The 252,038-nt window shown below is 39.1% G+C and overlaps 1 protein-coding gene across 2 annotated transcripts; it reads left to right on the plus strand.

Moving 5' to 3' along the window:
- Positions 1–16,053: 16,053 nt before the first annotated feature.
- GRM1 (glutamate metabotropic receptor 1) lies at positions 16,054–215,242 on the plus strand (the record flags this gene model as incomplete). Of its 2 annotated transcripts, none has more annotated exons than XM_081314258.1 (8): positions 16,054–16,828; positions 66,692–66,941; positions 155,158–155,393; positions 172,573–172,819; positions 183,510–183,678; positions 189,094–189,220; positions 191,891–192,821; positions 214,351–215,242. In XM_081314258.1, 8 exons carry the CDS (start codon positions 16,054–16,056, stop codon positions 215,240–215,242), a joined length of 3,627 nt encoding a protein of 1,208 aa, XP_081170384.1. The 2 variants fall into 2 exon arrangements, with proteins under 2 accessions (XP_081170384.1, XP_081170385.1); XM_081314259.1 differs by lacking the exon at positions 214,351–215,242 and adding an exon at positions 210,436–210,496 and having other exon boundaries at positions 16,129–16,828.
- Between the last annotated feature and the right edge of the window lie 36,796 nt (positions 215,243–252,038).

Here is a 252,038-nt window from a genome sequence, read left to right on the forward strand (position 1 = left end):
GTGAGAAAATCCAGGAGGAGAAATTAGACAAGCGTCTTGAGAAATTCATTAGTTCCAAGCCGTTGCCAAAATAACACACACACACACACAAAAACCCAACGCGCGAGCATAGATTAAGCTAGCTCGATTTTAAGCGGTGTTTCTCAACCTCAGTAACTTGAAAGGTGTTGGATGTTGGTAAGGTGTTTTAATTGTTGGCTGGAGAACTCTGGGAGTTGAAGTACTGATCTCTTACGTGTCTGAGATTGAAAAACACTGGACTAGAGAAAAACCTTGACTTCAACCGTGGCTTGTCTGAATGATGTTCATTTCCATCCTGCCAATTCTTTTAGTGCAAAGTCGAAACTTTACACATACTCACCTTTGATCCTTACAAAAATGTTGTGAGATAGATAAGGCAAGTGCAAGTTTAGTGAAAGAATGGTTTTAGTAGCTGGCAGTGGCACTGAACCCAATCCTCTAATGGTTACATCATGTTGATTTGGTGAATTGATTTTGTCCACATTATTTCTGGAAATCGTTGTGAGAAGTTGAGGTAAGCTCAGATTTTTCCATTGGTAGTGTGATGCCAATTTCCTTTCCTCACAGAGTCTCTTATCAACTTAGTACATGCAGCTCTGAACCACACAGGTGTCTTAACATATTTTACATGTACGATGAAAACGTGAACAGACTGAGTTTCTCTTCGCCTGTCAACACAGCACTGTACATCCTGTGTTAATATCCAAAACACTTCCTCCGCAATGCCATCCTGCCATTTTTCCCTCAAGAACATGCCATGAAAACATCACAAGTTTATGCTTATTCCCAAAGTTAAGATGGAAATGATTCATTTAGCTATATTTTAAAATGTTCCTTTAATTCTTCAGACAGTTGTTGATAGGAGATAATATTGAATTGCAGAGCTCTTTTCACTTACCAGTAAATCCTGTATGACAGCTTAAAAAATGAGAAATTAAGCGTGATAAGAGTAAGAAATATATTTTACTAAATTGTTACTGGAAAGCAAATAGATTCTGACTTTCTATACTGAACATTGCTAGAAGTAGAATGAATTGATAACCCTGTCAACTGTCCATATGGCATCATTGTCAATCCTAAAAGCAACAAAGGGAGCTATTGTAATCCAGGACAGATTGTTTTTCTATTTAGCCCATGGCATCTCTGACTGATAGCAACCCACTAAGATCTGAGATGCTATCTACTGAGAATATGTTAAGGACAGAGACCAGAATTTGAACCATGACAAGTTGTTTTGCCACCCAAATTTACATTGTGCCTAGACTGGGCAGTTGAAAAAGAAAGGCCTGGAAGAAAACCGTAACAAACCACTTCTGTATTTTTGCCAAGAGAAGTGAATGGACATTTCCATGTAGTCACCAGAGCAAGGTTAAACCATGGCTTAATTGAAGCTATTAATCACAGTTTCGAGACAAATTGTGGACCATCAAAGATACCTTTCTGCAATCACAATTAACTTCACCAGTTGAAGATTTGTTCTCCCCTGCCACATATTCATCAGAATCCTTGATGATTCCTAAAGACTGAGGGCAAAATAATATAATTTGTGTTCCTTTTCTTCTATCTTTAGTTGCACTTATTCCAGTTTGGTCTAGTGATTAAGACACCAGGCAAGTAAGCAGGAGACTGTGAGTTCAAGTCTCGCCTTAGACATGAAAGCCAGCTAGATGATTATTGGACCAATCACTCTCTCTCAGCCCAACCCATTCACAGGGTTGTGGGTAAAATAGGAGTAGGAAGATATGTTGGATATGTTTGCCGCCTTGAGTTATTTGTGACAATAATAGCAGGATACAAATAAATGAATAAATAACCTGCATCTTGGTCCATATTGACTCCAGGCAGACTACAGATATGGAAATAGCATAAAACTATGTTTTGAAACTTGTAATAACAAAAAAAGAAATATCAAATAATGAGAAATAAACATATACACAAAGTCAACCCTCCCAGGTAAACCAGAGGGGAACAGGAATGGGTGAACTAATTCTACCTTATTGTAAAGCAACATTAACAGAATCTTGCAAGTCTGAAGATACAGGCTTCCTACTGCCACTTTTCACTGCTTGATCCAATATGTTAGGTCCTTATAAATTTCATTCTCTGACCATTAAGTCTTTTTGACTGTGTTTTAGGTAGCATCTCTTGCCACCTTTCCCCAGGGTCATCCATACATAGATACATATTGGTGCTAGTGAATCTTATAGCATCTTCTGTTGGTTTAATGCCTTAATGATTGATGTATGTAAGAAAATCTCAAATACTGTCAGAGCTTAGAAATTACATTTTAACTGATAGAAGTGCATTAATCTTATAGCATAGGTCTATATGATCACTTGAATTATTGAATCATAGTTTTAAATAGACTGCTCCACGTATGGGGTGATAATCCCCTTCCCTCACAAAGACTTTGTCCTTCATAATAACAACAACTATTGAGTTCCTATAATTAAGTTAATAACTCAGTCTAAGCCATGGTTTGTTGAACTTGTTTATTCTTTAAATTTATATTGGTAATTACCAAGATATTTTGATGTATTAAGGATGTAATCTTCTCACCCACAGGTAACTTTGAATAATAATACACTTCCCAGGATTTAGGGCAGGGGTGTCAAACTGCTAGCCCGCGAGCCAGATGCGTCATGGGGAAGCCGTGCCCATCCCATTGCCAGCAATGGCAAAACTCCCGATACATTGTGCAATGTCACATGACGTCGCGAGTTTGACATGTCTGATTTAGAGGATTCAGTTCTTATCAAAGGATTGAGCTGGGCTTTTTTCTACAATTATTTTCAAAAACAAAACCTTTAGCAGCCTCAGGCTCATAGCATACTCTTAAAGTTTTTTTTTAATCCCATTTATATCCCGCCCTTCTCCAAAGACTCAGGGCGGCTAAAAATCTAAAGCACAAATCAATGTGCTTAGAATCAAAATAGTCTGCTTCCCAAGTGTGGTTTTTTTCCCCACCTGTGAGCACAGATGACATCATGACGAACTTCTGAAGAAACCTAGAGCCAGTCCAATGAGTTGTGTCCTGTTTTTCAATAGTTAGGTGACTGTTTATACAATTCATTTATTTACTACCCTGCTAAATTCTGAGTTTTTTTATATCAATTTAATATCAGAAAAATAAGAAAAACCCTCATGATTCACTACAACAAAGATGTACCACCAAAATGGGAGTAAGCTAATTGTCCTGGTGTTCAAATGCTGGTCTAGATAGGCGCCATTTATGCTCTATTGAAAGTATAGTGATCCTTGAGTTATGACCACACAGTGACCATTCCAACTTGAGACAGTTTTGATTGATGGGGACTTAGGACTGATCCCCAGAATTCCAGCAATCTCAGTGTCCCTGGGGTGACATGATTATGATTCAGGCACTCAGTGCCTTGCTCATGAATATGACATTGTGGCAAGTTATGATCATGTGGTCACAATTTCCAATGTTCCCTGCTGATTTCCTACAAGCAAAGTCAATTGGGAAGCCAACAGGAAGTTGGAAGTCACTTGTGGTCCCCTCTTAATAACCCACCCAATCCTCACTTAATCATAGCAACTGGCACTGCCAGGACTGCCATTGTTAAATGATGTTGGTGTTCATGATGTTGAGCTCTGACCACACTGCTTAGCAACATCAATTCCAGTCTCAATTGCCATTGTAACCCAAGGACTATCTGTAATAAGTATTTATTACTAAAGACATCTATTACCTCAAAAAGCAAAAGAAGAAATATTATCTACTTCCATAGCTGTTTTTATTTGATAACTATGCTCTTACGTATTTTAATCTTACCTGTTTCTTACTCTCCTGGACTACATTCTTTGCAACTAATATTTTCTATACATAAAACATTCTACAACGGCTTTCTTGCATCTTCACTTTTTTTCCAATGCTTTTATATGCATTATTTTCTCAGCCATAGTCTCTTTCACTACATCACTAAGCATCCTTTTTCATCCTTCCCGTTGTTGCAATTCAACCTTTTGTTGCACTCAAACTCATAATTCATAATTCTTTTCATTCAGTTCTAATTAGCTCTCGTGCATTCTTTATTTGCACTTTTCATTCATTTTCTGAGGAAATTTATCTTCCAATACTTTTTTTCATACGGTACTTGTATTTTCTGCAATTATTTTACTTTTCACCTCTTAAATCCATTTCTTCTATGTTCAGTTTTTCTCCAAGGTGGCCTGTTCCACATCCAGAACCACAAACACCTTTAAATCCTTCACTATCCATTCCTTTTTCATGCGTACACGTGGATGGATTTATGGAAATCCCAATGGAAGAAGTTACATAACTACAATTCAAGCAACTGATTAATAACCATCACCCACAATATAAACATTTCTTTAAATGAGTCTTAATGATGCTGTAATGCTATATTATTACAACAGCTTTGATACCTGTAATCATTGTAATTGTTGTTTCAGAAATCTGGGCTCTGTTCAGAACCAAATTAAAGTGATTTCCTTTCATAAATGTTGAATCTTAAGCATTTATAAGGAAAATGCTTAATAGAAGCAGTCCACTTTTTAAAGATTTGGTCAGAGGTGGAATTTTCATCCGAACACTCACCAGTCTTTTTTTTTCTTAAATGCTATATCACCGTTTTTCCCCCATTATTATTATTTTTTTGTCTATTAAAGCTAATAGTCCAGGAACTGACCCTTTATGGAGAAATCAAAAATAAACTTTTGCCATTATATTTTCATGTCATTTTGGCTGTCTTGAATGAAAACAGCTTTCCAGTTGATTATTTAAATTATTAAATTGTACTTAGGGTGGGGGGCTTCTTACCTGAATGTAAGTCATAGATTTTTTTCTGTCGCTCCCTAATGGCTGCTATTTAGGTACAGTATGCTGCCTGATTGAGAAGAGATTGAATAGCCATCAACACGAGCAACACTGATATCTTAGTTATCCATTTGTTTATATGCCACCCCTCTAACAATCTGAAGGGATGTGGTGGCTCAGTGGGTTAGGACACTGAGCTTGTCGACCAGATGGTCGGCAGTTTGGCGGGTCGAATCCCGAGTGCCGCGTAACAGAGTGAGCGCCTGTTACTCGTCCCAGCTTCTGCCAACCTAGCAGTTCGAAAGCACGTAAAAATGCAAGTAGAAAAATAGGGACCACTACGGTGGGAAGGTAATAGCATTCTGTGCGCCTTCGGTGTCTAGTCATGCCGGCCACATGACCACGGAGACGTCCTCGGACAAGCGCTGGCTCTTCGGCTTTGAAACGGAGATGGGCACCGGCCCCTAGAGTCGGAAACGACTAGCACGCATGTGCGGGGGAACCTTTACCTTTACCTTTAACAATCTGAACTGGCAGTGTCACTGCGTGTTACAAAAGTTTAATCATGCATAGAGTTGAGCACAGCAAAGACTTTCCCAGAATCTGTAAAGCAACTTGGAAGCAAAGTATTGAAAATTTGTTAGCACAGTCTTGCCCATGTCAATCCAAAGGTAGGTCTCACTGAATTCAGTAATAAGCAACAGCAGGATTAGATACAGTACTTGAAGTAATATGGTCCTTGACTCGGTGAACTTATTGAAGAGAGAATCAATGGCTAGTAGTTTTAGCACATTTTCTCCTTGTAAAGTTTAATATTAAAAAAAAAGCTTGGGTAGTTTTCTGAAACAAAGCAGATAACTACATAGTAAAATATTTGTCTGCTAAGGAGCCATAAAAAAACCCCAAATACTCATATATAGGAAGAATTTTGTCCATCTTCCCTAGGAGGTTCAACAGTCGGGCAGCACAAAAATCAAATAAAAAGTACCAAAAATATTCAAATCACAGCAAATATTCTGATAGCAGAAGATTCTTCCAGAAGATGCAGGAAAAAGCCTCCACAGCTTGTGATCATCCACTGTCACTCTGAAGGAACTGCAGTAAAGCAGATAAATATAGCAAGTGGTGATATAATAAACTATTATCTAATTTAACAGGGAGGTTGATGAGGAGAAATCAGCAATGCTGGTGAAAAGGCTGCAGAAAGTTGGTTGGATTTCATCCATAAAGCCAAGGCAGACGCTAAAGAGTTTTGATGCTAGTAGAACCCATTTGTCCATTCACTTTCCCTCTATTTTATTTAGCAGCTACTGAAGACAAAACTGTCTTTTGTGCATTGGCAAAGTGGCACCCAAATGGCAACAAAGAACAGGCCAGATGCCAGCAGCTGCTGTTTGGTAAAGTGCCTAGAAAAATACCTGGCATTAGAAATTGTGGTCTTTCATTCAAGGTTCTTGGGCATCTTCCAATAAAATTTATGAAAAATGAAGCCACTTTCTGCAATGGTTAGGGCATTTTTCTGATGGTTTTGCGCAAAGAGTCAACATAGCCCAGAAATAATGTCTCCATCAAATATTTACAAGCCACTCTGTATCTCTCAGGCCTAACTTACTTAATTTTTCACTTTTCTACATTACACAATATTTTAGAATCTCAAAATGCCGTAGCAGAAACAAAATCTATAATACAATGTCATGCAAATTAGTTTATCTTGTTTAATTTAAAAAAATAAATGAAATTTAAAAGGGAGTTCTTGGACTCTTGATTGCAAAACCATAACACATGAAGTAAAATTTAAACTCATACAAAAATAACTACAAAGGTATGAACATGCAAAAGATGAACGTGTTTGCACTGCAGCAGATGTTTACTGAGTAAATTTATGAAAAGCTTATTCCCATCTTCATGTTTAGAATGGAGATGAATCCTACAACTTTACGTTAAATAATGGAAAGCTTTATAGCAGACATGTCAAACACAAGGCCCGGGGGCCGGATCCGGCCCGCGAAGTGGTTTTATGCGGCCCGCGAAGCCATCCTGGAAACAGTGAGGGAACGGTCCCCACTGCCTTGGCTCTGGCCCAGAGACCCTCCTTCTGCCAGAGACCCTCAGATCTGTCCCACTCCTGCCCAGGCCCCAATAGACACCCTTGATGCGAACGATGTAGAGCTGGCCACGCCCACCCAGTAGGCCATACGCACTCTGGCCACGCCCACCCAGTAGGCCATGCCCACCCAGGCCACACCCACCCGGCCCCCTGAGGGCAATCGCAGTGCTGATGCGGCCCTCAGTGAAATTGAGTTTGACAGCCCTGCTTTATAGGTATGAATGTTTCTTTTGAGTCATTGCCAAAAACAGCCCATGCCAGTATGACATTTCGCTGGGTTCTAGATAGCCTTTCTCTGTACTTGGATGGAGGTTTTTTTTAAAAATAATAATAATAATAATGTAAACTTATTTTAAAAATTCATTTAAAATAAAAAATTAATTCAGTCAAATACTGGATTCACACATTATGCATAATTCTAAGCCTGAATTTGCATGTGATTATTAAAGCACAAGGACTATACTTTACATCGGGGGAGGGGGGACAGTGTGGAGAGAGTTTCCTCCTTTAAATTTCTGGGAGTCTACCTCTGTGAAGATCTTACCTGGAAAGTTAATAAAACCCAGGTGGCCAGAAAGGCCCAACAGAGACTTCACTTTCTCAGGGTCTTGCAGAAGAACAGGGTAGAACAACGGCTAATGACCCTCTTTTACCGGTCTACTATAGAGAGCGTCTCTCGTACTGTATTGTGGTTTGGTATGCTGGTCTGACAGCCGCAGATAAGAAAGCATTACAGAGGGTGGTGAGCACAGCACAAGACATTGTAGGCTGTCCCCTGACACCACTGGATGACATTGGCAGGGCTCGCTGCCTTGGAAGAGTGAGGAAAATTCTCGGATGACTCACACCTTGGACGGTATCTCTTTACTCTCCTACCATTGGGTAGGAGATATAGGAGTATAGCCAGCCGTAACAACAGGCTGAAGAACAGCTTTTATCCATGGGCTGTTAGGCTCTTGAACGGAAAATAATTTTATAAACTTTATGCATGATTGACTTGTGAGGCCGGTGTGTTGTGGAATTAGCTCACATGGTGTAATAAGATGGAGGGTTTGTGTCACTGTGAGTTGGGGGTGGGGGCACGAAGGGAGGCTCAGCCAATCTCAATGTATACTATACATGGTTGTACTTTGACAATAAAGGTTCATTCATTATATTCAAATAATACATGGGCAACATTTACATGACATGTTAAACCAGGTCAGTTATAGGGTTAGGGTTGTGGTTGAATGGAATTGAGATCTTAAAGAAGTGCCATGAAGCTTTGTGTAGTAGTTAAGGCTCTGGCCTAGAAATCAGGAGACTAAGTGCTAGTCCCACCTTAGGCATGGAGACTGGCTGGATAATTGGGCCAGTTATTCTTTCAGCCCAACCCAAAATAGGATGAGGAAGACGTAGTATGTTTGTGTACCACCTTGAGTTACTTATAAAGTAATAAAGTTGGGATTCTAAAAAAAATCTAATATATGGACATGGAAAGAAAGGATAGTTTGTAGGGATAGAAAGATATAAGGAGATGTAATGAATTGTGTTGGCATAAATTAGATTTAACTGTCTTTCTTGGCTTTAATTTCTTTTCATTATGGTTTCTTACTCCTTCCTTCACTTTGAATATTTGTTACCCAAGAAAAGAAGCATCTGATGATGGGTGACGACTCTCACTTTTTTATTCAACAACTCCAGGACTATTGGGAAGACTTGCATTTTTACACTTTTAAAACCACAAATAATTATAAGGTGAAATTCTTACATGAAAGTAAGAATACAGTATTCAAAATCAGAATCAGAATTAAACCCATTTTTTCATATCTATTACCATAACTGCTAGAGGTCCTATTTTGTTCAATACCGGGATAAAAAAAATTCTGGTGGTTAACTGATAAAATTCTGGTAGTTAACTTTTCATAATTGAAAACAAATGCTAAACCACCCATTAATGAAAAGATGGATACAAATAAAATCAATCAATGAATAAAATAAAGCTGTGAATGAGAAGCATAATTTAAAGAAAAACAGAATCTATCTTTGATTATATACTGGTGGTTAATTTAATATCAAGGACTAATTATCATTTTATCTGTTAGAAAAGATACTCCCAGAGCTATAATGAAATGAGGGCTTAAATTAGAGCCAATATATTAAGAGAAGTTTCTCGAAAAAACTTCCAAGTTAAAAAAAAATGCAAACATAAAAAAACATTCACGATCAATTTAAAATAAAAAATCATGATCATCAGCAGAATCCATTCTTACCCTCAACACAGCCATTATAAAAGCTCCCCACTATCGCTAGATCCCCCAGGCACAATAGCAGGTACAGCCAAAATTAAGTATTAATTCCTCTCAATAGTCTAGTTCTCTGCTGAATTTCCTATTATATGAAGTTTTCAGACTATCAGAGTTTAAAGGTCAGGAGCCTGGGTGATTTTTTTAACTTAGAAATAATGCCAGGATGTAAAATACATAAAACAAAGTTCAAATAGTAAAGAGGTTTATAATATACTCAGGGGCAACACTGGGGTGTAAGTTCACTCCACTTTTAACCTTTATTATATTTTTTGCTCTTAAGAATAGTATTTTTTCCTTTCTCCTCAAAAGCATTTCTGCGCACCTTTTTATCTAGTTTTTTTTAACCTCTGGAATGCTTGAAATATATACATGCATATGAAAACATACTACTGTATACACATACATGAACAAAATCACACGCGTATAACATGAAGTATAGATTAATTGGGGACGTTTGACTCCCTAAAATGTATTAAAAATCTGCAGTAAGTCTCACAGTTGTAAACCATGCACTATTGTATTTTACGCATGCTAAAAACCAGATGAAAACCTGCTCTTTACTGATTTTCTGAAAAAGTCTGAGGGCTTTTTACATTAAGTAAAACATGGATTTCATTATATGAATGAAATCATCATGCAAGTGATATGTAACATTGCTTGCAAACACATTAGTACTGTAATCTTGTGTTGATTTAAAATTTATGTGTATCACAACTAGGAAACCATTCTTATATTTTATTCTTTTCATCTCAGAAAAATATTTTTATATGTGTATGTTACGTCTTTCCAGCTTATGCTAGATAATCAGGAATGCTCAACATATACAAAAAATTATTATGCTGTGTATTCATGCTTGTTAACAGCATTACAGTGTTAGGACTTCTGAATCTTATTAAGTTCATTTGGTTGCACTTTGACAATTCAGTACATATAAATTATATATGGCTCTTCCCCAAATTCCACAGTTTACTTGAAAACGTATTGACTAGTGGGGGAATGATGAAATAACTTTTTTTAACACAGATGCAGAGAATATCTACAAATGAATAGCAATGGTTTAGATAAAAGAACTTGGGATATTCAGTCTTTAAATTTTTAAAATAACACTTAAAAATAAATTCTCAAAATAATTGTCATTCATTGGCTTATATTTTTTTTGTAGGGAAGGTGCTCAAAAGGGTGGTGGCCACAAGCTGCATATGATCCTGGGGAAAAATAAAGATTGATTTGGACCCATGCTATATCAGAACATACTGTATGTGATTATGGTGTCAATGCTGCTAACGTCGGATGTTTTTGCATTGGCAACAGATGGAAATGTTGCCATTTTTTCCCTTTTGCTTTTAGAATTAGATGATGCTGTGAGGAGGGATGTGAATGAGAGTCCAGCTAGACATAACAACACTAAACTTACCATGAGAATCAAGGTTATTGAGCCCAGAGCTGATAAAGAATTGGTGGGCTGGAGAGCTGGAGAGGAAGCCCACACTTCAAGCTAATTGGGGAATGTGATTTATGACTGTTAAATGGAGGAGGGAATTGTGCTTTGATACTATGTTCCCAGGGGAGGGAAATTCAGTTTTTGGCTTCAATTATGTAAGTGCCGATATTATGCTACTCAAATAAAGATTCTTAAACGTAAACAATGCCTCGAAGTTCTTTTGAAGAGTTTCATCTGTCAGAACCATGACATGTGGGGCTTTTACAGGATGAGCAGTTGGAATGCAAGTTGATTTGCCTTGGTTTTGACAGTGATATTTTCCTGGACTGACTCTGGACCGAGCTGGAGGAAACGTAATATAGTGACTCCCTACCTACAAAGCTACTTTTTGAGTATAGCACTGAGGAGATCATTCCTCAGATGTATGGCAGTTAAATTATTGTATTCCACAGTGTTCCTTTTTGCCCCAAATCTCTCAGAAAGCCAGATAAAGCCCTTGGTAACAGTGATCAAGAAATTTGGAATAAAATTTGATGAAACTGGTGATGACTCCCAATTCTATTTCTCTATGTCATGCAGTCAGAAGAACCTATGCAGTTCCTGTGTAAGTATCTGGATATAGTGGTATTCTGAAAAGGGACCAATAATAATTGTAAATAATTTAATAATAATCAAATAATAATATAATACCAATCTGATGAAATGTGAACTGTGGACAGGCAGTTCTCCTGTCCAGAATTTAGGGAAATTACCTGGTTTGGATGAGGTTGTATTATCAACAGGTACTCCAATGTGCACCAAAGCATTTATCAGCATTATTATTTATTTATTGGTCCAAATAGTTTTCGGCCTTTTTCTAGAACTGGTTGATTCCTCAATTGTGGAATAAGTGATGCCCTGAAATTTATGCATTTGGCAGCTTCAGGTTTAGAATATTGCAATGTGCTATAAAGACTGGAAGTTGGAGAGAGTGCAAATTCTTCAATTAGATTGCTGAAAGGGGAAATGTGCCACAAATATATTATGCCAAATGCTTATACTGGTTATAGAAAAACCCAAAATTATTAGGATTTAAATATATGGTGAAGCATCAGCTCTATTATTTACCTGATTAACTAAAAATCTAGTAGAAAAGTCCTCTAGAGGGTGCTACATCTGCTAGCAATAATTTTTGTATGACCCAAAAGATGGTATTCTTAGTTTGAGTGAACAGATTCCAGTGCTATCTTAATATGTATCTACATATCCATCCAGTTCTTTAAGGAATAATGCAACATATTTCCATTTTGATGGTACAGAAAGTCCTTGTTTAATTAAGCACAATTGCGACTGGTAACTTGGTCACTAAGCAAAGCGATTGCTAAATGAAACTGAGACTGTGATTATGATCTTACTTCAGCTTTCCTTTGCTTTATAGACTTGCAAAAGTTGCAAATGCGAGGATTGGTCACAACATTGCTTTTTTCATCAATTGTAACTGCAAAGGTCACTAAATAAAAATTACCTGTATTACTATTCTATACATACACACTGATAGAGGGGAGAAATTGTTTATTTATATTTATTTATGCAGCTTATATCCTACTCCAATCAACTGGGTGGTATATGACTCCTCAAATTTGTAATTTGGCTAAAAAACAGATGGATTGATAATCAAGTTTAAAACATATTGTAGGAACAACTATATAAAAACTGAGAAATAATTTCCAAGACAAATGTTTGATTGAATTATTCATTGTCTCCTTCTAATTCTTTTAATTAGTGATTTTTAAAAAATTAGTGCAATTGGATCAACAATCTGAGGTTGTTAAATAGTGAAATGGAGGATATAAATTTTATGAATGAATGCATAATTAATTGAAATCAATGGTTTGATGCCATCTGAACCCTTTGATAACTGGTTTTGAAACAGTTTTCCTAACTAACTTCATGATCTAATATGCTTTTAGACGTTTTTTATATCAGTGGAGGGTACATATGATTCCTCCCTTTTCTGCAATAGAACTTGTGAGGCTTATGTGTAGGCTGTTCCCTTGGTAGTGAACAAGTTTTGGAACCAGTTACCCAGAGGGACATGTTAGGTGAACAGAGTGATTGAAATGAAGATGTAAAATAGACAGTTGGTAAGTCTTCCAGGCATAGAATGTTGTGTGGGTATTTCAGCCAATCTGGCTCATATTATTTAATATCAACAATGATGCTTTTAAAAAAAAAATATGGTAGGTTTGGCTGTTTAAAGGTCTTCTATGAAATGCACATCTCCATGGGTGCCTTTTAGGCAAGAGAAAAACTCTTTTTTTCCCTCAGCAATATGCACACATACATACACACAAACACATATATACACACATACATGCACACAGAAAGAGACATAAATGCATGCATTTTCTATTGATTTTAAATGAAGATTTTAATAGATGCATCCCAATTATAAGAAGGTAATGTAAAATCACAAAGGTTAAAAGAAAACCCTGGAGGATAACCCTTGTAAAACAGTATAGTACCACAGTTCTACACCCCATGAAATGTGTTTGCCTCTTTTGAAGTAGGACACCTTGCTGTGTCTGCTCTTTCCAGCAAGATGCCACTTTAACTTCAACTTCCCTATAATAAACTGAAAATAAAGGTAAAGGTAAAAGTTCCCCCGTACATGCGTGCTAGTCGTTTCCAACTCTAGGGGCCGGTGCTCATCTCCGTTTCAAAGCTGAAGAGCCAGCGCTTGTCCGAGGACGTCTCCGTGGTCATGTGGCCGGCATGACTAGACGCCAAAGGCACACAGAACGCTGTTACATTCCCACCATAGTGGTCCCTATTTTTCTGCCTGCATTTTTACGTCCCTTCGAACTGCTAGGTTGGCAGAAGCTGGGACGAGTAACAGGCGCTCACTCTGCTACACGGCACTCGGGATTCGACCCGCCAAACTGCCGACCATCTGATCAACAAGCTCAGCGTCCTAACCCACTGAGCCACCACGTCCCTTAAACTGAAAATACTAGGGTCCAAAACTACTAATGTTATCAGCATAGCAAACTCTTCAATTGTATAATCCAACTTGGCGTTATTTTAACCAGACATACTCCCAACATACATTATCAGACTGATTTTTAAAGAATCCACCTTCTACTTATTTGGATGCCATTTTGATTCATTCAAATGTTTGAAAAATTCAACAGAGTCTCTCCCTCCCTCCCTTTCCCTCTCCCTCTTCTTCCCCCCCTCTTCCTCTGAGTAATATTTACTTCCAGTACTTGAAAAGCTAAATTTTCAATTGCAAATAAAAGTACAAACGTAAAAAGAAAAGCAAATCTCTATGTACACTTCTGAATCCAATTCTTTCCTCCCCTCTTATTTTCTTCTTCCTATATTGACGCTTGCTTATTTGATAGGTAAGTAATGAACTGCTGGTACTTGAAAAGCCAAGCTCTCCCCCCCCCCCGCCCGTTGAGATATACAATATAGGGAACTGATTATCAGAAAAGAGCTGGAGGAAAGTGGGGAAATACGGGGAAGGGCGATGGGAAGGATGGCAAATCTTTGTATACCCGAAGAGCCTTGGATGACCTGAGCTCCCCCCCCACTGCTGCCGCCCCCTCTTCTTGCTTCATGCGGTAAAAGCACGTTGAAGAAAGAGGGCAGTCGAGTACAGCCCATCTCCTTCCATCTGCCTGTACCAGCTTCTGGCAAAAAGAAGAATTGGCAATAAACGTTCTGACCAAGGAAGGAGTGAATTGCGTCCTGGATTCGGGCGAAGGTAGGTCTGTCTTAAGTTTAATCAGAGCGAGCTTAAGATCGTAGGCAAAAGAGCCCAACCCAAGACTTCATCATAAATGCTGATGTATGACAGATAGGGTGGATTTCCCGACCAATTTGAGACCCTCGGCTGTATCCAGCGTGCGTGTGCGCAGGGAAAAATGGGACTTGATTCCCTCCTGGGAGTATCTTTCTTCCACCCCTTTCATTCCTCCCTCCTTCGTGGTGCTTTGGGCTTCCTGTCCTTCAGGGAGAAGAAAGAGGGAGGGGTGTGTGAAGAGAGTACGGTGCAATTTGAAATCTGCCTTGCGATAGAAAAACCCACCTCCACTGCTTAATTCTGTAGGCATTCAAAGCCATTCCGGGAAGAATGGGAAGCAGAAGCTGCTGCAACTGGAATTCTCTGTATGTATTTCATTCTGTTGTCAGGCATTGGCGGGAGGAGGGATGATGCTAGTGAAAGAGGTGCGTGCGTGTGTTTGTCTGAGTGAATTTGATAGATATAAAAATAAGAAGCAGCGAGAGCAAGAAGTTTCGGGCACAAAATGCTTAGCATCGCCCTTGAATCTCCATTTCCAGGACCGGAGGAACAACTCCTTAGGATTTGGGTTGCGGAAATCGCTGTCCAGGGTCCTGAAATCAATAAGTAGCCTAGCCTATGCAACAGGAAGCCCTGACAGGCGAGCTCAGCGAAATATCTCTTTCCTATTAGCAATTATCTCGAACCCTGGCCGATCGCCTTTTAAATTACATTAAACTACTTAAACTCTAGCCGCCTGACTTGCCACCTCTCCTGCCCCAAAGTCTGCATGAAAACCAAGAGGTGCCAGAAAAGCACATCAGGACTTTGTCTGTGGTTGCCTTAGTAACTAATATGTTTTTCCCACGGCTTGCATAGTTGTAGCTCATACAGAACTACCGATTTTCCTGTCGAAATTCCAAACATTAATAATCTTGCCACAAGAGGCTGTACCTTGTTTGGTTGTTTAACAATTCAAGCTTGACCTTTAAATGACATTTTCTTTCTGCTTTGATTTTCCCTTCTTCTTTTGGGTGATGTTTGGAACGCGCATAGCTTTCTGATCCTTAAGTAAACAATTTGTTTTCTTCTTTTTAAAAAATTACGTGACCTATGGAAGTTTTGTAACTTATAAGGGTTCCTCAGTCTCATTCAAACATCAGATTACAGGTAAAGCCACTTCTCCTATTACATAAAATATATTCTCAATTATATATATGCAGGTTGTCAAGTATGAATGAATTCATCTGCTCATGCAAATATCTGCCAATAAATGTATCACTATTAAAATATGTGGAATGAATTCTTTGTTATCTTCATAGATAGATAGATAGATATTTTTTGGAAATTGTATTTAAGAACAGCTTGCTCTTTACAGCCAATTGATTATGATGTCTACTAATAGTCTAGGCAGGTGGAGAGGGATACTTATAAAGGAAATGACCTTTACAGTGTTTGGCTGTGCCATACTTTTAGCTGATGAATGTGTTCTGTTCTTTCTTCTCATGTCAACAGGCTACAATTCACGCCTACAGTGACTTCTGTTGCCCCTTTAAGCTTTTGCTTTAAAATCACCTTGGAGATTCTTAAGAAGTGAAATAGTGAAGAAAGTCTGTGGTCTTCTTTATGCTTTTAACCATGTGTAGACAGGAAGATCCCATGAAACTGGTCGCTTGGATCTGGATGGTCTCCTGCAACAAGATGATAGGGGTCCTGCTTGTCTTTTTTCCTGCTATCCTCTTGGAGATGGACTTTCTCCCCAGGAATACTGGCAGAAAGGTTTTGATTTCAGCCGCTTCCGCCCAGAGATCAGTAGCCAGAATGGATGGGGATGTCATTATAGGAGCCCTCTTTTCAGTCCATCACCAACCCCCAGCTGAGAAGGTACCAGAAAGGAAGTGTGGTGAGATCCGAGAGCAATATGGCATCCAGAGAGTTGAGGCCATGTTTCACACTTTGGATAAGATAAATGCAGATCCATTTCTGCTGCCCAACATCACTCTAGGCAGTGAAATTCGAGATTCCTGCTGGCATTCTTCAGTAGCCTTGGAACAGAGTATTGAATTCATAAGGGATTCTTTGATCTCTATCAGAGATGAAAAAGATGCCCTGGGTCGTTGCCTGCCAGATCCTTTATATCACCCCAATATCAGGGCTAAAAAACCCATTGCTGGTGTCATTGGTCCAGGTTCGAGTTCTGTAGCCATCCAAGTGCAAAATCTGCTTCAACTTTTTGATATTCCTCAGATTGCTTATTCTGCAACCAGTATTGACCTGAGTGACAAAACTTTGTACAAATATTTCTTGAGGGTGGTTCCATCTGATATCCTGCAAGCTAGAGCCATGCTTGACATCGTCAAACGTTACAACTGGACATATGTATCTGCTGTGCACACTGAAGGTGGGTAAGGCATTTGATTTAATTGTATTGAGCTGTTGTCTAGAATGCCCTTCCAAATCTTTATCTAACTTTTATTCTCAGGGCCACTACAAGTAATTTACATTTTAAGAAGCAATGGCTATGAAATACATACTTAGTATTAAATACCATGACTTGAATCATAGATTGTGTTAAATCATAACGCAATTGGCTTAATTTTGGCTTAATAAGTTGTAAGAGCCAGCCATTGTGGTTTTTAAACCATGACTTGTAGCTTAATGTGAATCAAACACTTTACCTTATTAGGGAACCATTATCAAAACAAGCCATGGTTCAACAGTATGCATGAACCATAACAAGTGCCTGGATGGATTTGTACTTGAACTTCCAAGACTGAACTTCCAACTCTTTGACCAGATTAGATAAATACAGCTTTTTTTAAATAATGTTGTTTTGTTGACTGCTTAGTTTGAGCCAAAAATAAATCACATGATATATAAACCATATACAAATCCTCTTTTTTTTCTTTATGTTATTGTAAACAACTGAGAGTTGCTAACCAAGAATATTGAAGACAGAGAGGTTTAAACCTTCTCCTTCCCACTTTTCCTTTGTAAAGCTGTTTCTTTTTCTTAAAAAAAGAACAAGCAATTCAAAAGGAATTTAGTATATTTTAGAATTGAATCTTAAATCTTTTTTTTTGCTTTGGATAACAAATCAAAAACTTTTCTTTTACATAAAATTCATTCATTGTTTCAGATCTTTTCATTTTAGAATGAATATAAGACATTATCTTTGAAATTTTAGCTTTGGTTTTGTTTAAAATTCTTTTTGGGGACACTTTCATATGAAGCAGAAAAGTGGTTGTATTTTTTTATTTTTTTTTACAAAATAGTAATGAATTTTATCCTTAGATATCTATGGAACTAATTTGTATTTATCAAAGAAAAACACAACAAAGTTTGAGTTTCTGGTGTAAATTGACAGCTACTATTTCTTATTCTCCATGTTCTTTACACTAAAGTATTGAATCTAAAAATAAGTTGTGATCCTAAGTTTATAGTAGAAAAAGAAATACCCATGTATCTTTGATTATTGTATTTTACCTGAGATACCATTTCCTTTCAGAGAAGTTGAACAACCTCAAGTTTCATTTCTTATTAAATAGATAAAAGGTGTGGAATTCTACAAAGTTACAAGTGACATAGACAAATCATTATTTTTAAAGCTCCCAAGTCAGAACTGAAGCGTATAGATTCTCCATGAATATGTTTTATTTGTTTGTATGAATAAAAATACCTCCCAATGTCTATTATGTCAATTCAATTTTTTCCCCAATGAGGCTAAAGCTTTCAAAAACTAAAGGATGCAGTATGACCACAGAAAATTTCTTTTCATTGGACATTACAATGTTGTAAATATTAATGCCAAAAAAGCTATTATTCTATAGTATACTATTATTATACTTACATTATTCTCTTATACAAATAGTATACTATTATATAGCATATATTATATATAGTGTGCTACTATGGTATATTTATGTAAAATAAATAGTATAGTATACTACTATGGTATTTATGTAGAAGAAAATAACATGGAGCTAGATTCTCAGAGAAGGTTTAATAGAGATGGTTTAATGATATATTCTAATTAGAGAATGAATTTTCTAATGATTACTAGCATGAAGATTCATAGAAGAAACTGATAAGAACTTGGAAGCATTTGTCTATAGCCATGTCATGGTAGAAAAGATAAAAAATAATGCAGTTTATTGTGATGTCTGCTCAAGATGATGATTTGTTTGCAAAATTTTCGACTGGTCTTAGTCAAATAATTTTGGATTTCATTTTGTATTCAGTTTCACAATGTCCACAATGCAGTTATGGGTTTTTTTCATCATTCTTTAATCAAATTCAGTCTGGATGAACTAAGTGTCAAGTTTTGATTTCCTGTACCTTCTCTAACCTGGAATTCTCTAGATGTGTCAGGACTGCAGCTCATAGAAGTCCCCATCAAAGACTTTCAATATTTTCAAGAGCGGAAGATCCTGATCACAGATCTCTGCTATGTAATTCCATTTTTACCCTTAGAGTATTACTGTTTACATAACACAGAATACAAAATTAAGTTATGTTGTATCTCTGCAGAGAGAAAGGGGGTGGAGTACAATCTAAAGTTGGCATAATGCAAGCTAGAGATAGTACAAGTGCTTTCCCCCCCTTGAGTTATACCTCAGTGAATTTGATACAAATGCATGGTGTTTTCACAAATGAAGATGATGTAAAGCATTATAAAGGAAGGAACCCTTTTACAGTCAAGGGGGCTTCCCAGATAAATTAATGCAGAATTGCCCTGATGAAGTGATTCTCATTTCAGCGGCTTGTAATGTAGGGTCTGAATGCTTGTTTTGCAAATCCAATATTCCCCTCCCCGATATGCTGACTTCACACAAAGTGTGAGACAAATCTCAGCACCTTTTTATTTTATATAATGTAAGAAAACATTCAAGTATTAGTCATCTCTGAAACACAAGTTAATTATCCACGCCAAATATTCATCAATTTGCCGAGGAGACTGGTAGTTAATTTTATTTTTTTTAAAAATGATTTCCTTATGAAATTGCTCTGCCATAAAGAAATCGTGCAATATGACACCTCTATAACATCTGAATTAAAACCTTAATATCAGGACCTTTCCAGATGAGGTGGTGGTGGTGAGGAATGCCATTCTATTCTTAGTGGTTTATTAGTGCTAACTCCAATTTAGCAAAAGAAAAAGATGACTTGGCTTGCCTCATAATCTTGATATGATCATTTTAAAACAGGCTATGAAAGATTGGAAGTCATGGGGGGTCTACCTAAGAATTTTCTGGTGAAATTATGTTTATAAGAAATTCCTGTGTCAAAATATATTAGTAATTTATATAGCTGACAGTGAGAAAGTATGGGAAGAAGTCACATTTCATATTTTAGACCACTTTCCAGATGATAGGGCTCATAATAACACAATTCATCATTGTTATAATAATTAACTCCTGCCATTCCTCTGCTGTTAGGAAAGAATATTTGGCTAGAGATAAGACTGAGGCTTGTTACATTTATAGCACAGCTATAGTTTCTTTGAGTGCTATATTAGATTATTCATGATTGGAGTTTTAGAATCTGCACCTGAAATGTTTCAAGTACCTAATATATTACAGCCACATTTTTACAGAGCAGATCATTGCCAGATGGCTCAACTTGGCAATATAGAGAGGTCATATCTGCAGTACTTTTGAACATCCCAGTAATGATGCTCTATACTCTACTACTTTCTCTTTAATGAAGATATTTAAATTACTGCTACATTTTAATCATTATTTTCCATTTTAACAAAAGGAATAATGTTCTATGTATAGTGCTGATGGAGGATTAGGTCCTTTTTTTAACTTGTAAGACATTTGAGGAATGTATCTAGAGTTATGATGTCCTTCTGTCTGAGGTTCTGCGATTATTTTAATTCTGGACCTCTGCTGGAATAAAGACTAAAAAGATACCTTCAGACATCCCAGAAGCTTTGTCTTCTATTGATGATTCTGACTTAAGTTGCAGAAAGCAGAATATTTCTGGATTAATACTTTACATCATGCTAAGTGTTAATGTGGTTTATTTGGTTTTGGCTTAAGATATCATGTGAATTCAGTGACTCTGAATTTGTTTATTGTTGAATTCAGCCATTGTGATTTATTTAATAAACTATGGTCATTTGTTTAACATGATATTTGAAGCCAGATTTTGTGTAGAGCAAAATCTGTTGCTTGTAGCCAAAAATCAAAGGGCTTTTCCCCCCCAAATTATAGGATAGCTCCTATTAATAACATCATGTCTCATGTTATTCAAAGGATCTTATCTAATAGAAATATTAACCAGCCAGGGTTAGCTTAGGGTATTTATAGTAGCTGTTGAGTAGCAGGATATTACATTGTTTCTTCATTATCCACCCAAATTCCACTTATAGAAACTGGTTGGCAAAAACCACATTTTATTTCAGCATAGATGATGGAGAACTGTTCTCCATCTCAGCCAAGATCAGCAAATAAGCTTAAGTAGGATAGGCAGCAGGTTAAAATACATAGCCCTGACTTTCAGTAGGGCGGAATGCTGCAAGGGTTAGACTTTTTAAAAACCTTCAGATGCCTTTAGACATTGACTAAAGGTAAGAAGAGAATATGCTGATGCTGAATTCAGACAAGAGATAATTTTATTTTGATTCTGCACTTGAACATTTCATTTGGTAACTTATCTTGGATGTGGCTGCATTCCCCCTTCAGGCACAAATTCATTGACTAAGGATCTTCCTTGGATCTAGCTTTGACATAGACAACCATGTAAAATCAATGGAAAGGTAGCTTGTTATCCGACTGAGCTAGTAAATCAGTTGTGACCTTTCTTGGAGGAGAGACACAATCAAGGTTGGATTACTGCAAATGTGCTCTTCATAAAGTGGCACTGGAAAATGACACAGAAATTGTAGCTGCCTCAGAAAACAGTGGCATAATTGGTGAATAACACCTCTCAGAGTCGTCCCAGTGTTGACACAGCCATACAGACTGCTGGTTGCTTTCTGAGTCAAATTCAAGATGCTCACTTTCATGTGCAAATTTTAACTGGTTTAAGCTCATTACTGTTTCCTCCCAAACATTTTATCCAGGTTCTGTCATGGATATGTCTAGCATATATCTGTTTATTTGCAGATAGAGTCTTTACTTGTGGAAACATCGCCATTGGAATTGAGGCAGAACTAATGTTTATTATAATAGAAGACAGAACCTAAAACCTGCCTTTTGGCTCAGACATTTTTAAATCTAAGTCTACATCTAGATATAGCATTGACCATCCCAGGTATCTCTCTCTAATCAGAGAACCAATCCTACAGGTCATGTTTTTGGGTCCTTAGTACTCTCTGAGCTTGGTGGTTTTCTTGCAGACATTTCATTATCTAACTAGGTAGCATCTTCAGTGTACTGAATTAAATATCTCCCCAAAACCACCAAGCTCAGAGAGCACCAAGCACCCCACAGTTCAACTTTAAGTTACAAATATTCTCTTCTGTTGGTAGTTCATACTTTCTCTTTGTCCATAAGACACATATTTAGGTGTGGAGATATAACTACTGAGCATAGAGAATGTTCACGCTCAATCATTAATTAAATTCTGTTAATATCAATTTGCATGACAGAGAATATTTATGTAGATTCAGTAGGAAAAAGGTTTGAATTATTACCTTTCCTTGTGGCTTTTATATTGTCTTGTCGTTTGCATTAGATTCCATCTTCTCCCCAGTTTTTCATGCTACTATTTTATTTGAGGAAATAGATCTAATGCATTGTCTGCCCTCACAGTCTCTCTCCATTGCTGTCTGAATACCCAGGCGTGAAGGACTATTAATGTACATATCGATGTACAGAAACAAAAAAACGTGCCTAAATTAATGCGTATGGGAAAATTATGGAATGTGTCTATATGTATGCATGAGCTCATTTCCAAGGAAAATATATCTTTTAGCATTGCTTATGAGGTAAATATTTCTACATTCTGAAAGATGTGTTGTTTTTTTAATTGTATTAGTCTACTTCTTCCAAAAGGGCAGAAATATATTAAATCAACCTTGCATAACCACAACCAGCCAAAGCGAACACAACTCCCCAGGCATGTGTTCTGGCTTGTCAGATGCTTGACAACTCCCAGTTCCAACCAAGCAGTAAAATCAGGATATTTATCACATGCTGTTATGTTAAAAGAAATGGCTGGAGGTTGCATTTAGCTTGTTGGGTCACAGGTTGCGGAGATTTCCTCTGAAACATCTCATGCCCTAAAACAAAGAATCCTAAACCACGAGAGGCTGAAAAGCAGAACTACTGTATATTGCATTAGAATTGTATTACATTTCAATAGATGCTTAGACAGGAATACGTTCTATTTATCCATATGTGCAAAAGAACAATCTCATCCCCATAAACTCTGTGTGAACCTATGGAATTGCTCTTAAGTTCTGTACATTTGTGAGGCATTACTATTGGGGCAGCAGATGTCCTGGTACTGAGCAGCACAAGAATCAAAAAGCAGACAGGGTGGAACTATATTACTGGAGCAGCACAATGTAGGAGGAATTCTATAATTCTGCTTTGGAATAATGCCTAAAAATGCACAGTACCTGGCGTGTATGAAAACATTGAGACACACATACACACACACACACACACACACACACACACACACCTTTCTCACATGCCCAGCTTTTCACCTCGTGTTTAGTACAAAGATCTGAAAAAGGGTTGAAATGACATTTGGGTAAATATTCTGACAAATGTCCTGCTTTAATCAAAAGGTAGGTTTCCAAATGTTCAGAGAGTTAAGGCAAACATATGCCTTGTCCATAAATTGTCTACCAATCATCAGAGATATCTTAGTCTCAACCAGGCAACTCTAAGCTTATATGTACATTAAATACTATGGTCCCGTGTCCAACACATTTAAAATGCACAAATGGAAATTTCACACATACAAAAAAAAAGGCTTATAAGAAAGTCAAGAAATGCGTATTGCTAATACTTGTCTCCTCAGGATCTTTTCAGGTGCTTTCTTCAGGGCTCCAAATACATACATCCAACTGGAATCCTAACTCCACTGATGCAAATGGACAGCATTGAAGCATGCCCCAAATAGGTAAGTCAGGGAAACAGCTATCTGCATAGTCATGGGCTGTATCATTATGTCACTGAGGAAGAAAGACAATGTGTTAGCTTAGCAACTGGCAGCAAATTCATCCAAAGGCAGCAATTCCCCATTAATCCACACAGCAGCATGGGGAGTATGGATATGGCTCATTAATGATAAATCCCCGTTGTTAGGTAAGCTTTCTCTATGCATCAATGAAAGTAGTGAGGGAACACAGCTACTCTGGCTAGTAAGCACCAACCTCTCTGGTATTAAAATGGAACAACTAGAACACTTATTCATGATTCCTTTTAATTTGTAGGGTCAGAACAAAAGTCTGTGGAACAGAATGAATAGTGGTGGAATGCCAATACAAATGCCTGGGGTAAGTTTTTTTCTAAAAAATATATTTATTTATTAAATCTATATGCTGCCCATCTCACTGTCAAGTGACTAAGAGTATTGACCTTATTACTCTATTATCTCTTAAGGTAGGCTTATCCTCAAATGTAGACATCATGTGGAGGGTCACTGGAAAAATGAGGAACTTGTTTGGGACATGGAGAATGGAGAGGCATCTAGATAAAAGAATCTGCTCTTAGTCCATTAGTGGGTGAACTTTCATTTAGAGCAACTCTTTGTACCAGCTATCATACTTTACACTTCTTTGATTTTCCTTGTCACTTAACAGGCAGCTGCCAATTTTGTGCCAGACGGAGAATGAGGAAATCGACATGAGAAAGAGCAGCAATTGCAATTAATGAGAAGATATCCATTCTTCTGGAAGCTGTCAACTCTACTGTCCCAAAGCTTCTGTTCTTTTTCACAGCACAAGAATATTAGACCTAGTAATGCTTACCAAGCTGCAATCTGTTTGTCACAGCCAGAAGCAGAGGGATCTGGAAGATGAAAAAGCCTGATATTTGAACCTCTATAAAATGCCTGTAGAATCCATCCCATTACTGATGTTAGTAAGCTTGTGACCATATTCTGACAACTCACTAAACTATATTGTAATCTGGCTTAGTGTGTCATCTGTACCTGGACCAGGGCCCCGATGGTAATTTTGTCACTACCTTAACTGCAGTCGGTAACCATGGATCGGTTTGGATTACTTTACCTAAAGCACAGGGTGGATGTCATTCAAACCTGGATGGAGAATTAGTTCATATCCAAATTCTCCCTTTAACTTCCATGGCATGAAATCAGGTAACAAGAATGACAACAAAGCAAATCTCTGCTGCTCCGAATCGGTTTTCAGTACGCTTCCAGGAACACAGAAAGGATAGGGAGGAAACAGCGTTCCCTCATTATGCACATACTATCTGTGACTTCAGGTGGGCCACCAACTGCCTTTTGTTTCAGATAGTCCTAGTTGATCAGCCAAGAAGACTGGTGGTTGAGGGACCAGATGAAGTGGAGAAGAACTGCCAAAACTGCAGCTAACTGAAGTTAGCTGCAATCTGCATGTTTTTAATAAACACATACCTTACCTATGGTTATCATTAAGTGACCTTAGCATATTGTGCAAAAGCAGTATTTGCCATTAGTGATGCATATGCAGCTTCTTTATTAAGCAGCAGTTGTTTTCACAATGGAATATATTCTGGCAGCTGGTGACACTAGCTAAGGGGTGTCAAACTGCTGGCCCGCGGGCCGGATGCATCATAGCTAAACCATGGCCACCCCATTGCCGGCAATGGAAAAAAAGCTGCAATACGTCATGAAACCATGGCCACCCCATTGCCGGCAATGGACAAAAAGCTGTGATACGTCGCGACATGTCACGTGGCATTCCAAGTTTGACACCCCTGCAGTAGGTTATCTATCACAGTTGCCTTTCACGTCTGAGCATCATGCAAATGGTTTTGTCACCTAGGTGTTCTCAATCTATTTTTTTTTGCTCATGCCCCCCTTTTGAGCCTCATTTATTTCTTAGTTTCATTTACCACTATTAGATGAAAGATATTAATGATAAATATGATAATTTTCAATATTTATTGCTGCTGAAATTAGCACAAAGAATAAGGTTTGACAATTATGTCAGATGATCATAAATCCAAATAGCCCCCACAGAAACCTGCTCTATCCAGAACAAATATAGCATTAAGAACCACTGATTTACACCAAAAACAAGAATGGGAAGAAAGCTCTGCCTTGTAAATGATCTTTTTCATGCTCTGCCTGCTTAATATAACGCAACTGGAATTCTTTATTTATTTCAATATTTAAGTAACTGCCCAAAAATGCAGCTCCAGGTAGCATACAATAATAAAATAAAATCAAGAAGAAAAACAAAACCCTAATGACAGCAATAATGGAATGGAGACATAGCTATACATTTTCTGCTTTCCATCTAACAGCCTTGACCCAGTGTCTGCAGGAATATCCAGGTATTCAAGTATTCTTGAAGGCTAACAGGATTAGGGTCAGTCAAAACTGAGAAGTGGGGAGAGGGATAATTCCACAGTGCAGGTGCTACAACTATTAATATAGCTATTAGTAAAGTTCATTGGTAAATAAGTGGGGGATAACAGCAAGAAATCAGTGGGACAACTACTGGTATGTCAAGTTTTATAAGACTAGAATTTTTCATCCTTCTGCTCTTTGGTAGTAGCTGCAGAACTGCAGCTTCAAACAATTCTTAGCTAAACCACTGATTTGGAAATCAAAAGAACACAAACATCTACAAAATCAAAGAGTGTGTAATGTCGCGTGCTTCACATAGAGACGGACACAGAGCTGGGGTAAAGATGAGTTTATTCTGAACAGAACGAACTGGGGAAACAGGGAAGCCTGGCGTCTATTTGTACCTGCCCAGGTGGGTGGCATCCAATCAGTTCAAACCTGGGCTTCCTGCCAGTGCAGGTGACAATGGGTGTAGATCCTGGCTTCCCACCAGGCTGACCATGCCTGGGGCTGTCAACAGCTTAAGTCATTAGGCTTATCCTGAGTGAGCAGTTATCGCCCGGAGCTGTCCAACCCCTCTGCTGATCTGCACCATCAGCCTCCTGCTGTGCTGTCCTTTGTGTATGCTGGGAGGCATACACTGCAGAGTGCTCCAAAATAAATATGTGAAATAAATTCTGTCTCAAAGGGAGTTACTATAGCACACAACCACATGATATCAGTTAATACTGCACCATGGAATTGTCCCTATGAGTTAACAAGAACTGCATAGTGAGTTTATCTTTTTTAATGCAGGCATATAATAAACACTTTTGATTTCCTTAAAGGGCTAGCTGGCCCCACCTTGCTGCAAAATGTGGCAGCCTTTGGTACTACTACATTCATGTTTGGAGCACCGAAGCACTTCCAGGTTGAGAGGATTAGCCAATGATATCACCGTTGCCCAGCGACGCCCAGTTGGGAGCTCCTTTCATGTCCCTTTAAATTGCCCACCAAAGTGGTACCCATCTATCTACTTGTGGTCACCCACTTTTGAACTTTTGGGTCAGCAGGAGCTGGAGCAAGTGAAGGTAGCTCACCCCATCACGCGGCAACTGGGTTTCAAACATGGGCCTGCTGATCATCAGTCCAGGGTCCTAACTACGTGAGCCACTGCGCTCCTCTAGACTTCCTCTGAGGAGGTGGGTATTGCTAGGTTACAAGTATGATTTTTGAGGCTCTGCAACATGTTCTGTATCTCCCAAGGTTTAAGGCCCAAACTTCCCTGCTTTCTTCAGATGTTGTAGGAGACATTGTCCCTATTAGTTCTGAAGACTTGTTAGATTTAGTTTTCTGCTCTGGGCATGAAAATGTCTTTGGCTGGCACTGTCTTTCATGTGGATCCAATGTAACTGCTTTGCACTACTAGCAGAATGAATGGTTGTATGAAAACTCAAAGATGAATTTCTGAACTCTCCTAGAATTCCCATTGGTTCTTTGGAAAACTGGAGATGGCTGGACCAATTCTCTGATCTCACTAAGTCAAACATTTGCCTTTGGGGTTTTCTGATGGTTTGTGGCAAAACAGTTAGTGGGAAAGAAGAAAAGGAATTGAGAACAGATGATCATACATAGAAAGTAAGAGTAAGAATGTTGCAGTTAGCAGGACTGTGCAAAGCTTTGAAAGATGTCTTTCTTTTGATAGAGTGTGAAACGAAGCATTCCCTAAAACTTGTTAGTGTAGTCATGTAGTCCATGCAATCCTTTAGCTTCTATGAACAAGCGAAGTGAAGCAGCCTCATTGCTTCATTTCATTTTCCTCTTGTCTGACATATATAACACTTAGAAGAGTCTTCTGCTCAGGCACTGCACCTAAGCAGAACCGTTTGCCAATGCATTTTACACTCCAAAGCATCTTCCAACTTTCCTAAGTGCTGAAAGGACCTTGCTGAAGCAAACTGCATTGCCTCTTTGCTTTAATGAAATGAATCGCATCACCTTTGCAGCATGAAATGTCTCTGCATGGAAAAGGCCACCTTGCTCAGCTGTTAGCACAACTTTTTACGTTTTGGTCTGTATTTTACACTTGTTGTTGTTGTTGTTGTTAGTTGCGAAGTCGTGTCCGACCCATCGCGACCCTATGGACAATGTTCCTCCAGGCCTTCCTGTCCTCTACCATCTTCTGGAGTCCATCTAAGCTCACGCCTACTGCTTCAATGACTCCATCCAGCCACCTCATTCTCTGTCGTCCCCTTCTTCTATTGCCCTCAATCTTTCCCAGCATTAGGCTCTTCTCCAGTGAGTCCTTCCTTCTCATTAGGTGGCCAAAGTATTTGAGTTTTAGCTTCAGGATCTGGCCTTCTAAAGAGCAGTCAGGGTTGATCTCCTCTAGGACTGACCGGTTTGATCGCCTTGCAGTCCAAGGAACTCGCAGGAGTCTTCTCCAGCACCATAGTTCAAAGGCTTCAATTCTTTGGCGCTCAGCCTTTCTTATGGTCCAGCTTTCACTGCCATACATTGCAACTGGGAAGACCATAGCCTTGACTATACGCACTTTTGTTGACAGGGTGATGTCTCTGCTTTTTAGTGTGCTGTCTAGATTTGCCATGGCTTTTCTCCCAAGGAGCAAGTGTCTTTTAATTTCTTGGCTACAGTCCCCATCTGCAGTGATCTTGGAGCCCAGGAGAATAAAATCTGTCACTACCTCCATTTCTTCCCCATCTATTTGCCAGGAATTGAGAGGGCCGGATGCCATGATCTTGGTTTTCTTAATGTTTAGTTTCAACCCAAGTTTTGCACTCTCCTCCTTCACTCGCAACAAGAGGCTCTTTAGTTCCTCTTCACTTTCTGCCATTAGAGTGGTATCATCTGCATATCTTAGGTTGTTGATGTTTCTTCCGGCAATCTTAATTCCAACTTTTGATTCATCTAGCCCTGCCTTTCTCATGATGTGCTCTGCATATAAGTTAAATAGGCAGGGCGACAGTATACAGCCTTGCCGGACTCCTTTCCCAATTTTGAACCAATCAGTGGTTCCGTGTCCAGTTCTCACTGTTGCTTCTTGGCCTGCATATAGGTTTCTCAAGAGACAAATAAGATGGTCTGGTATGCCCATCTGTTTAAGGACTTGCCAGAGTTTGTTATGATCCACACAATCAAAGGCTTTAGCATAGTCAATGAAGCAGAAGTAGATGTTTTTCTGGAACTCTCTAGCTTTCTCCATGATCCAGCGTATGTTAGCAATTTGATCTCTAGTTCCTCTGCCTCTTCGAAATCCTGCCTGTACTTCTGGTAGTTCTCGATCCACATACTGCTGGAGTCTAGCTTGTAGAATTTTAAGCATAACTTTACTAGCATGAGAAATGAGTGCAATGGTGCGATAGTTTGAACATTCTTTGGCACTGCCTTTCTTTGGAATTGGAATGTAAACTGATCTTTTCCAATCCTGTGGCCACTGTTGAGTTTTCCAAATTTGCTGGCAAATTGAGTGTAGCACTTTTACTGCATCGTCTTTTAAGATTTTGAATAGCTCAGCTGGAATACTGTCACCTCCACTAGCTTTGTTGTTGCTCAGCTTTTCTAAGGCCCACTTCACTTCACATTCTAGGATGTCTGGCTCGAGGTCAGTGACCACCTCATTGTGATTATCAGGGACGTTAAGCTCATTCTTGTACAGTTCTTCTGTGTAATTTTGCCACCTCTTCTTAATCTCTTCAGCCTCTGTTAGGTCCCTGCCATTTTGGTCCTTTATCATGCCCATTTTTGCATGAAACGTTCCTTTCATCTCTCCAATTTTCTTGAAAAGATCTCTGGTCCTCCCTATTCTATTGTTTTCTTCTATTTCTTTGCATTGTTTATTTAAGAAGGCATTCTTATCTCTTCTAGCTATTCTTTGGAATTCTGCATTTAATTGGGCATATCTTTCTTTTTCTCCCTTGCCTTTCGCTTCCCTCCTTTCCTCAGCTATTTGCAAAGCTTCCTCAGACAGCCATTTTGCTTTCTTGCATTTCTTTTTCTTTGGGATGGTTTTGGTTGCTACCTGTTGTACAATGTTGCGAACCTCTGTCCATAGTTCTTCAGGCACTCTGTCTATCAAATCTAATTCCTTAAATCTATTTGTCACCTCTACTGTATATTCAACAGGGATATGATTTAATTCATACCTGACTGGCCTAGCGCTTTTCCCTACTTTCTTTAATTTAAGCCTAAACTTTGCAACAAGAAGCTCATGGTCTGAGCCACAGTCAGCTCCTGGTCTTGTTTTTACTGACTGTATAGAGCTTCTCCATCTTTGGCTGCAGAGCATATAGTCATTCTGATTTCTGTGTTGACCGTCTGGTGATGTCCATGTGTAAAGCCGTCTCTTGGGTTGTTGGAAAAGAGTGTTTGCTATGACCATCGTATTCTCTTGACAAAATTCTATCAGCCTGTGCCCTGCTTCATTTTGTACACCAAGGCCAAACTTGCCTGTTATTCCAGTTATCTTTTGGCTTCCTACTTTAGCATTCCAATCCCCCATGATGATAAGGACATCATTTCTGGGTGTTAGTTCTATAAGGTGCTGTAGGGCTTCATAGAACCGGTCAATTTCATCCTCTTCAGCACCGGTGGTTGGGGCATAGACTTGGACTACTGTGATATTGAATGGTTTGCCTTGGATTCGAACTGAGATCATTCTGTCATTTTGAGGATTGTATCCCAGTATTGCTTTTCCTATTTTTTTATTGACTATGAAGGCTACTCCATTTCTTCTGAGGGATTCTTGCCCGCAGTAGTATACCTGATGGTCATCTGAATTAAATTCACCCATTCCTGTCCATTTTAGTTCGCTGATACCTAAGATGTCGATGTTCAGTCTTGTCATCTCTTGTTTGACCACGTCCAGCTTTCCTTGATTCATGGATCTTACATTCCAGGTTCCTATGGAGAAAAAATCTTTACAGCATCGGACTTTCCTTTCACCACCAGACATATCCACAGCTGAGCGTCCTTTCGGCTTTGGCCCAGTCGCTTCATTCTTTCTGGCGCTACTAGTACTAGCCCTCTGCTCTTCCCCAGTAGCATATTGGACGCCTTCCGACCTGAGGGGCTCATCTTCCAGCGTCATATCGTTTTGCCTTTTGGTACTGTCCATAGGGTTTACATATCTATGTGCATATACCATACGCAGCTGGGTACATGATGTGTGTGTGTGTGTGTATAAAATTTGAATTTGTAATCAGCTGGTTGATGCAGGGAGAGGTTGTGCAGATACTGAAAGAAAGAAACTGCAAAACCAATAGGAACGTCACAGCCGTTAAATGCATATTTGAAATTAAGCCTTTGACTAGATCAGCATGACGTTTTCCAAAACTACTGTATGTTAATCCCAAGAAGTGATGGATTGAGGAACTGTTGATTGTCTGATTCAAGTATTATTTAATTTCCACATCTATATGCTCAATGAGAAGCCATCAAGTAGCTCCAAGCTTCAACTTTGCACAGATCAGCCCTTTTGCTAACATTTAGGGACTTGGTCAAGACAGGAAGTTTCTATGGGAGTTGCAAAGAACAGGGTTTCTGGTCACAAAATCTCTGCAGTTCTATGGGCAATGTCTGACAGACATTTGAGATAGATAGATAGATAGATAGATAGATAGATAGATAGATAGATGATAGGCAGGCAGGCAGGCAGGCAGGCAGATGAGATATTCAGTGTAAACCTATTTCTACAAGTGTACTGAATTAAGTAATTTAAATAACACTTGTACAGAGCTAGTGTCTTGCTTGATAAGGGGAATTGATCAAAAATGTAAATGATTCAGAAATAGGCCTTATTCAATAGGCCTTATCTTTTGTGAATATACTTTAAGTGCCATCTTTGCAGTGCAAAACTATACTATATCAGTTTATTGATTACTACTGGTTTCTATTTTGTTGTTAGTGGTTTAGTTCCTGCTGACTATACAACAGTGCAGGTGAATGAATGCTATGCTAATCATAGATTTATGACTGACAGTACAATATGAGCTAGAGCAGAGGTCCCCAAGCCCCGGTCCATGGACCAGTACCGCAGCATGCCAGCAACTGGTCTGCACAAACAAGCAAAGCCCCATCTGAGGGGATGCAGGCAGCACACAAAACCACGCATCCTGCGGTCTGCGGAAAAACCTCTCTCCATGGAACTAGTCCCTGGTGCTCAAAAGGTTGGGGACCTCTGAGCTAGAGCATTATGTGAGTCCTGGCATGTGTCTCTCAGAGGCCACCATCCCAAAAGTTATCAATTCAAACTAAGAATGATAGTACCCATAGAATGGCCCAAACCTGGCTTGACCTTATAACATGTTAGGGTGTAGGTCTATACTTACGTTGTATATAGTATGTTTAAACGTGTGTTATGTATGTGTACACTTCGAGAGCAATCAACTAAATTTCATTTTTAATGTGTGCCATTGTGCCCACAGTAAAAATGGCAATAAAGTTTATCTATCTACCTGTGGATTAAAATATGGGAGGGTGCCTCATCTGTGCAGATGAAAAATGCCAGATGGAACTGGCATGTACAGCATTGGGAATTCTGTGCATTGGTTTTTTTGATGGCCTTTCAGTCTTTATGCACCAGTATATGAAATAATACCATGCGTTGTTTGGACTAGACCATATATTAGCCAAAGAACCAATGTCTTCGTGAACTCACAAATTCAAGGAAGAAGAGCACAAAAACTTCATGTGGAGTTAGAGATGAACAATAGAATCTAATATTCCTTGTACATATATATATATATAATGGTAAATATATTTTACCCATATAGGGTCATACTAGACATTATATCAAATGTGCCAACATGTTTGGAAAACCAGTATTGCTTCTATTTAAAGGGAGTTTTTGTATTTCAACACTGTAAAGTTCTACAGCTTTAACTATTTCAATCTCTGCCATATCAACGTCAGAATAGTATTTTGGTACTGAAAATACATTTTTAACTAGACTAAGAGGATTAGAGTTTCTGAATACAAGAAAGAAACCTCCTTCAAGCTACACTAAAAAAATAATGAGAAAACGTAAAGTACAGGTAGAAAAGAGTGAGAAAGTGAGGTTTTGTTATTTTATTTCTTGTTGTTGTTGATGGCTATTCTAAACACAGACAGCATCATATCCAATCATAATAAATACCAATCCTCTCTGCTTTTGTAACATACTGTGATGTGGGATGACTTTTAGTGAAGTGAAATGTCCTGGATCTTACAGTCTGTCTTTTCATCTGTAGCTTGCCCTTGTTTGGATGATTTGCTTCAGCTGAAAAAGAAAGAAAGAAATGGCATTTCATTCATTTCCTTGCAAGACAATCCTCATATTTTCCATATTATCCAATCTGGCAATCCAGGAGCACATGGCAAACTAAGAAAGGAAGCATCACTCTGGTTGTTTTTCAAATGTACTGAATAATATATAGAGGGGATATTACCTGCAGCACAGAAATTCTTATGTCTTAAAAGACTCTTCCTGTATCTTTTGGTTTTTAGTTCTTGTGAAGGCAACAGAATAAGTACTGATCCTAAATGCTGGTACGCAGCAATTTTTTAATGCTATAGATTTAAGCACTGCTTACTACACATTAGCTTGCTTTAAATTCACTGCAGAGAGTGCAATTATTTTAGCTAATATTGAAACAGGTCTAACTGGATGACATTCGACAGTCAGCAGCAATATTTTTTTCAGAAAGCACCAATTCTAATTCCATATATTGGTTCTAAATGTGGTTATTAACATTTGATATTGACTTGTATAAAAAGTAATAAAATTACACGTCCAAATTACACGTGCGCACATGCACACACACACATAGTTTCTTTCTAGTCTTATAAATCCTGTACAGAAAAACATCAGCTTACAGTTACTTCCCATCTTTTTTGAACCTGTTTATCCTCACAAATTTTCTTTTCTTTGAAAAGGGTATCTGTTGTAACAGAAAAATTGGTTTAAATGTGTCGCTTTATTTGTGAAATTCCGATGTTATAAAACAATACTCAATGTTTTAATTGATTTGAAGTGCTGAATGCAAACAGGTGCCTTTATGTTTTGGGGAAGATGTTAAAGGCAATTTAGAGATATGAGGGACTTTTGGATATGCTGAGGTTTAAAAGTTGTTGTAATCAAATCAAATCAGATCAGATCAGATCAGATGAAATCAGACTGTTTACTACAGCCATAAATCCAGATACATCAAAATATCCAATGATAGAAGTGTTACACACATCCAGGGCTTTTTTGTGTGTGTTTCAAAATTGTACAACATTGTTGTATCTATCTTTTCATATTGGATAAAGCTAAATGGAGATGGGTTTGAGTCATGTGATAAGCTCTTTGATTACTGAGTGGTCAGCCAATGAGTTTTATTAGATTGGTAAATCCTGGAAATCTGAGCACTTCAGGAAATGTGGCTTTGCCATTTATTTCCCTCATTCTTTTAATAGAAGTTCTTAAGGATGGAGGGGCTGGGCGGGTAGCTGAGGTGGAGACGGAGAGCAAAAGACCTGCCCCAACTTAGATCCTTAGGAAAGAAAGACCCTTGACTCCATTTGGTTGAAGTGCTAGTTTCTTTTACTAAAGTTGCAGCAAAAGTAAGGCTAGATCTGAGTATTCCCACAGAAAAGATTACATTTCCCCCCTTTCCCTGGCCCTTCCTCCTTGACCAGTTCAACAGTGTCCAATAGCATCCCGTTTTGATGTTTTGGGCACTGCTTTGATGCCAGATTTTTTCCCCCCGATGTAGTTTCACATTCTGATCCCAGGCCAAGTGTCCTTGGCTGCTGGCTCATTCCAGTTTGACACCTCTGGTTCCTGTCACCCCCCCCCCACACACACACACCCTTCCATTGATCTCTTTCCCATCCCAAGCTTCCCCAAAGTGAAGCGAAATGAAGAAGCTGAAGATGGAAGATCTGACAATACCACAATACAATAATAGTACCACCAATATATCCTGTAGGGCTTTTAAAAGCAGAACGTAATGTATTATTTCCAAGAGGGGCTAACTTTGCGAATGAAACATGAAAACAACCCCATAAACCCAGTAAAATAAGTAGTCATAGGATAGTGGATTTCTTGATATTAGTAAAGTCTACCCTTTAGGGTTCTGCTGTACTATAGCAATTGATTTTTCCTTTACAACCTAACATAAATTCCCCCCTTCCAATATTATTGGTGCTTATTAGGATTTTAGCTCTATAGAGGCCACATATACATCATCTTTAAACAATTTGACGGACAAGGTAGCACATATTTGGATCATTTTCCACTTGTTAAGCAATATAGCAGAAAAATCTAATCTTTCTGATTTTGTCTATAAATAAAGGAATAGACAGATGTGTACATCCCTTTGGTGTTTTTTTAAAATGTAAACCACACTTTACAAATGCTTTGAAGTGTTTGTCAAAAAACTTATTGCATTTCAACACTTTTCACACTTTTCCACAGTGTTAATTAGCACATGCGAGTCCCACATGCAGTGTTTTTGGAAAGCAATATGCACATGACTTGTCTTTTAGTGGAAACTGGTTCTTTGGAGCTGCTTCATCAAAGTAGAGCAAAGCAGTTTGGACACACATTGTAGAGCTCTTCTAAAGAATAGTGAGAACTGTACTGTTGAGACGGACTAGCCAAGACAATTCAAAGGAGTGTGCAAGCTGTCACATTCTCCAGAAACATTCATCATACGAATCCCCAAATTAAATCAGCACCAAAAGAAGAAAAATATGTAGGGTTGAATTTTGGAGAACTTGGTGCTCTCTGAGCTTGGTTGTTTGCTTGCAGATGTTTCATTACCCAACTAGGTAATCTCATCAGTGTGAGTGAGTGCGATGTTTGCTTCCTGCTTCTATACAGTAGCTTGCCCTGCCAGTGTTGGTGGGGATATGGTTTTTTCCCCTTGCTAGTTCTTTGATTAAGCTATTGTTTAGGCTGCTGAAAAGGATATATTCTAATCTTTTGTTTCCTTCTTAGCTTTTGTATTGGTTTTTTTAAATGGTGCAAATATGATTATGTCTCCATTGATGGCTGATTTGTCTGAATGTTAAGCTTCAGGATTTCCCTAGCATATTTTGTTTAGCTTGGTCTAGGGTGCACATAGATTCCCAGTTGAAACTACGGTTAATCTGTCCATGTGAAATTAAGTTTTCATCAGGCCTTCAATGGCTAGTCGGTTTTCATAAATATGTTCTATCTACCTGTCCTTTATCATGGCTGTTACCATCCTTACACTGTATGTGGTAGATGACTCCTGGGCTTTTTGTTGTCAAAAGAAAAAGGAAAGTAACAACTGAGAAGCTTTCAAATATTGTCCGTTTTTGGACTATTGCAGGGGTCTTCAAACTTGGCCCTTTTATGACTTGTGGATTTCAACTCCAAGAATTCCTCAGCCAGGCATGCTGGCTGAGGAATTCTGAGAGTTGAAGCCCACAAATCATAAAAGGGCCAGGTTCAAAAACCCCTGGACTCTTGGGTCCCTTGCTTTAATTAAGATGTTTTGGAAATTTCTTTCCCCCATCTTTATCTTGTTCCATTTTAAAATCCTTATACACTTTGTGATTCATTTTGATTGGTACTAATAAACTTCTTATTTTGGAAATGAGTAATGTTATTAAATCAAGTTAAATATGCACAAATGTAAAGATGAAATCCATCTTTATATCTGAAATTTTGAATATAGCTTGTCAGAAATAATAAGTTATTTCCTATTAATCTCATAGCAGCCAGCACATGGATTTGCAAATTTGTCTGATTGTTTTCCCCATTCATTAGTTAAGAACTATTTTCCATCTTTGTATTTATGCATATTAAACTTGTTCTCTTTGAGAAACAATGATTAATAAATTACTTGAAGGGAAAATTTGAATATACAGTATGTACGTTAATACTTATATTTCTCTGACAGATAAAATAGCCTTGTAAAGTGTATCTGCATGTTTGCATATTGTAACAATGCTAAGTAAGATTTCAGGAAGCTGTACATTTGAGATCTAAAGTGTTATAATACTAAAGGGAGGGATTATGTGATACAAATGAAGGGCTTAAAAAAAGAAATGTAAACCAAGTTAAAGCAGTTGCCATTTACTTGCTTCACTATGCAGAAAACCAATGGCTTCCTGATACATCATCCCTACTTTGAAACTCAGGATGGCCATTCTTGCATCTCCATGGAGTGTTACAGATAGGAAAGTCAACAACCCAGCCTGCCTAGGCACCATTGAATATCATCTTCCCCAGAGTTTGTTTCATTCATTCATTCATTCTTGTCTTCCTTTTGAAGTTAAAGGTAGTATAACAGGATCTGTCTCCTCCAATTTTTTTCAGGTTGAGATAGAGTGACCTCCCCAAAGAGGAAAGACAAAAACCTGGAATTACCTGGTCTTAATCCAATATTTTAACCACGATGCCACACTGTTTTGTATTGGACATCTGTTGTTCATAGAGCAGATAGGAGATTGTAAAGAAGCTTAGCTAGGAAAGGAAAATTATTCAGTTTCAGAATTCAAAGGTGGAGTGTAAAATACCTAAAAATGTAGTTGCCTTGATGTTATGGAAACCCCTACACACCTGTCAGTTCCTGTACATTCTGATGCCATTTCCAAAGTTTCCTTCCCACAAACCCCAAAATGCAATGGACCGTCTGCTGAATGTGGTGGCGAAGTGCTCTGAAATAATCTTTATAAGCTTTGAGTTATGTGGCAAAACATCAAGACTAATTTTTAAAAAAATCAAGATGATTTGCAGGATGAGGCTTGCCTAAAATTAAAGCTTATATATATTTGTATTATTTCAGCTTTTAAGCTACACCTTTTGCCTTTTTAAAAACATGTCACAGTGACAAAATGGATGGAGTATGTTTACACATTCAAACAGTTTATCTTCATTTTTTAAAAAATGGACAATTTATCATGCACAAGAGTATATTAAGCTTTTCATGCTTCTCTTCTTGACTTGTAGAAAATATTGGTCTCAGCAGTATAGATCCTATTTATTAATACAGTCCATGTATTGACTTTTTTTATCTGTCCCCAGCCACCAAATCCTGCCCATACCCATAAACTTTAAAAAAAAAAAAAAGAAAGTAACAGCTGAGAAGCCCATCTCTAATCTTGTACTACCAGCAGGTGGGGGTCATTTTCCCCAGGATAAAGAGAAAAATAGCACAGTTGGAGGTGTACTCAGAACTTCTACTGCTTCACGGAAAAACTAACCACCTTTTGACATCAGAAATCCCCCAACTGGGGGTAGACAATATGTCAGCAGATCCCTAACCACCTCAAGCTGCTTTTCAGTCTACTGGCTTGTTTAAAACAATTGACAGAACTCTTGACTCAGGGTGTGAGGAAATATTAATGAGTAGAGGAGTGCTTCACTCAGCGTCTCAGCTGAGAAGAAAATAGCATGTTGAGAAAACAATGGCTCACCTTCAGTGTGGTGACTCTGCCTTCCTGGCAGAGGAAACAAATGGCAATCACGTCAATACGAAGGTAAGGAATCCCCATGGCCCAATTCTTAGCAAGGGTTTTGCCCACCCTAACTCCTTTTTTTTTAAAAAAACTGGTGCATGCAGTGCTTTTTTTGTAAAAGAAAAAGGTGCCGGAACTCACACATGTCATACAACCCGCCTTGCCTACCCTACAAGGTTCCATCCAAAAAAGGTGCCGGAACTCGGTTCTGAGCGTTCTATGAGAAAAAAAGCCCTGGGCGTGTGTGTGTGTGTGTGTGTGTGTGTGTTTATCCACCTGAGCAGCAGATGCAAGGGAGCAATAATACAGCTGGATTAGTGAGTACTGTGCAAAGATGCCCCCAATAGTCTGCAACAGTTTGGTATTGCTTTTTTACAACACCGCTCGCAAAAAGCAGATGACTACTGTGGAACAATGTTACAATGAACAGTGTCTAAGAGGGGAAGGAGGAAATTTGTGGTGACTTGAACCTGCTCTCTATTTATATTTTCAAACAATGCCTGAACCTTCTGCTGGGGAAATTATGGAATTCTTGGAATAAAAGAGGCTACTCATAGTGGAACTTTGTTACCCATTTCTTTTAACCAAAAGAATACTTTAAACTTTTTTTAAAAAAAAAGTTGTGTGGAGCAGCAGACCTGCAAGCTCCAAGGGAGATGTCGGCAGGGCCACTGCTGTCAATGGGCACCTTGCTGGAGTCTCAGAGGTGTAAAATTGCATCTTAGTTCAATGGCATAGAAAAACAGACAACGTTGAATCATATCTCACTTCCTTTAAAAAATCCTTTTGGCAGATGAGTAATCCTTCACATGCAATTTAAAACAATAGAAAGTCTAATCAATCAAAATCAGTAATCCATCATCTCATATATTAAAATTCTAGTACCCAGAATTGTTACCATATAAAAAAATAAATTCCCTTTTAAAATTTACTTCTAAGTTCTAAATAAGAAGAGCTGAAAAAGTAGAGCAGGCTAAAGAACTAGTGACCTACTAAGGCAAACTTCCTTCCAGCTATGAATTTTGGCTGGCAGGTTTTGTTTTGTCTTTTTAAAATGTAGATAGCATTAGCACTTTATTTCGTAACAGGTTAGGAATTCTCACTTTAGAGTGGCAGAAGTTTCCAGAATCACAGTAAATAAAATAGGGATCTTAACTTTTATTTCTTTTGTAGTCCAAGCAAAAGATCCTCAGCACTGGGGAGAAATTTTCATCCATCCATATTAGTCCTTCATTATACTACCAAGTTAGATTTTGAAGAACAATTTTGAAGGAATGTTTTCTTCTGAACCCCAACTTTGAAGGAAAAGATCCTAACAATTATCATTACTAATTGTGTTCTCAGTGTTAAATGTAGACTAGATGCAAAGACATATATTGGCTTTATATTCAATATTCTTATAGTTAGGCTACTTTAAGTACTGTATAAACACTCAAATCTAGTCCGCAACAGGGCAGAGGATAGTCAGTTTTCACACAACACTCTGAAAAGGGCTTTGAATTAAATACCCTACATTGGTCGTCAAAGTTGTGCAGATTCCAACACTTAGTCAGTTTCCAAGCCGTGCCCAGGCAGTTCTCTATGAGGAAAAATAAAGTGTGTGGGGAGCAGAATAGATGAAACAACAAGCCTCTCTCTTATAGAGGTCACTATCAAGTCTTGAAGAAAACAACAGACCTTAGAAATACTACAGCGCCCAAACCAGAAAACCTGCCTCTTGACTGATCAGCAGTCAATTATTGCCTTGCCAAGAAAGGTTGATGGGATATCAAACAAAACGTAGGAAAGTGTGCAGTTGGCCTTTATAACCTTAAATGGCAATTCTTGACTTATGATTACATAATGCCAGAATCACCAGAAAGGAGATAGACTTGATTCATGGGTTGACTGGGTGAAGCACCTTGTGTGAATAAGTCCTTAATGTTTGGTAAAGGTTTCCTCCTTAAACAAATCAAAGTAAGATAAATGGACAGGAATTAATAAGGGGCAGAGAGAGTACCTCATAAGACAAAAAGAGTGAAAATCCAATTGTGCAGGTAATGTGAGACCAGATGTCCTTTTTCATCTGATTTCCCTTTCCTTTATATATCCTCCAGGTGACATGAATGCAAATCACATGCACAGGTCCAGGTATTAAGATGGAGACTTAGACTTATAATCCATCTGCTCCCTCCTCTGCAGTAGGAAGAACTATTGCTCCATTATTTGAAAGTGTTGTGTCATATCTGGACAGGAGTTCTGTCACATTAAATATTTCTGTTAGACCAATAGCTCATGCTTCACTTACTTTGTAATCCTTTCAAATGAGAAAAAAAAAATCTAGACATCAACCTGGCTATGAATATTTTATTCCACTTGAGCTGATATACCTAATATAGAAGAGCAATTGAATAATGCTATTAAGGGCATTGGCTGAGGAAACTTAGAAATGAAAAAGGAGTATGATAATGTTCCATTCAGGAAAGGACTTTAAAGTAAAAGGGAAAAAAATTGCATCATGGATACATTGAGGCCAGGAAGGCATAACAGTTTTGAGCATGAGAAAACACTTTTAAAGACACATGGGCTGAAACCAGCACAATAATACCCTTTCTTCCACTTTACATATGTTTTTCTGCTTTTTGCAGGAGACTTGTTCTCACACTATCGAGAAGCTCACATGTTTGTAACTAACTTATGTGTGGAATGAAAAAGCAGAGGGAGATCCAAGTGTACCATGTGTGAGAATGTGGTTGCTCGGTTGTCCATACTTTTTAACTATGCCCTCATTTTTTAAAATGAAACATAGAGAACATCTAGATTTCCTAGGAGGGTTGTGTTATTGCACCTATTATTGTTTCACTTACCATGAAATACTAATGTATAACAAAGCTCAGCAACCGGTTTCATAGTCAGCCTGGGATAAAAGAATATGAGGGTCAAATGCTGATCTAGCTTTCAATCCCCAGGCCTTCTTATCTTCTTAACAAGGGCACACAATGACTCAAGACTGAAAAAACAGTTCCCACCTAAGGTCAAAGAACTATACAGCACTCAATTCTTTTTCTCTCAAAGCTATTATACCCATGCACATTCATTATTTATTTTATTTATTTATTAATTTAATTTATATACCGCCCTTCTCTCAAGAGACTCAGGGCGGTTAACAGGGCAATACATAAAAACAGATACAAAAAAATTAAAATTATTAAAAACATAATTAAACAGTGCCCATAATAATACAAATTTAAAATTAAAATCATAGTAACAATCCCACCCCGTCCCATCAGGCCAGGCCCGCTTCCTTAAAGAGATGGGTTTTAAGGTCGCGCCGGAAGGAGCGGAGATCGGGCGCCATCCGGAGCTCTACCGGAAGATGGTTCCATAAATCCGGTGCACCCACAGAGAACGCTCTCCCCCTGGGGGTCACCAGTCGGCATTCTTTGACTGGCGGCACCCTGAGGAGGCCCTCTCTGTGGGAGCGTACTGGGCGGAGGGAAGATGACGCCGGCTGCAGGTGCTCCCCAAGGTATTCTGGACCCATGCCATGGAGGGCTTTGTAGGTCATTACCAACACCTTGAACCTCACCCGGAAGACAACTGGCAACCAATGCAGCTCGCGGAGCAAAGGTGTAACACGGGAGTATCGGGAGACCCCCGATACAACTCTCGCGGCTGCATTCTGTACCAGTTGGAGCCTCCGAGTGGTCTTCAAGGGTAGCCCCATTATCCATTTGAGATATCCTTCATCTTCATGTTAATTCATATGTAAAGGCAAAATACATATAGTTGGTAGTTAAGCCATCCTCAGGTATGGACACTCTGGCTTCCCCTTCCATCCTGTGACTATGAAAGTCTTGTTCTCAAAGAATAATACCAGTATTACTCTTTCAGGAAGAAGCCTTCAGTTCAATGGTAGTCTCATAAAATAAGACGCGCAAGGCATTATTTGCATTTAAAGAAAATAAGAATTATGATTTCTTCAAACAGTGTTTAATGGCTCCAACATTGGTTTGGAAAAGTATTTGGCAACTAAAATATAATGATTTCTTAGAGACATACACAGGAGATCCCATGCACACCTGAAGTACCTGAACTTCAGCGATGCTTCTTTTGCTGAAAGGGATGTATGCATACGTATTATTTCTTGCATCCCCTTTTAAATTGTATCAATAGGATTTCTATAATTCTCTTAATGTACATGATAATCCAGTATACCTGAACAGAACAAACCACCATCTATGAACAGTCTAGAAAAACGATTCTATTTGGTAAGATTTTTTTGATGGAATTTCAGAAACTTGAAAAATGTTCAATAGTCACCAGAAAGAAAGAAAAAGGAAACTAAAATTAAAATAAATTCTTTTCTCAGTATTAAATTACTTAACTGAGTAACCTTCAAAAGTGCACATTAAAAACAATTTTAGTTCCTGCTAAAATTGCTGGGCTCATTCAAGTCCATTTGGATTGTTGTAGGTTCAGTGAATGAATGTACATTTTGCTTGATAAATCATGATTCTTGGCTTAATGTGATCTACGTATCAAATCCATGGTGGCAAATTCCACAAATTGCAGAACTTCTTCCACGTATTTTACTTCATCTTAAACCTGCAAAGTTAGACTTAAAGACAACAATTTTCATAAGCCAACTAGTGAATTTCGTAGGTAAGCCACAATTTAAAGCTGTCTTAATGTCTCAGAATCAAAAACTAGTAAGTCAGCAATTCTGCTTTATTATTTATTAACTGTCACCACAAGTATAAATATCATACATTCTATGATCCATTGAAGCATAGAAAAAAGGAAAAAAATAGACTTGGAACAAAAAAAGGAAAGAATTATGTTGCACATTAAAAGAATAACAGGTTAATTCTTTGTTATGGTGCAATAGGGCTCTGTACTTTTGCTACAACAAATCAACATGTTTGTTTTGGGGAGTTTTTACATTAGCTATGTTAGCTTTAGTCTCCAGTATACCAACTCCTGAGAGTAAAGGAATAGATTAGAACAGCAAAGTCAGTTCTGCTCTCTACCTATGCAAAGCCCAAAGCGATGCAGAACAAAAAGAGCTGTTCATCTCTGCTCATGTTATTGGGAAGGTTTGCTAGGAAATAGACCAGGAGCAACTGCTCTGGAAGATGTCATAAATCAGGTATTGAGGAGAGCATCTGAAATGTCACCACAACCTTATTGTTTGCAGAAGGAAGGCACTAGATTTCCCACTCATTCATTTTGACAGACGATCTGCCCAGCACCTATAACAAAATGTGACTCAGGAGAAGTACTTTGGGAAATGAAAATTAAGACATTCTTTTTCTGCTCACATTACAAAGGCAGTAAAGAAAGTAATTCATTATGAAGAAACTCTTTCCTAGTAATGGATTACTTTTATCCAGGAATGCTGGCTGTGGGTTCATAACTAACAGGAAGAGACGGATGGAAAATGAAAGGCTTCTTTATCTTAAAAAAAATAAAATAAATCTTTTCTGGACTTACAGATGTCCCCAGTATTTATTTCTTTGTGATCAAGAAGCTTCTCTCCTGTGGTTACAAACTTTAGATGTTTTTCTTAAGTATATTACTGACCCTACAATATTCACAGAATTTAAACAATGGATAACATTTCTTTGTACTTTTCTCCTGCAGACTTTTCATGAATTGGCTATATAGCAGAACTTCCAGTGACTCCTTTTCCTTCTCTTTTTCCTCTTCCTCCTCCTCCTCCTCCTCCTCCTCCTCCTCCTCCTCCTCCTTTTTAAGCACCTGCATTTGTACCCTGGTAGTCAACAAGTTATGGCCCTCTTTTCTTGGTTTCCTCCTAAGAGACCCTCAAGCTATAATTATCAAACACTGGTGGCAGATTTTCCATCATTTTTCTTTGGAGGAAATAGACATTAAAATGCCTTTAAAAGTTTAAGGGGAAAAAACCCTAAAAGCAATGGTAGCGTTGGGGGAGGGGGGGACAATATGTAAATCCATATCTTACCACAAATGCAATGTGTCACACCTGCTTTGCACCATTATCTCACCTACTGCACTCCTCCCTCCACAAAAACTAAGTGTGATCTCCAATCATCAAAGATTCTCCAACCTTGCTTTAGATGGTAAAAATCTCATTGTTCTAAGCACTACTGTACATCTGCACCACTACATTTGTTGGAGAGTTTTCCACTCCATGGAGTAAATTTTCCTGTACTCATTTTACATTTTACTGGTGGCTGAGGAAACTCATTCTATGATGGCTGGAATGGCACAAAAAAGTGAAAGAGGACTCTCATTTGCTCTAGGTGAACTAGTCATTGTGGCAAATGCTGCACATGGCCAAATTAGGTATGCGTGGCTGGTTGTGATCGATCTGCTTTGGAAAAGCTCTTTCTCAAAGGTGTTTTGACATGGTGCAATTTAAATGTTTTGTTCTGACTCTTGTGTGAGTGCTCATCCCTTCATAAGTCCTCTGGGACCTAACATAGATTCTTACTCCTCTGGGTACCTAATGAAGCTCTCCTCACTCCTGATGATATATAGCTCAGATCACTTGAAATATTGACAATAGTGAGGATGCCAGGAAAATGTAGGGCTGCCGGAGTTCTCTGCCTCAGAATTCATAATGAACCTAACTAATTCACAAGATCAGTGAGGCCAAAAAAACCTAAAACTGCTCCACAATGCCACCCAAAAACAATCTCTACAACTAGTTAAACTTGGTGTGGTGATTAAGGTGTCAGATTAAGGCCTGGAAGACCAAGGTTAACATGAAGATGTTTGGTGGACTTTTGACCTATTATTCTCTCCTGGCCTAATTGGCCTCTCAAGATTTTGAAAATGAACTAGGCTATGATACAGTCTGGACTGGACTTTAGGGTTCCAATCCAAAGCCACACAGCCAGAGTATCACTCAGATTGAGGCAGCAAGAAAGAACATGCCCATCAATGCATACCCAGAAAAGGATTCAAAGAGCCAGCTGAAATCTATGCCCCCAACACCTTTTCTTGCTCTTATGTTTAATTTTATTTAAATACAGTATATATTATTTGCGTACTTCTCTGAGTAAAATATATGACAATCCTTATAAGACTACTAAACTGAAGATTTCTAAAACTACTTACTAGCTACACCATGAAAACTGAAATTGCAAACAGCGTAGCTTTAAAATATTGTGGAAAAACAGGTGAGGAAATGTAAGAAAATAAAGACAGAATGGCCTCTGTGGCTTTTCTTAATCCTTCAGGCTTTTGATATGCCATTGCTTCTGGAGTCTTTTCTCCCATCCTGGAAAATAATGAGTATTTGGAATATTCCAAGCCTTGTGGCATTCAACGGCATTTTGCAGATATTAAAATGTGCTCCAGTAGAAGGATTGAAATTTACTATTCAAATTATCTTTCCATTTTGCATGTAACACAGTTTTATTCTGCAATGTAAACTGAAGGAAGTTAAATAAGAGACAGCTACACATAGGAAATGCTGTAAAATACTGCAGTTTGAAGTGCTTCCTATTTTCCTAGTCATACTTTTCTAAAATCTCCATTTTTGTCCCAAAATGGACTCAGTGCTCATTGTGCCATTTTTTGGTACCATTTATCTACTTGTACTTCTGCAAACCTTGAGATTCTCTGGAGGATTATTGTGCAATTATTTCATTTTTTTCTTGGGCTTTGAGTGACATACAAATACAGTTGATGCTGCCTCATAAGTAACATGGTGGCATAAACATAATAGGATTGGTCCTGGGGACCTGGTCTAGGAGGAAGTGATGGATCCAAATTAGGAAGAAGAATTTTTACCTCTTAACAGAATGGAATTCTTTTTCCAAACACAGCTGGACAATCCATATGTAGATTGTTGCTCTGGATCAGGGAAGCCTCTATCTATACTGATGCCCCATATTCTGTATTTCATGGCACACTGCAGTATGAAATATCCAAATTGAGCCCTTCCTTTTTGCTTGCCTCCTTCTATCTGTGAGTGGTAGAGATAAGATGGATGGGGGAAACAGATGGTATGGCATAATTCTTTTATAAAAAGGTTTTGTTCCAATGTAAGTTTATGGACTGATGATCCTTTGATGTACTGTACATAAACTTACTTTTAGGTAAATGTGCTGAGAATCACTCCCTAATTATTTGAATTTATTAGAAAAGGTACAACTAGACCATGTAGTCATTCTGCAAATTGTGAAAGAGATTTATAAGATAGCAGTATACTCTATAGCTTCAGTAAAGTCTTCCTCACTTTGATCTGTTTTCTCCCACAATCATATTTGGGGGAGGATACAGCTGTTACTCCTAGAGCAGGGGTTCCCAACCGGGGGTGCGAGACAATATTCCAGGTGGTGCGAAAACTTGATTTTCAAAATTATAGTGTATATGCATAATTCATTGCTGTTATTTCAAACTTTTGTAAGGGGTGCGAGAATATACCAGAAGCGTTCTAGGGGTGCGGGGTATAGAACAGGTTGGGAGCCGCTGCCCTCGAGACACCAGGCAACTGGATCATGGCCACAACCCCTGCAAACATCATCAATCACCTTGTGTAGAGCTACTTCGCCCCTGTGGTGCACCTAGATGGTGTGAAAGTGTGAACTAAACAAACTAGCAATTTCAGGCTGCCAAACTACTCTTTGATTAACTGTAGAGTTCCTGGCTCACAAACACATGGATATCACATGTACAAAAGGGGTGGGACTTGCTTCATGAGGTCACAATGGTATTTTTGTCATTTTGATGAAGGTATTAGTTCTGGTGGTTTGTTCTTCTACCTACAGTATTGAGGAGAATACATTTTATACTCTAACATAGGAGTCCCCAACCCTTGGGCTGTGGACCAGTACCAGTCTTTGGCCAGTTAGGAACTAGGCTGTGCAAGCAGCAAATGAGTGAGTTACACTTCATTTGTGCATGCACGGGATCTAGGATCTGTGTGAACAGATACACACCTGGTCCGTGTCTTGTCCCTGGTACCAGAAAAGTTGAAGTCTGCTGCCCTAACAGACTGCAGCTGAAATAGTTATCGTTTGTTTGGTTAATTGTGTTTGGTCTACACAGGAAAGGTATGATATTTGGCCTAGAAACATTTTGTGCATCTGAAAAACTCATTAACTTTTCATTGTATGTTTCTTGCATCCTGTCTCTAGGTATTACATTATTTCATGCCAACAGGCTTTATAGCAGTGCTACACTAGAATCTGGGGTTGGTCTGTTTTTGTTTGGAGAGGTGCAGAACAATTCTACAGACAGATTTATAGGAAAATTGATATTGAAGTTTCTGACTGATTATCCCATATTAAAATGTTTTTTTAAAAAAAATCTGCATGAAATGTTGCGTGTATTTTCTCCTATCCTATGCAATTTCATTTGTAATTTGTTTTTGCAAACAATTTTGCCTGAAATAATACTTTTTTGGACATTCTTTTAATGAATATATACTTTTCCTATATGCATTGGCAGATGTTTTTTTCCAGATTTGGGGAAATGTAATAGATATTTTCATTGAAATTCAATGTAAATGAATTATCATGACCTGATACAGCCATTTAGGTAGAAATGTCATTCTTCCAAAGAGGTTCTTTAGAATACATGAGCATATGCATCAAGATCATCTTTTCCAACTGTTAGAGAACCAAAGTGACTGGGCAATAGAGTCAGGGGAAAAAAACCAGTCCAGAATCACTTCCAAAGCAGCCACATCATCCTAGAAAAAGATGCAGGTGCTTTAATGGTTTGAAAAATAAAATAACTGTACTTTACTTGCCTAGAAATCATTCAGCATGGCAACTAACTCTTTCTTTTAATATTGTTGTGATTCCTCATTAGCGAGTGGATCCGGCAGCTGAGTCTGAGGAATCAGATGAGGAGGAGGGACCTGGAGTGACCTTAGAGTCAGAGGAAGGCTCCGAGGAGCTCCAAGACTTACAGTCAGATGAGCAGCCTGGCCCCTCTACTCAGGCTGAGACACAGCTGTGCTGGGAGCCTGAGTTGAACAGTGATGAAGAACAGTTGGGACAAATCCAAGATGCATGAAAGCACAGGCAAGAGAAACGAGTAGGACAGAGGAATGCAATGGGGTGGCTTCAAAGGCAAAGGAGAAGGCATTAGGAAGCCATGCCTTGGCTGAATTATACAAGGGAAGATGTGGGAGGTGCTGGTTGTCAAAGGCAACCATTTGTGTTGAGCATTGAGTTTCTGTGGACTGTGTTTGTTTGCCTTGGACATTGACTCAGGTCTGTGGGAATAAATGGGGTTGCTTTTTTTTCTTGCGGTTCCTGTCTGTTTCTTGGAAGAGGGGTTTCTCCTTGTGAGCATAACAAGGACTCACATAGGCTAGGACACAACAAGTATTGGCAGTGAGATGCCAGCCACATCCTTGCCATATATGGAATGTGGATTCATCACATGTGGCACTTTACTCATTGCTATATACAAAGTATGGTAAAAAAAAGTTAAGATAGCTATTGCAATGGTAGGATTAAGCTCTGATTCTTTTTTGTGTATACATGTAATGCCCATAAAAAACAGCTGAGGTTTTGATCACACCAGTGCAGGAATCATCTCGACAGCCCTACCTTTCCTGCTATTTTCAAGCTGCCTTTATCTTAGGCTGCTGCTTCACTTGCAACCATATAATAGGCCTGGTCTTTGAAGAAGCTTTAGTCTTTCCTCTCTGCTCTATTTTTGGGATCACAGCAGAAGAAAGCGGTTTCTAATATAACAGGCAAACAGGTTAACTCTCGGATTTCTCAAAATCTGCTCTTAAGGGGCTTAATATTGTTCAGTCTGAGCTGGGAACTATTTCGCTTTCATGACTTAGATGAAAACCAGGAAGAGTCTTTTGATTGTGAAGCTGTTCCACGGGAGATTCTCGCTTGTTCCACAAACACTAAAAATTAACATTTTGGCTGAGTTCTCAGAACTTCAGCATCAGTGGCTGGCTGATATTAAAGACAAGGTTTAAGCTACAGCCTCTTCTGCCCTTCCAACAAATGTAGATTTGATGGTATTGATGTTTTAGCAGATGCAATCAGCATAAGGGTGAAATGAGGATGGGAGTGGAAGCGAGGAAAGGTCTAACAGATTGATGCTTTAGCAGATGCAATCAGTATAGAGGTAAAAGAAAAAAAGAAAAAAGCAAGGAAAACCAATACTTTGCTAAATGTATTAGCCAGTTGCCTTTAAAATGAAACCTCTTTGAGTTGCAATATTTGCCTTTAGAGAACAATAGGACTATTAGTTTATACTAATAGCCTCCCTGAAAAGAAACTGATATTTGCGCAGACTGTTTCTCTCATTGCAAACATAATTAAGCAATTAATTTAAAACAAAACTCAAATGCTAGGTATTCATGTTTAACAACATTACAATTCCCCTAGCAGTGGAGGGAAGATTTTTTGGCTTCAGTCCTGTACACACTGATATGCACCATGGCATCTGCTTTAAATCCATAAGAGACAGTTCACATCATGTCATCCCAACACACTTTTTCTCATTTGATCCACTCCTTCCCCCAGTATATATCCCATGGATTTCTCTTCCCATTTTATGATTGCATGTTTATTCAAAGTTTCCTAACTAGGGCTGAAATGGATCACTGAACCAACTCTACTAGCTATAGACCAGGGGTGTCAAACTGCCAGCCCGCGGGCCGGAGCGTCATGGAGAAACCGCGCCCATCCCATTTTCGGCAATGGGAAAAAGTTCCGATACATCGCGCGACGTCATGTGACGTCGCGAGTTTGACATGTCTGCTATAGACTGAAGGACCTTCCTTCAGTATTATCCCTTCTACTCCTTCACTCTTTTTGTACTCCAAATTCTCAAAAATAACATTGAAGCCAGACTATGTTTACCTTTCTTGCTGCCTCTCTAGAAAGCAATGAATGTTAAGGACACACAACTGTAATCCCAGCTTCATTTAAAAGAAATACCTGATCCTCCTTCACTCAAGAGGGAAATAAAACTAATTGGTATTAGCCTGCCTTACACCCTTTTGTGTCATTTTGTTGTGTTCTTTTGTCTGCTTACATGAAAAACAATTTGACTAGTTGAGATGCAAAATCATAAAGCTACCTTCCCCTGTGGATAACAGATTAGGGTTCCAAAGACTTGGAGCATCACCTACGGTAGCCAAGCCTTATAACTCCAGTGGGCAGGGTGAGGAGGTGTCTAACTTTCCTTTCTCCTTAGGAAGAAGATTTGGACCAAATCTGGTGCACACTCTAAAAGCAAGGCTTTGAAGTTATTTCTTTCTTATATGTCAATATTCTGGGTCAATGAATATGTAAGAACTGAACCACAAACCAGCCAACAATATTTTAGTTTAGCATTGTATATGAACCCAACCCATTAGGTTCAGTAGTTCAGAAAATTGGTTGATTGAAATAATAGTTCATTAAGCAGAAAGATACACATTGGGTGACTATGGCCTTTTGACTTCATCCATTTCTCAGATCATTACTTAATCATATCCTCATTCTTACAGAATACTGTTTGACGGCTCCTTCCAAACTATGCTGACTATAATGAGTGCATTTATTTGAAATAGGGTTAATAGAAGAAAGGTCAATGTCCTTCGACTGTTGGTGACTTTGCGTCCATTTTTATGCCATTTTCTTAGCAATAGTATATGGTGGGTTGCCATTGTCTTCTTCCAGGCTGTGTTTTCAACTTCCCATGCTAATTTCTAGTTCTGGTTTTTCCCCCCCTTACATCTAACTATTATCCAATCCAACCTTGATGTTTCTTGAGATCATAGTCAAAGTCAGCCAAGTGCTAGATCTTTTTTTATTTCCTAATTATATAAATATAGAGAGCCTTGCATGTTTCGTTTTTAGTCATTTGTATAACTTCATATAAAATTCTTAGGATTCTGATCTGAGATTAATTGAGAGGAAGAGGCTGGCAGAGAAGAAGCCATATGACTTTGGTGACAGGTTTTTCAGAAATTGAGAGACGTAAAGTATGTTCCCTTTGTTTATAGAATCACTTTATCAAAAAGAGAAAAGAGCCTATCTTCAATAAAGCCATGCTGATTGGTAATAATCAAGCACTTTTTGTCTACAAGTTAGCCAGTGACTGTTTTATTATTTGCTCCGCTATTTTTATGGTGAAATAATCATGTTAAAGGGACGCGGTGGCTTAGTGGGTTAGGACGCTGAGCTTGTCGATCAGAAGGTCAGCAGTTTGGCGGGTCGAATCCCGAGTGCCGTGTAACAGAGTGAGTGCCTGTTACTCTTCCCAGCTTCTGCCAACCTAGCAGTTCGAAAGCACGTAAAAATGCAAGTAGAAAAATAGGGACCACTCAGGTGGGAAGGTAACAGCGTTCCGTGCGCCTTTGGTGTCTAGTCATGCCGGCCACATGACCACGGAGATGTCCTCGGACAAGCGCTGGCTCTTCGGCTTTGAAACGGAGATGAGCACCGGCCCCTAGAGTCGGAAACGACTAGCACACATGTGCGGGGGAACCTTTACCTTTACCTAATCATGTTAACCTGTCTACAATTTTTAAGAACTCTTTTTTAAATTTATAAATAGATATACAGTATTTGCTTTGGAAAGGGGTATGTTTCAAAACTTGACCTTAATTATTTACTAAAACAGCTAACAAAAAGATACCAGCTTTGGCTATTATGAAGATTATCTAAATTATGCTGCATTCCTTCCTCTCTTCTAATTTTTCTCCTTTCTCCAGTGCTGGATTTAGACCTGGTGAGTCCCTAAAGCCTTGTTAGAGTTATGCCAGAAGGTGCATACCAAAACAAGACGTTGGGTCATCCCACACAAAAAAATAGAAAACATGTATATGCCTTTTAATTATTTAAAAGCAAGGTTTTTAAAATGAAAAATATAAATTATTTTCATACAAATGCATTTAGTGATTTAAGAGATTTGTCATTTGACTGGCCTGATCTCTCTTCGAGAGATCATTACACTCACACAAACAAACAACAAGTAATCAGAATCATTTTTAAAAGTAATAATGAACATCTGCAAAATCAGAAACGTGATATTCTCAAATTCTGTAAGGCTCTGTGGAATGTGAGGCCCTAAAGTATAGCTTGTTTAGCTTATGCCTAAATGTCCTCCCCACTCTATATGAATAGGAAAATGAATAGAATAGAGCTGGAAGGGACTTTGGAGATCTTCTAGTCCAACCCCCTGCTCAAGCAGGAGAACCTATACTGTCTCAGACTGGTGAATGTCTAGTCTCTTCTTCCGGCATGGGGCCGGAGTACCTCAGGGAACATCTGCTGCCGGCATCAAGCTCCCTGCGCCCTGTGCGTTCCCACAGAGAGGGACTCCTCAGGGTGCCACCGGTCAGAGAATGCCGTCTGGTGGCCCCCAGGGGGAGATCCTTCTCTGTGGGCGCCCCGGAGCTATGGAACCAGTTACCGGTTGAGCTCCGGACGGCGCCCGATCTGCGCTCCTTTCGCCGCGATCTGAAAACATACTTGTTCGAGCAAGCCGGCCTGGCCTGAGGGGGGATTGGTGGGTTTTTTTATCATTCTTATTGGGGTTTTTATTATGTATCAATTGTATTTTAATCGGGCATGCATTTAATTATCTTTTAATTTTTGTAAATTTCTGTGTTTTATTCTTGCCCTGTACACCGCCCTGAGTCCTTCGGGAGAAGGGCGGTATAGAAATGATAATAAATTAAATTAAATTAAATTTAAAATCTCCAGTGATGGAGCACCCACGATTTCTGGAGGACAAGCTGTTCCACTGGTTGATTGTTCTCACTGTCAGCAAGTTTCTCCTTAATTCCAGGTTGCTTCTCTCTTTGATCAGTTTCCAACCCTTGTTTCTTGTCCTGACCTCTGGTGCTTTGGTGAACAACCTGGCCCCCTCTGCCTTGTGGCAGCCCCTCAAATACTGGAATACTGCTATCATCTCTCCCCTATTTCTTCTTTTCTTTAGACTAGCCAAACCCAAGTCCCGTAGTCGTTCTTATGTTTTAGTCTCCAGGCCTTTGATCATCTTAGTTGCTCTTCTCTGATTTTTTTTCCAAACTCTCAACATCTTTTTTGTGATATGGTGACCAAAATTGGCTGCAGTATTCCAGGTGTGGTCTTACTAGGGTTTTATAAAGCAGTACTAATACTTTGTGTGATCTTGATTCTATGCCTCTGTTTATACAACCCAGGATTTATTAGTTTTTTGGGGTTGCTGCTGCACACTGCTGGCTCATAGTCAAGTGATCGTCCACTAGGACTCCCTCTCACAGTTACTGTTTTTAAGCCAGGTCTTGCCCAATCTGTATTTGCACCTTTGGTTTTTCCTGCCTAAATGTAAGACCTTATTCCATTACCTTCCTTGACCCTATTTGCATGGTTTATTGTACTTTCCCCTCTCTCCCACCCCAGAATCTCATTGTGACCTAGATCTGGATTGAAAATATTCTCATGGGCGCACAATGTTAATTCAGCTTATTCTATTGAGGACTGGGATGAGCTAGAAATATGATTTGGGTCAAGCTGTTTATGAGTTTAGAATCTGATTTATTGGATCTTTGGTGAGCAAACTTTATGGAGGTAATTAGCTCCACTTGGGTAACCTGCCACTAGCTTCTGAATGACAATGTAAGAATGCAGATTGGATTAGAGATGTGCAGTATTTTTGTTTGTTAAACTGGAACGTGAGCATTGGCTTTTGTTACCAATAGATACACAATATAAGATTTGGACAATGACATCATCAACTATCTAGAAGACAGCCCTCCTGAACACACATAGACTTCAATTTGTTCAAGGATTATTTTGGAATGCTCCTTCATTGCCTTGCTCAATTCTGTGTATATGTCAGCTCTGTAAAAGTCTTGGCCCAATTTGCTTTGTTGACAAAGACAAAAATTAGTCTTAATTAATTCATTTATTTAGGCTGTTTGCATAGCAGGTCTTGTGATCTAGATTTCTGGATGAAAGATGGACTTACAAATGATTGGGCTAATAGCCTCATCTTCCCCAATGTTTTAGAATAGAATAGAGCTGGAAGGGACCTTGGAGGTCTTCTAGTCCAGCCCCCTGTTCAAGCAGGAGAACCTATATGCTTTCAGACAAGTGATTGCCTAGTTTCTTCTTAAAAACCTCCAGTGATGGAGCACCCATGATTTGTGAAGGCAAGCTGTTCCACTAATTAATTGTCCTCACTGTCAGGAAGTTTCTCCTTAATTCCAGGTTGCTTCTCTCTTTGATCAGTTTTCAATTGTTTCTTGTCTTGCCCTCTGGTGCTTTGGAGAATGGTTTGATGCCCTCTTCTTTGTGGCAGCCCCTCAAATACTGGAATATTGCTATTATGTCACCCCTATTTCTTCTTTTCTTTAGACTAGCCAAACTCAAGTCCTGCAGCCATTCTTCATATGTTTTAGTCTCCAGGCCTTTGATCATTTTAGTTGCTCTTCTCTGAGCTTTTTCCAAGGTCTCAATATCTTTTTTGTAGTATTGTGACCAAAATGGGTTGCAGTATTCCAGGTGTAGTCTTACTAGGGTTTTATAAAGTGGTAGTAATATTTTGCGTGATCTCGATTCTATGCCTCTGTTTATATAACCCAGGATTATATTAGCTTTTTAAGCTGCTGTTTCACACTGCTGGCTTATCCAGTGTCAGTGTAGGAGATGACCAGGCTAAGCCCGAGGGCAGGGCCAAATGCATCAGCAGTTTGGAGTTGCTACACTTCCACAAGAGACCTAAGTCCAGATCCCCATGAATTCTACTGACTCTTATCTAGCGCCAATTTGTCTTGGCCTTTCGTAGATTCCTGTGTATAGGAAGCAAAGAATAAATTCATAATAATTTTGAACTCTATTCCGGCTCCTGGTTTCTTGCGCCTGCCAATCTCTGGATAGTGGGAATACAATAGTAGTAACATATGTGTATGGCATCAAGTTGGGGAAGGCCCAAATGGATAAAGTAGGCAAACCTTTGTTTCCAGTTTAAAAGCTTGCTGCTCATAAATCAACATTTTCCTATATGTAGAAACAAGTGTCAGTCAACAAATCTTGATTAAATAATTTCAGAAATATTTAAATTACTAATTTCTAAAGCATTTCAACATTAAAATTATTAACATTTATTTTGATAACCCATTTAAAAAACTGAAGTAATACCAAGGACTTTAACAATAGAAGATTCCATTTCAAACATATCTATTTATACGGTCATAGCCATGAAATATTCATGTCCTCAGATTAATACTCTGAAGAAAATATTGTGAGTGAGGAAGATATTTAATGAAGCAGATTGAAGTTAGTTGATGTTTTATTGCTGTTTTGGACACTTCAGAATATGTTTTCAAAAAAGCTGCTATTCTTTACTTCTACAACCTCTACAACTTCTCTGACTTTTCAAAAAGTAGAAGACAGAGGATTAATTTGACAAAAATCAGGAAAAAATGTACAGGTTTCCCATGACATCTGCCAATACTGTAGCTTTTTTTAGTTAAAGCAGCCTGGTTTCCAAATTAATTAAGGTTTGCCCTTGACATGCTCATTTCAATGATGTCCCAATTAATCTACATATTTACCAAGTGATGTTGGCCAATTTTAGAATTCAAGGAGTTGGGTTTCAAAAGGAGCCTAGACTAGTTCAGCAATAGCATTTTCAATAACTCTTATTTGTGTTCCAATTTTTCTCTATCTTACACAACAAGATCTTCAAATTTGCTGAAGTATAAATAGTGACAGGGTAAGTTTTTAATTGTTAATCCCATAATTGATTGGCTGATAATAGGAATGACAGATTCCACCCCCCAAAGAAGTTATTTGTTTATGAGGCAAGATATTCTGTGTCTAATAAGATAGAGATTTTGCTATTATAAAATAGCAGATCATAGTTTTTTCCCATTCTGATCAAAGTTATTTAATATGTAACATTTTATTGGTCAAAAGTTAAAGTTTAACTTAATTTAGATTAAATGAAAAGTTTGAAGTAAAAGTTCATTAAAACAGCCTCTGTTTTTATTTAACACATGCACCAATGCCCTCTCTGTTCATATTTTCTTGACTGAAATCACTTTGTGAAAAATAGAAAAATGATATACCCACTTTGATGATTCACAGTGGAAGAGTATCTATGCTGAACAAATTTTGCAAGTGCTTAGATCTCAGAAATGTCAATTCCTTTAATTTCTAATGCAGCAGTGCTTATCATGATCTTTGGCCAAAGTAATGTAAATGATTGGGGAAAAATTGAGAAATTTTATCCACAGGAGGGTTTTTGCTGAGTTGTTTAAATTCTGCTGTGCTGGAGAAATGTAAATATACTTTGAAGAGTGTACAAATGCATATTTTGAATGGACTGAGACATCTTATTATAATTTATTATATTTTTAGTATGGACATTTTAATTTCTCCCAAATGGCTAGGAGATGCTGTTAGCTTTTGCCACAAATACTTAATGCAATTAATGCAAATGTGAAATGTAGTTTCAGAAATAGTTGTGATATTTTCTAAAGTTGTTCAAAAACAAATATAGGACAAAATGAGAAGGAGATGCTGTATGTGGCACAAACATGGCTAGTTCACTCCTTCTCTACATTATTAAAGAGCATTGTGTGAAAACCTCAATAGATCAACACTGTGATGGATGGTAGATATTAACAAGTGTAAGCCTATTTGGAGGATGGCCATCTCATATGAATAGGGTGACCTGGAATGTAAGAGCGGTAAAAGTGAATGAAATGAAATGGAATGGGATGAAATGAAATGAAATGAAATATTGGGTGTCTGTGAAATTAAGAGAAAGAAGGGAAGGACAATACATCTGAATGAAGGTGATCTAATCTTTTGCACTGGAATCCATGGGGAAGTGGGCGGGTGTATATTTAATTCTTAATGAAAAGACTAAAATCTATGTCAGAATGTTTGATCTGAATTTGTTATCCAGTGATAGTTGCACGATACACTCTCGTAAATGTTGATAATGGAACACTTATGATTGTGCCTTGAGGAATATTGTGCAATATTCTAAATAAATGCAGTTCAGAAAGGGGTGGGACCTATTCTATTAGACCATATGAATATGGTAATCCTTGATTTACAACTATTCTTTTGGTGACCATTTGAAGTTACAACGGCACAGAAAAAAATGACATATGACTGTTTTCATGCTCATCACTGTTGCAGCATCCCCATGGTCACAAATTTGGATGCTTGGCAACTGGGTCATATTTATGACATTTGCAGTGTCCTGGGAGCATGTGATCATCTTTTGTGACCTTCTGACAAGCAAAGTCAATGGGGAAGTCAGGTTCACTTTACAATCATGGCACTAATTTAAAACAATTGATTCATTTAATAACTATGACAAGAAAGATCATAGAATGAGGCAAAACTCACTTAACAACTGTCATTTAACACCAGAAATTTTGGGCTCAGTTGAGGTCATATGTCAAGGACTACCTGTAGTTGGCTATGCACAGGATGACAGACTACATAAATTGGGCCATACACACACCCAAGAATGAATGAGAATAATAATTACTGAGTAGTGTCAATATAGCTTTTCCTTAATGTTCTCTTAGTTCATAAGCTACATGGCCTAACAATCTGAATATCCTTGGGTTTGCCTTTGCCCATTAGCTTTTGCCGATCCACTTAGATCTGGGACAGTAAATGGTCTCTGGGACCCTCTTCTTAGAGAATGTCATCTTCAGGCATTGCAGATGACCAGTTGTGGTGGCCTACATGGGAACAACATTTCCCCACCACTACCATCCAAGATTAGACTGGATCTCACAATGTTGTCTCAGAAAGCCTTTTAAAAATTGGTTATATCTAGAGGATTTGGGAGAGCCTTTATTCTGGGTGAATATTTTCCTTGGTCTGTGTTTTGAATTTGGTCAAGTTGTCTGGAATAAAGGCTTATTATAATTGTTTATTATATTTTTCTGTTTTGTAATTTGGGTTCCTATGAATTACTGTTTTAACTTTATTAGAATGGAGGGGTTATGCAAGCGACTTCTGATTGGGGCAGTATGCTTCTTAGCTCAAAAAGGAGAAGTGTGAAGGGTCTCTCTCTCTCTCTCTCTCTCTCTCTCTCTCTCTCTCTCTCTCTCTCTCTCTCTCTCTCTCTCTCTCTCTCTCTCTCTCTCTCTCTCTCTCTCTCTGTATCTTTGTCTCTCTGTCTGAATTTTGGTGGAACATCACGCAGAGATTCCAAATCTCATTCACCATTACTCATCCCAAACGTGGTAGGCTTTGATCTGGTGTGCTTTCTATAGTTTCACTTTCCTGCATGTTGAAGTAGCACAATCTATTTGATGGATGAGATGTTTTGGGATTCTAACTCCACCTGATTTTGTAAAGGGAGTAGTAGATAGGGCTACCAGAGCTGGTCAGTAAAACTCCATCAAGAAGTAGGGGTTTATCAGTCATCTGGATGTTTGCAGCCCAGAACTGGCTGCTGTGGACACCTTGCATATTATTTGGAACAAGTTATTTTTACTTTGGGCAAGCACCTATCTATTTTTTTGTTATTGAAGCATCCCCTCTTTTCAGGTTTTTGTGCAACCTAAAAAAAAAGTACAGCTGTTTTAAGATTCAGTTTGACTTTAATGATTGATTCCTTAATACAGCTGTATCTTTTTATAGTGGTAATCTGAAAAAAAGAGAGGCTGCAGTGATATGCTCCTTTCTTCATAGAAAAGAAATCCAAGTCCTCTTACAGCCCTACCAGTCATCTTTTATTTCAATCCATAAACTCATTCTGTGCTACCTGCACATGTGAATCTCAGGAGGGGGAGAATAAAGAGGGACAAGTGATATCACATGTCATGAGCTTACTGTGCAAATGGTATAACAACAACAACAACAACAACAACAACAACAACAACAATAATAATAATAATAATAATAATAATAATAATAATAATAATAATAATGAAGGAAAATGTGATAACAACTTGACATGGCCATGGCTTAAGATGGGAACCATCAAGAAAGAAACAGAAGGCTTAATACTGGCTGCTCAAGAACAAGCACTACAAACTAATGCCATGAAAGCAAAGATACAAAAATCTACTGACAATCCAAATTGCTGACTTTGCAATGACAAAGTTGAAACTGTTTCACATTTAATATGTGAGTGCAGCAAAATCACGCAAACTGATTACAAAGCTAGACATGACCGAGTTGCTAAACTAATCCACTGGGCATTGTGTAAAAAATACGACTTGCCTGTGTCCAAAAAGTCATGGGAACATAGGGTGGAAAAAGTTGTCGAGAATGAGAAGGTGAAGATCTTGTGGGACTTCTGAATACAGACAGATCGCCATTTGGAACACGCCAGATATCGCAGTCATAGAGAACCAAAGTGTAAAGTTGATTGATATCGCTGTACTAGGAGATGCCAGAGTCGAAGAAAAAGAACTGGAAAAAATTATGAAACACCACGACCTGGCCATCGAAACTGCGCGATTATGGATGAAACATGTAACAGTGATACCCATTGTCATCGGGGCACTGGGAACTATGTCCAAAAACTTTGCAAAATACATCAAGAAATTGCAGCTTTCTGCAATAACTGCAGCAAAGCTACAAATAACTGCGCTACTTGGAACATCTTACATTTTAAGGAGATTCCTGGTTGATACCTAGGATGCTGGCAGTAACCCGTGTCAACCATTAGTGCCAGTCAATTTGAATGTTCAGTTGACTGAGTTTCATGTTTTATGAATAAAATTTTTATATAATAATAATAATAATAATAATAATAATAATAATAATAATAATAATAATAATAATAATAATAATAAAGTTGGAAGGGACCTTGGAGGTCATCTACTCCAACCCCCTGCTCAGGTAGGAAACCCTATACCATTTCAGACAAATGGCTGTTCGGTCTCTTCTTAAAAACTTCCAGTGTTGGAGCTTCTGGTTAGGTTGTTCCACTGATTAATTGTTCTAACTGTCAGGAAGTTTCTCCTTAGTTCTAGGTTGCTTCTCTCTTTGGTTAATTTCCATCCATTGCTTCTTGTCTTGCCTTCAGGTGCTTTGGAGAATAGCTTGACTCCCTCTTCTTTATGTCATTTGCTTGATGTCATTATGTGGCTAATGCAAGTTACAATATTTGTGACATCTGTCCAGAAATAATAGCAGGTGATATCACTTGCACCTAATTGGAGATGATAGTCCCTCCGTTGCCACATTTTTATTTTTTTCTTCATAATGCTCTTAATCTCTTTTGAGAAGGCTGGAAGTTGTCATTTCCTACCCTATTTTTCTTTTTCTCTTTTTCCTCCCAGATTGGAAAGAAAAAGAATATTGCTTATCTGCCACCCATTTCTGCTTCTTTTTTTGTAAACATTTCATTAATTTTCTAATTTTGCAATCATAAATACTTAATAAATAATGTGTTGTCTGGGTCCATTTGTAATTCAGTGGTACATATTAACTTTCTCAGTCTAGTTCCAATACTACACTATCCATTGCTTCCTTGATCCTGTTCTGGACCAGCCCTCTTCTGGCCTTGTAATAAGGCAAACCCCTATTCAGAAAGAAGAGACTGGAGAGCGTCCAAGGCTAAAAGGCATCTGCCAAGATTTATTACGCAGTTAACAAAAACACTAGAGCTTGTCTTCTCAAGCGGAAAAGTTGCTTTCAGCAACCAGCCCCTCCCCAAACACTCCTTTTATAGAGAGCTCAGGGCGTGGTCTCCCTGTGCCTCCTCCCGAGGAGTCCCGCAGCCTTTCTTTGTTTGTTCCTGCTCGACTGCCTCCTGCGTCGGGCGTCCTTGAACAGGGCCAGCTGTGGGTCATCTTCCTCCGCACTCTCGGGCTCACGCAGCTGAGAAGAGGTCCCCGGCTGAGGGCTCTGCAAAGCCTCCAAACCGTCATCAGCCGGTTCGTTTCCCTCCTCCCCCTCATCTGAGTCATCCGATACATCGGAGCCGGCTGTCGGACCCACAGGCTGGCCCTGAGTCACAACAGATCCTCTCTTCTTCCAGTGGTACACATTTTTCCACACTGGGCAAATACAATTCTTGTTACTATTAATACATATACAATTAAGTATAGACATCTTCATCACTTTTTTCTGGTATTATATATAATATCGATGATGTGAATTTATAATATCTTTTCTAGCCAAAACATATCTCAATTGCATTTGCACGTAAAATCCATTTGTTCAATCAGTATCCTGTTTTTCCCACTTTTTTTTTTTAAATCCCATCAATGTTCAAAATATCTCTATTGCTTACAATTTTCATATAATATATTATATTTGGGTAACCAAAAGCTTCCCTTATTCAAACCCTTTTAGAAATTTCATGTTTCCCATCTCATAATAAAATATAATATTCTAGTTAGAAATCCTATCCTTCTAGTTATAATAATACTTTTATTTCTAACAGTTATCTATTTTCTTAACCATATTCAAACATCTGTTTACTAATATAATATCTTGTCTCTATCGCTTATAGTTTTCTCATAGTAAATTATATTTGGGTAACCAAAAGTTTCCCTTATTCAGACCCTTTTAGCATTTTCATATTTCCCTTGTCATACCAAAATATAGTATTCTAGTTGCATATCCTATCTTTCTGGTTATAGCAATACTTTTATTTCTAACAATTATCTATTCCCTTAGCCATGTTCAAACATCTATTTAATAATATAATGTCCCATCTAATGAGTCAAAACCTCTATTTTCTTCAGTCTTACTCTGAGTTTCTTCCTGGTTGGTTCGCACCAGTTTGCCAGAACCAGTAGCTAATTTTTTGTTGTCCAGGCCCAGAATGGACTTCCAGAAGCGGCATCCACACAGAGAACCAGTTGTTCATATATTTGATGCCATATATTTGAGCCACTGAGGCCACTTGGAAATCCTAAAAGAGAGGAATAATTAAAGCCAAGATCCCAAAGATCCTCTCTTCATTTCACATCTAAGAGCGGCAGAAAAGGCTTCCCTTAGGCGTGAAAGTCAGCTGGTTGATTAGGGGCAAGTCACTCTCTCTCAGCCCAATCCACCTCTCTCAACCCACTCCCCACCTCTGTTGTGATGGGGTAAATAGGAGGCAAGAATAGTAAGTATGTTCGCCAACTTAAGTTCAACAAATATAAATAAAAAGGTGGGATAATATAATAATAACGATAGGTGGATAAAAATGCCAAATCTAGTCTAAACATCTGGTTGACTGTGCAATGAACCACAATTATATTAATCTCCCAGTGAGGCATTACTCGGATGTGGTTGTGAAATGTGTTTGAGAAGAATGGGAGCCATGCCAGAGGTTTAACCATACTGGACCTGCAAATAGAAGCAGAATGACTGTGGCAAAAGAAAGCAAAGGTGGCACCTTGACTGCAATCCCAAAATATCTGGAGCACCACTTGAACACCATTGTCATTGACAAAATCACCACCAGTCAACTGCAAAAAGCAGCTTTACTTGGAACAGATTCTATTCTGAGACAATATCTTTAAACCACCGAACATTCACATCTGCCTATCCCAGGTTCTTCAGTAAGACTTAGTAGGTGGATAAAAATGCCAAGTTTATTCTAAATATTTGGCTGACTGTACAAGAAACAATAATAATAAAATTATACTCTGATTTTTCTTCAGGTCATATAAATCTTTCACCTTGTAAGTATTTCTCTAGTAATATTAATATTAATTAATAAACTCACCTAATGGTTATATTTTGCCCACTAGATGGTGCTCATATGGATTTATATGAATAACATTCATACTGACAAAATTAATGTGCAAACCAACCCAGTCTCTGCCTTAGTTGCTGGGCAAAAATAAGATAATGCCTTTTTCCTAGCAAATCATCAAAGATATGTTAGCACTGGAAATCTACATTTGTTCAACAGCATCGTTGCATGGTGTTTACAGGCAATCTTCAACCATAACAGGGACCAGAATTTTGGTTGCTAAGCAATGCAGTTATTAAGCAAGTCATGATGTAGCTAAGTCCAATTTTATAACCTTTTTATGGCAATCATTAAGCGAATCACCATAGTTGTTAAGGGAATCAGAAGGTCATTAAGTGAATCACATAGGCATAAAGTGAATCTCACTTCTCCAATTAACTTTGCTTGTCACAAGGCACCTGGGAAGACTGCAAATCACAATCACATGACTGAATGACACTGTAAAAAAAGGCATATAACAATAGACAAGCATAACATATAAATACAAAATATAAAATGGTGGCCAAGCAGATAACAAGACAATCAAAAGAGGACTATTACTCAAATGGCCCTTAACATATGGGGAAAAGTCAGGTCTTAACAGATTTCTGAAGGAGTTGGGGAATCTTTCATACATTGGAGAGGAAATTATTCCAAAGAATGGGGCAACTACAGCAAAGGCACACTTCCTAGTTCCCACAAAATGACAAGATTTAAAAGAAGGAAACTCTGGCAGTGTGTAAGAGATTAGGGCTCAGATTATAAGATACATATGTGGAGAGTTGAAGGCTTTTAAAAAGATCTTGCTATTCAGGTGTGATAAAGGTAATGAACTGTTCTGTATTATTCTGATTATTCAGAAATCATTTGGAAATCAAATCATTTTCTTCCTGAATTGTTCCTAGAATTCAGTGGAGTGATTTCTAGAAATAGGGCCTTAGAAATGAAATTCAGGATGTAGGAGCCCTAGTGGCACAGTGGTTAGAATGGAGTATTGCAGGCAAACTCTGCCCACAGCCTGGTGTTTGATCCTGATGGGGCTCAAGGTTGACTCAGCCTTCCATCATTCTAAGGTCAGTAAAACAAGATTGTGGGAGCAATATGCTGACATTTTAAACCTGCCAGAGAGTGTTGTAAAGCACTATGGGGCAGTACATAAGACTAAGTGCCACTGCTATTGCTACATCTCACAGGGTCAGCTATATTTTGGTGTCCTGGTTCAGATCTTCAGTTATGAATTTTGCTAGGTGAAAATTGGGGCTAGTTGCTTTGCCTCGGTCTATCTATTAGTTGTAAGCACCATAGGTAAGTATTGGGGAGAAGGGAAACAGGTATTTTTCCTAATCTGTGAGCATGTACAGAAACATGAGGAACATTACTACTAGGAGTGCAAAAATTCTTCTGATAAATTGCAACGCTTCTGTGTCTTTCAGGGGAGAATACTTTCCATATGGTATCACTTTCTTCTCTTGTGTGTTCTTAAGTTACCTACAAGTATACAGCGAGTCTTGGGAGCATAAGAGGAAGAAAATCACTTATAAATAAAATGCAAAAGCAACAGTATGACTCAAAGCCACACCACTCATTCTATAAAGCCCCACAGAAAGCATAAAAATTGCTTTTGCTCTTATGAATTTCACACCAAAAGAAACCAGGGAGAGGCAATTTCCCAAAACAAAGACTTCTGAAGGTGCCTGAAGGATTGCCAAACAAAGCTTAAAAGCACAGCTGAGCAAAGTTGCAAGTTTTAAGCCAGGTGAAACAATACCTTGAAAAATGCTGTGTTGAAACAGCAATTACAAAGAAAGAGATGAATGGGGCCTGTTGGAATATTGGCAGTCTTTGTTTACATTTCACTGTGTATTCCTAGTGCCCCAATAGCTGCCAGCCCCATTGATTCCTGTCTCCACAGAATTAACAAGACCTGAGCATAAGTGAAAATCTTGCTTTTGGTTAACCTGCATGTCCTTTTCTCCAAATGCTTGCTTTCAGGGTCTGCTAACAATGGAATGCTAACCTCTCCTTTCAAGTAGACCGGAAGCGCCAGAGTCTCAGACAAGTAAAAATGCTCACTGGGTGAAAAAAAATCCCTTTTCCTCCTGTTTGCCTCCTTTGCTTTTCAATCATTGTTCTTATAATGGTAGTGAAATAATTTGAGCAATACAGTCTCTGTGATCCATCTGAGATGGAAGAGGGAAGCCAATGCTGTCTGGCCAAGAAGATTTAGATTAGAACAAGGGTGTCAAACTCGCCGTGTCACGTGACATGTTGTGACATATTGTGACTTTTTTCGCATTGCCGGAGTTGGGGTGGGTGCAGTCTCTGCATGAGGCAACTGGCCTGTGGACCGGCAGTTTGACACCTCTGGATTAGAAAGTGCTGTTCCCCTAGGTCTCAAATAAACTATAGAGGAGTGAATTATTTGGTTGATTTAATTGTTTTAGTCAGCTATGATTTATGCAGTGGGTGACAACCTTGGTCATTGGAAATAATAGTGACAACCTTTTTCCCTTTTGAGGGGACCTTGCTGCTCTCTGAGCTTGCTTGTTTTCTTACAGACATTTCATTACACAAACTACAGTAGGTAACATTATCAGTGCTAGTAAGGAGTGCAGTTTTCTGTCACTTTATCTTCTAGTGCAGGGGTGTCAAACTGCCGGCCTGCGGGCCGGACGCGTCATCAGGAAACCGCGCCCACCCCATTGCCAAGCAGTGCAGAAAAAGCTCTGATGCATCGTGCGACATCACGTGACGTCGCGAGTTTAACATGTCTGTTCTAGTGGCTTGCCTGTCAGTATTGGTGGGGGTAGTCTTAGAGATACTTTGGTTGGGCTGTTAGATGTTGGCTTCTTTGGCGGTTTTGACTGGGGTATTGTTTACTTGATTTTTGTTCTGATGTTAACCTTGGAGTTAATCCATGCTGATCTGAGTGCTGATTACTGGTGGAGAGGTGCTTCTTTTTGTTCGTTTTGGAGCTGAGTGACAGTCTCTTTTGCATAGTCTATAGATGTTATTAATGTCCATGTGTCTGTTGATGGCTGATTTGTCAGAGTGCCAGACTTCTAGAAAATGCCAGGCTTCTAGAAACAACCACTATGTAGGACAAACAGGCAGAAGACTGGCAAAACGCGTCCACGAACATCAACTAGCAGTCAGAAGACAGGATGAGAATTCTTTAATTTCACAACTTATAGACAGATTTAACCATAGTTACAATTGGGAAAATGTGACCATCCTAGACCAAACCAAGTTCAAAAATGCCAGGGAATTTCTAGAAACCTGGCAAACTGACAAATCAGCCCTCAATAGACACGTAGACATTAACAACATCTATAGACTATGCAAAAGAGACTATCAGTCAGTTCCAAAATGAACAAAAAGACCCAAGCACCTCTCTACCAGTAATCAACACTCAGATCAGCATGGATTAACTCCAAGGTTAACATCAGAACAAAAATCAAGTAAACAATATCCCAATCAAGAAACTGCAGAAGAAGCCAACAGCAAACAACCCAACCAAAGAATCTCCAAGACCACCCTCACCAACACTGACAGGCAAGCCACTAGAAGGTAAACTGTCGGTAAACAGTACTCCTTACCAGCACTGAAAATGTTACCCAGTTTGGGTAATGAAACGTCTGCAAGAAGAGCACCAAGAACCCCCAGGTCAAACCTGAGCTACAAATATTCTCATTTATTTTCCCCTTTTGTTTAGGAAACTATGGAGAGAGTGGCATGGAAGCTTTCAAGGAACTGGCTGCACAGGAAGGCCTTTGCATTGCTCATTCAGATAAGATCTACAGCAATGCAGGAGAAAAAAGCTTTGAGAAGCTGTTACAGAAGCTCCGGGACAGGTTGCCAAAGGCCAGAGTTGTGGTTTGTTTCTGCGAAGGGATGACTGTCAGAGGAATCCTCATGGCTATGAGACGCTTGGGAGTTCTTAGAGAGCTTCTACTGATTGGGAGGTAAGTCATGTTCCTTTGCTTGCTGTCATATCGGGACAAAGAGGAGGAAGAAAGGTAAAACCATTGAGCTTGTTACTGCTATAAATCTAAAGTTTAGAACTAAGAACTCTTCTGAAAAACCAAGAACATAGTTTAGGCTTATTTTCCATTTCTTGTATCACAAACACCTCACGTTATTTTTTGAAGGTAATTTCCATTTCACTTTGCCCTTAAAATAGCAGAGCAAATTTTAAAACCAACCAACGTTCTCTGGACAGGTTGCATAAATGAACAAAATGTGCTAAGTTCAGTACTAAAGATGGATTATATAAACACCTTCTGGTAAAAGGAAGCACCATGAGCTAGTAGTACGGTCTTACTTTATGTAAGAACTTTTTTATTAGTTTATGACATACGTTGCGGATTAATAGAGGAGGACAGAGTTGACCTTGGAGAAAATACATGGCAACCATTAAGACAATATGAGCTTTGTCTGGGAAAACAAGACAGTGGGAGAAAGAAACTCAAGATTGCCCCACCTTGATTCTCTTTGGTATAAGAGGGAGGGAAGGCAAAGTACTTTGCAGGCTTTCATGAATCTGTTATTTTGCCCTAAATTAATAGCATTCCACTATTTCTTTTGGTATCTGCTTCCTGACCTGGCCTAACTTGAAGAGTTGACAGGTTTTGAGTACTGATTCTTCCTCGTTACACATCTCCCTACAGAAAGATCTCCAAATGTTTCATTTTCAATGGCTTATTGTCTTTGCCATGTCCAAAATTCTATATCCACCCCAGGCTAGCATGACTAACTGAAATCTATGCATTTCTTGCTTCATTGAACTTGCCAGCTGTGTGGTGCTTGATAACAACGTTGGTCTACATTTCTCTGTTCCCTCCAAAATTAATAAAATGAATATTTTCATTTGGAAATGAAGCTCTTTTATTACTTCATCCAATAACTGAAAACATGTGTCATAATTAGAGATCCTTCTATATTTTTGAGTATTGAAAATATGAGAGCAAAAGGTTTCCCAGGGAATGAAAAATTTTGTACATGCAAAATGAAAACATTTTGATAATATTTCCAACATGCAGTTAATCTTGAACACCGTATTTTATTTGAATAACACTGGCAACTTGAAATTTAATTGAATTATATTTATGCAGGAAAACTCCAAATACGTCTGAGAAAAATCATGTATTTTAGTACAAGGAAAGCTCCATTTCTGCAATTTTCCTTTTTGGGCTAAGCTAGAGGTGAGAAAGACTTTCAGTCAAGTATATGGATGATTCCTCTTTTCAGGCAAAATCAGAAGCAAAAGTAGTTGTTTCAGGTGATTCCACAGGTAATAGGTACAGGTGAAACAACCTTATTGCTAGTCATTATTGCTAGTCATCAAAAATATCATGGATTTGGCAATCTGTGTCAATGGTAGAACTTGTTAAACCTTATGTTGTGTAGTGGGTTCTGGAGAGCAGGAAGGACGCCGAGACAATGAGTACAACATAACAGCTCTTTATTTGGTGGAAGTGACTGTACTGGGGAATAGGGGCTACCTGCACTCTTTTTTTTTATTTTATTGAAAAGTTTTAAAGTACAATTTTCCTTTAAAAATCCCCCCTTCCCCCTCCCTCCTCCCCCCCTCCTCCCCCCCTCCCCTCCCCCCCTCCCCCCCCGACTTCCCAGAGCTAAATACAAGGTATATATATAAAAAGCAATCATAAACAATCATATGCTAACAACTATAAACTCTAAAATCCAACACTCTCTAGCTTATATAGGATAAGACAAGCCTTAATAATATCAAATATGTGTAAAAAGAAGCTAAAATAAGAAAAGAAAAGAAAGAAAAAAAAAGAAAAAAATACGAAAGAAGACTCATTCAAATGCTACATAAAACTTCTTAACCCTATACTTGATCTGGATAAACTCAATCCATTTTCTCCATTCCATAATATAGCGTTCTTGCGAGTGATCTTTCAAATAGGCCGAAATCTTCGCCATCTCTGCCAGGTCGGAAACCTTTAAAGTCCACTCTTCTATGGTCGGCAGTTCCTCTTTCTTCCAATATTGGCCTATCAAAAGTCTTGCTGCCGTAATTAAGTTCAACATCAACTTAGTGTCCACAACTGTAGCGTCTGCAATTATTCCCAACAAAAAAAGTTGCGGACAAAACTTTATCCTCTGTTTAAAAATCTTCTGCATATTCCACCAGACTTTTATCCAAAAAGCCTTAACCTTCTTACATGTCCACCATATGTGAAAATATGTTGCATCTTCATCTCCGCACCTCCAACATTTAGGCTGATAATTCGGATACATACTTGCAAGCTTTTTAGGATCTAAATGCCATCTATAAAACATTTTGTAAAAGTTCTCCCTTAGATTTTGAGCTTGAGTAAATTTTACGTTCCTCACCCAAATCTTTTCCCAAGTGTCCATTGTGATAACTTCCTGGATGTTTTGGGCCCATTTTATCATACAATCCTTAACAAGCTCTGTTTCTGAGTCAATCTCTATCAATGCAAGATATATCCGTTTGATATGTGCTGGTCCCTGATTTCTAATTTGCTTTATCAAATTTTCATCAGTCATTGTAAATCCATTTTTCTGATCTTCTTTCCACCTGGCCCGTAACTGAGTATATTGAAACCAATTTTGAACAACCTTCTCATCTCGCAAGAGGCTATATGATTTCAAACACCAAACATTTCTTTCCAAGCTAAGGATCTCCTTGTACGTAGTCACATCATGTTTGAAGCCAGCATGTATATTTTCTATTGCGTGTTTTGGAATTGCCCACAATGGTATCTTGCAACTTAACTTATGTCTATACTTCTTCCAAACTCTCAACAATGCCTGTCTTAAAATATGCACCCTAAACACGTTGTCTACCTTCTTATCATACAACAAATATGCATGCCAGCCAAACAACAAATCATGGCCCTCAAGATTTAATAACCTCCCTTGCATCAAATTAATCCAATCACTTATTCCTACTAATGCAGCAGCTTCATAATATAATTTAAAATTAGGCAATTTAAGGCCACCTCTCTCACGAGTATCCTGCATAATCTTAAGTTTAACTCGTGGCTTTTTCCCTGCCCACACAAATTTATTGATACCTCGCTGCCATTCCTCCAAATTAGAATCTTTCTTAAGAATCGGTATCATTTGGAATAAAAATAAAAATTTAGGCAGGACATTCATTTTTACTGCTGCAATCCGTCCCAACAAAGACAATTGCAATTTTTCCCAACTCTCCAGTTCTTTTTGAATTTTCCCCCATAGTTTTTCATAATTATTTTTATATAGCTTTGTATTAGAGGGCGACAAAATCACCCCCAAATATTTAACCCTTTTAACAATCTCAAATCCAGTTAATCCTTCTAAGAGAGCCTTTTGCGAAACTGTCATATTTCTGGCCAAAATTTTAGTTTTCTGTGTATTAACTTTAAATCCAGAAACCTTCCCATATTGTGTTATTATCTCCATCAGGTCCACAACAGAGTTCTCTGGCTGGGTCACTGTAACAACCAGATCGTCTGCGAATGCTCTCAATCTGTAGTCCTGATCTCCAATTTGTATCCCCTTAATTTTTCCTGAATTCCGAATTTTAACTAATAATATCTCTAATGTTAACACAAATAACAAGGGCGATAACGGACACCCTTGCCTTGTGCCCTTCTCAATATTACATGCTTCTGTCAAGCTATTATTAACTATAATTCGGGCAGTTTGTTTTTGATATAATGCCCTAATCGGTTGTAAAAAATTTTCCCCAAAATCCATTTTGTCTAAAACTTTCAACAAAAATTTCCAATTCAATTGATCAAAAGCTTTTTCAGCATCTAAAAAAATTAGCACCGCAGCGATCTGGTTGTTCCTTTCAAAAAACTCTAACACATCAACTATATGCCTCACATTATTTTTCATTTGCCTACCACTAATAAACCCCGTCTGATCCCCATGTATCACCTGTTGCAGAACCCTCATCAGTCTGTTAGCCAAAACCTTAGCAAATATCTTGTAATCTGTATTTAAAAGCGATATTGGTCTATAGTTTTTAACTTGAGTAGCATCTTGGTCTTCCTTCGGAATCAAAGAAATAAAAGCTGTTCTCCAAGACGGTGGCACCTTTCCCCCCCTCTGAATTGTCTGGAACAGTTCCTTTAACGGTTTTATCATCTCTAATTGTAAATTTTTATAATAGGCCGCAGTCAAGCCATCCGTACCTGGTGCTTTATCCACCTTCAATTCCTTAATTGCTGTGAAAATTTCTTCTTCTGTAATCAGTTGATTAATCCCCTCTTTTTGTACTTGCGTAAGAACCGGGATGCTAGCATTCTCCAAATATATATCAATATCTTTTTCATTAATTTCCTCTTTAGCATATAGTTTCGAATAGAAATCCACAAAAGCGTCCTTAATAAGGTCCTGTTGAAACACAACCCTTCCTTTGTGCTCAATCTTGTCTATATTAGAAGCCCTTTGTTTTTTCCTCAATCTATAAGCTAACCATCTACCTGGTTTATTAGCGTTGCAAAAAGTATTATGCCTGGCAAACCGCAAGTTGGTTGCCACTTGGTCAGCCATTAATTTATCAAATTGTCCTCTTAACAATTTAATAGCCTCCTTGGTCTTCACATCCTCTGGGTTCAAAATCAAAGCCTTTTCTTTTTCCTTTATTTCATTCTCCAGTTCTTTCCTTCTAGTTTCCACTGCACGTCTATGTTTGTTATTCATATATATCAACACCCCTCTCATATAGGCCTTGCTAGCATCCCAAACCATATCCATAGAGGTACCCTTATTCATATTAGTCTCAAAAAAATCCTTCATCCGCTGTTTGCATTCTTCCACATTTCTCTGATTTCTAAACAAATTCTCATTTACGCGCCACGAGCGCCTGTCTCTTTTCTCCTTATCAATCTCTAACCAAACTGGACTGTGATCAGAGATAGTTCTTGCACAAATCTTCACCTTTTTGGTCCTCCAAAAAAAATCATTAGTCAGCAAAATAAAATCAATCCTCGAAAAAGATTGATGTCTATCAGAATAAAAAGTATAATCCTTCTCCTGCAAATGTCTCTCACGCCAAATATCTCGCAATTCCAGGTCATCCTTCATTTCAAAAAAAGATTTAGGCAGTCTAGCATGGCCTGGAATGCGCTTGAAAACTCCAGCCTTGTCCAGCTGTACATCCAAAACACCATTCCAGTCCCCCATAAAAATAAAAGATTTATAATCCAACTGGGTAAGCTTTGTATGTAGTAAACTAAAAAAGTCAGCTTGTTGTTGATTAGGTGCATATAATCCAACTAACAGCGTCTTTTTACCTTCTAACAGCAGCTCAATCATAACATATCTTCCATGCTTGTCTGCTTCGACTAAGTCTGCTGTTAAGGCACTTTTAACATAAACAACCACTCCATTTTTCTTGTTCTCTGCAGAAGCAACAAATTGCGTACCCAACCTCGAGTTCGATAAATACTTTTGATCCAAAACTCTAATATGCGTTTCTTGCAAACATATAACATCTATCTTAAATTGCTTTAAATATTGAAAAACTTTCTTCCTCTTCTGTGGTGAATTTAGTCCATTAACATTCCAGGTTAAGAATTTAGTTGCCATGCATATCCTCCCAAAGCTCTTGGAGCACAGCTTTGATAGGACTATCTTCTTTAGGCCGTGCTCCTCCCACTGCTTGGCTATGAGTACGTTGTGAAGATTCTGAAGACTTTTGCTGGTCTTGTTCTTTTATTTTCTTTGCTCGTTTTAAAGCAGCACGCGTTACCCTTTGCTCTCTAGGATCGTCCAAGGAAGTTATAGCTTGATCCCCTCCAGCACCATTATCCTCTGTTTCATCCTCTTGATGTTCTCCTTCTCCAGATCCCTTTGCAGCTTCCAGAAGTGTTAATGGGGCTGCTTTTAAAACATTATTGTAAAAATCACGCGCTTGCTTCACAGTAATCAGCCGATACCTTTTACCTTCATGCATCACCATCAGCCCTTCTGGAATCTCCCATCTGAACCTTATATCTCGTTGCTTGAGCTCTTGCGCAAGAAATGTAAAGTCCTTCCTTCTCCTTAAAATCTTTGGAGGGATTTCTTTTAAAACCAAAACTTCTTGATCAGCAATCACAACTTTAGCATCATAGGCAGCTTGTATAACTTCATCTCTGATTTCTCTTTTTGCAAAGTAAACCACCACGTCTCTAGGCAACTTTCTCTGTCTGGCAATCCATGAATTCACACGGAACACTTTATCCATAGCTGCTCTTATTTCAGATGCTGTCTGGTTCAATACCACTTCGAGAGCCTCAGAAACCAGCTGCTATAAATCTTCCTTAATATTCTCCTTTAAACCTCTGATTCTAACAGCAAACTGCATCTGGTAATATTGGGCAAGGCTTAACTCCCTTTCCATTTTGTCTCTTAAATTTTCATTCTCCCGTACTTTTACTTCTAATATTGCATTCTTTTGGGTCAAATCATCCACTTTTTCATCTAAATCCTCCACACATTCCGCCACTTTATGCACTGAAGACAAAATGTCTACCTTCATCACGCTGCACTTCTGTTCCATCCTCTCTTCTATTTTCTCCTCCAGTTTCTCCAATTTCTCCTCCATCTGTGCAAATTTATCACCCATTGATTGGTTAATTGATTCCAGAATTACCTGGGCATGTTTATCCAGCGCATCTCGTAAATCCTTCGGTGTCAATACATCAGGAGGATGCAGCGCCTGTAACGATGATTGTTGCACCGGAGAAGATCCACCGCTCCGAAGAGTTTTAGGGGGAGGTTTAGTCGCCATCTTTAACTTTCAATTGTGACGCACTTCACTTAAAGTTTAAAAAGTCCACCAAGCTCGAGAGTAAAATAAAATAATCCTCTTCACCTTTTCCTCTTGTACCGCTCTGCCTGCTCCCTTTAATCCATAGTCCTTTCTTCAGGCAGGGGTGGTCGCAGACGCCTGGCTCTGCTCCAAGAAATCCGGAGCAGAGACGCCGGCCAGCTGGGAGCAACCCAGGCTTCGGGGGAGTTCAATCCTTCAGCCGCCCAAGCTCCAAGCTCAGGCGGCCCCGGAGAACTCAACCCCTACCTGGGGCCTCACCCCCTCCTCTTCTCCCGAGGAGGGGGCTTCAAAATCGCCCGAACAGCTGATCGGCGCTGTTTCGGGCGAAAAAAAACTCAGCTGAGCCGCGGGCAGCCCGGGAAGGCTGTCTCCGTCGCCGCGGAGCCACCGGAAGTTCGCTACCTGCACTCTTATATATACCAGGCCAGGTACTCAACCAACCAGTCGGTTTGAACCTCTGTTTCCCGCCGAAATGCTTCCCGCCAAAACAGTTATAGTTCAACGCCTCCTGGTGGTGATTCTTCTACACAACTTTAGGTGTTGCAATAAAGCTTAATACATAACACCTTATGTCTTTTAAACATCATCCACATATACCTGTTCCTTTTCTTCCAGCTGCCTGAGGGTTTTAACTTGTCGCTGTTTCAATTTACCTTTCCTTATGGGCCCAATGATGTCTCTCAGGAGTGGTAGACTGAGCTGTCAAAAAAGAGAGTAGTAATGATAGGAAGCTTAGAGTATTCCTATTTCAGCAGGTACAAGTATCATGAAGCCTGTCAAAATAAGGGGAAGAAATTTTGAGTAAACACTTTTTTCCTCCAGCACATTTAATTCATACACCTAGTGGCAGATGCCATGAGATTAATTCTCCCCCTTTCCTAAACAATTGCAAAAACTGCTGAATTATGTAAATATATCTTCCTTCCTTCCTTCCTTCCTTGCTTCCTTCCTTGCTTCCTTCCTTCCTTCCTTCCTTCCTTCCTTCCTTCCTTCCTTCCTTCCTTCCTTCTTTCCTTCCTTCCTTCCTTCCTTCCTTCCTTCCTTCCTTCCTTCCTTCCTTCCTTCCTTCCACTCAGACATCTGTATGGGCATCCAATATGGCTTAAAAAACTGATCTTCTCTCCTTCAAACATGCCATCCTTGAAAGGCCCAAGATTGGGAATTATGGACAAAAAGGAAGTATATAATGTTGTAATTACTGTGGCTCTCCAGTGACTACTTCGGGGAAGAGAAGTTAAAGAATTCTTTTACAGTTCAGTGACATTTATAAGCTTTCTCTCCCTTGTATATTAAAGACATGCATCTAGATATCATGCTACCAGGGAGAGTGTATGATTGTTCACTTCAAAAATCTACCTGTTTAAGTTTCAATTTCTTCCTTTTTTCCTCATATCTTTCTTTCATTTATCTTGTTCTGTGCCACCTCATGTCACTTTATGTAATAAGTCAGCAAAGAAGACCATTAAAAAAGGAGGCTTCATCTGCTTTTAATTCCACATAATTCCTTTGAAATGTATAGATTCATGCCTACAGATATATCTGTAACAATATCATTTTCACAACTATAGTAAGATAATTTAAAAAAAGAAAAAAGAAGAAAATGTACAGCTTGGAAGAAAGGACAGCAACTTTCTCTCACCCACCCACCCAGTATTCATCTGAAATTTTAAAGATTCTTAGTGTTGCCTCTGTGCTGCAAGCTCAGACAGGAGCTGTCATGTAAAGCTTAAACTGCTTTTTAAATTGCTTGACAAACCGAAAGAAGTCACAAAATCTGAGGAGTAAACATATTAGCAAGACAAATTATGATGTCATTTTTCACACTGGCAAAATCTGTTTTTTTTAATAACTGAAATAATATTTTGGCTAATCTTAATAAAAGCCCTTATTTTTCTAAAACAGAAACTTGATATGAAGACAGATAATAATGACATTTCTGATGTCCTTGAACTGTACACAAATCTGTAATGTAATGCACTGAGTTCCTTGGACCATAGGAACGCATTGACATCTTTCATAGAAGAACCAGTGAAATATTTAGTGACAGCTTCTTTTATATTTATTTATTTGACAATATTAATTGCCTGCCCCAATCCTGATAGATTCTTAGAGAACAACAAGGCCAGTGCAATACTATCTAAAAAGTATGAATACAATGACAATAAAAAGAGCCATCTAACTACAGAAGCCCCAAACCAAATGAGATCTGAAAACACATTTGAGTAATGTGGATGGCCTATGAACCTCATTAAAAATAGAGACCTTCAATAAGTTCATATAAAAATAACTACACAAACGTTCAGTCTAATAGTACCAAGAGCTGTGAAGAAATATCCAAACTACTATAGGAAATTAATTTAAACATTGTTTTTATTCAATCACCAGCAAAAATATTCATGCAGAGCTTCCCACCTAGGGAGTAATGTGTGAGTGTTATTGACTTTTGTTGGCTATCAGTAAATCAAGTTTTGCACGCAAGAACAATACAAATAAGTTTTATTAGCATTATACTGATTTCCCAAGAAGATTAGGCTATGCTTTTATGTTCAGTGCGGGATAATGCTTGCATTCCTTTTAGACAAAGATTGAAGGTGCGTACACAAGACACATTGGTCTGACATCTCCATCTGCAGTCTGTGGAACAAAGGAGACAAAACTCCACTCAAGAGGTGAACCTAAGTTTTACACCTTCTTCATAGTATCATAACTTCAGCCCAGATTGAAGATCTCAAAATTGTGCTGGGATAGCAGCAAAAGTTATAAAAGTTGGTAGTAGCAACCTTCCACACAGTGAGAGTTGTGTCTTTTGGAATGATTTACCAGTAAGTTGAACAAAGGGGAAATAAACAATGGTGCAAAGGAATAAGATGGAGGACTGCTTGATTCCAGATGTCACCTGATTTGGAAATGTCACTGTGTCAGAAAGTCTGTTTCTGTAATTACAGTAATATCCCAACTACAGCTTTTTCTGAGCTGACTAGACACAGCAACAATCCTCCAACCAATCTTGACTTCTGTGCTGCACTGTTATCCTTGAAAAGTATCCAGAAATTACCATTAGTATAAGATGGGTGGCTAAGCCAGTGCCAGATACAGGGAAGATATGATTTCTATTATGATAGTCTCCCTCCTTGGTTGGCAGTTATCTTACGGGCACAATATAGAGTGCAGATCTTGGTCTAGTGGTTAAGTTACAAGGCTAGAAAGTGGGAGACTGTGAATTTTAGTCCTGCCTTAGCCATGAAAACCAGCTGGGTGACTTTGGACCAATCACTCTCTCTCAGCCCAACCCACCTCACAGGATTGATGTTGTGGCAAAAACAGGAGGAGGAAGATGTGTTGGATATATTTGAAGTAATAAATCGGGGATACACATAAATAAAATATTTAAACTCCTTCAACATTTTTCCTGAGAAACTGAACCCACACTAAGCTTGTGTGTCTTCAGTTGGTTGCTTGTTACAGAATAGTTTACTTATCTTTCACTCACTTGACTACAGTGTACATTCTTCCTTTCCCCTTTTGTTGCTATATTGATTTTCTGTCTTCTCTGGGTAAATTCATGTCTCATTTTTTCCATCTTCCTAGTCTCTATGTCTCTTATGAATTCTTAATTTACATTTCTATTTATTGCTGTAGCTTGACTTAACTTCAGCCATATTCTTGTTTTTCTGCATTTTTCTGCTGGTGCTCGAATTCCCTGCCTCTCCATCCTCCGCCAGCCCTCACAAAGGCCCTTGTTAATTGCTTGCAGGTGCTATGCTTTTCTTTGGCTTTCTGTTGCTGGGTAGAGGGGGCGGTTTCGCAGCCTCCATTTCTGGTCTGCTGCTATGCTGACTTGCTTCTTCAAGCCTCCTGTTGGATCTTTCGTCTTCTCGGTAGTCTCTGTCAGCTCCCTGTCTTTACATTCCAAGTTTTGCCTCTTCCGGCTATCAAAGGCTTGCCAGCATTCCGGACTTCATTTCTCTAGATGTTGCTGTGGCAACTTGTAAGATCCTCAATTCCTTTGTCCTTCTCTCACAACAAGCTGTCATACTGCTCCTGCTCCAAGGACTCTCCAGCCAAAGGTATTCTCACCCAGCCACTGCCACTGAGACTTCATTTGCTGTTGCCAGTCTCCGGGGTTCTCCCAGCCATTAGCAGAGGTCTCCAACCACTTGCTGTTCTTCATACACCCCATTTTCTTCATCCTTGTGCCCATGCCACAGTGCTCTGCACACTTCCACTTTTCCCTCAGTTGTGGACTTCACTACCCCTTTGCGCAGTGGTGGGATTCGAATATGTGAACAACTGGTTCTCTGTGTAGATGCTGCTTCCGGAAGTCCATTCTAGGCCTGGGCAACAAAAAATTAGCTACTGGTTCTGCCCCCCCTCCCCTCATCCTGTTAGATCCTATCCTTCCATTCCCTCACCATCCAGTCACAACTGATGAAGCTTTTTGAATGAGAGGAGAAATGTTGTCTTCTTCTTCCTCAAGGAAAAAACAGTCCAGTTGCTTTTTTAAAAAGCACCATTGAGAGTCCCAGTCTCCTGATTTCTAGGCCAGCACTTTAATATTCCATCAAACCTAGTTGCTGGTGGCATTAATATTTTCAGCTTGTCTATTGCCAAAGTGGTGCAAACTGGCTGAATCTCACCACAGTGTCCTTACATAAAGGCAGAGGTGGGATTTAAATAGTACCTGAACAACCGTTTCTCTGTGTGGACACTGCTTCTGGAAGTCCATTCCAAGGCCTAGAACAGACTTCTGGAAGTGGCTTCCACACACTTCTGGTGGGTTTTTCTGGGCCTGGGAGGCCTCCCTGGCTCAGAATGGACTTCTGGAAGCGGCATCCACACACTTCCAGTGGTCCATTCTGGTCCTTGCGAAAAAGGGCTAGGACTTCAGCCAGTTTGCTGAAGTCAGCCAAAAATTAGCTACCGATTCTGCTGAACTGGTGAGAACTGGCTGAATCCCACCACTGCATAAAGGGTTAGACTAGGGTTGACTTTAAACAGGGAGGCAGAGACACGGGTATTTTCTGTTTCCTCTGCATTTCCTCCTTCCCACATCTCCACTTTCTCAGTGTTTAGGAAAGTGGCAAAGGCACATTTCTTCCCCCAAGAATACAGGCTCCATCTTCTCACCAGCTGAGTTCTGAAAGAACCTGGAGTTGACACAAACTTTCTAGTATATAAAAACTGCCTTTTCCCTGACCAAAACAGAGAAAGGCTTATTTGTGGTCAATTGATGGCACATGGAGAAAAGGCAGGAACTGACACAGGCTGAGATGGTTATTTGTTCAACTATAACTAGTTTAGCTTATCTGTTGCCCCTTCAATTGGGTTGTAGTGCTTGTTCTGCAGTGCTGTTTTGGCTGCAGGGGGAGAGCAGAATCTCAGTTCCTACAGCCTTGATTTTGATTTGTGATCCTTGATTTTCTTTTCAAATGGGTCTATTTATCAGTGGATAAATCTGATTCTGTTTAATATAAGAGGGCACAGAAGTATACTCTGACAGAATTTCAACTTTCTGTTATTATACCATACAACAGTAAAGTGGCATTCACGAAATCCTTGAAAGCCTACCTGGAAGGGCAAACAGTGGCAAGCAAGAGAGAGGCAACAACTTTAATTCTTTGCTACCACCTTGAGGGCATCCAGCTGATAAGCCAATAATTGTTTTGGGGGAAAAAATGAGGCTGTCCTACTATAGCCACCATCATTCATTGATGTTCAGTATGAAAATTGGTGATGGCTTTTCTGTGGTTGGGGACATTCATATTTTGGCCAAAAAACCCATGCCAATCACTCCCCTTACAGTGTCATGCAAAGGAACTGTATGAACAGCATGGCTGGTTCCATATACATTTAACAGGCATGCTATTGTAGCAACACTATTTAGGCTAACAGGATTTCCTTCTTTCTCCAGAGTAGGAGGAAATCTTGGCAAAATGTCTGTGTAGATGACCATTACAGGTTTAGAAACAGAGTTAATGGAAGGGAGATGGGGTCATTGGCATAGAAAATACAACCCAGTCAAACAATGATGTGAAGCTAACCTCCCATGTAGTACTTAAAATTCAGCAGAGAAAGACCCCCAGATTGGGTTTAATTTCATAAAGCGATTAATATAAAGATGTCCATGGTCATGCATATATTCATGTAGCTGTCAAGAGTATAGAATTTTATTAGAACTGTGGTCATGCCTCATATTTTCATGATGGAAACAAAGAGCAAAAAGCTTTTGCTAGAGCAGAGACATATTCAGAGGTATTTGTTTCAACTTCTTGGGCAACACGATGCAGCTGTACCAAGGTTTAAGGAGACACATTGCTGGCAGGGGGGTGGGGATGGACTTGGCATTCATTTCACTGAAATGTTTATCATTCAGGACAACAGTCATCAGAGTGCAGCTCCTGAATTTTTAATTTAAACGTGCTACATATATAAGATTGATAACAATACATTGGAAGCATTTTGTTATATTGGGATGCAGGTAATCTTCAACTGGGAATGGATTTTGTGCCTCTTGGTCAGAAATGGTAAACAGGTCCATCATATTGGTATTTGATTTGTGAGTGTTTTAAATATGCAAACTGCTGCATTAGTCCAGCGGTTCACAGGAAGGGCATGTTGTAGGCATGTTGCAAAGCATCCCTCTGAAACTACTGCTGAATTTCTTTGCATGGTTACTTTGAGACTCCTTCCTTCCTTCCTTCCTTCCTTCCTTCCTTCCTTCCTTCCTTCCTTCCTTCCTTCCTTCCTTCCTTCCTTCCTTCCTCCATTTGTTTGTTTCCTGGAAAGCAAATTATTGATTACAACATATGAGGTATTTGTGTGGATAATACTATGTGGTTTCTTTTTGGTAGCTGAGCTTTTGCCTTATGTTCTGTATTGCAATCCTGGGTAAAAGGAAAAGGAAAGAAAGAAAAAGGGAGACTAATTTGGGCTGGTAACTGCATTGTCCAGTAGCATTTCTTACTGGTTGAATGATACTTACAACTTTTAGTTTCCAGTCAGTAATAGGCCTTCCCCGTTGTAGTGGCTCTGCATTGTGTTTGTATGTGTAGAGTCGGATTGGGGGGGGCAATGTTATTTTTTTCCCGTATTCATAAAGCTTCAAAATCATAAGAACCTAAAATGGAAAGGTCCCGAGAGATAATCTAGCCCAACCTCCTACCTAGTGCAGGAATCTACTCCTGTAACAACATCCAGTCTCCATTTAAACATCTCCAAGGAAAGAGAATCTACTGTCTCCTGAGAAAATCTAATCCACTGTTGAGCCATTCTTACCGTTAGAATATTTTTCCTAACCTCCAGCTGAAATCTACTTATAATTTAAACCCACTGTTTCTTGTCCTATTTTTCTGGAACAGCTCTGAAATTTTTTTGCCCTTTTATATGACATCCCTTCCTATAATTCAAAATGCCTATCATGTGTGTCTATAAAATCTGATACCCATAATGCACCTAGATTCTTGTGTTTGTTTTGATTAACTCCCTATCTAAAGAATCTTAGATGAAAATGATCATTCAATTCCCCAATGTTTACACACACACACACACACACACACATTACACATATCCCACACATATACAGTACATATACCTCTATGCATCTATTGAGGACAAAACTTCATCCAAACTCCAAAGTATTCCTACTTCACATCCAGTGTTAATGTTAATTTAAAACAGAACACCTATAGTTCAAAAATAAATGTGTTGACATGAACAAACATCGAATGAATTCTACTCATCAGTGCAATTACTGTGAATATAAAATGAGCTCCAGATAACTGGAAGGGTTCAAAGTGAATTCACAAAAAAATTGCCACCTTAAATTGCAAAGTCTTTGGTTAACTCTGAGAGAATAGCAATAGTTGAGACAAAATTGTTGTGACATTTTGCTCATAGAAATCCTTGAGTTATCAGAAGACAGACCTGATGGACTTGGGTAACCTCCCAACCTTATCTGTTAAAATATTTGAAATAGCTGGATTAAAAAACAAATTGGGAAGGAGAAAATTTTCAGATAAGAGATAATTGGGAATAAAGGACAAACTTTTCATTAATATGATTTCCTCCTTCCCCAACTAGTTAGAAATTCCAGGACTCTGTAATAAGTACTTAGGATTCATCAGGCAGACACTGTGCAGCCAGCCCTGCTTGCAAATGTGTGTTTATATATAGCCTGTCAAGGATAGAAACTAAGCAAGTAGCATTCAGTTAGTGCATAACAACAAAGCTTAATTTTCCTCATTTTTCTCTCTCTTCTGTCTTTCAAAGGAATGTAAATTTCTTTATGGCCTAATTGATTTACCATTCCAAAACTAACTATCTCCCTGCCTGCTATAATGTTGTTTCTGCTAATATGTTAGTGTGTTTTTTTCCTAAACTAAAGCTTTCTGTGAAGAAGCTTCTTGGATGAGAAGCGAAACGTCTTCCAAGAGAAAAAAGAAAATCCATTAGTTTCTTTAACATCACAATCTACAACAATACCCAATAAAAACAATTGCGGAGAAAACTTTATCTTTCTCTTAAAAAATCTTTTGAATGTTCCACCAAATTTTGATCCAAAAAGCTTTTATATTTCTACAAGTCCACCACATGTGAAAATAGGTAGCTTCTAAACTACCACATCTCCAACATTTAGACTGTAAATTAGGATACATGTTGGACAACTTCTTGGGATCCAGATGCCATCTATAAAACATTTTATAAAAATTTTCTCTTAAGTTTTGAGCCTGAGTAAATTTAACATTTCTGACCCAAATTATCTCCCAGGTGTCCAACGAAATTGGTTCCTGAATATTTTGTGCCCACTTTATCATACAGTCTTTAACCAGTTCCGTTTCCGAATCCAATTCAATTAAAGCATTATATATCCTCTTTATATGTGCACAATTTAAATCTCTAATTTGTTTTACTAAATTTTGATCTGTAATTGTGATGCCAACCTTTTGATCTGACTTCCACCTAGCTTTCAATTGGGTATATTGAAACCAAGAGTAACTTATGTTTTCTTGTCTTAACTCCTCTAATGATTTAAGAAAATCCAGATGCCTCGTGAAAAAGCACCTTTGGGTTCCCCTGTAACTATTTCTAAATTCCCCAATGAATTAATCAAAGTTTTCAATTAAAACTTTGCTGGTAATCTCTTGTGACTAGCACAACCTTGATCTACTTTTTTGGTAGCTTTGAATCCCTTTGTCCCTCTAAGAATTCACCCAGATGCCATGCTCTCCTTCACTTTGCAGAGTGATTTCTATGCCAACTCCTCTTCAGTAATCTTAAATCAGCTTGGAATCTGATTCCTTCTTAACCCCATCTTTGTTTAGTAGCTCTTTTTCCTCTCCTGATCTGAATCCATCTCCAATGCTCCAAAATTTCTCACAAGCTTCTTAACCCATTTCAGTTTCCCCATCCTGTGTGAGACTATACATGTGTGAAAACCTCATCTGTTTTTCTCTCAGCTCTTTGCCACTTTCAAGTTTTCACCCCAATGACAGTTTACATGTCTGTGAGATAACATGACACAGTATTAGATGATGTCTACACTCTTCCATTCTCTTCCAGTCAGATTTATTTTCACTTAGGATTGTACATATAATATGTAATATTTTTTTCTACAAATAGACAATCAAAGAATGTGAAGCAAAGATCCAGCTAGAAAAAGCTGTAATTTCAATCTCTGTTTCCCACCTTTTTTCCTTTTATTACCTCTGTTTGTCCATAATAATCACATGAAAAAAAAGAGAGACAGCCATTTTTGTCTCCTGCTATGTCACATTCCCCTCAATGGAAAATTTTCTCATTAGAAGGGAGAAAGTGCAAAAGGTAGTTCTGTTCTAACAGAATAGCCTGACGTACTGAATCAGGATTACTGATTCAGCAGGATTTTATATTTTATCTGGAGCCCATGTATGTGGACCACATTGGAGTTCCCTCAACCTATCCAAAAGAAGCATCAAGAAAAAAATGCTTTTAAAAGGTTAGCAATTACTTTAAAGAATCACATAGCGATAATTCAGTTATGACATCACTGGATTTTTTTTTGCCTTATGACCCAAGACTAGGAACAACTGTTCTAGAAAATAAATACACAATATCATCCCACAATATCACTATTGCAATTCAATAAAATTCAAAATACAATACATGAAGCATGCAAAGCAGCCATACAAGGGAACAAACAGAATGCTCCAATATTGAGGTGATATTGAAATAATTGTAACATTAGTTGCTGCTGCACTTTCAGGAAAAAGGTCCATTGACAGAGTCACTCAGCCATGAAGAATTTGACAAAGATGTCACTGTAAAGACTCTTAGAAAGACACAAAGCCAGATCACAAAGTGGAATTAATATAGCAAGCTCCTGACTCACACATGCAGAGAGAGTTTGTAAATTTGGAGTCTAGTCTGGCTGCTTCTATGCAAGACTCTGTCTATCAGATGGTAAAGAATAGCAAAATTTTCTAAGAGCAGTAGGAAAACAAAAGACTCCACAGAGAAGACCAGACCATGATTCTTGCTTCCTTTGATATATTTAGTTGCCCTTTGTATTTCATTTCAGTAAAATGATTAATAAGAATCTATTACACAGACTTGGGGATGGCGTGTGGGTTGTTCTGCAATAAATCTTTGAATTCGGTGATAGTGAACATTGTTTACATGAAAACTTTAAAAACATCTTCTGTCTCCCTCTCTATCAAAAATGGAAGGAAAATAGTTTTTGCATTTAATTGTGGAAAAGTTGATTGTATAATTACTGACTTTGCAATAAGCCTGTTTACCTCTTTCGTTGAAAGGATATTTTCAGATGTTAAAGACCTTTTACTGTATAGTCATCCAATTAATTAAGGTTTTTGTTTTAGGATGTTAAAGCCAAGCAACTGCTTTTATTTCAAAGTTTTCTGCGGGAAAAGTTTCATCTCCAAAAGCTAAGATGCCAAAGCCCCTCCATAATGAATTTCAGGAAACAGGAATGGTGGAAATGGAAAAATTATTGCTGTATGCTGCAGGTTCAATCCACTTCTTGCCTGGGAACAGCTCAACCTTGGAATTTATTGTAAAAGGCAAAGTGAATTATCGTGGACCAATTGGCGGGAAGCTAGGAGATGTGAGAGGAAAGTTTGTTTGGATAAGGCAAATTCAATTCTAATAAGTTTAGTAGATCCGGGAAGAGAAATAGGGAGAATAGGGAAAACATAAATACAGTCCTGTCACAAAATGAGAGGAAAACCACATTGTTAATATTTCACTTGAAAGCCACACATGACTATTTTAGGAGAAATGTGGCAGTTGGTCCTCAGGTCCCTATCAGGACAATCTTATTCAATCTTATTCGTATACTTGTGTAAGCAGATTCTGTCAATGTCACTGCATAAATGAAAGATATGGTTCATTGTCATTATTTTTCTAGTCTTCCTTTTAATTCTGCTTGAGTTTAGTCCAGTATTCTGTATCTAATGAGCTCAGGTGTGAGTAGTCTTGATTATATTTCTGCCACTGAGTTTGGATTTTAAGATGATCTTCACTCTCAAAATGTATTCACTTCCAACCTACTGTTGACTTCAGTGTGCCTGATGTTGTCAGATTGAAGGTCGCCCACGCATTTGTAGGTATTTCTTCATCAGACTTGATTTGCAAAGGGCATTTTAATTCCTTCGGTTTTCTGTTTTTCCCCTGTTGATCATAAGAGTGGCACATTTGTCTGGTCCAAATTCCATTGCAATATCTTAGTTGTATGTATGGACAGTCTTGAATAGTGATTTTATTTCAGATGGTGTTTTTTCCATACAGTTTCAGATCATGTATGTAAAGGAAGTGTGATAGCCTGCAGATATTTTTAATGTTTGATAGCCATGGCCTGACTTGTTCAGTATTGTTGACAGAGGAATCAATGCAATGACAAACAGTAATGATAATAATAAGTCTTCTGTTCTGTTATTTCTGATTCTGGATGTTGGTGGATTCTTTTCAGAACTTCTCTTCCCGTTTGACTTGATGGCTCTGTGGGTTAGGACGCTGAGCTTGTCGATCAGAAAGTCGGCAGTTTGGTGGGTCGAATCCCGAGTGCCGCGTAACAGAGTGAGCGCCTGTTAGTCATCCCAGCTTCTGCCAACCTAGCAGTTCGAAAGCACGTAAAAATGCAAGTAGAAAAATAGGGACCACTACGGTGGGAAGGTAACAGTGTTCCGTGCGCCTTTGGCATCTAGTCATGCCGGCCACATGACCACGGAGACGTCCTCGGACAAGCGCTGGCTCTTCGGCTTTGAAACAGAGATGAGCACCGGCCCCTAGAGTCGGAAACGACTAGCACGCATGTGCGGGGGAACCTTTACCTTTACCTTTTTATAATAGATCATTGTCCCAAATATACTTTTTACCAAAAGGCAATTGGACTTTCTTGGTTTTTTTCTTTGAAAATGGTTCCCTTCTGATCCAAGAAGCTTCTTTAGTTCTGATGACTGGTGGGGAATGGAAGTTAATCAGAACTGAATAACTGATAGCCATGACTATCAAATATCAAAAATACCTGCCAGGTATTTGTTGACCCAGGCATACTGAACAATCTGGTATGGATTTCTGTTAATTATGTCTCACCATATTAATATTAGGAGAGATTTAATATTATTTTCTCCCAAAAACTGTGCCACTTTACAGGCTAATATAAATAAAAGATTTTCCAAGGAATATCTAAATTAATTTTTTTACAGTGTTGCATGTAACAGAAAAATGAGTAGTAATGTGACTGAGAAAATAAGAATAAAACAAAATAGGACAAATAGAAGAAGGAAAAAGCATCACGACATGAATGTGGATATATTCAGTTGGATTTTGTTTAGATTGAGATGTGCTACCAAAGGCTAAGCAGAGGATAAATATTGCACTGAAATTCAATCAGTCACTTCTGCTGCTATTTCTGTCATCAGCATTTAAGTAGAGAAGCATGGAATGTTTTATATGCTATCATCAATCAGTTTTTATCTACTGGATAGGCAGAGTTTACAAAAGAATGGCACCTTGGATGTGATGAAAGCTTACAAGAGATTGCCTACAACAGTGGTGGAGTCTTTTGTTCGCTTTCTCCCATATGTCCCTCAAATAAATGACTGACATTTCTGTTATCCTTTCCATATAAAAGACAGTATCTAAAGGACTCATTCAGAAACAGACCAGACTTGTCAGTTGCTCATCAGTGATGTCATAATGAAAATCAAATGGAAAAGAAAACATTGTGTGATGGATCAGAAACCCCATCTTGTTTTGATAGTATCAGGGTTTTTTTTAAGCTAATGGCTTGTTATTATAAAAGATAAAGTTTTCCCTTGTCTGGTTAGGTTCACTTTACTGGGGCGGTGCTCATCTCTGTTTTCTAGCGAGGGAACCAGCATTATCTGAAGGCGTTCCATGGTTATGTGGCCGGCATGACTATATGCTGACATGCATGGAATGCTGTTACCTTCCTACCGAAGTGGTACCTATTTATCTATTCGCATTTGCATGCTTTCAGACTGCTAGGTTGGCAGGAGCGGGGGCAAAAATGGGAACTCACCCTGTCACGCGATGCTTGGGTCTCAAACTGCCAATCTTCCAGTAGACAAGCCCAGCATTTTAACCACTAGGCCACTGTGCCCCCTTGTTATTATAATTGTATCAACTAAGTGGGCTTCATAAGAGGGTGCAATGTTATTTCTATGTTATAATAAGAATAGAACACATCTTTGCTTTTCTCTAATAAATACCCGACCAATTCAACAAATACTGTGCTTAATATTTGTGGCCTCATAAGCTGTTTTTTGAAATAGGATGTAGGATGGCTTTGGGGGCAAATCATATATTTCAAGGTGGTTTAAAAGTAATGCCAACTTTCAAAAGCACAGTAAACTTCTCGTGAGTCATCAAGAAATTTCCTGGACAGCATATGGTGGCTGATAGCCCTAAAAGATAGGAGCCAATCCAGTTGGAGCTGCTACTGAAGCAGCTACTTGTGAGCCATCCAGAGTCATTTCAAAAGGAGATGGGCAGCAAGTAAATTTAATAAATAAATAAGAGAAGAGGGGATAGTAAGCTTTTAAGTGGCTCTTAAGTGGCTTTTGTTGCCCACGTCTTATAACATAGGCATTGGAGTCCTATGAATTAGGGCAGCACTCATTTTCAAGTCCTAGAGTTCCTTTCTCAGGGTGATACGGTCAAATGTGTAATTGTTTTTGCATTTTGCAGGATAGTGGGGATTTAAGAAGGAAAATGGATTTCTTAAGGTTTGCAGATACTTAAAGCGCTTATTTCCTACAAATTTGTTAGAGAGAGAAAGCGAGAGAGAGAGAGAGAGAGAGAACCAATTTGGCATATGATGAAGGTATTGGATTGGCACTAATCCACACTTGGTTCCAAAAGCTCACTGGGTAACTCTGGGCAAATCCCTCTCTCACAAAGCTGTTGAAGTCAGGTAAAACAGGAGAAAGGGATACTGTATATACTGCCCTGAGCTCCTTTACAAAAGACGAGATATAGTCCTGATAAATAATAAGTAAATAAATTAACGTACTGGGTCCAATCCATTTTTGCAGTGTGGTCTTCACAACTTATTATTTCTAAGCAGGTTAATAAGACTTTATTTTATAGGAAAGCATCTTGATGCCAAAAGTTTTGCATTTTGATGTTTCAGCAGTCACCCTGACACTGTGATACAACTTTATTTATTGTTAAATGCTAAAACCATGAATCTGAATTATAATTCCCATCAGCTCAGCCTGCATTGTCAGGCTTCATACAAGGGCTCAGCAGTAAATCATAGCTCTTCAGACACTTACAGTAACTCCTTTTCCAACCTTGCTTTGACACAGGTCTCAGACACAGCTCAGCTAGATGAGAATTTTTACTTCAGACAAATTGAGAGCCTTAAACATTCCCCATTGAGTGAAAGATGGCAGAGGCTAAACATGCTTCAGAATTTCAACTCATGACTAACATCTTTATGGCCTGGAGAGGCAACTTAGATGATGATACTCCCTGGCCTGGTTCTTACCTCACCAGTCTCAGCCTTTATTTTTATTTATTTAACAATTTTTTAAATAGCAATGGCAATAGCCCTTAAATAGTAATAGCAATAGCTGTCAATAGCAATAGCTGGTTTACATAGTCAGTATATTGTCCCCAAAATCTGGGACCTCATTTTACCTCAGAAGGATGGAAGGCTGAGTCAACCTTGAGCTGGTGAGGATTGAATCCCTGGCAGTGGGCAGAATTAGCCTGCAATACTTAATTCTAACCACTGCGCCACCACGGCTCTTGATTAAAATGTTGATTACCTGCTTCCTGTGGACTGTGGAAAATAGAAAGACTTGAGTTTTCGGACTTAGCAGGAGAGAAGCACTTATGACCTTTTATCCTATATTTGTAATATAGGCCTTAGAAAATAATAGGCTTTAATGTATAAGACTCCTTAAGGTAAACAATGCCTTGAGGTTCTTTGAAGAATTGCATCTGTCAGAACCATGACACATCCATTCAATTCTCAGAGGATTTATATCTGCAGCCAGTGCCCATTTTGGCCATGCCGCGATGATGAAAATGGTTGGTACAGCCTAAGGGGAGATGACCAGATATGGAGAAATTAAGGAATTTAGTTGAACTCTCTGTAGGCAGGTTTTTTTCACTTCCAAATTCACTTTTCTATTTCATATGCTGTCCTAAATTAGTGTCTTTTGTGCTGTCCTAAAATTAGAGTCTTTTGACCATCCTTACTGATGGACTGATTTTTCTCTTTGGGGTTTTTTAAAAAAAATCTTCAGGTATCACTCCGACATTTTTTTTCCTCTTGATAAATTAAAAACTCATTTAACACTCAGCCAATTGGTTTGAATGAATTGTAGTTCTTGGAGGAAGAACCGGAAAGAATCACTCCTCAATGGAGGGAAAGGGTGACACTGATGATATGTTTTCTTGCTATAATCATCAGCCTTTGTGCCTCACAACACTGGCTTGCCATTTATTGGATGTTATATAAACGGAATGCTTTTCTCTTCAATGAGAAGCATCTGATTTTTTTTGGGGGGGGGGAGCAAGAAGCTTGCTATTTTTGCTGCTCCTGTGTTCCTGGTATAGTAACCTTCATTTTTCTGTGATCTGACAGCAGGATGACTCCCTTGGCTGCTTGGAGAACAAACCACACCCCACCTCTTCCCCTGTAATGGCATCTTCAGATAGAGGGTTCACAAGGGAAGAGAGAAATGAGAGCAGAAGCAAATCTTTTTCCATTTCCAGACAGCTTCTCTTATTCCCCTCCCTTCGTTCCAAGCCTTGCAATGTTACATGGAGCAGAATATATACTTAGGCTTTGGTTGAAATACCTTGGAACAGCCTCTTCTTTGCTTTTAGGCAATAGAAAGAAACATGCATGACCCTGCTGTCAGATTTGGATATTCACTTAATAGCAATAGCACTTAGATACTTATATACCGCTTTACAGTGCTTTGTTTGTAAAAGAAAAAGGTGCCGGAACTCACACATGTCATATAACCCGCCTTGCCTACCCTACAAGGTTCCATCCAAAAAAGGTGCCAGAACTCCGTTCTAAGCGTTCTATGAGAAAAAAAGCCCTGCCGCTTTACACTGCTTAACAACCCTCTCTTAGTGGTTGACAGACTCAGCCTATTGCCCCCAGCAATCTGGGTCCTCATTTTACTGGTCTCAGAAGGATGGAAGGCTGAGTCAACCTTGAGCCGGTGAGGCTCAAACCTCTGGCAGTCGGCAGAGTTAGCCTGCAATACTTTAACCACCATGGCTCATAATATCACCCAATCTCCAAAATTATTTTTTAAAGCACATGCAAAATAACATTTTTAAAAAAACCTTAAGGTTCTCTTTGCGTTTTTCCCCCCTAGTCTCTTTTCATTTTAAAATTAAAGGCGGTTGATTACTTTGCATGTAGGCTTTCAAGCATATATCATACAAAGACTTTCTCCATGAATTGACTACAACTTTTCAAATAATTGTCCATTCAGTTGCAAATGCAGGAGTGTGTCAGTGCAACGCATGGAACAGCCTTAAGTAGTTGTAGACATTTGTTGATAAACATGGAGGGAGAGGCTTATAATAATAACTTCAAATCAAATCTACTTTATCATGGTGACTGACCAGAATTCTATGAGTTAATTTATTACAATAATTAAACAGTTTCTATTTCAAATAAAATAAAGTCATAAGTAGGTCAACAAGGAATTCAGGGCATAACAAAATGTAGCTACATTCAAAGAAACAAAATCATACAGTCTGATAAAGCTAACTGTACATAAAATAAATCAGAATTGTTTGGGTATTTTGCCAGATAGACAGTTATAGAAAGTTGACTATAATTGGCATGAGCTATGGACTCAGGGGATCCTTTTCTACAAGGGCATAATCTTAGCTCAGAAGAGATGGGTTTTTCTCTCTCTTTCTCTTTCAGAACAGTTCTCGGGAAGACACTGAAATTATTATGGTTGGTTGCACAATCAACCAGATGCTTAGACTGGATTTGGCATTTTTATCCATGTATCAAGTCCTTCTCAAGGATCTGGAATAATAGGGATATGTGGATGGTGTTATAAAGATATTGTCAGAAGTAAGCTATTCCAAGTAAAGCTGCCTTTTGCAATTGACTGATTTTGTCAATGCCGATGGTATTCAAGTGATGCTTCAGATGTTTGGGATTATTAGGGTTCATCACATATTCAGCCAGATGTATGTGGCTTCAGCCCAGAGCACAGAGAGAAGTTCCGTGAAGATGGACTCCAGCATGACAAAACCTCTGGTTCCAGTGGCTGACCCAGACTGGATCCTGCAGCATTCAGCCAAATGTTTAGAGTGGATTTTGGCATTTATTTTTTGACCACCTATTAACTCCTTTCCAAGGATCTGTGATGGGTAGATGTGGGTGCTTGAGGGTATTAAAGATATCATCTCAGAATGTAAAATGTTCTGAGTAAAGCTGCCTTTTGCAATTGCAATGGTGATTTTCTTAATGCCAATAGCGTTCAGATAATGTTCCTGATGTTTCAGAATTGTACCCAAGGGATCTATTACTATTGGCACTACCTTTGCTTTCTTTTGCCACAGATGTTCTGTTTCTATTTGCAGGTGTTTGTATTTTGTGCTTTTCTCCACTTCTTTCTCTTCTGTTCTGCTATCTCCAGGAACTACCACGTTCACTATCCAGATGTTTTTTTGTCTTTCTTATTGACAGTTGTTAACTCTGGGGTGTTATGTAGCAGATGCCTGTCTGTTTGAATCCTAAAGTCCCAAAGCTCTTTAGTTTCTGTATTTTATATTACTTTCTCTGTTTTATGATCCTATCAGTTCTTGTTTGCAAGTAAATGGTATTTTTAATACACTTTGCTACTTTGTCTTGCTTTATTATTATTTAAATTTATTTATTTATTTATTTCCTGCCTGTATTGTTTTTTACAAATAACTCAAGGCAACAAGCATATCCAACACATCTTCCTCCTCCTATCTTCCTCTCAACAACAACTCTGTGTGGTTGGTTGGGTTGATAGAGTGTAGGGTGGGTTGGGCTGAAAGAGAAAGTCATCCAGCTGACTTTCATTGCTAAGGCAGGACTTGAACTCACAGTCTCTTGCTTTCTGGCCTGGTGCCTTAATCACTAGATCAAACTGGCTTCCAGCTAATGTGTTAATGATAGTCTTCAGAATTTAGGGACACTTGTTTACTTTTAATATTATGCCTCTCAACTTTAAAAATGAGCATGGCTGTGGCCATCTTCCTTATTCATTTTCGGTTGAAAGGAGGGGGGCAGGTTGCCAGGTGCTTTGCTAGTCTAAATAAAGTTTTGTCCCATGGGAACCAAGGTCATCGGCTGCTCCCGAGACTGCAGCCTGGGCATTTTGTGAAAAGCCCGCCAAGAAAATATATTGGGGAACGTAGTTGTTTGCATAGCCTTAACTTTGTATTTCTTAAGTTTGTATTGGGGAATTGTTACGTGTGTCTTCAGACTTGGTTTCACTTTTTGACGTGCCAGTACTTTGTAACTAATAAACATGTTCTTTGAGGAATTTCCAAGCCTCAGAGTTCTACTTTATTTGTCTGTGTCTGTCAGAACCATGACAATGCCATTCTAAAATAAGTTCTTGACTATTCAGGAATATCATCCTGGATAGAGCAGGATCTTCAGAATTCAATTTAGTAGGTTCAGATTTGTCCCCTTTCTCCATTGTTTCTTAGCCAGAAGAGTGCAAAATGTATACAAATTGTTATTTTGTTTTATTTTCAAAGCCAGCTATGAATTGCCAGTTGACTCTGTGTGACTATTGAAGTACTAAAATCACCACAGTATGAAAAAATATATTGATAAAAATGCACCATGTTGAGGGAAAGTAACTCCTATAATATACAAAAAAGATAGATGCAACATCCTGACCCAATGCTTGGGGGAAGAGCTAAGTCTTCAAGGCCTTTTTAGAGTTCAGAAGGGTGTAGATCACCAGATCTTGGGGTGTGAAGATCTGTTTAACAAGGCTGGTACTGTGACAACAACTCCTGGTTCCCAAAAGAAGACATTGCTTAGTAGAAGTGACCCAGAGTATGAACAGCCTGTTAGCTCTGGCGGGGTGAACAGAAATAGATGAAGTCAGGCAGTCCCACAAATATTTAGCCCCTATGACATGTAGGATTATAGGTAGACACTAGCACCTTGAATCCCGTTGGTAATCAATGCAACTTGCATAGTAGCATGACATGGGTGTACTGAGGGGTTCCCATGCTTTAACTACTTGTGCTGCAGCATTCTGGCCAGCTGTAACTTCTGAGTATCTTTGGTGATTGTGGCCCCCAGGGGGAGAGCGTTCTCTGTGGGCGCGCCAGACCTGTGGAACCGCTTACTGGTTGAGCTCCGGATGGCCCCCGACCTTCGCTCCTTCCGGCGCGATCTCAAAACCTTCTTTTTTGAACAAGCTGGCCTGGTCTGACGGGATGGGGTTGGGTTTTTTTATAATTAGTTTTAACTTTTAATATGTATCAATTACTATGGGCATAGTTGTTTAATCACTTTTCAATTTTTGTATCCTGTTTTTTATTATGTATTGCCCTGTTCACCGCCCTGAGTCCTTCGGGAGAAGGGCGGTATACAAATTAAATTATTAAATTAAATTAAATTAAATGCTTTTGATCTTGCATAGAGTTACAAAGCTGATATAAATACTCCTTCTTTTATACAATGCAATGGGCCCGAACAAGGAAGTCTGGCAGGTTACAATGACAAAGTTGAAGCAGTGCTCTCCAAGCCATAGCTACAGTGTACAGTATATGAGATATTTATTGAGATATTTATTGAATGTTAATTGCACACAATTACAGGAATTATTTATTTTTCTAAAGTGTTATCTGCCAATGTCAACACAATAAAAAGGCAGACAGTCATCTAGCTTTGTGTATGTGCTAATTTATAGAGTGAATTGGTGTTTGTTTGTTTTTCATTTTCATCTCTAGCTTGGGAATGCAGCTAAAAAAAGAAACCCTAGATATAAAGATAGCAATTAAAATTGTATCTAAAATAAAAGTAATACGACTGTCTCCTTCATTTACTTACATTTTTCTTCACATAAACCGGTTTATGGGGATTGTACCATCATGTTCTAAAAGCTATCAGAGTTTTTTTTATAATATAAAATTTTACAATATAAATATTATAGTTAAATATAAATAATGATGCTTCTCACAGAAGTCTTATAGCATACAGAGGAAATATAACCCAGGAAAAAAAGAGACAGCATTTCTCGTTTGGCTAATAGTGAAGAACACAACTGGTCAATTTTCAGTTGTGGGCATTCTTTCACATGGTGAAATGATTCAGTGGGGGTTTCTTTAGTATCAGTAGTGTATCCAAGATCCACTCAATATTTGTAATATAAATGAAAATTGCAAACTCTAAAGCAGGGGTGTCAAATTGCTGACCCACGGGCCGGATGCGTCACGTGGAAGCCACGCCCACCGCATTGCCAGCAATGGCAAAACCATCCTGATACATCAGGTGACCTCATGAGTTTGACATGTCTGCTGTAAAGGAACCAATGTACATAATGAGGAAGGTGGTAGAATGTCATTGGGGAAGTCCAGATTCAAGGCCACATCCAGATAAGATAACTCATAAGATAATAGTGGGCCAGTCATGTTCTCTCTCAGGCCATCCCACCACAGCAGGGGTCCTCAACCTTGGCAACTTTAAGATTTGTGGACTTCAACTCGCAGAATTCCTCAGCCAGTCTTAAAGTTGCCAAGGTTGAGGACCCCTCCACAACAAAGTTGAAAAGGAAGTGCTATATAGGCCATATTGATGTTTCTCAAACTTAGCAACTTTAAAATGTTTAGAATCATAGTGCTGGAAGGGACCTCAGAGGTCTTCTAGTCCAATCTCAGGAGTCTTTATACTATCCCTGTTAAATGGTTGTCCAGTCTATTTTTGAAAACATCCACTGATGGAGCACTCACAACTCCAGGGGGTAACCTGTTACATTGATCAATGCTCTCACTATCCTTTTAGGTTGTATCTCTCTTTAATAAGTTTCCTCCCATTATTTCTTGTCCTGCCCTCCGGGGCTCTAGAGAATAAATCAATCCCTTCTTTTTTGCAACAGCTCCTTAACTTCTAGACAACAAATATCACCTCCATCCCTCTAATCCTTTTCTTCAATAGGCTGAACATACCTAGGTCCTTCAACTGTTCACTGTATGATTTAGCCCTCAGACGTTTTATCATCTTTGTTGCTCTACTCTGCACACTTTCCAGTGTCTTAACATTTTTTGTGGTGACCAGAACTGGATACAGTATTCCAGGTGTGGTCTCAGCAGCATAGTGTAAAGCGGTAGTATCATTTCTCTTTGTCTTGATGCTGTCCCACTCTGATGCAGCCTAGGACTGCATTGTTGTTGTTGTTTTTTGCAGCCACAGAACACTGCTGGCTCATACTTAAGTGGTTAGTGTTATGTATATAGATGGGTGATCATGATAGCAGCGGCCACTGACACCACCAGGTGGCGCTGTACTGTGACAGGATTGGTTGGCCCGCGGACGGCAGGAAATTCAGATAAAGGGATTGGCCTTGGGTGTACCTGGCCAGGTATATAAGGGGGTCAGTCAGCCCTATTATCCAGTTCAGTCTGACTACAATAAAGAGTTGACATGCTGCACTCATCTGCCTGGCGTTTTCCATGCGGTCCACGCTGTCCAGAACCAGCAACACAAAAGTTAGTTAACGAGGACATCTAGATCCCTCTACTGCAGACATGTCAAACACAAGGCCCGGGGGCCAGATCCGGCCCACGAAGTGGTTTCATGCGGCCCGCGAAGCCATCCTGGAAACAGTGAGGGAACGGCCCCCACTGCCTTGGCCCTGGCCCAGAGACCCTCCTTCTGCCAGAGACCCTCAGATCTGTCCCACTCCTGCCCAGGCCCCCATAGGCAGCCTTGATGCGAACGATGTAGAGCTGGCCATGCCCACCCAGTAGGCCATACGCACTCTAGCCACGCCCACCCAGTAGGCCACGCCCACCCTGGCCATACCCACCCGGCCCCCTGATGCGGCCCTCAATGAAATTGAGTTTGACACCCCTGCTCTACTGTTACTACTGTTAATACTGTTGAACCAGATACCACCTATTCTATACCCATGTGTTTGGACTTCAACTGTCAAAATTTGGGAATGCTGGGAATTGAAGTCCACACATCTTAAAGCTGTAGCTATTATTATGAAATGCTGACTAAATCCTTTCAATAAATTATTTAGTTATTAAGCTATGCAAATATCAAAGCATGTTAATGATATACAAAAGATTATACTTCTTGATTTCTATACTGGAATCCTAGGGATAGCAGAAATAGAAAAGCATTTAGACAATGAAATTAAACAAATAAAACATGCACAGAAATGAAAGTCTAAATTTTACATGCTTTTATGGCAAACGCGAAGCTTAGGAAATGTGTGGCTCTGTCAACTTCTATATCTTAAATGACACAAAGAAAGGGAAGAAAAAGCCCAGAACTAATAATAATGTTTTATGCGCTATGTCAGGAATGTCAAACTGGTGGCCCATGGGCTGGATGCATCACGCACAGGCCACGCCCACCCCAGCCCTGCAAAGAAAAAAACTGTCGCGATACATCACGTAACACAATCAGGTTTGACACCCATGTGCTATGCCATTGTTGGGGCTCATATACATTAATAAAATATTTTTATGATTGGCAAAAGTACCTCTTACATAGATTAAAACTAATGTTTTTCAAACTTGGCAACTTTAAGATTTGTGGAATTCAACTCCCAGTTTGCTGGCTAGAAAATTTTAAGAGTTGTAATCCATATCTCTTAAAGTTGCCAAGTTTCAAAAACCACTGGATTAAATGAGTCCATGACAATCAATTCCTCTTAAAATTCAAATATATTTCCATTTCCTGCCTGTGGACTTGCTTTTGACGTGTACCCAATTATAGTTCTGCAAAAGAGGTTTATTTATTTATTTATTTATTTTATTTTTATTACATTTATATCCCGCCCTTCTCCGAAGACTCAGGGCGGCTTTTACAAACTTGGCAGTAGCCTTCATTCTATGTATATGCCTGCTTATTAGGGCTTTCACACACACCCCAAGCAGCATTATTACAAAGTCAGCTTAATTGCCCCCAACAATCTGGGTCCTCATTTTACCTACCTCGGAAGGATGGAAGGCTGAGTCAACCTTGAGCCTGGTGGGATGCGAACCTGCACTAATTGCAGGCAGCTGGTGTTACTTAAGGAGGCATCAGCCCACTGCTCCACCAAGGCTCTTATATAATATAAGGTTGACCGTAACCTTATATTTACATATTTCTATGAACAGGAACAAAAATTTTAAGAAAATTCCAGTGATAATACATTACATGAAGGAAAAAATGGGAAAGCAATCTAAAAATACTGCCCAGGTGTTCATGTTATTTGTATGGGTGGGGTATTTTTTTTATAAAGCCAATGTTTACATGATATTCCCTTTCTTTGATTAAAAACCCAAGTAAAGATGGTTGATTATGTGTCACTTACGACAGAGGGCAGTTCTCTGTTTTAAGAGTGTTCCTGCAGATAACAGCATCCGGCTGATCTTGCCTAAGCTGGACAGTCATACCTGGTTAGAAATTTGTCTTCCAGTGTTTCTGTGCATATAGGGTAGGTTTGAAAGAAGAAGAAAAAATAATCCAGTAGAAGACAATGAGGCATTTAGATATTGCTGCGAGGGAAACCCCAAGGACATATCCTGGAAGTCCCCAGGAATTTTGCTGCATCTGAAGGAAATGTTACCTTGTAAATGTATATGTAAATCATCTGATCATACCTTTCTAAGAGGTATTTCATTGCTATATACTTTCTAGTAATTTATTTCATTAGTTAATAGATACAGTCCCTGTCCAAAACAGGTTAGAATTGTCTTGACAACTGTTTAGACCAGACATGTCAAACACAAGGCCCGGGGGCCAGATCCAGCCCACAAAGTGGTTTCATGTGGCCCGCGAAGCCATCCTGGAAACAGTGAGGGAACGGCCCCCACTACCTTGGCCCTTGCCCAGAGACCCTCCTTCTGCCAGAAACCCTCAGATCTGTCCCACTCCTGCCCAGGCCCCCATAGGCACCCTTGATGCGAATGATGTAGAGCTGGCCATGCCCACCCAGTAGGCCATATGCACTCTAGCCACGCCCACCCTGGCCACGCCCACTCTAGCCACGCTCACCCTGGCCATACCCACCTGGCCCCTTGAGGGCAACCGCAATGCTGATGTGGCCCTCAATGAAATTGAGTTTGACACCCCTGGTTTAGACAGTGTTTCTCAATCTTAGCAACTTTAAGATATGTGGACTTCAACTCCCAGAATTGCCCAATCAGCATTCAATTCAATATGCATGAGGTCCACACATCTTAAATTTCTGAGGTTGAGAAACAAATCTAAGATATTTCTGTCTAGTTTTGGAATAATATTCATTGCTTAAAATAGTTGGTCATGCATCTGTTTCTTTCAGTATATTTAATGAGGTTTCCTTAAATCAATTTCATGGAATATACACTTTAAAAGAATCCTATTGAATACATTTTCCTTATCTTGATTTCTTATTCAGATCTCGTGTGCATGTACATGTGGAAAATAATTCTGCTGGGTGTAGAAATTTTAACAGCTTATTTATGCTATTACAAGGGCAATTTGGAAATAAACCTCCATTTGGTTATCAATGACAGACACTTGCAGATACAGAACTTTTATTTTACACATTAGAAAACTACAACATTACACTACTTTTCGACATAATTGCCATTCAAATTGAGGCACTTGTTATGACGTCTTACAAGGTTTGAAATTCCTTAGTAGTAGTTGCTTAGTGCCAAATCTGGGCTATGGGTGTGTGTGTGTGATCAAAAACATCCCAACGGAACTGCTTCAAAAGTTCTTGGGTGCATCTAGCAGTGTGCGGACGAGTATTGTCATGAAACAACACCACACCAGAAGTGGTGCCATAGAAAATCCTGCCAAATGTGAAGATGCCAAAGGAGTACTGCTGGTGAAGTTCATGGAGTGTGGTTCGACCATCAATTCAGAAGTCTACTGTGAAACATTATGAAAACTCAGACGAGCCATCCATAACAAGCATTGGGTGTTGGTTCACAATATAGCCAAGATTTGGTGCCGAGCCAACTACTACTAAGGAATTTCAAACCTTGTAAGATGTTATGACAAGTGCCTCGATTTGGTGATTGTGCCGAAAAGTAATGTAACGTAGTTTTCTAATGGGTATAACAAAAGTTCTGCATCTGCGAGGGTCTGTCATTGATAACCAAACAGAGGATTATTTGCAAATTGCCCTCATAGTTTTTGTCTCATTATAAGCTTATCATAAGCTTTTTAGTGCAATTTCTATATTGTATACATAGACTTGACTAGTTTAATAGGAGGGATAGCTGACTGCCACAGAGAAACAAATGTGGTACATCCACAGAGTCAGACAAAACTGAGAGAGAGAACTCATGAAACCATTTTTCCAACATTCAAAATAGCGCCTTCAGCAACCAAGAATTCCTAAACTGTATAAACAGGGGTTTTTGAAGTAGGGGATTCCTTCCAGTCAGTGTTGACTCATGGCAAGACTCTGCAGTTTTCTTGTCCACAGTTTGCACTATTATTTTCAGGTATTCCTCCTCTTATACCTGAGGCTATACTCAAATGTCATAGGAGCAGGCTTTCTTTTCCATTTTTATACTTCACTTTCCACATTCTCAGTCCTCTGATAATTATATGAGCAATTATAAACCTGTCTGTGGGCATCGGCTTAGGGAACCGTCTGTAAATGGTAGCAAATGAATTCATGATTTATGAAATTAAGATTTGGCCTGTAATAAATCAGGCAAAACTAAACCTTTATTATTTTAGAAAACACTATAAGAGATAAGAATAGAAAAGTAGTCTCCCTCTTGAGACTACTTGGCCCTAAAAAAACCAAAACCATAATGAAGTATCTTTGAGCTCTCATTTTTAATCTGGGGCACATCATTATATAAAATATATTGGTCGTTTTCACTTTTTTGTTTGCAACACTTCTGCATGAGTTTTTGATACAGATGCTTTTCACAGCACAACAAATTATCAGAAAAAGGAAGTTGGTGAATTCTAACAAATGAATAATAGAGAGACAAATGCTGGTTCCTTTGTCTGCTCAAAGTTGCTCTAACTCACTTCATTTAATACGCATTCATGGAGTGCTTGTCTCTTGAATGCTGATTCCCAACAACAGCTATCACAGTAATGGTATATAAGCAAGAGCAGAAAACTAGTACAGCCATCCCTGGAAAGATTAAGCCTCTTCTCTTTAGATGGAGGAGGGTTGCGACATGGCCACTCTGCTGGAAGAGGCCTGAAGACAACCAAGGGCCATCAGGAATAATCCAGGAATCCCTTTTTCAAGTCATGCTTCCTACCCACTTGGATGCAACAACTATCACTGCAGAGTGTATGTTGTAATAATCGCCAGGATAATTAATGTTGTTCTCTCATGTGGTTAAAAGATAGATTCATCATGATATTTCAAAATACTACTGTGTCCCCCAAGGTTCCCCTGAGTGAAACAGGTTTCATCCACTTAGTTGTGAGGTGATCCAGTGGATTGTCTGAATGTTCGCTTTGTGAATATAACTTCCAGACTTATAAGTCATCCGAGGAAGGACTGCTTTTCATCAGTGTTTGTGGCTTCTTAAAATTTTCTTCCCTTGGAGAAGTTTGGAGCACTTAGCCACCCTATTTCTCTGTCCCCAAACCCCCTGACCATATAAGTCCAGCTGTGTATTATGGTCTAGATTTTCGGTTCTTACATCTCAGAACTGTATATTCTTAATGAGCCATTTCAGTCTCCTTGCTTTCAGTATTGGTGTTATTTGAATGACCTGTCTGTGGGAGGCATGTCAGCTAAGAGAAAGAAAATAATATTCACACTTGCTTTACAGGCACATACCAGCAGTGTTATTAGGGCAAAAAGCTGTTAGAAATTATTTTAAAAATATTGAAAGGAAAGAATGAGAAGCATTATAGCTCCTGGGCACTCTTTTTTGGAATAGCTTTAACTGAGGCAATTGGTTGAAGAATTATGCACACAAGACCTTTTAAAAAACCCAAACAATAGTATTTCTTCAAATATACAGGACTGTGTGTGGGGAGGAGGGGGTTATATTCCTTATCCCACATTCTTTACTTTCTTCTAACAGTAAATGCTTTCTGTTGCCATGCCAACAGTTTGTTTGAAAGTTCAGATGTGCCATGCTTAATTATCTAGAACGTGAAGGACTTTCTGTGGTGAATGTTGTTTGGTTTCCGTTCAGGTTTTACAGTAATATCTAATAGGGACAATGCCCCTTAACTAGGTTAAAGATGAGAGACAGCTATCAGAAATACTGAAAAAGAACCAATTGGATCAGTGTTAAATACTTGCTTAATATATTTTCTGGCATTATTATTAGGAAGGGTCTTTTTTACATATTGGAATCAATGACTTCTTTTGCCTCTTTAGCAAAAATTCAGAACTAGATTTTTTTTAAAAAAAGATTTTATATGTATTTATTAGTGGTTGTATCCCAATTTAGATGGGAGCTCACTCCCTTCATTTTGCTTCCACAACAAGCAGTCTTTTGAGGTAGATCAATACTGAAGCTTGAAGGGGAAAATTAAGAGACCAACAAGATATGATATGATAGCAGTCTTTAAATATCTGTTTGATATATGCACTATTTTTATATATTGAAATAATTTTCCATAGCTTTTTTCTAACTCTTTATCCATTATCATAAAAGAAAAAAATCTGGATTTAATTGAATATTAATCTTCAAAATCCTCTGTATCAAAGTATATATTTGAGTTCAAAATGTTTTAGCTCTTTTACATGTTCACCAAACATAATAAAATTTACTTTCATGTTGTTCGCATGTCCAACATACATTTATACATTATCTTTATACATTATAGATAATTTCTCTGGCATCAAAACCAATAAAATATAATTTTAATAAAATTCTGTTTGAGATCATAACACGATGTAAATTCCATCCCTTTTAATTATATAATTCCCACTGATCCATTTGTATATTGTAATTAAAATGCTTAGTGACCATGGAGATTCTCAATCATCCAGCATATAGTTGTCCCAAAGAAGCTTTTCAAAAAGCAACTGGACTTTCTTTGTTTTTCCTTTGAAAATGTTTCACTTCTCATCCAAAAAGCTGCTTCACTTCTTAGCCTACTTTATCATGCATTCTTAACTTGTTCTTTTCATTTCCAATGTAAATATCTGGTTTGTTTCATATCGCTGAACAGATTGATTACTACTACTTGAAGGGATAAATAATTGCAAGAAAAATATTCAAACTAAATATTTATGATTCTATATTAAATCATAGCTCTAGTGAGAGCATTAGGCTGCCTATAACACTTCCAAGAAATCCATTAATTCAAGGCATTCAAGTTACAATGAAACTGGGCCCAAATCATAAATTATCAGATTTTCTGCATATTTATTAAATGTTCTGCAGCAGAGACTTAGACTGGGGTCCATTGGGCTGAGATTGAGTTATGTAAAATGTTTACAGTTTATATTTTATTAATATTATATTAATTTTGAATAATATAAATTTGGATTCACATTGTTTTCCATCAGAATCTTTGCTATCATGAATTCCTAAATGGCAAATTTCAGGCAGGAGTGTAAATGTGATCTGATTAGTTACATAGGAAGTATCTTTCTTGCTTTCCTCTAAAATTCATGTCCTACTATGAAAGATTAACAGTCCTATTTAAAGTTTGCCACAATAAATCACTTTTTCTTTATGATTACCCAATTCTCTAATGTCCATTAAAGATGAACTATTATGTTTTTTTTATTTTTGTATTATGGGAATTCTCTATACACTTTTACCATGCTAATTATAGATATTTTCTCTTGCTCTTGTTTTCAAAAATATATTACTTTAAAAAATAAAAACATTTTGGACAATGAGTTTCTTGACCTTGCAAAAATTGAAGTCTCTAAGTAATCTTTTAGTCAATCTTGAAGAAATGACAATAAGAGTTTGGTTGAATCTGAGAAGTAATAAATAATGGAACATAACTTGATAAAACATTTAAGATATTGTGATAAAACGTATGAGTATTAATAAGATAGACACAAATAAAAGATTCAAACAATGACCAAAAATGTAAATAAATTGTAAGAAAGAACATGATGCATTGGTAAAAAGACTTAAAAGGGAAAGAAATTGTAAGACTTAATTCCCACACTAATAAAGATTGAAGAGATTGTTATGGAAACAACCAGCTGTAAGCTTTCCTGTTTAATAGTGAAGATCCCCAGCTCTTCACCTGAGGGTGGTGTTTTTGTACCTCTGCCTTTTCTATTTCAATAAATCTTGATAAGGAGAACTCCAGTTTAAAATGAATCACTTTTGGTTCAGGCAGCTGCCAAAGAGTTAGACAGAAATGATATATTTCATCTAAAATATATTTGTAATATAATATTTGTGCTGCCTTTTCTACAGATCACACAAAACAACCAGAGCCAGGGATTGTTTCTAGAAACTTCTAGAGCAGGGGTGTCAAACTGCCTGCCCATGGGCCAGATGTGTCATGCAGAAGCCGTGCCCACCCCACTGCCGGAAATGGCAAAACAGTCCCAATTTGTTGTGCAATGTCATGTGATGTCACGGGTTTGACATGTCTGTTCTAGAGGAATTAATTACAATGAGTCTGTAAGAATTATAACATATAACAGAAGCCCAATCAAGCAATGAATTCACGGGCTTGCTTAATCATTAATAATAATGATAATTCAAAATACCACAAGCACCAGTTGAACATTTTTTTTAAAGAAAAGCTGAGCTTGTGCATGAGAAAATGGAATTTTCGAATGGAATATTGAATGTTGAATAATTTTATTTACAATATTTATAACCCACCCTAATTCAGAGAGACTCTGGGCAGGATTCAAAAGGGTCAAAAACAACAGTGCAGCATAAAAAAACCAGCTTGAGTAATAAAATTTTACACACAGCAGACTAAAACTTTATATTAAACTAACCTGAGAGTCCAGCACCTGAGGTAATGTAATCTCACTGCTTTGGTTGGAAACAGAGTAAGGGTCTTTCATAGCTCTGGTAAGAGACTGTTCCATAACAGTAGGGATCTCTACTGAGATGACCTATCACCAGGCCCAAATCCCATGTCTTTTTTTAAAAAAAAAAATTGGACTAGACAAGCCAGTTTAACTTCAGCAAGGCATTGCCTGCTTTATCCCAGTGCTGTGAGTTCAAAATAGGTGTTATTCTGGACTGGTAAAATTGGCCCGTCAGGAATCTAGTTGTAATATTTTTCTGAGATATTGTTGACCTCACTAGATAGACTAGATCAGGAAATCAGCTCCACAGAAAGACTAGAATGTACAATTATGCAAGCCTTCTTCCTAGCAAATTGTTTTAGGGTTTGGGTTACCCTACTCTTTCTCTACATCCCCAAATCCCCAATCTGGAAATTCTAGGATTCTTCGCAATAGTTGGAAATAAGTTTCAGAGGAACTGCAGTCTGTGGGAACTGATTGAAGGCCTGTCATTCCATACACCTTAGGACTAAGGTGTTATTCCCATTTGTTCCTCAGTCTAGTCTGTACTTGCTTGCTGAGTAAGAGAAAACAGCTATATTTAAAAAACGGATATGGTAACACTGTGATATACAGAAATGCCATTCACAACCATTTTGCCTTGCTTCAGTAGAAGAAGAAAAAAGAAAGAAATGCTTCCAGTACATTCTTTCTAGAATGTAGTAACAGATTATCTGAGTCTCCAAAACTTTTGCTTCTGTAAAATTCAGACATTTCTATAGCAACAGCATCGGGCCGCTATCAGTGTTATTACTTAGAAAGAAATAAAATGCTGAGTATTCCCCCACTTTTTTTTTGCAGTGCTGGAAATATATACAAATAAACATTGCATTCATCTAATTGCTAGTTATAAAAATGTCATTTTTAAAATCCTACTTAATATTTTAGTTCAGTGCAACAAAGCCTTAAATGTTACTTGTCAAAATATAAGATAGACTGAGTTCAATGGGAAGGAAAAAAATGGCTGTCACACTTTTTCAAAGGAAAATGTGTACAATGGAAACAAGTTCTGCTATTATATATATAACAGACATCAGCTGGAATAGCCTTACCTGAAATCGTTGACAGTTAATGTGAATGAATTATTTTTCATGTTCTAATGGGCTGGGATGGAGACAATATAAAGACAAAATAAATTTGCAATTAAATATTTACACTGAAATGCTCATATAACATTATGTTTTAAAATGAAGGGCAAGAAGATAATTCATAGATTCAGAGATTTTATATCCATAATATTCTGAAAAGCCAGTAAGACCAATGTAACCTGCAATACAGTTATCTATTCATTCATTCATTCATTCGTTCAATTTATATGGTCACCCACCTCAAACAAATGATTCTGAATGGCTAACAACAATTTTCAATCAATCAATCAATCAATCAATCAATCAATCAATCAATCAATCAATCAATCAATCAACCAGAATAGAGCTGGAAGGAACCTTGGAGGTCTTCTAGTCCAGCCACCTGCTCAAGCAAGAGACACTATACCATTTCGGATAGACAGCTGTCCAGTCTTTTCTTAAAAACCTCTAGTGATGAAGCACCTACAACTTCTGAAGGCAAGCTGTTCCACTGGTTAATTGTCCTCATGGTTAGGAAGTTTCTTCTTAATTCCAAGTTGTTTCTCTCCTTGATTAGTTTTCATCCATTGTTTCCTGTCTTATTTATTTTATTGCCTTCTGGTGCTTTGGAAAATAAGTTGACCCCCTCCTCTTTGTGGCAGCCCATCAAATATTGGAATACTGCTGTCATGTCCCCTCGCCCCCCAATCCTTCTTTTCTCTAGACTAGCCATACCCAATTCCTGCAACCATTTTTCATATGTTTTAGTCTCCAGGCCTTTAATCAGTTGCTCCTCTTTGCACTTTTTCCATAGTTTCAACATCTCTTTTTGCAATATGGTGACCAAAACTGAATGCAGTACTCCAGGTGTGGTCTTACTAAGGCTTTATAAAATGGTACTAATACTTCACATGATTTTGATTCTATGCCTCTGTTTATACAACCAAGGATTGTATTAGCTTTTTGGGCTGCTGCTGCACACTGCTGGGTCATGTTTAAGTGATCATCTACTAGGACTGCAAGGTCCCTCTCACCATTACCGTTTTTGAGCCAGGTTTTTCCTAATCTGTATTTGTACCTTTGATTTTTCCTGCGTAGATGTAAAGCCTTGCTTTTCTTCACATTAAATTTCATGTTGTTGGGTAGGGCCCATTGTTCAAGTCTGTCAAGATCTTGTGTTCTGGGGTGTTGGCTATTCCTGCCAGCTTAGTGTCATCTGCAATATTTGATGAGTTCCCCTTATATTCCCTCATCTAAGTCATTTATGAAGATATTGAAGAGTACTGGGCTTAAGACACAACCTTGTGGTATCCCATTACTTACTTTCCTCCATGTAGACATAGTACCATTAAGGACTACTCAATGAGTACAGTTTGTCAGCCAGTTACAAATCCATCTGGTGGTGAAGCTGTCTATTCCATATTTTTCTAGTTTACCAAGAAGTAGATTGTGGTCTACTTTCTTGAATGCCTTGCCAAAGTCTACGTATACTATGTCTACAGCATTTCGCTGGTCTAATAATTTTTTAAAAACAGCAAAAAATAACAAGCAAAATAGCAATAGCAAACTAGTGGTGGTCATGCAGTTGCAATTTCTGATGTTCCCACTAGCAAAGTTAATGGGGAAACCAGTAGGAAGTTCAAAGTCATGGACTTGATGACCCACACATTCCTTGCTTAATGATACAACAAAGACTTTTGGAATTGCTGTTGCTAAGTGGCACAGTTATGTGACATTGCACTTTACAACCATATTGTTTAGTGATAGAAATTCCAGTTCCATTCACTGGCTCTTTGAGCTCTCTGGCCTGGTCTGAGCATATTAATTGGGATTTTAACTGTTTTTTAACTGGGGTTTTATTGCAAGATTTATATAATTCTTTTTTAATTGATTTTAAGTTTTGTAATTGTATCTGTTTTTTTTTAAAAAAAACCTTGTGAACCGCCCTGAGTCCTACTGAAGAAGGGCGGTATATAAATTGAATAAATAAAATAATAAATAAATAATAAAATAAAACCTGAGGAATACAAAATGAACCCAACCCAAGAGACTGGCTAGTATTGTTAATGCTACCTTTTTAGCTGAACTCCATTTGTGTCCTTTCCCCAGCTGTTTCATTTAATGATAATTCCTTTTTTTTTTTGCCGGAGTGTGATCTTTAGAAATTGTGGTTCCAATTTAGAACCATATATTATATTATATTATAACAATATAATATTATACTATTTTACTTTCAATATAAAATAATTCAAAGGCGTTTAACGTATAAAGTTATAACACTACAATTGTGTTATCAAAAATAGGCACCCATTTTCATTTAGTTTAATGTATCTGTTTTTTCTATGCCTGCTTTTTTCCCCCTGAGCCCTTCATCACCCTGAAGTTTTCTTCTCTTTCTCTTTGGGAATGTTTAAAATATGCTGGAAATTATCTTCTCCAGATCCTTTAACCTCTAATTTCTACTTAAACTGATTTCCTTTTCTTAATTGTCTTGTCTCAATTTAAACTGTAAGCCTTCGGGCTCAATTTATTATTTTTAACAAAATTATTCTATAGCATCCAGTGTTTCAAGAGTCTTATAAATATTAATGACACTGCTACTGTAATATTACTAGTATTTTTATTATTAACCTTGAAAATTATCTGCTTCATCTAAAGACATTCAGGCAATTGCATGATAAAACTGTCAAGAGTGAATTTCATCTCCTCTCCCTCTGTTTCAGATTCTGAGATTAAAACATATACAAATCGAACAGTGCAGAATAGGAACAATCTGTTTTTGATTCTATTGTAAGTGTAATAGAATGAAATATATTGACCACCTGTCACGTTTATTTCTTTTTGAAAGGATGTAAATATTAATCCTCTCTTTGGAAAGGATTAAATGTTTACAACATTTAATAATATTGCGAAGTATTGTTGGCATTTCTGTGGTGGCATAATTTTGGCTCAACAGGTTCCATTTCCAATGTCATTAAGAGGGTAAACGCGGCACTGTACTGCTTCAACAATGGCTGTTCTACAGGGCTTTTTTTCTCATAGAACGCTCAGAACGGAGTTCCGGCACCTTTTTTGGATGGAACCTTGTAGGGTAGGGCAAGGTGGGTTGTATGACATGTGTGAGTTCCGGCACCTTTTTCTTTTACAAAAAAAGCACTGGCTGTTCAAGAAAAATGTTAATTATGGAAGTTCTCTGATATTAGCAAAGTTCCATTGTAGCAACAAAAAAAATATCTATTACCACAAAATGATTAAGTTCATTAGAACATAGGTACATAGAGGTTTTATAACTATAACATTACTATAGCCTGTTCTTTTCTTGAGTCCTTCATATAAGGCCACATTAACAAAAGAGAAGAGCAACTTTACAGCATCTTGAGCTTTGTCTGAAAATGCATCCTTTGTGAATAAGATGATCATTGCTGTGAATAGTTCTCTGTTAGTAGATTTCCAAGCAATGTTTAAGGGCAGCTTCTAGGTAAAGGTAAAGGTTCCCCCGCACATGTGTGCAAGTCGTTTCCGACTCTAGGGGCCGGTGCTCATCTCCGTTTCAAAGCCGAAGAGCCAGCGCTTGTCCGAGGACGTCTCTATGGTCATGTGGCCGGCATGACTAGACGCCAAAGGCGCACGGAACGCTGTTACCTTCCCACCGTAGTGGTCCCTATTTTTCTACTTGCATTTTTACGTGCTTTCGAACTGCTAGGTTGGCAGAAGCTGGGACGAGTAACAGCCGCTCACTCTGTTATGCGGCACTCGGGATTCGACCCGCCAAACTGCCGACCATCTGATCGACAAGCTCAGCATCCTAACCCACTGAGCCACCGCGTCCCTTACTGTCTGATCTATTTCTAGCTAAAAGATAAGTCATAAGAATGCAGAACAGAATCCTTAAAATTATCCAGCCACAATTAGCTCCTAAACAGGTGCACAGGTCACCTAAACATAGTCTTCCCTACTAAGCAGAGAAAGATGTTATATCTAGTTGAGAGATGATGATTATTCCAAAGTCATTAGCATCTTTCTGTAAAAATTATAATTGTTAAGTGACTGTGCTGTTACCACTGCTGCTGTCTGTCCTTCTTAAGGTACAGTAGTTCAGTCATCAAAGCAGCAACAGGTTCATATCCATTGACTATTGTAAGTCAAGCAAGTAACCTGAAACACCTGTTTTCATGTATGCACAGTGTCACTATTTTACTCTGTTTTGATAATGAAGATGCTGCCATAGGAACTGTTGGCTGTTTTCCATGTAGAGGAAGAGATCATTTTTTGTGTATACAAAAATAAAATTGCTAAGCCATTTATGCTGTGTCTAAAAGGCAAAAAAAGAGAGACGCTTCATGATCATAATCTTCCTGATGAATTAAGCAGAACTGCCACACTCCCATTTTCTTCTCACAATAGTGAATGCAAATTCCAATCAACATTCTTCATAAACAGACACTTTGAAAGAATAGGATAAAAGCTACTTATTTCCCACTCCTTTGACCATTTTGTGTGGACAAGAGAGCAATTAACTGCTCCAAATAAAGTGAATCTAAGACTTTATAATTTTATAAGGAAGCATTGCCTATTTTTTATCAGAGAAAAAAATAATAATACTGCTTCCAATTTTCCATGCTGGCTCCCCCCCCTTTCCCTCCCCCCCTCACACTTTGCTGCTTCCCTACTTTGGACATGCTATTGCAATTACCTATAGAATGGTTTTGATGAAAATAAGAATTGTAGAAAGCTTTGAAAAACATAAAATCATTACTGTGGAATTTAGGTTGAATAACCAACATACTGTGCCATTCAGCTTCTTTGTCCCATCTTTGTTAATAGGAAGATGGGAAGTCATCTATCTCCTGGTGAGAAAGTTATCAGATCAATCCACCCCATTCCATGGTAGTTCAATGTTTCAATGATGTTGCAAAAAATCAAGGACATTTCTAGAAGAATCATCATCATACTATTTTATTAACTTTACTGGATTCAGGACTCCTTTCTGGGAGGAGGGCTGTCCCAACTATTCATTTGAATTCTGTTCTTCGTGTACAGTAATGCATGTTATCTGAAGCCAGCTTGGTTTATTCAGTGAAACTAGGGCTTGCCCCTGAAAGCTCCAATGATTTAGACTGGGTTTTTCTCCTTATAAGCCTGTGAAGGCAACTTGGAACAGACCATATATCATGTCACTACAGGTATGTCATTCTACTGTTTATGTTAAATGGGGCCATTTGCACTATTTGGTGTAGCAAGCACTAGCAATAGCACTTAGATGTCTATTCTGCTTTACACTGCTTTACAGCATTCTCTGAGCAGTTTACAATGAGAGCATATTGCTCCCAACAATCTGGGTCTGCATTTTAGTGACCTCAGAAGAATGGAAGGCTGAGTCAACCTTGAACCAGTCAGGATCGAACTCTAGGGTGTGGACAGAGTTTCCTGCAATGCTGCGTTCTAACCACTGCACCACCAGGGCTCAAGCACTAGGTTCTCCTCTGCTGAGACTACTCTTCATTTGTTTTTTGTTTTTTGTTTTATTTTCAGGAAGGAAGGAAGAAGAACTTGTTGCTTGCTGAACAAATATAACTCTTTAAAAGCTGTTACAAGGCAACCTTTCGGCTTGGGTGGGACATGACACTTGAACTCATAATTGTGCAAAAATAAACCTTGAATTCATACTTGTGCTAAAGGCATCATTAGGTAAAGATTTTGCACATATTGATGAGGAACCTGCGTACTGTAAACGGTTATTGAAGGCAAATTGAATCGAACAACATTTTTTTGCTATATATTTTCTTTGGTCAGGATAAAAGGGAAGAGAAGCTAATGATTTATTGGGTGGAATACTTAGGAAAATTCTCTATGGTAAAGCAAATTGGTTCAATTGGAGTGGATTTATTAAACATCCAACATAAATGCACCAGTTTCACTACTAATAGCCTTGAGCCATAACATTATTAAGCTGCCGATGGCAATCAGAAATCCTACAGAAGGTTATTACAAGTGCAGTTATTCAGGTGTTTCTAATGACAGTAAATGTACTGCATAAATGCATGATTAAAATTGACTATATCAAGGCAAATGCCTTTTTCTTAAAAGTAAAGGGGCATGGATGACCTCAGAATCCTCTGGGGATTCTTTCTTGTCTTAACATTCATTCCATTCATTACAGCATGAACTTTTAACTAGGATATTTGATTTGGAATGGAGTGATCATGGAAGGAGGAAACAAGAATTACCCAGTCTTAGATGGAAAGCAAATAAAGCAAAGTCTATAGTATATGTGCTAGCTGCTAGCTGATTTTTTCAATGTGTAATAGATGCAGAGACAACAAAAACATTGTTTAAGTTTAAGTTTAAGTTTTATTTAATTTGTATACCGCCCTTCTCCTTGGTAGGGACTCAGGGCGGTTCACAGGGCATATATAAAAAAGACAATACAAAAATTAAAAAAGATTAAACCCATGCCCAATTAAAACAGTAATACAAATCTAAAACAACAAATTAAAACCCATAATCCCCCATCAGGCCAGACCAGCCATTTCAAATAGGTGGGTCTTCAGGCCACGACGGAAAGTTCGGAGGTCTGATGCCGTCCGGAGCTCTACCGGCAGTTGGTTCCATAATGCCGGAGCGCCCACAGAGAAGGCCCTCCCCCTGGGGGCCACCAGTCGGCATTCCTTGACTGGCGGCACCCTGAGGAGGCCCTCTCTGTGGGAACGCACAGGGCGGAGGGGAGTTGATGCCGGCAGCGGAGGGGAGTTGATGTCTGGTCAATGCACATAATTTGAATATTTACTATATAAATATGTGGTGGCACAGTTGTTAGAATGCTGTATTGCAGGCTAATTCTGCCCACTGCCAGGGGTTCGAACCTCACCGGCTCAAGGTTGACTCAGCCTTCCATCCTTCCAAGGTCAGGGTCAGTAAAATGAGGACCTAGATTGTTGGGGGCAATACGCTGACTCTGTAAAATGCTCAGAAAGGGGTGTAAAGCACTGTGAAGTGGTATATAAGTATAAGTGCTATTGCTATGTGATCATGTAAAATTGATCTGCAGTCTCGAGTGCCAATAAATAACAAAGGGTAGAATGTAAAATATTATGAATTGCATATTTTTCACTCTGGAATGCATCTCTGCAAGAGGCTCATAACCCTTCTGCATGATACAAAAAAGAAAAAATTGTAGCACCCAGGCATAGAATAATAGCTACTTGGGGTGTAGCATATTACACTAGGACAGGGGTAGGCAACCTCGTCTCTTTTGTGACTCATGGACTTCAATTCTGGGAGTTGTATCATCATTTCAGAGATAATTCCTTTACCTAAAGAGACAAAGAGAATGATCATGGATGTGCAAAAAAAGCAGTGGGAATGGCAGTGACTTCAAACTTCTTGCTGGTTTCCCCATTGATATTGCTTGTGGGAAGCTGGTAGGGAACACTGGAAATAACACTTCCTCTACCTCCTTGTTGACCTGCAGTACTGCCTGCTACTTTGCTAAGGGGAGGAGAAACAAAAGGAGGACAGCAAGGAAAACTACACCCTTGTTCTCCACTCTGGCATGTCCCCAAAGGCTCATCTCTCCATGGAGGAAGAGGGTTCACCCATTGACCATCAGTGCCTTTCAGTCAACCCTATCTCACAAGCAGGCATCTGAGTTGCTTCCTCATTCTTTCCTTGCTATTTAAAATTTCAATCTCTGTTCCATAGTAGCCAATTGCTACTTGTCTGTGGGGCCCTTCTGCCAGCTGATTCAGTTCAGGGGCCAGGAAAGAGGGCAGGGACACTTTCCTTGCACCATGCAACCTACATGTTACTGGGAAGTATAATCGGAAGCCTGGTGGTGCTGAAGCAGCCACCAAATATCATTCCTAAGGGTCCTAGCATTCTGTAGGTTAGCCCATTTGAATTACCTTGGTTCAATAATTGCCGCCCTTCCAACTTTGCCCAGTTGAAGTTTACAAACAAACAGGGAATTTTTAGGAGTGTATAGATATAGTTATCCATAGCAACGGAAAATCTTACAAAATTGTTAGTTTCTTTCCCAGTGTTTCTCTAGGTCAGTGTCAAAATGCAACTGCCAAGAGGCAACTTTAAAATTTTACCTCTAGAAGATATCACATTGAAAAGACACAGTATTCCACAATAATGAAATGATTCTCATTAGTATTTCTCTTTCAGCCTTTAATGTGAAAGATAAGGGCACTTTGCTTTTTCTAAGCCAAGGGCAGCGTTAAATGTATAAAGCTATTAAAAAGTGAGATGTAGTATTCATTGGAAACTTGACCTAAATATGATAGACTTTTGAGGCATCTTTAGTAATCGGGGGGGAAATGGATCTTCTCACTCAAATAGATTTTATGTCTATAAAGGAGAATCTTTGATGCACTGTACTATGAATGCCAATCACAATAGCCAACCAGAGACCGTCAACTGCAAGTCTAGCTGATGTTTGGATGGGTGTGACAAAGAGCAATTTCAGTGCTGATTATTCAGGTCAGTGGCTGTGGAGTACCTTAAAGCCTATTGTTTTATATGGCCTTTATTAGATTGAAAGGGACGCGGTGGCTCAGTGGGTTAGGACGCTGAGCCTGTCGATCAGAAGGTCGGCAGTTTGGCGGGTCGAATCCCGAGTGCCGCGTAACAGAGTGAGCGCCTGTTACTCGTCCCAGCTTCTGCCAACCTAGCAGTTCGAAAGCACGTAAAAATGCAAGTAGAAAAATAGGGACCACTACGGTGGGAAGGTAACAGCGTTCCGTGCGCCTTTGGAGTCTAGTCATGCCGGCCACATGACCATGGAGACGTCCTCAGACAAGCGCTGGCTCTTCGGCTTTGAAACGGAGATGAGCACCGGCCCCTAGAGTCGGAAACGACTAGCACGCATGTGCGGGGGAACCTTTACCTTTACCTTTACCTATTAGATTTAGATATGAAAGATGAAAGGTCATCAGTGTTTCTCTCCTACTAAGTCCCAGATTCAAGCCTCTCTATTTTCCATAGTCCACAGCAAGGAGGTAATCAACGTTTTATGAATAAGATTTCAAAATCCTTCCCTCCCCACCTCATATGTGCTACCTTCTTAAATTAATGCCACATTTGCTTATGAAAATTGCTAAGCCTTTTGAAAAATTATTTTCTGCAAGGACAGTGAATGGTAGATGTGAAAATTAAACAAAAAGAACATCTCTCACAGGATGCCCCATAAAGAAAACAGTCAGAGTTTTGTGGGTTTTTTTTAAAAAAAATCTCATCGCTTCTGTGGACTGAAAGCGACACAATGGCTGCATTTTAAAATTCTCATGTCAACCATTAATCAGACAACAGAAACTAAATTACAGCAACTGAATCATTCTGGTCTATGCCATTTGCTCCAGCATCAGTGGGTAGCTTGATTTCAGAGCGTAAGAGTCTTTGAAGTGAGTGGTATAGAAATGTTTGTATAAGCAAACAAGCAAACCTATATCAAAGGCATGGTTGTATTTTTATGGCATAGTCACAATAAATATTTTAGACAAATGTGATTTCTATTCCATAAAATATGCTCTTAAAGTGTGAAAGTAAATGAGACTGTTGTAAAGCCTATCTATTACAATAAATCAACAGTCTTTACTTTTTATGGAATGGTCTTCCTTTCGATTAAAATAATGCATATCTTTATAGTATGCATTTACTTTATAGTAAATGTCCCAATCCAGTGTGCTCCAAATGTGTGGGACTTCTGCTCTGATTAGCCAGACTACTAATACAATATGACTACTGTTATGTATTGGGCTTGTGGTGTTATACCACGTGTGTTGCTGGAGCAGCTAACGCCTCTCCAGCAACCCAGACAAGCCGTCTCCGGTCCTGCAGTTGGTTAGCCCCAGGTGGCAAGAGTGGCTTCAAACCTATTGGCTGCCACCTAGGGGCTAGACTATATATTGTGGCTGGTTGCGGCCCAAGTTCCAGTACAGTTCCAGCAAGAATAAAAGTATGAGTTATTCTGTACTCAGCCTCGTGTCATCATTCCTGCTCCCAAGAGCCCACGACATAACAACTACATTACTATTTGTGAGGCAACCTGTGAAAATACTGTAACTGACGGAAAATTCTGAATTATAAATGTATGGTGTTATTTTCAATAGGGATTAGCCACCAGAGTAGGGTGTCTGAAATCACAGGGCTGCTTGTAATTTCCCAGTCAGGGATTACTGTAACTACAATTTAGCCAAATGAATATACTGAATTGTACACCAAACTAATTTATTAACTTCATGAGGTTTATTGAGAAACCTTCTGATTTGATGAATATGAAGGGTGAATATTCCAGGAGCAGCTGAAGAAGACTTGTTTCTTAAAATGCACATAAAAAAGTAGGTGTCGGAAATATATTGTCCTCTTTTTAGGTTTTTGTAAACATCTGATGAATGATAACTTGGGCATAGCTTGATATGGCAATATATCACCCAGACAGCAAGTGATTGTTGTTCCATTTACTGCATTTTATAGCAGGTGCAAATACTACATTTGATTCACTTTGCAGTGACCTTAGGGAAAAAATAGAGATTTGTTAATAGAAGTTTCAGCGTTAAGAAATATAGCAATAGTAATAGCACTTAGACTTATATACCCGCTTCACAATGCTTTACAGCCCTCTCTAAATGGTTAACAGTCAGCATATTGCCCCTAACAGTCTAGGTCCTCATTTTACTGACATTGGAAGGATGGAAGGCTGAGTCAACCTTGAGCCGGTGAGAATCGAACTTCTGGCAGTGGGCAGAGTCAACATGCAATAGTGTATTCTAACCACTGTGCCACCCAGCTCTTATAGGCAAGGTTGAATATACCTTCAGAGTACACTATAAAATAGAACAAAACAAATCTAAACATATAGCAGATGAGGAAAGCTACAAGATAAACAGGAACTGCTAACGATGCACAAAGAAAATAATTTAGACCTTGTATGTAAATGTAAATTTATTTACACTACTGAAAGTACTTTATACACTGAGGAAACTACATATTTTGAAGCTCCGGTTAAATTCAAAATAGCTTTAAATCCTACCTTCCAGGACCCCTGTTACCACTGTTTTCTTTTTCTCTCTCAAGCTTACAGGAAAATAGCAATGAGAGCTTACAGTAAGGTCTTGGGGCTTAGATCACCTGATATTAAGGCTCAAATAAAGAACATTTGTAAAATACAATTGGAAGAAGGAAGGCAGACTGAGGTTTAGATTCATGGAGACCTAAGGATCTAGAGACATGGAGATTAGGATAGAGAAAGAAAGAAAGAGAAAGAAAAGCTCTTATTTTTGTTGGGTATTTTTTGGACAGTGGTAGTGATTAATTGAACCTGTTAAGAGAAATTTGATTACATTTAAAGGAATAATGTAATAAATGCAAATATGAAAGAAGAGATGAAGTTTGCTTTTCTTTATTTCTTAGCTTTATTTTCTGTATTTTTAATGTTTGTCTTTTGTTTAAAAATCTCTAATAAAATTATATTTTAAATATTGCATATTCTATAGCCTGGATTTTAATTATTGATCTTTGAGCAAAATTATGTCTTAGTAGATTTCTGCTTGCAATCAGACAAATCTAAATTCAGGTCCTTGCTTGGTTATGAATAACAGAATAACAGATTTGGAAGGAACCTTGGTGGTCTTCTAGTCCAACCCCCTGCTCAAGCAGGAAACCTACCATTTCAGATAAATAGTTGTCCAACTTCTTAAAATCCTCCAGGAGGTTGGATCTGGAGCGCCCACAACTTCTGGAAGCAAGTTGTTCCACTGACTGATTGTTCTGTCAGGAAATTTCTCCTTAGTTCTATGTTGCTTCTCTCCTTGGTTAGTTTCCATTTGTTGCTTCTTGTCCTGCCTTCAGGTGCTTTGGAGAATAGCTTGACTCCCTCTTCTTTGTGGCAACCCTTGAGATATTGGAACACTGCTATCATGTCACCCCTCACCCTTCTCTTCGTTAAACTACACATACCCAATTCCAGCAACCGTTCCTTATATGTTTTAGCCTCCAGTCCCCCAATCATCTTTCTTGCTCTTCTCTGTCAATTTCAGAGAGTATCCTTAAAACAAGTCTTTCTCTCTCTGTTATTGAAAGTGATGATAAAAACAAAAAGGATGCTTATGTGTGCTTCCTTGATAAATAAAAAATGTCTATCTATCCCATTCTTTCATACATAAATGCATTATTGTGCACTTCAGTGGTTTCTTCTGCAAAGATATATTTGCTACTATTATTTATTTATTTGTTTATTTATTTACCAAATTTAGATACTACCAATCACATTCTTGAATGAATTTGAGTAAATTAAAAATTTAGCTTCCCATAAAACAAAGCTTTCAAAGACCATGTGTTTGGCTATGGTCAAAACTTCTCAATTATTATGGAAAGTGAAGCTGGAGAGAAGAAAAAAAGAGTAATTTCCAAATCTGTGAACTCTGTATGCTATTTGTAGACATACTGAATATAAAATATGAGGAGAGCAGTAGAGGAAGGTATTTTTTACATAGAAGGAAGGAAGGAAGGAAGGAAGGAAGGAAGGAAGGAAGGAAGGAAGGAAGGAAGGAAGGAAGGAAGGAAGGAAGGAAGGAAGGAAGAGAAAGAAAGAAAGAAAGAAAGAAAGAAAGAAAGAAAGAAAGAAAGAAAGAAAGAAAGAAAGAAAGGAAGAAAGAAAGAAAAATCTTTGCTTGAACTACACGCTCTGCTGAATGGAAGCACAGGAGGTTGTGTTGATATTCATAGTATACATATTCCTATTTAGTCTGCATAGTCCAGGTCTAACAGGAACAAATGATATACACACATTTCTTGACTGAATGGAAAAGAACTAATCCGAGGGACAATATAAAGGCTAAAATGTGGCAGAAGGGCAGGAAGTGAGATTTGATTCAATAGCTTCCCTCTTTAAACTGTGGCCCATAGAAATCCAGATGATATTTTTAATTTTCCAAGTATTTAATGTCCATCAATACAGAGATAAATAAAAGAATTAAAACTATCAATCAGATGGACACATTTATGAATATGGTCTTGAAATTACAGTACAGATGACATAGTTGCTAATACAGAATACATACCAAAATATGAAGATTCAAGTAATGGAAGAAATTTTGGAAAATATCAGAAAATGGACTGATAAAGTGGCATAAAGTCCACATGTTCAAAACAGCTATATAATCCTCCAGCCACCTAGCTCAACTAATCTATTAGCTTGAAGTAATGATAAAAAAATGTTGTTGAAGCACCCGTAGAAATAAATTCCAGTAAAAAGTCCTTATACAGGTTAATTTCTTGGCTTGTAATTTGTATTTCCTCTTTAGTTGTTTTCTCTCCTATAGTCATGTCACTTTTTTTCAATGCCATTGTAACTCTGAACAGTCACTAAATGAACTGTTGTAAGTCAAGGACTACCTGTATATAATCTTTCTGTATTGGACCCAATTGGTTTTATTATAGACCAGGGCTTTTCTTCCTTTTCACAGATTGTACCACTTTTAGGACATGACAGTGTTCGAATATCACCAGTGCAAGGCGTCAAAAACTTGATGACTAAAAAAAAAGGGGGGGGGGAGAAAGAATTTTGGATTTTACTGATTAGATCAGACATGTCAAACACAAGGCCCGGGGGCCGGATCCGGCCCGCAAAGTGGTTTCATGTGGCCCGCGAAGCCATCCTGGAAACAGTGAGGGAACGGCCCCCACTGCCTTGGCCCTGGCCCAGAGACCCTCCTTCTGCCAGAGACCCTCAGATCTGTCCCACTCCTGCCCAGGCCCCCATAGGCACCCTTGATGCGAACGATGTAGAGCTGGCCACACCCACCCAGTAGGCCATACGCACTCTAGCCACGCCCACCCAGTAGGCCACGCCCACCCTGGCCATATCCACCAGGCCCCCTGAGGGCAACCGCAATGCTGATGCGGCCCTCAATGAAATTGAGTTTGACACCCCTGGATTAGATTGATTTGTTGTTATAGAAATGGCTAGTTTATACTATTATGGAAAAGTAAAAAGTTGAGATTCGATATGAATGCTTCATTCTACTGCATCAGAGGAAGTTGGAAGTCAATGCCTTTTCTTTTCTTTTTCCCTTCTCCCCCTCTTTTCCCCCCCTTTTTCCTCCACACTGTGTACTACTATTCGCTTTTTGTATTTTATTTTATAATCTATTAAAATGTTACCAACTGTAAAAAAAAAGGAAAAAAGTACTGGTTTTACTCCTTTTTTATCCTCTCCTCTCTTCCCCATCCTCTGTTTATATCCTGTCCTCTTTCTCCCCTCCTCCTCCTCCTTTTCTCTTGCAAGTGTGCTGGAAGCTGGAGGTGTGCACGCCAATCCTGGGCTCTTAGCAGAGCCCCAGTCACACTGCAGCTCCAGCTAATTCTCCCCCAGCCCTCTCTGGCACTGCCACTGCTTCAGCTCATCCTCTTTTACACTTTTTTTTTACACTTTTTTTTACAGCTTTTCAACCCATCATACGCATACCACCTGCCAGGTACTGAAGTGTCCTATTGGTTGAAAACCCCTTTTATAGACACTGTCTCTGCTCTGGAGAGCAATCCTGGACCAATCCTGATTTCAGAACCATTCTCCTTCCATCCCTCAAACGTTTTCATGGAAGTACATCATTTAACAACACGAGAGCAGAGGGATAAGTGGCTTTGCATGTTAGGCCACAGGCGGCTATGATACTGAAGTGCTACAAGGGGTGGCATCTCTATGTTTTCATAACATTGAGTTCCAAGAACAGAACATATGGAATCTGAAATGGCAATCAAGACTTAAAAAAACAACAACACCAAATCCATATTTTTTGCTAGAAAAAAATAAGAACCCCAAGGAAGATTATTGCAATGAAGAAAAGGTCAATATTAACTGGAGAACCATAATGTGTTCATCATTGGACTTTGTATCTGTGAGTTGACAGTACATAAGGGAGACAAGGAAATGCCAGTTAGCAAGTTCTGAATTAACTGCTATTCAAAATATGCCAAATGTTCACAATATGTTAACAACATACTTCAGCAAGCATTTCAGTGATGCAAAAAATTGAACATGGACCCAAAGATTATCATAGAACCCACTAGACATTTGCTACAGCAGAATGGTTTTCCATTATGACTTTCCTGACTGATGAAATTCAGCCTGCTCAAACAACATCTTAGCCAGTTCTATATACCCTTTAAAAACAAAAAGGAAATATTTAGTTGCACTATTCCCCCAGATCCAGATCTCTGCAGTTTAGTGAGGGATTCCCTGATTAGCAGGCTGGATCACATATTCATGAATCCAGGTGTTGTGTCATCTTTATGTATCTCTTAGGGATAATTTCTTTCGGGAATTCTATAAGGAGCAGAAAATATGTTACCCAAAACCAAAACAAAACAAAATGCTTAGATTTTTTTAATGCAATTTGCATAACAGAATTCATAAGATGCCAGATTTAATAAAATGATAAAATGACAACTGGCATATGCACGAGGAAAGAACTATAAAAGTAAGATTCAAACTGCTACACTGCAGTGTTTTATTGATGCATTCTTGTATATGCATACATAAATACATAGCTTTTCTGATTGTTTTTAGTAAAGCTGTGCATCCTTGCTACTGTAATAAAAAATAATACACACATAATTCCAGATAGTTGGGTGGGTGGGTGGGTTGGTGGGTGGATGGATTGGTAGAGAGAGAGAGAGGGAGGGAGGGAGGGAGGGAGGGAGGGAGGGAGGGAGAGAGAGAGAGAGAGAGAGAGAGAGAGAGAGAGAGAGAGAGAGAGAGAGAGAGAGAGAGAGAGAGAGAGAGAGAGAGAGAGAGAGAGAGAGAGAGAGAGAGAGAGTGGTGGGATTCAACCAGTTCACATCAGTTTGGTAGAACCGGTAGCTAATATTTTGTTGCCCAGGCCCAAAATGCATGTAGCATCCACACAGAGAACCAGTTGTTCACATATTTGAATCCCACCACTGGATAGATAGATAGATAGATAGATAGATAGATAGATAGATAGATAGATAGATAGATAGATAGATAGATAGATAGATAGATAGATAGATAGGTAGGTAGGTAGGTAGGTAGGTAGGTAGGTAGGTAGGTAGGTAGGTAGGTAGGTAGGCAGGCAGGCAGGCAGGCAGGCAGGCAGGCAGGCAGGCAGGCAGGCAACACCATTTATATAAGTTTTTGATTGATTGGGGGAGATAACTGAGTAATTCAGAATAAACATGTGATGCTTTTTTGGTGGGGGGAAATACTCCTTTGTTGTACTTATTGCTTAAAAAATAAGAGTGGAAAACCACCAAGACTTGCAGCTTTTTCTTGAATTCTGCTAGGACGATCTTCAGAAATGAGATTGGGAGTTATAGGTTGAAAGAGCTGAGACCTATAGGACACGAACATGACCACGGCTGACTTAAAATTCAGAGATAAAAAGAAACAGGACAATGGAAGATTCTAAATGCCTTACTTCTACTGTGAAAATGCCAGATAATGCAAGATTTGGAGGGATACATAGATGACAAGAACTTTGTTTTAGGTAATAAGATATTAGATTTTCAGTGGTAGTTTACTCTCAAATGAGTGCCCACTGATTGCTGCTTTAGACTGATTTACTGTGACTCAACGATATAGACCGAACTTGGAGCAATGCTGTATGCATCCTTACAGAAAAGAGATTTAATTGAAGCAAGATATAGGGCTGTTGAATACTTTTGTTTATATCCCACCACTTTTCTGGGTTTTCTACAAACATATAAAGAAATTCCAGTGAATCAGTAATTATATAGTACTCAGTCACCTTTCTCTGGGTGCCCTGAACAGAAAGAAGCAGTTCTGACTTAATTTAGCCACGTTTAGCTGACATATTTAAGCACATGTCCACATTCATTCTTCATCTATTTTCATGTTCCTGTCAGGAATATAATCTTTCCATCAGGTTCCATTACATATGATTCAATATGTCCATGATGAAGTAGCTGAAGGTTGAGATTCTTAAAACTGAAAAACAACAGATTAGTTATTGATACCCAATAATTTTTCTCTCAGTGTGCATATTTTTGGCATCCTTTCTCAGCCTTCCTGCTGCGCATCTACACAGATTTGCTAATGACTCAAGATCTTTAATTCAGGCTGTCCCCCTCCAGATGTGCTTGGATTCTTTTCTGCTTCTGTTCTGGGGGGGAAATACAGAAGTGCATTTTCCTGGCTCTATAATTGGGATTACTGGGTTTTGTGGCAGCCTACTATCAGCCTTTGGAGAAATTTCTTGAAATGATTGTGGGGTGCACTTTGTGGCATTTTGTTTGTAGGATTAATAATAGACCTTGGGTTTATTCCTGAAAGGAAAGACTGAGTTAAACAGGCCTCGCAGTAGGGAAAAAGATGCTTAGAAGAAAGCAATTCTTTGTGCCGCGCTATTTCAATGTTTTTGCCAGGAATGTATGCTGCAACAAGTTTCTCACTTTAAGTACTTTGACATTTAAGGAAATCAGTGGAGTTTACAGGAAGCCCGGAACAAAGAATGGAAGGAAATAAACAACAAATCCCAGATTTTTTAAAATGCTGATTTCCATTTCTATCCTTTCTAAAGTCTGTGATACTTTACTGCTGCTATTTGTAGACCAAACTGCATAACATCCATAAGAGAAAAAGAAAACCCAAAGGTAAAATATCTATATTTTTACAAAGAAAGGAACTAGGCAGATGAGATGCTCAAATATTTGAATCTTGGAATGTTGTAGTACTTTTGTATCAGACAAAATTCCATGTCTTCTCTCAAATAGAAAGTGTTTGTATGTATGGGTAGGTGTTCTTGTAACTGTGGCCTAAGTTCATTTTTATTTCCAGTGTCCAACATTATTTTCTGCATGTAGAAGACCCCTTCTAATTCTTTTAAAAGGGACGCGGTGGCTCAGTGGGTTAGGACGCTGAGCTTGTCGATCAGAAGGTCGGCAGTTTGGCGGGTCGAATCCCGAGTGCCGCGTAACAGAGTGAGCGCCTGTTACTTGTCCCAGCTTCTGCCAACCTAGCAGTTCGAAAGCACGTAAAAATGCAAGTAGAAAAATAGGAACCACTATGGTGGGAAGGTAACAGCGTTCCGTGCGCCTTTGGCGTCTAGTCATGCCGGCCACATGACCACGGAGATGTCCTCGGACAAACGCTGGCTCTTCGGCTTTGAAACGGAGATGAGCACCGGCCCCTAGAGTCGGAAACGACTAGCACGCATGTGCGGGGGAACCTTTACCTTTACTTAATTCTTTTAAATAGCGAGGAATTTGTATACAGTGAGAGCAAAACCCATCTGGATTTGCAAGATTTTTGCAAATATTTTTCTCTATCTTTACAGGATGCATTGAAAGATTAAACCGCACCTGGCAAAATTCTCTCTTCTGTTCAACTTCAAAGGAACTATGAGTTCTTCATACCAATTTAATAGATTCTGACTTTCAAAGATGGTCGACAGGAGCTGTCGACAATCTCAGATCAGCAGTATAGTGGCTAGCTTAGGGGAGGTTGATTACAGACACCTGGATTTACATCAGTGATTAATTTATAATTTATAACATTGTCTTTCTTTAATATGATATGCAAACTTAGTTGTTATGGTTTTTAAACCATAATTCATGGTTTAAAGTGATTGTGATCCTAACTACTAGTGCCAATGGTTGTACAACTTATGAAACAGCCCATTATAATTTTTCTAGCATCAGAGTTCTTCATAATTTGTAAGCCTCCAAGAGTCACCTTGTAGGAAAGGTGGGAGGCATAGAAAACAAACAAACAAATAAATAACTAAGTAAATAACTAAATAAATAAATAAATAAGCCATTGTCTTAATAAACCTCTTTATATACTGTCATAGACATTGCTGTCTGACTCTGCTCACTGCCAGGAGTTCAGTTCTCACCAGCTCAAGTTTGACTCAGCCTTCCATCCTTCCAAGGTTGGTAAAATGAGGACCCAGATTGTTGAGCGGGCAATATGCTGACTTTGTAAACTGCTTAGAGAGGGCTGAAAAGCACTATGAAGCAGTATATAAGTCTAAGTGCAATTGCTATATACAGTATATAAGTCTAAGTGCAATTGCTATATACAGAATTATAGTCCTTCGGGAGAATTATGAGTCCTTCGGGAGAAGGGCGGTATATAAATAAAATTATTATTATTATTATTATTATTATTATTATTATTATTATTATTATTATTATTATTATTATTATTATTATTATTATTATTATTATTATTATTATTATTATTACTGTTCCTGTATCTTTAACGTGGAGATTTGGCAGTGAAATGCTAAAGGTCTATTCAGAAATTGGTTGAATATCAGTCTGCTCAAGTTAGATGCCTCTAACAACTTTCAGAAAAGAATAAAAGAATAACTGTGCTTCCCTGAAAGTAAGGTCTAACCAGAAAATAAGCCCTAGCTTGATTTTGGGGAGTGGTGTGGGCCTAATATAAGCCTACCACAAAAATAAGTCTTAGTTTTGGGGCAAGGCACAGACCTAAAAATCAAGCTAGGGTGGGGGTGGGGATGTGGAGCTGCCCCACACACCCCACACCCACTTACCTGGCAGCCAAGCCTCTCCTCGCTGGCCCACTTCTTCTGCGGTGTCTTCTGCAGCCAGGCCTGCATTTCTCAGTCACAGGCCTTTCTGGAAGGCCACTGCAGCCAAGAACTGAGCTATGGATTCAATTCATAGCTTGGTGCTGCAAGACTTCTGCAGTCAAGAACTGAGCTATGGATTGAATCCCTAGCTCAGTACTTGGCTGCAGTGGCCTTCTGGAAAGAAAGCAGCTGCAGAATAAAGCTCTCCTTCTGTCAGAAGAAGTGGACTGGCTGGGTGGGGCTGTCAGTGCCAGAGGTGAGTATAAAAGACATCCCCCGAAAATAAGACCTGGTACCCCTTTTGGAGGCAAAAAAAATAATAAGACCCGGTCTTATTTTCAGGGAAACAAAGAATTTTATTGTTGACTGGAGAGATTCAGACAGTTATGATCTATTTCATTAGTGGGGTAGCCTTTAAGGCTCATAAACAAACAAAACCTTATTCCATATTTATTATATTTAATAAAGTAGAAAAATATATTTTATACAGGGATAGAGGGATGAAGACACAAAGACATATCCGCTTATCTGCCTCCTTTCCTAGATATATTGCAACATGGTGGAGCAGTGGGCTAATGCTTCCTTAAGTAACACCAGCTGCCTGCAATTAGTGCAGGTTCGCATCCCTCCAGGCTCAAGGTTGACTCAGCCTTCCATCCTTCCGAGGTAGGTAAAATGAGGACCCAGATTGTTGGGGGCAATAAGCTGACTTTGTAATAATGCCGCTTGGGGGGTGTATGAAAGCCCTAATAAGCAGGCATATACATAGAATGAAGGCTACTGCGAAGCTTGTAAGCCGCCCTGAGTCTTCGGAGAAGGGCGGGATATAAATGGAATTAAAAAAAATAAAAAATGGTTCCAAACATCCCAACTAGCATAGTTATAATGCTAAGGGAAGATGGAAATTATATATACCTAGAAGACCTCACATTGAGAAAGATGAATGTTTGTCCTTCTTCAAAGATCTTATGGTAGTCTTTTTATTACTGGAAAAGTACATTACCGCATTTTCCGGCGTATAAGACGACTTTTGAACCCCTGAAAATCACCTCAAAAGTTGGGGGGTCGTCTTATACGCTGGGTCGTCTTATACGCCGGAAAAAAAACACCTTCGGATCTTTTTTCTGCTGGGCGGCGGGATCGCTGGGTGAATGGAGGCAGGCGATGGCGACCCGTGGTTAAGCGGCCGACAGCAAACAGCGAACGGGTGATGGAGGGCAAACTCTCGTCAGCTTCTGGGGCGGCTACTGCAGCTGCTGCCGTTGCTCTCTCAAGAAATGGCCGTGCTAGCGCCTCCAATGCTTGGCTGTCAGGTCCCCGATGAGAGGACGGGCAGGCGGTCCCCAGAGGTGCCCCGCTTGACCGTAGGAAGGGAGAGCCTTTGCTCCCGCCGAGGCACCGCCTGACTCGCGCTGACCACAAGAATTGCTTGCTCGGAGTGCGGAACTGAGAGCAGCAGCGCAGCAGGCGAGAGAGCTCAGAGACAATAAGGCGAGGCGCCCCTTTGGTGGGAAAGGAGCAAAGCTGGGCCAATCACCAATCAATCAATAGGGAGGGCCTCGCGCCCGCCGGACTCACCTGTCACCAGCAACGCTCTCCCCCCCACGGGGATACGCTTCCGCCGGGCGGTGCTGGCCGAGACAAGCCAGCAGGCAGCTGCCGTGAGCGCGGCGCTGAGGGGCAGCGGCAGGACGGCCCAGCGCCTGCAGGACGGCCAGCAGCCCCACGCACAGCAGCAGCCGCCGGCTCAGCAACAGGTCCGAGCGCAGGAGCCGCACCACCAGGCTGCCCAGGAAAAGCAGCCACAAGAAACAAACAGAGCACACTTGAACTGCTCGCAAAAAGATGCTTTTATTACGGATGGAGAGATGGATGAAAGATTTATTCCCAATTACATTCGCGCTCGCATGATTAAAACTACGACTGGGGTGAGGCTTTGGATTTCATCGAGGACCGCTCATTTTTCTTTCAATCCCCGTCAGAAGACATAAATGTGCAGAGCTGGCGGCCATCCAAAGGCGACCTGTTTGCGTGAAGGGGTTACCGCACTTCTAAGAATGCAGAGACTTTCCGCGTTTCACGAGCCAGATTCACAAACCCGAAGGTAACAGGTTGCGCGCACAGTGGCTGCGCAGATCGCTCTGCCAACGTACTGGTGCTCGCTCGTGTGTCGGTTCTTCTCGGGATGCGCGTCCTTCGAGGGCGGCTTGCAATCAGCGCGCCGTCGAGCCCATCCTATTTTTCCCCCACCCCCATTTTGAAATGAGGCTGCAAAAATAGGCAGCAGGGTGCACACGCGCACGCCCTCTCTTCCCCCTTTCTAAACTCCTCGTCCAAGCGCCTCTTAAGTTGCCGGGCGTGCCCTGGCTTCTTTTTGCGTGGGAAAAGGCCACGGCGCTATATCTTTGCAAGCACGCGTCTTCAGCCGCACCAACACGAATTTGCGCCCAGGAAAAGCAGCCACATCGAGAGGCTGCACGCCCAGTCCAGCTCCATGAGGGGCAGGGCGGGAAGCCGGCCGGGAAGAGGGACCGGGAGCCCGGGCCGAGCGCGCCTCGGCCGACGGTGAGAGGGAAGCGGCACATGAAAAAGAGGCTGCGGGAGGAGCTGCCCCACCCTGTGCTGAATGGGAGAAGTTCAAGGCCTGGGGGGGGAAAGCAGGAGGGGCGCCGGCCATGGCGGGGTGGCGGTTGCCCTCCGGCGCTGCCTGCCGCCCGGGAAACTCTGCGCCTCGGGGGCCGGCAGAAGCGCGGGAGCAGCGGGAGGGCCGGCGGGGCCAGTCGGGCCTTTGCCTCCTCTGCGACGGACAGGGAGGGCAGGGCATGTAAGTATTTTCCGGCGTATAAGACAAAAAACCTTGAAAAACTTCTTAAAAGTAGGGGGTCGTCTTATACGCCGGGTCATCTTATATGCCGGAAAATACGGTATGTCAGCTATTACATATTATATATACCTTGTCTAAGTATATCCAGTACCTTGAATGCTTTCCAAACTTCCATTCCAAAGTTTAATGTGGATTTGCTGATTCCTCACAATCATGTGCATATTTTTAATGTGCAGTATCACATCTTCTGTTACATTTCTACTTGACATTTATCTCTTCTGTTTCCTGGTTTATTCAAAGCAAAGAGTGAAATCCAGTGAAAAGCACCCACTGATGCTGTGATTCACACTAATATTTCATGCTAAGAAGTGGCTATTGTAAAATGTCATGAGAAATTGTTCAGTAAATGATCCATTTGGTGAATTCTTGTTTTCTATGGCCATTAGTGTTATTTGAAAGAGTACATTTATTTGAAATGTGTGAATCAACTATGATCCAACTTCAATTCAAGATTCAGATGCAGTAATAGTCTGCTTGAACCAATTTGAGATCCAGCTGAAATAATTATAATTTTCATAATTGTTATGAAACAATAAGATAAATTAATGAACTATCATGAGGAATTATCAAAGTACTTGTAGCTATTTTTCTTTCTTTGGCAAAATGGGATGAAAATTACAGGGAAGGTAGAATCTTTAGTGGAAGTTCAGCTTGGTATCATTAATCATTTATTTGTAATGTTGTTAAATGCTTCTCCTGAAATTTTTTAAAAGACAGAGAGAGCAAGAAAATTATCAACCAAAGGACCAATTTTACTAAACTGATGGATAAATGTCTTACAATTAGCAAACTGTTTTAAAATAGTTACTACTATTAGTTACTCTGTTACCTTCTCACCTTTGCTTTTCTTGATTGGCAGATTTGTTGGTACAGATCTTTGCTTTAAATATGGTATTTTATATACTACTTGTGAATTTCTGTAAACAAAAAACAAGGTTGAAAAGTGTGAGTATGTGCTCATTATAATTATTGTGTATACAGTATAAGACTATGTTTTAAAGAAATAGTCTGGGTAATATGTGTGTGTGTGTGTGTGAGACTGTGTGCGTGCACACACACACACACACACACACACACACACACACACACACACATATATATATAGCTAAAGGTTCCCCCACACGTGCGTGCTAGTCGTTTCCAACTCTAGGGGCTGGTGCTCATCTCCGTTTCAAAGCCGAAGAGCCAGCGCTTGTCCGAGGACGTCTCCGTGGTCATGTGGCCGGCATGACTAGACGCCAAAGGCGCACGGAATGCTGTTACCTTCCCACCGTAGTGGTCCCTATTTTTCTACTTGCATTTTTACATGCTTTCGAACTGCTAGGTTGGCAGAAGCTGGGACGAGTAACAGGTGCTCACTCTGTTACGCGGCACTCGGGATTCGACCCGCCAAACTGCCAACCTTCTGATCGACAAGCTCAGCGTCCTAACCCACTGAGATACTGCATCCCACATATATATATATATATATATATATATATATATATATATATATATATATATATATATATATATATATATATATACATATATATATATATATATATATTTTCTGAGGTTTTCGCGGGTGTTTGTATGTGGATCTTTGGTTATTCGGGTTTTTCCCCGCGTAGAACTAAAGGTGTAGGCGCAACGTTTCGACGGAATCCCATCCGTCATCATCAGGCTGGTGGCTTTAGCTTCCTTCTTCTGGGAGAAGCATGTGGCTGTTTGTTCCTCTTTTTTAAACTGCCAGACGGGGTGTGTTCTGTGGGTGGAGGTGTGCTCTGATTGGGTGGGGGACCAAGTGTGTTCTGATTGGGTGGGAGTGTGTTTTGAATGGTGGGTGTGTTCTGATTGGGTGGGGGTGTGTTCTGAGTGGATGGGCTGGTCTCAGCTGCCAGCTCCAGACCTGAGCTGGTGAGTTGTGCTGCTTTTGTTCGGCTTCGTGTTTGTGGTGGTGCCATGTTTTTATAGTGGGTGTCAGTTTGCTTATTGTGTGGTTTGGAGGGGTTTAAAGTGGCTGATGTTGCAGCTGTAGTTAGGTTTCTGTTTTGTGGTTGTGCTTTGTTATCATTGTGGGTTCGGATTTGCTTTTTGAATGGTTGTGTGGTGGTGATGTCATGTGATGTTATCATGAGTTTGGGTCTGGTATCATTCTTGGTGGTTGGGCCTCGTCTGTCAATCAAGGCGGGTTTCCAAATGGCTGGTAGGCGAGAGGTATCATCTCGTTTGTTCATGCTGTGGGGGCGTTTTTCTATCTCAATGGCTTCTCTGATTATTCTGTTGTTAAAATGTTCAATTTTGGCGATAGTTTTGGTTTTTTTAAAATCAATTTCATGTCCCGTGGCTTCAAAGTGTTGGACCAGGGATGAAGTAATTTTGCAGTCGCTCCCAAACACATTCCCACAGAAACCATTATATGCGGAGTCGAATCCAGCCTGACCAAAATTAACCCTGATGACGCCAACAAAATCAGACTCGAAGTTACCAACATCCTCTGCACCAGCAAACCACCCAAAAGCAACTTACCCAAAGAGGAACAGACAGCACTACTTAACCTAAAAAATGACACCAGCATAATCATTCTGCCAGCAGACAAAGGCAACGCCACGGTGGTAATGAACTCATCTGACTACCATACCAAATTATCCAACCTACTCCGAGACTCCACATACAAACTCCTCAAGACAGATCCCACCACCTACCTGGAAAAAACCACAAAATCAAAAATAAAAGCCACCCCCATCAGTGAAGAGATCCAGAAAACAATCATTCCCAGAGAAAAATCATCCAGATGTCCTAAGCTCTATGGTCTGCCCAAGATACACAAAGAAGGAACCCCACTCAGACCCATAGTCAGCTCCATAGGCTCACCTCTACAAAATCTAGCCAAATTTCTTGCCAAACAAATACAGCCTTACGCAAATTCCATCACCTCACACGTACAAAACTCATTCCAATTCATAGAGATCATAAGTAAACTAAACTTACAGCCTTGTGACCTACTTGTGAGCTTCGATGTCGTATCTCTCTTCACCCAAGTGCCAATCAAAGAAGCCTTGACAGCTATCCTAAATAAATACAAACCCCCCAAAACACATCCTAGATCTGACCAACCACTGCCTATCTAACACATACTTCATCTACAATGGACAAAGATACAAACAAATGGAAGGAGCACCCATGGGATCACCCCTTTCACCTGTCATCGCAAACCTCTACATGGAACACTTTGAAACCCTCGCTCTAGAAAAATCCAACCACAAACCCAAACTCTGGCTCAGATACGTAGATGACACCTTCGTAATCTGGCCACACGGCAAAGAAAAACTGGATGACTTCCTCATACACCTCAATAGCCTACACCCCAAAATACAATTCACCATGGAAACAGAAGCTAACAATCAAGTTCCATTCCTTGATGTCTTAGTCTACAAGAAATCCAACGGCTCCCTAGGACACACTATCTACCATAAAAAAACACACACAAACCGCTATCTGAACGCACTCTCACACCACCACCCAGCACAGATCAACTCCGTAGCCAAGACACTCATCTCCAGAACAAAACACCTAGCTGACGAACAACACCTAAAAACCGAACTACACACTCTCACTAATGTACTAACAGCCAATGGATTCCAAAGAAACACGATTACCAACTTAATCCGAAGAGAGACACCCACAAAAACCCAAGACAGAGAACAAGAAAATGGCAAAGCCCTCCTCCCATACTTAAAAGGGACCACAGACAGAATCAGCAAGGTCCTCCAAAAACACAACATCAAAACAGCATTCTACACAGACAGAAAAATATCCACCATCCTAAGAAACCCCAAGGACATAATTGGGTTAGAAAACCAAGGAGTATACGAAATCCCATGCACCACCTGCCCCACCACATACATCGGACAGACCAACAGAAGAATAAGTGCATGCATTGAAGAGCACAAAAACTCACTCAGAAAGGGAGAACAAACTTCATCCCTGGTCCAACACTTTGAAGCCACGGGACATGAAATTGATTTTAAAAAAACCAAAACTATCGCCAAAATTGAACATTTCAACAACAGAATAATCAGAGAAGCCATTGAGATAGAAAAACGCCCCCACAGCATGAACAAACGAGATGATACCTCTCGCCTACCAGCCATTTGGAAACCCGCCTTGATTGACAGACGAGGCCCAACCACCAAGAATGATACCAGACCCAAACTCATGATAACATCACATGACATCACCACCACACAACCATTCAAAAAGCAAATCCGAACCCACAATGATAACGAGGCACAACCACAAAACAGAAAGCTAACTACAGCTGCAACATCAGCCACTTTAAACCCCTCCAAACCACACAATAAGCAAACTGACACCCACTATAAAAACATGGCACCACCACAAACACGAAGCCGAACAAAAGCAGCACAACTCACCAGCTCAGGTCTGGAGCTGGCAGCTGAGACCAGCCCATCCACTCAGAACACACCCCCACCCAATCAGAACACACCCACCATTCAAAACACACTCCCACCCAATCAGAACACACTTGGTCCCCCACCCAATCAGAGCACACCTCCACCCACAGAACACACCCCCTCTGGCAGTTTAAAAAAGAGGAACAAACAGCCACATGCTTCTCCCAGAAGAAGGAAGCTAAAGCCACCAGCCTGATGATGACGGATGGGATTCCGTCGAAACGTTGCGCCTACACCTTTAGTTCTACGCGGGGAAAAACCCGAATAACCAAAGATCCATATATATATATATATATATATATATATATATATATATATATATATATATATATATATATATATATATATATATATATATATATATATATATATATATATATATATATATATATATATATATATATATATATATATATATATATATATATATATATATATATATATATATATATATATATATATATATATATATATATATATATATATATATATATATATATAGGAAGTGAGAAAATGAAGACTGAGTGAATAGGAATGAAAGTGGGATCGGAAAGAGACTAAGAATTGCAGGCAAATTGGAAACAGATTAACTGAGATTATACTGCAAGCCAAGCAGTTTGAGAGTTAAACAGAGATAAGGATAAAGGGAAATAACGTATCTGGAAAAAGTAGAACACATACAAAAAGAAGTCAGTTTTTTTTAAAAAAAGAGCAACAGAAGAAACTTGAAAGTCTCTTATGGAGACTCTCTATGAACAACCTACCTAAGCAAACCCTTCAAGCAATGATAAGCAGTGATAGATTTGGATGTGACAGTAACAAAGCTACTTGGTTTGCTACTTGGATCAGTCTCAGAGTGCCCATCACAGTATTCAGCCCCAACTCTTCAGCTCTGTCCCTACATAGAGGGAAAGAGAACAATGTTGGAAAATCTGCAAAGCCAGCGTACTCACATAATCATTTTAAAATCTCTGCGAAGGCATCCAATTCAATTTGAGTCCTAACATTAACCCTTTGAATATTTTATTTGAAAGCTCAATTTGAAGGTGATTCAATCAAAGCTCTTCAAACTGAATCACCTATTTGAAAGTTCATACTCCTTCTCCCCCCACCCACTCACCACGTATTATGCCTAACTGGGTTTTTCCCCCCCCACTTCATTCCTTTTAACACAATGTAATTTAATCCCTTTACTTTTGTATATCTCCCAAGTTCTTTCTTGCTAGTAAAACAGATTTTTTTATTTGTCAGTCACAATCAAATTTCCGTTTTTGTCCAGAGGATGGGTATCAGAGGACGGGACTATGTCTATTTAAGTTCGCTCTTCCATCACTACTAATTTAATATGAAAATGTGGCACGTTCTTATGAGTAAGTTTCATATTGCTTGGAGGTTGAACATTGGGAATAGGCACAGCCTCGCTGGTTATATCACTTCTGTGTAGTGAGGGAGAAGCATGACTGCTTAATTGGAATGACTAATGGATAGGACTATTCTGGCTAACTGTGCTTAAAGGTTTTTCCTTCCCAGTTTTCCTCTTGTTTAGTATTGGCTGTGGCAGTATATTCTTCAACCATATGAGCGAAAGCTACAGACTGCTCTAGCAAGATGCATATGTAATTTGACATGATTGGTCTGTGCCTGCATTCACATTCAATATTTTCATGTTTGTTTAATATTCATTCTTGCTAACAGAAGCCACAGTAGCCGGGTCTGTATTTCATGCAACATTGTAAATGATGGTTTACTAAATGCATTGGTTGTGTTCACTCAAGGCAAAACTTTGGGGAGCAGGGTCTGCCTGCTGTTGTTACTGGTTTTGAAGGGATGCAGTTGTTGGTGTTCTGCTGGGTAAGGGTACATTTTTGAGAGTTTTTTTTTAAATTTTCTAGAAAATTGGAGGCCTAATTGGTTGCAGCATCTTTGAATTAGTGAAAGTGCTGGCCAAGGCTGGGGAGGAGACCTCAGTTCCTCTGCTTCATTTTTAGAGGTTTCGTGCTGCTTCACAAAGCATCTTTCAAGAGGATTTCCCAAGAAACATTGGTAAAGAAGGGAGCCTCTTCAGAGCTTTGCATTTTTGTTTTGCTTGTCTAATATACATTCTACTTACCCAATATATGCATTCAGTGTGCCATAAATCTAGCAGACGCCCACCATGTCTTTTGGCTTTACTTCCATGCTAGATGATGATTGAATATATGGTTTATTCTGCGATAAAGTGTGGTGTGCTTTACTATCCTCTGGAGGCTGTCATTAAGGGAGGAATCTGGAAAGGTCTTGGCTTCTTTCCCTGCCAACTCTATTTTCTTTAACTGTTTTTCCAATCAGAGACATTTGGTAAAGATACTTAGTCCTATCCATCTCTTGAAGAAGCAGTAATAGGCTAAGGATGGCAATCCCGAGGAGAATCAATGTTTCTCAGTGGAAGCAGCCACAGAAATGATATCTCATTATTTTTTAATGTGCTTGTGGGCCATAAACATATTCTTTGTTTCATTACAATAGCGTTGCACCAGTTAATTAGATTGGGTGATTCCAGGTAAATAGAAAGACCTTCAATTAATTGATCCACTCTCTAGTGCCCACAGTTATTCTCATATCCACATTGTATATTAAGGATTCACTGCAGTTTTCTCATGAGACAGCTGGGCAAATCTTCTGTTCCTGTTATTGTATTGAAGAATTTTTTCTGCCTTCATCTCAGCCCAGCTAAATCATCTTCATTCATTCCAGTAAATAATTAGGCTTATTCAAAAGAAAGGAAAGCCTCTTTCCTATTGCTATTATTTATTCTAACACTGTTTCATTGTCTTCCCAATAATGAGCAAAACCCGTCACTCTGAAAGTTCACATTGGAGCAACTAAATAAAACATTGAGGTAGGCAGTTTCAGTATCCCACAACAACAAAACACATACACATTCATTCTAAACATCCATAAAATTATCTAAAGCACAGATTTGGTAGGAGAGGAGGTTTGCTGATAAGCTATTATTGGGAACAACCAGCACATAAAACGGCACTTAGGAAGCTGTATGAATTGTCAGGAAAGAATTGTATCTTCCGGCTATATCTGGAATAATTCCCTGTAGACACTCCATATTTATATATGTACTTAAGGGAGTTGCAGATGAATAAGCTGAAGCATTTTTATCAGAATACCTATATTATTCAATTATTGTCTAGCACATTCCTAAACCCAAGTGGGAGGGTAAATAAATATGCTGGTGGAAGTTTACCAATTTTATGGTGCACTACTTTCATATTACCAGTTAAGTGGCACCAGTGGAAATTATACTGGGCAGAAAAGAAACTCACTGGTGTCTTCATATGTTACACAATGCCATGGTTTAACTATGATTTGTTATATAAAATAATTAATGGATGGTCTCAGAAAATAGATCAATCCAAAGACAAACAGAACAAATGATGATTATTATGTGTGGGTAATCTATAGTTAGATTCATAGTGTAAGACTGGTGGAAGCTAAATTATTCAAGTTCTAATCAAATACCTAAGAATTTCTAAGGTAGGATCTAAGAATATAGGCAGTTCCAAGTAGGATGAGGGATTTTTTTGTAAAATTACGAGAATTTGGGTTTCATAAATTCAATATTTCCAGATTTTGAGGAAGTCCTTTAGGTATTGCTTGAGGGGTTCCATTCTGGTATGACAATGTATTCCTTTTTCCATAAGCATTTCAGCTTTGATCTTTAATTCCCAGTATTTTGTAGTTTTTTGCCTAGCATCATCTACTATAGCAAGAACAATGTATTAGACGGTCCTTATTTTCAATAACCATTATATCTGGCTATAATTGGCCATTATATCTGGCTATAATATAGTTATGAACAAGAGGGCTATCTTTTTAAGATCTTAAAGTCCTATAAGATCTTAACACAATATTTTATTATTATTATATACACAAAAATGTGAAATCCCAGTTGCCATTTTTATCTAGTGTTGGCCTTCATAAGCATTGGATTCTTTTCATCTTGAGAACCCAGAGTGTCATAATGTATTGGTATAATATATGTGTGGATCCAATCAGTATGATTGTTGTAATTGACAGTATAAATTTTTGTCAATGTATTTTTCTAAGTGCCATCCAACATTTTTTGGAATGGCACCTAGTGTGCTGATAATCACTAGGACTGCCACTAGGACTAGAGTTCAAGTGGTGCTCCAGATGCTTATTATTATTATTATTTTGATTTATATGGCCCCCTCATCTCATTAAAGAGATCTAGGCTTAATGTGGTGCCTGGCTTCATGAAAGCCAGTATCTTAACTCCTAAGTCCTCATTAAAATGAAAATAAAAATGTTGCAGTGACCTGCTTCAATATGACATCTCAAATTACTCCACCTTGACACCTCAAATCAGATAGGCCAGGTTAATTTGACCAGTCTCTTCACTCAAGTGGAAACGGGTCCACGTCCTTCTTTGAAGGTGCTGCAGTTGATTGTGCTGTGCTGCAATCCACAGGGAAGCAGGGATTTAATCTAGAGTGCCACTTCAAAGCTTCATCACAATAGATAAAGCATCTTTCAAAGATTTGCATAACTGTAAGGTGAATATACAAAGGAAAGTGAAGCACTACCTACCACAGTGCTATTATATTTTCCTCACAACTGAGAGGAAATAATATGTATTCAAATTTTAGTATATTACTTATGAACTAACGTGGCCTGTTTGTATCCAAAAATAAACTACAATTTATATTAGAAGTTTCCTTTGTGGGTTGCTAAGTCTTAACACAGGTGGATGTAACTGATGCATGCACATCATTGTGGTAGTATGGCTGTTTATTTTGTGGCACAGAATATGGTTAATGTTCTCTTCTGTATACTTGTCTATTGACAAGTTGCAATGAGACAGTTGAGTCTTCAACATGAATGAAGACAAATATACTGTAGGCATCCCAGGATAATGTTGCAGGATCCAATCTGGGTCGGTCACTGGGACAAGAGGTTTAGTCTTCCAAGTTTTCGGGCTCATGCTGGGGCCCATCTTCAAGGAACTTCTCTCTCACCAGAATTTGTGGGTCTTCAACACTTGATGATTCCTTAGTTCAGTTGGTTTGCTATATAAAATAAGAAGGGACATTGCCTTTCCTCATATAACTCAGCCTTAATTGAGTTTGAAGTCTGAATTTTTTGCTTTCTTTTGAGCTCATCCCAAACAAATACAGTCTTAGATAAGAGATACTTTCTGAACAAACATTGAAGTGTTATCTACAGTTTTTCACAGGCACAGTGTGCACATAATTTTTTTGGGTAAAAGCAATTATACCTCAGCACTTACATAGTCTGTTCTCTCTAATCTTCTCAGAAATTGTTCACGCCCTGTATGATGTGACCTCAAATGCAGTGTGAAAATATCACAATTCACAGCTTAAAACCTCTCCAGGCTTCTTCCACTCAATAATTTCCTTATTGTTATAAATTAATAGCACACTCTGCAGCTCAACGGATGTAATTTTAGATCTGACTTATAAAACAATATCTGATTTATAAAATTAACCAAAAAATGTTGTTGATTTAAGAGGTAAAGAAGTCCTGATAGGGTTCCCTTCCATGATACCCTGGAAAACATCCTATCCCTTTTTTCATTTGGATGAAAGAAAGCAAAGCAGCGTCCATCCCAGAGATCATTTCCTGGAATGTCCAAGCCTGTCCCTCAAGATCTGATACTGGTGAAAAAGCATCAGGAGAAAGGGAAAATTTGCATTCATGAATTGCAATTCATTGTTATTTTTCAGGAAGGGAATACATCTCGCTTTTCTGCAGAAATACTAGAGACATAAAATGTACTAAATGAGGCAGTAGAATCCATTCTTTCAGTAGCAGAATCTAATGAAGAAAAATACGGACATATCTAAAGATGTTCAAAGATCTGCAATGAACGGAGGTGAAAAAGACGTAGATAAGATACCCTTATGCTAGAGCAAAGAAGGCAATCCTCTGCAGCCAGCCAAGACCTACACTTTAATTGGAGAACAAAACAGTCATGGCGTGAGAGAAGAACCAGAGCAACAAGTATCCTTGTCCGGAATTTCAGAGGGTGCTTTAATGAAGCTCAGTAGGAGTGCCTCTTTCAAAGCCAGACACTTTATTGAAGCAGAGCATCTGTCTGAAGCTCCTTTCTATGGGAATGTAGTAATAGCCTAAAACAAGTGTGTCTGCTTTGATTCAAAGTGCCAGGGCTGAATGGCTCAGCTCTCAGAGTGGAGATACACTTGAATCAGAGGGCTGCGAGGGTCCTGAGTGAAGCAACTCTTGTACGAATAGTACCATTTTGCAGAGACTTGGTGAAAGCCACAAATTAATAAGTGAACATTTAACTCCAATGAACAAATACATTAATAAATACTGTGAATGATGTGGATATTATAACTGAACATGTCTAACTCTTTCCCCACAGATTTAGAAATCAGCCTTTCTCCATGTAGTTGAAAAGAAAAATATATCCCACTGTTTTCAACAGATTTGGTTTTAATCCAACATGTGTAGGCTATATTGCTATAGTATATTGTAATAATAATAATAATAATAATAATAATAATAATAATAATAATAATAATAATAACAACAACAACAACAACAACAACAACAACAAAGTTGGAAGTGATCTTGAAGGTCATCTAGTCCAACCCCCTGCTCAGGCAGGAAACCCTATACCATTTCAAACAAATGGCTGTCCAGTCTCTTCTTAAAAACTTCCAGTGTTGGAGTATTCACAACTTCTGGAGGCAGGTTGTATCACTGATTAATTGTTCTAACTGTCAGGAAATTTCTCCTTAATTCTAGGTTACTTTTCTCTTTGATTATTTTCCATCCATTGCTTCTTGTTCTGCCTTCAGGTGCTTTGGAGAATAGCTTGACTCTCTCTTCTTTGTGGCAGCCCCTGAGATATTGGACGCTGCTATCATGTCACCCCTCGTTCTTTCCTTCATTAAACTATACATATCCAATTCCAGCAACCATTCCTTATATGTTTTAGCCTCCAGTCCCCTAATCATCTTTGTTGCTCTTCTCTGTATTCTTTCTAAAGTCTCAACATCTTTTTAACATCATGGTGACCAAAACTGGATGCAGTATTCCAAGTGTGGCCTTACCAAGGCATTGTAAAGTGGTATTAACACTTCACATGATCTTGATTCTATCCCTCTGTTAATGCAGAATTATATTGGATTGTATAATTGTAGTATATTTATCTAACTTACACTATGCTGTACCTCTTTACTGAGCCTGTCTTGCTAGTATCTGCATAATATTTGCACAATAATTTTAGCCAAGCTTTTCAACCAAAAATGTGGCTGTTAAATAACACACATGTGCTAAATCCATGAACAAAAGATATGCTAGATTAAACAAACAGCATATCATGGAGGCAGTACTAGTTCTGACTAAAGAAATAGAGTTAGAAAAATTTGAGAAGATTGTTCCAGGGGAAAGGGCGGACTGGATCTATGGTTATATATGACTAAGAAACCTCAGAAATTTAGTCTCTGCAACTGGATGGTCAGGCAAGAAATCAGTAGATTTAACAGTTGTAATACTGAGAGCTTTATACTGTGGAGCCAAAAGGTTGTGAGCTTGCTAAACTCTAGCTCACAACTCCTAGGACTTTAACAGCTAATTTTACAAGTTGATATGATTGTAGGCTAGTAACTCTGAATCAAGAAATCCAAATAGTTTGCTCTAGAGTTTCCTATACAGTGCTGATTTATCCAATCTTTTACACTTTTTTGGCCTTTTATGCCTAGACCATTAATGCAATGCCTATTGTTCTCTTGGTGGTGATAACACCACCAGCAACAGCTAATGGTTATTTATCTTCATTTATAAAGCAAAATCCCCTTCATGGATTACTGCCTTGTCGTGGCGAAGGGGCTTGCACAATTCAATGAAGCTATGAGCTATGCCGTGCAGGGCCACCCAAGACGGAAAGGTCATAGCAGAGAGTTCTGACAAAACGTGATCCACTGGAGAAGGAAATGGCAACCCACTCCAGTATCTTTGCCATGAAAACCCTATGCACAGTACCAAAAGGCAAAATGATATGACGCTGGAAGATGAGCCCCTCAGGTCAGAAGGTGTCCAATATGCTACTGGGGAAGAGCAGAGGGCTAGTACTAGTAGCGCCAGAAAGAATGAAGCAACCGGGCCAAAGCTGAAAGGATGCTCAGCTGTGTATGTATCTGGTGGTGAAAGGAAAGTCCAATGCTTTAAAGATTTTTTCTCCATAGGAACCAAGCTAGACGTCAAACAAGAGATGACAAGACTGAACATCGACATCTTAGGTATCAGCGAACTAAAATGAACAGGAATGGGTGATTTTAATTTAGATGACCATCAGGTATACTACTGTGAGCAAGATTCCCTCAGAAGAAATGGAGTAGCCTTCATAGTCAATAAAAGAGTAGGAAAAGCAATACTAGGATACAATCTCCAAAATGACAGAATGATCTCAGTTTGAATCCAAGGCAAACCATTTAATATCACAGTAGTCCAAGTCTGTGCCCCAACCACTGGTGCTGAAGAGGATGAAATTGACCGGTTCTATGAAGCCCTACCGCACCTTCAGTGGCGTAGCGTGGGGGATGCAGGGGGGGCGGGCCACACCGGGCGCAACATCTGGGGGGGCGCGCTCGCACTGAGCTGCTCAGGGAGCCCCAAGGGCTGCACAGAGTCGGCTTGGCTCCGCTCTCGAGCTGCTCTTTCTTGCAAAGCGAAACGAGTCCGGCAGGTGAGATGGGCGGCCACATAAACTGAATAAAATAAATAGAAGCGCCCAACTCTCTGCCCAGGCTCAGGCCAACCGCAAGCGCCCCGCAGGCGCCCCGGCAGGCTTGGCCGAGCGAAGACGGACCCGCCGGCCGGCTGGCCTAGCTTCGTGCGCATGCGTGGCTTTATTTAGTGGGGCTCACCTGCGAGCTTGAATGCAGCGGCTCTTGCAGGTAGGAGCCCCGCCCAGCCGCCCTCGAGAGGGACCCGGAAGCATCCCGCATGCACGCGACTCTTCTTGGAAAGTCTACGCCGCTGCGGGGCGCGTCTTTTCGGCGGTGCCATGACGTCACCGGGTTAGGGGGCGCAAATTGCCCCGGGTGCTGACAACCCACGCTACGCCACTGCGCACCTTATAGAACTAACACCAAAAAATGATGTCCTTATCATCATGGGGGATTGGAATGCTAAAGTAGGAAGCCAAAAGATAACCGGAATAACAGGCAAGTTTGGCCTTGGAGTACAAAATGAAGCAGGTCACAGGCTGATAGAATTCTGTCAAGAGAATACGATGGTCATAGCAAACACTCTTTTCCAACAACCCAAGAGACGGCTCTACACATGGACATCACCAGACGGTCAAAAAAGAAATCAGATTGACTATGTGCTCTGCAGCCAAAGATGGAGAAGCTCTATACAGTCAGTTAAAACAAGACCAGGAGCTGACTGTGGCTCAGACCATGAGCTTTTCGTTGCAAAGTTTAGGCTTAAACTGAAGAAATTAGGGAAAAGCACTAGGCCACTCAGGTATGAATTAAATCATATCCCTGTTGAATATACAGTAGAGGTGACAAATAGATTTAAGGAATTACATCTGATAGACAGAGTGCCTGAAGAACTATGGACAGAGGTTTGCAACATTGTACAACAGGTAGCAACCAAAACCATCCCCAAAAAAAAGAAATGCAAGAAAGCAAAATGGCTGTCTGAGGAAGCTTTGCAAATAGCTGAGGAAAGGAGGGAAGTGAAAGGCAAGGGAAAAAAGGAAAGATACGCCCAATTGAATGCAGAATTCCAGAGAATAGCTAGAAGAGATAAGAATGCCTTCTTAAATGAACAGTGCAAATAAATAGAAGAAAACAATAGAATAGGGAGGACCAGAGATCTTTTCAAGAAAATTGGAGAGATGAAGGGAACGTTTCATGAAAAAATGTGCATGATAAAGGACCAAAATGGCAGGGACCTAACAGAGGCAGAAGAGATTAAGAAGAGGTGGCAAAATTACACAGAAGAACTATACAAGAATGAGCTTAATGTCCCTGATAACCACGATGAGGTGGTCACTGACCTCGAGCTAGACATCCTAGATGTGAAGTGAAATGGGCCTTAGGAAAGCTGAGCAACAACAAAGCTAGTGGAGGTGACAGCATTCCAGCTGAGATATTCAAAATCTTAAAAGAGATGCAGTAAAAGTGCTACACTCAATTTGCCAGCAAATTTGGAAAACTCAGCAGTGGCCACAGGATTGGAAAAGATCAGTTTACATTCCAATTCCAAAGTAAGGCAGTGCCAAAGAATGTTCAAACTGTTGCACCATTGCACTCATTTCACATGCTAGTAAAGTTATGCTTAAAATCCTACAAGCTAGACTCCAACAGTATGTGGATCGAGAACTACCAGAAGTACAGGTAGGATTTCAAAGAGACAGAGGAACTAGAGATCAAATTGCCAACATACACTGGATCATGGAGAAAGCTAGGGAGTTTCAGAAAAACATCTACTTCTGCTTCATTGACTATGCTAAAGCCTTTGATTGTGTGGATCACAACAAACTGTGGCAAGTTCTTAAAGAGATGGGCATACCAGACCATCTTATTTGTCTCTTGAGAAACCTATATGCATTTCAAGAAGCAACATTGAGAACTGGACATGGAACCACTGATTGGTTCAGAATTGGGAAAGGAGTCCGGCAAGGCTGTATACAGTCGCCCTGCCTATTTAACTTATATGCAGAGCCCATTATGAGAAAGGCAGGGTTAGATGAATCCAAAGTTGGAATTAAGTTTGCCGGGAGAAATATCAACAACCTAAGATATGCAGATGATACCACTCTAATGGCAGAAAGTGAAGAAGAACTAAAGAGCCTCTTGTTGCAGGTGAAGAAGGAGAGTGCAAAAGTTGGGTTGAAACTTATCATTAAGAAAACCAAGATCATGGCATCCAGCCCTCATAATTCCTGGCAAATAGATGGGGAAGAAATGGAGGTAGTGACAGATTTTATTTTCCTGGGCTCCAAGATCACTGCAGATGGGGACTGTAGCCAAGAAATTAAAAGACGCTTGCTCCTCGGGAGGAAAGCCATGGCAAATCTAGACAGCACACTAAAAAGCAGAGACATCACCCTGTCAACAAAAGTGTGTATAGTCAAGGCTATGGTCTTCCCAGTTGCAATGTATGGCAATGAAAGTTGGACCATAAGAAAGGCTGAGTGCCAAAGAATTGAGGCCTTTGAACTATGGTGCTGGAAAAGACTCCTGTGAGTCCCTTGGACTGCAAGGCGATCAAACCGGTCAGTCCTAGAGGAGATCAACCCTGACTGCTCTTTAGAAGGCCAGATCCTGAAGTTGAAACTCAAATACTTTGGCCACCTAATGAGAAGGAAGGACTCACTGGAAAAGAGCCTAATGCTGGGAAAGATTGAGGGCAATAGAAGAAGGGGACGATAGAGAATGAGGTGGCTGGATGGAGTCACTGAAGCAGTAGGCATGAGCTTAAATGGACTCCAGAAGATGGTAAAGGACAGGAAGGCCTGGAGGAATGTTGTCCATGGGGTCGCGATGGGTCGGACATGACTTCGCAGCTAACAACAACAATAAAGCAAAATAATAGCAATGGGTTGAATTAAAATTAGCTAAAATCTCATGGGGTAACCAAGTTCTACATGATGTATGATTTCTCATATAACATCTCATGAGATTTTATTAATTTTATTAGGGGTCTGTTTAATAATTTTTAAAATTGAGAGGATTACATAAATTGGATCCAACTTATGAAAAGACAGTTGATCCCAGTAACTACTGAGTTTTAATGGACAGATTTTAATTCCCTTAGGTGGCTATTACCATTTTTCTATATTGCTTCCTATTTCTCATTTTTGCTTGTTTTATCCTGCTTAGTTTTAGACTGGCAAGAGATTCAGTGCATTGCAGTAGTTTACAAATAATTGTAATAATTTTGAGTTTCTATGATATTCATAGAAAAGATAAAATTCAACATTTTTAGATGTAATCTGACAACCACCTGTGGATATCTCTAATATACAAATGGATATTTGAATATTAATTCATAATACATTTTTATTTATGCTTATTTGTCACCCAAAGTCAATATATAGTCAACTTGTAATTAATCAACTTTGAATAGCCATGGCTGTGTCCTCATCTTAAATGGAATCCCATTATCCAATATGTCTTCTGTGGAGCAGCTCACAGCTTGTAGCTCTGCTACTGAGGAGATTGTTTTTAATAGTCTAAAATTGTAGTCCTAGCAGTTGGAAAAGGAGTAAATTGTGAGCAACTAGATGACAATATAATTTTCCAAATAGATAAATAAATACATTTTAAACAAACACACACTTTAGTGTTTAAAATGTAGCTTTTGTTCTCTGATACATTAGCAAATTCATTCTGGCATCGTCCATTTGGTCTGATATCTTATAGATTCTATTTGCCAATGTACTCACTTCCGTACACTGGCAGCACACAACCCATGATGTGGTACCAGGTTGATCAGGAAATGCTCATTTTTTCCTCCAAATTGCTACAAAACTTTCCTCTTTAGTTCCTGCCTTTTAAAAAATATTTATCCTTCTCTGAAGGGATTTTTTAAGAAAAAAATTTCAGTAGCAGAATGAGAGTTTGACTACAAGGATTAAAACCCAAAATGGCTACAAAGAAAAAGGGCAATTCTCAGTTGTATTCAAAATCCTCATGTTTCATTGATTTACACACAGACTGACTGCATATTTAAAATGCTTTTCCTTACTCAGTCAAATGAATGAACAAACATATGAATTTATTATGTGGAGAAGCCCAAGGATAGAATAACAAGATTTATCCTTCATGTGTTTTTTTAAAAAAAATTCCCTCAGGCTTCAACCATATGCGTAAATACAAATATGAGCATCTCCCGGGGTGGGGGGCGGGGGGGAAGGGAATGACAAATTATGTATTGTGATGTGGCAATTCAAACTCTACATCTGTGTTGCAATAGTGCATACAAGGATCTAAGGAGCAGAGTTTGTTTCATGGCTTGTTTCATTATTTTAATGAAATCTTGGCAAGCCGTGGGCCTCTTGACATTTGCTTTGGGCAGCAAAGATATAGTGCAACATTTCCTTGTAGAATTCCCACCTGTCTGCATTAATAAAATATTAATTGTGTAAATATCCATTCTTACATAATCCACACAGCACCAACTTCACGTAAGAGAACAGTATGCACATTTTTGGAGAAACTCCCAAACTTGCCGAAGTACAAAGACAGCAATGCTTCTAGAAAGAAAGAGAATTCCAAGTCAGTATTCTGAAAGGATGTGTGAAGATTGAGAGGAGAATATGAATAGGAAAACAGGAACCATTTGTTCTTCAGTGGTGCTGTGTTCTTTCCAAAGTGGTGTATATAATTCAAGATGCAGGGACCTGATTCTCACATCAGAAAAAAAGCTTTGTCTGCTTTTGGCTTAGCATATTGCATGAACCCAGCCAACAGTAGTTTATAAACCAGTGTTGTTGTTTTTCAGTACTCCATCATGATCAAGCCATGGCTTAGTGCAATAAAAGAACTCATTCACTGTACCACTAAGATTGTGATCAAATGTATCACATACATAATCAATAATTTATACACGAGTTTCTACACTTATTTTATTGGCATATATTCAACATATTTAAACTTATGTCTCTTTATGAGCTTTGTCTGGTTTTCAAAGGGGGGAAAGGAAGGAAGGAAAGGAAAGGAAAGGAAAGGAAAGGAAAGGAAAGGAAAGGAAAGGAAAGGAAAGGAAAGGAAAGGAAAGGAAAGGAAAGGAAAGGAAAGGTAAAGTAAGGTAAGGTAAGGTAAGGTAAGGTAAGGTAAGGTAAGGTAAGGTAAGGTAAGGTAAGGTAGTGGTTATAAGATATTAATAACATATGACAAAAAACTTTCTCAATAATGCAAACAGATGTGATACTTACTGCATGTACATATTAACAAATTGCAAGGAACTGTCCTTTCTATTAGTCCAGAAGTGAACATTCAGACTCCTCTTCATGTTTCCAGAAAAAATATTAATGAGAAAACAAATTATACTAATTAACATTCTATTAAATGTATAGAAGTGGAGAGTTATCTGCCTTGGGCACATTTGCATACAGTTTGGGTTGGGGGGGGGGAAATATTGTCATAGCTCAGGCATGCCAAACATGCCTCAGCGTACACCCTGGAGACCTACTAATATGCAACAGCCACTTTTACCAAGCGCTGAAGATGCTAGCTGAGCTATAGATTCTCATGGTAACAACTCCCAATGACACTAGTGTGATAAGCTGATAAAAAAGCATTATGCAAATATATGCAGCGCATATGGTACTTAACAATTCCTGAATAGATATTTACAAAATAGGCTATCTATCATAGCCTATAAGACTACATCTTGTATTTTTAAGGGTAGGAAAAATCTGTAAATAGGACTAATGCTCTGAAATGCCAACCTTTGATGTCATATTTCTCATCCCCCTGATTAATTCCATTAATTGCAAAATATGTCAGGAAATGTTTTGAAGGCAAGATTATGGAACGTTAGTAATCTTTTATTAAGCCGCACAAGGAAGCAGATTATGCATATCTATACAAGAATAAATTGCTCAAATCAGAAGCATATTTGTTTGATTCTTCATTTATTTTAATGTTCTGCAGCTTACAATAATTGTGCTAAGACTAATGTGTTTTCATTGTGAACAATACTGCAGAGAGGGGGGAGACATATTGCATATTGCATTTCCTTCAGTAGTTCTTTGCCTATTACAGTAGTTGGTTACACAAAAAGTTAGTACTGCAATATTATTCCTATTTCCTAAATATCAAATTGGGCTTCCTATGTCATTCAGTAAACTAAGTAATAAGGAAACCATCAGTTAAACAAATCTTTCTTGTTTTTAACCTAAGTAGAAAAGGCTACTTAGTTTCTCACCAAGCCTGACTTTCTTCACTAGTGTTGTGATTCAGGGTCAGCCTGTGGGTCCGGCAGCCGGGTCGGATGACTCGGATGACTCAGACGAGGGGGAGGAGGAGGGTGTTGAAGACGAACTTGCTGATGATGGCTTGGAGGCTTCGCAGAGCCCCCAGCCAGGCCCCTCTTCTCAGCTGCGCGAGCCCGACAGTGCGGATGATGATGACCCACAGCTGGCCCTGTTCAAGGACGCCCGACGCAGGAGGCAGTCAAGCAGGAGCAAGCAGAGAAAGGCTGTGGGACTCCTCGGAAGGAGGCACAGGGAGGCCACGCCCTGAACTCTAATAAAGGGAGTGTTTGGGGAAGGGCTGGTTGCTGAAAGCAACCGCTCCATTTGAGGATCAAAGTTCCGATATCTTGTTTCATGTTTTGTTGCTTGTTTGTATAATAAATCTTGGCAGACGTTTTCCAGCCTCAGACGCTCTCCAGCCTCTGCCGTTTGTACAGGGGTTGCCTTTCTGCAAGGCCGGTAGCAGGCTGGTACAGAACAACTAGTAATTTCTTTAGGACAAAACCATATTTAAGTTTAAGTTTATTGAATTTATATACCGCCCTTTTCCCGTAGGACTCAGGGTGGTTTACAAAGTATTTAAAAACATCAATACAATACAAGAGTTAAAAACAGTTAAAATAATTAAATTTGATCCCTGAGGGGAAAAAAAAACCTCTCAGCCTAGGTCTGAAAGCTCAAAGAGCCAGGTCTTCAGGTCCTGGTGGAATGACCGAAGGTCAGGGGCAGTCCTAAGCTCCACGGGCAGCTGGTTCCACAGGGCAGGCACACCTACTGAGAAGGCCCTCCCCCTGGGTGTTATCCGCCGGCAGTCTTTTACAGGCGGCACCCTGAGAAGGCCCTCCAAGTGGAAGCGCACAGGACGAAGGGAACTTGATGCCAGCAGTAGGTGTTCCCTCAAATATTTAGCCACATGGATAGAGATTACTGATTTCACAATGACCTTTTCGGAGTATGCCTTGGTTTTACAGATTCAGGCATCCCATAAATTTAAAAATGATACCTGAAACTAAGCTATAGTCACTCTCTGTGTGATAAATGAAACCTGGTCTGAAGGCTTATAAATAAGAGAGAAATGTAAGGGTTGCCTTTTTTGCAGCATTATATGGTGAAGCAGACCAGCTGCAGGTTAGGGAAGTAGTTATTTATTCAACCTCATATTTATTCAGCCTGTATATTTTTTCCTCCAATTTTAAAACCGCATTCATCTTCTTTCAGTCTGGCTTCCTTTAATATATATTCATATTGAGGGAAGCTGGATTGGAGGAAGATGAATGTGGTTTTTAAAATTGGAGGAAAAAATATCAATAACCTGTGCAATGCTAATGACACCACTCTGGTAGCTGAAAATGCAAAGTCACAGCATAAAAGTCAAGAAGCACAGTGATAAAATGGGACTAAAATGAAATATAACTGGCAATGAAAACAAAGTAATGACAACAGGTATAACAACCAGCCTCAGTGTTAACAATGAAAATATTGAAGTGACGGACAGTTTTTATCTTTTTGAATCAACCACCAACCAGTGAAGGAACAAGTAATCAAGAAATATGTCACAGACCAGCATGTGGTAGAGCAGCCATGATGTATCAAAATAGACAAAATAGGAATAATACACCAAATAACACACAAAGTTTGTCAACATTAGTTTAGAGAATAAAAAAGCAGACTAGAAGAATGCATTCCTAAGCACCAACTAGTAATCCAAAATCATGATGCTATATCACTACTATCCCTCCATATAATAATCTAGGATATAACTTCAACAGTGAAACAGCAGAAATTTTACAAGAAGTCAGATTGGTAAATGCAAAGCGATTTTTTTTAAAAAATGGCACTCTTATCTATGTTAACCATGATAACACATGTCACCCTTATCTATGGATCTATCAAAAGATAAACCCAAATAGTTTGTTGGCATGGACTTTAATGGCTATCCATGAAACTCTCCCACCCAAACATGTGCATAACTAATACAATAAAAAAAATGTACACAATTTTGGTCAACCAATGAACTGTGTCTCCCCACATCTCCTGCCTTGATGTTAGCCTAGCGGACCAGATCAGAAAATCAATCCCACAGAAAAAATCGAACTACATTTTATGGAGATAGGCAATAATAGCAGACTTTTGCACGGCTGGTTGTGCTTTACCTCTTGTCTTTCTTATACTCAAGTGAATCAGGGAGGCATTTGTCTGAACTATTTCTGAATTTATTTATTATATTTATATGCTGCCTGTCTCCATTTCTAAAGTGGCTCTGGATGGCTGACTGGGGCTTAAAGTAATGCCTAAGTAATGGTTCGTGCATATTTCAATCAAGGTCATTTCACTTACACTCTACAGTTGCTTTGTACAACAGTGAAAAATTTGTAATCCTAAAACCCAACCAAAGAATTCTAATAATAAAATACACCAATTCTGAGCTGTGTATACTGCCTACTATCAAGACTATATTTATTTTAAAGCCCTGACCATGAGAGCTTAAAGAGGCAGGTGTGCGTGGATTAATCCATTTTCCAAATCATTAGATGTATTCAGCATTCACTCTCTGATCTTTGTAATGTCTTGTCTGCTTCCCACTTCTTTACATAAAAGCATCACTGCTATTGAGGTATGTGATATGCTTATGCTTAACAGGGCTTGAAAATATGCCCCCATATACAAGGATGAGCACTTTTCTTAAGAGCTATACACATTTGACTCCTCTTATTGTAACACTTTAATAATCCTCTTCACTATTATGCCTGAATTCTATGGTGATTTGACATTATTAATCTGCCTTGTGCCACAATTTCCATTTCAGCACCTGACAGTCTTTCAGACAAAAATGTGTATGGTTGTTACATGATCAGTTCATCAATTTAAGATTTGGAATTAAGACAAGGATTCATAAAAGTTAATAGCAATTGGCAAAATGTAGCTATATTAACCCTTCCCTATGAACAAAGAGCAGACATAACAACTAGGGAATAAAATTAAATGCAACATCAAATCCTTATTTGATAATACACGGTGCAAAAACTATGCGTAGGTAATTTATCTGCTGCAGTAGTTGATAATCCAAAGAAACTGTTACATTTGGGGAATTCTCTTCTAATCAAGCCAAGGACAAGGAACTGTTCTCCATTCCTGTAGTTTTGTTGACAACAATAACACACTGTATTGTCTCCTTCTGGAATAATTTTTTCTACTTTCAATAGCCTACAGTTATAGAATCCCCATGTTGTCTCTCATATAAATAATAGGTAAAATGTAAAGGTTCCCCCGCACACGTGTGCTAGTCGTTTCCAACTCTAGGGGCCAGTGCTCATTTCCGTTTCAAAGTCAAAGAGCCAGCGTTTGTCCGAGGACGTCTCCGTGGTCATGTGGCCAGCATGACTAGACGCCAAAGGCGCACAGAATGCTGTTACCTTCCCACCGGAGTGGTCCCTATTTTTCTACTTGCATTTTTACGTGCTTTCGAACTGCTAGGTTGGCAGAAGCTGGGAGGAGTAACAGGCGCTCACTCTGTTACGTGGCACTCGGGATTCGACCCGCCAAACTGCCAACCTTCTGATCGACAAGCTCAGCGTCCTAACCCACTGAGCCACGGTGTCCCTATCCATATAAATAATAGCCAGGTATAACCCAGAGTTTCTAAAATCAACCACTGGCTGCTGGATACGGCCACCTAGCTGTCTGTCATGATCCAACTTTCATATTGACTCTTCCCTAAACTATGAACAGCAGTAAAGAATTAGGACATTATGCTAAGCCACCAATTGTGTTTTATGACCTAGAATGAATCAATTTACACAGCAAGCACTAAGCCCCCAAATATGATATGGAGTTCTGTGTTTAGCATTTGAAGCTAAAAAAGAATCCCCTTGGGATGCCTTTAATTCAAAGGAATGATGTCAGTGGGTAACATCCCAGGTGAATCCCAAGGAAGAGAAAAGTCTTTTCTTTTTGGACTGCTTCTCCTTGTTTTACTGTTCCAGTAAAAGAAGACAGCTGTTGCCATAGTTGTGCAACATTAAGCAACCAAATTAGAGCTGCTTAGAGAAAACTAGCAGCCATCCTGATTGTCCCAAACACAACAGTCAGTTCTCTCTCTCTCTTATAAAACAACAGATTTTTTTCATTGTTGCATGTAAGTTAACTAAGTCAGAGCGAAACTACAAAATGAACAGTGTATCAGTTAAAAGGGGATTAATGAGTTCTGTCTGACTTTTTCTACTTGGCATGCTTAAGGCAAATATTTAGAATTTAAAATATTTTAATGATAAATAACTATCTATAATTTTACTTGCTATTTGGGGAATCATTCAGAATCTTGTACCTGATAATAGGAGTTGCCTTCGGGATGGATATCCCCTTTTAAACTATGAGTCTATTATGTGTCTAAAATGTAGTAAGCTGCTTCTCATAAAAGAAACAAAGGCTATTTGAACAAAAAAGCTATGCATCTATTTTATATAAAATTTGCCATATTTATTTTACTGATAAGACGATCCTATGTCTGCAGATTTCACCCAGGTTTTTTTCTCCCAGAACTTAAACAATATAGCCCTTTGTTAATTTCCCCATTGGTACAATAGGTTTGGATTTTCAGAAGCAAATTAGAAAAAAAATACACTCAGCAAAGTGGTCCAACATGAATTGAACTTGAATTTGGAAAGTGTTCTGTACCAGCCTACTACCGGCCCTGCAGAAAAGGCAGGGACAACCCCTTTACAAAATGGCAAGAGGCTGGAACTAAGCCTGCCAAATTTATTAACATAAAACAGAGCAAACAGAGCAAACAGGAACCACGAAACAGGAGCTATTCAAACGGTTGCCTTCAGCAAACCCGCCCTCCCACACATTCCCCTTTTAAACAGTTCAGGGCGTGGCTTCTCTCTGCCTCCTTCCGAGATGCCCCATTGCCTTCCTCTGTTTACTCCTGATTGACTGCCTCCTGCGTCGGGCATCCTTGATCAGGGCGAGCTGTGGGTCATCTTCATCCATGCTGTCAGGCTCACACAGCTGGGTCTGCGTCGTAACCAGATGGGAGGGGCCTGGCTGAAGGCTCTGCGGAGCCTCAAGGCTATCCTCAGCAAGCTCTCCAACACCCCCCCCTCCTCCTCTGAATCGTCTGACCCAACTGCCGAACCCACAGGCTGACCCTGAATCACAACACTAAGCCTTGATTCAGAGTCATATCTTAGCATCATTACATTATCTTGGACAGCAATCATCATAGCTTGTTTGGGTTTAGTTTAGAATGGTATCGGAAATCAGGAAGATATTTCTTTCTTGATGTTATTGCTGTGATTATTGTACCCTGAGGGCCTTAATGTTATGCTGTTATAGAATGGAATGGAATGGAATGGAGCGGAGCGGAGTAGAGTGGAATGGAGTAGAGTAGAGTAGAATAGAGTATAACAGAACAGAACACAATAGAGCTGGAAGGGACCTTGGAGGTCTTCTAGTCCAGCCCCCCCCTGGCTCAAGCAGGAGAACCAATACCATCTCAGACCACATATTATGGCTAATCCATACAAACTAAAATTTAGTCCTAAGTGTATTTCAACTCCCAGAATTCTCCCAGCCAACAGGGTTTTCTGGGAGCTGAAGTCCACACAGCTTAAAGTTGCAAAGGTTGAGAAACCCTGTTGTATGCTATAAGTCTGTAAGAAAGACTATAGGGCCATAGTCTGGTAGGTAATTTCATTTTCCCAGAATCCTTTAAATGAGTATTCTTTAAATCCTTGACTATAATTTTCTAGTGATGCAGATACAAGGTGCTGGAGTCACAGAATCTCCACAGCCTTGTCTGTGCTTTAAGAAACAGTTCATATCTTTCCGATGTTCTGCCTACATGGAATTATTTTTGTGCTTTAAGGTTAATAGGTACTCCTTCCAAGGAATCTGTGTACTTTTTTTCTTTCTTGAATATCTTGAACAATCTTTGAAAACAGCTTCAGGTCAGATATGTAAATTCTTTATGCTAAGTCTCATTGATTTTTGTAGCCTGCTTGGCTTTTGTGAGAAGCCAGTGAATTAAGCTTTTTCTGTGGCAGAAAGAGCTGCTGGTATCATTCTAGATGGCAGCAGACACTTTATTAGATGCCAGCGTAGTCTCTTTTTCTGGTGACATGACCACGCATATTAAAAATTAAATGCAGTCTGACTTGCATTTGCACTTAAAACTCCAAGCTATGAGTCTTTTTAAGACAAGCCAGTGCCAATGTTCATGAATAGCTGGTGGGCTTTCTTTCAACGATCCTGCTGGCTATCCTGAACAATTTTGTTAGGTTTTTTCCCCATCCTATCATATTAGGATATACACAAATTTACAGTCCTCTGGATTAAATTGTCTGATCAGCTTCAGAAACTGTGCTAGCTAGGCACAAATACTGTACATTGCTAATATCTTTTTATTGATTATGTGGCATCAAGTCGGTGTTAATTGCTAGCAACCACATAGACAGACTTTCTCCATGACAATTTGTTCCTAACTGGTCCTTTACATCTTTCAACAAGGCATTCATCACCATTCTGAGTACATCCACCTTGCTGCTGATCATCCTCTTCCTCTCTTACCCTTTATCAACCATTTTATATTCACTATCCATGTGATTTTTTTCTGACAAAATTGCAGGAGTGGCTTGCCATTGCCTCCTCCCACACAGTGTGAATGGATGCCTCCACCTTGTCACTGTCTCTGGCATCTTCTTGTATGCCACTACTGTTCAATATTACTACTTGCTTGCTTTAGCTGGACAGCTGAGATAAGCTTCATTTTCCTGGGTGACCCTGCTGGGAATAGGTATCCTTGGTGTACAATTCCAGTATTCTTCACTCACCCCTGTTCCCACCTTGATAAGATAGCACAGCAAGACTCGGGAGACAGTTATTGCTACAACAAATAATAATAATAGACACCATATTGATAATTTGGGGAAACAAGAAACTTTTGCTGTTTTTCCCTCTCTTTTGCAGTAATTTTTTAATAATAATAATAACAACAACAACAACAACAACAACAACAACAACAATAATAATAATAATAATAATAATAATAATAATAATAATAATAATAATAATAATAATAATAATAGAGTTAGAAGGGACCTTGGAGGTCTCCTAGTCCAACCCCCTGCTCAGGCAGGAAACCCTATACCATTTCAGACAAATGGTTGTCCAGTCTCTTCTTAAAAACTTCTTGGAGCATTCACAACTTCTGGAGGCAGGTTGTTCCACTGATTCCACTGATACTAACTTATTCTCCCCACAAAGACAACTCAGCAGTACCCTGCGGCCATTGAGTATTCGGAATGCTATTTCCCAGTATAAAAGTTTGCTTCTGTAAAAAAGAGTATTTGGGAATGCTGATTTTTGGATTCCTCAAGTCGAGAGTCTTCTATTATCCCCCACCTTAGTTTTGATGATGCTATTTTTCTAGGACAGTGAAAAATTAGAGTGGGGTGGGGGAGAACAAATGTGCAGCTATAGTAGCTGTACCCTCTGAAGCGATACAATACTTAAGATATTATTGGAGGAAGAAATAAATGTTAAATAATGCAGCGATGAGAAAGGGGTGGTAAAGTATAATCATGCTTTTCTTTATATTGCCTTTTAATGCATTAAACAGCTTCTACTTAAATACTGTACGATTTGGATATACGCTTTGACCTGACTGTAGCTTTTTGTCTTCTAGTGATGGATGGGCAGATAGAGATGAAGTCATTGAAGGTTATGAAGCTGAAGCAAGTGGAGGCATCACAATTAAGCTGCAATCTCCAGATGTCTTATCATTTGATGATTACTTTTTGAAAATAAAACTGGAGACCAACAAAAGAAATCCTTGGTTCCCTGAGTTTTGGCAACATCGTTTCCAGTGCCGCCTGCCAGGTCATCCTCTAGAGAACCCCAACTTTCAAAAGAATTGCACTGGTAAACATTTAAATATGTTTCTTGTCTGAACAAGTTTTTGTTACCTTCATCAGCTAACTTCCTTGCCTTACTTTTCCAACTAAGTTGAATAAAAACATTGATGGAGCTATGGAACAAGACCCACAATACAATGTTGTTGTGGCTTTCAGCATGGTGCTGTGTTATTAGACAGCCTCCAGTTTGCCACTGGTACTTTGATGAATAAATGAGTCAGTGAGTGAATGAATGAGTTCAGATCCTTGCATTCTAGGGGTGAATGTTCAAAGATGGTACATAATAATACCTGGTGTATTTAGATGTCCCCTGGCTCTGTGCTTAAGCAATTCTTAATTGCTTTTTTTCTTTCTGCTGTGCTGAAGCAGAAGTTTTTGACTGATTCTGAATTGAATTTGTAGGTGGCAAAAAAATAGAATAAAGGCTCAGTTTGATTGCTTAGCAAAGCTTTGGACTTTTTTTTCCTTTTGGAGTTTCATGTATGATGTTAAAATGCTTTTGAGCATCTTATATGCAGTTCGCGTTCACACTGATAAGTAGCACTGAAAGTGATAAAAGTATTCAAAAATTAGCTGTATAGTGTGACCAAGACTTTACTGGTACATCACAAAGTGAAAACAAAAAACTACTGTTGCTATGGTGCAGTAATATGCCAACAATGCGATAAGATTCTAAAGACTAAGTCTTTGTAGCTGCAACCAACATAAATGAGTATTAACATTATTGTTCTTTAGAAGTAATTTGTATGAAATGCCACAATCTACTCCTTACACTGAAGTTAGAAACTTCTATTTCTATTAGCTGCAAATTAAAATTTATACCTCCATTTTAGATTATCAAAAGGAATTATCTGGAATTCTTTCAGATCATCAGCTTCATACCATGAATGAGCTAATACGTTCATCAACTCCTGCAGAGGATTTAACATGCTTCTTCCTGGATTACAATCCATGATTTTTGGTGGTACAGTGATGAAAATTGTGTTTTAATCAGCATGTAAATAAGGATTAGGCTGGTTCAGTCAGCATGTAAGTCCTAACACAAGGGGGGCTTTGGCCTAAGTTGCCATTCCTGCCCTAGACAAACCTAATAGTTTGTTTAAACAGTCAGTGTAGCAGAAAAAGCAAAGTGGAAATAAATGGGATGTACACCCAGGAATATAAGAATATAAAAGATTTAGGTATAAGCCAAGGGCACTCTGTTTCCCCATTTACCAATGCATCTCGGGGATGCATTCAAATAAATCATGAGGGCAATGGCATCTTCCTGATTTTGACAGTATGTTGCTTAAAAATATGATATTAATATATATCCATCATGTTTCCAAGCAATAGGGAAGAATGAGACTGCAAAGATGTATGAGAGACTATTATCCCAGGACACAGGAAATTTCTGTTGTGGCTGTGTGTTTTATGTTCTGTTATTTTGTGAGTTGCACAGGATTATGATTCATAATAAGAGCTGCTATATAAACAAATCAACTAAGATATACTGATAAACATATCTTCTATGGATTTATCTAATTGCCCTTTAAAGCTGAGCATGTTGATAAAAATCACTAGCTGGGAAGAACTTCCTTTATCTGTCCCAAATACTCCACAATTTAACTTCATACAAATGAGTTTTCCCTATCTAAAATCTCTCATGCATATGTTTATATGCCTAAGTCATGTTCTTCTCCCATACCATTTGTTTATGTTAAAAAGCCTCAAACCTTTTCTCCAAAGGAAGCTACTCTGCTTGCTCTAATGTTTGTTGATTTTTATTTTTATTTTTATTTTTGCATTTTGCTATTTCTACAATTCTGTCATGGTCTATATCTCACATCATGTTCTAATACAAATTAAATTGATTAATAATAAAAATACTCAAATAAAAAGGATGTAGATTTTATTTCGGTAATTTCAGTGTGCATGCTAATCAAGCATCATAGTGTTACTGTTCAATCTTTTCACCAAGTGAAGTTGAAGAAATATGCAGGCCTGAAGAAAAGGGCATTTTTCATTTTTCCTCCCCACTGCTCAGTGTGGCTTACACTGATTTTTGGTTATGAGGTTATAGTTTTCATTGAAAAAGAATTCATCCCTTCTTGAAGTTTGCTTGACTTCACTGAGTTCAGCTTGTAGTCACAATTGACTGGATAAGTGTCATTGTGACCTAATAATTGATTATATATTATTTCTGCATATTGTTCCTGGTTTCTTCTCAGATTATTGTTGCAGACAAAAAATGGGGATAGGCACTTAGAAAAAATAACTGGCACAACAAAATATTAGATGAAAATGTATTTGAAGATTTTAAAAAAAAACTAACAATTTGTGGAAAATATTTTACATCCAAAGTTTGGTAGAGAAACAGTACAGATATTTAATACTGAAAAAATGTATTTTAAGAGCAGATGCTACAGACAATACATGAATAAATGCAGGACATAGTAAGTCAGGTTAACCTGTGAGAATAGCTCCAGTTCTCTGGGCAAGTGTAGACCAAGTTCTCGAATGGGAGACCACTAACAGTCCAATAGAAGATCTCTAATAAATTACATAATAAATAAAAGGGGTCTAATAAACCCCTTTATTAGAGGAGATGAAAAGAGAAGTAGAATGGCTGATGATATACCCATTATTAAAACCATTAATGCTAACTGCAACATGCAGGATTTCAAATTCAGGACTAAGGACAGTTCCAGTAGTATATTTCACTCAGTTTCTATGGAGATTCTCAGTCATCCAGGTAATAGTTGCCTCAAAGGTGTCTTCTTCTTCTTCTTCTTCTTCTTCTTCTTCTTCTTCTTCTTCTTCTTCTTCTTCTTCTTCTTCTTCTTCTTCTTCTTCTTCTTCTTCTTCTTCTTCTTCCTCCTCCTCCTCCTCCTCCTTCTTGCAACTGGACTGTTTTTGAGGAAGAAGAAGACATTTCACTTCTCATCCAAGAAATTTCATCAGTTGATTTTCACCCAATAATCCTAATTGATTATTGAAAGTTATTTCAATAGCACTGGTTTTATTTATTTTATTATATGGTCCCGTATGCAGTTTAAATAGTAGTTCTGTAATTATGGTAAAGACAAATTACCCTACTACTAACTTCCACCCCTTCTTCATGGAATGCAATTATACAGTTGAGTGCCCCAATAGGCAATTTACTGAAGACCTGAAGCTTGGTGGGGGATGTTCCACAGGGTTTTCAGGATTACACTCTCTGAAATCCTTCCCGCTGGTTCAGATGGCAGTGTATTTTCCTGGGATATTTGCATGAATACAAAGATCCATTATGGATACTCTCATCTGACAGGGAGCAGGGATCGCCTTTTTCCCCCTCTCCAGGCTGTTGCCAGCAGTTTTGCAAGATGTTTCAAAAAGAGAAAAACTTAACAGGAAATTATTATCAGCTTGCCTTTATATCTATTCAAGACCTTTGTAAAACATTTGCCTGGAAACAAGATACTAGAATAAATGAACCTTGTGGCTTTTTCCCACTAAGACTATTTGTAGTGTTGCATACTTAGGTTGTCTCAGATCCCCTGCTATTTTCCTCTTGTACATAGCTGGTACCATGCTGACTGCGTAAGCAGTGGCATTTCTCCTTGAAATCCACAGTAGAGGAAAAGAATATTTTCCCCATGATGTCATTCTAATACTTTAACCAAGTTATCCAACTGCTATTTTATACGTTGGGAAGAAAGGTGGATTGTTCATAACTTAGTGAGAAGCAAGAAATAAAAGGGAAATGTTTAAGGGAGGGGTTCTGTTCAAAATAATTATATGAAAATCCCGTGCTTGTACTTTTCTCCCATGAAAAGGCCTACTGTAGCAGATAATTGTTCTAAACACTATTTTAATGGTTTTTTAAAAAAAAATCAGGAAAAAATGGTGTGCATTTCTGCTTCACTATGCGTCAATACACTTTTGCAGCAATAAAGAACAAGAATAAAAATTTGTTTCTTTTTCAGGCTTAACTTGCCAAGAATTCTGGATGTGTTTTCAGAATACCTCTGGTCTACGCAGCATGGTTTTCATACAGTATTAGGCCAACCTGCTTCGTATGCAAACATTATTTGAACTCATCACTAATACAATGGCCTTCTCATTAAATTAGATTTTATTTTTGGATAAAGGGCACAGTGTCGTAGTGGGATATCTGTGTTTCAAAACACCAGCTGCTTTAGAGGCACATTTCAAGAACCTGCAATTGTATTTTTAGTGTGCCCAAGAGAAATCTCTTTATCTACAGTGCAATTTCATAAAACTATTTCAAAGTTGGAAGTGACCTGCTTTGCAGAGCATCCCATTAGTACTATCACAAAGTGAACATTTGGTGAGCAAGGGAAAGGACAAAAGAGCATCATGGGATTGTTTGCATCTCAGGAGTTGTATTCACAATATCTAAGAATCACAAACTTGGGATTTGAAGAAATTCAAAAGAGTGAGTAATCTGAGCACTCACCTCAAAGAAAGATGGTGAAATTTTAGGAGCAGAAAATAACAGGCTATTTTATATAGTACGGGAACTGAAATGGCTATTCTACAGAAAAGAATAATAGAGAACTGAAGTGTTGAATTAAACTAGAAGCTGAGCATATAACTGGAATAGTCACAGCACCTCTTAATAAAAAATAATACTCCATTTGATAGTTTAAAACAAGGAGGTGGTCTGGTTGTTTTATTAGCATGTGGTTTTTTTTTGCTGTTTATAGAGCTGAGGTTTATCCTTCAGTTAAAGAGAATATATGTAGCACAGATTGAACTACGGAGTCCATGATACTCTGTGAGTTTGGTTATTTGCTTGCAGATGTTTCATTAATCTAACTAGGTAACATAATCAGTGCAATTAAGTATGGGGTTTTCTCCTTGTTTATATACAGCAGCTTGTCCTCTTAGTTTTGGTGTGGATGTGGTTTTCTTCTTGGTAATTCCTGATTAGGGTATATTTTTCTGCTTGCTTGTTTGCCTAGTACTAATCCCTGCTTATCTAGGAGTTGGCTGCTGAAGAGGATGTGTTCTGGTCTTTTTGTTTCCTCCTAGTTTTTTTTAGTGTCTCTTATTGTCTCGTATGGATTTATTTCTATCTGTCTACTGATGGATGATTTGTCTGAATCTCAAGCTTCTGGATTTAGCTTGGTCTAGGTTGCCACAGATTCTCAACTGAAACTATGAGTCTGTCCATATATTATGAGATTAAGGAGTTTTCATTGTGTCTTTTGATGCTACTTGTTCTCTGCTAGTCTTCTGCCTGTCTGTCCTACTTAATGGCTGTTGTCCTTATTCTCATAAGTAGTAGCTGACTCCTTCTTTTAATTTCTTGGGCTACTGAGTCTTTTGGTTTACTTAAGATGTTGTGTGCTGCCATGTGATTAGGATAGTCAACAACAGTGTTGTTTGGAGATGTTTTTGATTTATGGTAGTGTTATCCTTTCCATAGCTTGTGTTGTGCTCTAATAGATTGAGTGGTCAGCCACTTTTTTATAAAGTTGTGTGGGTATCCATTTTGTTGGAAGATGTTATATAGAAAATCTGTTTCCTTTTTCTGGTCTTCTGGGTTTCTACAGTGCATTTGTACTTGTCTAAATAATGTTCTTACTCTTGCAGGAGGTTGGGCGGTTACTTTGATAGCAGAGCACTTGCTTAGTGTGAGGTGTTTTTCAATAGACTTGCGTTTCTAATTTGCCATCATTTCCTTTGTTGAAAAGAAGAGGAATGTGATGTTTTCTTCTTCCCTTGTGAATTTTATTCCTTTGAAGATGTTGATAGTTTTGTGTGACTTCTCTAGTTGTTCCTTTTTTAGCACGACAAAGATGTTATCTACGTACTAGATCCATAATTTCTAGACACTGCATTACGGTCTCTGTATAAATTCTGAGACTGGTGATCCCATGGATGTTTTATTGATTTGTTGGTATATTTGTCCAGAAAGCTGGAAATAGGTAGTGAGACAAAGATTCATGAGGTCCATGATTCTGGGTATTTCATTCTTAATGCATTTGGTTAGATTGGGTGTATTGTGTCACACTGCTGCCATGGTTTCTTTCACTAGTTCTGACTCTATGGACTTCAAGAGTGCTGTGACATCAGATGAAACCATAATTTCATATTTTCTATTTTTAGGTCTTTAATTTTCTGGAGGCACTAGTGGTGAAATCGATCGAATATTTACTCCCCTCTGTGCCGTGTCCAAGACCTCCTAAGAAGGTGGCTAGCTAGGCAAGGATGTTTTGTAATAATAGGCCAAGATGGTGGTGTTAAGCAAGAGGAGAGGATTCTTATGTAGGAATATTTTGCAACAAAAAGAAATGATGAATAAAATGAGTCAAGGCAGATTTCCCTACCCTGATTATCTCCAGATCTGCAGGATTTCAGTTCCCATAACTCTTACTATGACTGGTGAGTGTGCTTAAATCTAAACTCCAAAATATCTGAGAAAGCCACATTTAGAGATGCATCTCTCATTTATCTAACAGCTGATATATTTGGTGCCTGAAAGATTCAGCAGTTTACATGCTGCGTTTGTATGTGACAGCACTTGAAAATGGACACTTCATTCCTGTCATATCAAAAGTAGTACCATCAAGATGACTCAAAGCCTCTAATATGCCTGAATTTTGTAAATGAAAATCTCATATGAACAATGGGGGAAAAATGATGACTTTGAATTTCAGGAAAAAAAAATCCTTGATATAACGGTGTTAGCAAGAAAAATAGAGGCCGGATATACAGGAAAAATACACATAAATATCATGTTTGTAATAGCAGCCACAATACTGAGCTATTTCTTAAGAGTAATGGGTTGTGTGGATGACCTTGGGGAAGGAGGGGAAGAGATGCTGCCTAGAAAACAATTAGGCAAGAAAAGCAGGAGCCCCCCACTGACTTAATGTTCAGAGAAAGAAAGTTAGGAAGGACCCATCCCAATGGATAAAGCAGTTAAAACTGGCAACAGGAAACTTGTACCTACAGGCTTTTAAGTTTCTATCAATGCATACAGTAGAATTAATTCATCTAGTTCTGTTTCCTGTCTGGTTTACCTAAGAGGGATGACATTGGGGGAATCCTACACTTACACTAAGGGTCCAAATACCCATGCTGGTGATGACCTATAAAGCCCTAAATGGCATGGGTCCGGATTATTTACAGGAGCACCTTCTGCCGGCGTCAACTTCCCATCGTCCTGTGCACTCCCACAGAGAGGGCCTCCTCAGGGTGCCATCGGCCAGGGAATGCCAACTGGCGGCCCCCAGGGGGAGAGCGTTCTCTGTGGGCGCGCCTGCCCTCTGGAACCAGCTCCCTGTTGAGCTCCGGATGGCTCCTGACCTTCGCTCCTTTCACTGCAACCTGAAAACTTGGTTATTTGAGCTTGCCGGCCTGGACTGAGGGTCTAGGGTTTAGGATTTTAAATTTTTAGAATGTGATTTACTTGTTGGGGCTAATTTAATTTAATTTATTTTAACCTTGTATATTGTGTTTTAACTGCCCTGTACACTGCCCCGAGTCCTTCAGGAGAAGGGTGGTATATAAATCCAATCCAATCAAATCAAATCAAATCAAATTCAGGTCATCCTTCCCCTGCCCCAAATAAATGTATGATGCTCCAAACTGGATTAGAATGATGGCCTCAGTTTCCCCACTTCCTAAAACCTGTCCAGTGCACACGGTACTTAAAATTGAGAGTGCTTTTCTTTTGGGAACTGCCTGCGGTGTGAAGATTTGAAATGTTACAAGTGTTAGATTTCATTGGAGGAGGGAAGAGAAAGAAATAGATTTAGGGGATTTCCACCTATGTTGACCTTTCATAACGATCCTGATCTGCACACAGGGGAGATGGGAAGGTCACTGTGCTGCATATTCAATATAATGTATAGCTTGATACTAAATGTGATAAAATTGTAAGTAATAAGTGAGAGTTTTCTCTACGGTATGATTCATTGGTTGCCCAGTTATGCCAATGGGAAAGAGAAATGCCTTCCCTTTTGCTGATCTGCTTCTGAATCAGCCTAAGCAGTTTTCCTCAGTATTACCTCAGGAATGAGGTCAATTTGTTTACGATAATTCCTGCATGTCACTTAATAAACCTTCCCTTTATTTTTCCTTATGTCACTTTGTCGCAACCTCATCAGCTGAGGACAGATCATTTAATGCTTCTGATATAATCCCTTGAAAATTAAATGAAATTGCTAGGGTGTCATTGTAATGTTAACCTGGTCTAAATTTTAAAACATCAGTGTTATTGTCAGCTGAAGGAATGTGGAAGCTGAATGTTCTACTTTCCCTAATTTCAAACTCTGAGCCTGAGAGGAAAAAGAAAGACAATATCAAGATGGCCGAATAAATAAATGTACCTTCTTGGCTAGAGACTATATCAGTGGTGGGATTCAAATATGTGAACAACTGGTTCTCTGTATGGATGCTGCTTCTAGAAGTCCATTCTGGGCCTGGGCAACAAAAAATTAGCTATCAGTTCTGCCGAACTGGTGTGAACTGGCTGAATCCCACCACTGGACTATATAGATTTTTCCCCCTTGGTGAGTGGAATATGAGTTACCCAAATCCTTCTTAGTAATGAAAAACTGAAAAGTACAGTAACTTCCAAGCTGCTTAGAGTTGAATGACTGAAACAGCATAAAAGCATTCAAATAAATAAATACACAGGGCTTTTTTTCTCATAGAACGCTCAGAACGGAGTTCTGGCACCTTTTTTGGATGGAACCTTGTAGGGTAGTCAAGGCGGGTGGTATGACATGTGTGAGTTCCGGCACCTTTTTCTTTTACAAAAAAAGCACTGTAAATACACAAGTGAGACTGGCTGAATTTAAAACACCCATGAACCTTTTCGTTGTTGCTTGAATAAAATGTTGTCACTGATCCAAACACTTATTTATGTTTAAGTTTTGTTCTATATCATAGCTGATCCAAAGCATTCCGACAGGTGGATATAAACTTCACCAAGTTGAAAAAGAATCAGATGATCAGCTTGTTTTTCTCCATGTTAGACAGGTAACAATATAAAGCCAAGTATGCTAGTGAAAGGACAGGGTTTTTTTTTTTTGCTAAATACATTCTGAGGTACCTGACAATGTGAGGGGGAACTGATTGTCACCTCAGCTCTGAATAGATTTTTAATTTTTCTGACTGATTTTTGAACATGTCAATTAGTTAATTTTTCATCACTATATAATAATTTCTCAAAATGTAGCAAGTGTGTTTACTGGATCTCCTCTATAGGCTTAAGAACCTGACATCAGTTTGTGTAAATCAGGTTCTCTTTTTCTTCTCCCTTCCTGGTTAATTCCAAACATGAGCTAGTTCACTTGTCTAAACATGTATCTGTTAAAACTGGCTGGCATCAGGCAATGAGTGATTACTAAAACGCTACACTGATCTTACTGTGATCTTGTCACTGTTGTTCTTATTCCTTCTTTTTAAAAATTAGTTATCTCTTTTTTTCCCTTAAAAGAGAAACTGATCCAGATGGTTAGAAAGCATGGCTATCAGTGGATGTGTTACAAATTGGACTGGAAATCAGAATGATAATAGGAAACAATGGAACTTCAGAAAAGCAATTATAGGGACAAATGATGGGCTTAAGCCACAAGAAAATTCACATTTTTCCCCCCCTTCATTAAAATTTTGCTTTGTCACCATGAAGTGACATTCTGAGGAACAGTCTGGGCCCTTTGACATTGATCTAAATATCCAATCACTACGTTTTATTACCTCTTTGAACATTCTGCCTATCAAAGCTTTTTTAGGCATGTTAAGGATTATATCTTCAAATCTGGGTATCTTTCTTTAAGAAGAGGTAAGAGGTAAGAAATGTGTTTGTGTACACCCCAGCATTTTATAAGTTTGCACTAGAAAGTCAGCTAATTCTGATTGCAGTATCTGACTGATAGAATCCTTCTCTTGCTTAATGAATTCTGTTTCTTGATGCACTCAAAGGAATCTAATTCATAGTTTGGGATTTAATATATTAAAATGTTGAATATTTGAGAATCTTTTGAAAACAGCTTGTTGTTTCTCAAGAAAGATATTCTATTGTTGTTCAGCCCTCAGTAGGATCTGTATTAATAATAAAGAATGGGGTTAGTAATGAAAGTGCAAGCCTAGTGCAGATATATCTTTAATAGGCCTGATATCTATGGAGATTCTTAATCATCCAGGTCATAGTTGTCCTAAGGATGCTTTTTCACAATTCAACTCATGAATGTTGAATTTGCATGTCAAGTGTAATGAGTTTACCACCATATGGTTGTTTCACAGAAGAACATATTCCATATACAGTGGCTGCATATGAAAGACTTTTTAAGGTAAAAAATGCATCAAGCATCCTTACTGCAAGAAAGTAAATTCACATGATTAAAGCCCAACAAGAGTCACAGCAAAGATTTCAGCTAGGGCAGAACCATTTGATTTTATCATATTTATCAGGCCTATCATCCCAAAGATACTTTTTCATGAGGCAACTGGAGTTTCTTGGGGGGGTTTTGAAGGTGTTTTGCTTCTCATCCAAGAAGCTACTTCAGCTCTGACTGGATGGTGGGGAATGGAAGGATTTATATTCCTTGCAGACAGCTGGCCATTTGCATTCTTTTAGAGAGTTGTCCTGATTGGCACAACATAGGAGAACAAACCCATCAGGACAAGATTTAGCAGTCCATCTGCATTTAAAAGACAAAGGCCATTCTTTTGAAGACACCAAAGTCCACATTTTGGACAGAGAGGACTGCTAGTTTGAAAGAGAGGTCAAAGAGGCCTCTATCTCAAAATTGAACAGCGGTCTCTCAACAGAGGGAAAGGGATATGACATCTTCTATTGCCAGTCTATAACACAGTTCTTTCAACAGTTCCAAGAAGGCTCCACACCCATTTGCACTACTCAGGTGACCCTGCTGACACAGATAAACCATCAAGTGGTCTCAACAACTCTCTAAAAGAATGCATATGACCAGCAGTCTGCAAGGAATATAAATCCTTCCATTCCCCACCATCCAGTCAGAGCTGAAGTAGCTTCTTGGATGAGAAGCAAAACACCTTCAAAACCCCCCCAAGAAACTCCAGTTGCCTCATGAAAAAGTATCTTTGGGATGATAGGCCTGATAAATATGATAAAATCAAATGGTTCTGCCCTAGCTGAAATCTTTGCTGTGACTCTTGTTGGGCTTTAATCATGTGAATTTACTTTCTTGCAGTAAGGATGCTTGATGCATTTTTTACCTTAAAAAGTCTTTCATATGCAGCCACTGTATATGGAATATGTTCTTCTGTGAAACAATCATATGGTGGTAAACTCATTACACTTGACATGCAAATTCAACATTCATGAGCAATGCCATCATTTAGATATAATTTCCCACTTAAGCATCCTTCTGACAAGAACAAATATGCTACTTGCATGGGAAATGCCCAAGCGATATGGCTCAGACATAGCAGCATCTGATCTCAATCTTTGCAGCACTATGTAAGGAAGTCAGTATCTAGAGTCAATTTGGGTCACTGGAGAACCACTGCTGTCTGAATTGCAAACATGACAAATGAACCGTACCTAGTGCTTCATTGCAAGCTGGTTTCTCATAGAAAGATCAGATCAAGATAATTCGGGCACAGTTATGAATGCTGAAATGCTTAATTAAGCTTTCATGATTGACTGACTGTCAAAATATCAACCTCCAAAACATAGCCACAGTTTTCTTAAGGCAAGTTTTAAGATTTAAAATGCTGTTCCTTCTTTGAACCATAGAGGCAGAGAGTTTGCCAAGAGCTTTATGTCACATCTAGTGCAGACAACAAACAGGTCTTCTTCTGCAGTAGCGCAATAGACATTAGGTTCATGGTGAAAGGAAATCCCAAAATATATAGAACTATCAGGCCCTGCCCCAAATTTAAATAACTGATGACAAATTTCAGGAGTATGGACTTGGCCACTCATCTCTTAATCCACATAACCATATGGAGATGAAATAACTTTGAGCGTGAAATACCTTTTAGAGCATCCTGACCTGTGCTAGCCAGCCCCCATTTCGAGATTATCATCAGAGGCCTTTCACATTCGCCAGCTACCAACGGATATTTGCTGGTCCATTCAAAAAGAGCACAGTTTGTTAACAGTGATGGAGATTCTCCATCATCCAGGTCATGGTTGTCCCAAAGGTGTTTTTTCAAAAGACAGTTTTAACTTTCTTGGGTTTCTTTTTTGTTGAACACGTTTCGCTTCTCACCCAAGAAGCAGAACTGAGGAAGTTTCTTGGATGAGAAGTGAAATGTTTTCAAGGAAAAGCCAACAAGGTTTTGAAGCAACTTTCAATTTGTTAATAACTCTTCACCCCAGAAATTACTTTCCAAATTGCCAATTGTGCCAGATGCTGTTATCTGTCAACCTTTGGCTGAAAAACCCAACTAAGAAAAACACCAGAGCCATTAATTACTCTAATGTAATCTTTAATGACCAGAATAATTACGGTAGGTTTAAAGTGAAAGCTAGCTCTGAAGAAACGTTGAGAAATGACTCTCCTCCTCTTCTCTCTGACAGTTCAGGTCTCACTGTCCAATACATTGTTGTTGTTGTTAGTTGCGAAGTTGTGTCCAACCCATCATGACCCCACAGAAAATGTTCCTCCAGGCCTTCCTGTCCTCTACCATCATCTGGAGTCCATTTAAGCTCACGCCTACTGCTTCAGTGACTCCATCCAGCCATCTCATTCTCTGTCGTCCCCTTCTTCTCTTGCCCTCAACCTTTCCCAGCATTAGGTTCTTCTCCAGTGAATCCTTCCTTCTCATTAGGTGGCCAAAGTATTTGAGTTTCAACTTCAGGATCTGACCTTCTAAAGAGCAGTCAGGGTTGATCTCCTCTAGGACTGACCGGTTTGATCGCCTTGCAGTCCAAGGGACTCGCAGGAATCTTCTCCAGCACAGCACAAGACATTGTGGGCTGTCCCCTGACACCACTGGATGACATCGCCAGGGCTTGCTGTCTTGGAAGAGTGAGGAAAATTCTCAGGGATGACTCACACCCTGGACGGTATCTCTTTACTCTCCTACCATCGGGTAGGAGATATAGGAGTATAGCCAGCTGCACCAACAGGCTGAAAAACAGCTTTTATCCATGGGCTGTTAGGCTTTTGAACGGGAAATAATTTTTATAAACTTTATGTATGATTGACTTGCGAGGCCGGTGTGTTGTGCAATTAGTTCACATGGTGTAATAAGATGGAGGGTTTGTGTCACTGTAAGCTGGGGGGTGGGGGTATGAAGGGAGGCTCAGCCAATCTCAATGTATACATGGTTGTACTTTGACAATAAAGGTTCATTCATTCATAGTTCAAAGGCTTCAATTGTTTGGCGCTCAGCCTTTATTATGGTCCAACTTTCACTGCCATACATTGCAACTGGGAAGACCATAGCCTTGACTATACGCACTTTTGTTGGCAGGGTGATGTCTCTGCTTTTTAGTGTGCTGTCTAGATTTGCCATGGCTTTCCTCCCCAGGAGCAAGCATCTTTTAATTTCTTGGCTGCAGTCCCCATCTGCGGTGATCTTGGAGCCCAGGAAAATAAAATTTGTCACTACCTCCATTTCTTCCCCATCTATTTGCCAGGAATTGAGAGGGCCGGATGGTATGATCTTGGTTTTCTCAATGTTTAGTTTCAACCCAACTTTTGCAGTCTCCTTCTTCACTCGCAACAAGAGGCTCTTTAGTTCCTCTTCACTTTCTGCCATTAGAGTGGTATCATCTGCATATCTTAGGTTGTTGATATTTCTCCCACCAATCTTAATTCCAACTTTTGATTCATCTAGCCCTGCCTTTCTCATGATGTGCTCTCCATATGTTAAACAGGCAGGGTGACAGTATACAGCCTTGCCGAACTCCTTTCCCAATTTTGAACCAATCAGTGGTTCCGTGTCCAGTTCTCACTGTTGCTTCTTGACCCTCCTATAGGTTTCTCAAGAGACAAATAAGATGGTCTGGTACTCCCATCTCTTTAAGAACTTGCCACAATTTGTTGCAATCCACACAATTAGCATAGTCAATGAAGCAGAAGTAGATGTTTTTCTGGAACTCCCTAGCTTTCTCCATGATCCAGCGTATGTTGGCAATTTGATCTCTAGTTCCTCTGCCTCTTCGAAATCCTGCCTGTACTTCTGGTAGTTCTCGATCCACATACTGCTGGAGTCTAGCTTGTAGGATTTTAAGCATAACTTTACTAGCATGTGAAATGAGTGCAATGGTGTGATAGTTTGAACATTCTTTGGCACTGCCTTTCTTTGGAATTGGAATGTAAACTGATATTTTCCAATCCTGTGGCCACTGTTGAGTTTTCCAAATTTGCTGGCAAATTGAGTGTAGCACTTTTACTGCATCGTCTTTTAAGATTTTGAATAGCTCATCTGGAATACTGTCACCTCCACTAGCTTTGTTGTTGCTCAGCTTTCCTAAGGCCCATTTCACTTCACATTCTAGGATGTCTGGCTCGAGGTCAGTGACCACCTCATCGTGGTTATCAGGGACATTAAGCTCATTCTTGTATAGTTCTTCTGTGTAATTTTCCCACCTCTTCTTAATCTCTTCTGCCTCTGTTAGGTCCCTGTCATTTTGGTCCTTTATCATGCCTATTTTTGCATGAAACATTCCCTTCATCTCTTCAATTTTCTTGTAGAGATCTCTGGTCCTCCTTAGTCTATTGTTTTCTTTTATTTCTTTGCACTGTTCATTTAAGAAGGCATTCTTATCTCTTCTAGCTATTCTCTGGAATTCTGCATTCAGTTGGGTGTATATTTCTTTTTCTCCCTTGCCTTTCACTTCCCTCCTGTCCTCAGCTATTTGCAAAGCTTCCTCAGACAGCCATTTTGCTTTCTTGCATTTCTTTTTCTTTGGGATGGCTTTAGTTGCTACCTCTTGTACAATGTTGCGAACCTCCGTCCATAGTTCTTCAGGCACTCTGTCTATCAGATCTAATTCCTTAAATCTATTTGTCATCTTTACTGTATATTCAACAGGGATATGATTTAATTCATACCTGAGTGGCCTAGTGCTTTTCCCTACTTTCTTCAGTTTAAACCTAAACTTTGCAACAAGAAGCTCCTGGTCTGAGCCACAGTCAGCTCCTGGTCTTGTTTTTACTGACTGTATAGAGCTTCTTCATCTTTGGCTGCAGAGCACATAGTCAATCTGATTTCTGTGTTGACCGTCTGGTGATGTCCATGTGTAGAGCCGTCTCTTGGGTTGTTGGAAAAGAGTGTTTGCTATGACCATCATATTCTCTTGACAAAATTCTATCAGCCTGTGCCCTGCTTCATTTTGTACTCCAAGGCCAAACTTGCCTGTTATTCCAGTTATCTTTTGGCTTCCTACTTTAGCATTCCAATCCTCCATGATGATAAGGACATCATTTTTTTGGTGTTAGTTCTATAAGGTGCTGTAGGGCTTCTTAGAACCAGTCAATTTCATCCTCTTCAGCACCGGTGGTTGGGCATAGACTTGGACTACTGTGATATTGAATGGTTTGCCTTGGATTCGAACCGAAATCATTCTGTTATTTTGGGGATTGTATCCCAGTATTGATTTTCCTACTCTTTTACTGACTATGAAGGCTACTCCATTTCTTCTGAGGGAATCTTGCCCACAGTAGTATACCTGATGGTCATCTGAATTAAATTCACCCATTCCTGTCCATTTTAGTTCGCTGATTCCTAAGATGTCGATGTTCAGTCTTGTCATCTCTTGTTTGACCATATCCAGTTTTCCTTGATTCATGGATGTTACATTCCAGGTTCCTATGGAGAAAAAATCTTTACAGCATCGCACTTTCCTTTCACCACCAGACACATCCACAGCTGAGCATCCTTTCGGCTTTGACCCAGTCACTTCATTCTTTCTGGCGCTACTAGTACTAGCCCTCTGCTCTTCCCCAGTAGCATATTGGATGCCTTCTGACCTGAGGGGCTCATCTTCCAGCGTCATATCTTTTTTCCTTTTGGTACTGTCCATGGGGTTTTCATGGCAAAGATACTGGAGTGGGTTGCCATTTCCTTCTCCAGTGGATCACGTTTTGTCAGAACTCTCTGCTATGACCTGTCAGTCTTGGGTGGCCCTGCATGGCATAGCTCATAGCTTCATTGAATTACGCAAGCCCCTTCGCCACGACAAGGCAGTAATCCATGAAGAGGGTCCAATACATATCCCGGTAATTATTATGAGAAGGTACTTTAGTTCGCCAAAACAAAACTTCTGGTCTCATGATGATAAGGACACATGTGGATTCAAAGTTTACCCCTTCTCCCTCCCCACATCAGTTGGCAAGCTAGAAACATGCAGCGGTCCTAAAGGCAATAGGGTTCGTAGCTTGAAAGTATCTGTGTTTCAAAAATACAGAGGTTCGCTAGATGGCAGTAACCTATACAGAAAATGTTGATGCTTTATTGCCATCTCATAAACATTTGATTTTTTTGCATCCCAGATATAGTAGTCCCATCTTGAACCTTTGAAATTCCCTCTGCTTTGCAGATTTTCCATTAAATTATATGAGTAGATGAGTTCTTTTTCTTACAGTGGCAGACTGGATGTGGGGTGTTTCTGCTTTAATATTTTACTATTTACTGTATTAGTATGGTGCCTTTAAGCAGCTCAGAGACAAGAATCCTTATTTATCAACATCACCCATGCTTTGCAATACCCCTTCTCCTGTTGTTGCTTTTATTTTCGAGCCAGAATTACTTTTAAAAAAAATCACCAAAAGTCATATTGCAAATCAATAAAACCACTCCACCTTCATTGCTACAAGTTACCCTGTGTGTGGTTTTAGAATGATTAAAGATAGGAAGGCTTGGACTAATGTTTTCAATATTCAAAATGTAAAATAAATAAATATATCATTTTCACTGCCGCATCACTCCTATAAATTTTGATACTGTGCAACACCCTCCAGAACTATTTTGGAAAATACATTGCCCCACATTGTTTTACAGCAGGGGAGGGAAATTTGCCATATTTCAAAAGCTGTTAGAACAATAGGATAGCCAATGGTGAGAGATGTTGAAGATCAGTTACAGGTTGAGGACCAAAAACCTGGTGGTTTTGTGGTGGGAGTATTTGAAGCAATGGTGGAATTTATTTAATTTTCTTAAACTACTGGCTGTCTAAATACATTCTGGGGAAAAAGTTATTTTCATTTTAGGAGTAACATTTTGTCTTCTGATTACAGGCAATGAAAGCTTAGAAGAAAACTATGTCCAAGACAGTAAAATGGGATTTGTTATCAATGCAATCTATGCTATGGCTCATGGCTTAGAAAACATGCATCATGCCCTTTGTCAGGGCCAGGTTGGACTGTGCGATGCTATGAAGCCAATTGATGGAAGCAAACTTTTGGAATTTCTCCTAAATTCATCATTCACTGGAGTCTCCGGAGAAGAAGTGAGAATTGATGAAAATGGAGACGCTCCTGGAAGGTACAACACTATAAGATCATCATTGTTTATTCATCTTAAGTCCGAACATAAATGTCTGTGTTGCTACTACTGTGTACTATTTGTAGTATACACAAGAACATTCCATGAAGGCAATTAAAATGAGTAAAGAAGATCTCTCACAAGCATAATTGTGGACCATAAGGATTTATTTTCTTCTTGTTTCACAAATTCAAGGTGGCCTTAAAAGGCTTGAGATGTTCTTTCAGAAAAGAAACAGGGTAGTGGAGATATACCAGTTCACTGATATCAGTGAAGTACAAAGGTGGCTTGGCTTGGCTTTGTTCATAAATTCATTCATTTCAATTCAAGAGCTTGCCTTCAGAAATCGTGGGCACTTCATCACTGGAGGTTTTTAAGAAGAGACAGGACAGTCACTTGTCTGAGATGGTATAGGTTCTCCTGCTTGAGCGGTGGGCTGGACTAGATGATCTCTAAGGTTCAATGTTATTAAAGAAAACTATAGGTATATTTCAACTGAAGGAGGAAAAAACTCACAAAGAAGCTAGAAGAGTTATCTTCTTTTACCCCATTCCTCAAATCTGGATTGACTATAAAATAGCAAAAGGAGCCTACAGTTATCTTTTAGATATAATTAATAAAAGCCCAGATGATACATGGGACTAGTGTATACAGTGTAATTTTCTTCTGAAAACATGAGCAACAAGATTTGGTTTACATTAGTGACTAAACTTGGCAAAGCTGTCATCAAATAAACATATCTTGGTCCCCGATAACAGCCTGTTTTCACTTCAGAGACATTTAGAGAAAGTCTCCTGAAAATATTTATCACCTGCTAGATTCATATAGGAGTAACTAGGTTTTTTTTAAAAAAATATCCAGGTTCCCAATCTCTAAGGGGCTTGAAAAGTCAGTGCTTTGTATTTTGGCTTGGAAAAAGTCTCAAGTCAGCAAAATCCTAGGTGGTCTTGGTGACCTTGAATACTTTTTTACCACTTTTGATTAATTCCCCAGTTGCAGCCATAAGTAGAAGGGAAGGATCACTGCTCTGTGTGGTATGTTAGATTGTTTTCAAAGATGACCCTGAATATTCTTTTAATGAAGAATTTAGTTGCTGGAATCTCCTCTGGTTGAGTTGTTCATCTTTCACTCATTCTAAATAATGAGATTGGATGCCTGTTTGCTTCTTCCCTCGGTTTAGGGGTGCTTGTCTTCATCTTGAAATAATCTGAAGCCCAGATCCCTACAGGAACATACTCAATGTCTATAGAGATTCTCAGTCATCCAAGTCATGGTTGTCCCAAATGTTCTTTTCCAAAAGGCAATTGGACTTTGTTTTTCCTTGAAGACATTTCACTTCTCATCCAAGAAGCTTCTTCAGTTCTGACTGAATGGTGGCTGGAAGGATTTATATTCCTTGCAGTCATCTGGTCATTAGCATTCTTTCTGAGAGTCATTGAGGCCACTTGGAGGCACAGTTGTGCCCTCAGGGTCACCTGAATGGGAAAAGCAAAGTTCAGTTGCCTTTTGAAAAAGCATCTTTAGGAACATGCTCTCTTCTAGTTGTCTACATGCTCATAGCTTAACAACTGTCAAGATTCTCCTCTGAGTCCCCATTAATATCATGCATTACACCAGAATACTCTTCCTAAATATAATTTTATCAATGGCAAGCACAGAACTTCTCCTTTGCTCCAGCATTTTGTCATTCTTAGACCTTCAGGCTGTCTTTTGTTGTGCCTAATAGTTACACTCCACATTTTTGTTATCTGCTCTTTTTACTATCTAGTATTCAGTGTAAGTGAATACGTCTAGTGCCACTTTGATACTTTACAATTAAGAAGTATTTCAAACATAGCGTCTTTGTGCCAGTAGAATCAAAGACTTAATTCATGGGTGTCTTTTTTTTTGGGGGGGGGAAGGAATGAGGCATGAGTGAAGCTCGGCTGATTCTGCTGGTGGTTTGAGGAGCATCAGCGGAATTAATTGACCTGAGTTACAAGTGGAGCATTTAATTTGCTGAAGTGGATCGATATTAGACTACTGAACTAGGGGGTCTGTAATACTCTGCCTAGCACAACTAAGGTTGGATGTTTTCACTGCATTTTAAAATTCTCTCTCTCTCTCTCTCTCTCTCTCTCTCTCTCTCTCTCTCTCTCTCTCTCTCTCTCTCTCTCTCTCTCTCTCTCTCTCTGTGTGTGTGTGTGTGTGTGTGTGTGTATGTGTGTGTGATATTAATGTTTCTTAATAAAATATGTACACCTTATTAAATAAAGCTATTGAGATGCCACATACAGAATTTGGAATAATTCTGTATGTGGCATGAATAAATAAAGTGGCTTGACAGTATTAGAATGTAACTACTTGCATTAATCTTGAAGGAGCAATGTTTGATACTATCGGTAACATTCAGGACCCTCAGCCACAGCCTCCTTCTAGGCCATGGGTCTCCAAGCCACTTCCCATGGGCTACATCCAGCCCACCACAAGGTTCTTTCTAGTCCACCAGCTCTTCACATGTGCTGTTCTCCCTTGGATCATTTCTGCCCCCTCCCTCCGGGGTGCAAAGAAAACCCCACCTGAACTGGCTCAGGACCAGCCAGATGAGGAAGAGGAAGCTGACTGGAGGGCTGCTTCCTTTACCCTGGGTGGGTGGGGGAAGTTATCTGGACTGGTTGGACACTGGCCTGACTCAGCAGAGCTTCTCTCTGTTTTTTTATGTTTTATGCCCCGTTTGCTAAGGTTTGACATTCTTCTTTTATCATTTGTCCATACAAGCATGGCATTGTTTTTTCACTTCTCTTTTCTTGTTGTTGTGAATCAAAATAAGACCCATTTGTTTAATAAAATTTTATTCACTCATTTATAAAAACTGATTTTATAATGTTTGCAAAATGTCCATTATGGCCCTCAGAGTGAAAAATTTGGAGACCCCTGTTCTAGGCCATCATTGAGTTCTGGGAGTTTTATGATGTTTTCACTTCTTCCTTGAGTGGTTCTAATCAGTCCTCAGGGAGGAGGTAGGTAAGCACTCACGGTGGTTAGGAACTCTGCTCTGGCTTTGGACCTTTCCTAGATGTAATTAAACATTTGTGTGAAACTGGTGGGGAAGGCTTCCTGTTAGTTTAGCATGAAAAGCTACTGTATGGTAATTTGTTCTTCCAGAACAGATAGGGATATGGCACAGAGGAATTCCTTAAAGATGAGAAATAAAAAATCAATCAACTTAGATGTGAACAACAATATGTGTAGCTAAGAACTATGCAGCCTATTAAATCTGTCCCTGAACAAGATGAATAGAATAGAATAGAATAGAATAGAATAGAATAGAATAGAATAGAATAGAATAGAATAGAATAGAATAGAATAGAATAGAATAGAATAGAATAGAATAGAATAGAATAGAATAGAATAGAATTCTTTATTGGCAAAGTGTGACTGGACACACAGGAATTTGTCTCTGGTGCATACGCTCTCAGTGTACATAGAAGCAACAAGCGATAAATCATGATTATAATCAACATAAAAATATATTCATCGTAAATCATAAGATACAAAACTTAGTCATAGGATATTAAATAAACAAACAACATAAATCATACTAGGATACTAAATAAAACAATTAATACAAATCATAAGATACAAGCAACAGTTATACTCATAAGAAGATAAGGAGATAAGTAATAGGAAAGATTAGAAGAATAATAGTAGTACAGCCTTGCTAAGTAGTTTGAGAGTGTTATAGGAATTAATTTTTAGCAGAGTGATTGTATGGGGGGCGCGCGAACTGTCCTTGTTTCTAGTTGTTCTGGCATGTAATGCCCTATAGCGTCATCTTGAGGGAAGAAGTTGAAACAATTTATGTCCAGGATTTGAGGGGTCTGTAAAATATTTTCACAGCTCTCTTTCTTGCTCATGTCGTATACAGGTCCTCAATGGAAGGCAGGCTGGTAGCAATTGTTTTCCTGCAGTTCTAACTATCCATTGAAGTCTGTGTCTGTGTTTGGTGGCAGTGCCAAATCAGACAGTTACAGAGGTGCAAACGACAGAACCCATCTTTCCTTTGTAGAACTATATCAGCAGCTCCTTGGGCAGTCTGAGCTTTCTGAGTTGGCTCAGGAAGAATATTCTTTGTTGTGCTTTTTTGATGACATTTTTGATGTTAGGTGTCCATTTAAGTCTTGAGATATTATAGAGCCTAGAAACTTGAAGGTCTCTACTGTTGATACTGTGTTGTCTAGTATTGTAAGAGGTGGTAGAATAGGAAGGTTTCTCCTAAAATCTACTATCATGTTTTGTCTGTATTCAGTTCAAGATTGTTCCTGTCACACCACAAGGCTAGTTGTTCAACTTCTCATCTGTATGCAGATTCGTCATTGTCTTGAATGAGACTGATCAGTGTTGTGTCATCTGCAAACTTCAGTACTTTAACAGAGGGATACTTTGAGATGCACTTGTTGGTATACTGAGAGAAGTGGAGAGAGCACACAGCCCTGGGGGGGGGGACCCTGTGCTAATTGTACAGGTATCTGATGTGATTGTGTCTAGCTTCACCTGCTGCTTCCTGTCTGTTATAAAGCTTACAATCCACTTACAAGTGAAAGTATTAGGAGTATATGAATCATCGGAGATTTGATTTAAACAATTGATTTTATGAGTTGTGTGAATTTGATTCAAATATTGATTCCCTCCCACAAATTGAGTTACTGTGTTGAAGAGAATCAGCAGATTGAACTGATTCAGTTCAAATGCTTGATTCAGCTCAAAAGTACCTGAGTTGGGAAACAGTGATTTAATTTAGTGCATAAAATTAATTTGGAGAACTGATGAAAAGTTCAGGTTGGAGGGTAATTCAGTCAAATCATCTCTGAATTTTAAAAAAAATAACTCTGAATCGGTTCTTCACACAACTCCACAAAATATTGGTTGTCATTAATAATCCACAGCAGTCAGGTTAAAATTTAGCTTCTGCAACTTCCTGGAATCTTTGAGTGACTCCTACATGGAACCGATCCAGAATGGCACTTTGCTCATGAGGGAAGCACTTCATTAAATGATTTGGGTGACCTAAAGATAAAGTCTTCTTGAGCTGAGCTTGACTACTAGTGACTTCATACCCATCTCCAGCTTGTTTTCTTGCCAGTAACAGAGAAGAGTTTGCCATGACCTTCTTCCAAGATGTTTTTTGATAATTATCTCCAGTTTGCACCTGCATTAAAAAAAATAGTAGCAGTTGGTAAACAACAGAAAGGAACAACAATCAATTTATTGACAAGCATCAACATATTTTCAAAGACTGATCCAATGATTAGACTTTTGTTTGTCCTAGTCCCTTTGGGAGGAGGGTTTGCTGGGGAGGGAAACGGTTTTTTCTCTGTTTGCCTTCAAGTCATGATTCCTCACCATCACACAAGAATATAAAGTATATACTATAATTATTGTAGCTTGGGGAAAAAAACACGAGTTAAATTTCACCTTAAAATATTTCTTAATGTATTGAACAAGACTTCCCAAAGGTGTTTTTCAAGAAGCAACTGGACTTCCTTGGGTTTTTTCCTTGAAAACATTTCACTTCTCATTCAAGAAGGTTCTTCAGTTTTGGGGTATTGGTGTTGTTGTTTTTTTAAAGGAAGCTTCTTCAAAACTGAGGAAGCTTCTTGGATGAGAAGGGAAACGTTTTCAAGGGGAAAAAAAACATGAAAGTTCAGTTGACTTGGATGATTGAGAATCTCCACAGAATTAAATAGGAGTTCCTTTGCTAAGGGCGCCATTTTATTTTTCGAATTTAGTTGGACAGAATTTTACCTGTTCTTTCTGTATGCTGTCGGAGGCTCAGCTACCTGCCTGGGTGTTCTTAGTCTCATTTTATCATGGTCAGGGCTTTTTTTCTCATTGAACGCTCAGAATGGATGGAACCTTGTAGGATAGGCAAGGCGGGTTGTATGATGTGTGTGAGTTCCGGCACCTTTTTCTTTTACAAAAAAAGCACTGATCATGGTGTCAAAAAAAAGAGAGAGAGAGAGAAAACCCTCTCCTTGTTCTGTGTCCCTCAGGCTGATAGTCAAAGTGTGTACCCAAAAGAAAGTATGACTTTTTCAGAAAATATGTCTCCCACATAAGACTGCAGGTAGTCTTTGCCTAGCAACAAAAATTGGGACTGGCAACTTAGTTGTTATCCAGCTACACATCTAAGCAACTACGCAGTCACTTTGCAGAAAATCACGTGACTATGTTGGACTTACAGCCTCCCTTCCTCATCACTTTTTAAGCAAAGTGGTATGACTGCTAAGCAAAAAGATCGCGTGATCGAGGCTTGTGATTTTATTTCTGCCTTCTCCATTAATTCTGTTTGTCACAAGATGTTTGTGAGGTGTGCGAATCGTGATCATGTGACTGCTGAATGCCACAACAACCATAAATAAGATGATTGATTGCAAAGTGGTTTTTTTTTCCACTGCTGTAACATCGAACAGTCACTGCACAAGGCAGTTGGTAAGTGGGGACTACTTGTAATGGATCTGGACTGTTACAATCTTGATGACCAGTAGATGGCAGCCAAGAAGTAGGCTTTTTCCTTCTCTCTTTGCTGCCACCAGGAGTGCTGCAGCCCCAGATCTGTTCTTCTCCTCTCACAATATCTAGTCCCAAAAAATAGAAAATAAAAATCACAGCTTCTGGTTGCAGTTTTCTCCTCGTTCTGAATTTCAATCAAAACACTTCTCTGTCTGCCACCCACAACATTTTTTTTCTCATCTCTATCTCTCAAATGCCTGCTTGTCTGTCTAGACTTGCTAGTGATTCCTTCTCTCTCTTTTTCTATTCTGCTCTATTAGTTTCAACATCTTGTCACTACTTCCTTTTGCATAAGTCTTGTTCTCACTGATAAGCAACAGAAGTGCAAGCTAGCTCCCGAAATCTTTTGTAAGGGAGGTCTTTGAGCAGGGAACACTTCTTGACAGCCTGCAAAAGCAAAGAGGCTGACTCGGATGGTCTTGTGCAAACACATCCAGGCAATGGAAACCAAGAGACAACAGGGCGTCTCTGGCTCATGCCTCAAGCCTCAGGCTCTGTTGTGGTTCATTCCTTTTGAAACTTTATTTGCGAAAGCCATGGCCCAGTTATTAGAAGCAACCTGGAACTAAGGAGAAATTTCCTGACAGTTAGAACAATTAACCAGTGGAACAGCCTGCCTCCAGAAGCAGTGAATGCTCCAACACTGGAAGTTTTTAAAAGAGACTGGACAACCATTTGTCTGAAATGGTATAGGACAGGGGTGTCAAATTTGCAACGTCACGTGATGTTTTCACGACGTATCATGACTTTTTTTCCATTGCTGGCAAGGGGGTGGGCGCGGTTTCGGCATGATGCATCCGGCCCACGAGCTGGCAGTTTGACACCCCTGGTATAGGGTTTCCTGCCTGAGCAGGGGGTTGGACTAGATGACCTCCAAGGTCCCTTCCAACTCTATTATTATTATTATTATTATTATTATTATTATTATTATTATTATTATTATTATTATTATTATTATTATTATTATTGATCATCACACAGTCAGCCAGATGTTCAGACTGGATTTGGCATTTTTGTCTACCTATCGAGTCCTTACCAAGGACCTGGGATAGGCAGATGTGGATGTTTGATGGTATTATAGATATAGTCGCAGGATGGAAGCAGTTCTTAGTAAGGCCGCCTTTTGCAATTGACTAATGGCGAATTTGTCAATGCCAGTGGTGTTCAAGTGGTGCTCCAGTTGTTTTGGGATTGCATCCAAGGCACCTATTACTATTGGTACTACCCTTGCTTGCCTTTGCCAGTCTTTCTATTTCTATTTGTAGGTCTTTGTATTTTGTTATCTTCTCCAGTTCTTTCTTGTCTATTCTGCTGTCTCCAGGCACTGCCACATCCACTATCCAGACTTTTTTGTCATTATTATTATTATTATTGTTGTTGTTGTTGTTTGTTGGTTTTTGTTTTTAATTTTTTAGTTCCAATATTCTTGGTGTGCATTCTATGCAACTTCCTTAAGTCAGAGCAAATGCTATATTGTTTAGACTTCCACCCATTTAACAGACAGGCTGGGGGCAAACACAAGATGAATAGATTAGCTTTCTATTTACAGAAGGCAGGATCTTTGAAGATTGAAACAGAAGTGGACTTCTACATGTAGCAAAAGGGGGTAGCATCTCCTCCAGTCCTATGAAAATTCATCAGACAGTTGCAGGAGAAGGAGGATTAATTCATGGTTTGTTTATAAACCATTAGGGTTCCCTGGATTAGTCAATAATGTGAAGGCCTTTAAAATGCAGCTTTCTTGCCAATATTATCTCACAAGCATCTAATTAACTATAAGTTAGATATACAATTCTAAACTATCTTTCTTAGGAAATTCAATATGAATTGACCTATTTAGAATGAAGCAGTTCCTTGCCAAAAACAAAGTTCACAGGCATCCCACAGATTAATAGATAACTGGTTTTGCCTCACTATCATTTTCTTGCTTATAGAAATTGGTCTGTATAATTTGTCTGTATAATTTATATAATTTACCCAGAAGACAACACATACTTTACATTTTTTACTCTTTTTAATACAGCACCATATTTTATTTATTCACATCCCCAGGTTGTTAATTATTTCTCATAAAGCATTTTTTCATTTGCTTTTCACTTGGCATTTTATAACAAGACATCTTTGATTGCCTTAAGAGGAGTGAAATAGCAATTTTACAGTACACATTCCCAGTAATTCCACAAAAGTTAAATGTGCTCTCAAAATCTATCTCTGATATAGAATAGGATTCTCCTTTCAAGTACTGATAAAGGGAATAAATCATTACATACAAGCCAACAATTATTATGTGAAAGGCACAGGGGTAGGCAACCTTGGCTCTTTTATGACTCGAGGACTTCAACTCCCAGAATTCCTGAGACAGCTGGCTCAGGAATTCTGGGAGTTGAAGTCCACGAGTCATAAAAGAGCCAAGGTTGCCTTCCCTTGGCCTATCAGGTAAATTTGACCAGGAATCAACTCTACAGAAAGACTAAAACTATTTTTATTGAAACTGGTTATAATAAAAGAATCTTGCATCTTTTTTTGTATCTGGTTAAAATTAGGGTAGTGATGCTCAGACATGGAAATTCCTGGAAACTTTGAGTAGCTATTAAATGGAACATATCCAGAGGAACACTTTGCTCATGATCAGAACAGAATGGGGTATTCCAAGTGTAGCCTCACTAGTATGATATAGAGTGGTAGTATCACTTCTCATGATTTTGATGCTGTCCCTCTCTTGATGCAGCCTAGGACTGCATCAGGTTTTTTGGCAGCTAAAGCACACTGCTGGCTGATACTTAACTGTTGATCCTAAATCCTCCCACAGTTAACTGCTGTTGAGCCAGGATCCACCTATTATATACTCTTGCATTTTGTTTTTCCTGCCCAAATGTAGAATCTTACTTTCCATACTGAACTGAACTGCATCTTGTTGGATAGGGCTCAATGCTCAAGTCTGTCAAGATCCTTCTGAATCTTGAGTCTATCTTCCAAAGCATTAGCAATTCCTCCCAGCTTGGTGTTTTTCTGCAGGCTTGCTGAACTCTCCTTCTGTCTCCCTATCAAGATCATTTACAAGGAATCCTTGACTTACAACCATTTATTTAGTGATCGTTCAAAATTACAACGGTACCGAAAAAAAGTGGCTTATCACTGCTTCTCACATTTACGACCAGTGCAGTATCCCTATCAAAATTTGGATGCTTAGCAAATGGTTCATATTATGATGTTTGCAATGTCCTGGGGTCATGTGATCCCCTTTAATGACCTTCTGACAAGCAAAGTCAATGTGGAAGCCAGATTCACTTCGCATCTGTGTTACTAATTTAACAATTACAGTCATTCACTTAACAAGTGTGGCGAGAGAGGTTGTCAAATGGGGCAAAACTCACTTAACAACTATTTTGCTTAGCAGTAGAAATGTTGGGCTGAACTGTGGTCATAGGTCAAGGACTACCTGGATGAAGATGTTGAAGAGCACTGACAGAACCCTGAGGTATCCCACTGCATACTTCTCTCCATGTTGCTGTAGTTCCATTGAGGACTACATGCTGAGTCACAGACCTGCTTCTTCAGGAGATGAGAAAGAAGAATAGAGTAGAGTAGAGTAGAGTAGAGTAGAGTAGAGTAGAGTAGAGTAGAGTAGAGTAGAGTAGAGTAGAGTAGAAGAGAAGGGAAGGGAAGGGAAGGGAAGGGAAGGGAAGGGAAGGGAAGGGAAGGGAAGGGAAGGGAAGGGAAGAGAAGAGAAGAGAAGAGAAGAGAAGAGAAGAGAAGAGAAGAGAAGAGAAGAGAAGAGAAGAGAAGAGAAGAGAAGAGAAGAGAAGAGAAGAGAAGAGAAGAGAGCTGGAAGGGACCTTGGAGGTCTTCTAGTCCAGCCCCCTGCTCAAGCAGTAGAACTTACACTATCTCTGACAGGTGATGTACAACAGCTTAGTCTAGTTTTTGTCTCTGGCCCCCAAATCATCTTAGTTGCTCTTCTTTGCACTTTTTTTTTCAAAGTGTTAAATTTTCCAAAGTGTTAAATTTCCAAAGTGATGTTAAATTGTGTATTGCCAGGAAAGGGGCTTGTTTTATTTCGACTGAGGGAGAAGAAAATGAGATGTTAATGCCTGGGGCAGTTTTTTTTAATTAGACATTTTTTCTTTCTGCTCTCTAGATATGACATCATGAACCTGCAACACATAGAAACTAACCATTATGATTATGTCCACATTGGGACTTGGCATGAAGGAGTCTTGAATATCGATGATAACCGAATTCAAATGAACAGAACTGAAATGGTCCAGTCTGTATGTAGTGATCCATGTTTGAAGGGTCAAATTAAGGTAATTGTTCCTATGGAGGTACTTTTGTTGAATAAAATAGATGTAATCATAAAATAATTACTCTTAAATAATCTATGTGTAACAGTGTTAGATTAAGGCAAAATTCTTAATCAAAGCAAGCCTCCTTATGAAAACCAATTCTCCATTCAGGGTAAAAAATACAAATTGAGCACATTTCTATTGCAAATTTCCTGGGAATCACACAGTCCACCTTTTGGGGAAGAGATTGATAATGAATATCAATATCTCATGTTCAATGTTCATTGTTTAATATCATCCAAAAGGTTTTGGACTTTAGAACCAAATACTTGGAAACCAATTTGTAGTATGGAAGACTGAATAATAGTTTGGAGAATCCCTCCACCCCGTTGCAATAGCTGTGTATTCATTTGAAGCCTTCTTCAAATTTTTGAGGTTTAAAAGCATCTTTTTTCAATAAAAATAATAATTCAGAGATGTAAATTTGAAAGGAAATATGTGATTTAGAATACACGTCAGTGCCTTCGTAGCACTGCCAGGAATAACTTAAATAAGCTGCATCTTTTTCTGGGCTCCTGCCTTTGACCCGTCATGGCTGACACTTGATCCTGGGAAAAGACACAGTGGTTTAAGGTATTCCCAATAGGTGCTCTAATAGGAATAGCAATAGCACTTAGATTTATATACCGCTTCACAGTGCTTTACGGAACTCTCTAAGCGGTTTACAGAGTTAGCATATTGCCACCAACAATCTGGGTCCTTACTGTATTTTCCGGCGTATAAGACGACCCCTGACTTTTGAGAAGATTTTCATGGGTTAAAAAGTAGTCTTATACGCCGGAAACTACAGTATTTTACCGACCTTGGAAGGATGGAAGGCTGAGTCAGTCTTGAGCCAGTGAGATTTGAATTGCTGAACTGCAGCTGGCAGCTGGCATTCAGCAGAATTAGCCTGCAATACTGCATTCTAACCACTGTGCCATGGCGGCTCTTAAACTAACTCAGGTCCTCTCACATTTTCTTCTTCAAATCCAGAATATTGCCGAGCCCTAAAAAATAATAAATATTTTACTCCAGTAGTTTGCGGACAATTTTTGTTGTTATGCCAGATTTTGCAGAGTATATATGACCTCATTTTTCTTTCTGTTAGATGTCGTAAACTTTACCTTAAGGAATGCAGCATATGTGGCATTTTTTAAGGTCTTCTGCTTCTTCTCTTTAAATCATATCACATCACCAACAGGGACTTTTAGTCCCAGAGATCTTGGGACTAAATCTTGCAGTATTCAAGTCCTTCCTTCAAGGTGTTTTCAAACACTTATTTTTGTCATGTTTTTATTCAGCAAGATTATCTCCCCTAAGGTAAAGGTAAAGGTAAAGATTCCCCCACACATGCGTGCTAGTCGTTTCCAACTCTAGGGGCCAGTGCTCATCTCCGTTTCAAAGCCGAAGAGCCAGCGCTTGTCCGAGGACGTCTTCATGGTCATGTGACCAGCATTACTAGACGCCAAAGGTGCATGGAACCGCTGTTACCTTCCCACTGTAGTGGTCCCTATTTTTCTACTTGCATTTTTATGTGCTTTCAAACTGCTAGGTTGGCAGAAGCTGGGACGAGTAACAGGCACTCACTCTGTTATGCGGCACTCAGGATTCAACCTGCCAAACTGCCGACCTTCTGATCGACAAGCTCAGCATCCTAACCCACTGAGCCACCGCGTCCCTTATCTTCCCTAAAGACACTAGTAAATAGAACACTTTTGTCTCATAGCTACCGTCTTAATCCTGCATTTTTAGCCGCTCTTAGATTTCTTGCTGATAATATTTGTCTCCTTAGCTTGAAAAGTTTCTCCTGGTGATCTGATGAAGAGAGGGAAGGGGTGTCTTTACTGAATGGTAAATCAGGATTTATTTACTTCAAAAAGTGTTAGTTAGGACCTTCATGTTCATTCTGTCCCACCTGCAGTCCTGTCTTAATGGCATTACTAGGAGCGGTGGTGCTGCCACAATTGCTCTTTTATCAAACCTAGTTTAGTCATAACTACAAATTGGGTTGAAAATGAGGTGTTCTCCTTAAAATATATTGTCGACCAGTTTCCCTAGGCTTGCTATCATATCCTACTACTGAAATCCTATTTGTTTCATGAACATTATCTCTTTCATTTTCTAATAAGTGTTTGTATTCCTGTTTTTGAATAAAGGAATATAGCCAGAGCCTTCTGTTTTATTAAAAAGACTTTCCATGGGCTTTTTTTTCCGTATCTGGCACTGCAGAGCCCTGGTGGCACAGTGGTTAGAATGCAGTATTGCAGGCTAACTCTGCTCACTGCCAGGAGTTTGATCCTGATTGGCTCAAGATTGACTCAGCCTTCCATCCTTCTGAGGTCAGTAAAATGAGGACCCAGATTGTTGGGAGCAATCGGTTGATTCTGTAAACTGTTTAGAGAGTACTGTAAAGTACTATGAAGTGGTATATAAGTCTAAGTGCTCCCTCCTCCCCCTCCCCTCTCCCCAACTCTCCCCTCCTCTCCCCTCCCCCCTCCCCAACTTCCCAGAGCTGAATATAGGGTATAATAATAAAAACAAAAACTAAAATATGCTAACAATAAAAATAACACTTTAAGTTCTATCGGACTTTAACTCTCCATAATCATAATATTAATAAAGTAACAAATGACTAATCATACATCATAAAAATCAACTACTTATTCAAATGCTAAATGAAACTTTTTAGTCCCATATTTATTCTGAATATATTCAATCCATCTTCTCCATTCCACAATATATCTCTGTTGCAATTGATCTTTCAAATATGCCGAAATCTTTGCCATTTCCGCCAAATTGGAAACTTTCAAAGTCCACTCTTCTATAGTCGGCAATTCCTCCTTCTTCCAGTATTGTGCAACTAAAAGTCTTGCCGCCGTAATTAGATTCAATATCAACTTAGTGTCTATTACAGTAGTATCTGTAATAATACCCAATAAAAACAATTGCGGGGAAAACTTTATCCTTTTCTTAAATATCTTTTGCATATTCCACCAAATTTTAATCCAAAAAGCTTTAACCTTTTTACAAGTCCACCATATATGAAAATATGTTGCATCCTCACAACCACACCTCCAACATTTAGGCTGGCAGTTCGGATACATACTTGCTAATTTTTTAGGGTCTAAGTGCCACCTATAAAACATTTTATAAAAATTCTCTCTTAAGTTTTGGGCCTGTGTAAATTTTACATTTCTAACCCAGATCTTTTCCCAAGTGTCCATTGTTATAACTTCTTGAAAATTCTGGGCCCACTTTATCATGCAATCTTTAACAAGTTCCGTTTCTGAGTCAATTTCTATCAATGCATTATATATCCTTTTAATATGTGCTTGACCTTGATCTCTAATTTGTTTTACCAAATTTTCATCAGTCATCGAAAAGCCAGCTTTCTGGTCCTCTTTCCATCTTGCCTGTAATTGCCCATACTGGAACCAAGTTTGTACAATCTTTCCTTCTTTTAAAATATTATATGGCTTTAATTGCCATACATTCCTTTCTAGACTTAAAATTTCCTTATATGTAGTCTCATCCTGTTTGAATCCCACATATATATTTTCAATTGCATGTTTAGGTATTGCCCAAATTGGTATCTTATAATTTAACTTATGTCTATACTTTTTTCAAACTCGCAACAGAGCATACCTTAAAATATGTATCTTAAACACATTATCCACCTTCTTATCATACAATAAATATGCATGCCAACCAAATAACAAATCATGACCCTCAAGATTTAATAATCTCCCTTGTGTTAAATTAAATTAAACCAGTCACTTATCGATGATTTGTATTTTAAAATGTATTATAAAACTTTTCAATAAAAAAAGTCTAAGTGCTATTGCTATATCATATTTTAGAATGTAACATTTACTGAACGATATGGTAGCTAATTATGTTACGTAACTCCAATTCCCTTACATGGAGACTAAAGCATACACTGCATTTCCCCTGTTGTCACATCATAGGCAGCTTTGAGCTGCAAAACAAAATCTCTGTTCAAACAAAACTTCTACCTGCTGACTTCATTTGTATCTTGATAAAAACAATTTGCTACCTACCATGTTCATTTGGCATGAAGCACAAAGAAAAAAACTGTGAGAATCAAACAATGTATAGAAAGTTAGCTTGACAGAACAATGGTTCCATTTACATGGTGGAGGATGGCTGATAAAAAGCTGCAGTGTTACAGAAGGGGAATATCTATTACTGAAATATCTGTTAGTAATACTTTATTTGCTCTTTCATATAACATCGGATTAGACAAGCAAACTGGCTACAATTGAAGATACTGACCTTGCTTTAGCTAAAGATGTTGGCAGGTCTCAACTAGAGTTTCTTTACTCCAAAAAAATGGACTCCGATGAAGATTCAAGTGCAAAATCTTTTTAATATTTTTATAAACTAACTAATACTCAAGTAGTGTATGGTGACCAACCCAGATTGGATTCTGCAACATTATCCTGGAACATGTATATTCACTTTCATTCATTAATGTTTCAATCGAGATATACTTTTCAGGTTATCAATTCCTTTACTTTCCAACTGCGTTTGACCTACAAAATGACCCTATGTTGCAACAGACAATTAGTCTCTGCAGCTCAGTCTTTACTTGAACTGGATTTGCATATCATATTAAATTAAAATATTGCTTTCTTCTGACTATGTAATAGATGAGTGCAATTATTATAGATGGTAGGGAGCGCTCAGTGCCCAGCAGCACTGAGTTTGTCAGCTGGAAAGCTGATAACCAAGGTTCAAGACCTGAGTGCTACATGACAGGGTGAGCTCTTGTTACTTGCCCCAGCCCCTGCCAACCTAGCAGTTCGAAAGCGTTCAAATGCAAGTAGATAAATAGGTACCACTTTAGTGGGAAGGTACAAGAAGGTAACACCTATGCATTGGTGTATAGTCATGCTGTCCACATGAGCACAAAAGGGTCTTTGGACGATGTTGGCTCCATTGGCTAAGAAACAGAGATGAACAACAGCCCCTAGATTCAGACAGGATAAACCTTTGTTTTATAGATGAATGTAATAGATCAACTTCGCTGTCAATAGTTTTAGGATGAGATCTTCTCTGGCTCTGCTACTTTGACTCCTTTTTCCGGTGAATACCAGGGTAAGAAGCCCTGGGACAATTAGACTGAAAGCCTTGAGTCTGTTATGGAGCTGCAGATCTTTCAAAGCCTCAAGCACTTTGTTTTTACTTGCAGAAGAGCTATTTTAGTCCAGATAAGTTCAGTCAACAATAGAGGTTTTAAAATCTGTCTATTGCTATTACTTTATGAGACTGTATTCATAACATCATACACTATATTGCTAGAGGGACAATGTATTCCAAAACCACATTAAAAGGTTTTCATGTAAAAACAATTATCTAATTTTATTGTAGGTTATAAGGAAGGGAGAAGTGAGCTGCTGCTGGATTTGTACGGCTTGCAAGGAGAATGAATTTGTGCCAGATGAGTTCACATGCAAAGCCTGTGAACTGGGATGGTGGCCTAATGATGATCTGACAGGTATGAGCAAATCTTTACAATAATAGTATTACAATAACTACTCCAAAATAATAATGCTTATTGTACTTATTTATCTTCCATTTTCCTTCTTAAATTCAATTTCAAAGCAAGGTGTATAATGAATAGACAGAAAAAGTACAATACCTGGACAGTCACAAAAGTATGTGTCTGATTGCACATCACATACAAAATGTCCATAAAGTAGTCTTCATTTAGCAACTGCCTTATTTAGTGGCCATTCGCATTTATGACAATGATGAAAAAGTAACTTTGCAACCAGTCCTCACATTTATGACATTCATAGATCTGTAAAGCAAAAGAAAGCCGAAGTAAGATCATAAACACAGTAAGAGTTTCACTTAGCAACTGCCTCATTTAACAACTGAATTACAAGTCCCACAGATTACCAACTGGGATTGCTAAACGAGAACTATCTGTAGATTGATACTTCAATAGGGGGATGTACACTTCAGGCATTTTCTTCTGGGCAGCTGTGATCCTCAGAGGAGAGAAAAGGGGTACACAATCCTCCTGTTGTATGTTTCTCAATCTTGTTATTTAAAGACAACTCATGGTATCTACTTTAGGTCCTTTAGTCAAGTGGCAGAACTCTTATAAGAATCTCAGAGGAAAGTAGGTCAAATTTCTGTTTGGACCTTCCTAGTCTACCTTATCATTGTCCTCTGATTCTAGTTGAACCACTTTTGTGAATCATAGCTGGCATTCAAAAGTAAATTGGCAAGCAATGCAACTGCTGTAGAATAGGAGTCATATGAATATAAGCTTTTGCATTTAAGTTCAATTCAAGTTTAACAAAATGTTAAACATCATGGGGAAACATCTGACAATAAGACAATGTGGATTGCTACTAGGATAATTTATAAGCAAGGTTAAAAATCGACGGCATCAGTTAAAATTATGTAGTAAGAGCAAAAAGGAACAGTGAAATTCTTCAAACAGTCAAAAGAAGCCATCATCATTCCAAGTTAATATATGCAGCTAGAAAGTCTGAAGGAGTGTGATGGCTCAGTGATTAAAAATACTGAACTTGTCAGCTTGACAAGTTCCCACTGCCATTAAAGTTCACTGCATGGCTTTGGGTCAGCCCCTCTCTCTCAACCCAATCGGCCATATACAAGGTACAAGGTACAGGTGCATGATTCTTGTAGGGAAAAAGAGGAAGAGGAATTGCTATTCTTGCTACTGCGTTCCTGGAGAAAAGATAGGAATCCAGGAATGTTTTTAGCAATACCCTTAGTAGGAATTTGATGTGTGTGTACATTGCTGTTAGTTATACCACCTGGGAAACTACAAATAATTTGAATGAATAATTTTCTTTTTTTAAAAAAAAAAAGAGCAGGCGTTTATTTTGGGTGGTCAAATCATAAATGAGATTGACGTTATGCAACTTCTGCACTCCAAAACTTGAAGTAGCTGTGTATTCGTAAGATTTTAAAATTTACTGCTAGTTTTCACCACATGTGTCATTATAGTTGCAGAGCAGCGTTGAGATTATTGAAACATTGTGAGGGAGTAAAACTGTAGGTGGCAACAACTGCTTTAAACCATCCGACTCCTATATTTCTTGGAAATTCATTTGGCTTTTTCTTCTGCTCAGCAGGCATTTATAATTCATTTAAAACTTTACATACTCATGCCTACATTATCAAACTCATCACTGTTGACCAAATAAATTAGCACCTAAACTGGGCAATCAGCATAAATGGGATGATGCATCCCATTCATGTACCCTTAACCTAGTAGATCTTTTATCCCTGTTTTTTCTAGAAAGTGAATGCAGAGTTTTTCATTTAGGTAAAACAAACAAACTAAAAATGCATCACCTTGACAGTTAATGAAACTGAGGCTGCTGGATTACTGGCTGTCCAGATTACAAGTTACGCAGACAAATAATTATATAGATAATGCTGTCAAGTAGAATAAGGACTGAAATGCATGATATCTATTTAGAATTTTAAAAATCCATTCTTAATGTTGCTTTTAATAGTCAGGAATGTTGTCTAGCAATAATCAAAATGTCCAACCACTTTAAAAATAAGATGCCTCTGCTATCTAACTGTCTTATATGCTGTAAATGTCTCAGAAGCTGAATAAATATCTTGGCAGGAGAATTAATTTTGTCTGTGTGTTACTAAATAGAAACTGTAACTAACATCTATTTGGTCTGACTGCTGTCCTGGGGATGTTTGTTGACCTTGAAGTTGTAAGTATACAGTCTAGAAATAAACAGATTCTGAGAACTAAACTCTTCTTCAAATTGCCGTGAAAAATTAAGAAGAGTCTGTTTTTTTTTAATGTGGAGTAAGAAATTACAACAATGATACACAAGAGGACTTGCACTTGTGTGGTAGGCTTTCCTTTGTGTTTCCTCTTTCTTTTGTCCAAATTCGTGGAGCAGATTTAGCAAATACCCAGGGAGCTGGAAGGAGGAAGGATAATCTATTCTGTTGGCAGATTTTGTTCTGCCAATGAAATGACATAATTAGATGAAGCTTTTCACTGTATTTTGTGCAAAAATCACTTGTTATGATATGAATGCAGGATCACTTCTGTTATGCAACTGCTCTTTAATGATCCCAAAGGAGCTTTTTATTTGGCTATATTTGTCTGCTCATCCAATCATTTCTTTTTCTTTTTTGTATCCTGTAGGCTGCATACCTATCCCTGTAAAGTATCTGCAGTGGAGTGACATAGAGTCCATTGTAGCTGTGGTCTTCTCTTGCCTGGGCATCCTCGTCACCATGTTTGTTACCCTTATCTTTGCACTGTACAGGGACACCCCCGTCGTCAAATCCTCTAGCCGGGAACTGTGCTACATAATACTTGCGGGGATCTTCCTTGGTTATATATGCCCTTTCACCCTCATTGCTAAGCCCACTGTCACTTCATGCTACCTCCAGCGTCTTCTGGTGGGGCTTTCCGCTGCCATGTGCTATTCTGCCCTTGTAACAAAAACCAACCGAATTGCACGCATTCTGGCAGGGAGCAAGAAAAAAATTTGCACCCGCAAGCCACGCTTCATGAGTGCTTGGGCCCAAGTGGTCATTGCCTCCATTTTGATCAGCGTACAGCTGACATTGGTGATTACACTGATCATCATGGAGCCCCCTTTCCCCATCCTTTCCTACCCCAATATCAAGGAAGTCTTTCTGATCTGCAACACGAGCAACTTAGGCGTGGTTGCCCCAGTGGGCTACAATGGACTCCTCATCATGAGTTGCACTTACTATGCTTTCAAAACTCGCAACGTGCCCGCCAATTTCAATGAAGCTAAGTATATTGCCTTCACTATGTACACAACTTGCATCATCTGGCTTGCCTTTGTACCTATATACTTTGGGAGCAACTACAAGATCATTACAACTTGCTTTGCTGTGAGCCTGAGTGTGACAGTTGCCTTGGGGTGCATGTTCACTCCCAAGATGTATATCATCATTGCAAAGCCTGAAAGAAATGTCCGCAGTGCCTTCACCACTTCAGATGTGGTGCGTATGCATGTCGGGGATGGCAAGACACCTTGTAGGTCCAACACTTTCCTCAGCATATTCCGGAGAAAGAAGCCAGGCGCTGGAAACCCAAAGTAAGTACTTAGACAATGCACCTCTATAACACTCTCTTTTTCTCTTCCTTGTTCTCCCAAAACCTATGTGTTCAAAAAAATATTTTGCATCAAAGAAGCTAAGCAAAGCAAAATCTGAAATAGGGATTTGTTCTTCCTCTTTGCTGCTCTGAAACTGCAACCAGTCTAATATTCTGACATGCTCTTATCATCTCCAGTCTTATAAGCCTTTCTGGTTTCCTTTCATTTTTGTTTTCTGCTCGCTAATAATGTGCATATAAAATAATAAGACAGCACAGTGAGCTATCAACAAATCTTGGAAAGGCTGTTTTTACATTTGCAATAATTTTTTTCATTCTGTGGAAATACAGTCACACAATGAAAAATTTACTAAACCTTTACTAACTTGTACATTAGGCTTCTCACAGAGACAACTAAAAATCTCAGCTCTCCAGATGCTCAGCCTTTATTCAGTATGAGGTACTCAGTAGAAAACTCACATGCATCGCACAACAAGATCGGTATCTTTAATACAGACAAGAAAGAAACTATACTGTACATAAAGAAGAATTGCTATCTCAGGTGTTTAAATTCTAAGCCTGCTCCTGCTTCTTTGAATCAACAGATATTTGATTGCTCTCTCAGCCTTGAGAGACATTGCTCTGTATTGACTTCATTTTGTGCATTATGGGCCTTTTAATAAACTGAGATTCTATTATGCTCAGTGGTTGACTAAAACTGAACAGTCTCAATCTTCTAACAGTGCTTTTGTCTCAATGAGCTTTTTTCTTGGTCCAATATATGACAGGTAAGTCACCTGGAAAAGCTTCTTAAAGCCATTTCAAATTCAGTGTTTCTCTGACTCTTGTTCTGCTTAACAAAAATACTCACCCAAACTACCCTGCAAATCTGCCAAAGTTGTTGGAAGGCTGTGCATAGAACAGCACTTTAACCAACAGATTGACAAATATTGTATTTCAGCAGCTTTCAGCTGACTGAATCTTTTCCCTAAAAAAAAATAGGCCTCACATTGTTTATGAATTGTAGTGCAAGACTCTCTAAAAAAACTCTCCCTGAACTTTGTGTGGATACGGCAGAACCTTATGATTCATTCACTCCATCATTTTTTTTCTCTGCCTGATAAAAAATCTTGGGAGTTTTTCTATTCATGCAGTCTCCATTGACAGAAGAAATTAATAGAGACTTTTCTGTGGTTTTCCCTTTATTCAAACAGAAGGAAGGAATGTTGTGGGATGATAATTATATGCACAAGTAACTGTAGGGCAATTAGATGAATTTCTTACCTTATAAAACAAAGTTTACACACACTTCTATATAATACGGAGATGATATTTGAGACTATCATTACCCTCTTTATCATGATCCAACTAATTTAGTTTAATATTCATACTTGGCTAATTTCATGGGATTCTACATAGTGTTATTTCTAGATTGGTATTATTAGACAAAAGTGGTTCATCCTAGAATAGAAAGTAATGGTAAGCTAAGCTATTTTTTATTATTTTGAATAAAATTCAGTTGATGCTTGATATTCATCAAAGTTTAAGAATTTGAAGGTCTCAGTTCAGGAACTTCTGGAAATGTTGTAATTGCAATGGATCTTCTCAAGACAGCAGGTATGCAACTACCAATTCTGAATGATTAGCAGGATAAAAAAAAATGCCCTGAAATAGCAATCCATGTCAACTTTTAAAATTTATTTAGTTTTTTGTTATGATAGTGGTGCAGAACAATTATTAGAACCATGAGTTTAGGAAGACTACATGTACAAGAATAGGTAAATGTTATGCTTAATTATTTTTTGTCCTTTGAGGAATGTTATGTTATGAGGAATACAATATTTCCCACAGGTTTTTTAAAACCATTTTTGTTCTTTTTTGAGGACCAATATAAAATGTTAAAATAATTACTCTGATAATTTTTTAATTCTTATCTTTTTTATTTATTAAGTTTTAAAAACAAAGGAACAGCATTAAAATGTCCAAAGAATATCAATAAATATTGCCGAATTAGAGACAGGAGAATAGATAACAATATTGAACATTTTATAATCAGCAATGAGGTCCTGATCATTTGCCATTGAAAAAACCTACATCATAAGCTCCGCTGAGAATTTAGTTCTAGAAAAAAAATGGAAACAGATAAAAAATCTGGAAGAACTGAAAACCATTCCCCTATTTTTCTGGCTCATAATATCTTCCAAAATGCGCTAAAATGCTATTTATTTTTATATTTGAATTTGCATACAACTTCTGGACTTTGAGAGAAAAAATATTTATGACTGTTTACTTTGTGTGAAAATACATATAAAAATAAACATTTTGGAGAGTTTTATTTTTAAAGAATCAGATTATTGCAGAAACAAACAGAATGTATTAATGAACTGTCATGGGGAGGAAATGCTAACAGAATTAGTCAAGAGAGCAAACAATTTCTTTCAAAAAGGATTTTATTATAAAAACATCTTAAAATAAAGATTTTTATTATAATTCCTTATCCGTTCCTTTCAATACAACATGGGCATGACTCAGAAACTGGCTATTTATTTATAATAGCTGCTAGAGAACAAAAATGGAACTGGATAAGAAAGAATGAGGCAATTTTACAGTCTCAGGTATTGTAAGAAACAAAATACCATCTCTTCTCGGCTAAAAAAAAAATCAAGTCTTTATCCATAGTAGAAATTCGAAATAGTTATATTAAATGAATGCTCGCCTTTGTAAACATTCAGATGATCTTCTGTCTGAGTTAAAGTTCATAGTATCTAGTTTATATATAATGTTAAGCCATAATATGGTTTGAGATTTTGGGGCTCAGCGTAATTTAGCCTTATTTGGAACCAGGGACTCTGGGAAGTAAAACATGGTTTAAAAATCCTGGCTTAGGGTGTTGACTGAAATCACCCAGTATGAAACACCAAACTGCCCACTGTGTCCTTCTGTTGCAACAGAAGACACAACTGCATTCTAATTGATATCCAGCTCTAGTTTAACCTGGAGTTCTGTTTGCTCAAATATATTCTCATTTCCATCTATAAGAAGGGGCAAAATAATCTAGGAGTACCCTTGCCTCATAGTAAAATATATATTACCAGTACATTTATGCAGGGCTTTTTTTCTAGTAGAACTCTCAGAACGGAGTTCCGGTACCTTTTTTGGATGGAACCTTGTAGGGTAGGCAAGGTGGGTTGTATGCCATATGTGAGTTCCGGCACCTTTTTCTTTTACAAAAAAAGCACTGCATTTATGCAACTTTGACACTTCTCTTTGTAAATGTGAAATTGTGGGCATTGTCCAGGTATTTCTATTGTTCTGGGCTTTCAGATTCTGACTGAAAATTTCATCCTTCAAGGTGGAAGGCTGGATGCTTATTCTTTTATCTTCCATAATCATCCACCTGCCCTGATTTCTCTCTCTGTAATCTCTTCTGGTCCTCGCCTTATGCCCTTTTCCAATCCATTAGCCTAAGTTTTTCTTCTGTATTCCAATCAGTAGCAAAAGTCATGCCTATTAAATCTAGCCATTCTTTTTGTTCTGTCCATGTCAGTCTCCCACCCTTCCAGAAGAGCAAGGCCAAGACCAAGCCAATTCTGCCTCCAAGCTCCCCATCAAAGAAGCAGTCTTTATTAACACAGTCAAGGAAGGGAGCTCTCTGCTGTACCCTATTCATTCCTTTGCATTAGCCTGCAAATTTAATGGCACAAGATGGCAGTGCAGCTTCCCTGTCTTGCTTACTGATTTTCGCTGAATGTAATAATGCCAAAATAGGACAGAATACATTAACATTTTCCAGGAGAAAGAAAGATCTTTATAATGGCATCTAGAGCAACATCCTCCAGCCTAACATAGTCCAGATGTGTAAGATTACTCCAGCCTAACATAGTCCAGATGTGTAAGATTACAAATCCATTCTTCTTTTCTGAGATGAAAGAAGTTTTTGGCTAATACAGGGGTGCTGAGGAATTCTGGGAGTTGAAGTCCACAAGTCATAAAAGGGCCAGGTTTGAAGACCCCTGGGCTAATACATCTCCATGTTGTGAAGACTGGTGGTAGTGGACAGGGGAGGGGGATTGCTCTTAGTTTATTTTCCTTTTTATTGCTTTAATTTGTTGCTTGACTCTTCACTGAAGCAGGATATAAAGGAGTCTCTACTAACCTTTACAAATAATATTTTTCAATAGCAAAAGGAATAACATGAGGGAAAATATTTATATTTTTTAAGATATTTAAAATATTTTTCCTAAATATTTATCTGCAATATGCATGTAATGTGTAAATAATCTCTGTATGAGTTATGCATTATAAGAACACATTTTTAATATATTTGATAATAGTCCAATATCTCAAAACTGGCATTAGATACTTTCTGAGAAAAATCTTTTTCTTATAACATTTTTAATATTTTAACTTTTCCTTTGATTTTTCTCTGCTGGGACTTTATGAAATTAGAAACTAATATTAAATTATATCCAGTGCATGGATGAATGGATGTATGAATATTGCATGAAAAAATAAAAACACTGCCATGACCATATAGAATAGATGCAAGCCTAAACCTTAACCCAAGTTTGTTTCCAGAAGCAAAAATGTGGCTACAAATCTGTTTATCAGTGGAGATGCACATCTTAGTATGCTGCATAATCATTAACATGCTGATGGGTGTCCAGGAAAATAACATTAACTTTAAAGTACTGTCTCAGCAAGCCAAATAGCTGTAAATGTGAAGTCCTTGGTGCTGTCTGAGCTTGGTTGTTTGCTTGCAGATGTTTTATTACCCAACTAGGTAACATCATCTATGCACTGGGCATTTTAAGAAGGAGGCTTTTGCAGGGTTTTTAGTTGTTGTCCATCATTTGGAGTTGGGAGACAATATAAAACTTAAAACAAATAAGAACCATAAATCTCATGAATGGAAAGAAGGGGAGCTTAGAATCATAGAGCCAACAGTGTTCTGAACCATTGTCCTATCATCTCTTCTGTACAGTTGTATTGGGGATATTTTCTTCATAGCAACCCCCACCCCATAATAACCAAAATTCAGACAGCACCATGGTCTCCAAGGTTTAACTCTGAGCTACATATTCTCTTCCACTGGAGATATAAATATATTTGTGAAGATGATCACAGAGGCTAACCATCATATATAACTCAACCAACATATGTAACAAAGAGGCAAGATTTACTTTACCTAAACCAGTTCTGAATGACGTTTATCTAGCTTAGTTCCCAGAGAGAGAGAGAGAGAAAACCCCTTCTCTATCTATCTCCTTGTCAGTTGATAGCCAATACCTAATATTAATTCCTTGTCATGTCCAGCTGTTGCTTCTTATGAAAAAAAGTGTTCAAACCATCACTGATCCCTCAAGAATAACAAAACAAACAAATAAACAAATAGCACTTCAGCTGATGGTGGTCTTCTAAATCTAAGAAACTAACTCCATTGGAATTTTCTTTCCCCCTGCTCAACAGTCATGCCATTGGGCTTTGGCAGAAGGAGATGCAGACTTTAATAATAGTAAAGGCATTGATGAGGCAGTGGTGAAAAGCAACAACACGTTTATTAACATAGAAGCAGCACGAACTGCTGCTTAACTTCTATTTATATGGACCACTGCTAGGCGGCAGCCAATGGAATTAAAGCAGTATTTCCCACTCAAAAACACAAGTAACAATTCTGGAGACAAGCAGTCTGGAGTTTAAACAGACACAGCAGTTACTATCAATAACGGTTTTCAAGTAATTTACACCAGTACATAACACCCCTTCCCCCTAAATAGTTCACAAGGTCAAGTATTGAACATAGTCCTGCAAATGCTTTGGTGGCTTTCGTGACCATTCCAAACGTCTCGGGACCTCGGGAGGTCCCCAGTCTACCAGCTCACCTGCCAGGCTGGGTAGACCGGAACTGTGGGACCCATTCACTGCAGGTAGACCCAGCTCTCTTTGGCTGGTTTGTCCAGGTAGACCTGAACCAATATCCATTGGTGGAACAGATTCTGCGGAGCTGGAAGTCGGGACCATCTGCCGGTTTTGCTCAGTGGTTTCAGACTCCGCGTTCAGGAGCGACTTGCCATCCCCTCTTCTGAGAGTCTCAACAGTGCTTGAAGACTCTGATGCCAGGCCGCTGTCGTGCTGACCTAGGTTTGGTATTCACCTGGGTCATGAGCCAGCAACTGGTTCGCTAGTCTCCTGCGCAGTTGCAAATGTTGTTAAAAGTTCTTTGAGAAATTATGGACAGGGCTGACCCTGTGTCCAGTTCCATGTGGCAGGGAATTCCTTGAAGCTTGACCTTAAGCCTAAGCTTTTCTTTAAGTGGGTGATGGGCACCTGTTCTAAAAACGCTCCTTCTACTGGAGCAATAGCCAACTCTGTTCTGCCCCGGGGCCTCTGTACCTTTTCTGGGGAATTCTTCTTGTGGAACGTCCCTCTGGTGACCTTTACAGACGGTGGTGATGTTGCCTTGTTTGCCACATGCCTGGCATATTGCTGTACAGAACCTGGACTCCAAACGCCTGTCTCTGCCTCCACATCCCACACATCAAGTGAAGGGAACTGCCTTCTCAGATGGCTGCTACCCTCTTTCTGGCAGCTTCTGCAGCCGGTCAATCTCATTGTTCATGTCAGGGTCATCGTCTCTTTTCGCATTCTCATGGTGGACGGTTTCTGGGCTGGGAGTGTTCTTGGAGGGCTGCAAGGCTTTGACGGCTCCCCTGGCAGCTTTTTTGGCCATTATTTCTTTCAGGGCATCTTGGAACATCAAGGTTTCCTTCACAAACAGCTTCTGCTGAAGGTCCCTGTTCCTCAACCTGCATACCAAATGGTCTCTCAGTCTCTCTTCGAGGTCTGTGAAATTGCAGAGCCGTGACGCCTGTCATAGCATGGCTATAAATTTAGCAGCAGACTCTCCTGGTTGCTGCTCCCTTTGCTCGAACACGTGTTTACATGCAATGATGGAGAGCTTCAGCTCAAAATGTTCCTTGAGCTTTTTCTTGAGCTCAGAGTAGGCGACTGACTCTAGTGTAGCTGGAGTGACTAGGTTTTCAGCTATATCGAAAGTCGCCTGGCCACATATGCACAGTAGCGTTGTGGCCTTTAAGCCATCTTCGCTAACTTGGTTAGCCTGCAGATAGTTCTCGACTCGTGACATGTACAAACTCTGACAGCTTGCCAACCTTGGCCATGGTTAGCTGTTGCCAACCTCTAAATGGCTTGTGCTGCTAAGGGCTTCTGTGTTGATCCTAGGGATGGGTTCCTTAGGATGGGGTTGCCTCCAGCGTGGCTTGCTAGCAGGCAGAGGGGGGAACGTGGTTCCTAACAGGATGCTGATGCCTGGTCTTACCCCTAGTGAATTTTGGCTCTCTCTTCCTCACAGCACATCCCACCTTCGTCGCCACTGTTAAGTATCGGGATCGGTGAGGCATTGACGAGGCAGTTGTGAAAAGCAACAACACGTTTATTAAGTTAACACAGAAGCAGCACGAACTGCCGCTTAACTTCTATTTATGTGGACCACTGCTAGGCGGCGGCCAATGGAATTAAAGCAGTACTTCCCACTCAAAAACCAAGTAACAATTCTGGAGACAAGCAGTCTGGAGTTTAAACAGACACAGCAGTTACTATCAATAACAGTTTTCAAGTAATTTACACCAATACATAACAGTAAAAATGAACTTTCAAATATTTTTGTTTGATTTTTTTCTTTCTATCTTTTTTTATACTTTTTCACTCAACGGAATGTTGGAAAGGAATAATGTAAAGGGGTTTAGGAAATTGTCTGTCCATCCATCTATCAGCAGAACAGCTTTCCAAGAATAGACAGAATGAGACCAGATTTAATGTAGGAAAAAAAAGTCAGTAAAAGTAGCCAGGTTGAAAATTGATCCAGAGTTTGGGGGGGGGCTGCTATGGAGAAAATATTCCAAATACAACCCTACAGAGGATGCGATTTGACAATGGTTCAGAACACTGCTGACTCTATGATTCTAAGTTCCCCTTCTTTCCATTCATGAGACTTATAATTCTTATCTGCTTTTAATTTTTATATTGTCTTCTAGCTCCAAATGATGTACAATAATTTAAAAACCGCAATGATCCCTCCTGCAAAATGTCAAAGAGTTAAACAAATATATAAATAATTGTTCCCACAGATACCAATATGCTTCATTGAGATCACATCACCACCACAGCCAGTATGAAAAAAGGTGAACAGGTAATAGGTCCACCCATGTTTCCCCCGAAATAAGACCGGGTCTTATATTAATTTTGCACCAAAGACTCATTAGGGCTTATTTTCCGGTTAGGTCTTATTTTCAGGGAAATATGATACTAAAAGCTTCCATCTGGCTGACAATCTTAACTTGGGCTTATTTTGGGGGTAGAGCTTATATTATGAGCATCCTGAAAAGCACCATCATCATGGTCCAATGGGAGACCACCAGGGAAGACCACATATGTAAGCTAGACTGAGATTTATTTATTTTTAAATAATAATAAGGAAGACTGAAATGGGAAATCTCTTCTATTTTAGTGCCTAGAAAAGATCTGAATCTGTCCATGAAGTCACCGGGAATCTTCCTTGAGTTGAAGGTGACTTTATCTTTACCTTGCTCAAGAAGAATCAATAAGGCTTCTGCAAAAGTAAACCTTTTGTTTGAGAATGTCAGCAGCCCCATAGATAGATGGATAGTCCTTGTATGTGAAGGGTTTCAAAAAGCCTTCTGAAAAGATTGTCAAAAATCAGAGGCAATTGTTCTGTTCTGGGCTGGGAAAATGGAACAAAAAATAAATGGACAGTTTTTTACAGCAGGAGATGTAAAATGTGATGTTATCTAGCTGACCTAAAAGATCTAGAATTACAGACAAACAGTTAGCAAGTCAAGCTGGCAAGGACACAAAATGGTTTGTTTCTCAGCAGAGAGAGAAGTAGAGTGATTTTAACAACTCAAAAGGATCCCTTCAAAATTGGTGAAGGGACAAGAAAATGGCAAATGCAATTCTGTCTAAATGCAGTGTAATGCATACTGGGGCAAGAAACAATAATTCACTGATGTATTCTGAACGAGCTAGCAGTGCCTGACCAGGAAAAGTTACTCTTGCTGTCAATAGATCATTCAGTGAAAATGTTCTATTGTCCTATGTTAACCTAGGACACAGTGGCTGTTAAAAAGACAAAAATATTCCATTTTGTGAATCATTAGGGAAGAGATCAGGACTAACAAATCCATTAACATGATGTGATCACTTTTGATGTTTATATTTCCCATGGCATCTGAAAAGTAAATTGTAGGGGGGGGGGGATATAGAAAAAGACAATCTCTTCAAATCTGTATTACGGAGACATGTTGTTTCCTGTTTGAGTTGGGCAGGTTTCCTTAAAGAGATGGACAGCAAACAAGAGATGTGAATTTATTCATTGCATGAGTGTAATAATATACTTGGCTGTCAAACATTTGCCTATAATATAACTACTGTATATATCACAATGTATTATTACTAACAAAATGATGATAACGTTTTTCATATATTTTTTTTAAACAGAGTTTGTACAAGCAGTATATAATGCATTATTTCCAGAAGAAGCTGAATTTGCCTCATGTGCAGAAAAAGCTAAATTTTCCTATGAGCCATGAGAACAAATTTTGCACGGGTTCAGTACAACTACTCTGTATGCTTTTTGCTTAACAATTTGGAGGTTGCAGTACTGGAGTAATTCCTCTTCCTTGCTATTTCTTGCCTTAAAAAAGGTGCCAAGGGGGAGTTTAAAACATGCACCACAGTGAATCACTTGAAATTACTCAGCTGAAACTTTGCAGACTTAATGTCCTTAATATGCTTAGTAATCTGTCCTCAATAAAGCTTCTCTGTATCTGCAGGAACTGTTGTTAAGCTAACTGACCTATAAATTCCTGAATTCCCCAGATCCTTTTAAAAAGTTAATGTTCCATTTGTTTGTTTTCAGTCATTGGCTGCCGAGGCCAATCTTAGACAATAAAAAGGTGTTAGGGTTTGGTTAGAAGACCAATAATTTTGATATTGAATTCTCCTCTAAGTGGTTATATGTTTTGTTTTTATCATTGGTCTTATTTTGTAAAAACAATATCACTGCACATTCTTTTTCTTCCTCTCCCTCTGATTTGCACTTTACTTTCCATTTGTTTGGACTGTGAGCAAGTCTGTATTCTCTTTTTTTCCCCCTCCACACTTGAGCAAGGTGTCCACTTTCCAATGGAATTTGTCCACTTTCCTCATAGCTTTCTTGGCTCTATTTGTTAACAATGCACACTCCCTCTGAATGTAATTATCTTTCTTGATTGGTATGGCACCATCTAAAGCCTATTTGTTATTTTACTATTATCATGAAATTTATTCCTATCATTAAAATTATCCCTAAGTGGTACATAATATAAAACGTAACAAATTGAATATATAAAAACCAGTAGAGCATCTCTTTAATAAATATTACTAATATCGATACAGCATCAAATATCAAGGAGAACAGAGATATTACTTTGTGCATAGCAAGTGGAGAATATATTGGGGGATAGAAGCCGTAGCTGAAAACATTCAGTTCTGGGTGACTGCCATATCACAGTCTGCAGAATATAACATCATCAATAAAATCTCCCTTGGCAACTATAGTAATCCAACAGAATCTAGACAGGAAAAGATATTTCATTTCCTGAACTTTAATAAAAATTGATTCTTAACAACAAAATATGGAAGGTGATCTGGTAGAAAATAGGCATTTTACACAGTTTCCTGTGCATGGTACGTCGTCCATCACTTTTCTGCTATATTCTGCATCAGGTTTGTACCAACTTCAAGCACAGATCCAAATGGAGAGTCACATAGCAGGAATTTATTAATCCATGCATTACTGTGGTAAAAATATTTCTCTCCAAGCCAGATGCACCAATTAAAAGGGATAGTACTGTGTATTTTCCTGCTATGGAAGTTTTAGTAAATCTAGAGATTGATTGATTGATTGATTGATTGATTGATTGATTGATTGATTGATTCTGGGCCTGTAAATTCCCCAAGTTCTATAAACACTCACTATCATTCAGTGTGTAACAACTTATTGTGATCCAATCCATCAAGATGTGCAAGCACTGATCAAGAGAAGTAGCCAACTTAAATGCACTAGACTAGAGAGAAGCCAGATATCATTTACATGTCAATGACATCATGCCTCAGATTTCTATTGACATTCTAATGCCATCACATACTTGTTAAATAGCATTTTGGTTGAAGTTCTATTCAATTACACTCTAAGAAAGTACTAACATTCAGAGCTACTTACTCTCTGGAACTGGCTATACAAATTACATAGAGTCGTTCCAAAATACTTTTCCAATCTCCAGTTTATTGAGATTGGCCAGAAGAATTTTAGCAGAATCCATAAGAAAGTTATATTTCCTTTCTCTACCCCTAGTTCTCTTTCTTATACAAATAATCTATAAGGATATATATGAGTAAATCTGTCCCTGAAGTGGCCCACCTGAACATAGGCTTTAAAAGGTAATCAATATCTTCCAATAATGTTTGCTTTATATGGACTTTCTTATATGCTTCAGAACTCATTATATACTTCAGAAATTCTCTACGGCACAATTTTCTTCTAGGTTTATAGTTAGGAATTAGTGTTCATTTCAGTGATAAAATGGCTTGACAATGGTAATGTGCCACACACCGTTTCAAGTTGTATAGAAAACTATGGCCCATCTTGCGAGTGGGTAGACAATTGTTCTGAAATGCAACGCCTCTAGAGGTTTGTAGGAGCTGCTAGTGCCAAGTTTGAAAAGGGCTAGGCACCTGGGACTTGCATATGAACAGGTTTGAAAAGTCATATTGGCGGTCTCGTGGAGAAGCAAAAAATATTTCCTTTGGGACAAAGATTTATTTTACACATGGTGAAACATTTGTTTGGAACAGGAGGAATCAATGGAGACTTTGTGTGCATGTGTGCAAGTGCGTACATGTGAGTTTGTCTTGGAAAGGGCAAGAACCAACCCTCTTTACAGAAAAGCCAAGTCCCATTAGCTTTTGGCTGCAAAAAGACTAATGCGCTAATTCAACAGCCAGGACTTACAGCTTTGCCTCCCACTGACCTGCAGCAGGGGTGGGAAACAATGGCCCTTTTATTTCTTGTGGACTTCAACTCCTGAGCCAGGAATTCTGGTATTTGAAGTCCAGAAGTCATAAAGGGGCCACCTCTGACCTATAGCATGGCTGACAGTAAAAGTGACTGTTTAGTACAGGATCCATGAGCTTGGATAGGAAAAGAAATGACAGCTTCATTTTCACCTATTTTTATTTATTTATTTATTTTAATTCCATTTATATCCCGCCCTTCTCCGAAGACTCAGGGCGGCTTACAAACTTAGCAGTAGCCTTCATATATTACTATATTACTGGCTTTGTCATTTTAAACAATTTGATACCTGTATTTCAGTAAAACGGTTTTCTTTTGCAATGCAAAATAATTTATTTGATTTTATGCATATAAATTTTAATACATTTTTCTGAGAAGGCATCTGGAGGTTTCATCAGACTCTCAGAGTGGTCCATGGCACAAAAAGGTTAAGTATTCTTGGTCTAATCCATGAATGTATTAGAGCGCTTTTCTTAGGAAAGACCATGCTAATCCATGCATTCCTTGGACGCACCTGTTTCTATAAACACATTTCTACATTAATTGAAGTGGTAAGCTCACTCAGATAAAAGCTGCCTTGTACTTTTCAGTGTATCCAATATTTCTTCTATTTTTTATTAACCAGAATCACTTTGTTGAATAGGGAGGCTATAGAAATTGAATGAATGAATGAATGAACGAATGAGTATGAATAAATAAATAAATAAATAAATAAATAAATAAATAAATAAATAAATAAATAAATAAATAAATAAATATTTTTAAAATGTACGGGCTGTAAAAGAAACTAAATCAAGAATCTACGTATAAATAACATACATTGAGTATGGCCTTCCAGGCAGTTCTTGACTTGGACAAAGTTTTCAGTGTTTACTATTCACATGATTACTAGTTATATTTAGGCCATCAGGTCCAATCCCCTACCCAAAAGAGGAATGTAAGTAAGGCACCTTTGACAGATGACCATCTAGCCTCACTTTGAATGCCTTCAGTGAAGGGGACCCACCCTCAAATTAGGTCCAATATCAAACTGATCTTTTAAGAAGAGTTTTTCCTAACACTCTGTTGGCTGGGGAATTCTAGAAGTTGAAGTCCAAGCATCCTGAAATTGTGTACCGTATATACTTGAGTATAAGCCGAATTTTTCAGCCCACTTTTTGGGCTGAAAAATTCCACTTCGGCTTATACTCCAGTGAACAAAAAAACTTACCGAGGACTTGTGCGCGGCCGAGGCTTTGGTGCTTACGGGATCGCGCGCACCTCTCCCAAGCCACCGCCGTCCGGAGACCTGCCGAAGTTTGCGGAGGTTTGGGGAGGTGCGCACGCACCTCCCCAAACCTCCCCAAACGTCGGCAGGTCTCCGGACCTCCGCGCCCTGCCTGCCTGCTTCTTTCCGCTGCCTGGCTGCCCTACGATGTAACCCGCTTCATGATCGAGTGCGACGCCTGCAAGGACTGGTTTCACGGCAGGTAACACAAAGTGATCGGGCCTTTCCTCCCCCCCTTTCCCTCCCCCCTCCCGCTCTAGGGCAGAGATCCCCTTCCTGCCGTGAAACCAGTCCTTGCAGGCGTCGCACTCGATCATGAAGCGGGTTACATCGTAGGGCAGCCAGGCAGCGGAAAGAAGCAGGCAGGCAGGGCGCGGAGGTCCGGAGACCTGCCGACGTTTGGGGAGGTTTGGGGAGGTGCGCGCGCACCTCCCCAAACCTCCGCAAACTTCGGCAGGTCTCCGGACGGCGGCAGCTTGGGAGAGGTGCGCGCGATCCCGGAAGCACCAAAGCCTCGGCCGCGCGCAAGTCCTCGGTAAGCTCCAGGCGGTCACTTGCTTCGCGTCTCCTGAGGGAAGGGGGGGCAACTGGAGCGGGCGTGTTTCCTCACCTGCTGGGCGCCGCGATTTGCCCGGGGAACGCGCGAGCGCCGAATGGCAGCGTGGAGCGAGGAAGCGGACAGCCAGGGCTTCCCCGAGAGCCGCGGCCACACAGGGTATTCCTGTGTATTCAGGCTTGCAAAATGGCGGATCGAGCCTCTGCTGGCGGCAGAGGCTTGCAGAGCGCGGATCCAGTCTCCGCCGGCGGCGGAGGCTTGCAGAACGGCGGATCCCAGCCTCGGCTTATACTTGAGTCAATAACTTTTTCCAGTTTTTTGGGGTAAAATTAGGGGTCTCGGCTTATACTCGAGTCGGCTTATACTCAAGTATATACGGTATTTGAAAAATATTGCTCTAGAATGAGAGAGTAAACCCACTAGGCCTAAATGCAGCTATATGCTCCTCTTTTTCTTCCTTATTCCTTGAAGCAATCATTTGTTACTGAAACATCTAATTTATTGTATAAATCTGAAGCATGAGAGACAATTGTATTATGAAGCTGAGCATTTAGGAGAGAGTGAAGACGTTCCAGGACTCATGAATGATGCTTATAACTAACTGACATTTCTGTGCTTCCCAAGATAGAGGATGTAAATGCATTACTATGGAAAAGTAGAATAGAAAGTTCACTTTGTTTTTGCATGAGTGTGTAGGCACACATAATTTAATTTCTTGCTTGACTGGATATCATATCACATTCCCTTGCAATGGTAGACCTGTAAATATTTATAAAGCAAGCAAAAAGGAAGAAAGCTAGATATTTAGAAATGTATGTCTTTAACATGAGTTACACACAGAATTCTTTTCGCTTGTATCTAGCATCCAGTTTATTTCTCTGGAGACTTTTACTTAAAATTTATAATCCAATTTAGAATGACACATGCATATTAGAACTAATTTCTTTTTTGACCGCATCTTTCCAGAGCCCAGTTTTAAAGCTAAATATCTGGTCCAAAGATACCACGGCAGGCAACTACAACACTTGGAGGCTGGAGTTTTGCCTTCCATTTGTTGGTCTTCTACATCACTTTTATTTTAAAACAAAAACAGATAAAGTAGAGGACCTGGATGGAAGCAAAGGAAGTGTCAGAGGATACACTGATGTCTGTAGAAATCACTTTATCAATCCTTGATATAAATAGCATTCTTATGGAGTCTTTTCTACAGAAGAGCAAATGTCTCCCAGTTCATGAATATGGATGATTGCTGCAGTAAACAACAAAAAGAATATGTTTGCTTGAATTATCAATACTTCAAAATACAAGAATAATTGCTTAGACTTCTGATGTATGTTTTCCTCAGATCCAATCTTATCCCAGTTTTTTCCTGCAGGTGGACCCTTAGGGTGGCTTAAGCAGCAGAATGATTTGAAACAGTGTACAAATTAGTACATCTTATGCAACTGTAAGGTTTTCACATTTCAGTTTTGTGTAGTCAATAAGACTTGTAATATTTCATCATGTGCCCATGGGGAAATGGCAGCTGTCTCTTTCCAAGTAGGTTGGAGACCATCTTTTATTTGCTACAGAAGAGGGTAGAATTACCCAGAAAGAAAGAGCCTTAAAGAAGAAATTTGTCAGACAAACTGAAGAGAACTTTCTCTGATCACATTCAAGCAGGAATTTTCCTATGTGTGCCCTATAGAACTGGGCTCTGGGTCATTCATCAGTGGAGGGAAACTTTTTCAGCCCACGGGGAAACTGCAGAGCTCATCTATATGTCCTACATCCCACTTTTCTTGAGGAGATGTGTCCACAACATGGCCTCCAACCCATTACCAGCCCTCTACTGAGGCAGGCTGAAGTAAGTCTAAGGTCTAATGGAGTGATGGCAAATCTTTTGGGCTTGATACAGTGTCAGGTGCTGGTGAAGGCTGGTGTGGTACCCAAAACTATGTAACATGTCAACTTTGGCATGTGTATCATAGGTTTGCCATCGCTGGTCTGATGGCAGAGAAGGCATGTTTTTCTTGTTATTGCAGTAATAGAACATCTCCCTAGCATCCGCATTCATGCCACAACTTTGACTAGTTTGAATCTCGGTTTGGGTTTTTTGCTTCAATTGGTTAATTTATAAGTCAGTATATTACACCGGGGAAAAGGTGTTAATTCAGTGAACAGGTTTTATGTATTGTGTGAACACAGCCAGTGTATTGCTTGCCACCTCTTTGCCTTTCGTATCATAGCTTATGCTTCCTTCTATTACAGTATAAATTGTGATTGCAGCAAAGTAGTAAAAATAAAGGACTATGTATGGTAATTGATGAAACAGTAATCAAACTACCACTTGAATAAAGATAGTGGTTTCTCTCTGGAAACATTATATATGGAGCACAGAAAATGTATGAGCATTTTATAATATCACCCAACAAATTAGTATGTTATCTGGGTGGGGAGGTACAAACCAACAGGTAAGTGGCAGTTTCTATTTGCTTCATCTGTTTTTGTCATTTTCATGACCCTTCTGACAGTGGTATAACTATGTATTTTCTAACAAATCATTGATTAGCATATGCATTAATGTGGGTCAAAATAGGACTTTTGGCAAGAGCAAATGATGAAGGAGGACCCAGCGTACTATGTAAAGCTATGAACTCTTCAAATAACCATTATACTGTATGCACATTCTTTTGAAATATTCAGTCCATAGGCAAGGAAGCATCCCTACTGTATACCAATCCCTAAATAAATTTGGCGCATTGCATGCAGATAAATCCAGAAAAGTTATTAACCAACTTACATCTCTCTGGATTAGCCATCCAGCTATTTCCTTCTGCTGAATCAATAATCCCAGCCAGCAGTTCTCAACCTGTGGTCCACAGACCTCTGGGGGGAACTGCAATGTCATCACAGAGGATCCACAAAGGCTTGAAGAAATGTTATGGTTTAAGTCTTGAGTTAACTCTTGGGGATTCGTGGCCATGGTATTTAACGGGAATCTGTGGTGAAGAAAAGGTTGAGAACCACTGACCCCAGTGAAGAAGAAAAAATGTAATATTTATTTGCCTGGAATTAATTCTTCCTCACCATGGGGAGCCAGACAAACTGCTTAAGGGGACCTGTAATGTGTTCCGATCTACCCACCAAACTATAATCATTTGCTAGAGCTGTATTTCATTTAATCTCTGATTTTTCACAGGAGCTTGAGTAGGTTAAATGATATTTTTCTCCCATTTTAGCACAGTGAGGGTGCACATGATCATGCCAAGGGTGCAACTGGAGGCCTTGTCGTAAGAGAGCACAGATTTCAACCTATTGAAAGGTTATTTGCACTTCCACATTGGCTTTTAGGCACATAAGGAAGGTGATGATCAAGAGAGGAATGTTGTGCAAAGAACCACGGAGTAAGTGTGGAACCAAGGAAGCAGTCCAACCATGTACGGTGCAACTCCTGCACAAATCAGTCCCTTTGAGTTTAGTAGGGCTTTCTCCCAGGTAAGCAACCTAGAGTTGTATCCTGAGTAATGGAGACATGGTGGAGAAATGGCAAGATGTCCAAGGAAGGCAGAACACAGCACCCTACTGAGTGGTACAACTGCCCTGAATGTGGATGTGGATAACCACTCATTGGGTATCTTTTTCTTTTCAATCCTCAGGAAGAGGCAGCCAGAATTCTCGCCCACCAGCCAATGTCCGTCGGCACATGTGCAGCTTTGAAAAACCCCAAACTGCAGTGAATGTGTAAGAAAAGCTGCATGACAAACAGTGGTGTATTTTTTTTAACCCATTGCTTTCTCTTTCTCATGACTTTCTCATTTCTAATAATGGTGCATGCCATTAATGACAGAAAAGTCGTGTATGTGTCCCATTTTTCACACTGCCTTGACCTGCTTGTCCATATATATTCTTTCAAGGACACTGTCAAATAATTTTTGGAGGAACTTTTTTTTTCTGTTTTTCATGGTTGTCACTTCAACATCTTCTGGCTGAATTGCAAAAGGAAAAAAAAATAGTTTACCTGTTCATTTTATCTTTCCCACAATTTATCCCACAGTTTTTCTTGTTCATGGTTTTTGCATGGAGCTGAAACGGTCTTCTGTCAATGACGGCTATCCATTTTCTCTAGCAGTTTCAGCTGCATTCTGGCTGTGTCCAGTTCTTCCTGCCTACTGAGGGCTTCAGAAATACTCAGTCATAGGCCAAATACAAAAAAATACCCACTGATGAACATGACTTCATGTATTTGGCCATACTGGAATTCTGGAAGATGAAAAAAAAAAATGAATCAACAGAACAATAGTAATCATTATTATGTAGTTCTTCTTTCCGATCACATTAGATGTTTTGCAACTACGCACATTTTAAAGGTCACAGATAGGAGTTGGGTTAAACCTGTTTATTAAAGTAGAACAATAATATAGCAAGAAAAACATTTTTTTAAAAAAATAGTTGCATGGGGAGCCCACATAGATTATGCTGTAAAAGATAAATTTCAAATCATGTTGATGGAATGAATCTGCTTTCCCTAGAAAGTCTAAGGCAGGGGTGTCAAACTGCCAGCCCGCGGGTCGGATGGCGAAACCGCGCCCACCCCATTGCCGGCAATGGGAAAAAAGTCATGATACATTGCAACACATCACGTGATATTATGAGTTTGACAACCCTGGTTTAAGGGGACAAAGATCAATAAATTGAACACAGAGAAGAAAGTAAGGCAGGATAACAGAGGGGAAAAAGTGCTGCTGAAAAAATAAGATTATATGCCAAATATCTAGTATAAGTGTAATTTCAGTCGAAATTTTAAAAATAATTATCAAACGTTCTCAGTATTATATGTCAAATAATGCACCCAGTTCATTGGATTCTATTTTGTATGTCAGATGACAATGGAAATTATATGACACACAAAACTGAATCCAATGAAATGGGTATATTATTAGTCATCAGCATGGACAAGATTGAAGTCATCACTGAAACTTTTGTTGGGATATAATAATATGAAAAAAAATATCAGGAACTGAGTTTGGGTCAATATTGATTTAAAATAAAATTCTGAAGATGATGCCAAGAGGTGGGGGGGGGGGGAAGCAGAAATGGAGTAATAAAAGTCTGTAATTCTATAAATTCTTGCCTGGGAGTCAGCCCCACTGACCTGAAAGGAACTTGTATGTGTGTGTGTGCGTGCGTGCGTGTACGTATATATGTATGTATGTCCGTGGGTATATACTAACATAAGTTGTATTTTAAATGTGTTGTTTTTATATGCATTAATCCGTATTGCTGTTCAACATATTCTGTATTGCAGCGTGTTTTACATTCTATTTTATACCTACATGAAAGTATAAAACCCATTCCCATGGATTTTACAGAGCATCTTTGGCCTGTTTTCTGAACATCAAATACTTTGTTTGAACCAACTCCTTGCCCATCTAAATTTGGTTCACTTTCTCCTACAGAAAAATTTCCAATAGCTCTAATTTATAAACCCTGTACATGAGGTTTTCCAACAAGCTTTCACAACTAAATAACCCAGTGACACCCATTTAAAAGACTTCAGCCTTATACATGAAAGCAGCTAGCGTCAAATTTCCATCTAAAATGGATTCTGTGCTTTGATTTATTCCTATCTGAGAGTGCCCACATAGGCTTTCATTGAGAAATAACTCAGCTTCAATCCATAAAACTACAGCACTGGATAAAATATAAATGCACCTAGTGCAGCATTTACATTGCCAAACAGTATGTCCATCAGCTATTAGAAATGTACTGATAACTTCAAAACTATAGTGCATTGCAAAGCAAGTGATTTGCATCAGAAGGTACTAAATAAATACATCCACATAAATCTAACATATAGCATAGGATCATTGCAATATCTACTCTGAGCATCACAGAGCCTGCAGCAGAATGCTTCTACTCTCCACATGCTGTAAATATTGTTCAGAATAAAATATTTTTCTTCCATGTAACATAGAACAAATCACCAGAAACACCAGCCTTTTTAAGCTATTTTACAGGACCATGCTCCCACAGTGTCTAACATACCTACAAAAAAAGTCTACTAACCATCTAAAGCTGCCACTGTAATTGATACAGCTGGTAAGCCATCATCATCACACACACACCCCAAGAAATTCTTGGAGTAACAGTCTTGCTTAAAGTCTTGTGTTCCTACACTGTTGCTTTGATTCTTACTTACTACAGTACTTTCTTTGTGCTTCCATATCATGAACATAACCTCTTTCTAAATAGTGGGGTTGTCCTAGACTCCTAGAGCAAAGAGGCGTTAATATGGTCTACAGTGTTTCATCCTTTTAATCTCTTTTCCCCAAGTATTTAAGGTCATTTGTACTTAATAAATATATAACAGACTTGTAGGTATTAGTTACGTCTGCATTTGTGTTTTAAAACATTTGTCATCATAGAGGTTGTGAGACTGATTTTTCACAGTATGTACACAAGCACAACTGCAAAATGTATGTACCCTGAGAAAGGTAATCCTCAAACCTCCATGACTCTAATGGAGAAAGTTCAATAGATGAATGAGAATATTTCTGACTGTAATTCCACTCATCCACAGATTGGAGCTAGGAAGTTTTGTGCTGCTGTTTTTACCAGACCGGACAAATTTTTTATGTGTTGTGGAAATTGTTGCATGTGAGATGCAAATCAAATGTTACCGACTAAAGGTTATATCTTATAAAGTTGAGTGCTTTTCAAAGATTGAAGTTGAGTCTCTGCACCATTTGTGGAAACTATGCCTGATGTGCATGCACTTATTTTATGTTTGTTCAGAATCATAGGCTGACAAGAGAGCAGGATCAGACGGGTATAGCACTTTCCCATTCACCCTCCCTTCTCCTCCTTAAATGTAGAGGCTGCTTACTTTTGAAAGACAAGTTGAAGAAAGCTGCTGTTTATAATTAATAATAACAACATTTTACCCCATTAGACCCTCACAACTTTTAATAAAGAAACAATATGCTTGTTACGGTCACTGCTGTTGATGTTTCTCTGCATTTCCTCCCAGGAAGTGCATAACCTGGGGGTAGAGAATCTTGGAATCAGTTTATTTATTTTATTTTATTTTATTTTATTTTATTTTATTTTATTATTTTATTTTATTTTATTTTATTTTATTTATTTTATTTTATTTTATTTTATTTTATTTTATTTTATTTTATTTTATTATTTTATTTTATTTTATTTTATTTTATTTTATTTTATTTTATTTTATTTTATTTATTTTATTAAATTTATATACCACCCTATTCCCGTAGGACTTATTTGCTATTCCTTACTAACATTACAGGGAGAGGGAATGAAGATCCACTACTCTCTGTGTCTGGTGGCAGCCATGTGTGTTCTGCAAGATGTTGCTCTGTCCCCAACATCTGAAACTTAACAGGGAATAATTTGCCTTCAATCTACCTTTAAGAACAGTTGCTGTTTCCCACTGTAGTTGCTTCTCAGAGGAACTAGTACTGCAAAACACACAGGGAGTTTCTAGGATAAATGTGTTGTGGTTGCCTACAGAAATGTAAATAAACACATCTTTATTTTATTTCTAGTTCTAATGGCAAGTCTGTGTCATGGTCTGAACCAGGTGGAAGAGAAATTCCCAAGGGACAACATATGTGGCACAGGCTCTCAGTGCATGTGAAGAATAAGGAGCTAGGATGCAATCAGACAGCAGTGATCAAGCCCCTAACTAAAAGTTATCCAGGTCCAAGCAAGAGCCTCACTTTTTCGGACATCAGCAGTAAGACTTTGTACAATGTTGTGGAGGAGGAAGGAAGTGAGTCAGTGCACTTCAGCCAAATGAGTAGTCCTTCCATGATTGTACACAGAAGAGTGATGGTGATGCCTCCACTACAGGCAGCAGCAGAGGACATACAAAGTCCCAACGTCTTGCCACCCCCACCACCGCCTCCACCACCGCGATCCATTATGGAGCAGCTACAGGGTGTGGCCAACAAATTTGCCACTGGCATCCCTGATTTCAATGCGGTAATGCCCGTGTCTGGTGCAGGAAATGGACTGAGGCCCATATATCACCCTCCAGCAATGCAGCCACAGATATTGCCACTACAAATGGGCACTTTCAGTAAAGAGCCGGTTTCACTCCCATCTGAAGAGGAAGAAGAGGAGGAGGAAGAAGAAGAGGAGGAGGAGGAGGAAGAAGAAGAAAATGAAAAGTTTAAGCTTATCCAAGATTATGTGTATGAGAGGCCAGGAAATTTAGAGGAGGAGGAAGAGGAAGAAGAGGAGCAGGCCACCAGCAAACTGACTCTAGAAGATTCACCAGCACTGACACCTCCATCTCCTTTTCGAGATTCAGTGGCTTCAGGCAGTTCTGTGCCCAGTTCTCCTGTGTCCGAATCAGTGCTTTGCATACCTCCCAATGCAACTTACACCTCTGTTGTTTTGAGGGATTACAAGCAAAGCTCATCCACTTTGTAGAACAGAAGCTGCTCTGGTGAAAGCAAGTAGATTATGTCTTCTCTCTGAGCTTTAATTGGACAGGGAGAAATAGCACAAGCCCCCTGGGGCAAGTGACGGCCAATGAGCATGGTGTATAGAGTGGGGCAAAAAATTATATCCTGCACTAAATCCATTAGAGGGCTCCAGTTCTTTACTTGTTGTGTGTGTGGTTTTGTTTTGTTTTTTTAAAAAAGGAAATTATTGTGTTCAAGAGTAGTGCGTTCTGAGAAGATCATTGGAATTCTGACAAAGCACAAATCCCATGTACAACTTCTATAGCAAAAAGAAAGTGTAACAGTAACACACAGTGTTCTCCAACACACAGTCACATCATATACTCTCTTGACAACACTTGAATATGACTCTGCATGCTAAAGTTAGAGGAGAACCCATGCTGTGTCTCCAGGATGAGAACCACCATTGAACGCAGCAGACTGTACTGTAATGCAGCAACATTTGCCTGGAAGGAGAAAATATATTTTGCTAAACCTTTTTTAGGTGGAAATAGTAAGAAATCTCCTGAAATTTATGTTGGGGATGCCACCTAGCATGTTAGCATATAGCTCATGAAGAACGTTTAGAAAAACTCATTTAGCGCTCCCCCCTCCCCTTGTATACTGATTTGGAGTGAACCATAAGAAAGTTATAGAAAAATGTATTGATACAATCAAGTCCAAAATCCCTGCAGTTTTGAAATATTTGATTTGCCATTGTGGTAGAAGACTGCAAGCCACTTGACTGTACTGTTAACACTACATTCCCTGTAGCAAAACAATATTTATTGACTCAACTTTAATAATCCAATGAGATTGCCATGTAATTACATTGTTTGTTTGTGTTACTATGGAAACAACTACATATAAAATAATTATATATTTTCAGCAACAATTACTACTTAAAGCAAAAAGTTGTTCTTAATAGCGGTTTATTATATTCATAGTAGATGCAAGAGAATGAATGTTTCTGTCTTTGTGTGTGTGTGTGTGTGCGTATGTGTGTGTATCTATGTAACTGTATACAACATGTGATGTGTAACATCTAATAACTGCCACTGGAGGATTGTCTTAGAAATATATTATGAATATTTTTATGTATCAACCATGTTTTATATTGCATTATTTAAAAATATATTACAAACCTTTGAAGATTTGTATGTTGTGCTGAAACATTTTTAAAGAGCTAAGCTGCCCCTTATAACAGGGTGCTTGATTTTGCTGATATATTTGCCATGTGGAATTATGCTGTTGAAAATAATCAGTGCTCCAATAAATTGTTATTTCATGTGATTTAAGGAAATGTGATTAATAAAGAATGCATTTCTTTTGGAAATTTTGCACATGGCAGTATTAAACCTTAAACAGAACCTTCAGAAAAATATTTAAACCTTGTTTAGCTTCTTACGGAAAAGTAAAATTTATATTTTGCCATAGTAAATACATATATATTTCTTTCCTGCTTTAGCAAAACCCATGTACCTGATACCATCCTCTATTGTTATTTTTCTACTTCTGCTCTGTAGATTTCCTCCAGTTTCAGGATATTCCCCCACCTTCTCCAGATTTATTTTCTAACAATAATGATGCTTTGATTAGATTTGTGCCCACTCTGTTTCTTTCTTATCTTCTTTCTTATTTTTGTCATCTAAGAAAAGTAGAGTTAAACTAAAATCAGAATCCAGACACAGGGAGAATTTGGAAAACCATAAAGTTGCACTTAGCTGAACCTGAGTAGAAGGACAATTGCAAGATAAATGTTTCCTCTTTTCTGTTATATATCTTTCTAAAAAATCATTCCTCTGGACACCAGTGTTGCAATAATCAGACTTGTAAAATTCTACTATTATAGCCAGTCTCAGTATGTTTTAGCCTTCCTGTAGGATTGATTCTTGATCTGGTCTACCTAGTGGGGCTGCCACCAATCTTGCAGGTCTAAGTCTTATATTTGATCCTCATTTTGATAGTTCAGTGAATTAGGAAGTATCTGAGATTTCCAAACATTTCCTGGAGCTTCATCGAAGTAATGTTTTTTGGTCTCTACACATATTGCTCTGACTTGCTCGTTTAGGACTAACTCCATTCCCGTAGCAGAACATCAACTGTTCCTCATGTATCTTTCTGAAGCACCCTAAACTTCAGGAGCAATCATTCTTATAATCTAAAGACAGCTTTGCAGCAATGGCTTTATGCCTGGAAAAAAATCTGGAAAATATCTCAGGTAGATATAAAATTGACTCAGAGGTACGCTAGCAGGAATCAAGCTGTGTATGTCTCTCAAACACAACTTACTCTTTGGGTTATCTAAAGCTTCTGTGTCCCTCCACACCAAAGTTGCACACAAGTTCCTTTTTTCAGAGAGGGCAAAAGGTTCTTGGAAAAATATATTCCATCAAAAGCAAGTGGATTTTTCATGTTTGTAATGACTGTGAGAATTTGATTTACTGCCCAACTACTATGGGATACTTTACAGCTTATTGTAAAAACTTGACCATAAAATATAATGCTGTACATGAAAAAAACATAATAATCCAAGATAAGACATTTACCTTATATGTATTTATATCATATATCTTAAGTTATACCTCCAATATTCCAGCAATGGTACTTTATGAATAAGAGAAGCAATTTATATAGTCTTTTGCCATGCAATTCAATAAAAATCCATTCAACAAATAGGTGAAGACAACAAGGCAGCTTTGACCACACATTAATTAACATTTTTCACATTTACTGAACTAAGTTAATTTTTATTCTGAAATTTAGCAACTAATTATCAATGGGAAAGAACCAAGATTATGCAAGCAAATATGCAATCGAATTTTCAATTCTGCCTCTCCTATGGAGCCCCATATCTTTCTAAATTGTATCCTATAAGATCTCCAAATTCTCTGAAGCACAGTGTGCTAGAAAAGTGAAGTACAGTACAAGGCATTAGGAATACAGAGGAACATTCCATTAATATTGGCTACATTAGCTAAATTATGTGAGTTTCAGTACCCACTATATACATACATACATACATACATACATACATACATACATACATACATACATACTTATTCTGGAAGCAAACCAAATCAGCTACCAAAATTGTTGGAATTTCAACAATCTTGGTCAAAAAGAGAACATTCTAGATGTCTGTCAAAAGATTTCTGTGATTTTTAAACAATAGAATAGGGAATCATCCAGTACTGCCTGAGAACTAAAATGAACTTGAGAAACAACAAAAAATATCTCTCTGCAGTATAGAATAGTTAGTAGAATATAATTTTCTTTAGCCAGGCTGGTTCTACAATGTTGATCTGAACTGGAACATCATTTAAAAGTGGATGATACCGTATTGTTCCCATTTCTAATGTAAAAAGATCAACAAAGCACACACACAAAAAACAGTATGTCATACAACTTCTATGCTAGTTAGAGATGGCAATTTGTATTCTGTTCTGGTGAATCTATAAGCACTAATTTTACAAAAATAACTGCAAGAAACATTTAATTAATGCTTCATATATTAGCTTTTAATTTGTAACACAACTGGGAACTGAATACCTAGCTACTGGATACAACTGTCTCTCTGAAGGGTAAGATCTCACAAAATATGTCATTGCACAAATTTCTGAGATATCTGTAAAAGTTTTCTTTGCTGTCTATTGTATGATTAATTAAAAATATCTTTATAACATTGTCTAATGTATTTTATATTTATGATAGAAAATTATTTAACTTCATGAAGTTATCATAAATTCAAAATACAATTTGTATATCCCTAAAATACCATTTCAGAGATATAGTCCCTGTTATGCTGACAGTCTGATTCAACCATATCCTTATATCACAATCATTTTCCAAAGAGTTGTCATTTCATATGCTGACTCAACTTGCTTGTCGCTGTTTTATGTCCCATGCAGCTACTCTTTCAGGATAAAACCGGTGACTGCATATATGGTACTGAACATCTGGGTCATTATAGCAGTTAGATGAGATATAGTAATGGACATACACACATAGATAACAGTTATGTTAGCACAATACACTTATTAGTGGTTAACTAATTCATGATTTACTCAACCCAAAGTTTTAGCTTTGCACAATCCTAATGTGTTTATATGGGCTGCTATTATCCAACATGCTAACAAGTTGTGGCTACTAGTAAATTGTGTGTTGCAAGTTTGTGCCTACCATCTTTACCTCCTACATAACCATTTTTAACAATTACCTCTCTGCAGTTACATTGCTATGAAGACCACTTGCAGAAGATTACTTAGAAGGCTACTTTAACTACAGATGAATATAGTGCCTCTTCTTCAAATCAGTAACATTACTTGACTATGCATCATAGCGAAACTGCACCCACCCCATTGCCAGCAATGGAAAAAAAGTTGTGATACGTTGCAACATGTCACGTAATGTTGCGAGATTGACACCCCTGCATTAGGGCTCCATTTACTGAGCATGTATGTTGTGCTTAACTTACCATAAAAACTTAAACAGGTGCTTGATTGCAACTGCCTATTTGCAATTTATTATTCACACCTTCCACTTGCATTTGAATGGCAATGAACAGCACCATCCCCATAATAGATTATTTTAAACATCATTCTTCATAGAGAACTTGAGCACTGCATTAATTACACTGATATAAACTACATTTCCACACACCTGAAAGGGTCCCAGCTGCCTCCTGGAATGTAAATGTAATTCAAATTAAATTACAATTATTTCACTGAATACTTATATAATTGGCAAAAGGGGAAAGAAACAGTTTAATATGGATCAAGGAAACATAAATGTTCAAACTTAGTGTAATGACTGGGACTGACATTTTTGGAATTTTTTTAATAAGGTACAACTGGGTGAGGCTCAGCTGCTAGTATCAGCAAATGCTTGCATCAGCAAATGCTTGCCATCTCACCAATAATCTGTAGTTCTTCCAAGAACAATCATGTGATCCACTTAATCCCATCCATCCACCTTACCCTTTGTCTTTCCCTTTTGTATTTACCTCAGCCCTCTCAAACATAGTGATTTCTTTTAAGTCTTCATGTGTTCATATCACATGCTTAAAATATAGGAGTTCTGCTTACTGATCTGTGTCTTAAGGAGTGATCCTTCTTTATTTGGTCCAATATCGACTGATGGCTCGTCATGCAGTATGTGATACTCTTAGTAAATGTCTTCAGATCTGTATTTCAGACATCAATTTTCTAACTTTTGCTCTTTCTCCTTGTCCAGCTTTTACAGATGTAGTTTACCTTACCACTAGAACAGGGGTAGGCAACCTCAGCTCTTTTATGACTCATGGACTTCAACTCCCAAAATTCCTCAGTCAGCATAGCTGACTGAGGAATTCTGGGAGTTGAAGTCCATGAGTCGTAAAAGATCCAACGTTGCCTACCCCTGCACTAGAAAGTCCAGTCTTTTAACTTTACTGGTCTATTTTGTTGGTCACTTGAGCCCAAGAAAACAACATTGTCTTCTCCCTTTAATTCTTTGCTTCTTTGCTATCAATTGTGAATAGAAGGGGAACTCATCAAATTTGCAGATGACATTAAACTGGCAGGAATAGCCAACACCTCAGAAGACAAGCTCAGGATCCAAAAAGATCTTGACAAACTTGAACAATGGGCCCTATCCAACAAAATGAATTTTAATGTGGAGAAAAGCCACATTAGAAAAGTTTTACATTTAGGCAGGAAAAAGCAAAGGTGTAAGTACAAATTAGGTGAGACCTGACTCAAAAACAGTAACTGTGAAAGTGACCTTGGAGTCCTAGTCCAGGGGTCCCCAACCCCCAGGCCGTGGACTAGTACTGGGCCGCAGCATGCCAGCAACTGGGCCACACAAAGAAGCAAAGCCCCATTTGTGGGAGGCAGGCAGCACACAAAATTACATACTCTCTCGTCCGTGGAAAAATCTTTCTCCATGGAACTGGTCCCTAGTGCCCAAAATGTTGGTGACCTCTGTCCTAGTGGATGATCACTTGACTGTGAACCAGCAGTGTGCAGCAGCAACCAAAAAAAACTAATACAGTCCTGGGTTGTATAAACAGAGGTATAGATTCAAGATCACACAAAGTATTAATATCGCTTTATAAAGCCCTAGTAAGACTACACCTGGAATACTGCATCCAATTTTGGTCACCATGCTACAAAAAAGATGTTTAGACTTTGAGAAAAGTTCAGAGAAGAGCCACTAAGATGATCAAAGACCTGGAGACCAAAACATATGAAGAACAGCTGCAGGACTTGGGTTTGGCTAGTCCAGGGGTGTCAAACTCAATTTCATTGAGGGCCGCATCAGCATTGCAGTTGCTCTCAGGGGGCCGGGTGGGTATGGCCAGGGTGGGCGTGGCCTACTGGGTGGGCGTGGCTAGAGTGCATATGGCCTACTGGGTGGGCATGGCCAGCTCTACATCGTTCACATCAAGGGTGCCTATGGGGGCCTGAGCAGGAGTGGGACAGATCTGAGGGTCTCTGGCAGAAGGAGGCTCTCTGGGCCAGGGCCAAGGCAGTGGGGGCCATTCCCTCACTGTTTCCAGGATGGCTTTGCGGGCTGCATGAAACCACTTCACGGGGTGGATCTGGCTCCCAGGCCTTGTGTTTGACATGTCTGGGCTAGTCTAAAGAAAAGAAGAAATAGGGGTGACATGATAGCAGTATTCCACTATTTGAGAGGCTGCCACAAAGAATTATTCTCCAAAACACCAGATGGCAGGATAGGAAACAATGGTTGGAAACTGATCAAAGAGAGAACCAACCTGGAATTAAGGAGAAACTTCCTAACAGTGAGGACAATTAACCAGTGGAACAGCTTGCCTCCAGAAATCATGGGTGCTCCATCACTGGAGGTTTTTAAGAAGAGATTTCCAGAGCTTGGGGCAGGAACTTAGCAGAATAGGCTGTAGGCTTACTTTTTCAGAGGTTTTACCAGTGTATAAGGAGCAAAATGGAAAAGGCCAGCGTATAGCAGAATTTAATATGTGGCTAAAGGAGTGGTATAAAGGAGAAGGCTTTGGTTATATTAGTCATGATGTCTGTAGCTGGTCCAATGAAAAAATGTATAAAAGAGATGGTCTGCATCCATCCAAGAAAGGGACTGAGTTACTTGGCAATAAAATCACAGCATTTTTGGAGGAACATTTAAACTAAATAATGGGGATAGTGAGTTAATTGATACAGAACATCACTGTCCCCGGCAATCTAAGAAAATAGGGGAAGCCAGGCACCACACAAGTTATGCAGCAAGTAAACACAGGGTCAGTCATAAAGGACTCAAATGTCTATACACTAATGCACAGAGTATGAACAGTAAGCAGGGTGAACTAGAAATTCAGGTAAATGAGGGCAGATATGATATTGTTGCCATTACGGAAAAATGGTGGGACGAAACCTACAAATGGAACACACAGCTAGAGGGATTTAAACTATTTAAAAGAAACAGACTAAACAAAAGAGGAGGAGGAGTTGCTCTCTATATAAGAAATAACTTTATCTCTACAGAAATAGAGCACAACAATGATGAAAACTGTAAACTTGAAAGCATTTGGGTCAATATAAAAGGGGAAAAAATGACATTGCCATAGGTGTATACTATAGGCCGCCCAACCAAGCAGAGGAAATAGATGAACTTTTTGCTAGTCAGCTAACTAAGGTATGTAAGAAGCACATCACAATAGTAATGGGGGACTTTAATTACCCTGATATCAACTGGGAGACAAACTCTGCACCAAGTGGAAGATCAAACAGATTCCTGACAAACCTAGCAGACAACTTTCTCTCCCAAAAAGTAGAGAAGGGAACTAGGGGATTAGCCATATTGGATTTAATTCTCACAAACAGGGATGAAATGATAGAAGGTGTCGAAGCCACAGGAACCTTGTGGGGAAGTGATCATGCAATATTGGAATTCAACATTCTGGAGGCACAAGCAATAGAACACAGCCAAACTAGAGTCTTGGATTTTAAAAGAGCTAATTTCAATAAACTTAGAGAGACCATGGGAAGAATTCCATGGATGAGTATCCTAAAGGGGAAAACAACTCAAGAAGCTTGGGAAATTTTGAAAAGTGAGATAATAAAGGCCCAGTCTAGTACAATACCAACAAAGAAGAAAAATAACAGCTCTCAAAAGAAACCAGCATGGCTGCATAAAGAACTCTCTGACAAATTGAAAGATAAAAAGGACAAGTATAAGAATTGGAAAGAGGGGCACATAACTAAGTCAGAATATCAGGAAATAGCCCGTGCCTGCAAAGATGAAGTGAGGAAAGCTAAGGCTCAAAATGAACTAAGGCTTGCGACCAAAGTCAAAAATAACAAAAAATGCTTCTTTCAACATATAAAAAACAAGAAAAAAGTTAAGGAAATGATTGGTCCATTAGTGGGTGAAAGTGGCAAGAAGGTGACAAGCAATAGGGAGAAAGCAGAACTATTTAATTCGTTTTTTGCATCTGTCCTTACACAAAGGGAAAAAACAGTCCAACCTACCCAAACCAGTGCCATAAAAAACAGAATAGAAACGCAAGTTAAGATAGGCAAGAAAATGGTAAGTGAGCACCTGTCCAGCCTAGACGAGTTCAAATCACCAGGACCAGATGGATTACACCCCAAGGTTCTCAAGGAACTGGCAGACGTGATCTCAGAACCACTGAACTATATTTTTCAAAGATCCTGGAGCACTGGGGAACTACCAGAGGACTGGAAGAGAGCTAATGTAGTTCCCATCTTCAAAAAAGGGAAAAAAATAGATCCAGGAAACTACAGACCTATCAGCCTGACCTCAATACCTGGGAAGATTCTGGAAAAGATAATCAAACAACAAAGCAGCGAACACCTTGATGCAAACAAAGTCATTACTAAAAGTCAACATGGGTTTGTCAAAAACAGATCATGCCAGACAAATCTTATTACATTCTTTGACCAAGTGACAAAACTAGTGGACCAGAGGAATGCTGTAGATATAATTTACTTGGACTTCAGTAAGGCATTTGATAAAGTAGATCACAACCTACTACTTGATAAGATAGAAAAATGTGGGTTAGATAGCATTACCACCAGATGGATTCGTAGCTGGCTGACAGGCCGTACTCAGCGTGTGGTCCTCAATGGAACCGCATCTACATGGAAGGAAGTGTGTAGTGGGGTGCCCCAGGGCTCTGTTCTGGGCCCAGTGCTCTTCAATATCTTCATTAACGATTTGGGTGAGGGGATAGATGGGGAACTCATCAAATTTGGAGACGACACCAAGCTGGCAGGAATAGCCAATACTCCAGAAGATAGGCTTAAGATACAGAAGGGATGCCTTGCGCACAGTCACTCATGCACTCGTGACCTCCCGTTTGGACTACTGCAACGCTCTCTACATGGGGCTGCCCTTGAAGACTACTCGGAGGCTCCAGCTGGTGCAGAATGCGGCCGTGCGAGTGGTGGTGGGGGTGTCCTGATACTCCCACCTCTACTCTGCGAGCTGCATTGGCTTCCGGTTGTCCTCCGGGTAAGATTCAAGGTGCTGGTTACGACCTATAAAGCCCTAAATGGCATGGGTCCGGGTCACTTACGGGAGCACCTGCGGCCGGCATCAACTTCCCTTCGTCCAATGCGCTCCCACAGAGAGGGCCTCCTTAGGGTGCCGTCAGTCAAAGAGTGTCGACTGGTGGCCCCCAGGGGGAGGGCGTTCTCTGTGGGCACGCCAGACCTTTGGAACCGTTTACCAGTGGAGCTCCGGATGGCTCCCGACCTTCGCTCCTTCCGACGTGACCTAAAAACATATTTATTTGAACAAGCCGGCCTGGTCTGATGGGTTTAGGGTATTTTAATGTTATTGTATTAACGTATTGAATTGGGCTGTAATATTTAATATTTTTTAACTTTTATATGTTATATTTTATTGTATTGCCCTGTACACTGCCCTGAGTCCTTCGGGAGAAGGGCGGTATAGAAATTAAATTATTATTATTATTATTATTAATTGGTTTCTGCAAATATTTCATACATTCTATAATTCCATTTGTAAAGGATTTCAGGATACTCTTTCGTTCTTTAATCTCTTTTGTCTCATTCTCTGTGAAGTCTCTTCCTACATTAGCTATACATTTTCCTGCAAGCTTCTTAAAACATCACTCATTTTCCTTGCTATTTTCCTCTGTTGACATTTTTGATTGACATATCTTTCCCTATCCTTCCTTATTTGACACTGACATTCTGCAATCAGCCCTACTACATCTTTCTTACTGCACAAAGCTTCCACCCCCCTTTTTTTGGGGGGGGGGAACTAAACTAATAGTTTTATTAGTTTAATAATAGTTTTATTCTTTAATTTGTTCAAGTAGTGTTGTAGGATTTGATTTCTCTTGAATTCTTCTTTATCCCTGGCACAAGTTCTTCAAGGCTGTAGCCTTTTGTAAATCCAATAAGAAGAATAATCCAGGTCATTATCTTGGTTATTTCTATTTCACTTTCGATTTTTTTAAAACATCAGCCAGTTTCTTTTGCACATCTGGTAAAGCAGGCATCCCCAACCGCCGGTGTGTGGACCAGCACCAGTCCGTGGCATGCCAGCAATCAGGCCAGGCAAACAGGCAAAGCCCCATCTGCAGGATGCAGTCGGCACATAAAACCACATCTTCTCCCATCCACAGAAAAATCTTTCTCCATGGAACTAATCCCTGGTGCCCAAAAGGTTGGGGGTCGCTGCAGTAAAGCATCTTTTTTCAAGTTATTTTGTTGGTCTTTCATTTGTAAATCTACTTTCGGTATCATAGCTATCTTGTCAGATGAAATTTGTTCCACATCTGTCATTTCTTCAATAATATCTTTTGGACATAGCCTATCTCTAGTACAGACATCTTTACTGATACTCATGATACTCATGATATTGTGACTATTAACTTCTGACTCCCTTCTTCAAAAGTCTCACTTAATATTTTCAATTTTACACCATTTTACACCATTTTGTAAGTCCCAATAAGTAAGAGCAGGGCTGTATTGTTTTCTTTCTGCCTAGGAACTTTAGTCCCCTCTAGTGTTCAGTTTTTAAAATAATAAAATTACTTATCTTTGTTATATCTTGCAATAACCAAAACAAATCCATTTCCCATAACAAGCTGTTTATTCCTTATAATTAATTCCAAAATATTATAGCAAAGTCAATATTCAAATTTTATCTATTTATAAAACCCATTTATAAAATTTTAGCTCAAAATCTTATTTAGCTTTCCCTTGTTTATTTCAAGGTTCTTTAACTCCTTAAACTTATAATTAATTTTTCTTTTGTTGATAGTTGAATCCAACTCACCCAGTGAAGATGGTTCAAATTTATCATTCCAAAGATCTCCAATAGCCTTAGGATGGTCAATAGGCAATTTCTGAAAATGATTAGAAAGTAAGACTTGCAACCTCCGTGTCCTTTAAGATGCTCTGCCTAAATAAGTGCTTGCAAGCATGATGTCTGATTCCGGCATTTTGCATTCAACAAACCCTGAGAAAACTGCTGTCCCGTGGTCTCTTTGTGAGAGGCATCCATCCAGAGCACATGTGGTTGATCTCCCGTTCTTTTATTCAGAGAGGCTCCTTGGAACCTGTCTACTCCCCAGTTCCTTGGTTTTTGCTGCAATCTTCAGCTCCACTTTTGCAGACCTGTCTTCAGTTTGCAATAACATCCCCCCAAAGTCTAGATCAGGGGTGTCAAACTCAATTTCATTGAGGGCTGCATCAGCATTGCAGTTGCCCTCAGGGGGCCGGGTGGGTATGGCCAGGGTAGGCATGGCCTACTGGGTGGGCGTGGCTAGAGTGCGTATGGCCTACTGGGTGGGCATGGCCAGCTCTACATCATTCACATCAAGGGTGCCTATGGGGGCCTGGGCAGGAGTGGGACAGATCTGAGGGTCTCTGGCAGAAGGAGGGTCTCTGGGCCAGGGCCAAGGCAATGGGGGCCGTTCCCTCACTGTTTCCAGGATGGCCTCGCGGGCTGCATGAAACCACTTCGTGGGCCGGATCTGGCCCCCGGGCCTTGTGTTTGACATGTCTGGTCTAGATTAATGCTGCCTGAAGCACGCGTGGGAATAAAAAACAATACTTATCCACCTTTTACATTATTGCATATACCTTCATCATACTTCAATGTCAGGTTCTTTTATTTCTCTATCTGCATTCTAATCACTCAATGTTCACTCATTTAAGGTGTCTTAGAATATACTGTAAAATTCTTCAGTGTATTTCAAGAGACCATAATGTGGTGGTCTGGCCAGGACGATGTAGTGCTTTACTGACTGACATGGGGAATATCCATATTTAAATTCACCCTGGAAGCTGACTGAATAACTTTGGGGCACCCTCCCTCTCTTAGTCAAAACTATTTCACTGGCTTGTTAGGGAGAAAAATGGGAGGATGGTGCAGTATCTCAATGCTTTGAGCCATGGAAGGGAGGCAGGATATACATTTACAAATACATACATCCGGACATACATTCAAATGAAACTGATGTAAACTGGTTCTCCAGCAACAATATAGTATGTTCTTGTCACTGAGGTTACAGCTAAACACATACTCAGCCATGCCTATTGAGCATGACGGCAATTCCATTCCTTCCTTTGATCTTATGCTCCAAATAAGGCAGTCCAATATCTCTGTTTTAAATGGACAGTTCTCATCTCCTTAAGTACTCTTACCTCTAAAACTTCTAATTCAATATACATTTTTATGACAACAATTTCAGATTTTCCTGGAGATGCCTCTCATATTCTTTGTTTCAACCGTATTTGTCCTCATAAAACAAGGAGCGTCTTTTTTAAAACATTCACCATCAGACTTCCTGAGACTAGCCATAACACCACCCCTAAATTCATATACAAAAGTTCGACACTCTTCTTCAGTACTTGAAGGAAGGTCTTATCACCTGGAGGCCTCATCATCTACATCTGCATGATTAAATAATTTATAGAGGTTTTCTTGTCATTGACTTATATGATTTGGGGAGTTCTTTCCTCTTAGGTAGGTTGGCTTTCCTCATACCTGCACGGCCAATCACAATCCACTATTGGTTAGGTTTATACTTCCTGTGTCATCCTTACTGGAACCCCACTCTCACCAGGATCCTTCTCATGGTCAGCGAATCCACTAAGCTCCCTGACCCCTTCTAGGTAGCAATTCTCTGAGAGGCTGTTGCCTTAACAGACATGTTGATGCAGTTTTCTTGGCAGCAATATGAAAGTGGTTGGCCATTATCTTTTTTTGGGCGGGGGGGCACAGTGTTTCTCAATCCTGGCAGCTTTAATTTCCCATGGCTGACTGCGGAATTCTGGGAGTTGAAGTGCACATGTCTTAAAGTTGTCAAGTTGAAAAAGACAGTTTTGGGGTGGGAAGGGTTTTCAGTTTTCTTGCTCACATTTATACATTTGATAAATCTCTTCAGGTCTCCAAATACCAATCAGACCCACTTAGTGTCTGAGTGGAAACAAAGTCAGCCAGGAGCTGTCACTTAACAGCTTCTTTAAAGTCTCTCAAAGGATATATTTATAGAAATAGATCAGTAAAATGGTACTTGGCACAACTGAACCTACAAATCCATCCCAAGAAAGCAGCAGCCAATTTACAACAAAGCTCTCCTAATGGGGTATTTAACCAACACTTGGGGGGGGGGGGGAAATCCCAAGAATGTCATATTGGCAAGTGATCTATGTTTATATTACATCATCATCTTCTGGAGCACAGCCCAGAGACTTTGAGAGCTTAGGTGCATTCACAAATAAAATGCTAAAAAGAATGCGGCTTTTCAAATTTTACAAATTAACAAATAGCAGTAAATCTATTTAAGCTGCTTTATCTCCTGTATATCATGCTCAGTATTTAGGAAAACTGGCTAATACTTCATATAACCCCAACTGCCATATTGCTACAGAGCCCTGGTGCCACAGTGGCTAAAGTGAAATATTACAGGTAAACTCTGCCTAAATCTGAAGTTTCATCCTGACAGGACTCAAGGTTTACTCAGCCCTTCATCCTTCCAAGTAATATAAGGATCCAGATTGTTGGAGGCAATATGGAAATAATGCTTCAATGTTGTAAACTGCCCAGGGAGTGCAGTAAAGTACTATGGAGAGATATATAAGCCTAAATGCCATTGCTATTGCTATTAAAGGAAGATGTGGAGCTGATTTGAACTTAAGCTAACTACTCCCAGCATCTATATATTCCCTGCAACATCACTTGAAGGGGAAGAGATGCTACCCAAGAGAACCATCAGACAAGAAGGGGAGGAATCTGCAATTGCTTAATGGTCAAAGACTTAGGAAGGACTCACCTTAGTTGATTTGTGTTTTCAGACTTGCAAGATTGATATAAGCCCTCCCACATACCTCTGACAGGAAACACAGTAGAACTATTCTACTTTATTGTAAGGCTATGTTATCAGAATATTGCAAGTCTGAAAGTACAGGTCTCCCACCATCTCTTTTTACAGCCTTATGAGTTAAGCCAGGTCTTTCCTAAATTTCTTTCTCTACCTGTTAAGCAACTGCAGGCACTTCCCCTCTTCTCTGATCATTAGGCAACATCTCTTTCCCCTCTTCTCTCGAGATCATTCTCAAATACCGTTGCAGATCTCATGCAAATAAAACTACTGTCCTCCCATGGATCTAACACCGCGTATGAATCCATCTACCCAAATATGTTGTGAGTTGATTCAAAGAGAAACATAGTTGTCTTTGTGGGTGTTTATCTTTAACTGGGAGAAAGGGACAAGTTGGTGTATAAATATTATTCCATTACCTGCATACTTTTGGTTCTGTTTTGGAATTACTTGTTCTTCTGGGAGAAGAATTCAGTTGCACATTTGGGTATTGTATTAATCCAAAATCGAAGGAGAGGAAAAGTTTGGCTCAGAGTTTGCTGTGCTCATCTGGAAGAAAGAACACTGCATTAAACTTTGGCATACGGCGGCTGGTCACAGAATTCAATTCTTTTATTATTTACCTAGGGATAACCCCCAGTGAATTTAATGAGGCACGCTTGGAGTAAATACGGGGATATATTTGTCCTAGATAGCAATATGAATAAATATATGTTTCTTCCACTGCCTGAAACTGGACCATATGGTTTTAGGAGAAATTCTCCTTCTGTTTGATTCTCAGGCTCCTGTAGGCCTTCCACAACGAGATGCATTTGGCTCCCATTCTTCCAGTAAATACAAACTTGGCAAAGCTACATCTCTTCAACAAGCTGTTAACTGTTAATTTATCTGTAATCATTCTGATTTTTTATTTTATTTTAATCATATTGATCTTTGTGTTGTGTTTTACATTCTGTATTTTGTAAACCACCTTGAGTGCTTACATAAGGTGAAAGCTGGAATAGACATTGAGTATACTTTTTAAGCTAGCAAGCACAGGTGGCTCTCCACTTATGACCACAATGAGTCCAGAATTTCTGTTGCTAAGTGAGACAGTTACTAAATTTTGCCCCATTTTACAATCTTTCTTGCCATAGTTAAGTGAATCTCTGCAGTTGTTAAGTGACCCTGGTTTCCCCATTGACTTTGCTCGTCAGAAGTTTGCAAAAGGTGATCACATGACCCCAGGACAATGCAACAGTCATAAATATGAATCAGTTGCTGAGCATCTGAATTTTGATCATATGACTATGGAGAAGCTGCAATGGTCACAAGTGTAAAAACAGTCATAAGTCACTTTTTTCAGGGCCACTGTAGTTTCGAATGGTCACTAAATGAACTGTTATAAGTCAAGGACTATCTGTACTACAAATCACTTGGAGAGACCTTTCAGTTAGTGAGGCAACACAGTCCTTTGACACATGGGCACTACACACAGACATAGCAGTAACGCCTTCATTCTGGCACTAACAGAATGTTGTGTCAGTAGTTAAAGGGGAGTGGTTTTCCTTAGGCGGGAAAACCTGGTACTGGGATTGGTTGTTGTATTCTCGGCGGGAGATTCCAGGCCGGGGATTGGTTATTGTTCAAGTTGGTTTGGTATATAAATATAGGGTTTAACGGTCACAGAGCCAGTTGACCATTGTGCATTCAATAAACGTTCTTGTTTAACCTCGCTGTCAACACTCGTCATTTCGAACTTAACACAGAATGAACTGAACAGAAGAGATCTGCAAACGTGGCCTATTCTTTCCTTCTCTTTCCTGCCACCTTCAGGCTTGAGAACTTTGTCCTTAGCAAGTTTTGATTTACCATCATAATGCTACCAAGAACAGACTAGACTTCAGAGGAAGAACAAATAAATAATTTGTTTCACCATTATTTACTGAAGCACTGAAATGGGGAGGTATATATATCTAAGCATATACAATCCTAGTTTTAAGGAAACAGAATTCAAACATATGCGAAAACAGCAACGTATAGAAAATCAAAGAAGGCTATGTGAAACACGTGAGTGCGCCCATGGGTCATTATTTTATATCTATTAGAAATCATTTTGAAAAGAATTTATCTCTTTAAGCGCTGTTCTCTGTGCCCCCCCCCCCGGCTGTGTTGCATAGGCAACGTCCACAATTTCTAACCCGGATTTGCAATGCCAATATATATACCTGGAAGGCATCAGATTATGGAAAGCAGGTCTATAGTGACTGTCAATGATTCTTTAGAGTTTTTAGAGAGAAAGCTTGCTTTAGGCATCAGAGAACCTGGACCCATGAATGTCTATGTTGCTCTCCCACTGAGTTGCAGCCCTTCTACTTATACATACTGAAAGAGTTTGCATTAAGGAAACTGCAGTTCCTGACATTTCTATCCTAAACTAGATGGTGGATTGAATACAGAATCTAGCAGAATTCTGTATTCTACAGAATCTAGCAGGAGAGTGAAGGACCATTATAGCCAGCTCCTTTGACCTTTTACAGTTTTTCCCCCCAGTCCTTCAGTTTATTTATTTCAAGTTGGATACTTCAGGAAAAAAATCAGCCAACACACACACACACACACACACACACACACACACACACACACACACACACACTTCTCTGATAAATTAAAAGTTTTCCCCTAATGGAAGTACGGTACATCTGTTGGGGATTATGCTGGATCCTGACAGGCTGCATACTGAGTAAAACTGTTGAGTCATCTGCACTGCACTACTGTATAATTAACATTTACAACATCATTGCATAAGACGCTTCCCTGTGTCTCAAATTTGCCTTGCAAAATACTGAAGATTCTCCAATGCACAGATAGCTCCAGATTTGGGAGATGTAAGTACATAGCACTTTCTGACAGGCTTCTTTTTTTTATTAGCGCCCCCTCCCAGGGGCATTGGTAAGAGCAGACAGCAATCTGCCATTTTGATTTCTCACAGCGTAAGAGAGTTATGCAATGTTTCGGGGAGGGGGGGTTCCCCTTCTTTTCAGTCATGTCCAGTTCTTGGAGACGGCTTGGAAAAGTCTCTGCAGTTTTCGTGGCAAGGTGTTTCAGAATGATTGCCATTGCCTCCTTAAAGGGCTGAGGAAAAAGTTACTAACTCAGGGTCACCCAGCTGGTTTTGTGCCTACGGCGGGACTAGAATTCATAGATTCCCAATTTCTAGCCTGTGGTTTAACCCCACAATACCAAATTGACTCTCCTAGGTCCTCATGTAGATTACCCTTATCAGAGCAACAAATCTTATTAACATCACCCTCAAGAGAACATATGAAGGTACCATAATAGCACTAACATGTGGTGAAACTTAGTACTTTAGACTTAGACACCTAGTGAGCCTAATTTTTGGATCCAAATTCTTTTGGAATTCAGTTCTCCCTGATCAAAGTTCAGCAATGTCCTAGTGATCCTTTCCTATACTCTATATATCACCATTTGGTTAAAGAAGATACACTATTGGATTTCTTTCTGCTCTGGTATTAAAAAAATAAAGTCCTGCCAGAAGAAAGATTGAGTACAATATAGAATTGATTAAATTATTTTCCCTGAAAGCTAGATTGTCTTACACTTCACATCTTCCCCCAGAATCCATACAGAAAAGACATCTTATCCATACTAAAAGCAGATGACAGGAGATAGTATATAGCGAAAAATCTGTAGATAAGATTTCTTTTCTTAATTCAGCTTTACACAAACTTCGGGCTCATGTTTCTTGCTCCCTATGCCTTGTAGGGGAAAACCTTAGCAGCTCATTCATTCAAAATATCTCTAGTGACATTTGTGAAACCCTCAAGGCAGACTATTGTTACTGGGCTACTTGCTATCAAAAAGCAGATTTGCTAGTTTGAAGACGCTCAGTTTAGGACTAGACTGATACTTGGAACTACGTGTATATTTGCTCCCAGATACTCTACCACCTGCTCTGCATCCACAGCTCAGCAGGGAAAACATAGGCAGGAGTCACCAGAGAAAATAATTGAATAATTCATGATTCAAATAGAGGATTGAATTGTCTTATTTACAAAAAAAACCTTAGCTTGTGCCTCTCTCACTCTTCTGTTAGACCACAATAGTAGTATATTTACTCTACCTCTACCAATTTTTTGAAATTTGCATCACTGAAAATATGTTCAATCTGGTAAGTGGAGTCTGTCACGTGCCAAGACGCTGCTTTCACCGTTTGGTGGGTTTCCTCCCAGCCATGTAACTAAGGCTCAGAAAAAGGGAAGAGGTTATAAAAATAGGTATAGGAAGATTGCAACATATGGAGAGTTGCAATCAACAAACTGCAACAAGCTTGAGCAGCTTCTTTGTCTAACAATTGGCCCTTGGAAAGATTCTGAGAGGCTCTGCTTTAATTCTTCTAAGGGACAGTAACTGATTAAAATCACATTTGATTGTTGCCACTGCAAAAAAATAAGTTGTGATATGGATAAGATTCTTGTGTGAATGCAATATTTACCTCTAAGGCAGTGCATCTGTTTACAATTTGATGCAGTTTTTAAATGGCTATGCCAAAAAGAACCCCTTCCTATCTATATTTGCTAACTGCTAACTGAAGGACAAAACCCCAAAGGCTTGAAATAAACAGTTAAGATATGGTGTGTTAATGGGAGGCCTCAGATTAGATAACCAGTTAAGCCAGTTTTAGCAACCCTCTTTCAAATATTATTTAATTCTGTCCAGCATATTTTCTCAATAACAGAAGACAAAATTCCTTTTTCTCCACAAAAGTGTTTATTTTTTTCATTTGTCTGCCATTTACCTAGTCCCTTTCTCATACAGAGAGAAATAGGTAATCTATTTCTGTGTAGAATGACAGGTCCTAAACTCAACAAGAGGTAAATCTAGCCCCCCCCCCTGCACGTGGATGGTGCACATGAATATATACTAATAATGATGTTAATGGCTTTGATAGCTTTATAGATAGATATGAATTGTGATACGTGAGACAGAGAGCTTAGATCTTCCATACCTTCCATTGATATGTGGTTGCACATAGTATTCAGTGTTTATTAGCTCTCAGGGTAAAATAATAATCCATTCCTCTATTAGAGAAAAAGTAGCTTCTTTCTTTATCTCTACAAGCAAGGAAAATAAAAAGGATCACACAGTCACACAAAAGAAATGTGAATGAACAATAGCAATAGCACTTAGACTTATTATATACTACTTCACAGTGCTTTACAGCCCTCTTTAAGTGGTTTGCAGAGTCCACATATTGCCCCCAACAATCTGGGTTCTCATTTTACTGACCTTGGAAGGATGAAAGGATAGGCCATCCTTGAACCGGTGAAAATCAAACCCCTGGCAGTCAGCAGAATTAGCCTGCAATATTGCATTCTAAGCACTGTGCCACCATGGCTCTAAGTGCATTGTCTTGATGATCTCTGTGAGGACAGGATGCCAGGTCACCAGGTCCTCAGAGAAAGGGGATCACCTCACATTGTTCATTCTTCACACCGTACGAAACATGGCATTGTTTGCTGTCTCCTCCTTCTTTCTCTTCCTTACTGATGATACAAAAGAATGATTCCTAGTTCTGGAATACAGACAACAGTATGGTGGCTTGCGAAATAGTCTCTAGATTAGAGATCTTAGCTTGCACACAATAGGGCGGACATGATGGGGATAGAATTGGACTTGGTTGTCCTTGTGGCAAAGCGAATGAGAAAGACCAAAGAAGTGATAGTTGGATGTATGGATGAGTTCCTCATAAGAAAAAAGTGAGAAGTTTAAAGAATGGTTTGCATGCACTAAAAAGGTCTAATGATTGGTGATGGTCTAAACAAATTGTAACTATTTTCTTTTCATCTCATGTCTTTAATTATTTGTATTACTTGTCTTTTGTGTTCTGCATAACACCAAAGGGAATAGGATGATGAATATATATATATATATGAATATATATGTGTCATAATCATTTCAACAAACCTGACTTTGAAGGAAGGCAAATCTAGATTTTGTCCTCAGATTTCATGTTCAGTCCTTTAAGTGGCATTCTGTATAGAATACAGCCATCCCTATTTTCTTCAAAATGTGATGAAGCAGTCAAAATCCTTATGGGATGAAAGTTGAGATATGATCCCTAGCATGCACTCAGACTTAAGAAATTATCTTTTGTGGTCCAGTACAATTTTTCAGGTCTGTAGTTATTCCAAATTTATACAAATAGAGCTCTTTATAAAAGACTTATTGACATTTAAACTATAATTGTGGACTCCCAGAATAATGCTTTGCATTGTATTAAACATTCACAAAAGTGTCATTTGGAATGTTTTTGTGTGTGTACACTTTGGTTTGGGGGCCATTTATCTTCCCTTTAGCTTCATCAATGCCATAAGTATTCCATGCCTACGTGAATGTTTGCAAAACATGACTTTAAAATTCTGAATAAGGCTACTTATTTGAAAATGTTGGGATTTCATTGTCTAATTGGTGTTCATGCAGTCACATTACAAACAGAAAAGTGACTTTCAAAATCACAAAAAGGTTTATATTCTTACCAACAGTATGCAATTTTGAATGTTGTATAAGCATTATTCCCTCAGAAAAAAATGAGTAACTGTTGGCAGTAAACAGATTGTAAACAGATTGTCTGCTAAGATATTAATAAGCACTTTTCTTCATCAATTTTTATGAAGAGACACTTATAATTTCAATTACAGATCAAGGGACCTTTATATGGAATGTCTCAATTTGTCTATGAGTCTGCCAGCATTTATTGTCCTATAGGAATTAAGAAAAGGAAATTGTTCATCATTGGATGATTTGGCAGTGTTCATTTGTGCCTTTTTTGTCATCAGAATTAATCAAATAAGACAGTCTTGACACATTCCTTCTATCACATTCATCATGAAGGCTGAACAACTTAATAGGATATTATCTGTACGCTGACATTCAAGATAGGCTTCCTGTACTGAGTTACAGGAAATCTCCAGAAAGACATCTTTGTAGATTTTCAATAGATATACATTTTGTTTTTGTCTTAAATGAAAATGTAAAAGAAAAGAGCCTGTTAGATGCTTCTTTCCAAAATACCCAGTAACAAAACTGACAGTGTCACACCAAAAAAAACAACTACAAAACATTAGCTTTTCAGCTAGATTACACTGAAGTGGTATGATCAAATCGAGGCATATCTGGTGGGAAATATCAGTTTAATTAACTGAAAGGTTAGAAAGGTTTTGAGGAAAATAGAAACATTTTCTTATATAACAATTTTGTTGTGATTGGATTGATCATTTTCCACCAAGGTGTATAAAATGGTGCACTGGAAAAAGTAACTCAATTTTTGTTATGAACTAGCTGAGGTACATCTTTAGTTGGAATAGTGGTATTTAAAAGAACTGGAAATTGCATTCATCATCATCATCATCATCCTAACATTTTTCTTGCAGATGCAGGGTCCAATTTTTGGATCAGAAGCACCATCTTGTTGCAATCAAACACAGCACCTAGAGATTACATTGGCAAAAAAAAGAAAACAATCCAGAATCTTAGTTAGGAATACTCTGATTTCATTTTAACTCAATCCAGGGAGGTTATATTAAAAACATAATGCATAATAGATTAATCCCATGTTGGACAGAAGTATTGAAAACGGATGTTCAAAATTTCTTCTGTCCCCTTAAGTTTAGCAATGTATTAATGCACAGTGTGGAGTTATTTTTTAAAAATAATATTTGACACACATGTAAAACATGTTGAGGGGAAAATATCACTGTGGCTTAATTAATGCATTTATTTTCAGATTAAAGGTAAAGGTAAAGGTTCCCCCGCACATGCGTGCTAGTCGTTTCCAACTCTAGGGGCTGGTGCTCATCTCCGTTTCAAAGCCGAAGAGCCAGCGTTTGTCCGAGGACGTCTCCGTGGTCATGTGGCCCGCATGACTAGACACCAAAGGCGCACAGAACGTTGTTACCTTCCCACCATAGTGGACTCCATAGTTTTTTTTGCTACAATTCTTCTAATATGTCCTATAGTTCTGAAACATATAAGCATTAATTGGGCAAACTGCCATGCTTATGACAATTAATTTCATGAGAAGTAAACTATTCGTGAACAAATATGTCTTAAACACTGAATAAATTGTTTGGGGCATTCCAAACTTTAGTTTTCATTATAATTTATGAAATCCACATTCTTTTTAGTCTGTACTATTTACCAAACAAAAACAAAAACAGCTTTAGGAAACTTTAGAAAACTTGCAGAGAAAGGAAACTTGAACATCAGGGATATTTTTAATACGATTTTTATAATGTACATCGGTACAAGTTGGAAACTGTGCCCAATTTGGAGGTCACTGAAAGTGGCAAATGAGTTTTATCAACAGTAAATGACAATTCAAAAATACAAAACATTATGTTTCCCATTGATCTTTTCTGGTAATAACTGCAGGTGAAACTCGAAAAATTAGAATATCGTGCAAAAGTTCATTTATTTCAGTAATGCAACTTAAAAGGGGAAACTAATATATGAGATAGACTCATTACATGCAAAGCAAGATAGTTCAAGCTGTGATTTGTCATAATTGTGATGATTATGGCTTACAGCTCATGAAAACCCCAAATCCACAATCTCAGTAAATTAGAATATTACATGCAATCAATAAAACAAGGAGTGTACATAGAACAATATCGGACCTCTGAAAAGTATAAGCATGCATATGTACTCAGTACTTGGTTTGGGCCCCTTTTGCAGCAATTACTGCCTCAATGCGGCGTGGCATGGAAGCTATCAGCCTGTGGCATTGCTGAGGTGTTATGGAAGACCAGGATGCTTCAATAGCGGCCTTCAGCTCTTCTGCATTGTTCGGTCTCATGTCTCTCATCTTCCTCTTGGCAATGCCCCATAGATTCTCTATGGGGTTCAGGTCAGGTGAGTTTGCTGGCCAATCAAGCACATTAATCCCACAGTCACTGAACCAGGCTTTGGTGCTTTTGGCAGTGTGGGCAGGTGCCAAGTCCTGCTGGAAAATGAAGTCAGCATCCCCATAAAGCTCATCTGTGGAAGGAAGCATGAAGTGCTCCAAAATCTCCTGGTAGACGGCTGCGTTGACCCTGGACTTAATGAAGCACAGTGGACCAACACCAGCAGATGACATGGTTCCCCAAATCAACACAGACTGTGGAAACTTCACACTGGACTTCAAGCATCTTGCAGTGTGTGCCTCTCCATTCTTCCTCCAGACTCTGGGTCCTTGGTTTCCAAATGAGATGCAAAAGTTGCTCTCATCAGAAAAGAGGACTTTGGACCACTGAGCAACAGACCAGGTCTGTTTTCCTTTAGCCCAGGTAAGACGCTTCTGACGTTGTTTGTTGTTCAGGAGCGGCTTGACAAGAGGAATACGACATTTGAAGCCCATGTCCAGAATCCGTCTCTGTGTGGTGGCTCTTGATGCACTGACTCCAGCCTCAGTCCACTCCTTGTGAAAGTCTCCAACACTTTTGAATGGCCTTTTCCTGACAATCCTCTCCAGGCTGCGGTCATCCCTGCTGCTTGTGCACCTTTTTCTTCCATGCTTTTCCCTTCCATATAACTTTCTATTAATGTGCTTTGATACAGCACTTTGGGAACATCCAACTTTTTTTGCAATTACCTTTTGAGGCTTTCCCTCCTTATGGAGGGTGTCAATGATGGTTTTCTGCACAACTGTCAGGTCAGCAGTCTTCCCCATGATTGTGATTCCTACTGAACCAGACTGAGAGACCATTTAAAGGCTCAGGAACCATTTGCAGGTGTTATGGCTTAATTTGCTGATTAGAGTGGGACACTTTGAGCCTAGAATATTGCACCTTTTCACAATATTCTAATTTACTGAGATTGTGGATTTGGGGTTTTCATGAGCTGTAAGCCATAAACATCACAATTATCACAAATCATGGCTTGAACTATTTTGCTTTGCATGTAATGAGTCTATCTCATATATTAGTTTCCCCCTTTTAAGTTGCATTACTGAAATAAATGAACTTTTGCACGATATTCTAATTTTTCGAGTTTCACCTGTATTATGACGTGTTACATTCAACTGCTGCATTGAGGGGATCTGTAGGAATTTCTTTGGGATAATATGAAGCCTGACAAATTTTATATAACTGAGTTTTTTTTTCAGTCTTGGAGTCCATTTTTCCCCACAAAATTGATAATAACTGCTCTATATTTTGGCAGAAATGGAAAAACATCCATGTGTTTGTTCATTCTTAATCAGTCAAGTCTACCATATTTCAACCTACAGGGTTTCTTTTTTACAATTTGGAGGTTTCTGAAAAAGGACACATTTTGCTATTATTATTTCATTGTTCATGAAAAACATTACAGAAGAGAACCTGAAGAAACACATTTTGTTATTATTTCATTGTTCATGAAATATGTCACAGAAGAGAACCTAAAGAAATCCCGAAGAACATCTAAAGAAAGCATGTCACAGAAGTGCATCTAAAGAAGGCCTGAACAATTTCAGAAGTGAGAAAGAAGTGATTCACCAATTCCAATTTTCCATGCTTTTGTTTTTGTGGGGGAGGGAATGTTTATGAAAGTATCATAGAGTAAGAAATTGATAGCATCGCCTATGTATTGGGGCAGTTATGAAGGGCGAGATTAAGTTTCTGTTGATTTTAGCTAGCACAATGGGCAAAATATGTTCAGTTGCACAGAATGATTCTTGCTCCCTACTATTTTCTAAACAAAAAGGAAAATTTAGAATGCTTCATTCTGCACAAGAAGGCTCCACTTGGTTGCAAAGGTCCCAAGATTAAAGTCACACTTAAATGAGAAGCAAAGTAGTTTTAACTGACACTATATTACTTACTGTTCTCCAAAGGAAGATCTGATATCTTGAGATGATGGAAGGCTGCACCAGATCAGGCATGTCTGGAATGGAGCCATTTCATTACATTGGAGTAGGACTGTATAGGTTAACCATACTAAGTATGTCCCCCAAACCAAGTTTTTTGTTTAACTAAGTATTTACAAGGTGTAATTACCCACCAATACATGCAGATTCTATGATAGCCATTCATTGTTTGTGCCAGATATGTTATTACAGGGGTGTCAAACTGCTGGCCCGTAGGCCAGATGCATCATAGCGAAACTGCACCCACCCCATTGCCGGCAATGGCAAAAAAAGTCACGATACGTCGCAACACGTCATGTGATGTTGCAAGTTTGACACCCCTGTGTTATTGTTGTTGTTGTTAGTTGCGAAGTCACGTCCGACCCATCGCGACCCTATGGACAATGTTCCTCCAGGCCTTCCTGTCCTCTACCATCTTCTGGAGTCCATTTAAGCTCACGCCTACTGCTTCAGTGACTCCATCCAGCCACCTCATTCTCTGTCGTCCCGTTCTTCTATTGCCCTCAATCTTTCCCAGCATTAGGCTCTTCTCCAGTGAGTCCTTCCTTCTCATTTGAGTTTTAGCTTCAGGATCTGGCCTTCTAAAGAGCAGTCAGGATTGATCTCCTCTAGGACTGACCGGTTTGATCGCCTTGCAGTCCAAGGGACTCGCAGGAGTCTTCTCCAGCACCATAGTTCCAAGGCTTCAATTCTTTTGCGCTCAGCCTTTCTTATGGTCCAGCTTTCACTGCCATACATTGCAACTGGGAAGACCATAGCCTTGACTATACGCACTTTTGTTGACAGGGTGATGTCTCTGCTTTTTAGTGTGCTGTCTAGATTTGCCATGGCTTTCCTCCCAAGGAGCAAGCGTCTTTTAATTTCTTGGCTACAGTCCCCATCTGCAGTGATCTTGGAGCCCAGGAAAATAAAATCTGTCACTACCTCCATTTCTTCCCCATCTATTTGCCAGGAATTGAGAGGGCCAGATGCCATGATCTTGGTTTTCTTAATGTTTAGTTTCAACCCAACTTTTGCACTCTCCTTCTTCACTCGCAACAAGAGGCTCTTTAGTTCCTCTTCACTTTCTGCCATTAGAGTGGTATCATCTGCATATCTTAGGTTGTTGATATTTCTTCCGGCAATCTTAATTCCAACTTTTGATTCATCTAGCCCTGCCTTTCTCATGATGTGCTCTGCATATAAGTTAAATAGGCAGGGCGACAGTATACAGCCTTGCCGGACTCCTTTCCCAATTTTGAACCAATCAGTGGTTCCGTGTCCAGTTCTCACTGTTGCTTCATGGCCTGCATATAGGTTTCTCAAGAGACAAATAAGATGGTCTGGTATGCCCATCTCTTTAAGGACTTGCCACAGTTTGTTATGATCCACACAATCAAAGGCTTTAGCATAGTCAATGAAGCAGAAGTAGATGTTTTTCTGGAACTCTCTAGCTTTCTCCATGATCCAGCGTATGTTAGCAATTTGATCTCTAGTTCCTCTGCCTCTTCGAAATCCTGTCTGTACTTCTGGTAGTTCTCGATCCACATACTGCTGGAGTCTAGCTTGTAGAATTTTAAGCATAGCTTTACTAGCATGAGAAATGAGTGCAATGGTGCGATAATTTGAACATTCTTTGGCACTGCCTTTCTTTGGAATTGGAATGTAAACTGATCTTTTCCAATCCTGTGGCCACTGTTGAGTTTTCCAAATTTGCTGGCAAATTGAGTGTAGCACTTTTACTGCACTGTCTTTTAAGATTTTGAATAGCTCAGCTGGAATACTGTCACCTCCACTAGCTTTGTTGTTGCTCAGCTTTTCTAAGGCCCACTTCACTTCACATTCTAGGATGTCTGGCTCGAGGTCAGTGACCAACTCATTGTGATTATCTGGGACATTAAGCTCATTCTTGTATAGTTCTTCTGTGTAATTTTGCCACCTCTTCTTAATCTCTTCTGCCTCTGTTAGGTCCCTGCCATTTTGGTCCTTTATCATGCCCATTTTTGCATGAAACGTTCCCTTCATCTCTCCAATTTTCTTGAAAAGATCTCTGGTCCTCCCTATTCTATTGTTTTCTTCTATTTCTTTGCATTGTTCATTTAAGAAGGCATTCTTATCTCTTCTAGCTATTCTTTGGAATTCTGCATTTAATTGGGCATATCTTTCTTTTTCTCCCTTGCCTTTCGCTTCCCTCCTTCCCTCAGCTATTTGCAAAGCTTCCTCAGACAGCCATTTTGCTTTCTTGCATTCCTTTTTCTTTGGGATGGTATTGGTTGCTACCTGTTGTACAATGTTGCAAACCTCTGTCCATAGTTCTTCAGGCACTCTGTCTATCAGATCTAATTCCTTAAATCTATTTGTCACCTCTACTGTATATTCAACAGGGATATGATTTAATTCATACCTGACTGGCCTAGCGCTTTTCCCTACTTTCTTTAATTTAAGCCTAAACTTTGCAACAAGAAGCTCATGGTCTGAGCCACAGTCAGCTCCTGGTCTTGTTTTTACTGACTGTATAGAGCATATAGCCAATCTGATTTCTGTGTTGACCATCTGGTGATGTCCATGTGTAAAGCCATCTCTTGGGTTGTTGGAAAAGAGTGTTTGCTATGACCATCGTATTCTCTTGACAAAATTCTATCAGCCTGTGCCCTGCTTCATTTTGTACTCCAAGGCCAAACTTGCCTGTTATTCCAGTTATCTTTTGGCTTCCTACTTTAGCATTCCAGTCTCCCATGATGATAAGGACATCATTTTTGGGTGTTAGTTCTATAAGGTGCTGTAGGGCTTCATAAAACCGGTCAATTTCATCCTCTTCAGCATCGGTGGTTGGGGCATAGACTTGGACTACTGTGATATTGAATGGTTTGCCTTGGATTCGAACTGAGATCATTCTGTCATTTTGAGGGTTGTATCCCAGTATTGCTTTTCCTACTTTTTTATTGACTATGAAGGCTACTCCATTTCTTCTGAGGGATTCTTGCCCGCAGTAGTATACCTGATGGTCATCTGAATTAAATTCACCCATTCCTGTCCATTTTAGTTCGCTGATACCTAAGATGTCGATGTTTAGTCTTGTCATCTCTTGTTTGACCACGTCCAGCTTTCCTTGATTCATGGATCTTACATTCCAGGTTCCTATGGAGAAAGAATCTTTACAGCATCGGACTTTCCTTTCCTGTGTTATTAGTTTTCTCCCAATCATTTTGGAAACAGCTCTTTCCCCTCCCAATGCTGGGATTTAGGTTGCCTTCCAGATGAACTTTTAATTCTAAGTGACAACACATAATCACTAGTTCATTTTCTCATGGCAATGTCTTTCTACAAGTCCCTAAAACAAACATTTGCTAACTTTGTCATTGTAGAAGTAATGGGAATACATAGAGTGCCGAGCTGACTAAGCATAGTTGGGGCTGGTTAACACCTGAACTATCAGGAAAGACCACCATTCTAAGGGTCAGAAAGTTAAAAAATAAAAATTCTAGAAGGGCAATGGGAGAGTACTTCCATTTTGCTATTGAAAGTTAAAACATTTTTCCTGTCCAGTTGTGTCCAACTTTACCAGGTGGTGCTCATCTCCATTTCTTAGCTGAGAGAGACAGCATTGTTCGAAGACACTTCCTTGGTCATGTGGCCAGCATGACTATATACTGAGGTGCACGTAATACGGTTACCTTCCCACCAAGGTGGTACCTATTTATCTACTCACATTTGATGCTTTCAAATTGCTAGGTGCAAAGGAGCTGGGGCAAGAACAGAACTCACCCTGTCACCCAACACTCAGTTTTTGAACCCTGGCTTATCAGCTTTTCAGCTGACGAGCTCAGTGTCTTTAACCGCTATAGGGAAATATTCATGTAAGGGCTAGGATGGAAAAACTACTCAAGTAAAACTTTACTATATCTCCCCAAAAGCACAAAAGTTGGAGAGGTTTGATAAATTCATTCACTGTGTACTTAGAAACTAGACTTGCTCCTCCTATCTCCTTATAGAATTCTTTCACTGCAATCGGGACTGGAAAGAAGTTACTCCAAGAATGAGATTATAAGGATTCGGATTTTTATTGGAAGGAAGAATGTTCCATTGAATCCTGGAGGAAGGTTGGAAATATTTCCAAGCTTCCAAGGACCATGTTTAAAAAGTAATTCAAAATCCTCAGGTAGTCCTCGACTTGCGACCACAATTTCCGCTTCCAAAGTGGTCGTTAAGTGAATGAGGCCCAATTCACCACCTTTTTTATGTCACAGCTTTTAAGTGAATCACCAGAGTTGTTTAGAGAATCATGTGGTCATTAAACAAATCCAGCTCTCTCCATTAACTTTGCTTGTCGGAAGCCAGCTGGAAAGGTTGCAAATGGCAAACACATGACCCCAGGATACTGCAACTGTCATAAATGCATGCTGGTTTCCCAGAGCCCAAATTCTGATCACATAACAGTGAGGACGCTGCAATGTTCATAAGTGCAAGGGCCAGTCATAAGTTATATTTTTCAGTGCTGTTGTAATTTTGAATAGTTGCTAAATGAATGGTTATAAGTAGAGGGCTAGCAGTATATGGGTAGTTTAGGGTGGTGAAACTCAAGTCCATTTTTGTCTGTTGTTTGTACAGAAAGGACTGGACGTATGCATTCATACACATGCATACTCACACTCACTTTTATGTGAAAGACAGCAGCCTCCCATCTGCTCACAGTTTTAATAACTGTCAGCTTTATTCATGTGACAAGTTATTTTCACACCTCAATTCTTGCCCTACAGCTTCTACTGTAGGACAAGACAATACTGACTTTTGGAACCACGCAGATTACTTTTCTGTATCCCTTAAAATCTTTAAGCCGCTGACAAAACTTTGAGAGGGTTCACATTTAATTCAATCTGCTTCAGATGTGCTCAGATTCAATTTGGATATGTTTCAAACTTTTCCAAATCATCAACGTTCAATTTTTCCCATTTGGCTGGACTGATACACATGACTTGTAATTGGATTCCTTCCCATCCTACATTTTGCATCTGGCTCCACCCCAGGCAATATTTTGCACTCAACGGCTTTAGTTAAAACACAAAGTAGATATCGTAAGCTTTCAATTTGCTCATAGCTAATCTGCAATTTATCAATGATCACCGAGCTTGTCAGTATGTTTTAAAGTCATTTCAAAGAATTAATCAAGTAAATTTACAGTGAAAACAGGAACAACAATTCTTCATAATTTCTTTTTAAAATAGGAAAGATGGAAAAATCCTGCCTCTCTGCATAATCCCAGAATGGTTAAAATATTTTTCTGCCTCCTCCTTCTCCACTGCCGCATTATTTGCTATCAAGCCAATGTAAATTCTTAGCAACAAGTAAGACTTCTCCAGAATTATCTATTCCCATCCTGGCTGTTCAGGTGTTCAGTGATACGTTATCACCATTATAATTGGGTACAACTTCCTTACTCCTAATGGTACTTTCCTTCTTTCTCTTTCCACCTTTCTCAGTGTTATAGACTTCTCAAGAGAGCTGTGTCTAATGTATACAACATGTAATAATTTGAGCTTGATGTTTTATGTCTCACACGAGAACACTGATTTCTTCTAGGATCCATTTATTTGTTTTCTTGGCTATCCTATGGGATTTCTCCAACATAAAAGTTGGCAGATTGAACAGACATCAGTACTCTATTTATTCTTCAATAGCGTCAGTGGCTTCTGTAAAGCCAAAGAATTGAAGACCTCTCCTTTATAAGTAGTATGGAAGCTAGTTGGAATGGCAAGTCAGGGACAGAACAATCCTTTACCTGTCCAATCAGCTGCAGATTGGATGGATCTGAATGACTGTATGCAAATAGGTAAGCGAATACATGAACTCCTAAATCCAGCCTCTTATTTAGACTGTGTCATCATCCACTGCAGGAGCATTATTCCCAGTAGAGGCAGTGCAGCATTCGGGCAAAACCAAAACAGTTCTCTAGTCTGATGTACATAAATCTTGACACAGTACCTTCTATTCCAGTAAGAGCCTATGTTAAATTAAGCCACATTGGCCTATGTTAAATTAATCCCACTGGCTATCAGTTGGTCTACACAGTTTCTGAGCCAGCTGTTAATAACAATAGCAAGAGATGTATATACCACTTCATAGTGCTTTTACAGCCCTCTCCAAGCAGTTTACAGAGTCAGTACAATGCCCCAAACAACCTAGGTCAGTGGTGGGGAACCTATGGCACGAGTGCCAGAGGTGGCATTCAGAGCCCTCTTTGTGGGCACGCGTGCTATGCCCTGGAGATGGCAGCCATCCCTCTTCAACCAGCCGCTCCAGGTCCCACGTGGCTGGATGCATCCCGGCATGGCTGGTTTCCCTCCACCCCTGTCCTGTCCCTCCTGGCCTCGCATGTTCTCCTTTTCCCAGGCACGACCCACTGCAATGCCTCCTCAGCTGTCGGCCAGCTGTCCAGCTCAGAGGCAGCTTCTCTGAACTGCTGGCGGCGGGCTGTGGAGCCCCAGAGTGCACCAGTCAAGGAGCCGGCAGGCTGTGGCTGCTGACGGACACCGTCAGCCCCTGTGCGGTCGCTGGCCTCTGTGTGCAGGGGCTGATGGTGTCAGGCAGCAGCTACCCTAGCCCCTGCCTCACCTTGCCATGCGGCAATTGCACCCCCACCTTGCCTCGCCTCACCCCGCAGAACGAGCCTCCTGCCCACCACCCCACCTGCCAGAGACCCCCTGGATCTCCCCCAACCCTGCCCAGCCCCCACAGGCATCCTTCCTCATGAGCAACATTGAGGTGACCACACCCACTTTGGCCACACCCACTCAGTCTGCCATGACCACCACAGCCACGCCCACTCAGTGGGCCACAGCCCACCTGGCACCCGGTGATAAATAAGTGGGTTTGGGGTTGCAGTTTGGGCACTCTGTCTCTAAAAGGTTCGCCATCACTGACCTACCTCCTCATTTTACTGACCTTGGAAGGATGGGAGGCTCCTAGAGTGAGCAGTGAGTTAGCCTGCAGCACTGCATTCTAACCACTGCGCCACCACCACCCTGACTAATGCTCAGGGTGCTAATTACCAGATGACTGAAAAGAATACAAATCCTTCCATTCCCTACCAGTCCGTTAGAACTGAAGAAGCTTCTTAGACGACAAGTGAAATGTTTTCAAAGAAAAAAACCCAAGAAAGTACAGTTGCCTTTTAGAAAAAAAGCACCTTGGGGACAACATAACCTGGATGATTGAGAATCTCCATAGACATTCCACATGGTTATTTTGTAGGATATACAGAGAATGACATCCATGGTGCTTATTTTCTTATTCTTAGTAAGCATCCACAGTGCTTATTTTCTTATTCTTATTTATCCTCTATCTTATTTGTATCATTCAAACTCAGGATACTTATTTTTCTTTCATGACACTTTCATGTTCCTGGGTAGGAAACTAAAATGTATGTCTGGTAGAACCTTTTGAAGTTCAGAATTAATTCTAAGAGCCTGGGATATTGATTTTCAGGACAGAACTTCAAAGCTTTTAAGCATTAGGAGTGCAGCATGTTAATTTCCATAGTGAATAATACCTCTCACCTTATATTAGCAAGAAAATAGTTCTAATTAAGAATACCAAGTGTTTTTTAAAAAATTTCTTCTGAAGTATAGAATGAATGAACCTTTACTGTCAAAGTACAACCATGTATACATTGAGATTGGCTGAGCCTTCCTTCGTGCCCCCACCCCCAACTTACAGTGACACAAACCCTCCATTTTATTACACCATGTGAGCTAATTGCACAACACACCAGCCTCACAAGTCAATCATGCATAAAGTTTATAAAATTATATCCCGTTCAAAAGCCTGACAGCCCATGGATAAAAGCTGTTCTTCAGCCTGTTGGTATGGCTGGCTATACTCCTATATCTCCTACCCGGTGGTAGGAGAGTAAAGAGATACCGTCCAGGGTGTGAGTCATCCCTGAGAATTTTCCTCATTCTTCCAAGGCAGCGAGCCCTGGCGATGTCATCCAGTGGTGTCAGGGGACAGCCCACAATGTCTTGTGCTGTGCTCACTACCCTCTGTAATACTTTCCTATCCGTGGCTGTCAGACCAGCATACCAAACCACAATGGTGTACGAGAGGACGCTCTCTATAGTAGACCAGTAAAAGAGGGTCATTAGCCGTTGTTCTACCCTGTTCTTCTGCAAGACCCGGAGAAAGTGAAGTCTCTGTTGGGCCTGTCTGGCCACCTGGGTTGTATTAACTTTTCAGGTAAGATCTTCACAGAGGTAGACTCCCAGAAATTTAAAGGAGGAAACTCTCTCCACACAGTCCTCCCTGATGTAAAGTGGGGCAGATTCCTCCTTTTTCCTTTGGAAGTCTAGCACCATCTCTTTCGTCTTGCCAATGTTCAGGTGCAAGTTGTTGTTACAACACCATATGGATAGTTTTTGTACCTCTGCCCTGTATGCTGTCTCATCCCCACCTGTAATAAGACCCACCACGGTAGTATCATCTACAAACTTAATTATCGCAGTAGATGGGTCAGATGATACACAATCATATGTGTACAAAGAGTACAGATAGGGGCTAAGCACACAGCCCTGTGGCGAGCCGGTGCAAAGCTTCAGGGGGGTGGACAAAGCAGACCCGACCCTCACTGTTTGTAACTGGTCCCTGAGAAAGTCTTGAATCCAATTGCAGATGGAGGGGGAAAATTTCAAGTCAGTCAGCTTCTCGATGAGAGTGCTTGGCGAAATGATGTTGAAAGCCAAGCTATAATCAACAAAAAGCATCCTGACATAGCTTCCAGGTTTCTCAAGGTGACTTGCTACACAGTGTAAAGCAGTAGCTATGGCATCGTCTGTCGACCTGTTCCCCCTGTAGGCAAATTGATGTTTATCGAAATCCAGTGGGAGGCATGTCCTGAGATGTTGGAGAACCAGTCTTTCGAGGCATTTCATGACTACAGACGTTAATGTAACAGGTCTGTAGTCATTCAGGCACTCAACTGCAGTTTTCTTGGGGACTGGGACAATGGTAGCTGCTTTCAAGCATGATGGTACACATGCCGTTTGCAAAGAGATGTTAAAAATCCTTGTCAGGACCCCTGCTAATTGGTCGGCACAGTTCTTAACCACTATTCCCAGCACCCCATTTGGGCCTGCGGCTTTGCTGGGATTCACAGCCTTCAATATAGTTCTCACTTGGTCTTCAGGTAGGGTGAGTTGCTGAAAATCAGAAGGCCGGCCAGCAGAGGCTACGGGGTCTGGTCTTTTTACCTCATAGCGAGCGAAGAAGATATTCAGCTCCTCAGCCAACAAGGCATCGGTGTTAACCATGTTCCTCATACTGCTTCTTGTGGTTGGTTAAGTGCTGCAGTCCCTGCCACACTTGCCTCAGATTGTTGTCTGCTAGGTGGTTCTCCACCTTGTGTTTGTATTGCTGTTTCGCCATCCTAATGCCTGTTCTGAGATTTGCCCTGGCCTCTCTGTATGTGTCCCTGTCCCCTGCCTTAAAGGCGGAATCCAGGGCTCTCAGGAGTGTTCGTATCTCTGCAGTCATCCAGGGTTTGCAGTTCCTGTAAACTCTAATGCACTTTTCTGTTGTTACACTATCAGTGCATGTTCTAATATAAGAGAGTACGGCATCTGTGTATGCATTCAGGTCTTGATCTTTGAATATACTCGTCAGTGGTTTCAAAGCAGTCCTGCAACTGACTGAGAGCACCCACTGGCCAGGTTTTGACCCTTTCCGTGACTGTCTGAGTTCTTTTCCTGAGAGGGACATACTTTGGGCACAACAGAAGTGAAAGATGGTTGGATGTACCCAGGTGGGGGAGAGGGAATGCTCTGTATTCCTGTTTCAGATTAGAGTACACGTGGTCTAAAGTGTTCTTCCTTCTGGTGGGAACTTGCACATACTGTACAAACTTGGGGAGAACTGTCTTCAGACAAGCTTGATTGAAGTCCCCAGCCATGACAAGAGTGCCCTCTGGGTGAGTTTGCTGCTGCCTGGTGATGACGTCATACAGCTTGGAAAGTGCTGTGCTGACATTGGCATCAGGTGGAACATAAACAGCTGTAATAACTACCACAGTAATTTCTCTAGGCAAATAAAAAGGCCTACATATGACAGGAATAGGGGTATTTCTGCATTTAATTTTTGAAATCAAGTGATGTTTTTTAACTCAGGATTTTGAATTACTTTATAGTCCTTGGAAGCTTGAAAATATTTCCAACGCCCTTCCAAATATTTCATCTGTCTTTCTTAGTTCCAAGACCATCTAACTATAGGTTAAAGATGGCCATAAAGTTAAAAGAAATAGCATTTTATATATAAAAACCATTGTCTAAAAGGGAGCAACATACTACCCTCCCACACCATACCCACCACAATTTAAAAGGGCCCATCCAACCATCCTAACCCAAGATCGTGGAACAAGCCAGGTTAGAAAATGAGGACCATGCAAATTTCCAAACTACACTGTTCCAAAAGGAAATTATAGCAACAGAGAGGCCCTACCTCCAGGGATGACCCTGCTTAATTGACGGAACCCAAAGCAAGCCAACTTCCGCAGAGGAGCACATAAGATGGGCAAGCACTTTGAGAGATGGATCCTCTAATAGTCAGGCCCTAGGCCATGTAGGGATTTAGCAATTCAGCAGCTTGAAATTTATCTAAAACTAACTATCAGGATCATTCACAGTGCAGAGGTATTATATGGGCACAGGAAGGTTTGTGCATCACTGCTTCTGCCAATGCATTCCAGAGTAACTGTAGCTTCTGAGGGCTACAAGTGTCTCCAAGGGCAGCAATAAAGGCACCTCTTGCAAGGTGACCCAGGAATGAATGACTACGAGGAGGGCCTCTCAATCCAAGAACAAGTACAAGTAATAAACAAATTGAACCTGTGGAAAATCCAGGAGGATCCCCAGAGTTTGTACCAATCCTCAGTCAGGCAATGTAACCCTGTTCAGGACCATGGAGGAAAATCCTTAAATCTGGGAGGACCAAGCACCCACAACCACTTGGTTTTGCTAAAGTTGAGTCTAAGCCTATTCCTCTTTATCCAGGCCCCAACAACCTCCAGGAACTGGGAGAAGACCTTGGCTGCATTGGTCAGTCAGCTAGGAATCAGGATGTACAACACAGTGTCATCCACATACTATTCGTACATGACCCCATTCCAATAGGTGATCTTCTCCAGAAACCTCACGTAGAGGAGAAATGAGAGACCAAATTTTGAAATCATTGACACTTCTACATATTTCCTACTTGTTTTGGACTTCAGTCATGTTGTTCCCCTCATCGCTTTGGTAACAGGTCTGGCCTATCAATGTCATCTTCTTTACTTTCATATCTACTGACTGCATGCTTGATAGTGAAGGTAGACCGAAGACAGCTTATACTGTAGCATTACTTTATGTCTACTCTTTACAGACAGACTAGCACTTAGTGGAGTGGCCATGAAGGTCTTTTCTTCAATCAAAGCAGTCAGTTTCACCATCTCCACTGACTCCATTAATTTCACCATCCATCCATCCACCTATGATACTCATTGAGAGAGTTAGGTGACAGGTATAGACAGAATATTTTATTTTAAAA

This window comes from Vipera berus, assembly GCF_964194415.1.
Source record: "Vipera berus genome assembly, chromosome: 1".
Classification (NCBI taxonomy): Eukaryota; Metazoa; Chordata; class Lepidosauria; order Squamata; family Viperidae; genus Vipera; species Vipera berus.